The following is a 280,610-nucleotide window of genomic DNA, read 5'->3' as shown; positions in this document are numbered from 1 at the left end:
TGTCCCTGACTGGCAGAGGAGAGACCCTCCAAGCACACATGCTCTTGTCTCACGCATCTCAATTATCAGCTCCTAGCAGAGCTAATAGCTGCAGCCACTGTTCACCATTCCTGTTGTGTCTCCTTTCCCCAATAATTAAAAAGTCATGTTCATTAACTGTGATTGTTGTACCTGCCTCAGCTGTGGTAGATAACAGACCAACTCTTGGGATCAGCAGACACGGAGGAACACTCAGCCTCTGGGCATTCGAGTGCCCCTTGGCTGAATTTCAGCCTTTTGTTAAAAGACAGTTATTTCCAGCCAGTCAGGAGATCCCCACGAGAGCTGGGCTGAGGGCAATGGCCCCAAGAGCATCCACCTGTGGGATGGAGGGGAAGCCTTCGGAGTGTGACTTCACTCATCACATCTGCAGCCACACACAGCTTTGGAGTGTGGGAGTGATGCTGTGTGAGGATTTCCACCAGTTCTGGGTAGTGCCTTCCTGTGTGCTTGACCTGCACCCCTCAGAGGCACTGAGGGGGTCCATGACTTGCGGGTACAGACCTCAGCAGCAGCATGAGGAGAGCAGGAGATGCAGGAGTCGTTCCAGCAGCAGATTCAGTTTGAATATTGCCTTTGATGCCTGGGTCAGAAAGGACAGTTATTGATGTGCCTGGAAAATGAAAATGAAAATGTATTTTGGTAAAAGAATATAAAAATCCAGACCTATATTTGTCCAGGTATCACAGGAACATGCTGGCTCCTCACGGGGAGTTTCCAGCAGAGAGGTCACAGCAGACTCCCAGGGCAGCATCTCCTCCATCCCCCTTAGCCAGAGCGCAGGAGGAGAGAGGAGGATTCCTCATGCCAGCATGGATATTGTTCCTTTGGTCTCCCTCAGCCCCTTCAGCTCAACCACTCCCCTGGCAGCCAGGAGCTGCTGAAGGAGCCCAGGGAGCACGAGCTGCCTGCACCTCATTTACAGCTCTGTAATTATTTGTTTGGGTGGCAGGCACATGGGCCATTCTCTAGAGCCCGGGATTGGTCTGTTCCCCACTCTCCAGTTCAACGTCACGTTCCAAATTGCAATATTTCTGTAAGTGTCTGCTTAAATAAATTTTTTAAAATAGTTGGAAGAATAGAGAGGTGCAGAAACAAAGCCACAAAGTTGATTTAAGGGCCAGGAAGAACACCTTCCATGCAGAGATTTAAAGGCATCAAGCTGGTTAGCTTTTAAAAAAGAAGACTGAGAGGTGACTTCATCATCGCATCTGAACTCCTTCAGGGGGAGAAAATATCTTGCAATAAAGACTCTGTGACTGCAATACGAAAGGCAGAACAAGAGCTGGGAGCTGAAGCCAGCAACATTTGAATTATAAATTAGACGCTTTTTTGGAAGGAAAATATTTATCCACCACTGAAAGTAGCCTGAAGAGATCTTCCTGAAAGATGTGTTTCACTTAAACCCAAGTCACTGGATGCACTGCATGATGAACCCAGTGAAATGTAATGGCCTGTGATTTACAGGAAATCAAGTGTGATGATCTAATGCATCTCTCTGGCTTTAGTCTCTGTGAATCTATTAAATAAAACCATCACACAAGCTGCAAGCCAGCAACAAATTCCTTCTCCTTGCCACACACCTGAAAATGAGATGGCTGGAGCTCTCCTGGAGGCACATCCCACTCTGGAGAGAGACAGACAGATCCCTGCAATGTCCAGAGGGGAGACTGGGAGGAAAAACACTTTTCTACCTTGTGTCAGCTTAGTGCAGGTTGAGATGGATGAATAAACGGCTGAGATCAAAGACCCAGAGCAGCTGTGGCTGCCCCTGGATCCCTGGCAATGTCCTAGGCCAGGTTGGACAGGGCATGGAGCAGCCTGGGACAGTGGAAGGTGTCCCTGCCCGTGGCAGGGGTGGCACTGGGTGAGTTTTAAGGTCCCTTCCAACCCAAACCAGTCTGGATTCTGTGATCGTCAGGCTTTGGAGGTTTCACAGCCCCTGGTGCAGGGGAAGGCACCAATGAGCTGGGCATGGGCAGCAACTCAGCAGTGCCACAGCCCCACTCGGGAGCCTTCCTCTGGGCAGAGACAGTGCAGGGACTCTGAGAAGGCACCCAGTGATGCTCTCACAGCTCAGGCCTGACCCCTTTTAGAGGTGGAGACTCTGGGGACAGCTGAGCTCAAATGGGGGTGCACAGCCCCAGCTCCCAGGTGGAGCAAAGGCCAGGATCGCTGTGTTTTCACCGACACGACCCACAGCAGTGGCACAGGGTCTCCTGTTAACTCCAGGGCAGGTCCAGAGCCTGGCAAAGACTGAATTCTGCCTCCCCTCTCCTCTCTGCACCCCACCTGGAGCACTGAAGAAGACAAGCTAAGCCAGCAAGCCCTTCCCTGGGTGGGTGGCAGAGGATGTCCCTGTTATCCCGTCCTCTGGAAGCCACGGGTGTGCTTAGTATTCACAGCACAGCCCAATTATTTATAACAGTTATTTTTCATTTTGAGTTTCAAGGTATAATAAGGTGGTTATAAAACTGATTTAGGGATAGAAAAGTTTGATTATAAAGGGAAATTATTTGAAGGTTTCAATGGAAGGAATAAGCTGTATGAAATAATGGTGCTGTTGGAGGGAAGAGATGCACTGAATCAAAAGCCTTTTACCTGTTCCCTTGCCCCAAGCACGGCCATCCCACCAGCCCTCATGTTCCAATAGGAGGGCTTAGGTTTCCCAGGGAAAAAACTCATGTTCCCACTGTCTCTGAGCCTATCACAGAGGAGGGAGGGCAGGAGGAAATATTCCCAGCAAAGGGAAACCTGCACAGCGGGATCTGGAGTGCAGGTTAGCATGAGGGGAAGGACAACTGTAGGAACTTTATGATACAAAACTTCACCTCAGAAACTGATATAAAAGCGATGGAGTGGAAGTAGGCAGAGGAGCAGACAGAGGGCTCAGCCTCCCTACACACAGGATAGGAAGGAAGGGACTGGGCTGAAAGACAGAAAACCCCTGATTTTTCACTGTAGGATCTGGTTTTCTCACACGGTGGTAACAGCACCTCCCGAAGAGCAGATGAGGCTAAAAAGCCATTCCCACTCCTCCTCACAGTGAGGGCCCTCTGCTCATACACAGCTTGGAGCACTGGGATGGGTGGTATGGACTGTCCTGGTCCACAAGGAGATCCATGCTGCTCCCTGCCCACCTCCCAGCCTGCAGTCCCCCAGAGCTCATTCCAGCCGCACCAGTGCTGCTGCAAGGTACTTGGAAGGGGACAGACCAAATTTGGTTTACTCCATAAAACAAATTTAAATATTTATCATTAAATAAACTTCCATTTTAGCAAAAAAAATGTTGTTTGCTTGCACTGTGGGAGGAATTAGCATGTTGTTTTGCAGTGATTTTAGCCTTCCTGACACGGACAAAGCCCTGGATAGAGGAGACCTCTGCCCTGCTGCTGGGAGAAGCTCTGCAGTACCCAAAGCCTTCACCTGTAGCACATTCACAAAATCATGGAATCGTGGAATGGTTTGGGTTGGAAGGCACCGTAAAGCTCATCTCATTTCACCCCAGGCACGGGCAGGGACACCTTCCACCAGAGCAGGCTGTCCATGTACATCAGACATTCATCCTGCAAGGCTACAGTGGGAATGTGCAGCTGTATCCCTGCCTTCCCAGCCTGTGGAGAGGCAGACCCTGTGTGAATGCACCCAACAGTGCCAAGGGGCTCTGCGGGGCTGGTGACAAACATGGGGATGCACCACTGCTCAGGATCCCCAGAGCCAAGCAGCCTCTCCTTAGCCAGGGCATTTGACAGGGACAAAAGCAGCTTAGTTCAGCTCTGCTCCTGAGAATTCCAGTTTATCAAGCTTCTCTACCCCCTGCTCTGTGCAGGGCACCCAGGGTCAGATCTGGCCCTCAGGCAGGATGTTATCTCAGCAGTCTGGGCTCTGGCTGCAGCTTCTGCTGGCACAACCTTCCGGAGTGCCAGGATGACACTGAGCACCAACTAGAGCCAGGGGGATGGGTGGCCATAGCAGTGCAGGAGGAGCTGGGGAGCATGAAGCTGTGCCAGGGTAGGAAAATTTCTTCCCCCAGAGGCTGCTGGGCACTGCCCAGGCTCCCCAGGGAATGGGCATGGCCCCGAGGCTGCCAGAGCTGCAGGAGCGTTTGGACAGCACTGCCAGGGATGCCCAGGCTGGGGTTGTTGGGGTGTCTGGGCAGGGCCAGGAGTTGGGCTGGATGATCCCTGTGGGTCTATTCCAGCTCAGGATATTCCATGATTCCATGAGCAAAACAGTGAGCAGGATTGAGAGGTTCCAGCCCATCTACAGCCTCCTGCTCCACCAGAGTACTCTGGGAGCAAGCTCCAGAGAGTGGGGCAGGAGCAGGCACAGGGCTTGAATACAGATGGGGAAACACCACTGCCAGGAGTGCTCCAGCATTTGGGATGAAGATAACCACAGCCGGCAACTTCCCACTGGGAAAGGAGACAGAGGATTCATCAAAGAATACAAGTCAGCAGGACTGTTATTGGACAGAGATGATAAAATTGCTAATAATGAGGCAGGGAAGACAGGAGCAGAAATATTTATGCGCTGTGTGGAGGGGAGCCTGAGGATGTGCTGGCTCTCCACAAGAGCCAGGGAGAGTTTCCCTCACTGCTGTGGAGGGTTAAACACAGCCTCTCACTGGGAAGCACTTCCAAACTAATGACAGCAGACAAGGTATCCTAGAACCCCATGAGCTAACAAGGAGATATCCAGCCTTTATTAATTTTGACTCCATCAGAGACAACAGGGAGCTGAAGGAGATGGGGATAGCACTGATATTTTACTTTGCTGCGCCCCATGAATAAAGTAGGCCTCTCATCTGAAATCAGTCACAGAAAACAATAGGAAAACCAACACAAGTTTCCGCTGATAAAGAATTAAATTATAGAATTAACACCAGCCAGTGTAATCGCAGGCAGGTCACTTGTTCCTGGAGGGCTGCATGGGAAAGGACCAGAGCCATGCCATTGCTTTGGGGTAAAATTGAGGAACAGCACCAGGAACCAGCACAGGGACTCTTTGCTTTTAGGAAAACAGTGGGGTGAGCCTTGGCTCAGTGAGATCTGACGTGTCCAGCACCAGCAGCTCTGGGGGTGCTCCACACAAACCCACTGGAGCAGCTCCTCACCCTGCCCGTGCTGGGGTAGTCCAACCGAAAGCACTGGCTAGGACTGGACAAACAAACGTTAAAGATGCTTCCTCATAGTAGAGGGAAATTAGGGATATGATAAATTCACTTTTTAAAACAATCAGATCTCCAGTTTCCACTATTAGACTGGATGGGGGAAACAAGGACATGGGATAATGTGACAGATTGGCCATTTTGGGGAAATGAACACATTTATTTCAACTGTGCTGACAGGCAAAATTCACCTTAAATTACATAACACGGCAATTTGTCTTCATCATCCATTACCTGGGAGTGTGTAAGTGAAAAACTGTCACCAGAGAAGCAGCCTAGACTTGTCTAAAGGTTCAGGGAAGCTGGCAGGTTGGGGCTGCAGACAGGAACATGCTCTGGGAGGCTGCCCAGTGTCACAGCACGGTGCTGCTCTGGGCAGAGCCCCTGCAGAAGGTGGGCAGCCCCCTGCTCTGCTCCCGCCCCCACCACCTCTGCTGGGCCATCTCCCACACCCGCTGGATCCAGGGCATCCCTGTTTGAGCATCGGCTTTGCAGGACCTACAGCTCTGGTGGAGCCAGCCAGCCCCTGTCCCTGTGGTGACAGGCTCACAGCCATCATCACCGGGCGCTGGTGGCAGCAGGCACTTCTCCAAATAGTCACTGTATTCAGAAATTCAGGAAGGTTTTCTTCCACGGGGTGAGTCCCATCTGGCAGCATCTGGACTCTCCTTTTTTCCTCCAGTGACCAAATTCTCCCATCATGGAGATCTTTTTACTTGGAAATTGTGACTGTTTTGTCGAGAGTTACAGCTGGGTTTTCCCCTACATCATTTCTCACTCCCTCTCTCCCTGTGCTTCCTCCATCTCAGATCTCAGTCACAGCCCTGTCTTTTATCAGAGACTCAGCAAGCCCCCAAAATTGCAAGATTGACTCTTCTCTCTAGATCAATCACCAGTAATCCTACGATTTTGCCTTCTTTGTGTGCCCTCCGCTTAAAAGCCTCTCGCTCATGGGGTTTATTTTCTACATGGGCTGTGCACCCCCCAATTTTCTGTGCCACAGCTGGGTGCACTTAGCCTCTTCTGCTTGACTTGTCTGAAAAATGTGAAACTCTTCAGGAGCTTCAGAGCAAGCAATTGTCAAGAAAAACTGCCTTCAAACTTTCCTTTTTTTCCTGCCAGCTGTTTCTTGAAGCAGAATGAGCAGGGAAAAGTGTCTAAGCATGCTCTGGTTTGAATTTGTTCATAGGTTCAGCACTTGGCACGCTCTTAATTGTACATAATTTCTCGGTTTGCTCCTGATACAGCAATAAGTGCAAAAAAAAATTGGAAGTTCAGAAAAGGTTTGAGCCCGAAGTCCAGCAAAGATTAAAAGCTACTTGGTGTTGGAGAAACGTCCTTATAATCTGCAGAGCAGAGCCCTGGAATAGGCGGTCAGAGAAATCCTCCTAGCCAGGGATTTGTTAATGGGCTGTTAGGTGAGCACCTGTCAATGTGATGCACTTTGGAGGGGAGATGGACAGATAGGCTCATTTATTCTTCATCCTGGTTTTCTGTATTCCATTTCATCTGTTACAGAAGCTTATAGGATCCCTGTCAGATGTGTGTACTCAAAGCGGGGGAGGCAGGGAGGTTCTTCAGCTTTACATCGATTTTTACTGAACAAGTTAGAGAACCAAGAGCACTGAAGCAAGTCCAAGATCCATGATTTCCATGTCATGTCCTTTCCATGCTCCATTGGAGTGATGGGGATGGAGGGTGGTGACATCACTCTCTGTGTGCCAAAACTGGTCCTGGGGGGCTGAGTTTGTTGTAGGGATCAGGAGGGATATTCACAGATTCATGGAATGGTCTGGGTGGGAAGGGACCTTAAAGCTCATCTCACTCCATCTCCCTGCCCTGGGCAGGGACACCTCCCACTGTCCCAGGCTGCTCCAAGCCCCAGTGTCCAGCCTGGCCTTGGACACTGCCAGGGATCCAGGAGCAGCCACAGCTGCTCTGGGCACCCTGTGCCAGGGCCTCCCCACCCTCCCAGGGAACAATTCTGTAGGAAGCTCTGGTGGTTCAGTCTGGACCGGGCGTAGACGGACGGCGACGAGAGATCTCTGAAGTCGGATCTTGGAACATGCGGTTTATTGCAAAGGGCGTGGGTATAGGGGCACTGCTTAGAGCTGCCAGACTCAGCTTGGAGCGGGCCCAGGAGAGCAAGAGAGTAAGCGAGTAAGTAAAGAGAGAGAGAGAGCGAGAGAGGAATGAGAATGAAGAAGAAGTAGAAGTGAGAGAGAGTGTAGTAAGAGTGTGAGTAAGAGTGTCTGAAGTCCTGGTTACAATACAATAAATCATCTTCTGTACTGAATATTCTAATTGTCACTAACCAATCTAATACAAGATACAAATCCTATAGCATTTACATACAGCCTATAAGAGTTCTTATATTACCGTAGAGTGTTACATCTTAACTTCTAAAAACTACTCTTTGGACCCCTTCTGCTGAGCTAGTAGGGTCTGCTCTGACCCTTGGACCTGCCTGCAAGCAGAGGGTATTGTTCAGTCAAGAGGGGATTACCTTCAGTCGGCCATACCATTGTTTTCCAGTTGTTCAGTAACTAAGACTTGGTAATTCAAAGGTGGCTTTCATTTCGATGTCGCCTGTAGTTTTCATATTCCCAAAATCTTTTGTCAGGCAATCATATTTATAAGGCTTTCCTGTTTCATCTTCCCCAACAAATTCCTTCCCAATATCCCATCCAGCCCTGCCCTCTGGCAGTGGGAAGCCATTCCCTGGGTCCTGTCCCTCCATGCCTTGTCCCCAGTCCCTCTCCAGCTCTCCTGGTGCCCCTTTAGGCCCTGGAAGGGGCTCTGAGCTCTCCCTGGAGCCTTCTCCTCTCCAGGTGAGCACCCCCAGCTCTCCCAGCCTGGCTCCAGAGCAGAGAGGCTCCAGCCCTTGCAGCAGCTCCGTGGCCTCCTCTGGACTCCTCCAGCAGTGAATGAACACAGTGGTTGCTCCCTGCTCTGGGAGCTGCCTGAGCAGTCCAGTACTCACAGGTTGTATCCTGGTCCCAAACAGCATCTCCCCCTGTACCTGAAATTTGCAGACACCCTTTTGCTCTCACATTTTATTTCAGATATGAAGTAGTTAGTGAATTCATCCTCAGAATGTTCCATAATCTAAACTTTCATTGCAAATAAAAGTTTATAGCATTGACGTTTGCTGGAGGAACCTGCAGATGTGAATCAGAGGCAGCAATCTCTTCCCCACACCTGAAGGCAGCCTGAAATAACAGCTCCAAAAAAGCTCTCAACTGCCTATTAAAGGGACAAGGCAATAATTTTGAAATCAAATAACATTAATCATTTCCCAGCTGATTTATCAATCACAAATACTCAGACTGCGCTATCTCAGAGCACACAGGGACAAACACAGATCACGAAAACATCAAGGGCTTCCTTGTTGCCTTGTGCTCCCAAAGGAAAACTCTGTGATGCTTTGTGCAAAGCACCAAAAAACCCCTTTTCACTAAGTTGCCTTCCTGCTTCTTTTAATTTATTGCAGCAAATATTCCCCAAGTCTCTGCCTTTAACAGCCCTCATTCCCAGAGTCTATAAATGATATTATCTTTGCTCTTTTGGAGACTTTAGAGAATTTTCCTTCTTGCATAACTTTTAATTGCGGTAACTTCATTTGCACACATAAAACTGGTGTTTCTACCATTTTGAGATGATTCTAATTGGACAAGCAGACATTTTACCTTAACTTTTAAAATTCAGCTTCACTACAGCCCCACTAGAGAACTAATAAAACATTATTCCGAAGTTCACAACACCCAACTTCCCATGACCGGGGAATTAGAGACATCCTGATGTGTTTGAAATTAAATGCAGACACTTATTGGAGCATGATGTTTTCAGGTGCCAGCAATAAATACTCTTTCATCATGCTGGTTGTGAAGCCATACCTGCTAGAAAAGCAAAATCAAAGAACAAATAGAAAGAAAGTGGCTCATTGCCTGCATCAGATTAACCAGTGACCTACTTGAGGAAAGCCAGGCCAAACAGGATGTACTGATTTGTTAAAATGCATTGACAGAACTTTTACAAAATCACTCTGGTTCCCCCTGGACCATGATTCAAGATCAGAGCTTGGCTCCTTTCCTCTCCAGGCTGGATTTGTTTACTGAGCACTTGGTGGGTACCAGCTTTAAAGAGAAAGGCCTGATCTCTGATTTCTAACACCTCAGGCTCAGCACTGCATGCCCCATGTCCCTGTCCATGCACTGTCACAAACCCCAGGGTCCTGGGGGTGCCTTTGAAGTGCCTTTTGATGCCACCTCTCTGAAGTCCAAGTGCTGCTTTACCTTGACACTCTGCCTCTTCCAGATCCCGCCAGCTGGGACTGAGCCAAAACTGCATCACATTATCTGGGCTCCCAGGGATGCTCAGCCTTCACCAAATTCCTACTAAATTCCGAGTAACGAGGTCATAGAATCATAGGGTCATAAAACAGCTTGGTTTGAAAGGGACCTTAAATCCAGTGCCACCCCTGCCATGGCAGGGACGCCTCCCACTGTCCCAGGCTGCTCCAAGCCCCAATGTCCAGCCTGGCCTTGGCCACTGCCAGGGATCCAGGGGCAGCCACAGCTGCTCTGGGCACCCTGTGCCAGGGCCTGCCCACCCTGCCAGGGAGCAATTTCTCCAAATCTCTAAACTAAACCTCCCCTCTCTCAGTTTGAAACCACTGCCCCTTGTTCTATCACTGCATAACCCAGGGCCATGCCACTATGGGGCTTTGCCTGGAACCACAGCCCTTGTACTGGTCCATACTGGTTGTGCCCTCACCAGCCCTGGACAGGTAGCTACCCTTCCCTAGCCATTGACTACTGCCTCTGATGGCTCTTTTCCATCTCCTCTCATGGCAGCCCCACCACCTCTGCACTCCCAGAGATACATTTCAGTCCCCTCAATGAGTTCCTTTGGAATGATGTGTTTTTCACACTGAGTCCTTGTTCCCTGTTCCATGTTTTGGGGCTCCCTGGTGTTTGTCCCCTGCATCTGAAGGGACAGAGAGGGAGGATGTTTGGAAATATCCAGGTCCAATCTCCCTGGTTGTTTTTTCCCAAGACAGGCTGAGAAGGTTGTGCTGAGCCAAAAAAAAATGGTAGGAGTGTTTTTCCAAGATATTTCAGTCTCTTGGTACCACCAGCTTTGTTTGGGGCAGTCACAGAGATAAAATCACCAAATCATAGAATCATTATGGTTGAAAAGTACAACTATTAACCCAGCACCACCATGTTCATCACAAAACCGTGTCCCCAGGTGCCACATCCAAATGTCCTTTCAACATTTCCAGGGATGGTGACTCCAGCACTGTCCTGGGCAGCCTGTTCCAATGCCTGACCATCCTTTCTGGGAAGAAAATTTTTCCCAATAACTAATCTAAACCTCCCATCTGTATTTCAACTTGGGATCTCCTTTCCCCTCTCAGACCAGCCTGTGCATGGACAAACATCCATGGCCACCGTGTCCCTTTGTCTCAGGCTCTCCCAGCCCCTCTCCCATGGCACATGCACAAGGACCACAGGCTGCTCTCAGACAGCTCCCATAGCACCCAAATTCACGAGCTTTTGGACACATTGTCTCTGCCCAGCTGGGGGTTTGGGCATCAGCTACATCCCTGGGTGTATCTGCCAAACATGGATGGTCCTTGGCTGCTTCGTAGGAACCCATCCAATCCCAGCCCTGCAGCCTGACAGGGATTTCCTTGGCACCTGATGTCCCACCTTGAGTGGTCGTGCAGCACAAATAAACTCTGAAATGGGGCCAGGGAGGGAACAGAGACACGGGGCTGGTTTAGCAGGAGAGCAGAGGCTACGCAAGGATGCAGGAAGGACAACATTCCCTGGAAGAGGCAGGACTAATGCCATGGGCTGGCAGGAACAGGGCAAAAAGAGACAAAGGGAATCTCTGGGGAAAGCTGCCTATGAAACGCATTGCTGGTGAATGACAGGCAGCAGAATAAAGAACTTTTAAGAATCCAGTGTACGTATCACTGTCAGGTCTGCCATGGGGATTATCCAGCTCAGTCCTTGAGTCGCGCTTTGCCCTTTATTGTCTTCACTGGGTGGATGCAGGTGTGCCAGCAAATAAATGAATTTACACACATGGGGGGCCACAAGTGTGTGTTGACATGAAGGGGCAGGGGGACAACTCTGAAGGAGCAGAAATGCTTTGCCATGAGCTCCATGATCCCATCAGAACTGGGAATAACAGAACGGGCTGCGTCTGGCAGGCTTCGTTCCATGTGCAGCCACCTCCTTCCTTTAGTGGGCTTCATTATGATAATGGGATATTGATATGATAATAACACCTGGATCCATTTGGAGCTTTGTGTCTGCCTGGTGCTTTGCAGACCCCAAAGGAGAGAGCAGCTGCAACATCACAAGGAGCTAGGATCCACGTGTTGGTGGCTCCCCTGGAGGCAGCAGGGTGGCCAGTGCCTGGAGTCATGGAGGGGCAGGAACAAAGCCTGTCCCTTTGAGAAGGACCCATGAAACCCACAAATGTGCCAGAAGGACCAGATTGGAGCACTCCAAGGACACTCCATGGCACACAGGTACCATGCAGCAAACATCACCATGGCAGGGGCAGGTGTGACAGGCACTGCGGAGCACAGGGACAGCAAAGAGCCCCAGACAAAGTGATACAGGAGTGGGGTCATGTGTGGTCATGGGAGGGCTGCTTCCCACTTCACCAGGCACTTCGGAATGCAGCAAAATCTTACAGTAACTTAAGCTGCTCAAGGTCCCTAGGAACACCCCAACGATTTATCCCACAGTTCAGGAGCGTGAAGCAAAGCCAAACTTCTTGTCGGGAAGGCTAAGGAGAGACAGTATCCATTGCAATCACCCCTCAGAGAGAAAACACAGGCTGAGCTCCTTCCTGCTACTCTAATCCCTCAGGAGGCAGCAATAAATCCCAGGATTTGGCTCGCCATGTGAGTTTGCAGCATTTTTTCACTCCTTTATTTTTTTTTATCTTAGTGAATATCAATGGCAGACGTTTGGGATAAACAGCCTTGCCAGTTTCCCAGTTCTAGAATGCCCATTTTGTCCCCTTCCAAGTGTAGCCTGGACCATTAGAAACTCAGACATGAGGGGGGGAGGTGGAGGTGCATGAGCTGCATTTCTGTCCCCTCTTATGGTGTACCACGGTTGTGGGACACATCCACAGCCCACCATCTCTGTCTGCTGGTGCAGCTGGGGCCCAGAGCACACCTGCCCCTCCCTGGCTCAAGTCCCAGAGGCTCAGGCAAGACCAGAAATCTCCCAAACGAGCTCCTTTTACTAAAGGAAACAGGCCCAGAGTGCAGGCCAGAGCTCCTGGGCACAGCCCAGAGCTGTCCCAGGGGTGCTGGAGCTGCCTGAACACACTCTGCACCACAGGCTGGTGAACGCACAAGCCAGGCACTTTCTCCAGAGCCATCTGAAGTCCAAGCAGCAGCAGGTGCTGAAGAGCAGGAGGAATTAAACAGTGGCACAAGGGACCAGCACAATCCCCCTCACAAGCAGTGGCTTCATACCTATGATTTTTTATGGTGTGTCAGGAAGGATTTTGCTGCCCTGTGTTTGAAGGTCACTCAAATATCACTAAGCAGAAACCAACAAAAACTCTCACAAAATGCAGCAACCCTGAGCCAAGAAGCTGCTTTTTTGCTGAGAAAGGGTGCCCAGACACCAAGGGTGACCCAGAACCAAGCACGCTGCAACCATGGAAGGACTCGAGGAAAAGCCTTTAAAGCATCAGAGGAAACAGGTGCTCTGCTCTGCAAGCTCCAAAACATCTGGCATTGCAGACTTCACTGAAGGCACGAGCCACGGCTGCCTCTGTAACTCTGCTTTTAGTTACTTTTAACTGCACCTGTCCCCTCGACCTCTCATTTCAACCCACACTCTCTGCCTTGGGGTATATGTATTTTTTAGAGCAACACAACCATGTTTTAAGCAGCCCAGGAGACAAGATTGGGAATAATTTAGCTGCTGTCTTTCAGATCTTTTTGAACAATGGTAATGTCAGATGCCCCAAGTATGAACCTGAAATTTAACACAGTGGTAGATCATCTGTAAGAGAAAGGAAGTTTGCCTTTTGTTGTTTTATTTTTTTCCCTTATTTAGTGTCTCAGTCAACATCTAAAGGAATTTCCCATAAATCAAACCTTGAAAAGAAATAGGAAGCCACAAAAAATGAGTGAGATATGGAAAACCAGCCACGCCAGTGGGTAGAGGGTATTTCATAACTCAGAAGCACCAGGAAAAGTGAGTTCTTATTACCTGTGCAGTAATCCAGCATCCCCCACCTTTGGAGCGCTTGACTCTCCAGTCAAGGCAAGCACTTGTAGCCCATACTCTGAACAGAGGACACCTCCAGGGAGCATCAACCCTCCACAGAGCATCAACCCTCCACAAGAAGAAGCAGGAGGGTTGAGCAATTGGCTTTGCACCTCCGGAAGCCAAGGGGTCTGACTTACAGGGCCCATGAGAGGAACCTGATTTATTTCAAACACATTTATGGTTCACATAAAGCTTTAAGATGGGATCAAGTTTAGTATTTTGTTTTTATTCCATTTTATCGTGTCTGTACACTGTACATGTAAATGTCTGGCCTGAGCTCAGTGGGTGTAAACCACGGGAGCCCCTTGGAAGCGAGTGATGCTCCATTGACTTCCACCCACCAAGGATTTAACCAGTTCTCTGCTAACAAATGTCCTGATAGGCACATTTTTATTTCTGGTTGTATTAACTGGGGTCTGCCAGGCTGCCAAATAAGGAATTGCTATCCAGGGGACAGCAACATGCTGCTCTTGGCAAGGTTGTTTCTACCCCCAAAACAACCTCACTGGCTATAAGCAAACCAGAGCACGGACTGGGGAGAGGAAGGATGGGAAGGGAGGGTGAAAGAGGGAAATACGAGAAAGCCTAACAGGAGGAAGGAGAGGGGGGGAAAAAGGCTGGGCATGGATAGAGGGATGTAGAAGAGCCCAAAGCAACAGGATGAAAGAAAAGGCAGAGCTCAGGCCCACCATGCCCCATCTCCTCCTGCTGAGCACAGAGGGTCCAAACGGCACTGGGCACTCGGGTCAGGGCAAACGGGACACAGGTACTGTGAAGGAGAATGGAATGTGGGGGCTGCAGAGAGGGATGTGAGGGATTCAGACTTAAAAACAAGTCAGAAACATCAAGATATGCTTTAAAAGGGGGTCCCATTACACCAATCAGACCTTGTCCTCCCTGGGCCACAGACACCCCTTTTCCAATCCCCTCTGCTGATCTTGGGTGCCTCAGCCAGAAAAGGTCCCTGCCAGGCTCCAGGGAGGGAGCTGTCTGGGGGCAGCAAGGACACATTTTTCCTGAGGGAGCTTTAAACAAGCAAAGGGCAGGTTTAGATGAGATCTTAGGAAGAAATTTTCCCCTGGGAGTGGGGGGAGGCCCTGTCACAGGGTGCCCAGAGAAGCTGCGGCTGCCCCTGGATCCCTGGCAGTGCCCAACACCAGGTTGGATGGGGCTTGGAGTAGCCTGGGACAGTGGGAGGTGTCCCTGCCCATGGCAGGGGTGGGATGGATGGTCCCTTCCAACCCAAACCAGTCCGTGATTCAGTGATCAGCTCTTCCTGAAATGAGTCACCAAACTAAACTCTGCTTTGCTTTGCTTGACTCTCTGGTGACAGAGGCTAGTGCAGCACCTGGAAGGTGTCACCCACAGCCCTGCATACCCGTTCCCTGGATGCAGGGATATGCATATTTATACATGAATATATATGCAGGTATCTAGTGATAGATAGATAGATAGATAGATAGATAGACAGATAGACAGATAAACTTCTATGTACATATATAAACCTTTTCTCCTCTGCAGCCAGAGGCCCATGTGAGGTGCGACCCAGCCAGCAGAGTTCCAGAGCAGAGAGAAAGGTGAGCCCTGGCAGGGGAAGGACAGTGGGGCAGCACACCAGCAGTGGCTCAGCCCATGTGTCCTAGCAGGGTCCCTGGGGTAACCACTGAGAGCCTGCAAAGAGACACAGCAGCTGAGAAGTGAGATTTGCTCACCTCCCAGACCTGGGGCAGGATGCAGATGCCTCAGACTCTCTATTGCCTACAGGACCTGGTTCTTTGACCAGGCTCTCAAACAGCTACAGACATTTCTGCCATCCTGAGCCTTTTGGCCATTTAGCCCCTGGAGGCCACAGGAACATCCAGCCCACTTGATCCCCTGGAAAATCTCATTAGTAAATATCTCTTCCCTTGCTCAGGGAAAGCTGTGGACCTTGATTTGGCTGAAATTTGGTATGGTTTGAAAGACTGATGGGGAAGGAAAAGACCTCATATGGGCAGCAGATCCAGCAGAATCCCCACAGGTGGGGCTTTGGAGATGACTGTGCTGCTGATAAATTCTGTAGGCAGCAGCAGAACATGATCAGAACAGCAAAACCAGCGAGGTGAGCTGGTGTAACTGCCTGGCACTGCCCCTGTCAGGACAGAGTTTCTCTCCTGTGTACCTGTGTCCCGTCTGCAGCTGCACCATGTCCAAGTGTTTGACTGAATAGAAGCTGCTGTCCCTCAAATAAAAGCTAAAACGGAAACCCTGGCTCCACATGGACATCAAAGCAATCAAGATGGTAATTTCTAATCTCAGCCTCCTCTCTTTTAGTCTGAATCCATTCAGCCTTGTTCTGTCACTCCAGATCCTTGTAATCAGTCTCTCTCCACCTTTCTTGGAGGCTTCCTCGAGGTACTGGATGGCCAGCAGTAGGTCACCCCAAGAACAAGCTGGGGAAAGCAGGAACTCACCACTGGAGTTCAGATAAACTCCCTGTCTTGCTCAGTGGTGACCTGACACTGTACATCCCATGATCCAGGAATACTCGAACCCAACAAGCTCAGCAGCACCTCCCTTGCTGTGGCTGGTGGAGGCTTCTGCTGGGCTGGGCTTTGCAGAGGAGCTCAAAAGACCCAGGCACACAAAACTCACTGCAGCACCAAGAAAACAAACCCAAACGTGGACTCATGCCTGTCACTTCCTGCACCTATTTTCTAGGATTCCTCTCTAATTGAGATCAATCCTCAAACATTTTTCCTTTTCTATTTGTTGATTTTCTGATCTCTGCATGCTGTTATTCCCAAACTGCAAGCATTCTTCTGCCATTTTTCTTTCTCAGCCTGGAGAGCAGGAGGCTCAGTTGTACTATCTGAAAGATTAGGCAAATACAGAGGGTAGGAATATTGGCCTGGAAGCTGTAGTCCAATCCTGCGTGCAGAGGAGCATGGCTCTTCCTGAGCAGGGCTTGAGACAGCTGGCACCTCTGCACTGAGCTTCCTTGCTGGGATGCTCCTCTTCCTTTATACTTCTGAAGGAGTCTCAGCAAGTCGCAAGGATGCAGGATCATGGTGCCATGATGTTCAAACTCCGTTTTGCCTGTGCCAAGGCCCTGATGACAGGTTGGTGCTCACCTTCCATGCTGCCAGGTTCTCAGGAGGGCTGGCAAATTTGCCAGTACTTCCCTTCAGAAGGAAATTCTCTCCTGTAAAACAGTGGCTGCAAGACACAGTGTGTCCTGGCTGGCTGAGATAAGGCCCTCGTGCTCAATAAACCAGGCACTCTGCACACACCAGTGCTGTGCTGGGAGCTTCCCGGGCAGCTGAACCCCACTGCAGCCTCCCACCCCACCAGTGCGGTCAGGAGATGTTGGACAAACACCTCGCCTCACCTCACCTCACAGACCACAAGGTGCTGCTCCGTGTGTGCAGGGCTGGTCTGGGCAGCCCTGGCTTGGGGGTGATGGATACCTGTGTGCAGGTGTGTGCAGGTGTGTGCAGGTGTGTGCAGGAGGGAACAGTCCCACGTGGGAGCAGAGGCAGCACGTGTGTAAATCCGCCGTTTGTGTGTGTTTGCAGGTTCCAGGTGCAGGTTCCAGGAGGGGGGAGCAAGCTGAGCATTATAAATGCTAGGAGGAGTTCACACAATTAATGTTTTTCATGAGATGTAATTTATAGACCTCTCGCTTGGTGTTTTAGGAGAGTGTAAATATAGGAAAGCAGCCCATAACTTAAAGGCAGGAATGTGCTAATTAAGCGTGCCAAAGGAATGCTAATTAGAGAGACAGTGAGTGGGAAGGGCACAGCATGGTCTAATCCCAGGAAGTCTCCCTGAGTCCCTCCATCCTGCCCTGGGCATGCGGTTGCTGCGTGGGGCAGATGCTCCAGCAGGGCTCCAAGGCCACTTCACTGTGGGGCTGCTGTCGCCCTACTGGGGGGCAGTCAGGAGGTGACAGGGTGCAAGGCACTGCCACGAGCCTGGTCAGTCAGGTCAGCATGGAGGACACTTCTCCTCAGGATTAATAACAGACAGAGCCCAGAGATTCCCTCACCAGGGAAGTTCAAAGCCAAATCCATCACTGGGAGTTCAGCCTTATCCATAGCAGCCCCATTTCCTAAACACCCCCGCACATCCAAGTTTTGGATAACCCAAAGCTTTCGGGAAAGGGAGCAGGAAAGATCTGAGCTGTGTGCAGCATTTGGAAAGGGCTCAGGTTTGTTGGGGTTGTGTTTATCCATAACTGGCCTGAGAAACGAGTTGTTCTTCCAAAGCCTCGTAAGGATGTCCCAGCTTTCTCCTGACCAGCTGCAGCTGGACCTCAGCAAGTATCTCCAGGAGCTTTGAAGCAGAGGAATTTTCTACCTGAAATACTGAGGAGTCCCCACTCTAGAGAGAGTAACACTTCTCCTGTTGCAAGACACCTGCCCCTGAGTCATCACGGAATCATGGAATGGTTTGGGTTGGAAGGGACCCTAAATCCCATCTCATTCCAGTCCCCTGCCATGGGAGGGACGCCTTCCACTAGACCAGGTGTCTCAGACCCACATCCAGCCTGGCCTTGAACACCTCCAGGGATGGGTGTGCTGTCACCCCTGTCACCCAGCTGGCTCATGAGGAACACTGAAGACTTCAGGCCCCCCTGTTGCCACCCCAGGTCCCAGACCCCTCTCCAACCACAGCAAAGTCCTCGCTAACAAGGTCACAGCAGCAGAGGATGTGTTCTGTACCTGGTACTGGGGCTTTTCTTTCATTGTGTGCTTCATTTGTCCCTCTGGAAGGGACGTGGTGGCTGCTCATCCCCACAGCAAGCACAAGGAAGAGGTGACACCGCCCTGGCTGGCACTGTGCCCGTCCCGGGCTGCTCCCGGGCTGCGGAGATGCGGGAGCGCCTGCCACGTGCGGAGAGCACCGGGCTCCCGTCTGCTGACTAATTACCAAATGAGGCTGCTGACTAATTACCAAATAAGGCTGGTGACGCCGAGGCGCCGCACGCAGAGCTGCCAGAGCTGGTTGCAGCCCGGCTCCGTGAACACAAAGGGAATCAATGACAGAGGGAGCTGCAATTTCCCAGGATTTCAGAAGTGCTATTTTTCCTTCTATTACAACATGTGAACAATGGTCAAGTGTCTTACTTCTCCATCCACAGGCCTCCCAAAAGAAAGGGATTACAAGTGTATCATTAATATCACAGTGACCTGGCAGCAAGTCGACAGATTTAATCTGGTGACAAGATGAGTGGCACTGGAATTCTCACATCTCCCCAGAAAATGAAAAATGGGTTCTGCCTACTAGTAGTAAATATTGCTGCTAAGTGAATAAAAATTCAAAAGGGAAAAAGCAATTTTCCTTCTGTTCATATTGTGCTTAGTTCTCAATACACTTCATGCAAGAGGCTCCCCTAGCTGATGGATTCCTCCTAGATTATATCATACTTTTGAATTTATATGCCCCAGCTCTTTAAAAGACTGTTTGCCAAGGCCTTTGCATTCCGTGTTAGTCTGGTAACTGCTGACATTTGAAAGATGCTGTTGAAGAAAAATCCAAAGGTTTTTTTAAGTAAGAAAAGGAGACAGACCTAGCAGGTAGAGGGAGATTAAAGATTTAGGCAACAGCTGAAATCAAAGTTTTCATGAAGTGGTAATGTCAGAAAAAGTTTACAAGGCCTAATAGAGGGCTTCTGTGTCATGAAAACCTGAATAAAGTTTGGGGTTTTTTCCTCTTAGCATGCCACATGAATTTTTCAAGGCTCTGGCTTCTCTGAAACAGCACAGCAGCAAGCCAAACACAGGCTGGTGGGAGCTGGCAAAGGCAGAGGCTCTGCCGGGATCAGGTGTGGTGGGTGGGTGGGAGGAAGACTTTGAGCTCCAACCCACAGCCCTCCAAGGAACAAAGAGAAGTCCCACTTCTATGGCCACTGGATTTGTATCAAATATCTGCCAGAAAGGCTGTTGTCTGCCATCAAGCTCTGGAAAAATGCAGTAAATTGTCAGGGCTTCTCTGGCTTTGAGTGAACATTCGTAGCCCAAGGCATCGCTTCAGTCCCACAAACCACTTTTTGTGGTGGCCATGGCTGGTGTGGGGCAGGATGGAGGGACTTGGGGAGGCTTCCTGGGATTAGACCACGTCTGTGCTGACATCAGGTTATGCTTCACCTCAAGTGGTCTTACGTTGAAGGATGGAGGCAGCAGAGCAGCACTCTACACAATCTCCACCACCTTCACCACCCTCAGCCTGCACCACACCTGTGGGGCTGAGAGGGCAGAGAGCAGAGATGGCATCCTCACCCTATCAACAGGGGGTGGGGGACATCCCCCAGGCACAGCTAGCATGGCCTTGCAGACAGGACAATGGCACAGACCAAACACAAGGCAGAACTGCTGGGTCAGAGCACATGCTGGTCTGGGTGGGCCAAGGGAGTGGCCTGGCTGGTGATGACAGGAATGGATGGCCACCATCCCCAGGGCTGCTGAGGGGAGCTGGGCACTGCCCTCACAGGACACAGTGACACTGGCACTGAGGGGTCCCCCTGGACATGCAGCTGCAGGATGGGTGACAGTTCTGCAGTGCCTGTTCCCAAGAGTGGGTGATATCCATCCTAGACTGACCCTCCTACACTCGCCATGGGTCAGCACCAAGCTGAGAGCTCCTTAATCCACAGACGATGGTCTTCACCACCCAAACCAACCATGGCCAAGAGACCCAAACTTGGGCCCATTCCTCACCTCTGCAGCAAAGCTCTGCCATTCCCAACACCACGTTCCCTTCTGGTCTCTCTCTCCCACCCCATCCACCTTCCTGGCCACACAGTGAGAGGGAACACAGAGGGGTGAGAGTCACTGATCAGCACCAGGCTGTGCTGTGTCTTGGGCTGTCATGGGAGAGGAACTCAGCTCTGTGCCTGCAGCTCCCGTTCTTTCAACAAAAAGATATAAAAAGTAAATCAGATTTTCACATCTGTGACCTGTACACTTAAAATTGCCACCAAAAGGTGCACTTCTAACCCTTGACTAGAAACCTCTTTAGCAGCTGTACTTAACTACTGTTGCTTTCCTGCCTTGGCCTGGGCTGCCCCATGGAAGATGTGAAAAGCTTTTTTACTTAAGATAAATGAACCTACTCCAAAAACTACTATTCAAAGAGCAAATCCAAATCTGAGTGATGCCTCCTAACCCAGATCTCCATGACAAGCTGACCAATTTTAGTCAAACTTTGCAAGAAACTTCTAATTAGCTTCCGGAACATGCTTATGAGTCCTCAGAGCTCTGCAGCTGGGTAAAATGCTAAAAATAGGATCTCCATGGAAACCTCTTTAGCACTTATGGTGAGGGGATGTGACACTGGTGTTGCATTGTGTTCTCTGACCTGGGGTAAGACACTGGGTGTCATGGTGAAAACTGGAGGGAGGGAATATCCTAAAGAGAAGTTTACCTAGCACTGGGTCTGGCTGCCCAGCCAAGAGGGTCTGCTCCCTGCAAAATCAGGTCCCATTTGACCCCCAGGCATGAGTCCTACACATCCCACTGAGCATCCCCTTCTCCAGGGGCAACACCTGCCCTTTGTGGATTTGGTATTGCCTCAGATGTGCACTGAGCTCTCCCCTGGGGCAGGGGGACAACGCGAGCACTGCACCACGTGTGCAGCCCCTGCTGCCTCTCTCCTCAGCGAAGTCACAGATTCCCTCCCACCTTCCTGTACCTATCCCTCGGGATAATGAATTCACACTCGGAGCAGGAATCACCACCCTGGGTCTTTATTTAAATGCAAAAGATCTTGAGAACAGCTCACTGCCAGAGTGGGGACATCAGTGCTGCTCATGCTCTGCACAAAGGCTTTAGACACTCAGAGAGTTCCTACACAACAGGTGCTGTGAATTGCTCTTAATTTCTGTACTTGTTTATTGCTATTTACTTCAGAAGGGAAAAAATTGTGTTACTTGGCTAGAAAGTCACAGGGCAGCAAACCCATGAGTGCCATGGCCACGAGGCAGCCACGACTGACTAGCAGTGCCTGATCCTAACTGCTTTTAACAAAGCCATTACTTTAAAAACTCAGCCAGCCTATTCATGTAATTCCCCATTATGCTCAAAGAGGTGACACTGTAAACACTTCCGGGCTTGAATGATGCCCATTGGGGGCTGCTGCCTACTCAACGCTTGTCTTCCTCAATTATCAGAACGACAGGGAAATTTTGGTGAGGCTTTAGGGTGAGCAGATTTGTCTCCTCACCTTCCTTGACTCCTGGCATCAGTGCCCCTGTGCCCAGGGATGTTCAAGGATGTGCAGTGATTCACTGCAAGCCGTGGATGTTTACTCATCGCTGGCCTTCCAGCCCCTTGAATCCCTTGCTTCCAGATGTCATTTCCCTACACTCAGAGTGGGTTATTTAAATCAGTGGCATGATGATGGCTGATGTGGAGACCCAGCCAAAGGGCTCCAGTGGCCTCTTACCTAAGCACCTTGGGGAACTCCAGCTGCAAAGGAATCCCTGTCTTTGATCTCCAGGTAAATATCCCCACTGCTGGGATGAGTGAGGGTGAGCCAGCCCAGCCCCACCAGCAGCTCCCCGGTCTGGGAGCCACTTGAAGAGATCCAGCTCTTGGAACAAATCCAAGCCAGGAGTGATTGCTCTTGTCGACACACTCACAGCAGTTTTACCGCAGTGCCAGGACCATAGCAGGTTTGAACAGCTCAGGGTGGTGCTTGGAGGCCTGATTAGCCATGTGGGAGAATAACTGAAAGAAAGGGGTGGGAACTGCTCGTGCTTTATCAACAGAGATAACTGGTCCTGCGGAAGAGATTGGCCTCTACTACTGGGAAAAGGTGCAGAATATCCCTGGGAGACGGACAGAAGCAGAGCCCAAAGTAGAAAACAGGTGGGAGAGCCAAGTCAGTGTCACAAAGTGTCAGAAGTGACCAAGACAAGGCAGCTCCACCTGCCCTCAGCACTCTGCAGGAGGGATCCCTTGGCAAAGACATGCCAAGCCCAGAGGGCCCCTCACTCCAGCGAAGGCAGAACAGGAGCACATGCTGGAAACCAACCCCAGCCCCACCAGGGCTGGAAAGGAGGAGTTCAGGAGTGCTGAGATTCCAGCAGTGTGGATGTGCAGGCTGGTGCAGTCTGAGGGTCTCCTGCTGCTGCCCACAGTCCCTGAACCTCTCCACTGTCCCCAGGAATGAACCGTGCTGTCCCTGCCACCCCAAGGCTGTGTTGCGCAGCTGAGTGTGGCTGAGGCTGTGCTGGCCAGACTACTGACAAGAGATTTCTGGTGCTGGCTGGTTGTTTCTCTGCCAGTGACCCCAGCCCTCCTCCTCCCTGTTCCTTTAGGGCTGGTGAATTGGAGCTGCCCCACTGCCATTTCTTTCCTTCTGCAGCTGGGTAATTGCCAGCGACGCCTTTTAAATCACTTTGGGGAGGTTTGATGAAACAAACTAGATGGAAATCAAATTTCAAGTAACTGGTAGGAAATTGAAAAGAAAAATGTTTATGGAGCAATTTTCTTTGCTTCCTCGAATGGTGGAAATTGTTACTGTCACTCATAAATTATTAATTTCAATTTGCCCTGTTCTCTTTTCAGGTTGCAGCTCTCCAGGAGCTGGGGCTCTCACTGAAAGTGCCCCAGAAGTGCTCAGGTAATGGAGGTAGACAGCACCTCCCCCATTCACCAGGACAGGGTGTCCCTGCCTTTTGGGGGGGTTCAGTCTCTTCAAATCAGTCCCAAGGGGCCTTTTGTTTGGCCGACCTGATAGAACCAGTCCTGCGAGAAGCAGGCAAAAACACACACAAGGCTGGGTACAGGCTGTCTTTGGGACCTCTGGAGTGGTTAACTGTTGAGCTGGAAGGTGGGAGGGAAAGTAATTACCAGAGTGAAAGTGGCTCAAGGACTCCTGTAATTACTGAATTTGTAGAATTACTGGATGGGAGCTAGAAGGGACTCTGGAGAAGCAGATAGAGTCACACTCCTCCCCAGTGCCGTGGCAGACAGAGGGACCCACCACCATAAGTGATTCACCTGGTGTGACAGGAGAACATCCCCAGCAGGGAGGTGAATTGAGAGCAAAACTAATTGGAAAGGACACAACACCGACAGAAAAATAGGAGTGAAAACAGGGAAATTTTCTTTGAGGGCAAGAGCCATAATTCCATAATCAAGTAAAATTTGGTCAGATGCCCGTCCTCCTCAGTGATGAAGTGGAGGCAGATATTAGAAATCAAGAAAAAAAAGCAAGATATAACAAAATGGAGTGTAGGGGTGCACTGGCTTTTCATGTACTGCCTTTTTCTCTGGCAAAGTATAACTTAGTAACAGGAGAGGAAAGAATTTTGCAACTGTTTCATCTCCTGCACGCCTAAGGAGAGTTTTCTCCCCACCTTATCCCAAAATTCAGCAGATCTTATGTCTTCGGAGGTCACATTAGGAAAGTACTGAAAAAGCCATTGTACAAAAGATTGAACTAGATTTTTAGGGTATTTATGCCCAGTTAAAAGAAAGGTAATTTTGAACTTGGTGGTATATTTCTCTATGGTGTGCAGAAACTTCAGATCCCATTATGAATGCACCACCAAACCTCAACCCCTTACTCGCCAAAAAGGAGGAAAAAAAGAGAAAGTTTACACCGGCACCAGCTTAAGACAGGAGCCCCTAAACCAGCAGGGAAATACTCACCAGAATTCTATTTTTATTATTTACTATTCTATTATTTACCACAGGAAAGCAGGTCCGGACAAAAAAACACGCGAGAAGGGTCTTCTGCTCACCAGCCACGTGGCGTGGGGGAGGGTACAGGCTGAGGCTCTGGGCTCGATGTTACACAAAAAGTAACACCTCGCCACACAGAGCTGGCACAGCAGGACGTGCAGAGCTAACTCCAGCAGACACAGCTGCGGGGACACCCTGAAAGTCTCTCAGAACCGGAGTTCAGAGATAGCACGTTAGGCACCAAATGTGGAAGGTATCTTTTCAGCTTTATACCGGCTAGCGCTTGTATTTCAATGCCTTAGAAAGCCTCGAGCAGCCTAGAGGGGTAGCACGGGCGATCTAGCACTTTAGTAGCTCTAAAATCGGTACCTGTATCAGCTGCAAAGCAAATACCATCAGCAGAAGCAAAGAGGGAGAAATATAGCTCCCTGCTCACTCAATTCCCTGCAGTTAGAAGCTTTCAAATGAGACAGACGACAAGAGATGTTCACAGGAAGATAGCTGAGCTGAGTGAGAGGGTGTAGCCTCCCCTCGACCATCTTTTGTTCGGAGAAGGGGGAAGGGGAGGACTGGGGGCGGACCCGGGGTGAGCGGCCAATCAGACACTGCTGAAGAGTCTGAGTTACATTTGGTTTTGCCCGCGCTTGGAACAAAGGAGCTCGGAGCACATGGGCAGGAGCACGTGTCTTTGGGAGGGAGAGGGGAAGCTCAGAACAGGCAGCAACATAGGGGGGAAATAGATAACCATTGATTTTGAATTAGAAGTTATGAAGTACAGAAAATTGATATGAGAAGCTACATTCATCAGTTAAAAATGCGTGACTTAGGGAATGAAGTAAGGAAGCAACTGAAATCTCCGTGAACAACAAAAAAAGACTACTGCAGAGGTTTTGTTTATAAGAGATGGCCAAACCTGAATAGGGCAGAAATGCAGTAGGTGTTTCTGGGCTGCCTTGGTGTCTGTGTCACAAGAGGATGCTGAAAACTCACCAGCATTTTTAAGATCAAGGCAGGTGTTAAACAGCACTGAGTGGGATGAGTGACACAACAGGCAGACCTGGAGAGGCTGTGCAGCAGCCTCCCTGCTGCGTCTTGGGCCACTGGGGAAGCTGGAGCATCCCAAAGGAGATGGCAGGATGGGTGAGGCTCCTTCTGAGCACCAGGCACGGGCAAAGACAAAGGAAAGGGATCCAGGAAGCAGCTGAAAGGAAGTTGGAAGATTTATGCTGATCAATTTTTTTATGGAAAAGAGGTCTTGTCAGCCTTCATTTCACTCACAGAGGAGATTCCATGCGTGGCTGCTGCAAGTGGCTGAACAGATGTGATGTGCTCCAGCCTGTGGAATGTGCCTGACTCGGAGCTGCACAGCTGATTAGAAACGAGCACTCAGCTGCATCTGGGAGACACACGTGAGACTGGGAATCGGGGAAGAGCCCAGGCAGCAGCCCCTGATGGGGAGCTGTCATTAAATCTGTGTTTCTCATACTGTTTTGGAGCAGGAGCTCAGAGTAGTCAATATTTTCATCAGTGATTCAAACAGACATATTAAAAACTCATTCATAGAAAATCTGTGGCTGACACAAAGCATGGAGAGATTGATAAATCCCATGGAGCCCTCAGCAGGGCTGGGAACAGGCAGTCTCCCGGGAGACTGAATCCTGTCCCACATGTGTTACAGCCCCGGGCTTCATCAAGGAGTCCTAAAGGGCTGGACATGGGGACTCTGCGGGTGGTTGTGAGTGTGTGGACTGGGGACAGAGGGAGGAGGGCAGTAATGTCACCTTTGTGTGTGCTGAGCCCAGCCTGGTTGTGCAGAGCCACAGCATCCAGGGGTGAGAGGGATGGGAAATGAGGGACTCGAAAGAGCTCCGCATGTCTGTCTTGACAAACAGAAAGTCTGCAGGCTGGCTCAGCACCTCCTCTCCTGTGGAGGAGATACTTTGTGCTGGAAGGAGCTTTAACTAGTGGGGAAATATCCCAGTGAGTGGGAAAGGGAAGCAGGAGCTTCCCCAGGTCTCCATCTCTCCTGGAGAGGGATGCTGTCCTGGGGATGCTTGAACTGAGAGCAAGTGACACGACTCTGTAGGAGGCCTGAGTGGGTGAAATGCAATGGGCTGTGACTTGCTGGAGACCAGGAAGCCACAAGGATCCTCACTTGAACTTGTGTGTCATTTGTTTCAACTCCCCTGCTTGGAGCACTTTGCTTACAAGGATCCTTGCCTAGCAAAGCCTCACCACTCCTCCAGGACAAACTCCTTGGGGAAACACCCATATCCCTTAAAGAAATGACTGTTCACCACAGCTTAGAGGCCAAAGTCCCACTCAGAATTGCATTTTCCTCCAAGAAAATAAGGCATCTTGTGCAGATGCACTCTGGCAAGTCTACCAGCAAGCAGATGGGCAGCTTCCTCGGGCACTTGCTGAGGGCAGTGGCAGCTGAGCAGAGGACTTGTCACCCCAAACTCTCCCGAGGGAGGCGCTGCCCCTGCACTCAGAGCATCTGCAGGTGGGGCCGTGCCTCCAGAGCCTGCTGCACCCCGGCTGTCAGCACAAACCTCAATCAATTAGATGGATTTGTCATAGGAGAGCAAAGCTTAATGCTGCCATCTCTGGATGTGGCATCCGTGAGAAACCACCTCTGGAGCCAGGCTGCATCCCAGGGTGAGAGGCTGGGTCAGGGATCCATCAGGTCAGAAGCAGAGGGAGAGGTCAGAAGAGCCTGAGAGCAGCAGGGCCTCTGGGACCAGCCCAGCTCTCTGTCCTGAAGGCCATCACATGAGACAGCAGCTGGACTAACAGGAGGGCAGGAGAAGCAGCCAGGGAGAGGTGAGGGGCAGCAGGATGTGTAGCTCTGAGAGCAGCTTTCCTCACAGACAGGATGATGCTGGAGAAGAGTCATTTGAGCAAAGATTGAGCAAGGACTAGAATAGACCTAAGGGGGTCTCATAATGGCACACAAACCCCTGTGTCCACATGCTCTGCATGTCGTGCCCTGCCCTGGACTGCCTTCGGGACCAGCCTGGGCTTACATCACAGCAAAGTGACAGTAATGGGTGTCCCTGTCACCAGACAGACCACTAGAATAGTCCGTCAGGAATTGCTGCATCCCAGCTCCTAGCCAGGAGGGTACAGGAAGCTTCCCTCTCTTGTGACTGGAACTTCCCATCTGCTGGGTCAGCCCCAGGCTGGGTCAAGACCAGAACAGATGTGAGCTGAGGCCATGAGCTCAAGATTGAAAACAGCTCCAGACAGAGATGACAACCAGAATTCCCCTGACAACCTGGAAAACAATCTCTCCATTATGGACAGGGTACACTGGTGGTCCCTGTTTGCAGGGAGTCAAATGCACTCACCAAGTATTTGCAGAAGGCTCAGCTATCAGAGAACTTTCTGTATTTTTGGCTCCCTGTAGCCTTATCTCCCACAGCAACTAGTGAACATTCAGCAAAATCCCTCTGCTGCAGCCTCCTTCAGGAGCAGCGCTGATGTGCCTCAGGTGTCCCGGCTCTCCATGGGCCCAGCTTTCCCAGCAAGTGGGGGAGGCTGGTCCCCACCTCCCTGTGGAGCAGCACCTCCAGCAACATCCACACTGGAGCTTTGCCTGTAGTCAAGTCTTGGTTTTGCTCAGCAAACCTGTCTGCTCCTCCCAGCAGCATCACCCTGGGACAAACCTGGTGCTGCCCACAAGCAGCAGCCTGTCCAGGTGTCCTGTCCTGGCCAAGGAGCTTGAGCTTCCCTGGGAATGTTCCAGCCATGCAAACAGCATGATGGTGCACTGATGGGGTGGAAGGAGTGCATGGTCTTGAGACCCAGAAATCAGGAGTCCAAGGGCACCTGCCATGAAGGAATCTGCGTGTGATGCCCCTCCATGGTCTGAGAGCAAATGTAGATGGTTGAAATCTCAGTTTGTGCTGATGATGTGGTTTAAACCAGGAAAATGGAGCCACTAGAAGAAAGTGTCAGAGCTGAACTCCTCCTGGAGAATGTCAGGCAGAGCCTGGGGCCTGGAGCAGCTCAGCCATGAAGAGAGGTCAGACAGCCTGTGAGTTCTTTTTGGAGAAGGCACAGGCTAGAGGGGCCCAATGATGTGATAAATTATCTAGAAAAGAGTGACTCGCAGTATCTGTTCTCCCTGCCTCAAAATCCAAGGACACCCAGTGAATCTGGAAAGCAGCAGCTCCCATGGGGAGAGGCAACATCTTCTTGCAGAAGGCGCCTGTGGGCCTCCCAGTACCTGAAGACACTTTAGTCTTGGAATTTAGCGAGACAGAAGCAGGTTTTGTACATCTACACTGGCAACAAGATTATTCACGTGCTGCTGAGCATAGCAGCGAGTCTGGCAGAGACTCTCCCAGGTACCTTGGGAGGAAGCCAGTCTCCAGCTCTCAGAAACCAGAATTATCCCTCACATGCAACCCCTGGTGCTGCACCTTCTCCTGCAGCATCTGGCCATGTCCCCTTCATCCTGGAGGTGAAGGGATCCGGCAGGACCATGCTCTGAGGGGTGTGGTGACCAGCGTCCAAGACATTGACCCCTCATGTACAGCACCTACAAAGTGACCAGGGTCAGAAGGGTTCTGAGTGCCATGGACACACCCAGCCTGCTGCTGGGACCAGGCTCAGGTTGGACTTTGGGTCACAGACTCCATCCAGCTGGAGGTTTGGAGAGCAGAGACTTGGAAGCGAATGATGACAAAGCCATGTGGCACAAGGGATGAGCCCCTGGCAGATCCTTCTGCATTGCTGCCCACAGCCAAGCCCAGCAGCTCCAGCAGAACTACAGAGCGTTCTGGGTAGGAAGGGGCCTTTAAAGGGCTACTCCCCTGCCATGGGCAGGGACACCCCCCACCATCCCAGGCTGCTCCAAACCCCAATGTCCAACCTGGCCTGGGACACTTCCAGGGATCCAGGGGCAGCCGCAGCTTCTCTGGGCAACCTGTGCCAGGGCCTCCCCACCCGCACAGAAAACCTACAGCAGGAGGTCCCTTCAGCCCTGCAGCAGGACCACATCTCCCACCTTCCCGGGCTGTCCTGAGCTCATGTGAGCGCCTTCTGCTCTCTGATGGGAGATGTCTGTCCCCACAACAGGACTGCTCCTATCCTGGGAAGGTCTATTTCATGGAGCACTCCCTACCCTAATGCTCCTCACTGCTCCCTCCATCACTCAGAAAATGCTGCTGAGATACAAAAGTGCTTTTAGACATCAGAGCTCTGCCTGCAAGTGTCACTTATTAATTAGTCACCGCTTGGCTGCCTTCCTCACATGCCTGCGGAGGACACTGTCACCCAATCCCTCACAGAGACACAGCCTGGCAGTGAGGGTCGTGTGGGTGGCAGTCCCCAGTCTCCTCACAGCCACCCACAGGCTCTGGGGCTCTGAGGTTTGCTCCAGGCTGGCCAGGAGGAGCAGGAGGAACAGGAGGAGCAGGTCAGCAGCACCTCCCAAGCTTTGGATCCCAATCATCGCAGTGATTGTTCCTGGACTGTGACAAACAAATCAATAAATTCAAATTAAATGACAAAGCCATGACAAACAGCAGGGTCAGGCAGGGCCAGCGCCTCTTCCCACAGGCACGGGGCAGGTTAATGGGGGCTCCCGTTCCTGAGCCCTGCAGCAAGGAAACTGCCCCCAACTGGCACTGCCCTTCAGAAGGAAAGGGAAGAGCCAAGTCCAGTGCACAGGGGCTGGAGGACAGAGATGGCATTTGTAGGAGGGGGGTGCTCAAAGCACAGAGCTGGAGAATGATCACCCTCTTTCTCATTCCATCTCATCCACAGGAAACATGCAGATTCTTTAAAAACTTCTTAAATGAGAAAATGACACTTTATTGCTTCACCTGGACTATCTTTAGCTTGAGGATTTGTTTTTCTTGTCACTTCTGTCCAAAAATGTTTGTTCTTAGTGCTGGCTGATCTCATTTTCCTCTTCTAGCACTAAGCCCCCCAGGAGCACTGGCCAGACAGATACTGGTGATGTCTAACTTCCCAATCTGCTCTGTGCCCAAGGTTATATTTGCTCCTGCTGATTTCCAGTTTGAGGAGATCCTGAGCCTTTCAGGACCACTGGGAAGCAGCTGACCTTGTCTGCACAACCCCAACTCTAGGACAGTTTCCCAGCCAGGCAGGACCATGATGATCCAGAAGCTTCTAGCCTTGTGGATGACCCTTTTGTGGGGCAGTCTGGACCACTGTTTTGTCCAATCCCATGAAAAATGAAGTGTCCATGTGAACAGTCTGCTGCTTGTGGCTATGGCTCCCAGAGCCAGGTTTACTGAACAGGTCAAAAACCTTGGCCCCTCCACCTCCCCTACACGTTCCTCCCACTCCTTCCTTGCCTCCAGCCCAGCTTCACCTCAACCTCCAGCATCCCTGTCAACTGTCAGTCCCACTTGTGCCCCCTGCACTGTCCCCCTTTCTCACTCCTGCTCCTCATCGCTCATGTAGTTCTGGAGCTGCATTTAGACAATTCCATGTCCCCAATTATCCTGGCCAGGCAGGTAACAGGCGCACCACCAGCACTACTAAGACCTGTTGAGACCATGGCACACCCATCTGCTGTACAACCTGCTCTCCCAGGTGGTTGTCAGCCACTCTTGGGCTGGGGGCAGGGTTTTTTCCCAGTTCAGGAGTGCCTAAAGCACATTGTCCATTCTCCCCCAGGTGTGACTTCCCTGCTGACTGCAGTCATTTGTGTGCACACACACAGGCACCTCATGGCCCAAACTTTCCTTTGCCAGCCCAGTTTTTCACTTGCTTCTCCCCATTTCAAGAACAAGGACAGGAATTTGTTTCCAGACCTGGGGGCAGTTCAAGCTACACCCCACCTGAAGCTGCAAAGCCCAAGCCGTGGATGCATCACCCCACTGTACCACAGGCCTCCTGCACCCCCTCAGCACCCTGTGAATAATTCATCATATGCCCCAGCCCTCCTCTCTTTCTGTTCTCGAATTAGCCATGAGCAGATTGTGGCTTTCTCGAATGAATTTGTTACTTGGAGTCGTTCCTGTGAACATTTCCAAGGCTGTGGCTCATTTGCAAGCAGTAAATAGCTACAACACAGGTGTCCTTTGCTGGCCCCACTGGGCTCCAGATCCGGGGCTGCCATGGAGGGACTTCTTGCCTTCCCACCCACAGGATGCTGTCACAGGAAGCTGCTCCTGCCCCTTGGGCTCAGGGCTGTGTGGGGACTGACCAGCACTGGGCTTTCAACTGGAGGATCACAGGCAGCACAAAACCACTAACGAGCCTCTGAACACCACACCAGCTCCATGAGCCTTCTCAGCCCACTCCCAGGCAGGCACATTCAAGGAAAGAGAATTTATAGGCAAGTAACGAGGTGCCAGTGCATCCTTCAGGATGCAGAGCTGTGGGAGACAGTGTCCAGAGTTGCTGTTTGGTGGAGCCTTGCCTGGGATGTGCCTAAACCCAGCAGATGTTTGAAGAGATCTCAAGTAGGGTCATGGCCGGTGAAGAGGCGCTTTGCTTTTCCTTCTCTGTGTATCAGCTGCACCCTTTGCAAAAGTTTGGGGGAAGGGAATATCCACTTGCTCATCTGCGTTGCTCGTGTTGTTCGTGTTGCTCATGTATCCAGAGAAGGCAAGAGCTGGAAAGGGGCTCAGCCTGGAGCAAAGGAGGCTCAAGGGGGACCTTGTGGCTCTGCACAACTCCCTGACAGGAGGGGGCAGCCGGGGGGGAGTCGGGCTCTGCTGGCAGGGAACAGGGACAGGAGGAGAGGGAACGGCCTCAGGCTGGGCCAGAGATAAGACTGTGTTAGACTGGATATTGGAAAAATTTCTCCACTGAAAGGATGGTCAGGCACTGGCACAGGTGCCCAGGGCAGTGGTGGAGTGCCCATCCCAGGAGGGATTTACAAGACATATAGATGTGGCACCTGGGGACGTGGGTCAGTGGTGAACACAGTGGCGCTAGGTTAATGGTTGGACTCAATGGTTGATCTTAAAGGGCTTTTCCAAACTTAAGGATTGTATAATTCCAGGATTCCACGTCTCTGCTCAGGCAGGCTTTGCTGCCCACCCTTAGGGCCCTTGCAGGGCTGCAGGGGAGGCTCTGGGAGGCTCCCAGCTGCACAGGCTGGGTCAGGACTCCCTGTGTGGCTACAGCCCCTCTGCTCCACCACTGGAGGATAAAATTAGTCTTCTCTTAATACAACACGTTTTCATGACAACTCACTAAAGGGGCAAAAAACACTGTCATAATAATGCACTAACCTCTATACTTATTTCCTGTATCTGACCTATCAGGGAACTGCTGAATTACTTCTCTAATTAGTTTGCCCATTTGTGAGGGATATGACATTCCTCTCCAGAGAGAAAAGTAAAAACGAGAAGTCATTTCTTGAAGGTAATACCATGAAAGCAGCAGTCATATCAAGGATAAACAGGGATACAAAAATCTGCTATTATAGCACATTTTCCTTCAAGACTTAACAAATCTCCTCCATTTCCAAAATGGGGGAAAAAATAAAAAGGAATATGAATATAACATGTATACAGTCTGCTCTTACTCCCAGTCTGGGCCATGTATCAGTTTCAAGAGGGAGTATCTGACTCCAATTTCTTTCTTGAAAGTGATCATTATCTGCAAAGAAATTCCCAAATCAAAGTCCCACTCCTATGTTCCTGCTTGCCTTTCGGCTCAGAAGTGTCACAGAGCCCTGCTGGCACCAGCATTTTTTCCCAGCCCTCCGGCTGCTCCTGGCTGTGCCACCTGTGTTGTTGCTGTGAGTCAGCTTCGGGGATGACCAGGAAAACCTCCCCAGCTCAGACTCACCCAGGGTGCTTTTCCCTTCCTCAGCAGAGAACATTTTCCCTTTGAGGCCTGCTGAGCATCCCCACCTCAAGTCACCATGGCTTCCACACTGCAAACAGGCTGAAGCACTTCTTTGTGCATGAGGGACACCTGGATGCAATTATTCCCTGGGCCCTGCACTGGCAGAGGTCACTGCCAGTAATCAGAGGTCACTACAGGTGACATGGGAGCAGCTCTTTCACTCCTTCCCTTGAGCCATCCTCGTAGGAGACATCGTTTTGTGCAGGATGGCAAAGCACGGTGGTGGGAATGGCCATCCAAGAGGATGGAGACAAGGGTGCCACACCTGCACCCTGGGAACATTCAAGTATCTGCTAACTTTGGCACAGCTTTACCAAGGAGTTTCTGAGCAGGCTCCATCCCATTCCTTACCCAAGCTGTTCTGTGGCACAGAGCATCCTTGACCCTGGGACAGGGAAGAATTGCCCAGCTGCTGTCTGCGTCCTGCTCCCACACAGCCCCAGGAGCTCAGGGACTGGATGGCTGTAGATGTACAAAAAGCCTCTGCTCCCACCTGAGGACACGGGGAGGGCTGAGCTGGCACGAGCACAGGCTGTCGGGAGTGAGGAGTGTCCACTCCCTTCTCCACACTGAGGAAATGACCCCTTTTCTGGTAAGAGAGGAGAAAATCACTCTCCAGACCGATTGTCCCCTCACCACTCCCAACAAGCTTGCCTGCATCACCCATGGCCACCAGCAGCAAAAGGCAGCCACTGCCAGCTCGAGGCACAGCCAGCACCAGGGTGGGAGTGGATTTATGTTCCATGGGGAGTTGGACACCACAGAAAAAACATCTCTAGGGAAGATACAGTAAAAGGCTCTTGCCAAGCAAGAGCAAGGTCATTGCCAAGGCAGGGGGGCCACAAGGGGATCAGTCAGTGACTGGGGGGTTTAGCCTCCTGCCCCAGACTGAGGGCTTCATCCTTGAAAGGCACAGGGAATTCTCAGTGTTGTGCCTCTTCCAGGAAAGTCTCCCTGGGAGCACAGTGGGTGCTCACACCCAGGTCTGTCCATTTGGCTTTGTACCATTTTTGCCAGCCAGGGAATTTCCTGGGAAATTCACAGTGTCTTGCTTGACCTTGCAAAGAACCAAAAAGCAACTTTTCCCTGATGCTTCTTTGGATGCAACTGGAACCAGCAGCTGTGACAGCACAGCAAGAGCAGCCAGCCCCCTCTATACTGTCACCTGGGTCCCAGCTGCCCCATCAGCTCCCAGCTGACACTCTCTGACAGCTCCAGCAGATGAGAATCATCAGCAAAGCCACATGGCTTCAGCACAGCCCCAGAGCAGCGCAGGCTGAATGGGCTGAAAGGACACGGTCACCTGCCTTTGCCTCTCTTGTACCTGCCCAGTCCCATCCCATGTGGCATTTTGCTCACAGTGTTTAGATTCGCCTTTCCAAGGGCCTGCAGGATGAGAAGGGACACTTGGGTGGGAGGACATTCCCCAGAGAGAGCCCTGCACTCGGTGTAGTTGGAGAAACTCGTGCCTGCCCTCATATCGTGCCCACCCATATGCCCACATGTCTGGTACATGTCACATCATGCCGTGTCATGTCATTCATGTGTCTCCCATGTCAGGAGCAAAGGCATTGAGGATCTGTCCCTGGGGCAGTCTGCAGGTGCGTTAGGAGATAAGGATCCTCTCCTACCTGGCAGCCATCAGAGCAATGGTCCCAGGGCCCCTCACAGCTTCCCAAACTCTCCTACTCCCCTGGCAACCCAGGACCACCCAGCTCAGCACCTTTTTTCACCCTTTCCCAGTGAACCCTGGAGGCAGGGCAGGACCCTGCTGAAGGAACAGAAGAGAGAACAGGAGAGAGAGCAGGAGACCGCGACCCAGAGAGCTGCTGTGTCCCTACTGCTCCTTCTGCCCAGAAACCTGAGCACCCCCAGAGCACGGCAGGAGCAGGAGAATGGAGGGATTCTCCACCCAGCTCTCCAGAGGCCAAAACACTGGGTGTGGGCTGAGTGTAGAGGGTATAGCCCAGGAAGCTGAAGCTGAACTGTGAGCAGCAGGATGAGCAAATTAGCTGCAGCGGCAGGAGCAGCGAGGTGGGAGTGGCTGGGCAGCAGCAGAGCAGAGATGCAGAGGGGATGGTCCAGCCCAACTTGCACAGATCGTGGAGCTCTCATCACTCCTGGAGAGCTTTTTATTAAGAAGTAAATAAAACCATCCCTACAGCCTGGAGACATGGCCATTTGGATGACACCTTTGGACCTTTCTCAGTGACATGGCCTGGCAGCCCCTGTTCCTATTGGGAAGGTACCGTGCAGACTGGAGCATGTTCCAAGCACTGTAATTGCCCAATAAAACCGTGTTTCTTCACCATCCAGTTGAATTAGTGCCTGCAATATGTTTGAAAGCTTTATAGCCCAGTTAATTGTGAGGCAGTAACAGGAAGGGGCATTATGGCTTCAGGAACACAAGTTGCATCTGTATTTAATGATGCTAAACCATAAGAAGCCTCCATTCGAATAAAGCAATGGCTGCTATAGTGCCTATAAAAGTGACGATCACCATGTTCCGCAGAGATGCTGAGCTTGGGTGCAGCAGGAGCATGGACACATTGCTTGGGGCAAGGACACTGCCCAGCTCCTGTGGCCATTCCAGTCGATAGGGCCGAGAGTACCCACCCCTGTACCCCAGGGACCCCTCTATGTGCCTGCTCTCCACACAGGATGTTATCCCACAGTCCCCCAGCCAATGGTGTCCCATGTCCCTTTGAAGGGAAGGGCCACCACCCCCATTCTGGCTACTAGACAGCTCACATCTTCCCTGCAGGCTCCCACCACCACCCTACCCATCCAGGAAACTGGGACTGGGGACCTGCCCATGCCTCTTCTCATAGCTGGCGTGGATGGAGAAGCTTCTGTGGGAGTGGGAACCAGAGCACAAGTGTCCCTAAGTGAGACATGCCCTTCATTTTCATTAGGAGGACACGGATTTGGAGCTGGGGAGGGTCCAGGGCAGCAGAGCACTGAGAACAGCCCATGGTGATGTTCATGGACTCAGCAAGGTCCTTGCTTGGCACCTGCAAATGGTTCTTCTTGGGAGCCTCTCCTTTCTCCAGTCACAGGAGTATCTGGAGTAGCCCCTGGATGGAATAGGGATGAAGAAGCTGTTGGGGATGTTCTTCCACTCGTCTTCTGGATCCACCATCGGGGACATGAGAGTATTTAGGGGCAGAAACTGCACAGCACCTCAAAGCCTGTTTGGAGAAACATCTGGGCTCATTCTTGTGCTTGCAGGAGGGAATTTCAGCTGTGTCATGGATCCTCCCTTATCATGGATCTTACCCCAGAGAGTCCAGTTCACCAGGCAGGGCCACTGATCCAGCACAGCTCCTGGTGACAAGGACAACCCTAGGGCAGATGGCACAGAAGGACCCACCAAGGGGGGCAGCAGCGGCTCTGGCTGATGGCAGGGCAGCTGTGATCACTTCATTGGGTCTTCACAGTCCATCCCCCCCTTCTGTGCATGCCTGGGTTGTGCACCCACCTGTACAGGCACTGTGCACCCCAGTGCTTGGACACATGGGGTTATCACCAGGGCAGCAGGGCCTGGAAGGGCTCGAGGCTAGTGGTGGCCATGGACAGAGAGCTACAGCCCCATGGTAAAGCACAGAAGAGAAATCCAGGGACACAAGGAAAGTCCCAGCCAGCAGCATTTCTTGCTTCCAAGCAAGAGCAGAGTAATCTTGCTCCTTTAGGGGCTTGGCCATCCCTGGAGCAATCATGGGGGTGACTATTTGTGACCAGCCTGTCATGACTGGCATGACTCATGAGCCTCCAACAGGATCTCAACAAGCAGAGGACCAAGAGCCAAGAGCCAAGGTCAGGCCAAGAGCCCTGACTGGATGGACACCCCCAAGAGCACCCTCTCCTGCAGAGCAAAAGCCTTGGCCCTGTTCTTTGGGTGCAAAGGGTGAGTATTTAGCACCTGCAGGAGTGGGTAACAGGCAGGTGACAAGCCTGTGACTCCTTCCGCATTGTATTTGCAACTATATCAACTGTTGAGATTAATTCAATGTGCAGCAGGGAAGTCAGTTGCCAGTGAGTTCATTTAGAATTAGATATGCAATCAATGGAAAATTAATACAATTAAGTTTCAAATTGTCATTTAATAAAACACCTTTTTGCAAGCGGAATATTAAGTGGGACATAAACGCTGCAACACTGCTGGAATGTGCTGCTCTCAGCCAGGGAGGTGTTTGTGCCCAGGAACTGTGCACACACATACCCCTCCACCACTTTAACTCATTAGACAGACTCTAATTATATATTTATAGTTTACAGAAGCTTCAGCTAATTGCATGATGCCTCTCAGAAGCTGCTGCAAGGCCCTGCTGCTGTTGTGGGGTGTTGGTTGTTACTGACATACCCGTAACTGAGAGTGCTCAGCAGATCTGCTAATTAGCACAAGCCTCAAATCTCCCTGCCTGACACATTAACTGCATGCAGGGACATTTCCACTGATAGTTCAGCCAGAAAAGGAATAGAAAATACCCCAATTCCTAGTTTTTCTCATGGATTTGGAGAGAAATTGCCCCAACTTTCTAAAGTGATGTGCACAGGCCACGCCCAGAGCCCATCCATGAGATGACAGTGATGGGACACCACTGGCTGTTCCCAAAACTGCTGCAAGACCATTCCCAGAGAGTTTTCTTGGGCCATGGTGTGAGCACTGGTTTTTTGGGTGAGCAGGCACCACGAGGGATGTGCAGGAGGAACTGGAGGTGCACAGGGACACGTGGCTTCAAGGGGATGAGGACATGGGCAGGGCCAAGGGCAGGAGATGTGGAGGAAGGATCACAGCCCCAGCAGCTCCCACACACCTCAAACCTGCAGGATTTAGCTCCCAGCATCTCTCAGCCCCCCTCTCCACTGACCTCAAAGCACAGTGGGGCAGAGACCCAAGGCTCCCTGACAGCTCCTTGGGAGGAGATTGTCAGTGACACCAAATCAGATAGATCCTTAATTAAGCTGTTCATGCACATCTTTTATTTCTGGTCTGACTCATCCTAGTGACTGTTTGTACCACGGACTCTTTTCTGTGTGCTGCTCTCACCCAAATTCCTGTCTCTCACCAGCGCCGCTCTCCCAAAGCAAGGGCTCCTGCTCAGCAGGTAGCTCACTGGGGCACCTGCCCCTCACTGCCCAGGCCAAGGCAGCTTTTCCAGCCACTCTGCCCTTCCTGCAGCTCTCTTCTTTTCATATGCCACTCCATGAACAGCCCTGACAAAGTGGAGATGCCATCCTCAGCCAGAGGATCCAGTCACCGGCTCAGAGCTGGGAATGGCACCACAAGGACTTGGCACAAAGCTGGACAGCTGCAGTGAGGAAGGGAAGGTAATTAACAGCAATTGCTTGCATGAAAGATGCACTAGTGAATCTCACTTGCACAGCCTGTGCAGGGCCCTGAGCTGTCAGGGAGCACCTCAGATTGTGTGAGTGGGAGAATAAACCCATGCAGGTCCTGCTGGATAGAGATCAGCACCGTAATGCATTCAGCATTTCTGGGAGCAGGAATCCAGAGCCCTCTCAGAGCCTGTCTGTGATCACACACCCCCAGCCTGGTGTGTGCCGTGGGACCACACAGCAGCAGGACCCCACCCTCGGCACCCTGCAGAACAGCAATAAAAATACAAACTGAGACTCGGGGAAGCATCACCACTGCTGCAGGCTTATTACACGAATCCCAGAAAGAGTTGCAGCTAAACATGTTATTAGGTTAAATAAAAATAAAATGCATTCTAGAAAATGTTTTGAGATTTATCATGTAATTAAGCTATTAATTTAATGGTCTTACTTATCTGGATTGGAAATTCACACGGGTCCTCATCTCACTCCCGTTATTGAAAAGCGCGCTCATCATACGCAGTCATTATGCATTTTCATAAACATTTGATGAACAATAACTGTGAGAAACATAAAATATTGGTTTTGTCCTTCAACTGTAATGGCCATATGGAGACGAGCTGTGCCTCAGAGTCAGCAGTTACAGCACATCTTCATTAATAACAACACTCTCTATTTTTACTGTTTACAGCACAAATGCAGCCCTTTAATGGGGGGGAAGAAGGGCGTAACCTGTAAGGCCTTTGCAGTGATTTGTAAGAGAGCTGATGAGCCCACATTCGTTTGCAATTCAGGGTGAGCTATAATTACTAAGTATTTTGGACAGCTCTCCTACAAGATGTCAATTTATTTGTAAGCGGAGCAAGGCGGTGGCTGGGGACACCTCAGGCCTCTCCCCTGCACACACACACACGTAGTTTCCTTAGGTTTGCAAAGAAAATATTTTCCAAGTCAATGGAGTGAGGTTCTGCCCTGGAGACAGGGCTGCTGGAGCTGGTGGCTGAGTGAGCACATCGCCTTGATGGTGGCCAAGGCATCCTTGCCACACATCACTGGCTTCCACAGGCACCTCATTCAGCCTGTCCTCACCAGGCTGGGCATGGAGCATTCCCTTGACTTCCCATCACTTCACCTGCCCCATGCTCATTCCTGCTCCTGCTCCGTGGCTGACAGGGAAAGGACCAAGGTGCTGCACTCAGAGGAGAGGAGGCTTGGCCAGGGCAGGTGGCAACCACCATGCACAAGGTTTGTGCACACACAGAGTGCTCTGGAACAGCTGCCAGCACCAGGGGAGGTGGCTGACTCTGGTCTCTGCTGCCAACAGGCTCAGCTCAGGTTTGCACCAGGCTGAGCAGACCCATAGACATGTCTAGCCCCAGCACTAGGGGCTGGATGAGATCTCTCCAGCTCTCCACTCCCAGCTGCAGCTCCCACTGCCCCAGGAGGTCCAAGCTGTGCCCAAAGACAGGAGCCAGGACACTTGTGCTGCCCACAACACCCTCCTGTTGGGCTGAATTTTACCACAAGCCTGGAGTGCAGGGCCAGGAGCCTTCCCCATCAGGTTCCTGTGGCAGCAGTGTCTGCACCTGCTACCCACAGAAGTGCTTGTAGTCTAAAAAGAGACACCTCAGGTCACGGCCATCCCTTGAAGGTGATTTTCCCCATGGCCCAGAGCATCCCAGAACCTGAGGCAGAGCAGCTCTGTCCAGCGAACCAGCAGTTATACACCAAGGACCCCCCTGGGCCAAATTCTTCCATTCAATTTCATATCTGAGGAGAGAGGTAGCTTGCACCTGAACTGCTCTAGGAGAGTAACCAAAATCACATCAAAATGTGCCACCTCCTGTTCCACCTCCAAACAAAACACCCAGATCTCCTGCCCCAAGGAGGCTCGGGAGCATAAAAACATACACCAGGAGTGCCAGGCAGTGGCAGGAGCGGGCAGGACAGCCTGCAAAATCTGGGGATGAATGTCCCAGGGCTTGGATGCGTCTGTCTCCCCTGTGCAAAGCATTAATGAAGTTTCTCCCAGGGCAAGACACAGATTCAGACACAACACTTCCCCTTCAGCTCTGAGTCCCAGGCCGATGTCAGCCCCGCGTGGATTTATGGCTCCCCGCGCTCATAAATGTCGGCACGGCCGTGATGGATGTGGGCGCTGGGAAGCGCTCCCCCAAGTTCGGGAGATTTCTTTATTTTTTTCTGATCTTTTACAACAGCCATAAACCAGCTGCTGATTAGTGACGGGTCTTAAAACTTTAGGCAAAAGCTGTTGAAATCAGCTTTAAGTGCTAAGCTTCTCCAAAGCAGAGCAGCTTAGTGTTTCCCTTTTGAGGTCACACATGTGACGTGTGGCCCTCTGAGCCACTGCTCTTCCCAGGGCAGGACTGGGCAGCCCTTGCAGCCCACTGAGTCAGGGGCCAGCTCTGCCCTGCCTGGTGGCACCAGCAGCAGATGCCCCCAGACAGGTGTGCCAAAAAAAGGGCAGAGCCTGCTCTTCTCTCAGACCTTGCAGAGATATGTGAGGGGCAGGACAGAAGGACAGCTCACAGTGATGGGCATTGCCACCTCTCCCAGCAGGGCAGAGTCCCTTCCAGCATCCCTCTGGGCTGGCATGGTCGCCGTGGGGACTGGCCATTGCTCGCCAGTGCTGATCCAGTGGTCACAGATGATGGGCAGAACCAACAAGAACATGGAGTGAAAAAGGCTGTGCTGGGAGAACCTTCCCAGCAGAACGGTCCCCACTGCCCCAAGGATATGGCAGGCCTGGTGATGACGTTTTTGTAGCCAGAGGGCTACTGCAATCATGTTTCCTGTGGTATTCATTAAGTATCTATTGCAGAGGCCACAAACTTGCAGAAAAATTTGCACAAAATGACACAGAACATGGTTTCATATTTTGGGAAATTGTCTTCTGGTGCTTCTGACTGCCCACAGTTTCTGGATTCCTTCCACCTCCCAGCCCATGGCTGAGTTCTTGTCCCCATCCCAGCATCCTGCTGACTTTCCCTTGGCTGCTGCATGGGGCTGCAGCTGTGGCCTCTCCAGGCTTCCACAGCCCCTTCAGATGTGCTTTGGACTGTGCACCCCTGCCTCCTTGGCTCCAAGGGTTTTGCAGGACACACAGTCCCTTTTCCCACCTCCCACCGTTACAGGCAGCAGATTGTTGTGGGTTGGCTCTGGCTGGACACCAGGTGCCCACCAAAGCCTCTCCATCACTGCTCTCCTCAGCTGGACAGAGGACAGGAAATAGAACAAAAAGCTTCTGGATTAAGATAAGGGCAGGCAGAGATCACCCATCCATTACCATCACAGGCAAAACAGGCTTGACTGAGGAAAATACGATTTATTGCAAATCAAATCAGAGTAGGACAATAAGAAATAAACCCAAATCTTGAACCTTCCACCACCCCTCCTTTCTTCCTGGGCTCAACTTCACTCCTAATTTCTACACCTGTTTCCCCCCAGCAGTGCAGGGGGGCAGGGTTTTGGTCCCTACCACACATTCTCTGCACCACTGCTCCTCCTGCTCCAGCGTGTGTCCCTCCACAGGGTCAGTCCTTCAGGAACAGGCTGCTCCCATGTGGTCACCCACAGGGTCACAAGTCACAACTGGGCTCGGCTTTGGCCAGTGGCGGGTGCATCCTGGAGCCAGCTGGAATTCGCTCTGCTGGACATGGGAGAGGCTTCCAGCAGCTTCTCACAGCAGCCAACCCTGGAGCCTCCCTGCTACCAAAACCTAGCCATGCAAACCCAGTTCATGGATGATGGATGGATGGATGCATGGATGATGGATGGATGCATGGATGCATGGATGCATGGATGCATGGATGGATGACGGATGGATGATGGATGGATGGAGGGATGATGGATGGAGGGATGATGGATGGATGGATGATGGATGGATGGAGGGATGATGGATGGAGGGATGATGGATGGAAGGATGATGGATGGATGGATGGATGGATGGATGGATGGATGGATGGATGGATGGATGATGGATGATGCATGGAGGGATGGATGGATGAGGGATGGATGGATGGATGAGGGATGGATGGATGATGGATGGAGGGATGGATGGATGGATGGATGGATGGATGGATGGATGGATGGATGAGGGATGGATGGAGGATGGATGATGGATGGATGGATGGATGGATGGATGGATGGATGGATGGAGGATGGATGGATGATGGATGGATGGATGGATGGATGGATGGATGGATGGATGGATGAGGGATGATGGATGGATGGATGATGGATGGATGGATGATGGATGGATGGATGGATGGATGGATGGATGGATGGATGATGGATGGATGATGGATGGATGGATGATGGATGGATGGATGGATGGATGGATGGATGGATGGATGTTGGATGGATGGATGGATGGATGGATGATGGATGGATGATGGATGGATGGATGGATGGATGGATGGATGGATGGATGTTGGATGGATGGATGGATGGATGATGGATGGATGGATGGATGGATGGATGGATGGATGGATGTTGGATGGATGATGGATGATGGATGATGGATGGATGGATGATGGATGGATGATGGATGGATGGATGGATGGATGCTGGATGGATGATGGATGGATGGATGGATGTTGGATAGATGATGGATGGATGGATGGATGGATGGATGGATGGATGGATGGATGGAGGGATGGATGGATGGATGTTGGATGGATGGATGGATGTTGGATGGATGGATGGATGTTGGATGGATGGAGGGATGTTGGATGGATGGATGGATGGATGGATGGATGGATGGATGGATGGATAAAGGGATGAGTGGACAGACTGACTCTGGCTAGAGAACAAGTGTGGCATTTTGGGCACATTTCCTGTGGTGATAACTACTCTTTAACCCACCCCTCCTGCCCTCCTACTCCCCATTACACATTCAGGCTCAGACCTCCCCATCACTCCCTCAGAGGAAGGAGGCTCCACTTCCCTGCGGGATCACTTCTGGGACCATCTGTCCTGCATTGGGCTGGACACATTCCCTCCCTGCTGCTGCTTCTCTCAGGAAGAGAAGTTAGTGAAGATTTATCATGGCACTAAACCTTAAACTGAGCACATTTGAAAGAAGAACAATTTATTCATCAAAAATATAGCTTCGTTTTATCTGCAATTATTCTCAAGTTAAGGCTCCATTCAGCAAGCATTTGGCTGAATAAACAGCAATTTTTTATGTCTAAACCATCCCATTTTGACATTCCAACACACAAACAAATGCAGGAGGACACAGCCCACCCAAAGATCATTTGTAAAGTTCTCTGGATACTTTTTTTATTCCAAAGTGCTGTTCTGGGGTGGTTGGGTGGGGGCAGCTCTTCCATCCTCTTACCAGTATGCAAGGACCAGTTGGGTCCTGTGGGGCAGAGCCATCACCAAAAGCGGTTCATCGGTTTTGAAATTAAAAGAGATAATCCAAAAAATGACAGGTGGCTGCACAACCATGAACAGAACAAACTCAGGGGGATGCTTTTCCACCAGCAACATCCCAAGGAAAAAATCAGAAATACTGGACTGGAAGAAGTTACTAAAAGAGAGTATATGAGGTGCACAGCTGCTAAACTTCCTGCTGCAGAGGAACCACAGGACAACAGTAAAAGGCCAATATTGCTGCATCAGGAGCACTTTAGTGTCCTGAAAATCAAAAAGGAGTCCTATAAAAATGGGAATGAGAGTATAAGGACGAGTATAAAGGGAAAGCTCAAGCACATGGGGGCAGAACGAGAAAGGGTAAGGAGCAGAGAGAGTTACAGTCAGTGAGGGGCATAAAAGGAAAGGAAACAAGTTCCAAAATATACTGGAAGTGCAATGAAAAGAAAAAAAGAGTCAGCATTCGTGTCTTGTGACGGAAAGAACCAAAGGGATGACACAGAGGCACAAACAGTGACTTCCTCACCGTGGCTACACAGTGCAAGCCTGTAACTAGTGCCCGGAGCTGTCACCATTAGCGAGAGAAGCTCGGTGCATTGACTAGTCAGGGGTCAAGAGAAGTCACCCTGGAAAATGTAAGCAACTTCTGAACAATTAGCAGAAGATTGTGACAAATTTTGAAGGCTTAGGGGATCCTGGGGAAGTGCATAAAAAGCACTTTTTCTGTGAAAAATAGAAATACATAAATAAAGGAAATTAGGGGTTTGGGGAGTTACAGATCAGCCAAGCTGGGTTCAGTTCCTTGAAAAATTTTAGAACAAATTATTGAACAATCAATTTGTAAGTACCAATATTGTGATAAAAATAAAGGATAAAAACCAGCCAACACAACTCTACCAGGAACAAATGATGTCAAGGTGATCTAATTTCCCTCCTTGCCAGGGTATTTGGTCTAGTGGAGGAAGAGACAATGGATGTGATCCATTAGGCAAAGCGTCTGGTGCACTCCTAGGAACAGGCAGGAAAGTCCAATCTGAGTGAAAACATGGGAGAAGGGTAAAACTGAGAGCAATAGGTGCTCCAAGCAAAGCTAGGGGGCTGAGAGCAGGGGCAAGGGGGGTGGCAGGTCTGTTATCATGGTCTGGATGCCTTTTATTTTCCTACAGCATCACCAGCGGACATGTCCAAAGGCAAGGGTGACACCTCTGTGGACTCCCAAGACACCAGGGACCTCCAACCCCTGACAGACACTCAGTGGTGCCAAGTTTCCCTTGGGAAGGACAGTAGAAGCTTCTTCAAAACATCTGCAAGCTAAAGCAATTCCTCTTAACTGGACATTTCAGGTGATGGGAGGTGCATGGCTTCGAGTAAAGCTCTGTTAAATAAATATAGATATAGGTACATATTCAGATAAAAATAATCAATTATTGTTATTGTTGTTATTTAATTCTGGTTCATGCCCTGCAGCCCCACTCTGAAGTCTCCTGGCTGTTAAGCAATGACTAGCAGCAGTGTCAGCTCTGTCCCTCAGCCCTGGGGAAGCACGAGGAGAGCCTCAGGCAGCTGCCCTGCGGCCGTGAGGGGTGATGCTGCAGGATGGAGCTCCCAGTTCAAACCAGTTCAGCACCAGAACCACCCCCACCCCAGAGAGCAGGGGTTGAGCTCCAGCCCCGCCTCCTCATCAGAGCAGATGGTTTCAGAAGAGCCCCACAAATGCTCCTCTCTGGGCAGCCCCAAACAACAAAAAGTGTTTGAACCCACCCTATGACCTCTGCTTTCCTCCTTTTTTTCTGCCAAGACCAGAGAAAATACCCCATTTTGAGAATAAAATAGTGCAAAAAACTAAAATGACATAATCTTGGAGTTCAGTGTCATGCACAGCCCCTCAGCCTGAAGAGGTTTGACAGTTTGTACTGGGGGGAAGGTGTGATGCTGCAACGTTTCTTTGGAGAGGAAAAAAAAAGAAAGAAAAAAGGATGACTTTTATTTTTAGAAGTTTAGCAGCCAAATTGTTGTCAGGCCGTCTGTGCTCTGCTGAGCAACACACAGTGTTGGCTACAGCCAAGAAGAGCTTTCTCACAGAGCAAAATGTCATGATAAAACCACGTTTCATCAGAATCCTAGCACCCTTTATGGAAAGAATTGCCGAATTTTGGACAAACTGTATATTGTTTATCATCTTTTTTTGTTACCATGATCCGCTTACAGGTAGAGAAATATGAGACCGGGCCTGAATTGCTGTTTTATTTGAAAACATGCCACATTTCCCTTTGGTGTTCTCCGGTGATGCTGGACAGCTAAAGGAGGACTGGGACTTCAGTTCCCTTATATCTTACACCACCACCCAGCTTTTCCCTTAATTGCTGTCCATCCTCTGCAACTGTAGATGCTTCCAAAAGGAAACAAAACTGGATTCTTATTTCTCTTTGTCCTCTGGCCTTTGGACATTGTTCCAGGGCTTGACACTCTCATGACTGACTCACAGCACTCTGAGGTTGGGGAACCTCTGGAGATGGTCCAGTGCCATCCCTGCTCAGGCAGGGTCACCTAAAGCTGGATTCTCTGGGCTATAGTCCACAGGCTTTAGGATATCCCCAAGGGTGGAGAGCACTGTTTCTCTCATGAGTGGTTTAGCCATTCCCCCAGCTCTTCCCTGGACTCAGTCCAGTAACCAGCATCTGTCTTGTACTGGGAAGCACAACAGGGTGCAACACTCCAGATGCCACCACATCTGTCTGTAAAACCAAACTGGTACCCCAGTAATCCCTGGCACCAGAGAGCCAGGCTGTGGGAGCTGTGCCTGTCCTGGTGAGACACTCAGCCATGACTGTACCCACCCCTGTCCACCTATGATGTGGGCCAGGCTGGCAGATGGGCACATTGCAGTGTGGCCAAGGGGACTCCGGAGTCTGGGAAAGGGCAGCCCTTGGTCCAGACAATGGTGGTCCTGTGGGTGCCAGGAGGGAGCAGGCACAGGCAGGAGTTGCGGGAATTTTGCTGAGCCCATCCTTGACACCGACACCCACGCATGTCCCAGGGACAATTTGTTATTCGGGTTCCCCATAAATGCCAAGTCAGTGTGTGATGGATGGGCTGGGAGCTCCTCCCTGGATCTCTCCACAGCAGCTCCCAGGAGCAGCAATAAAACTCCATTGCCAGTTGGGCCAGGATGAGGTGTATGGGGGATACCCTGGAAAGGAGCCTTTTTGGGGAGCCCTGCACCAGCCAGGCACCCCTGGGGCAGAGCAGGGACAGGGCTGATGGACCCACCTTGGTCTTGCTGGGCACTGCTCCATGCACACACTCTTTCCTCCTCCCACCTTCTGGACACGTGTGTGCCCCAATAAACACCCTCCTCTGCCCAAATCCCCCTCGAATTCACCGCCAGGGTGCACACACACACACACACACACTCTGCACAGCCCTGCGTGTGCTCACCTCTGCTCCCCAGCACCCCCCACCATCCCACACGGGCACTTGGCACTGCTGGGGCTGCATGACAACGTGCAGGGGAGGAGGGCTCATTCAGAGAGCTGCCATGTCCCACAGCATATGAACGGAGGACAACCCAGATGTCCCCAGCCCACCTGGCCCTCCCAGCACCCTGCAGGAGCCCTGGTGGGGGCAGGCAGTGAGGGAATAGATGCAGCCATCCAAGGGCAGCCTCAGTGCCACCCACCTGGGACACTCACCTTGGGGTTCCTTGGGGACCTTGTCCAGTCCCTGACAAGGAAACTCCACCCACACTATGGGAGAGCTGAATACCCCTGCTCACTCCTCACCTGCTGCCTGAAGAGCCCAGGCTGAGGCTGGAGGACGGACACCAGGACATCTCGGCTAGAGAACAGCCGGATAACTAGAGCTTTCAGGAGAACTGGAGGGCCCCCAGAGCTGTGCTGAGGAAGGGGCGGGAGGACAGCAGGGCAGAGGCTGGAGGAGCCTGAGGGGCTGAGGCGGGATAAATTCACGGGAGCAGCCGCTTCCAGAGCGGGCCAGACCCTAGGGTGGGGATAGAGACATCCAGGGGAAAGGAGCGGGGATAGCAGGACGAGGCCTCGGTGCCCGACGGCAGCCGGAGCCCGCGGTGTCCCCGCGGTGCCACCGGGACCGGCCCCGGGAGCTCCGGGCGCGAGGCCGCAGCGCCACCCAGCGGCCGAGAGCTGCCACCGCCTCGGCTCCTCCGCGTCCTCCCCGCTCCCGTCGTGGAATCCGGAATGCTCCAGGGACCTGCAGTGCTCATCCAGTGCCGCCTCTGCCATGGCCAGGGACACCTTCCACTGTCCCAGGCTGCTCCAAGCCCCAATGTCCAGCCTGGCCTTGGACACTGCCAGGGATCCAGGGGCAGCCACAGCTGCTCTGGGCACCCTGTGCCAGGGCCTACCCACCCTCCCAGGGAACAATTCCTTCCCAATATCCCATCCAGCCCTGCCCTCTGGCACTGGGAAGCCATTCCCTGTGTCCTGTCCCTCCATGCCTTGTCCCCAGTCTCTCTGCAGCTCTCCTGGAGCCCCTTTAGGCCCTGGAAGGGGCTCTGAGCTCTCCCCGGAGCCTTCTCCTCTCCAGGTGAACACCCCCAGCCCTCCCAGCCTGGCTCCAGAGCAGAGGGGATCCAGTCCTGGAGCAGCTCCTTGGCCTCCACTGAACTGTCTCCAACAACTCCACCAGCACACCCAACCCACAGCCAGCCCCAGTTCAGCCTCCTGGCTGCTCCTGGCTGTCCCCTCAGCACAGGACAGCCAGGAACCACTGCCACCACCACATGCTCCACCCAAAATCATGTCCCAGCTGAGTTGCTGTCTCAGGTGGGTGATGTGACCCAAGGAGGGCAGGAGCATCTACTGAGGATCACATCTGCATCATGGTGCTTTAAGCACCTCTGCTGTGGGACAAAGGCACATCCATCTCCTCATGGATGAGCAGCCCCTTCCTGCACAGGTCAGGAAGTGTCTTTGGTGTGTCTTTGGCCTCTCCTCATCCTCTTGAAGGAACACAGTCAGCAAAGCAGGGAACAAGACACCTGCACAGGCAGGTTGATGGAGCTTTATTCCTGTTTCTGGGTAAGAAACACAAATGCGTTCTCTCCAAAATCCAGGGGAAAGGAGATGCCACAGTGCTCCCTGGAGGGAAGGAGAGGACAGCAACCACACATCAAATTTAGTGATGACTTCTCCAAACTTACAGCGGAGCTTACAGGTTCATCTCTCATCTTCATCTTGCTTTTATTTACCTTGAATTTGCTACCTTTCTCTTTATTGGAAAAAAGAATACCCAAAGCATAAAGGCATCCTTTTAGTAACACAAAAAAGGTTTAAACCCTTGGAATGACTCAGATCTAATCTCCTTGTTTCTCCACAGGTGAATTTGGAGGCCTTTGGCCTCAGCACCTGGGGACTTTCTCAGTGGCTCATGGGGTCCCCATGGAGTGCTGTGGGGTCCCTCCCAGTGCAGAGGAGCCCAAGACTCAGCACAGCCCATGAAGGTCCTCCTGCAGAGCTCCACAAACCTTGCAGGGATGGGTTGGCATCCTCTGGCAAAGACCTGAGTGGAAGAATTCACAGGGGGGAGATGGAGTCACAGCAGTCTCCAGCATGTCCCTTGTTAAAAGCAGCCTCGGGTGCATCCCAGAGCCAGCCAGCAATGCACAGACACAGAGTAGCTCTTTGTCTTTGGTTTCTAGTAAGCAGAGCTTGTAACAAGATCCCAGCTCCTCATTTCCATCAGGTGATTTATCTGGGCTATGTCAGGGTTGTTCTGGTGCTACCACAGATGTGCAGCGTCTGCTGTGCACAAGCAGCCAGAGGATCAAAGCCGCTGGGCCACCTCTGGGAGTGGGGTGGGCGGATGGACAGCCATCCCCACAGGATGCAAGACCACTGCAGCGTCTGCTTCTGAAATATCCACAGCTCCAGAGACAAAAAAAAAAAACCTTGGGAAAACCCAGAGAACGTCACATGTGGTGGTGTTAACATCACCTCTTACACTGGCAGAACTTGACCTGGCTGAAGCAGAGCTGCAGAGAGGCTCTCCGAAGCACAGAGCAAAAATGTCAGCACAAGGAACAACCTTTGCTGGGTCTCTCTGCCAAGTCCCACCTGGATTCACTCCAACTTTATCCTTTAGGCTTGAAATTTTCCATCCTAGAGTTGTATTTTTCTTTCCAAGTCCCAGTGCAAGAAGCTGGAGCAGCCATACAGCCCGAGATATGGTGGGGGGATGCTGCCCTTCACCGGCAGATGAGGCTTTGGAGAGAGAGCTCATTTTTCCGGCTGTATCAGGAGCTCTAATGAGAGAAAACTACTTTGGCCTGCATTAATAAAAAAAAACCCTTTCATTCCAGTGGAAAGCTGTCACATTGCCAGCTTGAGGAACAGGGACTTGGAGTGTTGCCTTCTCCTGTCCCCAGGAAAATCTGTGGAAATTTGGCTGGTGGCATTGAAAAATTATTTGAGTTCTCATAGAATCAAGGTGTGAGTTCTGGTGACAGCTGCCAGCACTGCTGTCCCAGGCCCAGTGTCCCCTGGCTGTCCCTGGTGGAGCATCCTCCAGAGCTCTGGAGGGGCTCTGTCCTGTGCTCTCCCCTGTCTTGGGGTGGCTGTCATGGCTGTGGGACAGCAGCAATGGGGCTCAGCAAGGTGAGCCTCCCCTGTGGATGCCATGGCTTGAATCCCTCTGAGGAGGGATGCTCCCTTTGATACTTCCTTGGGCAAAGAATTAAAAAATTACCCATAAAACTTCAACTGGAAGAAACTTTGAATGAGCAAAATGAAGCCACACAACCACCAGAGTGAAATATTCAGCTTTGAAAAAAATAAAACATAAAGGGTGAAAAAGACCTATGAGTAGGTCAGCAAGGATCTGCAGCCCGTGCAGTGAGCGAGGACGCGTGGGTTTGGATGTGGAGTTCAGGGCTCTCTGAGCATCCCCTGGCCCTGTGGTGCCCATCCCAGCTTCGGGGCAGGGACTGGCTGGGATCACAGGACAGAGCCCACAGGTGAGGTGGAGGAGGAGGGAGACACAGCAGATATGGAGCCTGGACAGGAGCAGATGGAGATGGAGAGCAGAGTCCAGCTGATCTGTCAGGTGACAGATGGCCTCCACGCTGGCTGGGGAGGGAGGCAGGGCCAGTGCTGGCAGCCAGCAACTGCAGCCACTCTTCCCTTTTTCTCCTTAATTTGTCTCAGAAGGCCTCTGTATTCCCCCTGCCGGGCTGTGCTCAGCTGCACAGAGGTTGTGGTGCTGGCGGGAGGGATGGTGGGGACCACAGGGCTCTCAAGTACCCCCTCTCCATCTCCAGGACATGACAAGACACTCCTGACACAAGAACCCAAACTCAGAGACATGAAACAACCCCAGGAAATAAATCTATTTTCTATATTTTTTCTCTTTTCAGCCTTTTTGGGATTCGCACAGCTTCTATGGGACAGGAGAATAAGGGAAAAGCATGAAAGTTCCCACAAAATATTTGTCCTTGTAAAGGAAGGAAGGAAGGAATTCGGAAGGAAGGAAGGAATTCGGAAGGAATTCGGAAGGAAGGAAGGAATTCGGAAGGAATTCGGAAGGAAGGAAGGAAGGAATTCGGAAGGAAGGAAGGAAGGAAGGAAGGAAGGAAGGAAGGAAGGAAGGAAGGAAGGAAGGAAGGAAGGAAGGAAGGAAGGCTTTTTCCCTTCTCTACAGACAGTTCAGGAGCACAAGACAAAAATGAACATTTTTCCTTCCATTTTGTTCCACTGGAAGAGAAGTTCAAGTGCCCCTCAGTGCCACCCGCTCACAATTAAGCACACAGAAAGTTAAGAAGCAAAACTAAGTGACACTTGGAAAAAACAAATATCCATCAGCTGCTGTGAGCTGGGAACTGACCTGAACCAGCCTGAAACCTCCTGTGGCCAGGAGCTGTCTCTGGCAGGGGCTATCCAGGCTCTGTGGCCACAGGTCCTGAGCTGGAGCTGCAGCTGCAACTGCAGCTGCCCTCAAATCAATCAGGTTTTGCTGTGAGACAACTCTGCTTCCAGAGGCTCAGTAATTAAGAGCCTATTTTTAGAGAAATGAGCCACCACATTAATCAATAAGGAGCAGCCAGGTCCTCAAGGGTAAGGAGGGTTGGAGTTGCCCTGCTCCAGTCGCTGGGGCTTGTCCCTAGTCCCATGATGTGTGGTTGCCCCCAGGTGCTTCAGGGAGCTCTGCCCCATGTCCCCACCTCGCTGGGGTCCCACAGGGCACATGGGACCTTTGGCCCCATTGGCCTTCCCAGGGGATGCTCCTGACAGGCAAGGGCTGCAAAAAGGAGTAGAGGGGCTCCTTAGGAACATCATCTGGGAGGGGTTTGGGAGGATGCCTCTGGCCAGCTGGACTAGGAGCTGCTGGTTCAGGTCTCAGCAGCAGCTCTTGGGGGACAGGAGGGGCACAGCCATCCCCACCACACGCTCCTGCTGTCCCTGCCAGGGCTGGCTCCCTCTGCCTCCCACCATCTCCTGCATAGCCCTGGTCTGCCCAGGAAGAAGAGCCAAGCAGCCCCTTTCCTGGGAATGTTCCCCCAGCACGAGGTGTTTAAATCATTTACAAAGCGCTAAAATAGAGCTGGCTCCCTTCCAGGCACTCTGGCATCCAGGCTCTGTAAACAACTCACTCACCAAGGGAGTCAGCCAGGAAAAAAGGCTTTTCATGTCCATTCCCCAGGCCCCACTTCCACAGAAACCTTCCAGCATGATCCTTTCTCAGCTGCAAGAGCAGCAAAATTGTTTAAGGTCTTCACTGACGTTCCTTTTCCCCCAAGCATGCTTGTGGACATCCCACACAACTCCCTTCTGCCAGTGGACGGAAAAAGAGAAGGACTCTCTGCAAAAAAAAAAATTAGCTGATGTGGTAAGTCTGATGTGTCTGTCCCTGCCTTGGATATTTCCTAGGTTCCCTTACAGAGGCAACTTATTTTTTTAATAGCATTGACCTTTATGGAGAAAAGAATTCACCTGGGTATTTTCTCATGGCTTCTGAGCTGCACCTAGGGACTCGCAGGGAGAATCAAGATATCTCCAAGGATAAAAAGACAGAGGAAAGAGGACATTTATTTCTTAGGCTGAAAGTGATTCACCAAAAATCACTGGGATGCAAGTGGAAAATGCCAGGGATCAGAACACAGCCCAGCTTTCAAAATCCCAACCATGCCGGGAGAGCAAGGTCTGGGCTAGCCAGGAGATCAGCTGCAAGAGGAGCCACCCAGCATCTCTTTCCACTGCAGGGTCTGTGGCAGCTCTCAGCTGCTCTCCCCAGGGCCCCCAACCCAAAGGAACACCCCAGGAGCTGGAGCTCCCACCCTGCGACTCCCCAGATAACCAGCAAGTTCCCAAAACTCCTACTCTGGTCTCACAGAGGCAAGACACGGAGTTCTGCAGCCTCACCTGCTTGTGCCACACCTGGATGGGGATCACCCCTAATCCTGCTGGAGCAGCTGAACCTCCTGGGTCCTCTGCAGCACCAGGTGCAAGGCAAAGGATGCAGTTCCCTGGTTGCCCAGCTGTGAGAGGGAAGGCTGGGGAACTTCATCCATCCTGCTTCCTCCATCCTGCTGCTGGGTGTGGTCCATACTGTGGCACAAGTTAGAGTCACCTCCAGGAGGGTGACACTGAGGCTGACAGGGTGCTTGGGGGGGTCAGAGAGTACCAACTCATTATCCAAACACACCCCATCCTAAGGCTGGGAGCTCCTGTGCACCCCAAAGGGGATTATCCCCTCAGAGTGGGCAGTAGTGGATCTGGAGCTCTGCCTGACGAGTTGCACAGAGGGAGAAGAAGCCTCTTGTGAAGAAAAATAACCCTCTACAAGATGAGAACCCACACATGGCTGCAATTTGGGAAGCGCTGTCCACCTTCTCTCGGGTTTTGCCAGTGGATCCACATCACACTCTGACCCACCCAGCTCCTGCCACCCCTGCACCTGCTGCTCCAAGGGGCACCTGTGGCAGAGCCAGATGCAGCTGAGCATCCACCCCCACCCGCAGGGTGTAGGTGTCCCTCCTGCATGCTGGCCTGCGGTGGCAGTGATTAGGTAGCACAGGTGCTGGGCACGAGTCAGGCATATGGTCAGTGAGAAACACCTGACAGAGGAGGACCTGAGTCAGCACTCTCCAAGGAAACCTCAGAGGAGCAATGATGGAAGCACGGAGTGCTGGGGCAGCAGGCCTGGAGGGCTCACAGAGCTGTGGGACAGTGAGGACAGAGCCCCAGCCCCGAGGATGGGGCAGAATTGCCCCTAGCCTGGCACTGGGCTGGAGGAAGAGGAGGGTGAGGAAGGCTGATCCCACACCGGGGGAGCACAGCCAGCAGCTTCCAGGTCCTGTGCCCCTGCCCACTTCTGCCATGAGGCAGGAGGAGCAATCATCCCACAGCTCTCCTTCCCAGATGCTGGAAGCGGCTGCTGTTACTCCTTGCCATGAGGCCTCTGCTGAGGGCTGGCCCATGAAATATGCATGGCGTGTCCTCCCCTTCTAAACTGCATCTCCTCCTCCTCGCCTATTTGTCTCACATTCAAATGTTTCTTCACATTCTACAGCTTCTCAAGCCATCCATAACAGCTTCTCCTGGATTTATTCCCATCGCTGGTGCAGCCAAAAGTGCCCATGGAAGGACTTGGATGTGTGTTATCTGGCCTGGGCCATGTTCCCTGTGTGGGATACAGCAGTATGGTTGTGTCCGTGGTGTGTGTTCTAGCCATGGGCTGGACTGAGCCACTGTGAGCAGGGACCGGCCCCTCTGTGCCAGCAGCACCTGCCTGGGCATGGTGGGGACAGGGACAGCAGCCTTGAGGGCATTATGTCACAGCCAAAGGGGATTGGGAGCTGGGGTATCAGTGCTCTGCAAGGCCACGGTGACCCAGGAGGGCTTGGCACAGTCCCCACAGCAGCCAGGAGCATCCCTTGTCAGTCTCCCCACCACTGGCAGGGCTGCCAGCTCAGGGATTTCCTCTGCTTCAGGTACAACCATCCTGAGAGAAACCCCATCAGATTTCACTTCCACCAAAAAGTGGCTTTTTTACATTTCATCTCTGAGTTTGGGCCTGAGAATAAAGTTTCTTCAGGAACTCAGACCTGGTTTTGCACCACAAGCTCTCAGTCCCAGCCGGACGCTGCAGGGCTGCAGCTCTGCTGGCACAGCAGGCAGCGCTTGGAAGCTTCCCCTGCTAGGACCAGGCGAGTGTTTCCCAGGGGTGACTGGTGCCATTAGAGCCTTTGAAGGGAATTTTCTGTGACACCTGGATGAGAAACAAGGTTTGAACTGCAGCCCAAGAATTCGTATGTGCAGTCTCATCATGGCAAGGAGCTTCAGGTAAATTATTATTATCTCTAAATGGCACAAAAGAGTTAGCACAGCACAGGGAATGTTTTGAAGGAAGTGGATGCTTTTCCAGAACTTTGTACCCAGCTCTGTCAGAGGCAATGCCCCGTCTCCGGCTGTCTCTGTGGAAGGACAAGATGTTCCCAAAGAAAACCTTACAAATGAGCTCAGGGAATCTCCGTGGTTTCACTGTTGGTTACAGCAATGTCAGTGTTAGGGAGGGCAGGAAAAAACAATTGCAGGAACTAATTTTCCCAGCTCCTGCCTGCGCTGAGCATTCCCAGCACAAGATGTCACTGAGGAACTGAATTTGGACAGCTCTGCATCAGCCCAGCGTCATCATGGAAACGGGACTGGAGAGATGGGCATGGAGAAGGAACATGGTCACAGAGAGAAGATGTGGGCACAGAGAAGGGATGAGGGCACAGAGAAGGGGCACGGGCACAGAGAAAGGACGCAGCTGTGATGCTGCTGTGAAACAATCCTGCGAAAAGGAAGGGAGGTACCTGATCTCCCAGGCCAAGACTCGGGAGCATTTCTGGCCGAGGGGTGTCAGGGAGGTGCTCGGCGATCTCCGGAGCTCAGCACTGAGTGCGCCGGGGAGGAACAGCTCAAGCAAACCCCTGCTAGGAGCAGGACAGGCACTCGTCCTGCCTGGGAAGATCCCGAGGTCCTGCCAGCCCCAGACGGAGCAGGCGAAGGTAAACAGCCCCAGCCCGTGACGAGGGAGCCAAGTCTGCTGCCTCAAGCACCCCAAGCACCCATGGACCCCGACCAAATGAGCGAGTATCCAGCTGAAATCCCCAACCTGTTGATGCACACATCAGGAGGAGCAAGTGCGGGAGCTTGAAACATCTCTCCCATGATAGGTCCCGCAGGTCTGGGATCCCCTCCCCAAGTTTTTCCAGCTCCATAGGCTGGATATACCACAGCCTGCCCCAAGGATACGAGGGAACAAGGACCCTTTGAGGCATCCTTGGGCCCTCTCTGGGGCTGCCCTGAGCAGTCAGTAGCCCCTTGGCTCTGCAGGGTTGGCCCCGGTGCTCCCACAGGTCCCCTTCAGGGACCACTTCAAAGTTCCCTTGGGACCTTCATAATTTTCCCAAGGGCTCCTCCAAAGGCATGAGGCTCTTTTTGCCCTGCTCCCAGCACTACTCCAAGCCCCACCCAGGGCTACCCTCGAGCCGCACCTGCCCCTCCAGGCCCTGCCTGGGGTTTCCGGGGAGGGAGGTGTCCCCGGGACCGGCTGCGTCAAGGGGATAGGAATGGGGAAGGCACCGGCCAGGGGGCTGCGGGAGCGGGGTGCACTGGGCAGGGTGGCTCCAGTCCTGGTGCTGGCCCCGGTGACGGTGCCAGTCCCGGTTCGTATCCCCGTGTCGGTCTTGGTCTCTATCCCAGTGTCGGTCTTGGTCGCAGTCCCGCTCCCGACCGTAGTTCCGGTCCCAGTGCCAGTCTCGGTGCCGGTGCTAGTCCCGGTTCGTATCCCCGTGTCGGTCTTGGTCTCTATCCCAGTGTCGGTCTTGGTCGCAGTCCCGCTCCCGACCGTAGTTCCGGTCCCAGTGCCAGTCTCGGTGCCGGTGCTGGTCCCGGTCCCTGTCCAGGTCCGAGTCCTGGTGCCGCTCCCGTTTTCGGTTCCAGTGCCGGTCTCGGTGCCGGACCCGTTCCCAGTCCCGCTGCCGGTCCCTGTCCTCGTGTCGGTGCCTGTCCCGGAATCAGTCCCAGTTCCCATCCCCGTGGCCGTGCTGATGCCTGTCTCGGTGCCAGTGCCACTCCCATTCCCAGTCCCGCTGCCGGTCCCAGAATCAGGCCCCGTCCCGGTGCCGGGGCAGTGCCGGGGCGCGGTACCGGTTCCGGTGGCAGCAGAGCGGAGCCAAAGGCGGGGCGGAGCGGGGCCGCGGAGCTGGAGGCCCGGGGGCGGTCCCGCGCGGGCCGTACTTAAGGCGGCGACGGGCAGCGACCCCGCCGTGCCCATGGCTCTCCCGAGCGCCGCCCGGGTGCTCCGCGCCGCCGTTCGCTGGTGCGCTCCCCCAAGCCGCCCGCGCTCCGCGCCCGCCGGCGCTCCCCGCGGGTCCTCCCCGGCGGCAGCGAGCACGGGACCCCGGCCGGGGCCGCCCCCTCCCCCGCGGGGCGCGGAGCGGAGCCCGCCGCCGCCCGCCGTGGATTTCGGGGACGCGCGCGAGGCGTTCCGCAGCAAGAGCAGCGCGGAGCTGCTGCGGGGGCTGGTGGTGCTGGGGCTGTGCGCCGTGGAGCCGCTGGTGCAGCACAACCGGGAGGTGGGTGGAGGAAGGGGTCCAACTTGGGGGGGTTCTCCGGGGCGGGGCTTGTCCCCGCTTGGGGGGTTACCGGCTCTGGGCCGGCGGGGCTTTCGCTCAGGGGCGGCCCGCTCCGGCAGGTGTCAGTCCCCTTCTGGAGAGGCTTCTTGCTCCGGGGAGTCCCATTTTGGGACTGCGAGTCCCGGGATGGGGGTTCTGTCGCTACAGGGGTGACTGCTCCAAATGGGGGGATGTTTCGTCACGGGGGAGTGCCTGTTTTGCAGGATGTTGGTGCGTGCCAGGGATACTGTCACTCCGGGGGGTGCCGGTCCTAGGCTCGGGAGGCTCTCACCCTGGGGGTGCCCATTTCGGGACGTGTCATTCCCCTTCCGGGGGAAGTCTCGGACTGGGGGTGAGCGTGTTGGGGAGCTCTCGGTCCCGGGCCGGGGTGTGCCCGTTTTGGGGGATGCCAGTCCTAGGTCGTGGGGACTTTTCCTCCGGGGATGCCGGTGAGGGACGGGTGCTGAGCCGCTGCTGTCCCGCAGCTGCTGCAGTTGTGCCAGCGGGTGCTGGGGCAGACGCTGTTCGAGCGGCTGATGAAGATGACGTTCTACGGGCAGTTCGTAGCCGGGGAGGACCAGGAGGCCATCAAGCCGCTGCTGCGGCGGAACCAGGCCTTCGGCGTGGGCGCCGTGCTGGATTACAGCGTGGAGGAGGACCTGGGCGACGGGCGGTGAGTGCGGCACCGCGGCGCTGCGGGCGGGCCGGGGGCGGCCCCTGGCCGCGCTGCCATTGGCTGCGCCCGCCCAGCCCCCCGCTCCCATTGGCTGCGGGACCGCTTGCGTCACGGCCTCGCCCCCCCCATGCTGCCGCCCATGGCCCGCACACGGCAGGGGATGGCAGTGCCCAGAACACGGGGGTGGCAGTGCCCAGAACACGGAGGTGGCAATGCCCAGAACACGGGGCTGGCAGTGCCCAGAACACGGAGATGGCAGTGCCCAGAACACGGGGCTGGCAGTGCCCAGAACACGGCAGGGGATGGCAGTGCCCAGAACACGGAGGTGGCAATGCCCAGAACACGGGGGTGGCAGTGCCCAGAACACGGCAGGGGATGGCAGTGCCCAGAACACGGAGGTGGCAGTGCCCAGAACACGGAGATGGCAGTGCCCAGAACACGGCAGGGGGTGGCAGAGCCCAGAACACGGGGGTGGCAGAGCCCAGAACACGGAGATGGCAGTGCCCAGAACACGGCAGGGGATGGCAGTGCCCCGCACACAGGGGTGGCAGTGCCCAGAACACGGCAGGGGATGGCAGTGCCCAGAACACGGAGGTGGCAGTGCCCAGAACACGGCAGGGGGTGGCAGAGCCCAGAACACGGCAGGGGATGGCAGTGCCCAGAACACGGAGATGGCAGTGCCCAGAACACGGCAGGGGGTGGCAGAGCCCAGAACACGGGGGTGGCAGAGCCCAGAACACGGCAGGGGATGGCAGTGCCCCGCACACAGGGGTGGCAGTGCCCAGAACACGGCAGGGGATGGCAGTGCCCAGAACACGGGAGTGGCAGAGCCCCGCACACGGCGGGGACTGTGTCCTGTACACGGGGGTGCTGGGCCCCCACTGGGCTGTATCGCCCCCCCGCCCCTCTGCACATACCGGGTGCTGCACCCCTGTCTGCTGCACCGCCTCTGTCCCCATTTATTCCCCTGCACACACCGGAGTGCAACCCCTCCCCGGCAGTGCTGTACACCCGGAACCCTCCTGCACACCCTGAGGGGGTTCCCGCCTCTATCCTCCATCTCCTATGGGATGCTGACCCCCCCCATTCCATCTTCCCTGTGAGGTGCTGCCAGCCACGTCCCATTTTCCCTAACCCTCCCGGGGCGCTGTGTTCCCCCCCCCCCCCCACCCCACCCCTCTGCACACAGAGCGTTGCTGTCGCACCTGAAGTCCCCCTTTCCCCCCCCTCCCCCCATTGGGATGCTGCCCCCCATTCCTGCCGCCTTCATCCCCCACCTTACAAACACTGGGATGCTGCCCCCCACATTTTGGTGGGCTCAGTGATCTTGGAGCTCTTTTCCAATCTTAGCAATTCCATGATTCCACGACTTCCACCCTCCACCATTTCCACCCGTCTCAAGCTGGGGTGATGCCCCCCGTTCCCGCACTGCCCCCCAGTCCCGGGCAGCTTTCACTGCCTCCCGCCCTCTGCCAAGAGCTGGCACCAGCCCAAAGCTGCCGGTAACTTTCCATTATTCAGGCTCCAGTTCCGGGCAGCTCCGCTCTCCGGATCGATGGGCCGCTGGCCGGCACCCCACGGTCACGGGGGTGGGCGGTATCCCCCCACCCACGACAAGGGTGGCCCTTCCGGAGGACACGGGCTGGGGATGCGGCGTCCCCCAGACCAGGCTGCACAGCGGCAGTCCCTGTGGGCAGCTGGGGACACCGTCAGGGTGTCACATGCTTGTCACGTGCTGTTAAAAACACAGCGGAAATGGCTTTTTTAGGGTGGTTTGCGAGCGGGGTGTGAGCCAGGGTGGTGATGCAGGTGCTGCCGCTAGGAGCCTTATCTCTGCTCCACACCCGGGCACTGCTTATCGGGCACCCCCATGTGCCATGGCGGGTGCCACTGCCCCTCGCTGCTGCTGCTGCTGCCAGACATCCGCGGGAGTGAAGGGTCTGTGCGGCCGTGATGGGAGCAGGCACTGGTGGGGGTAGCGCGGGCACGGGAGCTGTGCGGGGGGACGCAGGCCTGCGCCGTCCCAGAGTGGGCTGCAAACTTTCGGTTTTTTCTAGAAAAGCTTCAAAACACCCTGCTGATGCCTGGCAGGGGTGTGGCTGTTTTGAAGGTGTGTAGGCAGGTGTTTCTCCCCTGGACACACAGCCCTGGTCCGGGCACAGTATTCGGCATTCCCGTGGGGCTGAGCCGGCAGCACCGGTGCTGCCAGGCTGGCACTGCTGCCCTCCATGCCTGGCTCTGCTGGGCCAAGGGCTTTCCTGTGGGTGACCGTAGAAGACTTTCAGACAGGTTCTGCCTGCACCTGTATCCCTCCTGCTGATGGGTGCCTGCAGTGGTTTGTGAGCTGGCTGGGCTGTGCTGCTCCCCCCCTGCTGCAGATTTGCGATTGTGAGTTGCTAGGTGAGTTCTGCCTGTGCTGTGTGGGCCATTCACTTCCAAGAGAGTTCCCAATGCATCCCTGTCCAAGCCCCAGTGGGATTTGCCTGGATATCAGGAAAAGGGTCTTCACCCAGAGGATGGTTGGGCACTGAACAGGATCTCCAGGGAAAGATCACGGTCCCAAGGCTGCCAGAGCTCAAGGAGTGTTTGGACCATCGAGCACAGGGTGGATTGTTGTCCTTTGCAGGGCTAGGAGTGGGACTTGATGTCCTCATGGGTCCCTTCCACCTCAGGCTGTTCTATAATTCTATGAACAGGGACAAAGCCCAGGGTGGCACTGGAAGGGTTATGTTGAAACCTGTCCCTTGCCAGCCATCACTCTGTGTCCTCCTTGGCTCTGTTTGGGGCAAAATCCCAAATTCTCAGTGCTTCTGCCAGGGCTGGTGCTCAGTTGGGCTGCACGTGGTTGAGAGGGGTGGGCAGTCCTGGGTTCATGGCTGCTGGACTCTGGAGCTGTCCCCTTCCCTTTGGTGAATGCTTTGGGATTGTGCTGCCAGGAAGCAGAGGTACAAACCACAGCAGTCAGTGGGTGTTGTGGCCTCTTGGTGCCATCTCCTGTTGTTCTGGAGCAAGCCAGAGATAATGGCAAGGAAATGCCCTTTCCACCCCAGCAACAGGCTGTGGCACCTTTTCCACAGCCTTTCCGGCTGGGAACAACAATGCAATGTGGGCAAGAACTGGCTTATCCTGCCTGCCGCAGGCCCCTGCCTGCCCTGCTCAGGCTGGCATCCAGGACTCTGCCAGCTTGTCCCAGGAGGCCTCAGCCACGTGCTGAAGGCTGCTGCCAGGTCATGGTGACACAGCTGGAAAATAAGTGTCCTGCAGGCAGCAGAGGGCTGGGGGCTTCGGGGTGGGTTCAGCCCTGGGTGGGGGGTGGAGAGGCAGCACTGGGCAGGGGCTTCTTGTACCCGTGGGGTGAAACAGAGAGCCCCCCCATAGTGGAGGTGGTTGTAGCCTCCTGGCAGCCTTGGGGCCATTGCTGGCCCACAGGCATCCCAAGACTGCAGGTGGGTTGGGGTTGTGCTGACACAGGGGAGGGACAATCCTGCCATAAGCATTGTCAGATGCTTTTCAGGCTCTGCCATGCAGAGTGTGGACTTGGCTTCCTCTAGAAATTCCTTGTGTGGATATCTGACACCTGCCCCAGTGTGGGATCACTGTCCAGCCTGGCCAATCCTGCTCTCAGAGCTGCCACCTCCCCTTCTCCTCCTGCTCCCAGTGCTGCTGCCCCCCCTGCCCAGTGCTCTGTCAGCATGTCCCTAGGATCATGGGGCAGCTTCTATTTAGCTTGAAGCTCTCCAAGGCAGTCCTGTGGTGGTCCTGGGCTGGTGTGTGCTGACAACTCCTGCATGGAGCACGTTGAAGGTCTATTCTGCCAAGAGCTTTGCTTTATTCCTACCTTTGGGATTTTAAGCACCCATAGCTCCAAAATGAACTTCATGTAACCATGAGTCTTTTCCGTGGATGTGGTAATTCAAGGACAGCTTGTCCCTGGTCCCTCATCCCCTTTGCCAGACCCATTTGCTGCTGAGCAAAGCAAACATGCTGTGCTGCTGGCATCCTCCAGGTAACCTCCAGGGCCAAAGGGATTATTTGTGGTAGTGGCACCTTTGTGCTCCTCCTGAGCTGGTTTTCACAGCCTGATCCAAAACTTCCTGAAAGCCCCATCTGCTATGTCAGCCAGATTACCCTTCCCAGCCATCCAGCAAATCATCACAACCTGCTTTAGGCGAGTGTGAGCTCCCAGGCCCTGAGCTCAGCCTCGAGGTTGTTCCTTTCTGGATACAGCCTGCCAGGAGCATCTGGACAGCGCCTGGAGATGGGACCTGCTCTAAGAGACTTGCTGTGGGTTTGCAGAAGGGATGGTCAGGTATAAGCCTGGTTCAGTGGCACTTGGTGGGTGAGGGAATGGCTTTGCTGGCCAAGAATAATATTGCAAAGTGAGCAGCTGATATCCAGGACTAAGTTATTTCTTCAGCTGGAAGGAGCTTCCTTTATTTTGCTTGATGCAGAAGAACAAAGTGAGCACCGTGGCACTGCTTTGAATACCCCCCCCTAGAGGGTGAAGGAACGCCTGGTGCAGTCATGCAGCAGGAATGCTGCTGGCAAGGGTGTGTTTGTCTTCAGGAATATAAAACACTCTAACTCCAAGGGTGCCTTTTGCTAATTGAACTGTGTGCCTTCACTCCAGCCACTTGTCCCCAGCGCCTCAGATCTTGTGCCCAAGGTGTGCCTTGGGCTCAGAGCTGTCCCCTGTCTGCAGGACCCATGTCTCTGTGTGTCCTTCAGCTGAAGCTGTCCCCTATGCCACACCGCCTGCTTCAAAAGGAGCTTCCACCTAGCAAGGGCTTTGCTGACAAATACCGTTTCTGAGTGTATGATCTCCTTCCTTTCCTCCACCCTCTGTATTCATGGACAGAAAGCTGCTTTCCCTGTCCTCAGGCGAGTAAAATCAGGGAGCAGAGCCTGCTAGACATGGTGCCTGCTGCTTCCCATGAGCTCCAGCTGCTCCTGCCCTGGCTCACCCCGGGCTCTGTGGCACTTTGAGCAATGTGGGGCTGTTCCTGGCTCCAGGGGGCCAGAGGGAACGGCTTGTTTCTGGTTGTTTATGCTTCCAGCAGCCCCTAATCCCTGTCACAGGGTTTCCATGTGGGAGAACATGTCCTGGGACCATGCCATGTGCCTCTCTGCTCTCTTGTCCAGGCCTGCTGGCTCCAGATGGGTGGCTTTGCTGCTTCCCTCGCACTGTGCTTCTTCCCCATTGGGCACAGCCACTTTGGGGACAGTGATGCCAAGGCAGAGACCTCCTGGAGGAGGTGGCTCTGCTGCCACCCAGAGCTGCTCTCCAGGGGCTGGCCCTGTTCCAGGTGAGACCCTGGGTCTGTGGCTGGGTTTAGGGCGCCAGCAAGAAGGCTTAGCTACTCAAGCTCAGAAAGGATCTCGTGACTTGGCCAGCATCCCCCAGGCTGTCAGAGCCCTGTTATCTCCATAGCAGAGAGTTTGGGCTTAAAATGACATCCGAGGTCAGCTGGAGTTGAAAATGAGACGTTGTTTATGAGTTGTTTGCTGAAGCCAAGGCACAGAGGAGCATGGAGTAGTAGGGCACCCTCGGCTTGATGTGCTCGGGGTCTGGAGAAGCTCCGTGCTTCATGGTCTGGCTGCTGGTGCTATGAAGATGAGGAGGCAGTGGGTTGAGGCTTGGTGTCACCCCAGCAAGGACCGTGAGCAGGTTGGAGATGGAGCATGCCAGCCCCACAGGACTGACCTTGTCCTTGCCATGGGGTGGTCTGTTGGACAGCAGCTCTGAACCCTGGGACAGGCCATCCTCACTGTGCTGCCTCAGGGCTCCCAAGTCTTCTCTGGATGGATGGTGAAGCCCTGTACCCTTCCACAGGTGGATTTAGCCATCTGACCTGCCAGTTGGATCCCATCAGCAATGGGATGGCAAGGGAACAGCAGGGTCCAGCACCAGGATGGCGGCACAGGAGCCTCAGAGCTTCCCTGTCCATCAGTGTAGGGTTGCAGGGGGTTGCTGACCTGGCCCTTATCTTCCCTGTTTCTCTTCTTAGCTCCCGCACCTCTGCAGCCGAGAAGGAGATGGGAGGTGAGTGACAGGAGATAGCCTGGAGGTCCAGGCACTGCAGGCCTGGTGTTGTGGGGGAAGGACCCAGGTACCACAGCCTCAAAAAATGAGCTGAATGAAGAACAATGTGGTTCCTGGCCCAGTCCTGCCCCTCAGCAAAGACTCAGCCTCTGCTCAGGCACAGAGCAAGCAGGGCCCTTGTCAGCACTGGGGGCTCTTCTGAGGTCCAAGCTGGAGCCTCTCTCCCCTTCACCCACACTGAAAGCTCCTGGGGAGGCCATAGGAGCTTGGTGGGGCATGGCCCATCTCCATCCTCTTCCACCCCAGGAGCAGAACAAAGGGAGAAGCAATACCGAGCCCATCAGGGATTTGGGGATCACCGTGGTGGAGTCACCGGTGCCCACACCTATTTCTACGCTGATGAGGCCAAGTGTGACCAGCACATGGAGACTTTTCTCCACTGCATTGATGCTTCAAGTGAGTGCTCCATGTGTCCTGGACAGCCCCACTGTGCTGGGGACTGCCAGGATCCCTCAGTCCCACCACCACTGTATCCCTCCTGCCCAAGGGCTGACTGTTAGGCTGACTCTGTCCTTGTGGCTCCATCCAGGTGGCAGCTCAGAGGACGGCTTCTCTGCCATCAAGCTGACAGCGCTGGCCAGACCCCAGTTCCTGGTGAGTGCCAGAGCTGTGACTGGGTGTGGTAGGGCAGAGCCAGGGCCACAGATGATGCTTCTGCTGGGTCAGGTGCCAGGTGGCATCTCTAGTAATGGCAGAGAGGAGTGGGCACCAACAGCCTGTCCTCTGTGAGCCCAAGACCCCTGGAGACCCTGCCTCAACTTTTGGGGAGACATCAAGAGCTTAGAAGTTTAAAGGTCCCAACATGAAGGGGGGTGTGTGAGGTCTGTATTGCTTGGCTTGGCCAAGGTGCCCTTCTCTGGGGTCACCATCTGCCTTGGGCTGGGTGTGAGTGATCTTGCAAAGCCCTGGCAGGACAGGAGGCTCCAACCTGGGTGTCTCACCTGGAGCTCTGTCCCCACAGGTGCGGTTCTCAGAGGTGCTGGTGAAGTGGCGGAGGTTCTTCCACCAAATGGCCGCAGAGCAGGGCCAGGCCGGGTGGGCAGTCCTGGACACAAAGCTGGAGGTGGAGAAGCTGCAGGTGAGGCAGGTGATGCCTGTGGGAGGAGGCTGTGCTGCAGGGACACACTGCTGGAGGTGGCCATGGACACAGAGGTGCCAGAGCAGCCCTGAGCTGTGACACCTCAAGCAGACAGACCCCTGTAGCCCCTGACGCTCCTTTCGGTGGCAGGAGGCACTGGCCAACCTCGGCATTGTGAGCAAGGCAGAGAGCCAGCAGTGGTTCACGGGCAAGAACGTGGGCACGAGCGGGTAAGCTGCCTGGGAGCTGGGGGTGCTGCAGGGTGGGGACACTGCAGGACTTTGTGCCTGTCCCTGGGGCAGCAGCAGTGGGAGGTCTCCAAAAGCCAGCGCTGGCTCAGCACAGCAGTGGAGCACAGGGGAAGTTTGGGTGGAGGTGACAAGACAGGTCAGGGTGGCACGTGTCATGTATCCTTCTTGCTGGTGGGGGTTGGGAGCTGATAGAGAGCCCCCTGCCTTTGCAAGACACCAGCAAGGACCTGGCTCTCTGCTCCCAGCACTGTGGACCTGCTGGACTGGAACAGCCTGTTCGACAGCCGCACCAAGCTCTCCAGGCCTCTGCTCATCCCCAATAGGAAGGTGGGTACCCACCTTTGCCACCCCCAAAGTGGTGCCACAGAGTGTTTGTGGAAGCAGGGTGAGGGTCTCATGCTCTTCCTAGTAAATGCTGGTGGCTGCAGTGCTGGTGGCAGAGCTCAGCCACGCTGTGACCACAGTGCACAACCACGAGGCTGGCAGGATGGGTGGGCACCCTGTCACACCGTGCTGGCTGGTGGGGGTTGGGGGGCTGGGGTGGGGCAGCAGTCCTGGGGATGGGCTCCCTCCAGGGGCATTTGTGTCCCCCATGGGCAGAGCTGGGTGCAGGCAGGGTGCCACAAAGCTGTTCTTGTTTCAGACTGGGCAGCTGGAGCCTCTGCTGTCACGCTTCAGCAAGGAGGAAGAGCTGCAGATGAAGCGGATGCTGCAACGCATGGATGTCCTTGCTAAGGTGAGGGGGCCCGGGGCTGAGGGAGCCACAGAGGGGGACACATGGAGCAGGAAGCCCTATGAACCCAACCTGTGGGTCATTCACCCCACAGAGAGCCATGGAGAAGGGTGTGAGGCTGATGGTGGACGCGGAGCAGAGCTACTTCCAGCCAGCCATCAGCCGCCTCACCGTGGAGACGCAGCGCCGCTTCAACAGGAGCCAGCCCATCATCTACAACACCTACCAGTGCTACCTGAAGGTGAGGCAGGCATCTCCCAGTGCCTGCTGGTACAGATGGATGGAGACCTCAGCTCCCGAAGCCATGGCAGTGCAATGGCACAGCTGCTGAGGCACAGTCAGGGGTGGCACTGGAGCAATGACCTAGTGCCATCTCTTCCACCTGGTCACAGGAGGCTTACAACAACGTGACAGGGGACGTGGAGCTGTCGCGCCGGGAGGGCTGGCACTTTGGCACCAAGCTGGTGCGTGGTGCCTACATGGAGCAGGAGAGGGAGAGGGCAGCTCAGATGGGCTATGAGGATCCCATCAACCCAAACTATGAGAAGACCAACGAGATGTACCACAGGTAGGGGACAACCCCAGGCACACTGCTCCCTGCTGCCCCAGTGGGAAGAGGCCTCACCAGAGGCCCATCTTGCCTTACAGGTGCCTGGACTATGTCCTGGAGGAGATCAAGCATAGCCAGAAAGCCAGTGTGATGGTGGCATCTCACAATGAGGACACAGTGAAGTTCACCCTGCGCAGGTGAGTGCTGGGCAGGCACCATGGTGAGGCAGGGACAAGGGGCTTGAGGAATGTGGGGGCCCAGCAGAGCTGCAGGGAGATGTGCTGTGGTTTGTCAGGTCCCCCCTGAGCTCACCTGGGGGGATCCTGGCTCCCACCTGGTGCTCAGGGCTTTAGATGGGGCTTGGAGCTGGGGTACAGCATGGTGGCCCCAGTGGCTGCAGAACTGGTCCCATCCCCAACCCAGAGGCTGTTGTAAAAACAAATCATTCAAGCTCTACATCCCAGCATCCATCTGGGACATGGTCAGTGCCATGCTGCCCTATTTGGAGATGATCTCCAGTCCTCTGGTGGGGCACACTGCCCTGGTGAGCTCTGCTGTGTCTGCTCTCTCCCTATGCTGAGGCTTGTTTTGCAGGATGATGGAGCTGGGGATCCATCCCGCAGACAAGAAGGTGTGCTTCGGGCAGCTGCTGGGCATGTGTGACCAGATCACCTTCCCCCTGGGTGAGTGATGGGAGTGGAGGGGGGGGGGGGCTTGGCAGAGGTGCTCCAGCCCCACCGGGACCCCTGAACAGCTGCTGTGGGGTCTAGGGGAGGGAGGGCAGGGGAGAAGGGAGGAAGGCCTGTCATAGAGCAGGACTGGCTGAGCACAGTGCCTTGCTATGGGGAGTGCTGTGACCCCTGTGTGGGTTTTGGGGAAGATGTAGATGAGGATATAAGTGAAGAGTCACATCTCTCTCCTGGAGTTCCATGAGCCTGTAGTGGCTGGGCAGAGACATTCCCACTTTGGAGTCTGAGCAGAGATCAGGGTGCCCCAGGGTGGGGCAGAGACTGGTCCTGGCAGACAGAAACCCTCTCCTGTACCTCCTTGGCCTGGGGGTGTCCCTTGGCTCCATGGGAGGTGCACACCAAGTCCTGAGCTCTCTGCTAACAGGATGGCACCAGCCTCTTGTGTGACCTTGTCCTCAGCCAGCAGCCCAGGCAGCGAAACAGCACTGCCAGGGGCCTGAACAGAGGGACACACAAGGGTCCAGGTTGACAGGACTGATCCCTGTTTCAACAGCCCAAGTCAGGGACTGATCCCCCTGCCCGCACCAGTGTCCAGAACAGAGTCCCAAGGCCAACAGAGCAGCAGGAGGCAAACTGGGCAGTTGTCCAGCGCAGATGCTGCTCTGTCCTGGATTTCTCTCTGAAGCAGGGCTTGGCCGCCCATCTGCAGCCTCCTCCGGTCATGCTGGAAAAATGTGTTAACTTGATGTTTCTGGTTGAACGCTCCTTGAGCTGGCCCAGCCCCGGCTGCTGACATTCCCAGGGCTCCTGGTGACCTCGGCCCGCTCCCTCTGGCCCTTTCCCAAGCTCCCGGTGCTGAGCCGGGAGAGATGCACGGCTGCTCCCCCGACCAGTCTCCACTGCTGGATCCCCCTCCCAGTGCCCAGCCACAGCCTCCTGCACATCCATACCCACTCCATCGGCACAGCCTCAGGGGCATGGCAGAGCAGGCAGGGAAGGGCGGGTGGCTTTTTTTTCTTTCCCCCCTCTTTTTTTATTTGCCCCCCCTTTTTTTCTTCCACTCCCCCTTTTTTTTCTTCACCCCCTTTTTTTTCTTCCACCCCCTTTTTTTCTTCACCCCCTTTTTTTTCTTCACCCCCTTTTTTTTTCTTCACCCCCCTTTTTTTCTTCACCCCCTTTTTTTTCTTCACCCCTTTTTTCCTCACCCCTTTTTCTTCCCTCTTTTATCCCCTTCTTCTCCTCCTTTTTCCTCCCCCTTCCTGTCCCTTCCTCCCCCTTCCTGTCCCTTCTTCCCCCTTCCCCCCTTTTTTCCCCTTTTCATGTATCTTCCTCCTATTTCCCTTTTCCCTTTTCACATTTTTTCACTTTCTTCCTCCGTTTTTACCTTCTTTTTTCATCTTTCCACATTTTTTTGCTCTCTCAGCACTTCCCTGACCCGCAGCCTCTCTCCCTGCAGGCCAGGCTGGCTTCCCTGTGTACAAGTACGTGCCCTATGGGCCGGTGAACGAGGTGCTGCCTTACCTGTCCCGCCGGGCCCAGGAGAACAGGGGCTTCATGCAGCGGGCAAACCGCGAGCGGGACCTGCTCTGGAAAGAGGTCAAGAGGCGTCTCCTCACAGGAAACCTCTTCAGCCACTGACCCCAGCCCCAGCCCCGGGGCTCCTGTGCCTTCAGCCTGAACCACTGTCACCATTCCCCATCCCAGTTCTGCTGCAGCTCCCCCAGCCCCCTTTGCCCTGGGAGACAAGTGTCCTTGTTGCTGTTGAACCACTCACACCTTCCAGTGGCCTCTGGGTTCACCCCAGCTGGCACTGCCCCACGCATGTCCCTCTACCATCCCACGGCCTCTCGAGCTGTCCCGGGGGACATGCTGGGGCTCTCCTGCCAGCCCACCCCATGCCTTGATGAACACTGTCCTGGGGTTTTTTCCCCTGGCAGGATTGCACAGCATGATTTATCCACTTGCCTTGTGCCCATGGGCTCAGGTCCAGGTGGGCTGGGTGACTTGGGGACAAGCTGGCCTCAGCCAGAAGCTCCTCCAGCCTCTGCCAGGGTTGGAGCTTTGCCTCAACCAGACCTTTGAAGGGGCAGGATCAGCCCCTGTTTCCTGTCCCAGGCAGCCACTACCAGCCTGCTGACTGGCTTTGCACTGACCAGAGCTGGGCAGGTCCAGGCTCTCCCCCATCCCGCTGGGATAAGCTGCCTGGGATTGTCCATCCTCAGGCACACATCCGATGGAACAGGAGGAGTGAGGGGAGCGGGCTGGGCCCATCCCTGTAGCATTCCTGCCCTGCCCACAGTCCCTGGCTCTAATGATGGACAAGGGGCAGTAGGAGCGCCAGGAGCTGGACCACAGCTCGTCTCTGCTGTACACTGGATTTGCAGAGAATGGAAATTATTAAATCTCAACTGTTCCTGCTCCTGTCTCTCTGTTATTGGGCAGCCACATGTCCTCAGGCACTGCCGTGGTCTCAAAGGGGGGTTAATGCTGCACGCTTTGGCCTAAGCCAGGGCTTGGGGAAAGGAGTGAGGCCAAACTTCTTGGGACAGGGACTGGAGAAGCTGTGGAGCTGCCTGTGATGGGCTTGGGGGGAGCTGGGAGCCCTGGGGCATCCCCCTACCTGCAGAGTGGTAGCGTGGGAGAGCCTCTCCCCACCTTCAGACCTGCTTTTGGGGGACATGCACCCTGCAGGCTTTCACACCTCAAATTAGGGGCACTTTTTCCTGGGCTCTGCAGGACCACAGGCATCTCTGAGATTCCCTGCCTGGAGCTGCTGCAGTGTCCTTTTTTCCTGGGTCAGTCCCTCTACTTGGTGAGCCACCCACACCAAAAGGCTGATATTTCGGCTTTCCAGAGCTGTTCACCTCCTGCCTTTTCTCTAGCTGAGACTCTTCTGCCTTAAAAAAAAACCTGGAGGGGAGCAGGGAGCCTTGCTGGAGCATGGGACCAGAACAGCACTGGTACAGGCAGCAACTGGGCTCCTGGAACTTAAGGGAAGATGGGAGGTGCTCTAGGCCCTGGGCTGCCTCTCCAGCCCATGCAGGATGCTGTGACAGTGGCACAGAGTACCCTGGTGCCCCAGGGCCTGAGCTCTGCTGCTGCAGCTGCACCCAGGGCTGGCTGATGCAGGAGCAGCTGTTACCCACTGTGAGCTTCTGCAAAGACCCCCAGACATCTGTGCAGTAGGGCAGGAGAAGCCCCTCTTGACCCTCTGGTTTGCAGTTAATCCTTTCCCCAGCCCTCTTTCTAGGAAAGAAGGACAGCTTCGCAGGGTCGGTGGTGTTGTGTGCAGCTGTTTGCAGGGGCTGTGTAGGGCTGCAGGTGCTGCCTCCTGAACACCCAAGGCACAGGATGCCCTTGAAACCCCCAGATCCCTGGTTCCCCACAACCTTTTGCAGAATGTCCTCAGCTGGGAGGGACCCACAGGTACCATCCAGCTCAGCTCCTGGCCCTGCTCAGACACCCCAACAACCCCAGCCTGGGCATCCCTGGCAGCGCTGTCCAAACGCTCCTGGAGCTCTGGAAGCCTCGGGGCCGTGCCCATTCCCTGGGGAGCCTGGGCAGTGCCCAGCACCCTCTGGGGGAAGGACCTTTCCCTGATATCCAACCTAACCCTCCCCTGGCACAGCTGTATCCATGCTCAGCGAGAAAACAGCAACTGCCTCTTTTATTTCTGTCCCAACCAACCCTCCCATGTCCCAGGCTTTACCCACCCTGCTCAGTCTTAGATTTTGCTGCTGTTTTCTGCTTGTCCTGAAGGAAGAGGAGGCACAGAATGGCGCTGTCTGTAGGACCCTGTGCTGCAGCCTTCTTGCTTGGGAGGATGCTGCTGCAGCATGGGGGAGCTGGAAGGGGAAAGAGCCATATCCTTGCAGCAACCATCCTGACAGCCTGGGCACAGTCAGGATGGTGACAAGTACCTCATATTGTAGGGCTCCCCGTGCCCCACTGTGCAGTCCTGCCCACTGAAGCAGCCATGGGGATTTTTGAACCATTGACAAAACAGCATCTTTTTACTTCGTTTTGTGTTCAGAAATACTGTAGTGCTAGGGTTTCTGTCTTCTGTGGCATTTTCCAAAACACAAAAAGACAGGAGACAGGCACCTGGCAGGGTCTGAAATGGCAACTGCAAATAGTGGTGTGATGGAAAGCATGGGCCAAGCTCTGCATGGACAACAGCCTGGCTGGGGCCAGTGGGAGAGGAGGGAGGGGTGGGTGCTACCTATGGGCTGTGCAATGCCCCAGGCCTTGGCAGCACCAACCAGCCCAGAGCACTGTGAAACCTCCCTCCACCTCTTCCCCACAGCATCCTCAGCTTCTCCAGCCTCTTATGCCAGCTGGCAGCATTTTCTGAGGGACGAGCTTATCTCCCTGGCTACAGCCCAGTCCCTGCTCTGCCTGGGTTACACTGGTAGAAACAGAGCAGTCATGATGTGCTGCCTGCTGGCCAAGAGAAAGAGAAGTTAAGTTTATGGAAGCCAAAAAAAACATCCAAAAACTTTCACATCCTCACACAAAGCACCAGCATAGTGAAGGTGAGGCAGTGTGATCCTGCCCTGGCTCATTGTGACCGGGACAGCAGAGGACAAGGGCTGCTCAGCACAATGCAGCGGGATGAAGAGAGCAGGATAGGAAGGGAATCCTAGCTGTGGAAACAGCCTGAGTGAGGCTACAGCTCGAGGTGGGCACAGCTGCCAGGGGAGGCACCACCACCAAACCCAGATTTCTGCCTAACTTTGGAGCTGACCCTCCCCATTCCACTTTCCCCAGCAGAAAGGGATGCTGAGCTCAGCCTGAGGCTGAGTCATCCCAAGGGAGCAATTTGTGCCCCTATGGTCTTCACATTCCTGTGCCTGTGAGCAGGATGGGGCAGGGGGGACAGGGATGTGGAGGCAGGGGGAGATGGGCAAGGGATACTGCTTCCTGGTGCTGCTGCCAAACACATGGAATGTGCCAGGGAAAAAAGGGGGGGGAGAGGGGGTGCTACCCAATGGTCACATTCCCACTGGTAAGACCACCAGGGACTTTCCATTGCAAGTCACCTGTCTGAGCAGGAGAGAAGCCTTCATGCACATCAGTACTGCAAATACTGAAGATGGAGAGAACCCACCAAACACATTTATTCTCTGCTTGGTGCACAGATCCCAAGGTGCCCAGAACCCCCTGATCCTCTCCAGAAGGATGGTCCCCAACTCATGCCTACTGGGATGGAGGCTCCACATCCACAGGAGATCCCTGGAGATGTGTGGCCCTCAGAGGCAGCTCTTTGGGAGATGCACTGTCCGTACACCTTCCCCAGTGTTCCTCAGTGTTCCTCAGGGGATACATGCAGCTGTTCAGCTGGATTTGCACTGCCTTAAGGGAGATGGCTGGGGTGTCCCCATCCACGCTTCCCCCATACTGTTATCAGGTGTCCTGGGAGCTCAAAGAAGCTTGAGGCACCTCTTGCAGTGACCATTAAGCTTAAAATGCAGCTGGCACAGGGTGGTGGCCAAGGAAGCCCTGGCCCATTCAGTGCTGCTGCATTGTCAGGCTGAGGAGGTTTATTGACAGGGCTGCCCCACCATGCTAGAGGTGTGGGACTTGTTTGGGTGCCCAGGGTGTCCCCCTGATTCCCAGCTGTGTCCTTACAGCAGGTCAACCAGTGGCTGCTCTGAAGCCTTTCTGTCCCTGTACAGGGTCCTTGGCTCCTCTGCTGCAGGCACCACTTGGCTCCCGCAGGTCCCTGCATGGCTCCCAATAGGCTGGTCCAGGCTGCCAGGCACATGGAGATGCCAGACACCGGCATCTGGCACCTCCTGGACCTGCAGGACAGCTGGACACTGGGGCTACCAGACCTTTGGGAAGCCATATCCTGGGGCTGTTGGGCACCTGAAGCTGCTGGATCCCCGGGTCACGTGGATACTGGGGCTTTCGGGCTCCTCAGGGCTGCCATACTGCAGGACAGACTGACCCTCGCGTCCTTGGGCACCCAGGACTGTGGGACCCCTGGAGCTACTGGAACCACAGGTCAGACAGATCCCAGGGCTGCTGTGCATCTGGGGCTGCCGGATCCCAGATACAGCCAGACCCTGCGACAGCCAGACCCCCGGGTCAGTCAAAACCCGGAGCTCTTGGACACCCACGGCTGTCGAGCCCCTGGAGCTGCTGGATCCCGGGACAGCCAGACCCCGGGGGCCATCGGACTGCTGGGGACTCCCCGGGCTCTGGAGCTTCCAAACCACCGTGACAGCCGATCCCCGGTGCTACCGGATCGCGGGCCATCCACACCCCTGAGCCACTGGACTCCCAGGAGTCCCAGGACTCCCGGGAGCTACTGGACCCCCGGGCTGCGCTGGAAGCCAGGAACTCCGCATCCTCCCATTCCCCCTCGGGGACCCTCCCCGAGTTCGGCGGCGCTGCCCACCCGGTGGAGCCTCTCGGGTCCGTCGGGCAGCGCTGCCCGGGGCCGGGGCGGCGGCGGCAGCGGCCCCCGGAGCCTGGCCGCCGTCAGGGGAACCAATGCGGAATTTTCCTGGCTGGCGGCGGAGCCCCTCCCGCCGCCGCCGAGAGGGGCGCGGGGGAGGCGGCGGCGAAGCGATCGCAGCGCGGCTTCCGCCCGCCGAGCGGCAGCGGGGACCGGCGGGGTCCGGGCGGGCGGGGACCGGGAGCGGAGAAGCCGGGGCGGGGGGACAGCGCCCGGCCCTGGATGGGCTGTGCCGGACCCCGGCCGAGCCCCGTCGCTCCGCCGCTGATGGCGGCCCGAGGGCTGCGGCCGCCCCGCCGCGCCCGGGCCGGGGCCGCGCTTCTGCCGCTGCTGCTGCTGCTGCCGGTGCTGAGCCGCGGAGCCGCGCAGGAGCTGAGCCCCCGCGGCAGGAACGTCTGCAGGGCCGGCGGGTAGGAGCGGGGAGGCAGGTGTGCGGGGCGGGACGGGACCCCCAGCGCCGTGCGGGGCCGGGGCCGGGGCCACGGGACGGGACGGGACGGGACGGGACGGGACGGGACGGGACGGGACGGGACGGGACGGGCTCGCCGGTCCATCCACCATCCCGGGCAGCCGCGGCTCTGGGCGCCTTCCAAGACAAAGTCCGTCCTGTGCGCGACTGAGGCGGGGGAAAGCCGGCGGCGGGGAGGGCGTGAAGAACTGAGCCCGAGCGGGGCCGGGGACGTGGGGGCTGGTGCTGATCCCCGGGGGGCTGCGGGAAACCGGTCCTGGATGCCTCCGGAGCCAGCCCTGGATGCCCGGGGCCGGTTCTGCTGTAGTGAGCTGGGTTTTCGTGTCTCTGGGGATGGAGTCGTGAGAGGGACGGAGGGCAATCCTGCATCCCTGGGGCAGGATCTGCGCTGGGGAGCCGGTCCTGGGTGTCTCCAGGAATCGGGTTGCACTGTGGGGGCCGGTCCTGCTTCCCCCCGGGGGCCGGTCGAACTGCTGAGCCTGGGCTGATGGGATACAGGATGCTCTGGGTGTCATGGTGGAGCTGCCCCAGGCTGCTGGGGATTGTGGAGTTGGTAGCCCCAGGACCCTCGTGTTTGGCTTCAGAATGTGAGTGCTGGCACTGTCTAGCTGTCCCGGCAGTCACATCCTGCCTGCCTGGCTGGGGGCAGGGTCTCAGGAGGTGGCACTGACTTGTCCCTGCTCCCAGTGCTTTCCGTGTCCCACAGGTCCCTTTGCAGAGCATCACCTCAGCCGAGCTTCTCTGCGGTGCTCAGGCTCAGTGCTGCCCAGGCTCCTGGGCCAGGCTGGCCCCAGCAAAGGGGGAGAGAGCCCACAGCCACTGCCTCCTGCCTGGGAGAGCTGGATCCCCTGTGCTTGATGGGGGGCCCAGGCCATAAATGCACCTTTACATCTTGCCCGTGAGGTCAGACAAGTCCACAAGGAAAACATGTGCTGTGAGCGAGAGGGGCCGCATAATGGCTCCATTCAGCAGGGCCACAGGGCGCTGGTGCCCCCTCCTCAAATTACAGCCGGAGTTTCCTAAGGAGGCATTTCACAAGCCAGAGTGGCCGCAGCTCCCACCCGTGCTGTTCCTCGACAGGGAGCCATCCCTCTTGGCTGCCCATGACCTGCACAGCAAAGCTGCCACTACATCATGGGACGACAGAGGGAATTTGAGCAGTGTCCCCACCCTGTTCCTTGTATCCTGCCCCATGTGCTGGGGATGGGGTGCCTGGGTGCTCCCCCTTGCAGAAGGACCCCCTCATCCCCAATGGATGAAGGTGGGGGAAATGCTGCACCAGCACCACAGGGCTCAGACTCCCTCACTGTGCCAGCCGTGGATGCCATGGGGTATGCAAGAGGCACTGGCTCTTGAGTGGGACAGGTTGGTGGAGTCCATCCTCCAGCAGGAATGGGACCTGAAGGCAGCCTGGGAGCTGGGGATGGTGGGGCAGGGAAGCTCAGATGATGTTTGCATAATTTTCTATCCCTCACCCTTCTGCAAACCCTTCTTCCCTCTCCACCCACCCACTTGGCACCCACCGCCATCATTATCGTGTACAATGGACACAGAGGGCACCTCATATGTCACCGTCCAAACCCACCCCAGTGGCCCCAAGGCCCTGGTGCTGCAGGTCCTGCCCTGTGCCTGGGGCCACAGGCAGTGGGGCTGGAGGTGGCTTTGGGAGGAGGTCCCAATGTCCTCCACCCAAGGCTGGTGGAGCTGCTGGTTGGACCCTTGGCTCTGTGAAGCCCATCCAGACATCTTGTGGAGATACCATCACAAGTTTCAGAGGCCTCAGGAGACCTGGCTCCCAAGTAGCAATCCAAGGAATAATTTAGGGCAGAAGAAAAGGTCATATTTCGGGCTCTTTCAGGTTTCGTGTCGTAAATTCAACTTGTCCTTAAATTTGAAGCTCTTTGACAACTGGTTGGTTGCCCATTGGCATGACCAAAGGTACCAGTTGTGATAGCCTGGGCGCTGCTTTGTCCTGTTCTGCTCTTTTGCTAACACTCTCTTTTCCAATCTTTCATCTTTTATTTTTTCTCTGCCTGAAGGGTTTCTGTTTATGCCCATGATCCTATGCCCGCCTGCCCTGGGGATGTCTGTCCATCCGTCTGTCTGCACCCTGAGGCTGGGGTCAGGGAGCTACAGCTGGCATCAGATGGGGAGTGCCAGTGCCTGGGACCCAGTAGTCCCAGGAGCACTGTGTGCCAGCTGGGTGGCACCAAGTGATGGGTGACGCAGAGAAGGATTAGCACTGGGGTGATGCCCAGAAGGAGCAGCGGGGCAGGGATGGAGGAGCACTGGGGATGGAGAAGGTGCCAGTGGTTCTCTAAGCACCAGGGGTATGCTGGGCTCTTCTACAGCTCCATCCACTGGGTTGAGCCAGATGGTCTCACATGGGACCACAGGTAGCTCCCAGCTGAGTTCCAGACTCTTGCTCCTGCTTCCAGGGATGTGAGCCTGCTCCTCATTGTTCAGGGCATGCTGTGCTGGTCAGGGTGAGGACCCACCCCTCCTGCCTCAAATCTATTGGTAAAGTGATTTCAGGGAGCAGTGTAGGATACTAATCCACAAGAAAAATATTCTAGCTCTGTGAAAAGCCTGGGATCATTAGCTGAGATCCCAGTGATGCTCAGCATGAGCAGGACATGGCCATGGGCTGGGGGCAAGGCTGGCATGGAGGACTTGTCCCTGCAGGTGGCAGCTCCAGCTCTGCCCACATCCCACTCCTTTTCCTCCACATCAGCTGAGGTCTCAAGCCCTTGCCACAGCTCAGAGGCAGCTTTTCATTCTTTTTTTCCCAGCATTTGTAGTGCTTTGAAGGAAAGAAAGTATTTGCATTGTGGATGTCTGCAGTGCCATATCTGTGTGGGTCAGGAGCAAGCTTTTAAACACATCCACTGGTCAGGGGGCACATGGAGCAAGCCCTTTGTCAAGGAGCTGAGGCCATGAAACACCTTTTAGTCCCACACTCTGATGAGCACTGGTGGCCTGCAGCCAGCACTGACCCTCCATGGGCTGGCTGTGCTCTGGGACCAGTCCTTTGGGAGCAATGGTTTCCCAGTGCCGCATCCTGGCTACCTCTCCTTACCACAGGACCAAGTTTATTTGCTGTCAAAGCTTCTGATAAATGAGGTGGGGGCTGAGCAGGGTGTGGGAGGCCATCAGCAGCCACGGGGAAGGAGAGATTAGCTATCAGGGAACAGATAAGCCCAAATCCTGTGACACTGTGGGCTGGGTCCCAGCTGGGGTTGGTCGTGGTGCCACTCACCTCCTCCAGCTCATGGCAGAAGATTTTACCTCCTGCCATCATGTTCCAGTAACTCCCAGCTCCCCGCCATCAGCTCAGGGCTTTCATCACAAAGGATGCTTTTTTGCACATTCCCCATAATGCCCTTTTTGGTGGCCAGGCTGGGCTGTTAGAGGCAGGTTTCCCAGGTGGAAGGGTTTTCTCTTGCAAACCTGTGATGGTTTCATTCTAAAAGCCACCAAACTGAATTTCTAAAGGGTGGAGTGGTGAAAGCAACCCCAGGTGGAACAGTGAGGCTTTGGCCATGCCGTGGGAGGGCAAGAGCACCATGGACCCTTCCCCACCTGTGCCTGAGTATTCCAGCACAGCTGGCAAAGCTTTTTGGGGGCCCAGCCTGAAGCTTCTTGCAGAAAAGGACCTTGACTCCAGCCCACCCAGTCCTAGGGTAGGTGATTTGGTGGTTAGCCCCCCTTTGCCATTAATCCCATGCATCCCCTCGCATGCTCGGCAGGAGCAGAGCTCCGCATTGAGGCCTGGGGTCCCCGTGGGGGGCGTTTGTGCCGCTGCCATCGCAGCATCTTGCGGCTGCTTCCACAGGCTGCATAGATGGAGCTATTTTGGGCTCCGGCTGCAAGGCATTTTTTCCAGGCCTTGAATCATTTTTGTGGTTCTTTTCTGCCTCCTTTCCAACTTTTCACTGTCCGCCACGAAAAGGGGGACACGGTGCTCCTGGCTGGGCCATGTGGGTGCTGCCCGCCAAGGGGCCGGGGCGGGAGCTGTGGCCCCAGGACCCCGCTTTGGCCGAGGGGCTGCTGGCAGCTCCCTCCCCGGCCCCAGGACGAGGCGGTCTGGCAGCCAGACGTGGTCCTGTGACTGCGCTGGGTTTTGAGCGAATACTTCCTCGCTGTCTCCTCCTCTTCTGCATTTGTTACATATAAAGAGGAAAAGAGGAAAAAAAAAAGAAAAAACCAAATGCATTCCAGGCTGCGCCGCTGGACCAGCCTGGGTGAAGTTTTCCTTGACTGCAGCATCCGCCTGTGCTGTTTGTGACCCTCCGGCATCACTCTCTCTGTGAGATCAGGCAGTGTGGATCACCCCGAGGATGAGTGGGTCGCTCCAGGGATGAGCAGGGGTCTACAAACAGGGATTTCTGTGGTGTCATGGGGAGTGTACTCCCCACACCCAATTGCAGCATCATGAGCCCCCAGACATTTGCTTGGGGGGAATTCTTTGACGAAGTGTGGGTGAGGTGTCACCTGGTACTCCCTGGAGGTAGTGGCACTCCAGGACTCTCAAGAGCTCAGGGACACATTCCAGCTGCCTGCAGTTGGCATCCCCCTGCTTGTACATAGGGACATTCCCTGGGAGCTGACTGTGTTCCAGCTACTCCAGCTAGGTGGTTCCAACCTGCTTTTGGGGTGCCATCCCCAAGCCACCAGGCACCAAGCCTGGGATTCAAGTCATGTTTTCCCCTGGGACATTTAGAACTTTCCCTTTTTTCCCAGCTTTTGTGGGGGGTCTTTGGATTTTTTTATTGTAGAGGTTGCAAACATGACTTTTGCTTTTTCATCACTCCTTATTAATGGGAGGAACTGGTCCTGCTCTTACTCCAGGCATCACCTTAGTGGCTGGTAGGGCATCCATGGGATGCCCCAACAGATCCATTAACTCACTCTGTGCTGGAGGAGGAGTCAAGAGCTCTCCTTCCCCTTTGGAGGTGTAGAAGTCCCCAGCAGGACCTCTCACCATCAGGACTTCAGTGGCCTGGTGGGTTTTTGAAAAGGACCAGGACTTCCTGAGAGTTGTAACTATTTGTGATGCTTTTTTTATCCCTGCAGCTCCTCGGTGCTCGTGTGCTGCCTGGGATGGAGGCAACAAGGGAACGAGTGTTTAATAGGTAAACACCAGCATTTTGCTTCATTGGGCTGTGCCCATCCTTCACTGAGCCCTCCTGGCCTCACCACCACTGTCAGGGGCCACCCTGATGTGTCCCGTGGCTGGGCCCCCCTGTCCTGAGAAACTGCAGCCAGAGTGCTGCCTCCCTGCAGTGGTCCAAGCCAGCACCGTGCGGATGGAACGAGTGCTCAGCCCCAGTGTCAGGGGTCACAGACCTGTGGGGCTTTCTCTCCTTAACAGCCAGCTCTGGGTCCAAGAACTTGGGGGTGCTACTCAGGGTTCCAAGGGACAGTGAAGTGTCCCCCAGGGTGAAGGTGCAGCTGCAGGGATGGGACTGAGATTCCCCACAGATGCTTCAGCAGTGTGGGTAGCTGAGCCAGAGCCACCGGTGAAGCTGAAGCTGCCCAGACCAGGCATTGTGGCCCCACTGGGGAGAGGCTGCTGGAGCTGACAAAGACCATTGAGCTTGGACTCAGTCTGTACAAGGTTCACAGCTCTTTACTGGGGGCCGCAGTGAGCCCAGCATGGATGCTCAGCATGAAATCCTGGGAGCATCATTCCCTGCACTGCCACCACAATGAAGGCAGCTGCTTTGGGGCTCCCCCACAGTCTTGGCTGGCCACAGGGCTCACCATACCCCGGGAGAGCTGAAGGTGGCACTTTGCAGCTGGGACCAAAGCCCCCATAACCAACTAACCCACTGTGCATGAGCCTTGTAACCACTCGCTGCATGCGTTGGGAACAGGATGTGGCCCCTTTGGAAGGGAGAAGGACAGGATCTGCCAGGACAGTGGGGGGAGGATGGTCCCACAGTGAGCCGTCCCCATCTCCTGCCCCCCTGACCTGCTCTAACCTTTAGACTCACTGCTCCTAACCTGTGTAATCTGTCTATTTTAGGGGTTTCTATAATATCCATCACCGTAGGTCTAACAACTCCCAGGTAAGGTGGCTGGGATGGGTGGTTGTCTGTCCCTCTCCCAGTGCCTAAGGGAGCTTGTCCAGGGCCGTGTGGGATCTGTGAGCTCTGCCTGCACCGCGGTGCTGCCTGTCCCTGCTGCCTATCCCACATCCTGCACTTGCCTGGCTCCAGGCATCAGCCTCAGCCTGAAGTCCCCTCAGCAGGAGAGGGGCTGGTGGCCGGTGGCCACGTGGCAGAGGCAGTGCTGGGATGGCAGTGCCTACAACCCCTCCACTCCCTGTACCCTTCTGCCCTCTGGCAATGCGGAGCTGGGCAAGGGACAACACCACTGGGTGCAGCCACTGGCAGGGACAGGGCTTGGCTGGGTGGCAGGAGGCTGGTGGCCAGGATGGGTGGCATCCTATCTGGCTGGCAGAGATGGAGCTGAGCTGGGTGACAGGAGGCTGGTGGCATTTTTCTGGCAAGGGTCCCATCCAGCCCAGGCAGCTGCTCGCCAGGATGGTCACAGTGCCACAGCTCAGCAGGACTCAGAGGGTCACTGCACAGCCCTTTTTCTGCTCTGGAGGGGTCTGGAGGGCTTTAGGGAGCAAGCACTGGTGCTCATGCCTGCTGTGTGTCCATCTGTCTAGCTGTGTGCGAGGGGAACTTCACCTGCAAGGAGAACGAGGTGTGCGTCAGGCCCGGCGAGTGCCGCTGCCGCCACGGCTACTTCGGTGCCAACTGCGACACCAGTGAGTACTGGCAGGTGCCTTTGTGTCCTCAGGGGGTTCACTGGGGTGGACCTGGCTTATCCTGGGGTAACTTTCCAGAGCAGATCATCAGGGATGGAGCTGTGAATGCTCTTGCTCTGCCCTTGCCTGTCCCCTGGCTCTGTTCCCAGGGCATTGTCCCTTTGCTGAGGTCTCCTCTTAGATCCAGTGCACTGGGGGGAGGAGAAAGAGGACTGTGGTCAAGAGGTTCTGTTGGGGACTGGGGGTCTCCATTGGTGCCTGGTGGTGGGGTTGTCCCCCTGGGCAGTGCTGAGGCTGATGGCTCTCCCCACAGAGTGTCCCCGGCAGTTCTGGGGTCCCGACTGCAAGGAAATGTGCAACTGCCACCCCAATGGGCAGTGCGAGGATGTGACAGGCCAGTGCACCTGCAACCTCAACCGCTGGGGCCCCAAGTGCGAGAACATCTGCCTCTGCAAGCATGGCAAGTGTGACCAGAAGACGGGCAAATGCACCTGTGAGCCCAACTGGTGGGGCCCACAGTGCTCCAGCTCCTGCTATTGCAGCCACAACTCTCAGTGTGACCAGCAGACGGGCAACTGCCTGTGCCAGCCCGGCTGGTGGGGACGTGGCTGCAACAACCAGTGCTCCTGCAACAACTCGCCCTGCGAGCAGTTCACAGGGCGCTGCCAGTGCCGGGAGAGGACCTTTGGGCCCCGCTGCGACCGCTACTGCCAGTGCTACAAGGGCAAGTGCAACCAGGTGGATGGGACCTGCACCTGTGAGCCAGGCTACCGGGGCAAGTACTGCCGCGAGCCGTGCCCGGCTGGCTTATATGGCCAAGGCTGCAGGAGGCGGTGAGTGGCCAGCCCTGCTGGGTCTGATCCAGCACTGGTGGGAGGTGGCAGCAGGAGGGTTTGGGGTCCACTGGGTGATGGGTTCCCCTCGGCCGTTTTAGGTGTGGGCAGTGCAAGAGCCTGCAGCCATGCACCGTGGCCGATGGGCGCTGCCTGACGTGTGAGGCAGGCTGGAACGGCACCAAGTGCGACCAGCCCTGCTCACCTGGCTTCTACGGAGAGGGCTGCGAGAAGCTCTGTCCCCCCTGCAAGGATGGCCACACCTGCAATCACATCAATGGAAAATGCTCCCACTGCAACCCAGGCTGGATTGGAGACCGGTGAGTGCGGCTGGGTGCAGCGTTGGGTTCTGAGAGAGCAGTGCCTGGCTTCCCTGATTCTCCCAGGGAACAGGGTCACTGAAGGGTTCTGCAGCCCTGGAACCAATCCTGGGCACTAGAGTTTGCAGGAGAGCATCCCAGCTTGAGTGCTGAGCTCCACTGCAAGCACCCAGGGTCCAAGGGGCATAGGGTAGGGGTCTCGCAGGCTCCCTCCAGTTCCATGGCCATGTCAGTGGGCTCAGTCCATGCCTGTACCCCTCTCCTGGCTTCAGAAACCACAAGCTACCACGGTGATATACAGCCCCGTCTCCATGCATGTGGAGGGATGCTGGAGGTCCCCAAGTGCCATGGGTGCTCCAGCCACTTGCCCTCATCCCTCCCAGGTGTGAAACCAAGTGCCGGAACGGGACATATGGGGAGAACTGCGCCTTCGTCTGCAGCGACTGCGTCAATGGCCAGTGCCACTTCGAGACTGGGCAGTGCCTCTGCCACCCCGGCTCCCACGGCACATAGTAAGTGAGGCACTGCTGAGCACACCTGGGGGCACCTTGGGGCAGAGGTGATGCTCAGGCACCTCCTGCCCCCTTGTGTTCTATGCTGTTCCCAGCTGAGAGGTTTCCTGCAGTGGAAGCGCTCATGGGCAATAGTTCGGATGATTTGGTGAACAGAGGGGGAAGGACAAGCTCACAGAGCAGCAAGGGGTGTTGTGCTTTAGAAAAGGCCTGTTCGGCAAAAACAAATCAACAAAGTGGTGGTCTGTTGGGAGTTTTTAAGTCCAGGGTGGAATTTCTATCCAAAAACAGAGAGAAAACCACATCTCAGAATAACAAACAGCCTCACAGGCATGGCATCCAGGGGGGCTCCTGCTTAAAGCTCTGCCTCTGGCTGGGGTCTTTCCCAGGCCTCCCCCTCCCCCCAGTCCAGGCGCACAAGGGCCATCGAGGGTCTGCTCACATCCCTGGGTAGTGTTTCCCATCATGGGACTGAACTGTTGTTTGAAAAGATGAGGAAAGCGTTCTCCGCCTGGCTTGGACACGCAGACAGCTCCCCCAGGTCCTGCTGGGTGGTGCTCAGGTTTTCCCAGCAATTAACTGAGGGTGACAGCAAGGACAGGGATTTGGAGCTGGCATCCTGCCCACACTGGCATTTCACTCAGGGCATAAAAACAGGGAGCATTTTCATTTTGGGGATTTTTTTTGTGGGGCTTTGCCAACCACTTGTGGTGCTGGAACAGTTGCTGGGCACTGGCACCAGTTCAGGATGCCCAGCCTGGGCATCATGGCCACCTTTGATAGCAAAGGCAGAGGTGAGAGGTTCTGAATGCTCCCCAGGGGGGTGTAGTGATGCTTTCGGCACAGTGCCAGAGGGCAGAGTGTGGATTAACCTGTTCTGAGACCCTGGCACAGCACTGGGAAGGTGGGGATGGGGGATGCTTGGGATGCAGCCTTGGTGCCATAACCTTGAGCTGAGCTGTGCCAGGTGGTGCAGTCGGGCAGGCTCGGGAATGGTCCGGGTGCTCAGGCAGATCCCTGTGACTATATCCAAACCAGTGGTTTTGTCAGCAGGGTATAATTTTGCTAAAAAGGGGATTTCTGCAATGAAGGTAGAAGCAACGTCCTTGCCATGCAGCATGTCCTCTCAGCTCTGTGTCGGGAGGAGGCTAAAGGAGCAGCTGCTAGAATATTCATGTGTGCACAAAGTGCTTTATCTTCTCTGTCTTTCCCAGAAGTGTCAGGACTCTGCTGGAAAAAAGTCACCCTCCTCTGCTCCCAAAATCTCAGCCTGGGGCAGAAATGTGGGGCCAAGTATTGCGTTGAGAGGTTTTGCCTTGCTGGGGGACTATCCCTGCTCCTGTTCTGCTGCATTAGCTGCCCGGTGCAGCAGAGCAGACACAGAAGCTCAGCGTCCATCCTGGCAGGCACATGATGGGCACATGACTGGCACATGACAGGCACGAACCAGGCACACAGCAGGCAGGAGGCTTGGCCAAAGTGGCACTTTGCAAGTTGTTGGAGTGTGAAATGGGCTGAGCCGCCTTGGGGCACAGCGCCAAGGGCTGGGGGCAGCTGTGTCCCCAGGGGAGTGGGTTTGGGCTGGGGCCCACTGGCTCTTTCCATCTGCAGCCATTCCAGCTGGGATGCAGCTGGCAGAGGGTTTGGTGCCCAGCAGTGCTGCCAACATCTCCCAGCTCCATCTGGGTCCTGCTCTGTAGTGCCTGGCCCGTGTCTGGGGAGGCAGGTTGGGTTGGACCCGCTGACAAGAAAAGGCCCAGGTGCTTTGGCACGTGCCTGGCACATGTTTTCCGTGCTCAAGCCCTTGAGACCCATGGATTGGTGCCCATTTATTCGTGTCCCTATCATCTCTGTGACACCATCAGGAAGTCATTTTACCAGGAGTGGAGGTTTGACACCAGACATAACCAAACTGGGAGGGTCTTAGGGCTGCTCTGTTGTTTTTCCTTCTTGGAGGCAAAAAAAAAAAAAAAAAAAAAAAAAGGTAAATTTGGGCACCTTCCCAGCTTGTGGCCACTGTGGTTCTGCCTGGCTTGGTGGGGGGTGGGGCTTGGGGTGCCATGGCCACATCACCACTGAGCTGAGCTGGAATCCCTGTGTGTGACATCAGGGTGTCTTTAGATGTGACTGCTGGGTTAATGACCTTTCCTAATTACTGTGTCTAATGGTGAAGTCCCATGCAGAGAGCAGCAAGAGAGTCTGAGATCCAGCTGGGCCGAATCTTCTGAGCAATGGGCGAAGCCACTGTGTGGGTGATGGGCTCCTGATCCCTGCAGATTAAGGGTTCCCTCAGGATGTGGAGGAGCTGTGTTGGAGCAAGCTGGAGAAGTGCTCCCTGGAGCTTGGAGGGTTTGGGAGGAGGTGGCAGCCAAGTGGCCCCCACTGCTGTGCCTGGGGTGGGGGATGCACCATTCTCATCTAGCCCTTCCCTCCAGCTGTAACCTGACTTGCCCTCCCGGACACTACGGAGCCAACTGTGCCAGTGTCTGCAGCTGCCACGACGGCGCCTGTGACCCCCTGACGGGCGCCTGCCACATGGGTGAGTGCCAGGGACTGAGGGCTGGGCTCTGCCACAGGGCTGGCCCCGGGCTGAGTCGCGGGTATGCCTTGCAGAGGCCAACCAGAGGATGGGGGTGATCGGGGCAGGGGCCCTCCTGGCGCTGCTGCTCATCCTCCTGCTCTCCCTGCTCTGCTGCTGCTGCGTCTGCCGCAAGAAGGATGAAGCCAGTGGGTGAGTGCTGGGACCAGGAGGGATCTCACCAGGCTGGGAGTGTGGAAGACCAATGGGGTCTGGGATTGACAGGGAGATGCAGAGACCATGCTGGGACAGCAGTGCTGCAGGGAAACTGAGGCAGAACTGTGCTGCCCACATGGCACCATGTGGGTACCTGGGTCTGAGCAGTCCTGCTGCATCATCAGGGCTAATGGAGGTGCTCAGGGTGAGCCCTTCCTGGGGAACCCCTTCTTGCTCTCCTTGACTTCGTTTCTCTCTTGTGGGCCATCATTTCATGGAGACCTGCCAAGTCCCCTCCACTCTCTACAGTCTGGAGCTGATCTGCAAAGGGAGCCCTGAAATACAGCAAGGGCATCGAGTCACAAGCCAAGACCTTCAGAACAAACCCTGGGCCAAGGGATGAGGCCTGGGGGGTGGAGGGGATGCTGACTGTCCCACATGGGAATGGATTATCAGGGCTGGGAGGGTGGGTTCCTGCAGCAAGGTCAGGATGCTGGCAGTGTTTTGGCAGCACCAGGTTAACATCCTACCATGAGAATAGGCGTGGGGACAGACCCAAGGCAGGGGGAAAGGTTTGTGCTGCTCAGCAAGTGATGAGAGGGCTGTTGGAGCTCCTCCAGCTGCAGAGAAAACCCCCTTGTGCCGCCAGCCACTGCACAGGAATTTTCCAGAAGCCTCCCCTTGCCACCCTGTGAGCTCAATCCCAGCCCAGCACAGCTGGCTTGGAGAGCCTGGGGGCTGCAGGTAATTATCCTGCAGGTAAAGCACAAACCCAGCAGGTGAGGAATAGCACAAGGAGAGGGGGAATGGCTCCAGAGTGTTTCCTCTCTCCCAGAGTGCCCAGACCACAGTGTCCCCAGACTGATGGGTGACTCATGGTGCTGTCCCGGGGCGATCCCTTGCAGGGGGCGGTGGGCATGGTGGCGCAGGTTTCCTTGAGTCAACACACAAAGCCACTCACTCCTGTGGCTGCAGAGAATTGCTTGAAAACGCAGCCCCAGGAGGCTTCAAAACCAGAGAGCAAATAAAGAGAAGCCATATGTTTGGCTCTGGGTTGGGATGATTTTTATTTTTTTTAAAGGTTTGGAGTCTTGACCAGGCATTGCAGGTATTTTGGGGCTGCACTGCCAATGGCCGTGGTTGGATCTGGCCTTGCCACCATCCCCTGGCACTGCTCTACATCCTGGTGTGTGCAAGCTGGTGCCCAGGGCTGACAGCAGCCTCTGTGGGTCCCCAACGCCTTCGGCCTGGGCACATCCCTGCTTTTGATCCACCCCATTATCACTCCAAAACCCCTTAGCACTTGCAGCATCCCTGAGCTACTGCCTGTCTCTGTTGCCCATGAAGGCTGTCCCCACCACAGGAGGGGAACAGTGCCTCTGACAGTGCCATTACCTTCTCTGCAGCTCCAGCCAGGACCCAGCAGCAGCCAAGAAGCCTCCGAGACGTTTGTGTGGGCGGTTCAGTCGGATTGGGATGAAGCTCCCGCGCATCCCCCTGCGCCGCCAGAAGCTACCCAAGGTCATGGGTAAGGTGCTGCGGTTTGGGGAGGGTGCAGAGAGCCAGGTTTTACTCCTGTCAGGGCAGTGTGTGTGGCTCACAGCATCCTTTGCAGCCCCAAAGCGGGGAGATGAGCATGGCAGGGCAGTGACAGGGACACACAGATCCCTGGGAGCATTTCAGTGGCTGGTATGAGCTGCCTGGCTCGCAGGGGCTCAGCCCTTTCTGTCTGCAGCTTCTGGATCTCCAAGCACATTTTGCTTCGTTAGGATGCAAAGGTTGTGCGTGGTTCTGGAGATCTGCTGAGTAGTTTTGGGTTTACTCTCCTGAGGTTCCCCTGGAAAGGAATGACGCCTGTCACTCAGCAAGATGCCTTGCTAGTGCTTTTGATCCTGAGGTAACCCTGCCCAGCTTTGCCTGGAGCCAGAGTATCTGGGGGGATGCCCACCCTCCTGCCATGTGCAGCAGAGTTGAGGATGGAGGGGCAGAGATTTGGGTTGAGCTTCCCACTCTGCCCGGGACAGAATTGGCTTGTAGGGAGCTGCTCATACCTGGCAAAGCCCCTGACATGACACTGTCAGGGCTATTGGGGACCCCCTGTATCCCAGAAGCTGGGGAATGCTGTCCCCTGCACTCTCTGGACTCTCCTTGCACCTCTTCCCAGCATGGGGAGCTGGGGTTCTGCTGCAACCCCATGGAGTAAAATTGGTGTGAAGGCAGCAATCCCCACCCCGTGCTGGGATGTGCTTCAGCCCCAGCCCCTCCTCCTGAGCCCAGCACCTCCCTGGGCATGCTGTGCTGGTGGAACCCCCAGAGCAGCCACATCCTGGCACACAGTAGCTCAGCATAAGGTTAAATCCCTCTTCCCAAGCAGGACGTAGAGGTGACCCCCATCCCTGCACACCACACACAACCTTCAGCATCCAAGCTGGGGGGGATAACCCCTTGCCACGTGGGGTACAGCAAAGCCCTGCCTAGAGCAGGGTGTGCCAGGGCCCAAGAAACATTCCCGCTGGAAGAATAACAGAGGATCATACAGGCTATGTTTGTGGAAGGGGCCAGGAAGGGCTTGGAGAGGACAGAGGGTGCCTGTGTGCGATGAGGGCAGGGGGGCTGCCTGCAGGCAGCTGGCACCAGCCCAGCTGCTCTGTGTACACAGGGCAGCAGCGGCCCCACGAAAGGCTGAGGGTGCTCAGGATGGTCTCGGGTCCCAGCAGGGCTGGGGCTGTTCCTGGAGTCTGCTGTGGGGCTGAGGGTTGTCATCTCACCAGAAGGAAAGGCTTTGGTCAGGGCTTGCCTTGTGTTATCCAGCACAGTGGAGTCCATATGGGTTCCAGCAGCTCCCAGTCCCACTGACACCTGGTCTGGCAGTGCCTCCAGCCCCCACTGGGTCTGGGGACCCCAGGGTGACAGAGACCTGTTGGGGTGCCTGTGGCAGCTGCATCCCTGATGCCCGGTGACCAGGGTGCCACATCATGACCACACTTGGGGCTGTGGAAGCCACAGTAGCCAGTATCCACTGGCAGAGGCCACTTGTTCCCAGCATTCTTCCTGCCCCAGCAGGAGTTGCTGAAGTGCCCCAACCCAAGGGTCAAGTCAGTGCTGGAGGTGCTCAGGACCTTGTGGGGATGTGACAGTGAAACTGGTGCTGGCTGATGCCTGGGCAGTGGTTGCTCTGGAGCTGCCCACATTCTAGCCATGGGTTTGCTGGCACCAGGTGGGTTTTCCCCTCTGGGCTCAAACACTGGTGAGTGCAAGCCTACACATGGTAGAACCTTGTGTAGGTTCTACCTACACCAGCCCAGAACCTTCCCAGGTGGGACAGCAGGTCTTGAAGCCCCACAAAAGCTCATCAAGTGCCTGGAGCCCCAGGTTCCTCCCTCAAAAGCTGCTCCTCAGCCTTGGCAGCAGCTTTGGATCCACATCTCACTGGGGATCGCACCTGAGCTGGCAGCCTGCAGGGCCACACCCTGGGCTTACACCAGTGGCCGTAAGGCCAGCGTTTGGGTACCCCTGTGTGTGGGATTTGCTCCTCAGGTGTCAGTGGTACCAGCGTGGGTCTTGGTCACATCACCCTGAAGATGCCAGGGCTAACCTGTGCCCTGCAACCCACCGCATCTCCTCTCCAAGCAGCAAAGCTCAACCAGCCCCAAGTGTGATGCTGATCATGGGGAGCTTGGGATGAGTGGGAAGGGGTGGCCAGGAAGACTCTGGGATCCCTCTCTCATGGTCCTTCTGCTGCTCTTCTCTGCTTCATCACGGTCTTGAGACTAACCGTGCAAGCAGGGCTGGGGTTGTCATCCTGATGCTGTGGCTCCGGGAGATTTTGGGGAGCAGTGACAGGTAGGGATATGTGGGAAGCATCCAAGTTTCTCTCAGCTCCAACAGCCAGGGAAGAAAAATCCCTGGTGACCATGATGGAGCCCCCAAGCCTCCCGAAGCTTCCAGGTACACTACATATCCTCATTTCATACTTTGGCTGTGTCCTGGGTCTCACTGGAGTCCCAGAGTCACCTCGTGGCTGTGAGTCCCAGCCGCTCGTCACGCCTCCTCTCAGGAAGCATCTCCCTTCATCTGCTTCCAGACGGCTGCTTTTAATTTTCTCTTTTTGGTTTTTATTACTAGGAAAGCCATGTTGGAACTGCCGCTTCCCCCTCTCTGGGCCATTTGCTCTTTAAATATCTCTGCTTGGGTTTTTTTTCCTTACTCCAGGAAGCCGAACTATGTAGGGGTGAGCACTGCTGTCATTTTAACGGCCCTACATGTCTGAAGCCAGATTCCCTAATGATGGATAAACATTCCAGTGGGCACCCCAATAACACTAAAAGTTATTTTATTGTAAAACAGGGATGTGCTGCAAGAATCAAACAGTCCAGCCAGGCAATTGCAGCATGACTGGGATGCAGTTGCGGTTGGGATGCAGTTGGGATGTTCAGTCAAAGATTAAAAATACCTGGAAATATCCATGTACAGCTGGGACTCTCTCTGTGCATGGGGTTTTCATAGAATCACAGAATATCCTGAGCTGGAAGGGACCCACAGGGATCATCAGTCCAGCTCCTGGCCCTGCCCAGATACCCCAACAACCCCACCCTGGGCCTGAGAGCATTGTCCAAATACTCCTGGAGGTCTGGCAGCCTTGGGGCCATGACCATTCCCTGGGGAGCCTGGGCAGTGCCTGAGCATCCCCTGGGACCACCCTTTTGCAGCCCTTTATCCAAAGCAAGGCTCTGCCTGGCCTTGAAGGCAGCTCGTCACTGTCCCAGGGGACAAAAGCCAGTGGAAGGGGATGGGGACAAGTGCATCTACTGCTGCATGGCTCTCCGGGAGGATCGGCCCATCCTCACAGCTGGGTGTTGCCTCAGTTCTGTGGGTATCCAAGGATGATGCTGAAGCTGTGGGCACCTGGGAAAGCCCCTCAGGATGTGTTGGGACATGAGCTTATCCAGCAAAAAGCCTTAAAATTATCAAGCTGAGAAAAAAGGTCGCTCCAGCCCAGACAACTCTTAACTGCTCCTCTTCTCTATTTCATTTTATTAACACAGCAGGTTTTTCCTCTGGTGGTTTCTCTCTTCCACTTGGCTTCTCTGTGGGTGGCCCCTTGGCAGAGGGGCAGTGCTAGGGGATGATGGGAGGGATACTCCTACTCAGCTTCAGGAGGGAAGAAGCTGGCAAAGGGATTGAAAAGTGGCAGAATTGGGAAAAGGTACATCCCCCTGCTGCAGGCTTCCTTTGATCATCCTTCTGCATCCATGTGCAAATGCACATGGAAAAGGAAAATGCAGTCAGTGATGCTGAAGTGGGAATGAGTGGATTAAAGCCAGCAGCTAATTTTCTCCCTAAGAAGGGGACAGTCACAGTGCCAGGACCCTCTTTGCAAGGTGGCTGTGCCCAGTTGCATAGCTCATGGGTGACCACCAGGACACTCACCAAGTCCTCATGGGACCCAGGGTTTGGATGGCTCATCCCTCCACCACGTCCATCCTCAATTTGGGCAGCTGAAGAGGGGGATAGATGGAAGTGTGAGGCTTGAAGAGGCTCTGCTGCCCACAGCCCAAGCATGGGGGATGCTGGTCACCACCACTGCTGGTTGATGGCTTCTGTGGCCACTTGGCTGAGGAATCTGGTGGGACTGTGCATCAAGAGGTGTTGCCATGCCTTGTATGCTGTCCCTGTCCCTGACACCCAGCAGGAAGTTGGGCAGCGGGGAGCTGTGCAGCATCCCACCCTCCTGGCTGGCAGCGGGGACTTGGGGGTTCAGCAGAACAGGCACTGACAACAGTTCCTTGCCCTCACAGTGGCCCACCATGACCTGGAAAACACCCTGAACTGCAGCTTTATCGAACCACCCTCTGTGGTGGAGCAGCCTTCCCCATCCTGGTCATCCCGCGGCTCCTTCTCCTCCTTTGACACCACGGATGAGGGGCCCGTGTACTGCGTCCCCCATGAAGGTGAGCAGGGAATAGGGTGCATCCCCAGGAGACTTCAGGGACATCACCAGGGGCCTGCTCGATGGAGAATCACTCTTGTGTGGTGGGGACCGTGTCACCCTGGTTCCTCGTGCCCCAGGAAGGAGTGCAGGTTCCAGTCTTGCCTCCCACACAGTTTCAGAGCTCCCTCCTCCAGCATTTGCTGCTCCAGGGTTAAGACCCAGGAGATCCCCGACTGGGAGCTTAACTGGGAGGACACTGTCCTGTGGGAGCATCTCAGTCCTTCCCCTCCTCAGGCACATCCCACCTGACACCGCTGTGCTCTCTTCCCGCAGAGAGCATGGGTGACAGCAGGGACAGAGGGACACCTGCCAGCCCCGGGGACAAGCTGCTGGCCCCGATCAGCGGGGAGGAAGCGGGCGAATACACGTTCCTGAAGGAGACGGGCTCTGTCAGAGCCTTCCCGGCCGACAGCAGTGAGACCCCCCTGCTCAAGTCCTCGGACAGCGAACGCTCCTCCTGCGGCTCGGGCTCGGCCGGCGCCGCGCTCTACGCCCGGGTCGCCCGCCTCTCCAAGCAGTCCAAGGAGGAGGAGGATGCCACTGCGGAGCCCCGCAGCCCCGGGAAGCCGCCATCCCCGGAAAGGACCAAGCCCCGTCCTCCAGACCCGGCCACGAAGCCCAAAGTCTCCTGGATCCACGGCAGGTACAACTCTGGCCAGTCCAATTCGCTGCCGGCACCCAGCCAGTCCCCAGAGCAAGCGGCCGCCCGGTCCGGCAGCCCCGAGCAAGGCCAGGGCTTGGCCAAGAGGAAGAGGAGCCCTAGCGAGACGTCGGCCAACGTGCAGGGCAGAGCGGAGGAGAAGGGCGGCGCCCGGGGCAAAGAGAAAGCGCAGAAGCAACCGAAGGAAACCGGCGTCCCCGAGGGCAAATCCAGCCTCGCTGGGGAGCCCCAGTCACCCTCCAAACCCAAGCAGAGAAGCAAAGCCGGCTCGGAGCCGATGGAGAGCATCAACGGGGCGGTGCAGAACGCCTTCCGAAAGATGGGTGCCTTCCAGCAGGAACGGCGGGCCGGGGACACCAGGGATGCTCCTCGCAGCCCCGGCACCAGCAAACCCCGCTCCGAGCCGCTGCATCCCCAGCTGGCCTCCGAGCTGGCCGCCCAGCTGAAGGAAAAGACTCAGAGCCTCAACAAGGGGGACGGAGGCATCCGGGCGAACGGGGTCAGTGCCCAGCGGGAGAAACCCACCCCTCCACAGAAAGCCAAGCGCTCGGCGGCCGCCGGCGGCCAGAAGACCAGCAAACCCTTGCTGCCCACCTCTCCCCATCTGCAAAAACTGATCCCTGGGGCGGCCGAGACGGCAGCCGGGGAGCCCAAGTGGGTGGAGAAGCCAAGTGCCGGCAGCGGCCAGGATCAGGCTCTCCCCACTGAGCAGGCAGCCAAGAAAACCCCCATTAAGAAGCCTCCCAGGAAGAAGAGCCGGGAAGCGAGCCTGGAGCCTCCCAGGGCAGCTGCTATGCCTGCTCAGGCAGTGCAGTGACCTGGAACCGGGCATCGGCCCTGCACCGGTCGCACGCCGGGAAGAAGGACATTTGCCAGTACAACCAGCGAACGTGGGAGCCTGGACTGGGCTGGGGGCACTGGAAGAGCCTTGAGCCTCCCTTTATTCCCCCTCCATCTCACTCAGCCCCCTTTTTGCCTTAGTCCCCCCTGCCCTTAGGACCCGGTCCCTCTATCTGTGCCCTGCTCCTGCTCCCTGCCCGGGTCTCAGTTCGCATTCCCTCCCCGCGCAGGGCGGGACCGCAAGGAGCCAGCCCGGCCGCCATCCCGGGGGCTCCGTGTGTGGCGTATTCCACCCCCCCCCCTTTTTTTTTTGTAGCAGTATTATCGACCGCATAAGCAGCGCTTGTTGTACTAGACGTGCCCACGGTATATTCTGCAGTAACCGAGCCGCTCGCTTCCCGCGCCCCACTCGGGTCTGTCGGGGTCGCGGAGCACGGGAGAGGAAGGGAGCTGCTGCTTAGTGCCCAGGGCAGTGCCAGAGATGTGCCCCACATCCATCGCTGGCAGCAGCCCCTCGCCCCGGCGCCCTCCAGGCACAGCTCTCCACTGCCGGTGCATGCCGGAGTGGGGTCGAGCTGGTTTCGACCGATGCCACCCTCCCTCCCCTCCGCCCCGGCGCTGCTCCTGGCCAGGAGGAAGCACTATTTATGGATGGAGCTGGACGCCCTTTGGGCTCCTTCATCCCATCCAGTGGAGTTGGAGGGATTAGTTTGGTATGAGAGAGCCTGGCACCTCTGCAGAGCGCTTTCCTAATAAAAATGTATTTCTTCGATAGCTGGGTGCCATCTCTCCCTGCCCCAGCCTTCCCGTGGGCAGGCAACATGCCTTGCTTGGGCACTGCCTGGTCCTGAGTGGGATGCAGTGGGGAGATGGATGACCTTGCAGCAGTACAGGCAGGTGGTAACAAGCAGCAGACAGGGTGGGAAGCAGGTCCCCACTGGGGCTGCTGCTACATGTGCTCACCTGGCATCAGAGATGAGCCCTGAGCTCCCCTTCCCCCAGCATCCAGCATTGTCCCAATGGCTGACCGGTCCCACTCCCAGACACTCCTCACTGTAGCCTGGGTCAGACCCTGAGGTTCAAGAGAGCTCTGGCCACTGAGCAAAGAGAGCCCACCCCTGGGTGCTCAGAGTGCTGGGACACAAATGTGGGGGGGCATGGGGGTGCAGGGACTCTGAGCCCAGCTTTCTAACCCCCTGCCCAGGGGCTGCCAACCCTGGCAGCTTTTGAGGTCTCCACACAGCGCCAGGCACGATGCTGCCAGAGGGAGCAAGGCTGGGACAAGCCCAGGGGCAGCCCAGAAGCTGAGGCTTCTCCCACACAGCTTCTGCCCAAGATTCCTAAGCAGGACTCTCCCTGCCATTAGAATTGGGGCTGTCTGCTTCCAGGGGAGCCGGGAGCATTGGTGCCCACCACTGAGCCATCCTGAGCTGTGCCCAAGGGGGGGTGATGGCCCAGAAGACCACCAGGCCAAAAGGTCAACCACAGCAATCTCAGAGGTGATTGAGGCAGCTGGTGAACACCAGAATGGGATGAGACCACGTGGAACCAGGACTGCAACCAGCCCAGCACAGCACTCAGGAGGGGATGGGGCTCCAGCCCACACCTGGGCATGGCTCATCATTGTGGGGCTGGAGCCAGCACACTGCCTGACGCTGGCTGGAGAAGCATCATCACATAACACAAAGCTGAAGAATGACATCACAGTGTTGTTTCATAGGCTTCTGGTCACCTTTCAGAGTTCCTTCACTCTCCCTCCTCTTTCCTTCAGGTTTTATTTGGGAAGGTGAAGGACAATGGCTGAAACTTGTCCTGGGGCATCACACAGTGTAGAAAAAGGAGTGGATGAATCAGCTCAGTGTCACCAGATACAAAACAGAGAAAATCAATAGAAAAATGGGGACACTGAATCTATGAGACCTGGGATAGCATCCAAACCCCTCTCTCTCCACCACAGAGGCCATTGTTGAATGAACTGAAGAGGCTTCCAAGACACTCAGATTAATAACTACTCATAGGTTAGGAAAGAGAAGGAAAGGAGTTGAATCCAGGCAATAAAAGTGCAAAACTAAACACAATTTAAGAGGAAAGGTTTGTCGCAGGCATCACATGGTCCTTATATACATCTCTTCATGTCAGTGTTGAAGGGCACTCAGGGGAGCCACCCATGATGCTCATGATGGTGATCCAGCAAGGTGAATTTGTGAATTGCCCCAGCCTCCTCTTGGGGCACTTTCTTGCTCATGCAGGCAGCAGAGCTGGGGCTGATTCCTCAGGAAAGTAGGGCACTGTAAGCTCTCCCTTGGTCCCCAGGCTATCCTGGGACAGCAGAGGACCACCCAGGCATAAGCCCATCCATGGGCTCCAATCACAGTCCCAACGAGCCAGAGGAGAGCCTGCAAGTGAGGAGCCTATGGATAAAAGCAAAAATCCCTGTCACGGACAGGCAGGCAGGTCACCAGAGTCTCCAGCCCAGCCATCACATCAGGGTGGCCATGGCAATGTCAGGCTAAGTCTTGGGATTCTCCAAGGGTGGAGATGCCCCAGCTCCCTTTGACTGTTCCAGGGTCACTCTCCTAGGAAGGAATTTTATTCCAAGATTCAACCTGAATCTTCCAAGCTTCAGCTGGTGACTCTTTTACCCCATCACATCCTCCAGCACCACCAACAAGGGTTCAACTTCATCATAAAGCTGTGTCAGGGGAGATTTAAAATGAGTAACAGGGAAAGGTTCTTCCCCCAGAGGGTGCTGGGCACTGCCCAGGTTCCCCAGGGAATGGGCACGGCCCCGAGGCTGCCAGAGCTCCAGGAGCGTTTGGACAGCGCTGCCAGGGATGCCCAGGCTGGGGTTGTTTGGGGGTCTGTGCAGGGCCGGGAGCTGGGCTGAACGGTCCTTGTGGGTCTCTTCCAGCTCAGGATATTCTGTGATTCTGTGACCTTAGTCATTGGCTCAGAACAGAACCCTTCCCCCAGCCCAGCCCTGCCCCCTCCTCCTGGTGTGATGTGTGCCAGCTCCATGAATGTGTTGATATCCCTTGTCCAGGCCTCTCCAGTTTCTTCACATCCCTCTTGAACTAGGAGACCACATCTGGACACTTCCTTCAGGTGTCTACCTGTGCCCTTCCCAGCAGCTCCCACTATGGGCTTTGCCTTATCTGGGAAAAACATCAAAAAGCTGATGTTCAGCCTGAGGTTCTCTGTTGCCTCCAGGGTCTTTTCAACAGGGTCCTTCCAGCTCAGACACCTCAGAATCTTCCAGTAATGTCCTGTGATGCCGTCGGCTGTGAAGGACATGGATGAGGCATTGCCACATCTCAGTATCATGAGGGGCTGATGAATCTCTTTTCCAGGCATTCTGCAGGCTTTCTTCCCACCGCTGCACATTGGATATCTCTGACTGAGATACCCAATGTGATAGACACTACTGAGGAGGTCTTGTTCAGGGGTCCACAAACCAGCAGAGGCTGAAAACTATCAAACAATTTCCCTGTAGCTGTGCGTTCCACCAGGAAATTATACATACTTGCTGTTCTGAGCTGCTTTCCAGGGCTGTTTTGGGCAGGCAGAAAACTTCGGCCTCAGGGAAAAAACAGCTGAACCCAGTCATAATGTGGAGAAATCAGGTGTTCTGCTCCCCTGAGACAGAGCAGGATCCACCTTCCCAGATAGACAGGTAGGGCTTTTGGTGACAACGTGGTGGCCAAGGCTGAGGTGAATTTGTAGGAGTGGCTGTGATGGAACCACCATCCCCTCTGCTCCACCAGCACCTCATCCACAGGATCAGTGGATCACAGTGACACTTATGGCTCATCCTCTCCTCCACCAACACTGCAACACTGATCTTCCTCCCATTTCCTCCTGATTTCCCAAAGCAAAGAAAGAGCTGTTGGGTTGGACAACGGTGCATTTTTTTGGCTTGGCCAGCGAGTAGCAATAAAAGCCAGCCTGCTGCCAACAATTCATTTCCTATTTCAGGCCCTACCAAAAATAAACTTGGAAGGGAAACTCCAATGAGAATGAAATGCAGAAGACAACTCAGGGCTCTCAAAACTATATAGGAAATTTCTCTCTCAGTGTTTTCTGGGAAGGGGAACAGCAATGTCAGAGGGAATTTCGTGCTGGATGGGGGGATTGTGAAGGGGTTTGGGCAGCTGTATGAGGATTACAGGGATATAAATATATATGCAGCTGACACTTCCTGTGGCTACATTACATTTGGGGAAATGGCCATTTCCTTCTTTGCCTCACGAAGTGTATGCAGGGTCCTGACTGCCTTCCCCAAGGACACTTGGCTCCAGGGATGGCCAGCCTGGGGACACCGGGATGTCCTCACGCCATATGGGTGATGTCCTCGTGCAGCTACCATCCAGCTGGCACTGGGCTCCTCGCTGCCAGGCTGCGTGGATCACCCCAGCTGGGACCCCAAAGAGGTGCAGCCACTGCAACGCCACCAGAATCAGTTACCATTCCTCACCACAGCCATTGGTGACCTCATCAGCATCTCTTGAGGATAGCTGGTGTTTGAGGAAGGCTCTGGTGGTGTTTGAGTGGCAAGAAATAGAAGCCTTTTGCAGGCCATCAGCTGCTGCTTGTGTACTCTCCCTGTGCCCACCAGCTCCATGCAGGTAGCACTGAACCTGCAGAGCCGAGGATGGGCACTGTGCTCCTGCGGGATGGCAGCTCCAGCATCACCCCCCAGCAGGAAGGAGAAAGCTGTGCCCCAGGGGTCCCTGTGAGCATGGGTGATGGCTCTGGGACCCTGCACCACCAGCCCTGGCATGACATGGACACCTTGATACAGCACCCACAGCTTTCCCTTGGGATGGTGGAGCCTCTGGATGGGTATTTGCAGCCTTTTCCCTCATGAGGAAATGGAGCAGGGGGGTAGAGGGTGGTTTGTCTCTGAACCCAGTGCCTGAGATGCCACAAGACACAGGATATTGATAAAAATATATACTCCAGGAGTATATGCACCCACGCAAAAATATGTGTGTGTATATATTATATATATTTTTTTAATATGTCAATATACATTATATATATATGTGTGTGTGTGTGTATATATATATATATATATATATATATAATTTATTCCTGGAATGTATAGGAGTGTATATTATATATATATATATATATATGTTTGTATGCACTCCTGTACACTCCAGGAGTAAATGTTTTTCTATTTCTATATTTCTTTTCATATATAGACAACTACACTCTCCTATATACTCCCGCAGTACATGGTACATATACTTACAAATATATAACATAGATATATAAACTTCTATAGTTTTATGTATACAGTAATATATATATACACACACAAACACTTATGTACTTACCTATTTTTCTAAGCTCCAGGAACCAAAGGTGAGGACATCAAGGTCAGGCTGAGCCTGCCCACAGCATCCAGGTGCCAGCCCCATCCCTGCTGGCTTCATGGCAGTGCCACCCAGGCACCTCCCAACACCTGCCCACAGACCGGGTTTTGTGATGCTGAATCCAACAAGTGCTGTGCTGGGTACTTCCTGAGGATCTGGGCTTCAGGGGGCTCCAGCACGGACTTGCAGGGAAACAGGGCAACAGCATGTCTGGCAGGGACTTCACCTCCCAGCACCATCCCAGCAGCAGCTCCAGGCTCTGCAAGCAGGACCTGGCACCCCTCTAAAGCCATTTTGTCCCCACTGATGGGCACTCAGGGCTGGGCAAAGCCACGGTCGCCTCCTCTGCCCTGTCCTGCGCTGCAATGCGTTGTGTGGGCTTCAAACTGGGGATGCACCCTCAGCTTATCGAGACCTCCAGGGGTGCCTCTGCAGCCCCCAGCCCTCCAGCCTGAAGGATGAGGTGCACATGAATGTGCCTTTAGCGGGGCACAGGGCAGTGCCCTGAGCACTGCGCAGGGTAGGGGCTGCAGCCAGACCCCCGCTCGCAGGCATCAGGTGGGCATGCAGCACCTCCCCGGCTGCAGAACCAGCAAACCCACCTTGGCTCCATTTTAAGACTCTCCCTCACCCCACGGAATAGTGGAAGTGTTTCCATGTGATCCAGGACACCAATAAACCCCTAGCCGTAATGTGCTGCACAGAGCAAAGGGACTTCTAACACGCGGAGCCATCGCTGGACAGACCCAAGAGCCTGAGCCTTTATTTCAGCCTCTGCAAGCATCATTTGGGAAAAATCCCTATTTTTGCAGGGAAAGCACGAGGGCACTCTATCCAAGTATTTTGAGCAGGAGAAGAGGAATAACGAGGCGGAAGTCAGGCAGAGGCTCCGGGTACCTGATTCATCCGCAGCCTGTGCTCCCAGCCGCATCTCGCCCGCCTGTGTTTAGTCTGTGTGGAAGCACAAATCACTGCGCAATGTCATCACTCTGCCCGGATCTGGATTTCATTAGGAGCCACATGATCGGCCCTGGCTGCTGCCGGGGGCTGGCCGCGCTCCCCCGGAGGAACTGCGCAGGATGCGGGGCGGGGGTCGGGGCGCGGGGCTGAATGGGCCCCTTGTCTGCAGCAGAGGAGCCGCAGCCGCTTCACTGGGGCGGGGGTTTTGTCTCCCCGAGGGGCTTGGAGACCCCGAAAATATCCTGAGGGGAAGGGAGTGCAGCCTGCAGCTGTCCCCTGCTCAGTTGGTGACTGCATGGGCACAGCAAGGGGGACCCCAGGACCCACGAGCTGGGGTCCTTGTCCCTGCCCAAAGTCAGGCTGCTGACACAGAGGGGCATGGATGCCAACTGGGCAGCCCCAGCCAAGGGATAGAAGGGGCTGGCTCCAGGCTGCTGCAACCCCTGCATACGGTCATATCCTTTACATCTCTTGCCTCCCATGGATCCTTTACATCCCATTGCAATCCTTACACCTCGTTGCACTCTCTGAATCCCTTGCAGCCTCCTTGCACATGCATTCTTTATAGTCTGCTGCAGCCCTTCCTGCATCCTTTATATCCCTGACATCCCTTGCATCCTTTTCAGCTCATTGTATCCCTTTTATCCTGCTGCCAGCTTTGTGTCCCCTGCAGCCTGCTGTATCTCTTGCATCCCGTACATCCTTTGCACTCACTCCTTGCTGCCTGTGGCCCCTGTGCACAACTCCCAGCCAAGCCCACACACTTCTGTCTCATCCCAGCTCATTCTTGGTTATGAAGCCCTGTGCAGTGACCTGGGAGCACTTGCACCAGCCAGCCGGAAGCCTCTGCAGCAGGTCCAGGGGAAGCAGTCCTGCCCCTTGCCCAGGCTCCCCAGGCAGGGTGTTGTCCATGGGGTGATATAGACCTGCCACCTCATCTCAAACAGACCTGACACCCTTCTCTCTGCAGGTGGCAAAGACATGAGATGCTCCTGGGCTGCTGAGCCACAATCCACATGAATTTGCCCTGGATGAGCTTCCATGTCCTATCCCAGGAATGACGTGCAGTCAGGACACATGGGTGCAGCATCTCCTCTGTGTCCCCATGGAACTTGGCCCAGACAACCAAAGCCTGGACATGTTTTCCAACATGTTTCCAATGATGTCCACTGCCCTTCCAGCTCAGTAGCCCTTGCTCTCCTGGCTACACCAGCAGCCAACTGGGAAGGGAGCGTGGAGGCTTCATCCGGCACCACCAAGAGCCAGTGACCACCTCGATCCAGGTCTTATTTTAGCTGCAGCTCAGGGGCGAAATTCCCGTTCAGATATTCAGTTCCAGAGGCCAGAGCAGGGGAAACACTTTTACTCTGCAGTGTTTAAATTGGAATAAATCCGGTGAGCCTGAGGCTGATGCTCTGGCAGTCCCAGCAATGCCCTCCCCTCGCCTGGGGGATGAGGTGAGGGCCCACACAAGGTTAAAGTGTGAAAAAGGAGGGGGCAAGGCTGGGGACAGGTGGCAAAGCCATTGTGGTGGGTGACCACTCAGCCAGTGCAGGGTGCAGTCAGAGGCCTGCTGCTGAACCCCCTGCTCCAGAGGGCTGGTGCAGAAGGGTCCAAAGAGGAGTTGGAGGAGACTTGAGGAAAACATCCAAGCCAAGCTGGCTGAGGAGAGACAGATCCAGCCTTAAGGAGAGGACCCTCCCAGACCTGGCCCTGCAGGGGTGTTGCTGCTCCAGGAGCACCCTGGCTCCAGTCCCGGTTCAGGTGCCAGCCAGGGACTAACTGCAAGCACCATGGCTTGGGCTGAGCTGCCATCCAGTCACCGGCTCTGGCCATCTCAGTCCACACCAATGCCATGGAGAGCAGAGCCACTGCTGGGATGCTCACCAGCTCTCAGCCCAAGAACCAGATGATGCTGACCTGTCCCTGACTCCACAGTAAAGGCAGTAAAGCCATGTTTGGTGCAGAACTGGTGGTGCATTGGCCTCTTCCAGTGACAGCTGGCTGCCTGGTGACACCACACTCACCAAAGGTTGGGGGGGCCGGCTCTGAAGTGGTGACTCAGAGCCATGGTGATGTGGCAGCTCTCCCAGGGACTCCAGGCTTGGACAGATACCTCCTGCAGGAGGGTGTGTGCTCAGGGTTCTCTGCAGGACTATTCCCCATGGCAATATGCCCCCATGCACCATGCTTCACACACCCCACTCCTGCTGTATTTCTTGTCTCCCTGCTTCTTCCCAGCCTCTTCTGCACCAGCAGCATGAGGAAAGCCCTGCAGCTGGTTTGGGGGCTCAAGAAGCAGCAGCAGGACAAGATCAGCCACAGATTCCTCTGTGCCAAGGTAAGGAACATCCCACTCTCCCAGTGCAGAGGTCCCATGGCCATATGCACCCAAATATAGCCTCATCGTGCCCAGCAGGAAGAGTCCCATTGAGCTCTTCCCCAGCCTCCCTCACTCCATGGTGGGGGTATCAGGGTGAGGAAGGACAGAGGAGCTTTCTCAGCTCTGTCTGTCTCTCCATAGTTCAATCCAGGCTCAGTTAAGGCTCTTCCTGGGCATCACAACCCAACTGCAGGATTGTTTCTGCTCTCAGGCCCCTGGGTCCAGCTGCTGTTTTTTCATCCTGGCTGCTGGCATGTTCTGGGCAGCTCAGGAAGGACCTGTACTTCCTCCACCCATGCTGTGTCACCTGAGCTGCTTGTGGCACCACTGCAAACACTGTTAGCTGGTCAGGGACTACCCCACCTCAACCAGAACCCACCCCCCAGGAGCCTCCTGCACATCCCAACATATCCTGATGTGCTCCCTGCCTGGACATACAGAGCATGGGACACCCCAGGTCACCGTACTCTCCAGCCCCAATCCCTATGTGTGCCACCCACCCACGTCCCCTACACTCCCAGACCCAGCCTAGGGCTGCAGATTGTCCCCAACAGGTGACCCATATGCAATCCAGCTCACTGAGCTCCTTCCTCCAACCCCAACCCCGTGTCCCTCTGTCCCTATGGCACTCATGCAGGTCCCAGCAGAGCACCCTGTCCCAGCTCTATCCCCACAGTGAGCTCACCCTGCATCCCCACCAGCATCCTGGCCCAGCAAAGATCCCAGTGCAAAACACAGCCAGGTACCTCATGGAGCACACACCAGCTCAGATTCCTGCCCCAGGACCCCCAAAATCCCAGCTTTGGCATCACCAGCCCTGCAGGCTGCAGAGGCAGCACCCAGAGCTGCCGGGCTAATGAGAAGTGCATGGGACTCACATCTGGTAGCAATTGAGCCGGGAGGAGCACTGGGGAGGGAGGAAGTGCAGATTTCCTGCAGCACAAAGGAAGGGAGAGGAATGTCCGTGGCAGAGCAGAGGCCCTGGCTGCCCCCTCCCTCCACCTTCACAGGCATGCACAGGCACCAGATCGTGCTTGCTCCTTTGCCGGCACTGCTGGAGAGTGCCCCTGGGCATGTGCCCTCCTCTTCCCTGGGCTGAGCCTCTCAGCTGTCCAGCTGCCCCCCTTTCCACCCACAGGCATGCACGGGCACCCCACAGCCACTGTCCACAGCCATGGCCATGCACTGCCAGAGCCTCCTGCATGGCCTCCTCCCTCCAGCCTGCTGCTACGCAGGGTTCCCACAGCAGACACCCCCAGGCTTGAAAGCCCCTTGAAACAGCCTTGGGAAGGGAGCAGAAGCCCAGTGAGCCATGAGAGCAGCGAAGTCAAGGCAGGGGCTGCACTGTGCCATGCCCACGAGGCTGTGACACTTGGAAAGGACAAGGCAGGTAGCATTTATGTCCTCACCAGTGCAGGCAGCCATGTCAGGGGAGGCAGCTGGTCTGGTCGTGTTTCAGGTGAAGCCTTGGCAACCATACCTGAGTGTCACTGGTTGCCAACAGAGCTTATCAAAGGTGTGAATGGCAGGTAGGTGTGGGATTTTGGATTGTGCTGCTGGGAGAATTCCCTGGGACAGCAAAACTGTGTGACAGCAGGTGGCACACAGAGGGGGATATTTAGCAAAAGCTGCCATCAAATCTTCATGGAGGAGCATGGCAAAGTGTTTGGGACGCTTTCATCCTGATCCAGGTTATTGCCCCAGCCGGAGCTGGGCAGCACAGCTCATAGCTCTGCATTAAAGGATCCTCTTTTCCCATCACCCAGCAGCTCAGCAGAGGCTGCAGCACTCAACCTCTGGCTGCTCCAGCACAGCAAAACCTCGTGGTGGTTCCTGAGGAAATCATTCCATGGAGGTGTTGCTACCAGGTTGGGGGAAGGACGGGCAGGGGACAGGCTGGACAGATGGACACGACAGGGTAATAAGGTCTAAGCAGCCCAGAGGTAGAGAGATCTGCAGTCAGCCCACTCGAAGCCTCTCCAGCACTTGGGATTTGGGGATCCTTTAATGGAAATTTGAGGCATTAAACTGGCGGGAAAAAGTAATATCTATTCAAGGATGTTTTCAGGATACCCCATTTTGCTGGAGATACTCTGTGTTCTCTCACATGGCCATTTCCTGTCCTCTCAAGCAGCAGCGCAGCTTCTGTAGGCTTTGAAGTCCTATTATATCCAGTATTTTAAAGGTATTTTTAACCCATTTCAATGAATCTTTCCTAATGCAAGACAGGAACCTTTTCCTGTGCTCTGCTGCCATGACTGCACAGCTCATCCTGCTCCAGTTCTCATCACCCACACCCCAGCACCCACGGGAAGCACCCATGACCATCTCAGCACGTAACAATGTGTATTCAGGGGTTGGAAGGGATCTGGGCAGCTGTGCGGCCTCGTCCTTCCTAGGGCACCCACAAACATTGCCCAGCATGACTCTGGCGCAGTGTTCATAGACAATGTTCCCCACTTCACAGGCTGGAATTACTTCAGACAGTGCAATCCCACCAGTGCCGGTGACGCACCACATTTTTGGCCGTGGTTGAAGTTATCCTGTCACCCACTTTTGACTCATCCACTCCAAAGAGGACAAATTACGTCTGAAATGCTTCTGATAAAGTAATTTAAAACATCTGTAGCTGCTTCCAAGCCGGAGCAGCGGGACACTCCGAGATTCCCGCCCGTGCATCCCATGGGATGGGCTGGAGTGGAACCGCCTGGAAATCTCCGGCCGGGGCTCGGGGGGCCGGGCGTAGGGGTCCCGGGGCAGGCGGGGGCGGTGGCCGGTGCTGCCGCCGCGCTACCGGGAGCGGCAGGGACCGGGGATGTGCGGGAACGGCGAGCGGGAGCGCCGGAACGCGGCGGGGAAACCGGCGGGGTCAGCGAGGGGGCGTGGCAGCGGGGCGGCAAATGGGCTGGGCCACGGGGAGGGGTCTGGGCCGGGATTGGCAGCTCCTGGGGGCGCGGCTGTGAAGGCTGGAGGGGCGAGGCCTGCGCGGTTCGGGGGCGGGGCGGGGCGATGAAGGTGCTCGGGGGCGTGGGGCGGGCCCGCGCATGCGCAAGTTCCGGCAGGAGGGTGAGGCCGCCCGCGGCCCTGCGCAGGCGCAGATCGGAGGAGGACGGTGAGGGAGCGGCGCGGGGGTAATGGCGCGGTCTGGAGGGTTCGAGGTGGCCGAGCAGCAGCAGCAGCAGCAGGTGGTGCTGTCCCGGCAGCAGGAGCGGCATTACCGGCTGCTGGCCGAGCTCCAGGCGCTTGTCAAGGCGCTGCCCAGGTGAGTGGAGCCCGAGGGGGGCCACAGGCCGCTGCCGATGCCGGCGCTGACCCGGTGTGTGCCCGCAGCGCCTGCCAACAGCGCCTCTCGTACACGACGTTGTCCGAGCTGGCGCTGGCGCTGCTGGACGGGACCGTGTTTGAGATCGTGCAGGGGCTGCTGGAGATCCAGCACCTCACCGAGAAGAACCTGTACAGCCAGCGGCGGCAGCTGCACAGCGAGCACCGCGGTACCGGAGGCACCGGGGGGGTAGTCCCAGGCCACTGGGGGGACCGGAGAGGGGAGCACTGGGGCGAGGGGCACAAGGGTGGCCGTTCTGGAGCACTGGGGGGACACAGGGAGTGGACAGCTCAGGAGAAATGGGGGTAGTACTGCAGGGAAGTGATGGGGACGCTGCGGGGGGAAATGGGCCTGGGGTATCTCTGTGGTAGGGAGGAGATTCGGGGGGTACTGAGGGTGGGACGTTGTGGGGACGGTGGGGGGGCACCAGGGAGACAGATTGGGGGGGCAGTGGGGGCTTGGGGGTGGCACTGGGGAACGAGGGGGTGAGTTGTGTGGGGACTGGGGGGGACAGTGAGGGGGTGGGAGGTGACATTGAGGGGGCAGATTGTGAGACAGTGGAGGACACTGGGGGTGACACTAGAGGGCACTGGGGGTCTGCGGTGGGGACACTGGGGGGGCTGGGGATGACGCTGAGAGGGGCAGGTTGGGGGGGCTTTGGGGGTGGCACTGGAAAGGCAGCTTTGGGGGGCCCTGGGGGTGGGTTGTGAGGGCACCAGGGAGCTGTGGGAAGGGCACTCGGGGGAGGGAGGGGTGGAACTGATGGCACTGGGAGCACCTGGCAGTAGTGTGCCCTCCTGAGCGCCCCCCGTGCCCATGGCAGGGCTGAAGCAGGAGCTGTTCCACCGGCACAAGGAGGCCCAGCAGTGCTGCAGGCCCCACAACCTCCCACTGCTCCGTGCAGCCCAGCAGCGTGAGATGGAGGTGAGGGGGGCTGGGCTGGAGATGGAGGTGAGGGGGGGGGGGGTCGGGTGCAGAGCTGTGTCTCTTCCCAGGGCTCTCACAGCCCCATTGCTGCAGGAGCATTGCAGCATCTCCAAAGGGTTTGGCTATTCCTGCCCTGCAGCCTCGGGAGACACCAGCTGTCCTGGCTGGCCTTGCTAGCACAGACCTAGGTTCCCCACCCCAGTCTAGAGGCCTTCTCCTCCTGCTTTACTTTTTGTCTCCCCAAGGTAGGGGCCCAGGCTCTTGCCACCCCAGGTGTGATCTGTGAATTTTGGAAGCTCAGGAGCCTTCTCCAAAGGCAGTGCTGTCCACAGTACTTTAATGATCCATCATTATGGTGGGCTGAAGCCTCTATAGGATAGGAAGCAAGTGATAGAAAACGTGCAGAAGGCACCTGAGATCTGCCATAATATTGTAACAAGTCAAAAGCAGAAAATACTCAAAAGAATCACATTTTACTGAGTAGCACTGATAAGGAGGAAACACCTCGAGTTTCATAATTATAGTAATAGTTTCTGAGAGCATCCCAAGGCATTTTGAGAAGATTCAGTCCCAAAGGACTTTTCTGTCACCTGTTGGTGATAGATAGAGGCAGTTTTATAATGTAAGAAAATGGCAAGTAGCAGATTAATATAATCAGTGGAGTTGAAATGTGGGGGGAAGTTACTTTGGTCCACATTAGGCGAACGAGAACTGTTTTCTGCCTTGGCCCATGACAAGCACCATGTGAGCACAAGCTCACTGTTGGATCCTTTGGTGTTTCCACGTTCCTCATGTCCGTCAAGGTGACTAAAGCCAGGCTGGACCTCTGGTACTTGTCCCTGTTACTTTTGTCTCTGAGTAATTTAGACTTGCAGCAGTAGTATCTACTGCCTCTCTTAAATGCTTCCAGTATTTCATTAAATTGCTCAAATATGTCTCACTTCTCTTTGTCTTATATGCTGTGCAACTTCCTCCCACTTCCTCCTACCTGCCCTCTGCCTTTCTTCTGTTTTCCTCTCCCAGGTGTTAATAGAGTCACTTTTTCCCTTCTTTATCCTCTGACAATTCTGCCATAGAGCACTTTGGGAACAGATTGATCATCTCAGTTATATCTGATATGTGTCTAATTGGAGCTGTGCTCTGTGGTTAAAGGTTTCCATGACCACCTCCCTCGAGACAGCTTGGGATTGGGCTCCCAGGACAGGTAATACAAGGTGTAGGTTTTGGATGTTTGGCTTCTCTGTGGAACCCATGGCATTTAGAAAAGCTTAGCCCATCATACAGGGTCCGTGGCCACCAGGGCTGAAGCAAAACCTGTGTTTAAGCCTCAGATCTGTCCAAGATACGGCACTTTTCTCTAACCTGGAATTAGATGCCGACACTAAACAATGTGAGGCACTTAAATTTGGGGGGTTTTTTCAAGCCCAAAGAAAGTCATTCCTCCAGCACAGTAAGTGAAGGAGACAATGGCACACTGAGGTGGGTGGGAGGAAGGAAAATCTGCGGAATGGGGATTCAATCTGTTGTATCTCCCACAAAGAGCATGAACCCCTGGACTGAAGAAAGTGTGAGGACAGAGCTTGCGTAGGTTCATTCCTCAGCATCCTGTGGTGAAGGAGCAGTCATCCCTCTGCCTTGCCTTCTCTTGGGGCTGGAGTTGAGTTTCTTCCCATTTATTGCCATGAGATCCTGCCCTGAATGTTTTCTCTGAAGCAGCTTTTGTATGGTCACCTTCTAGTGGATCCAAGTTCTGCATCCTCCTTAATTGCAGATGGTTTTGTGAAGGTTTCTCACTGTGACATGCTAATTGTGGGCTCTACATCCAGGAGAGGTTCCAAGAGGTAGCTCCTGCCCCATGTGAGTGATAACTGCTCTTTGTTAGGTCACACGTTTTGCAGAGAGCTGTGGATACCCTTGCTGCAGACAGACCTCAGCCTGTGCCCAGACTGTTCATGGCCAAGAGATCTGTCACACAAATTCTGAATTTTCACCAGGAATTGTGGCAGGGTGGAGGCCTTCATCTCCCCCTAAGGGCTTTTTAACCACCAGCCACTGCTGTAGGGAATCCTGGGGTTTGTGACTTCTGCCTTTCTGTGCAGTGGGGATAGTTTAACCACGTGGATGTTTCCAGCTGAACATGTGCCTGTGTTCTCTGTTACAAAGGGACAGCGTTGCACGAATGAAACATTGAAACTTGTGGCTTTCCAGAGAATCACAGAATAAGCTGAGTTGGAAGAAACCTACAAGCATCATCCAGTCCAACTCCCGGCCCTGCACAGGCACCCCAACAATCAGCCCCACCCTGGGCATCCCTGGCAGCGCTGTCCAAATGCTCCTGGAGCTCTGGCAGCCTCGGGGCCGTGCCCATTCCCTGGGGAGCCTGGGCAGTGCCCAGCACCCTGTGGGGAAAGGACCTTTTCCCTGATCTCCAGCCTAACCTCCCCTGACACAACTTTGAGCCATTCCCACGGGTCCTATCACTGGTCACCACAGAGAACAGATCAATGTCTGCCTTTCCTCTTCCCCTTCCAAGGAAGTTGTAATTTCAGTAAGTCTCCCCTCAGTCTCGTTTTCTCCAGCTGAACAGACCAGGTGTCCTCAGCTGTTCCTCATATGGCTTCCCCTCAAAGCCCTTCACCATGTTCATTGCCCTCCTTTGGATGCTCTCTAATGGCTTATTTGTTTCTTATTTCTTGCAGGAGAAGCACAGAATCATGGAATGGTTTGGGTTGGAAGGGACCTTAAAATTCATCCAGTCCCACACCCTGCCATAGGTGGGGACACCTGCCACTATCCCAGGTTGCTCCAAGCCCCATCCAGCCTGGCCTTGGACACTTCCAGGGATGGGACAGCCTCAGCTTCTCTGGACAATCTTTGTCAGTGTGTCACCATCCTCACAGGGAAGAATTCCCTCTTAACATCTAATCTAATCCTGCCCTCTCCATTTGAAGGCATTCCTGCTTGTCCTGTCACTCTATCCCTTGTCCCAAGTCCCTTTCTTGCTCTCTTGGAGCCCCTTTAGGCACTGGAAGGGGCTCTAAGGTCGCACAGGGGCTTCAGCCCTTGGAGCATCTCTGTGGCCTCCTCTGGACTGGCTCCAGCAGCTCCACGTCCTTCCCGTGCTGGGCTTCCAGAGCTGGAGCCAGCTCTGCAGGTGGGGTTGCACCTGAGCAGAGGGGCAGAATCCACCCCCTCACTCTGCTGCCCACCCTAGGAAAATGAGCCTGTCATTGTGTTTTGATGGGATTTGATGATTCCTGGTGTTCCCTGTGGCTTGCAGAGGAAGTCTGCTGCTCAGTGCAGCCTGGTGGGGGTGTATCACCTCTGCACACATGGAGCTCTTTACTTCAGCTGTACTCTGCTTGTGCCCTGCAATCCTGCTCTCTGCTCCCACTCTTGATTTCCAGCGTGCCTTTGGCACCCATAAGTTTGCTGGGCTCCATTTCTTCTCTGGAGGCAGCACAGAGGCTATCTGCTGAAGGTTGAGCAGATGTTGGTGAGGCAGGAGTGGCCATGTCCTCCTGGTTGAGGCTATTCTGGCAAGGTCCTTCTTTCATAATGTTCTCAGTCTGTCAAAAATAGAGCCCCAGCGTTCAGATCTTTTCACAAATAAATAGGATCTGTGTGGGGTTTACAGCTGCAGTTCCATATTAGTGTCCAGGGAGGCATCTTGATGAGCTTCAGTGGCCTGTGTTATTCCTCCAAGGCTTCCTTCAGCCTCACCTGAGAGGGGCATGTAGTTCTTGGGCCAAGCACAGCCATAGCTCAGGTGGTAACTCATCAGAGAAAGTGATTCAGACACTGATCAGTTCTTCATGGTCTTTTCTGGCCTCCAAACACTCGGAGAGCAGGCTGTTCCCATGACTTCCCTGCATTTTCTTGAGTGATAGCTTTGCAGGTGGAGGTGTTAAGACCTGGGGCTGTGCTGGTTGCCCACTGCTATCCTTGGACTCATCAGGAGAGATTCAGAGCCTGGTTGCTCTTGGGTTCCAGTAAAAGTTGTAGAGATGAGAAAAAGCCAGGAAGAAGGCAGATATTTCACTTTCACATTGGCTGTTCTGTTTTCCAGGCCATGGAGCAACAGATCCGAGAGGAACAGCGAATGATGGATGAGAAGATAGTCTTGGAATTGGACCAAAAAGTAATCGACCAGCAGAGCACCCTGGAGAAGGCTGGGGTGTCTGGCTTCTACATCACCACCAACCCTCAGGTTAGCAGGCGAGGTGTTTGGACAAGAGCTTGGAGTGACAGGACAAGGGAATGGCTTCCCACTGCCAAAAGGCAGGGATAGATGGGATACCGGGATATTGGGAGGGAATTGTTCCCTGGGAGGGTGCTGAGGCCCTGGCACAGGGTGCCCAGAGAAGCTGTGGCTGCTCCTGGATCCCTGGCAGTGTCCAAGGCCAGGCTGGATGGGGCTTGGAGCAGCCTGGGATGGTGGAAGGTGTCCCTGCCCATGGCAGGGGTGGGAATGGATGACCTTTAAAAATCCCTTCCAACCCAAACCATTCCATGATTGTTTGACAGTACTCTTGGCTTAGTATCTTTAATTTTTTAAAAAATATCACTGTAGATAAATTGGGGATGGCTGTGTCAGACAGAACAATCCATCCTTTGCCTCCCAGCTGATGGGTGGTGTCCACTGGACAGACCTTGTACTCAGTTCATAACCCAGGTACCACTTGGCAGCATTCCCAACTTCCTGCAGTATTTTTTTCCATTGTGGAGGGAAGAAACACTGTGCCAAGAGCCTGCAGTCTTGTGACTCTCAAATGGATCTGAAAAGCACTAAAATAATAAATTTATTGCTTTTGTATTCAGCTTAGCTGTAAAAACTGCCTTCAAGACTGTTTATTAGGCACCTTGTTCATTCTTGCATGTGACTTGCTGGAGCTGATGATCTCAGGTTGTGATTAAAGAATTGTTCCTAGTTTCCCCAGTGCATTTGCTCTCAAAACATCTGAGGAGTCACCTGGGTTTGTCCACGTTGTCCTTATGCCACTGCAGGAACGAAAAAACTGAAAATTCCCAAGTCCTGTTCTAAAGCCATACAAGTTTGCAGGGAACACAGAGACAGGCTGTTCTTAACTCTGTTTTTTCAGCTGATTAAATGTCACTTTGATAAAGACCTACTGCTGAGAAAACGCGGCTTAAATGAAGCTTAACAGGCATTTTCTAACACCCACCCACACGACTCCCAGTTGTGGAGCCTTGAACAAGCCTCTCATTTTTTCAGTGCTGCTATTCCGGCTGTATAATGCAGGGAGCCCCTTCTCTCCCTCCTGCCCTGCCCTTTATGTTGTTTTTGTAAGTAATAACCCTTACCAGGGTTCCTGTTTGCTGGGTTTGTGTATGTTTGCCTTCAGGACAAGTGCCAAGCCTGACCCGCATCTTGGCTTGTGCCTGTGAGTGCCACCAAGAAATCCCTGCTGGAATCTGTTCATGCAGTTGCTATCAGCTGATGTGTTTCCCCCCAGTCTGTATGAAATGCTTCCTTGTGCAGGGGATATATTTTTACAGAAACAGATTTTTATTTCCATAGCTCCGTGTCTGCAGGGCTGACTCACAGACCTACACTTGCGAATTAGTGGCTCCACCATGTTGTCTCTGAGCTAAACATAACTAAAGAACGAGCAGATGGCAAAGGAACCATGAGCTGATGTTGGTGTCTCCATTTGGTTGTGGTCCTGGAAAAGGGAGTTTTCCAGGAATGAGGAATGAAATGCCTGCAGGGAATTTGATGCACCAGCACAGCCATGTGTTGCACCTGCCTTGGATCCCACTTAGAGGGTTCCCAAAGCAATCCCTCCTCTTCTGGCCCTTCTGTGCTGGGAAGGGGTCGGGGAGTTGGAGATGCTGTGGAGGATGTGGGGAGGGGCCTGGAGAACCTCCTCTGGGGCTGCTGCCCCTCCTCAGCCTGCAGAACTGGCCAGCCCTCATAGCCCCTACCACGTTTATCATGGTCAAGAAAGACCATCTCTGGATCCTTAAGGAATCCTCAAGCACTGGGATTCCTAAGACAGCCACAGTTTGCAGCAGGTCTGCTAAGATACTACTGCTCTGTGTTTTAGAGAAACACTTAAACACAATGAAGCCTTTGGTTTTTAGTTGCCTGGTTGATTTTTTTTTTTTTTAATTCCCTAAGAGCAAGTAGCTCTTGAGGAGGTGGTACAGGCCAGTCGTTCCTGCAGCAGGGAATGGGATCATCTCCTTGCACAAACGTCTCTCTCCCTTTACAGGAGCTGACTTTACAGATGAATTTGCTGGAGCTGATTCGGAAGCTGCAGCAGAAGGAAGCTGAGGCTGAGAAGACTTCTTCCTGAAAGAGCAAATCTGCTGTTCATTTCCCAGAGTTTTTCCTCAGACTTTCCTCTAAACAACAGACTGTCCATGCATTTGCTTTTTATTGTGTCAGGAAGAAGCTACAGGAGTAGAAGAAATTGCTGAGGCACTTCGATTAGAGCTGGGGCAGGCAGAGCTCAGTGCAGCCAGGGGGTGCTTGGGAGCCTGGGGATGACTCTCTGGCTCAGCTGGGAGCTGATGGAGCATGGTCACCTGCCAGGAATGTCCTGCAGCTGTGCTGAAGCCATCACTGAGCCAAGGCTGGGCTGAGTACTGAGGCAGCACACTGAGCTCTGCTGTGTGAGGGTGACCTTATGTTTAGATTACATAACTGGGGGGGGGGGGGGGGCGGAAATTCCAAGGATATTTCTGTGTGTTGTTGAGGCAGAAACAACCTCTTAGGCAGACCCTTCCCAGAGTCTCCTCCAGGCTGGTACCAGCATTAGCTATATTAGTTTATCTGTATGCTGGCCAGCATTGTCTGTATTAAAGGAGGATTTCAGAGCTCAGCCCAGAGTTACTGGACTGGTGTTTTCAGTGTTCCCACTGACTCAGAAAGCAGAGCTTTTGTTTTGTTCTTTTAAACCAGTTTCCAAATTAAGAGAAATAAAACACTCTACTCTCCTTTCTGAGGCTGCAGCTTTCTGAATGCCAGTGGTTGTGTTTGTCCTGTCCTCAGTTGCTGAGTGTGGGGCTTATGGTGCATTAGATGGAAGCTGGGGAGGAACCTGGAGTGTTTCTGAGACCTTTCAGAGTGTTGGAAGAACTTGTGGGTGGCCTTATGGTGCAGAGAGCTGGTCCTGGAGGAGACAAACAAGATCAGAGCTACAAGGACCAATGAGGTTTTTGGAAATTCAGGGCTGAGGCCTCCTCCCATTTCCATCATGTGTGGGTGTTCCCTCCCCATGAGGGTGATGCTGTTGAGGTTCAGCAGCTGGAGACAAGACCTACTGCTTGTGTGGGGTCTTCACCTCCTGGATGAAAATCCCTGTCTGGAAGGCAGGCTGGTGTGGGACCTGCACCACTGCAGCGTCCCCACAGACCTCCTGGAACTGTGTTGCCCCTGGACCCTCACGTGGGAGGTCTGTGCTACACTGCTGAGAAATGGTGATGGGCAAGGTGGGCAACATTCCCCTCTGGAGACACCTTCATTCTCCTGGGAGGACACAGGGTAGTCACTGGTGCAGACCGGGTGAAGTCAGCATCTGTGTTCGGGTTTGTGACCAGAGCTATTGGCAAGGAAATTGCTGCCTGAGGTGAGGATGAGGAAGGCAGGGGTGAACAATGGGTTCTGTGGCAGGAAAGGATGCCCAGATGCTGGGGGCCACACTGCCTCCTAGAAGCTCCCCTTTCCTCTGCACAAGAGCTCTGGAATGGCTGGAGCAGCAGCAGAGTGAGGGTGTGGCTGGAGGAACTGGGATTGAGGTTACTGCTGGTGGGTTCAGCCTCACTGCGCTGCCCTGTGGGGCAAGGAATGGAGCCCACCTTGGTCCAGAGCCCTGCGTGATCCAGAATTGCTGCTGTGTCTCCAAGGAGAGCTGGTGCCAGGAATCATGGGAGCTGTTCTGGCACTGCCATGACAACAGCAGCTCTTGGGCTTTCTGCTTCCACCATCTGTTTGTAGTTGGCTCTGCCAGGCAGCTGATCAGATCCAAGCTGAAGTTTTCCATGCCTGTTGTCTTTTTTGGGTTTCAGAAAGGCCAAGGTGGAGAGCTGCAGGGGGTCAGATGGGGATAGCTGGTGGGAAAGGTTACCCTAAGGGAGCAAAGCCCCTGGGATGGCTTGTGATCAGGTCAGCAGGATTTCACCAGAGGAACACTTGCTCAGCCCCCTGAAACTGGACAGTACAACGTGGAGGATACTGCTATTTTTTCCAAGCTAGTGTCATTTTGTCACCAGAGGGTGACACCATCCCACAGCGTTGCCCCCGCCACTGCAGCTGTGGTACTGGCGGTAACACGGGGCAGACCTGGTGAGAGCGACCCAAAGGGGCTAGAAATTCTGCTGGGCTTTGGCTGTCTCAGCTCCTTGGTTCAGTGTCCTGTGCCGCCCCCAAACTCTGAACCAGTGTCCCAGGAACATGTGTTTGGCTTCAGCCATCCACAGAGCTGGACTGAAAAGAGCTGGACTGCCCAGAGCTCCATATGTGCCAGAAGTGACATGGAGAGGGGATGCAACCCAAGGATCAAGTTCCCTGTTCAGGTGCAAGGTGACTGACGTGGGAGCTGTGGCTCCATGCCAGCCCCATGTTCACCCAGGAGCTGGTGAAAGGTGAGTGATGGGTGGCAGGAAGGGACAAGTCCTGTTTTCTCCTTCCTTTTCCTGTATTTTGGGCTGTTGAGGAGGAGAGCAAGGTCCCCTCCACATAAGGAGGTCGATTCAGTGTGGATAAAGGTGAATGTGTTCAGGTGGGAGTCCTCAAGTGTTGCACAGTGGGCTCTGAGTTGTGGGTGCAACTTGAGGGTGACGTTTGGGGTAATGACTGGTGGGTCCATGAAAATGTCAGCTTAAGTGCTCGATGCCATCAGAAAATTAGATGAATCATGAGAAGGGGATCAGAGAAGAAAATGAAAAACATGTTGCTGCCATGAAGCATATAAATGCAAATCCCTTCACCCTGACAAAGGCACGGTAGGGATGGAACAAGCTCTGCAAAGGCCCCAGGGACACCAGGGATCTGGAACATCTTCCAGCTGAGCTGAACTCCTTTATCTTTGACAAAGGGCACAGCAGGGGGCAGGGTGGAGATAAAACTATGAGTGGCATGGAGGGAGACTCCACTCTCACAGGAGCAGGAGCATTGCAGGGCACCTGTAACAGGCAGGTTTGGGTGGGACAGGTGACTGCTTGGGAAACTCCTGCCCCAGGGGGCAGGAGAGGCAGAAGGTTTGTGTTGGTTCAAGAGGAGGTGAAGCACTTCTGGAAAAGAAAGACCTTTTGACTTAGGGATGGCCAGAGGTCCATCTGCTTCACTGCCCTGCAGAGCCAGGTGGAAGCACCATAGGCTTTTACTCAGGTTTTGTGCTCTTGCCCAGGCCCTAGCCAGGCAGGAGGACTGTGAGCTGGAGGGGCCTGTTTAGGAGCTCCCCCTCCAGCAGCTTTCCCCACACCTCAGTTTCTCCATGACAACACCTGAGCACAGAGATGCCTGTCCTTCAGGCAGCAGCTCCAGAGCAGAGTGAGTAGAAGCAGAGGAGCAGGGTCTCAGCCCTTTGCTCCATCCAGAACTGCATCCAGTGGATGAGATTTGGGATAACTGTTCCTTCATAGAATCACAGAGTAGTTTGGGTTAGAAGGGCCTTGGATTAGAAGCTCATGAGCAGGAACACCTTCCACTGTCCCAGGCTGCTCCAAGCCCACTCCAGCCTGGCCTTGGACACTGCCAGGGATCCAGGGGCAGCCACAGCTGCTCTGGGCACCCTGTGCCAGGGCCTCCCCACCCTCCCAGGGAACAATTCCTTCCCAATATCCCATCCAGCCCTGCCCTCTGGCACTGGGAAGCCATTCCCTGTGTCCTGTCCCTCCATGCCTTGTCCCAAGTCCCTCTCCAGCTCTCCTGGAGCCCCTCTAGGCATTGGAAGGAGCTCTGAGGTCTCCCTGGAGCCTTCTCCAGGTGGTCAGCCCCAGCTCTCTCAGCCTGTCTTATATTGTCTCGCTTCTAGGGATAAAAACCGGGAAATGTTTGATGTTCAATGCCACCTGTTCCACCTGTGAGATCTATGGCTGGTGCCCTGTGGAGAATGGCACCCTGCCCAGGTAATCACACATGAGGAGACAGCAGGTGTTGGGAGCTTTGGCTCCTTCCGCTCTGTGCTAACCAGGAGCCTGACCACACTCGCCCAAGGGGCAGCCAGGCTCAGGGAGACCTTTGACATTGACCTCCTGGTCAGTTAAACTCAGAGGACTTCACCCAAGAGCATTTCTTGCACCTGTCCATTGTAGCCAAAATCCTGGGTTTGCAGGAGAGACTGCAGAGCTCAGGAAATGGGGCCTTGGCCACTGTGCAAGACTTGACTTCATTGGTTGTTGTTTTCTAGGAAACTTCTTCTGGCCGAGACGGAGAATTTCACTCTTTTTATAAAAAATACTGTCCACTTCACCAAATTTAACTTCTCCAAGTAAGTACAGCACTTCCCAGATGGGCTGAGCATGCAGCCTGGTCCAGCCTTGGCATTGAGCCTGTCATGGGGCTGAGGAGCTGAGGCTTGTGGAGCCAGTGGCAGCCAGGGCAGGTGGTGCTGGGGCAGTTAGGGCAGGGGGCAGTTAGGGCAGGGCAGGTGTTGAGGTGAATACAGGTCACTTCAGCTGTGCTGAGTGTACCACTCTAAGAGCAGTGGGATGGGGACACCTCAGAGAGAGGGACTAATGTCCATCTGCCCATGTAGAGCACTGTGGGGAGCAGGACAAGGCCAGCCATTCCCAAGCTCTCATCTGGGAGTGAAACTAATATTTTTGTCTTTCAGTGTTTGCAAAGTGGTTTCACAGAAGGTAAGTAAAGGGCTGCACTGGCCCCATGGCCCCAGGCACACTGACTGTGCTTCTGTACCATGGCAGGAGACGTGGCATGAACTGTCCCTGCTGTCACCCCTGGAGCACTGACTAGAGCTGGGTGCTGGGAAGAAACAGAGGAGCACAAAGAGGCAGAAGGGAAGGCCATGGCACATGCTATAGAGGATAACCCCATGTGTGATTCCTCTGGGCTGGTTTTTCTCCACCCTCTCTCCATCTGAGACTTTAGGCGAGGCATTGACTGTCCTCCCATCAATGCAGGAGCACTGGGGGGCCCAATCCAATGAGAGGGTCCCCTTTTCAGTCCTACAGCTGGGCTCTATGACCTCCTACACCCCTGCCCCCCCTCTCTCCTGTCTCAGGTGCAACACTTTACAAACTACTGACCCCAGCTATTTCAAGACCTGCACATATGATCCAATCTTCAACCCCTCCTGCCCTGTGTTCCGTGTCCGTGACATGGTGGAGGCAGCTGGAGAGAACTTTGGAGACCTTGCACTACTGGTACTTGTTTTTTTATATGAGTATGGAAGATGACTCGAAATTCCCCAAGGATGTGAGCAAGAGGCAGAGGACTGACCTGAAATGCTAAGGGAATATGTGATCTGGGAATGTCTGAACAGTTAATAACTCAGCCAATCTGATCCCATGCTTCTGGAATAAAATATGTTTTGCAGGGGGGAAGCATCAGAGTTCTTATCGAGTGGAACTGTGACCTGGACCGTGCTGCTGCCCAGTGCCAGCCACAGTACTCCTTCAGCCTGCAGGACACAAGGTACAATTTCAGGTGAGGATGCTGGGACAGCAGCAACACAGGCCTGTTGGGATCACATGGCAGTTGTTTGAGATTTCAGCTCTGATGGATGCTCTGAAAGGAGCAGGGAGGACAGGAAGTTTGCCTCGGTCAGTTCACAAATTACACTGAGCTGGGTGGGAGTGTGGATCTGCTGGAGGGCAGGAAGCTCTGCAGAGTGATCTGGACAGGCTGGATCCATGGGCCGAGGCCAGTGGTGTGAGGTTCAACAAGGTCAAGTGCTAGGTCCTGTCTTGGGGTCAGAACAACGCTGTGGAATGCTCCAGGCTGGGTCAGGGTGGCTGGAAAGCTGCAAGCAGAAAAGAACCAGAAGGTGAACATGAGCCCTGGTGTGCCCAGATGGGCAAGAGGCCAAGGCCACCTGATTTGTGCCAGCCCTGATGTGGCAGCAGGGCCAGGGCAGTGCCTGTCTCCTGTGCTGGCACCGCTGAGACACCTCCAGTGCTGGGGCAGATCTGGGTCCCTCCTGACAAGAGAGACCTGGAGGGGCTGGAGCGTGTCCAGGGAAGGGAACGGAGCTGGGAAGGGGCTGGAGCCCCAGGAGCGGCTGAGGGAGCTGGGAAAGGGGCTCAGCCTGGAGCAAAGGAGGCTCAGGGGGGACCTTGTGGCTCTGCACAAGTCCCTGACAGGAGGGGGCAGCCGGGGGGGGTCGGGCTCTGCTCGCAGGGAACAGGGACAGGAGGAGAGGGAACGGCCTCAAGTTGCACTAAGGGAGTGTTTAGATTGGATATTAGAGAAAATCTTTTCACTGAAAGGTTTGTCCAACCCTGGTGCAGCTGCCCAGAGTAATGGTGGAGTCCCTATCCCTGAAGGGATTTAAAAGCTGTGTAGATGTGGCACCTGGGGACATGGTTTAGTGCTGGGTTAATTGGTTGGACTTAATGATCTTAGAGGCCTTTTCCAATGATTCTGTAATTCCAAGACAATGGGGAATGGTAACTCAGGGCAGGGCCTGTCAGTACGGGGATGGTGTGGCAGTTCTCACACTTTGTAGCTCTGTTGTGTTTGGAGCTGAGCAGGGCATTACCTGCCTGAGGGCAAGGACCTGTGACTGTCCCCACCTGAACTCCCAGTGGAGCTGCGTGCTCCCAGTGACCCAGACTGGGTGCTGAGGGGATGCTGATGCCCTGCTGTTGGTGCCAGTGAGTCATCGCAGCACGTGTATGCCCAGTTCCCAGCCTGGAGGACACCCAGGAACCCACAGGCCCAGCAGTCCTTTGGCACTGGCACCCCCTTCCCTCCCTGCCTGCACAGAGCTGCCTTTCTGAGCCATGCCCAATGTTTCCCACAGAACTGCCTCCTACTACTGGGGCTCTCAGCAGCAGCTCTACCGGAACTTGCTGAAGCTTTATGGGATCCGCTTTGACGTCTCCGTGCACGGCCAGGTACCATGAGCGCCTCAGCCCCAGGGCTGACTCCTCACACCACTGCTACCACTCTACCCCCGTGGCTTTCTGCTACTGCCACTTCTCCCCACCTGAGTGAGCTCTTGACCTCTTTCCAGAGTTTTCTAAGCAGAGCAGAAGAAAACAGTCTCTCTCATTTGAGGAAAAACCTTTTGGTAACGCCCTAAGGAGAGAGATTTCCCTCACTGAGGGTCTGACATGGGGGCTGTGAAGTGTTCTATAGGCAAGGTGAGATGGTTTGGGCCTGTGGGCCTCTCTCTCTGAGGGTCTTATGGTGGGAGCACCCTGACAAAGATCAACCTGAACTCTACTGAACTGGGACAATTAATCCCTTCTTGATTAAAAGTAACCTCAGGGGGAAAAGGTGTGGTGTGATCAAGGCTGGACATGCCCTAGCCATGTGCACTGAGAGCTCAGAAACCCCCTGTGTCCTGGACTCATTCCCAGCAGTGTGGGCAGGGGGTAAGGGGGGATTCTGCCCCTCTGCTCTGCTCAGGTGCAGTGCTGCCTCCAGCTCTGGTGTCCCCAACACCAGAAGGATTTGGAGCTGCTAGAGTGAGCCCAGAGGAGGCCACGGAGATGCTCCAGGGCTGGAGCCCCTCTGCTCTGAAGCCAGGCTGGGAGAGCTGGGGGTGCTCACCTGGATAGGAGAAGGCTCCAGGGAGAGCTCAGAGCCCCTTCCAGGGCCTAAAGGGGCTCCAGAAGAGCTGGAGAGGGACTTGGGACAAGGCATGGAGGGACAGGACCCAGGGAATGGCTTCCCAGTGCCAGAGGGCAGGGCTGGATGGGATATTGGGAAGGAATTGTTCCCTGGGAGGGTGGGCAGGCCCTGGCACAGGGTACCCAGAGCAGCTGTGGCTGCCCCTGGATCCCTGGCAGTGTCCAAGGCCAGGCTGGAGTGGGCTTGGAGCAGCCTGGGACAGTGGGAGGTGTCCCTGCCCATGAGATGAGCTTTAAGGTCCCTTTTAACCCAAACCGTTCCATGCTTCCATGATTGTTGATGCTACTCTGTGCAGCATCACTCACAAACTCCGTGCTTAGCTTTCCAAAGAGGGAGCCTGTGCTGAGAGCACTTCCCACAGTGAGAGATGTCTACAGCTGGTCTTTTGTGCTCAGTAGTGCCCTTTGCACCTAAAGAAGATGAAGCACAGAGTGCAGGACAGGGTGCACCACTTCTAGGCAGAGAGAGCAGGTCCAGGAGCTGTGGAGCAGGAGAGAACAGCTGGAAGAGAAACCACCAGACTCATTTGTGCAGGGAGGAGCACATGACATCGGGATCGTGTTTGCTGGGATGTGGTTCCATGGGTGGCAGCTGCAGCAAGAGGGAGGTTCCTGCTGTGCCTGCAGGAGCAGGTGGGTCACAGTAACCTCTGCTGCCTCCAGGTCATCAGGCACCTCAGTCCCTTCTTTGACAGCCAAAGGAGGTTGGAGTCAGCACAGCAGTAGTTCCTACAAGTGAGCATGGGGAAATATCCCTGGATCCTTCTGACTTTGAGCACTCTGCCCCGCAAGGCTCAGCCCATACCCTTCTCACCCCTCTGACCTGCTCTCTTACCCCTCCCCTGTTTCTCACCAGGCTGGGAAGTTCAGCATTGTTCCTACTGCCGTGAGCTTTGGCACCAGCATCGCCTTCTTTGGTGCTGTGAGTACTTCAGATACCCTCTTTTCCTTTGATCTGTGGCTTGGGATTTGCCACTTCTCAGTTGTTTCCCTGCTTGTCTGGGCACAAGGCTTCCTTAGTGCCAGCCAGCACAGAGGGGAGATGCTCTGGCAGGGTGTCAGCTCAGGTTTCCCTGTGACCATTAGTAATGACACCACTGGATCGGGCTCCTGAGTGCTGTCTGGGTCACATCTCATGGAGGTCAGGTTTTTTTGTGGATCCTGGGACAGAGCATCACTGGGGTGCTGCTGGCAGGAGAGAGCAGCTGCTCTCTGCTTCTCCTCCACCTCTGAAGAGACTCAGTGTTCTGTCACTATGGTGGGGCAGCCCCTTATAGAGCCCTCCTGTGGCTCTTCCTTTCTAGCAGAGGAACAGGGAGGTCCCCCACCTGCCCCCCTTTCCTCCCTGACATGTTCGTCCCAGTCCATATGTGACTGTGAGTGTGCTGGAACAGCCCTCCCTGTCCATCCATTGCAGCCTGGGGATCCTGTCTGACCTTCTCTGCAGCTCCTGGGACCAGGCTGGGTCAGAGAGGAGCCAGTGGAGCTGGCTGGAGGCCGGGCTGGCTCACTGCCCCAGCAAATGCCCACAGCTGGCTGCAGGGCTCAGTAGGAGCTAGGATGGAAGGCCAGGCATTCCTGTGGGAAGTTTCATGTCTTCAACTTTTGTTTGTCTCCAGGCTACAATGGTCTGTGACCTGGTTCTGCTCTACCTGGATGCAAAGGCTGACCTTTATTGGAAGGAGAAGTTTGAGGAGGTAAGGATAGGGCCACATGGGAGAGAAGAGGTTTTTGAAGTGAATCATTTTGGATTTAATTATTTTCTGCCCTTTGGTTAAAACTCACTTCCCAAGATCAGGGAAAAACCTGGTGGAGCAGCTCTGAGTCTCTAACTTTTGGGCTTGGTTGCCAGTCTGAACTGAGAGAGGGATCCAGCTGGTGCCAGGAGTCAGGGAATGTTGCACCATGACCTCAGCTGCTGTTAAGACATCAATGGGTCCCCATGGAGACCTTACATGGAAAACTGACCCAGCTCTATGTTTATTCACCCTCTTCCAAATGGAATCTGTTGGGACTGTGCAGAGAGGCCAGCTCTTCAGAGCACATCCCATTCTGTGGTTCATTGACAGGTTTATATGCCAAGCATGATTCTATTGTGGGAATTCACTGCCCTGGTGAATCAGGGAGTCACAGGGAAGCCCCTACAGACCAGAAGAGCTGGCAGCCCTGCCTCAGGTCATCTCCAGCTTTGTCTGGCCAAGTCTTTGGAGCCTCTGAGGACTGAGATCCCCCATCTCCTGGTGAACTGTCCCCAGGATGCACCATCCTATGGGGGGGGGGGAAATATTCCTAATGCCTGATCTCAAATCCAGACTACAGTGGGGGTCCTGGACAGTGAAGCTGGTTGCATGAGACCAAGCAGAGTAGCCCAGGGCTGCCTGGGCTGTCTCCATGTCTCCATGCCTGTTGTATACTGATGTCCCTGTTCATTCTGCAGGCAAAACCCCCTAAAGGTAAGCCTGAGGCCGCAGCTTAGGGACATCAGGAATGCTCCACTGAAAACACCCTTCCCTCCAGAGCCACCTCCAGGTAGATGTGATGGGGGCATGGCTGCAGCCCCGGTGGAGGTGGGCCAGTCCTGGCCCAGGTGGGCACTGCTGCGGTTAGGGTCTGCCTTTGCTGGAGAAGCACAGGCAGCAGCAGCAGTTCTTAGCTCCAGGGCACAAAGACAACCCAGGGGCAGCTCGCAGCACTGACAGCCGGTGCTGGAGCAGAGCTGCCCACAGAGGTGCCCCAGAACCAGAGCATGCTGCAGAGCAGCTGGTCCTGCTTGGCACAAGAGGCTTAAAGCATTTTGCAATTCTCCATGTTCCAATGGCCATGGGCCTTGATTTCCCTTAAAAAACAGGGATGCAATGGAATAAAGCTGTTCTGGAAGCAGGAGGCTCTGCTCTGTCTCTAGTCCTGGAGGGACTGTAAGGTTGTGGAGTGCTGCTCTTGCACCTCGTGGCACCCTGCATGCTTCCAGTTGGGATGGCTTCATGTGGGCCACCTGGACTCTCAGAACCTCCCTGGGAAGCTCAGGAGCTGAGCTTAAGGTTCCAGCCCTGGGCTGGTACTTCCTAGGGGTATGCAGTGGTTCCTGCACCCTGGTTCCTGCTTCTTGCCAGGGCTGATGCTCAGTGAGGACAGGCACAGCCCTGGGGTGAGCCGGAACGTTTCAGTGGGACTGACCCGTCACTCCCACTTTTCCCAGGGTGTGTTGGCTGGTGCAGGGCAGGGATCAGCTGAGCTGTGCCTGCGTGCTGCTCTGGAGGCTCCACAAGGCTCAAAAACAGTGTCTGTGGGTTCAAGCACCCTTTAATGCTCCCAGCCAGGACCAGCTGTGTGGAGTGGAGGGGTCCTGCAGCATCTCCCCATCTCAGCTGCCTGTCCCCCTGTGTCCCCCAGCTCCAGCCGGCCCCTTCCACCCTCCTGGAACTGCCGCAGATAGAACTGTGCCGCCAGCTGCTTGGTCATGGTCCTCAGCGCCAGGAAGGCAGCCACGATCTCGATGAGGAGGAAGGCTAGGAACAAGCTGTGCATGGGCACCTCCAGCGGCAGGTGGATGACCTGGCTATCCGTCAGCAGGAAGAGCAGGAGGGGCAGCTGGATCAGGAAGGAGAGGAGCAGGAACCCAGCCAGCTCGGGCACCTGCAGGAGCAGAACCTGCTGAGATAGGGCAAGGAGGTAGGGGTGGGCTGGGGGGACCCTCCTGTGCTCCTGGAGCTCCCTGCATCAGCCACTGCTGGCCTTGGCACCTGGAGACTGGGGATGTCCCTGCCACACACAGCTGTGGCCAGATGCTGTCAAATCCCCCCAGTGCTGAAGGGTTACATGGGAGGGATACAACAGGAGGGCAAGTGGGTCCCCTTCATTCCCTCTCTCCAGATCCTGCCTGCACCCACAATTCTCTTCTAGGACAGCTCCAGGCAGAACTCCAGAGGAAGGACAGTGATGGGCACTTGGGTCCCAAGTGAGGGGACATCCAGCTCTCCCAGCTGGGCTGATCCTCACTGAGCACAGGGGGCTTCATGGCCAGGGCAGGCAGTGCTTACCTTCTCCTGGAGGTTCCCCAGGTAGCCCAGGTAGAGGCGGGAGCCCTCAGCCAGTGAGAGGATGAGGAAGGCTGTGACCAGCAGGAGCTGGTAGTGCCAAGGCAGCAGGTGGTACTGTAATGGGGGCACAGCCTTGTCCCAGTCCAGCTGTCCAGTTTCCCCTCTCCCTGTGTACCATTCCCTGCTCTCCATGCCCAGCTCCCTGTGCCCTCCTCCCCATACCCAGCTGCCCATGCTCTGCCAGCTCTCAGCATGCTGGTGCCCAGCTCTGCCTACTCTTCCCCCCTGGTTTAACTGTTCCTGCCTGGAAAGTTCATGATTTCCATCTCTGGCAGACAGAGATGAGCAATCTTGTCTCATGGGGGTCAGGGCATTTTGGGGATCCATTAGTTCTCAAGAGGCTCCTCTGTCCCCTGCCTACTTTGTCCCCCACCCAAGCCCAGGGAGACTTGGCAGGAGCAGCTCCCCCCACTGCCATGTGCCCCATAGGATGGTACCTTCAGGTGCAGCATAATCCCCTCAGCCAGGCACCAGACCGGGAAGTAGTAGACGTTGAAGTAGAGCATCACCTGGAGGGGCAGGCTGGACAGCACCTCATGAGCTAGGCAGGATGGGCAGGGATGGGCAGGCTGCTCACCAGCTCCGGGGTCCCCCTGCCCAGAGGGACCCCCCCTCATAGCTTGTGGAGGGGAGCAACAGCCCCTGGGTCCCACAAACAGCTGATTGCAGCAAATGTTATTTTTGCTCCCCTCCTTGGTGGGTGGGTTCAGGGACCCTTTGGGTGCTCCTGGCTCAGAGGCACCCAGGTGCTTTGGTGATGTGCTGAGCAGGGTCACAGTGATGGACAGCCCCTGTCCCCAAGCCCCCTCCACAGAGCCCCTCTGCCCATACCTGGCTGATAGGTGTGGGCAGTGCCGCTATCCCATGTCTTGTTGTTGATGAAGAGGGAGCCACTGAAGGCCACCAGGCCCCGGCGCAGGCTGGGGGGCAGCGGGGTGGGCACAGCCATGGATGGCAGCCGAGCCCTGCTCGCCCCAGCCCAGCTTAGCTGGGATTAGCCAGAAGGGAATCTATGGGATGACAGGCCAGGCTAATGCGCAGGGCCACGCAGCCATTGGCTCCCTGGGGACAGGGTTGCTGAGCTGGAAAGGGGATCTGAGGAAGGAGAATTCCCACCTTGGAACACGAAGCCTGTGCAGGAATCACAAGGAGGAATTGCAAGGAAGTCAAAAGTCACAGAGTATCTCCCCTCTGCAGCATCTTTAGGGGGTGACAGCAGGTTATACCTGTCACTGTGACTTGCAGCAACTGCACCCTCTCCCAGCCAGGCTCTATCGACACAAATACGGCTCAAAGACCCCTGACAGATGGGGATGCCTCATGAGAGGATGGTGCTTTTCATCTGAAATGCTTCTTCAAGGCCTCCAGGCTCATGGAGCATTTACCCATCACTGTGAGTTCCCCAAGCCCCATCCAGGCTCAGGAGTGCTGGGGAGGGCAGTGAGGTATGATGTGTGAGGGGGTGGTTGAGCCGGAGGTGAATGACAGGAAAAGGGGATGATCCTTCAGGAACTTCAAGTTTAAAAGCACAGAATTATTAAGGTGGGAAAAACCCTCTAAGATCATCAGGTAAAATCATTAACTCAGCACTGCTAGGGCCACCACTAAACCATGTCCCCAGGTGCCACATCTACACATTTCTTGAACACCTGCAGGGATAGGGACTCCACCACTGCCCTGGGCAGCTTGTGTAAGAGCTGGACAAACCTTTCCATGAAGAAATATTCCCTAATATCCAACCGGAACCTCCCCAGCCCAGCCTGAGACCGTTCCCTCTCCTCCTGTCCCTGTTCCCTGCGAGCAGAGCCCGACCCCCCCCGGCTGCCCCCTCCTGTCAGGGACTTGTGCAGAGCCACAAGGTCCCCCCTGAGCCTCCTTTGCTCCAGGCTGAGCCCCTTTCTCAGCTCCCTCAGCCGCTCCTGGGGCTCCAGCCCCTTCCCAGCTCTGTTCCCTTCCCTGGACACGCTATGTAAGTGTCAGTCTTACACTGACACTGTTGAGTAGAACAGATCTGGTCTCACCTCATGATCTTCAGCCTCTAACTCACCCCATAAGGTGCATCAGAGAAGCTGCCTCAAATAGTGGGAGCACGTGCTATAAATGGGATCCTTAAGGGCCAGGAATTGTCAAGGAACACAAGAAACCAAAGAAAGAGATGATTCTTTACCTTGATAAAGCTAAAATGAAATTGCAGAGCTCATTGCCATATGCTTCCAAACCCTGAAAGCAGGGTTAGACTACCACCTGACTGGCTGAAGTTGTAGGATCACAGAATCACAGAGTGGTTTGGGTTGGAACAGACCTTAAAACTCATTCCGCCCCCTGCCATGGCAGGAACACCTTCCACTAGCCCAGGTTGCTCCAAGCCCTGTCCAACCTGGCCTTGGACACTGCCAGGGATCCAGGGGCAGCCACAGCTGCTCTGAGCACCCTGTGCCAGGGCCTCCCCACCCTCCCAGGGAAGAATTTCTTCACTATATCCCATCTTCTTCCCAATGTCCTAACCTGCCCTTGTCCTGTCCCTCCATCCCTTGTCCCAAGTCCCTCTCCGGCTCTGCTGGAGCCCCTTTAGGCCCTGGAAGGGGCTCTGAGCTCTCCCTGGAGCCTTCTCCTCTCCAGGTGAGCACCCCCAGCTCTCCCAGCCTGGCTCCAGAGCAGAGGGGCTCCAGCCCTCGGAGCATCTCCGTGGCCTCCTCTGGACTTGCTCCAGCAGCTCCAGGTGCTTCCTGTGCTGGGACCCTGGAGCTAGGTGCAGTTCTCCAAGTGGGGTCTCACCTGAGTGGGGCAGAGGCAAAGCCCCAGCTGTCCCCCAGGTCCTGCCAGCACACAGGCGAGACATGGGCAGGGTGACAGGCACAGCCCAGAATCTGAGGAGCAGGAGCTGGTGGAGAGCTCAGGATCTGGGGGCATCAAGTCTGCAAGGTGAGCAACCAAGATGATAACTGGGCAGTCTGGTGAAGATAACTGAGATGGGGCACTGCAGCCGGGGGTCACTGCATGTGCCACAGCGGGGCTCTCATGCCTCATGGGAACAGGCAGTTTCTTAAGTAGAGTTGGAAACTTTCTCTCCTGGCATGAGAGGTTGCAAGATGTGCCTGGAGAGGTGACAGAGAACACAACCCAGCCTTGCCCATGTGCCTGGACAGACTCACCACCAAGAAGCATTTGCCAAGGCACTGGATGAGGGGTCCCAGGTTTAACACCACCCCACACCTGTGCAGAGGAGCAATACCCATCTGAGCCAGCAGCCCCACCCCATGACCTGGCACATGTCCCAAGGAAAGCTACAGTCGTGACTGGAATTTCTTGTGTCACAGATGATATTACCAGCCCTGGTTGAAACAATTCCTCTGTAAAAAGCAGGGAATGGGACTTGTTACCCCCACTGCAGCTGTAAACTGGGGCAGAAAGTCCTTCCTTGGCCCCTGAATGGTCTTCAGCCCTGTGCACATGGGGGTGATACCCATTTTATGCAGCTCATGCCCAGTACTGGATGAGGCAGCATCAGAGGCAAAGGAGGTCAAAAAGCATCTTCCTGAAAAACAAAGCACTCTGCTAGTGTGTCCCCAGTGTAGCCAAGTTGTGCTGGGGGAGCTGCCAGTCTCACCCAGCATGGAGTCAGAGAGCTTGGGGAAAACACAGAGCTCCAGGGAATATCACCTTGTGGTGCCCCAGAGTCCCCTGGCACTCCAGCTGGGTCTCCTGGGGAGCTGCCAAAGCCGAGTCCAACTATCTCACCAGCAGGACATGGGATAAAAAGCCAGATCTTTGTGGGTAGTGGGCAGAGCTGAGGCAGCACCTGGGCAGCTGCCTCCACCTGGGTAGTGCCCATGGCCCCAGGCCACTCTGGAAGAGCCCTGTCTGGGGCTCTGGGAGCTGAGCAGCCCCAGCCACCCCTGCCCTCAGAGGAGGACCTGGGGACAGAAACACTGACATTTGTCTTTTGGAACCTGAGATGAGACTTGCAAGTTCCCATCATTTTTTGGATCCAGTAGTCCTTGATGAACAGTGGTCCTTGTTCATCACTATGTGCTGGAGTGTGCGCATCCTGCTACTGTCCCTCCTGGTCATTCCACCTGGGAAAAGCTTTGCAGTGAAACCAGAGATGTGATAGACACTGGTGCACTTCTACCCAGGTGAGCTCTGAAAGAGTGGAAATAAATACGGGTGAGCTGGACACAGGTGGGAAGTCTCCAGAGAGGAGGTGCTTGAACAACCTGGCCAACCTGCATAGGTCACCCAAGGTCTTGGAAGGAATCAGAAATTACTCAGATCCCAAGAATAGTATTGCTTTAATTCATAGGGGGTGAATCAAATTAAAAATATAAATCCTCTTGTTTTGGACTCAGGGTAAAACACTGACTGCTGGGGAAGGAGTCACCCCCAGAACAAAGCACTGGAGTCTCTCCAACGGGGACCCTCAACCCCCACTCTGCTGGGCTGATGGCACGGGGCTGTGGCTGGCCAGGTCCACTCCTGAGCTGGAGACACGGCTCTTCTTCAGCATGGGGCAGGGAACAGGACAGCAGAGCACTGGCATAGTGGGCTGAGAAATGCAGCCTTGTCACTACGCCAGACAAGTGACAGAGGATCGACAGTCAGAAATGTTCCTCCAACTACTTTTCCTCGAATAACACCTCAGCAGCATCAGTGATCCCATGATAGTATTAAGGAGAGATATCCCAAGGCTGGCTGGAAGGGTGGCCACCCAGCCCAGGGCTGCAGCTGAGCCATCACAGCTTTCAGGTACCCCTGCTACCCCGGGAACGGACCAAGAACTGCCAGTTCCCCAGCCCACGCTGAGCCCCCAGAGACAAGGGAATGCCTCTTGGCTGCTCCAGGACAGGAGATGCTGGGATGGGGACCAATGAGCTCCAGAGCCCTCAGCATGGTCAAGGACCCACCTCTGCTGGGGGCCTGCACAGGACCAGCCTGGACAACACAAGCACCAGTGTGACCCCATCTCCTGGCCCGCTCAGATGCCCCCTGGGGTGGGTGGGCACAGGGAGAGCTGTGGCAAACACTGCAGCCATGCAGGGAGGGAGCAGATGTCAGGCTCTGCAGGGATGCACATTGGAGCTCTGCTGGGAGCGAAGAGAAATTGGAAAGGAGCATCATGCATGAAAGCACAGGAGCAACCAAAGGCACTCGTGCTGCTGGGGTGAGGGGCATGCATGGGGCAGACCCGCCTGGGGACCCTCAGCCCGATGGCAGCATCCGGAGCCACACGGCACCCGTGCCCACTACCAGTGCCAAACCCCACGCTCTCTGGGGGCTGCTTTTCCAGCATTCCACAGCAATTGCAACAGCAGAGCCCCAGCCTAGCAGGCACAGGGGCAGAGGAGTGGTGGGAGATCCTCCTGGGAAGGTCAGTGCACAACGCCAGGCGTGGGTTCATCCAGGTCTCAAAGGAAAATGGCTGAGCCATGGGGTTCCCACCAGACCGTGGAGCTGCCATCCCATCTCCCCATGGCGAGTGCAGCATCAGGAGGGCTCAGCCATCAGCGGCGTTAGGAGCCTTTTCCTGTTAGCCAGGACATGTCTCCAGTTCTAAAAGAGAGAAAAACCACAGCACTGTGAGGGGTTTCTCAACATGCCCAGGGAAATGCTCTTGGTGTGCCTCAGTGCTAGTCCAGTACTTGGTGTTCATCCCAACACCCTGCTCCCTCCTCTGCCCTCACTCACCTGTCACTAAACTGTCCAAAAAGTCATCTGCAGATCCTCAATTCTGTGTAAAACTAAGCTCAAATATTTTATTTATTTATACTTAAAAGCAGCCCTTCAGCTGAAAATTCACGGAAAACCACCAAACCCCCAGCCAAGCAAGGTCCCAGCCAAAAGGCAGCTGCCCATTCCCCATGGATCTGTGCTTGATGTGGCTCCTGGCAGTCACAGCCCTACCACCCACCATTGCCCCCCATGCGAGGGGGATGCAAAACAAGGACACCATCCATGTAACCAGTGTCCCCCCATGGGAATTAGGGACATGGCCCAGTCAGGGGGTCGGCTGTCCCTCCTACCAGCCCCTCACACCCAGCACACTCAGGACCCCAAACCGAACATACTTGCCATGACGGACAAACAGCCTAAGGTTGTGAAAGCAGCAGGAGACAGAGAGAGAAAAGGCATTCAGGTTTAATCTGGCTTCTTCCAGTCCCCAAGCCCCATCACAGTGCCAGCAGCTGCTCCCCACCCCTGAGATGCCCACAAGATACCACCTCCCTCCCAGCCACAAAGTGGGACACCAGCAACCATTTCCTGATGTACTGGGGTGATGGAGGCCCTGGCACAGGGTGCCCAGGGAATCTGTGGCTGCCCCTGGATCCCTGGAAGTGTCCAAAGTGAGACTGGACAGGGCTTGGGGCAGCCTGGGCTAATGGAAGGTGTCCCTGACCATGGCAGGGGGTGGAACTGGTTGGGCTTTAAGGTCCCTTCCAACCCAAACTATTCTGTCATTTTATGAAACCGGTCTCAGCTGGGTGGGCCCACGACATGCTCCCCATCCCAGGGGTGCCCAGGGAGTCTGAGCTGGCTCAGAGCTGCCTGAGGGTTGGGAGTGCTCCTCTCCCTGAGCTTTTGAAAAGATCTGCTTTTATTCCAGATGTGGAAACACCCGTGGGACAGGGACCCACATTCCCTCAGCAGTTCTGATTCCCACTCAAAAGGCTTCTTCCCAGCTGTTATCACCTCCCTGGCACTTGCTTTCCAGCACCCACCCTCAGCACAAATCTATGCTCTTTCCTCTGCACGGCCTTAAGAATGAAGCAAAGGGAGAAAACTGCCCTTTGCCTATGAGCTCTGCTCCAAGGAACTGGAGGCTGAGACACCACAGGCCGGCATCCTGGCACCACCAGCTCTCTGGGCTGGGCTGTGCATAGGGAGTTGAGCACAGACTACACACCCAGTCCCTCTCTGCAGGTCTCCTTGACTGACTAGGTGCCCAGGTGCACCCCAGCATCAGGCATTGCTTCATTGATGATGTGCCAGTGCCTGAAGGCAGGGAGTATCCCCATCCCATCCTGTCTGTGCAGGGATTTGGTTCCTGGTGTTTAAGATAAATCCCATGTGTGTGGGATGCCAGACCAGGAGGCAGCCAGGAAGCAGCACAGGGGGGATGGAGGAAGCAGAACAGGAAGGGAGATGCAAGAAGGGTATGGAGAGGGATCAGTGGGAAAGCTCAGCTCTGCCCAGCATTCTGCTTAGCCAGTGCCCTGGCACTGCCACTTCCCACTGCCTGTCTACTTACTCCACATCGCGCTTCCGGATGGTCCTGCCAGCAGCCAGGACCTCGGCCACCTTGGAGACAATTGGGTCATAGTTCATGCTGGCCACAGCCACCACCTCGTCACTCCTAGGGCCAGGCAGAGCAAAGCAGTTAGGGCAGCCTGGATGGCCACAGTTCCATCACCCAAAACCCACCATGATGGAGAAAAGAGGGAGGCAAAGAGGAACACCCACTCCAGAGCCGGGCCCGATCCCAAGGTATGAGCACCACAGGGATTGTGCTAGTGGCTGGAACAAGGATCGGGAGAGGGCACAGAGTGGCACAGCAGGCTGGCCCCACTGGTCCCACCGATGTTCATGTGCTGATGTGGTGAGCATCACTAGGGTGCCTAGGTGATGGAGACAGCTCTGGCACCCTGGCATCTGTGGGAAAACACCACCAAAGGTAGATCTGATGGTGGATAAAAACCTGGACACCACAAAGGATGCCCAGCTGTGATCCCTGCACTGCAGTCCTGTGCTGAGGGAGTGGAGAGGCAGGTGGTCAGGATTTCCCTGTGGAACACTCAATTGGGATGCTCCACATCTCCTTCCTGATCTCCACCTCCAAATGGGCAGAGTGGCCCACTCTGAGCTGCTCCACAGGCACTGGGACAGTTGGGTGTCCAACCCCTGGGCCCCACAGCCCCAGCAAGGAAGTCCCCATGTATATGGGATGTCCAGGTTGGCTGACTGTTCCCCTAGCAGGATCCCAGTGCAGCTGGGATCAAAGGTTGAGTGGAAAACAAATGAAGCAGAAGGAAGAGGATGTAAAACTGCTGGAGGAGCTTTGGCTAAAGGTCACATGCAAACGAGAAGGGCCCTTCTCATCTGAGGTTTGCCGAGGTCAATCCAAGCATAAACTTTCAAAGCCTGACTCATGGGGAGATAACTGAATGCACCCTGTGAGATCAGGGAAGATGTGTGCGTAAGATATTAAACTCTGGTGATATTGTTGAATAAACTGAAGAGTAGAAGCATCCACTAAACCAAGATCAGCTCTTATATCCACTGCCAAAGACCTCTGTGATCAACAGAGCAAAGAGCAGCTGGGGTGGGGAGGGATGTGTGCCTAATTCCCAGGATGAGGAGAGCAAAAGTTGTGTTTCAGAGGACAGCCATGTGCAGCCATGGGAGTTAAAGCCATCTCTCACATCTGTCCATAAAGCCATGGGACAGCTCCATCAGACTATTTCAAAAAACTCCCATTCCTAAACAAGCTCACAGCAAATAAAGGAGAGCAGTTTCCTGAGCAGAGCCAGCTGCCAGCTGGGAAACACAAAGTGGTTGGAGAGACCTATCCATCAAAACCAGTGGGAGATGTGCTGTTCCAAGCAATGAATAACCAAGGTGTGCAAGGGAACCAAAAGATATACTCCCACCAGCTGCCCACTGGCTCAGCCTCAAGCCCAGACAGTGCCTGAAGGGGCCAGCCAGGAAGGCACATGCAGCCCAAACATTTCTGTCAGCAGGACATGGGGTAGCTGCTCCTTTTGCAAAATAACTCATGGGGTGCTGGTGAGCTGGAGCATCCTGCATCAGCAGTGGCTTTTGAACACTTCGTCAGACAGAAAGGGAAGCCAGGAGGAATCCCTCTTTTTCAAAAGGTCTTCAAAGGCAGCAAGAATTCCCTTCCTGAACCTGAGATTTGGAGCAATCAGAAGTCTTTGTGAAGACTGAGGAAAGAGGGAAGCACAGTGGATGTGTCTACATGGTCTTCCCTTCCTTTGCAGGGTTCAACGTAACAGAGGTCGGGAACTGTGAAGAAGATAGCCACAGCAATTCCCTGGTCTCCAAGGTCTTAGGGGCAGGATGACATCAGTCTGTTGTGAAGGCAGTGTCCCACAGGGACATCTGCAGAGTGCTGTCCCCTACACCTCCCAGCACAGGGTCTTTTACTGACCTCTACACAGCTCTGACAAAACAGCTTTCCTCTTCAAACTCTGGGGCAAAAGAAGCCTTATTGTGAAATCCAATTCTGAGGACAGGCTATAGGAGTGGGAACCACCAGCGGTTCCTGCAACAATCAAGGAGGACCAGGGAGGAGAAGAGTCCAAACCACAGGGTGGGCATAGCAGAAGGAAGCAAGAGGAAATGGTCAGCTTGGGACTGTCCTCAGTCCAAAAGCATTATCACCAACTAGAAGAACTACCACCAAAAAAGAAAGAGGAAGAAATGTTCCAGTGGCCTCTCACAGACAGGGAGCCAAGCAGCAGGGGAGGGCCACACTGGCTGACCCCCCCAGCCGGTGCTTCCCAGTACCTCCGGCTCTCAGCATGGAATGCCGTCCTGGTACCCACACGCCATCTCCGGGAGCCCCTCCTGGGTGGCAGAACAACACAGCACTCAGCAGGAACCCCCAGTGCTGCCCGCCAAGCCCAGTTTCCCTGGCAGCCCCTGTCCCTTGCAGCCACCACAGCACACAGATTGTGGGGCCCTGGCATGGAGCAGGGATTATGCACCTCGCTCAGGGCGTTCCCTTTGAATGGCCTCCTCAGATGTTTAATTAAAGCAACCTGACCTTTCCTTTCTGATTAGGGTTGGGATAAAGAGATAAAATGCTCTCATATGGAAAGGCTGCAGGAGGGGAACAGCAGCTGCAGAATCCCCACAGCAGCTCTCCCCAGCACAGGTGGTGCCTTGGCACAAACCCACCCCTTCAGGCAATTTTGGCCAAGGTTCCAGCACACTCTGAGCTGTATCCAATGTGCAAAGGGCCCTAGGTGCCATCTGGAGCCCCATCCCTGCAGCAGGTGTTTACCCAAGGTGTGCAGGTACCAGGGGGAGGAGGGTGAGCATCAGGGATCCCTGGGGTGATACAATGACAATGAGCCCCATGCTTCTCCAAGCCCAATGCACACATCCAACCACCCAGCTCCATTCTGGAGCGACATGGGCAAGTGGGCCACCCTCAGGGAGGGAGAAGGCATGGGGTACATTGGAGAGGGGACAGAGGGGCAGTGAAGTGATGTCTGCAGAGCCAGAGCTGGCTCCTGTCCAGAGCTCCCTCCTGTTCCCTGCCTGGATGCTTCTGCCAAGTGCTTTGATGGCTGAGCTGGGCAGCCTTTTGCTTCCCTGGCTTCCCTCTCCTCATCCTTAATATCAGAAAGCACTTGGAGAAACCCCTCTGGTTCCAGCATGAGCGTGTTCTGTGGCCACTGATTTCAGACTGGGATGGACAAAGGCAACAGAAGAATAAACAGCAGCAAATATTTTTGGGATAAATTAATGTATTTCCAGTCTAAACAGCCAGCGTGGCTCCAGAACAGCTGAGGCAACACATCCCAGCTGCCAACACATCTCAAGGATGCATTCCCAGGTAGGCTCTCAACCTCGGGGGGAGCTGGGTTTCACTACAGGTGTAACAAAGTTCCTGAGTTCCTTCAAACCTTCACAGTTTGCGATAGACAGAAGAGCTTTTTGAGCTCAATTTGTCAAACCAGAAGCAGAAACAGTGATGCCTGAGCACCCTGTCCAGCACTGGTCACAAATCATTAACATGGTGATGAGATGGGAAGGAATTATTTGATAGTAATTGCCAGTAGAAGCCACCATCTGCTCCCAGAGATTATGAGGACAAAGGGTTTACATTTGGCAGAGACACCAGGTCCAAAGACCAGTTTAACTTGTTGTACAATCAGACCATCACTTCTCCAGGGCCTTGTATAAGTGTCCCACAAGGTCAGTGTCCAGAGGTGAACAAAACCGACTGACAAAAGCTCTGGCAGAACTATCTTCCAGCCTAGCAGAGTAATCTCAGATGAATGCCTGTGTAGGAACATGGACAAGAGAAACACTTACTTGGTATAAAATGCCACGAACTTCAGTTCATCTAAATCTCCCTGAATGACAACATCATCAAATCCTTCCCCATGGCCTGGAAAGCAAAGCAGAAGTGGATTCAGCAGCAATTCCTATGGATTGAGCTCTAAGACAGGGTATTTCATTCCAGTACTAGATGGAGAACATCCTGCAGTGACCAAGAGACCAGCACCTGGAGATGCAGGTACCAAAGATCACAGAATCACAGGAGGGTTTTGGGTTGGAAGAGGCCTTGAAAAACATCTTGTTCCACCCTCTACTATGGTCAGGGACACCTTCCACTATCCCAGGTTGCTCCAAGCCCACTCCAACCTGGCCTGGAACTCTTCCAGGAATGAAGCAGCCACAGCTTCTCTGGGCAACCTGTGCCAGGGCCTCACCACCCTCACAGGGAAGAATTTCTTCCCAATATCTAATTTAAGTCAATCCTCCATCATGTTTAGAGAAGTGCACTTCATGGCAGATGGGTTTCAGAGGAGACATTGAACTCCCTCAGAAGCCAGGCAGGGAAGCAGCCCTGTGGAGGGTTCACAGCGAGGGAGGTGACCCTGGCTTCTCTATCCCAGGACACCTGCAACCAGCACAAATTCTCAGCAGCCCCAGGGAGCCTCTTACCTGCATATCGGATGCTCTTCCCAAACATAGCTGTCCACAGGTACGGGACAGTGCTGATCTCTGTGCCGTGGGCCAGCATGTTCAGCGCGGCGATGCGGCCTGCAAGAGAGCACAGGGACAGGAGAATTGCCACACCAGGTCAAGCTCCATGCTCTGCCCTCAGGTCACAGCATCAACATCCGCAGTCACAGAGTACAGGGAAACCAAGAACTGCTTATGAGAAAACCCACACAGCAACAAATACAAAGCAGGGAGCATGCAAGGATGGGCTCAGACTCCTTCCCATGGTGCAGCTCCTACTTGTCACCTCCACTTCTGTGAGCCATGTACCCATGAGACTCTTTCCCCCCAGCTTGTGCAACAGTGACAGGGTTGAGGGTGTGCTGAGCTCCTATCCAGATGGGGATGGGATGGAGAAATCCTTGGAGGGCATGGAGACTGCTGGGGTACAGTCCCTGCTGCAGAAACATGTCTGGATGTGGGGGATGTGTCCAAAGGCTGAATTTGGAGCTGTGGTTCCAAAACCTCTCACCCAGGGCACAGGAAACCTCCCTGTGGGACTGTGGCCATGAGGGCAGCCCATCACACCAGGGGTTTCAGACTGATGAGATGGGAGAAGGATCAGAGCTCTGCTGAACACTCCTGGGCCAGCCTGGCAGTGTGGGAAGCCCAGCTGGGAACCTCAGCCCAGGTTGGCATTAGGATGTGAACTCCTAAGTGTCTCAGGGCAAGAAGAAGAGCAGGCTCCCACAGCAATGTGTGTTGGTTTAACACAGCCTGATTTTTTGGTGGGGGGTGGGGGGGAAGCCACAAAGGTGGTTTCTGTGAGAAACTGCTAGAAACTTCCACTGTGTCCAGCAGAGCCAATCTCTGATGGATCTGAAGATGGACGTGCTGCTGGCCCAATTAGAGAAGTTGGTAACACCTCTGTGATGACATATTTAAGAAGGAAATCAAAACCGCGTGCGGCGTTTTTTTTCCAAGGGGTGGTGAGGCACCACTGCTGGGACCATTCCGTGTGTCTGGGGCCATGTGGCCACAGCCATCTCAGCACGGCCTGCAGTGAATTTTGCCTGCTTGGCCACTTTTAGCCAGCCGTGCTGTGAGCAGAAGGGCAGGGGTGGCAGCAGCGGCTTCTCCTTTTCAGAACCCCGCATGAAGAGAGGCGCTGAATGGTGCCAGTGCCGCGGCAGCCGCAACTACCCACACAGTGGTGGCGGGGACCACGTGGCCAGTGACGAAAACATGGCGAGTGATTCCCCGATACAGAACTTAGATGAGATCAACTTCTCAGCACTGCGAAATCTTGCAAAAATCTTTGAACTGGAATTTGTTGGCAATGGTACTTACAAGCAGCAAATTTTTTCCTCCTAGTCGGAGAAAGAGGAGGAAGTGAGGACATGTGGAGAAAAACAATATGGTGACACCAAGGTCAGTGGAAAGAAAGAGGGAGAGGAGGTGCTCTAAATGTCAGAGTTGAGATTTCTCTGCAAGCTGTGGTGAGGACTATAATAAACAAATTGTCTCCCTGTAATTCATGAAGTCCATGGGGGGATGCAGAGAACCACTCACAGACTGTGGGAAAAGGTGCTCACGCCAGAGCAGGTGGATGCTGCAAAAGCTGTAATCCAGTGGAAGACCTGAACGGAGAAAGAGGGCCCTTGCTTCCAGAGATAAAGAGGACTCTTGCTTCCAAACTAGAGCAGCTTATCTTTAGAAGACTACACCCCATGGACTAATGACCAAGCCTGCAGTTTTGGGAAGACTGCTTTGCCAATGGGAGGGACTCATGTTACAGCAGGTTGGGGGGGACTGATACTCATGAAATTAGAACCACGCTGGAGAAGTTCACAGACAGCTGTCTCCCATGGGGAGGACCCCACAGCACAGCAGGAAAAAGAGACTCCTTTCCCTAAGCGAACTGAAGAAAGGTTTCGAGTGAAGAACTGACCAAAACCCTCACGCCCTGTCTCCTTGCACTGTTGGTGGGAAGGAGGGAGGGGCTGGGGGGGGAAAAGGTATTTTAAAGGCTTCTTTTATTCCTCATTATCCTCCTCTGACTCTGTTAAGAACAAATTTACTTTATACCTTTAGGTTTGAACCTGTTTTGCCCTTAGAGTGTTTTCTCCTAATCCTTAACTCATGAACCCTTCGTTATGATTTTCATGAGTACCTGATATTTTAACCAATATCAAATGACAGCACAATGCCAGGGAGCAGAGGGAATATGAGAAAGCCTGTCCCTGGGCTCCTCTGTGCTGGTGATGAGGCATTGTTAGGCAAAGCTTGGCAAGAATGCTGACAGATGAAGGCACAATAGGCAGCATAAGATACACACACTTCAAAATGTTCAATACAAGTCTCTCTGTTGGCAGTTGTCTCATTCTTGCTCTGGAGGGTTTGGAAATTTCCTGAGAATCTGGAAAAGGCTTTTTTCTGCAAAGTACCTACCATGCATGTGGGCCATCTGCCAGTGGGGGACATTCACCTTCTTGTTATTCCTCAAGGCCAGTGGAAATGTGACAGCATCTCCAGCAGCAAAGACCCCTGGGATGTTGGTCTGCATCATCTGCAGGGGGGAACAGAGGTGGGCATTAGTGGGGTTTGCACTCTACATGAACAGAAACTCCAGAGCTGGAGTGGTCCAGTGCTGCCACAATCCCCCAGAACACAGGGAAAACCTCTGCCTGGCTGCGGGACCCCCAGGGGAGATTTCATTCAGCCTTCTTCACTTTCAAATGAGAACACACAGGCAGGGACCTACAGTATCCCTTGGCCAGTGGGTTATAGAGTAAAAAGAGATACGGACTGGTGTCCTGGAGCCCCTCTCAGAAGTCTGAAATTTGTTGGTGTTTGCAGATAGAGCCCAGCTTATTGCAGGCATGAGCATAAGCTCAGTGGCACTGAGCCCTACCTCCCAACACACTCCTTTGCCCATTGCACCAACTCCCACCAGCTCCAACACTGCTCCCATCACAGTCACTGGTGGTAGGGAGAAAGGATGAGATCCTTTAGGATCCTTGAAAAGATGGATCTTTCTCATTTTTTTCCCCTTTAAATATCCACAGCACTCCAGGACAGCTCAGAGCCAGACCCAAGCCAGAGCATCCAGGTCTCAGGTTTGCACACCCCCACTTGCAGAGGGGGGTCCCAGGCACTCCTGGTGACGCTCCCAGAATCTTAGCATCTCACTGAATATCCTGAGGTGAAAGGGAACCCGCAAGGGTCATCAAGTCCAGTTCCTGGCCCTGCACAGGCCAACCCAAAGAATTCCAAAACTCCAATTCTGCCAATCTTAGCAGATAAAAGGCTATGAAAAGCCCCTGGCAGCAGTTTGGAACCCTAGGGAAGATCATCCATCAGAAGAGCTGACCCCGCTCCTCCTGCTCTCCCTCCTGTGGGGGCTGCCCCTGGGCTCACCTTGTTGACCACGATGAAGCCCTTGGAGTCAATGTTGATGCCACTCTGCTTGAGGAAGCCTGTCGCTGGGACTGCGCCTGGGGGAGAAGCCAAAGGCTGCTGCTGCAGTATCTGGTGTTGCACAGCCCTGGAGGATGATCCCAAAGCTAGCGGTCCCCTCCTGCCAGGACAGTGGGGCTGCCCCCAGGGACAGGCAGCAGCTGCTCTGGGAGTGTGGAGCAGGGCCAGGTATCCTATAGAGCCCCCACTGCATCAGCCTCTGGCCCCCCAGGATCCCTGTCCTGCCCAAGCCACCAGTGTAACCTGCCCACCGCCCTTTTCCTTTTCTAGTGCTTGGAGATAATTTTCAATTTAATTCTCCTTTATAGATATTTTGAAAAAAATTATATTTAGAAGGGAACCTTCGAGTTTCCAGCCAGGGCTCCTCAGCCTCCCCCCAGTCTGTACATTTCCTTCACCTTCCTTCTCCTTTTTTCATCATTTTTTTACCTCTAGCCTTTTCACAAATCAGAGTAGCCAATAAAAACAACAAAACCAAAATTAAACTAATTCTGCTGCATTTTGAAAAGAGGGGAGGAAAGGGAATTCCCCCTCCCCACCCCCCCCCTCCCCCCCCGCAAGTGTACAGGAGAAAAATATCATATTCTATGGGGTATTTTTTTATGTTTTAGTATGAGATACATTTTTGGTTGTTGTCAGCAGCAATTAAAAAGAAAAAAAAACACATTAAAAAAATTCTGTTTGGGGAAGCTTTAATAAAAAACAACTTGAGAGGATGAAACTGCTTTAAATGTTTTTTTTTTTTTCTGGAAAACACAAGTCCACTATTACTTCCAAAATATAGTTTCAGTTGCATTTTGTGGTGGGGGCTCCAGAAATGCCCCTTTTAGATATGCAGACTCATGTGGCCAGCAGGGCTGGCAGACCACTGCCAGTACACCTGGCCACCCAGCCCCAGGGACCTCCTGCTACCATGTCCCCTCCAGCTTCTTCTGCCAAGCAGAGCCCTCTCGCCCTGGCTGTGCACCCACACAACCCTTACCAACACCCACGACACAGACGTCAGCACGCAGGACCTTCCCGCTCTTCAGCACAACCTCCTTCAGCTGCAGGAGACACAGGGGGCGGGGGGCACATCAGAGTTATTTTAGGGACAAAATCCCTCTGTAGCAGCAGGAAGCTGAGCTGGCAGTTTGCCTCGTTTGTGAAATGCAAATTGACCATAATTCCTTAGAAAAGCAGCAGGAGGTGAGTGGGAGCAATGGAGCCACCCCACACATCATACTGGCGCACATTTGCTCACGGGGGCTAAATCCAGGAACATGAATTTCAGGGGATAGGAAATAGAGGAGAGCAAAACCCCACCAGAGAAGGGAATGACAGCTCTGGGGGATGCCACAGCAGTTCCCCTAGGGAGCCCCTGCCCACCCCTTACCTTCCCCTCCTGCTCCCGCAGCTCCGACACCTCTGTCTGCATGTAGAACTTCACCCTGTTGTTCTCAAACATCTGGAGGGGGGACAAGGGACAGAGTAGGAGACATCAGGACCCTGAACCACCCCTGGTCCTGATGTCCTGCTGCCCCCAGCACTGCCTTGCCCACCCTGCAGGCTTGCCTCGATCTGCACTGCTAAGAGGGTCAGCATCCCCACATCCCCAACACGGCTCTAAAAAAAGGTGCTCCATAGCATGTGGACCATGATAGGGAAGACACAACCCATTCTCACTGACCGCTGCCATCACAGCTTTGTCAATAAATGTGAAGTAAATTAATTAGTGCAATAAGTGAAACAAGCAGAACCTGCTCTGTTACCAGCCCCCCGAGATGGGAAAGCAAGGTCACCTTCATGACAGCACGGCCAACCCTCTCCCCAAAGAACTTCTTGAAGGGGACATGCTCCAGCTCCACCAGGGACACCGAGTGGGCCCTCTCTGCGAGATAGGCAGCCACCTCCATCCCTGAGGAAGAGAAACAGGTCCAAGCAGCCACGTTAAGCCACCCAGCACTGCCCTATGCCCCTGGCTGCAGCTGAGGAGCAGCCTCACCCACTCTGACTGGGGAGGCTGGAGCTGCACTCCTGGGACAACTGGGGAGCCACCAGTCCTGGTCACACCAGGGATCCCACCAATTCAGGTATTCTTAGATGTAGGTTTTAAAGACCAAAGGGAGGAACTGGCCATGAAACCCCAAAGTGCCCTGGGAAGAATATGGAATAAGGGACCTCAGCCAAGGGAAACCTTCCTCCTGTGGCTGAGACCACCTCAGCTGTGGTGTGAAAACAGCTCTTGGGAGTAGCTGTTTTCTCCCATCAGAATGGTAGAATTTTGGTGCTGGGAATTGCATGGGAACCTCCACCAAGACATTTTCTACCTATGGGGTTTTTTCGTGGGGGTATTACTTCTAACTGGGCAGTGACAAACTGGGAAAGGGACTTCACCCATCTGCAGGCAGAGGTGGAGGGCTAGGACAGGGACACAGGCCAGGCAAACGCTCACCCAGGAAGGATGCTCCCACAATCACCACATTCTTGCTCGTGGCCAGCTTCACCACACGATTGGCATCTTCAGGTGTCCGGATGTTGAAAACATTTTCTATCTCCTTGCCTTTGCAGCTGAGAGTTTTGGGCCTGAAAAATGCTGAGGGTGATACGGCTGCTTTTCTCAACTCCATGTGGCTTCAGCCCCCAGTCAGGACTGCAGATACCCCTGCCGGGGCTCCAAGAGCATTCCCAGCTTTCCTTTTTTCACCTTTCTCCAGGCTGGAGACATAACATGGAAAAACCCAAATGCTGCTGGCCAGTGGTGGAGTAGGGGATGCTGAGCAGCCACCCTGGACCCCTGGGTCCCGGGGAGCTCCTTCCTGGGGCAACCAGCACAGGACAGGCATTGCTTTACAAGCCTATGCTCATTTGCTGGCTCATAAAATTTTCAGAAGCTTAATGGAACACAGAAAACTCACTCTGTCCTCCAGCAGTGCTTTGGAGCAAGATATTGAAAGTTTGATAAGGCTCTGCAGATGCAGGCTCCAGTCTCCATTCCCATGGGCACACTGCTGATGCTGTAGCAGCTTACCTGTGCCATCCCCAGGCACTGACTGGAGCCCATATATTTTTACATATCTGGCCCCTGCATACCTGACTCACATCTGGAAAAGAGACAGAAGATCCTAAATAATTTAAGTACCCTAAAAAACATCTGCCCAGTGTACCTGGAGCTTGTGCATGAGGATTTTGAAATTATTTCCAAGGGCTTAATCCTCTTTTGAACCTAACTGGGTGGCTGGTGCACATGGCATTTTGGCTGTGGTGCTGTACACCCTAGTACCAGCCATTCACACCTTGTGGCACTGGCAATGACTGGTGGCGCTTTGGTTTCCAGTGTGAGTCCCTGCTTTGGCTATTCTACAGCATCCCTTCCCCAGATGATAAATTATGCAGGGACTGCATTTGCCCTACGTCATTTTACGACTTGATTAAGGAACACAAGGAAGGGGAGCCAGGATGCCTCATTTTCAGCTTAGACTGCCAATTTTGACAAACCTCCAAATAAAAACAAACTGACCCATTACTTCCAGGGCACAAGTGACAACAGCAGTCCGGGGTGATACTCGGCATCCCAGCACATCAATACCACCTTTCCCTGTGGCTGGACCAGGTTCTGTCCTGAAAATTCCTATCCTGGGGCCAAGGCTCCCAAAGGGTCTGTTAGAATGGGGCAACAGCAACCCCTAATTAAGGCTGCAACAGCAAAGTGTTAAGCCTTAATTGCTGAGAAAGATCTTAAAGGTTGGCAGAAAATGAAATATGGAAATTCAGAGGGATGAATTATCTGGTTGTCGGGGTTGAGGGTTATCAAGGAGTTAAAGGAAGAGTAATGTGGCAAAAATGCCCTCTAAAAAGAATTAGGATACTTCCACTTTGGAGCTTTTGTTAAACAAAATATGTTCAAGGTCCTGGTATCATCCCTGGAAGTGTCCAAGGCCAGGTTAGATGGGGCTTGGAGCAACTTATTCTAGTGGAAAGTGTTCCCTGTCCACAGCAGGGGTGGGTCTGGATGAATTTTAAGATCCCTTCCAACACAAACCATCCTGTGATTCTATGATATATGATGTAGATATATATGAATTAGATAGATGATGATATATAGATGTAGATGTAGAGACATACAGACATTTCAGTATCTTTTGTGTTCCTTGACTTCTCCATACTCAAACAAGTTCGGTGTTCAAATTCACCTGCCACATTTCATCCCTTATCCCCAGGCACAAGCTCCTCACATTCTCAGGTAAAACAGTTTCTCTTGATCTTTAAGATGTTGTCCATAGCTTACGTGTTTCCCGTTGCTATCAGCAGCTTGTTGTATTCCATCTTAAACCCATCCTTGAACACAGCTATCTTGCTCTTGACATCCACGGCCACCACCTAGAATCATTCCTAAATAATGTTAAGGGAAGAAATCCCAGATTTTCACTGAGCTCCCAGCCCAATCAACTTGTCTGTCAGGTTTTAGTCCTCCATGTTAGTTTTAGTCAGTTAGTTTGCTGGTTTTAGTTAGTCTGTTAGTTTTGGTTCCCCCTGTCCACAGCTTGGCTAACCCACACCTTAAATATTTCTAGTTGCCTTTTCACAAATCCTTGACACTCTCCCAATATAAATAAAATAATGGGGAGAAATATTTAAGCCATCCTTGTCTGCACTGTTTGAAGGCTGATTATCCTTATCAGATGGTGCCTGGTTCCCCAGATCCACATGAGGAATGGCAGGTAACAAATGATGGTCACCACAGATGGCCACACCATGGTCACGTCCAGGGTGTCCTTCCTGCCACAGGAGAATTGCATTAGCTGTGTTTTGAGCAATCACAGGCAACCTGAACTGTGGGGCACAAAGTGGGAGGCTGGGGGAGACACAACATTCACACAGTGGCATCCAGTGAGCCAAGAACAGAGACAGTGGCCACATTCCCTGAATAAAACCTTTGCATACCAGCACTTTCCTTCAGGCACACACAGGACTCTCCTTACCTGCATTTCAGTCAGGACTTCAATGTCATAGGTGCAGAAGAACTCCTTGGGGCGCAGGGCAATCTGCTCAGGGTGGGAATCCATTGACTGCAAAAAAAGTCACATTTTTCTGATCTTTTTCTGTCAGCTGCTGTGGGTTGAACAGGTGAGTGGAGAAATGACTGCTACTAGCACAAGTCAGCACTTGTTGTATGGAATGGCTCTACAGGGCTGGAATGAAAGCCTGTTCAGGTAGGAGTTGCCTGAACAAGAGGCTGGTTTGGGCTCTGGTGCCTTCTCTGCCGGTTCGGCATGGGGCTGGTGCTGAGTGGCTAAGGCAGGACCACAGCAAGTGCTTCTGAATGTCAGCAAAGCAGCCACAACTGCAGCCCCTCCCAGCACACACAGGTTCACAGGAGCAAGAGAAAAGCCTCATTTTACAACACGGGTGGTGAGGAACAGTTTGCACAGGAAAGCTGTGGCTGCCCCATCCCTGGAAGTGCTGGACTGGAGCAACTTGGTCTAGTAAAAGGAGTCCCTGCCCACGGTGGGGGGTGGCACTTTAGGGATGACCTTTAGAAGTCCCTTCCAACTCAAACCATTCTATGATTATTTGGAAAACAGCCAGTTACCAGGGCAAATGGAAGCTAGAAGAGCAGTAAGAACAAGGATATACTTTCAAAAGCACCCAGGTTGTGCTGCACAAGTTCCATTGAATGCTGAAGCTAGAGGGTGGGCCCCATATCTGCACATCTTCAGCTGCAAGATAAAGGTTCCTGCTTTTCCCAGCCTTCCCTGGTCACTGGGGTGAGATGTGCATCTTCTTTACAAACAGGGTTGAGCCTGAACTCATCTGTCCTACTGACTCTGTGGACGCAAGCTCAGACTCAGGCTGAGGACAAGATGAGCATCAAGTGACCTGTTGGGTATGCAGTCTGCTCCCTGCTCCAGCGCATCCCTCCCTGCCTGCAGCATAGCAGGAACAGGCATGGATGCCATGGTCAAGCCCTGCAACAAATCAGCAAAGTGCTCAGCAGCAGCATCTACTCATGCCACACAAGGATGATGTTTGGGCTTGACCCAGGAGCGACAGGGGATGCAGGAATCAAGGGTTTTTCCATTCACCCATGGGGATGGATGTGCAAGATCCTTCTCCCTGAAGGTGGCCCGGTCAGGGGCTGGAATGAGCCCTACAGGACACTCGCTTATTCCAACTTCAGACAATGCTTTGCTCAGGAGAGACTGGTGTCACAGGACTCAAGGCAGGGGAAGGGTCATACAGGTTTTATTGCAAATTCTTTAAATACTCCACATTTACAGAGAGAAACACCTGACCCCTCTGTGCCAGTGCGCAGGGAGGGCAGAGCAGAGCAGTGCACAACCACCATGGCTTTTGCTGCTGCTTGGTGCTTTGGGGACAGTAACAGAGACATGGCAACACACAGGGAGTAAGTCATGGTCCAAAGGGGACAAAGAGAAACAGTCCATCGGAACCTGGGGACAGACTGATAACAGGCGTTCAGCAGGGCAGAGGAAGGGCAGTGCTGCAGTTTCAGGGAGCAAGAGCTCTGCTGCTTACAGAGTTAGCACTCCTTCTCCAGTGGCTTGTACAGGTTCAGTCCAACTCACAATAGGATTAAGGAAAATTCCATTTTTTTTCCTACCATCTTTCCAAAAATTCTGCCTTCCCTTCCATGGGCTTTGTGCACCTTCCAAAAGCAACTACAGCCACAGGTGTTTAGTGGAGGATTTAACAAACCATGTACAACAACTCCGGCATATGAAATGTTCTTAGTATTTAACAGAGAGAAGAAGAGCCAGTCTAAGACTCATACATGGGGATAAGTGTTTGGAAGAGCTGTCTGGCTGGGACAGGGACTCTCAGATTCTCCAAGCTCCCCAGCACAACCCCTGTGATGCTTGGATGCAGGTACCAGGCAGCTGCACCTCACCCCAGGCAGGACTTGCAGAAGCACAGAAATGGCCTGAATGCTTCCAAACAGCCATGTGCATGTTTGCCTGTCTTTGAAAATCCCTTTCTTGGGTGCTGGAAGCAGAATTAGATACTGTGACTGTAGAGTACCAGTCCCCATGGATAAGCATTCCTGACACGAGGATGAACACATAGTTCACCTTATGTTATCTCCAAGCTCCAAGGTCAAATGCTGCTGTCCAACTTGAGCTGCTGTCTGACATCAAGGAAGGTTCAGGAATCAGCAGCAAAAAATCTGATTAAAGATCATCCTGTGTCTATAAACTGGAATGCAAAATGGGATGTGTGTCAGAAAAAGTGACCTTTGCACAAACATCAAGTTATCAAGTTGTGATGACAGCTGAGAATCATCATAATTATGGCACAGAGCATCCCTGGGCAGCAAGAAACAGGCACTAATAAAAAACCTGGTAGACAACACCATTTTTTACATGCCCCATTTCATTGCCTTAAAGATTTTGATCCAGAAACACATTAAGAAGATCCATCCAGGTACAAGCTGGCTAAGACAGCTACGGTTAGATCTGTGAAGAATCATTATATGAATCATGGAATGGTTTGGGTTGGAAGGGACTAAAGGCTTATCTCATTCCAATTTGCTGGGACACCTTCCACTGTCCCAGGTTGCTCCAAGCCCCATCCAACCTGGCCTTGGACACTGCCAGGGATCCAGGGGCAGCCACAGCTTCTCTGGGCACCCTGTGCCAGAGCCTCCCCACCCAGACAAGGAAGAATGCCCTTTTTCTACCGGAGTACTCTTAATTCAGAGTTTGAACAAGTCCTTTTTTTATATTTCATATTTCAGTCACAAAGAGGGAAGAAAATTCAAGGGAAAGAGACAGGATGACTAAGGAAACAGAACCTTGCTGCAGCAATGAATAATAGCAGGGGAAGGTCCTAGAGAAAATTTTAAAACTGGGGAGGAATGTGGCATACCCAGAGTGATACAAACCTTACTGAGCTTTGGTCTATCATAGGGCAAGTGTCTGTCCATGGTGCACATCACAATCCGGTCAGAGAAACCTTCCTGGCGCAAGGTCTCTGCACAGACCAGCCCAGCTGCCCCTAAGGGAGAAGGACACCAGTGACAGCCATGTGTATGTGGCCTTGGGAGGTTTGTGCCCTTCTCTACTAAACCCACTGGGGCCGAGACCAAAATCACTATCTCCACCAGCCCTGGCCCCACTTCACAGCCTTTCTGTTTGGGGTTTTAGGAGCTCTCCTGGTTTGGTTTTTTTTTCTGTTAAAGGAATTTTCCCCATACTGTTGCTAGGGGGACAAATTGCTGGGTACTTCCGAAAAACAAAAGAGGTGGCTATGGGGGTGGGGTGCATCTGGCTACTCTTTTGTTTCACCTGGGTGTGCGGACAGTCGGTCCCCTGGGCATTTGGACAGAGAGAGAGGCTGTTTTCTTCGGCTGCTTTTCCTTCTGCCAGAGAAACCCCAGGATCCCAAGCCTGCCTTCCCTGCCACGCTCGGAGCAGGGTTGTGGCCGCCCTGCCCCCGCCCTTGCTTCGAGCCTTCGCTACATTGTAGCCCTGCTCAGCCTGCCTGCCCAGACATCCGGGGGGTTCCCCGTTTGGATACATCTCGTCTGCCATCTGGGATTTGTGCTCGTCCCTGCCGTTCTAGCCTGCTGCTCCCGAGGGTCCGGCCGGACACCGGGATCGGCTGCCCAGGGGTTTGTGAAGCCTTTGTTCCATCCTTCCCTGGGATCCCAGGGCACCGGTGCCGCGTGCTCCCCCAGCTCGCTCCGGAGCGCCCCCTGCAGCCGCGGGGGAACCATCGCACCTGCCCTGCTCACCGGGAGCCGCCAGCGCCCCTGCCGGCTGCGAGCGGAACTGCACCGAGGGGAAAGGGCCTGACAGCCGAGAAGGCTGGGACTGGGTTTGTGATTGCTGTTACTGCCAGAGTTGTTGTTGTTTGTTTGACTGGTTATATACATATAGATATATATTAGTAAAGAACTGTTATTCCTATTTCCCACATCTTTGCCTAAAAGCCCCTTGATTTCAAAATTATAACTCGGAGGGAAAGGGGGTCGCATCTGCCGTTCCAAGGGAGACTCCTGCCTTCTTTAGCAGACACCTGTCTTTCAAATCAAGACACTTTCCTAACTCAAACAGCTCACATGGGAAGCCGGTTGGAGCAGATGCACAAGGCAGGAGAAGGGACACTCTGTCTACGGACTGTAACATCAATCCTTTTGTCTGTCCCTAAACTGTCACAGACCCACAAAGAGCACACCTGAGGAGTGCTGCTAATGCCTACACACCTTTCACAAACTCCAGGGCACCCTTGGATTTCTCTAGTTAGGGAAGGGTCTGCACACCCAGCTCCTGGTGAATTTATGGCCAAGCACAGAGAGCAGGGAGTCCTCCCTCTTCCATGGCCAAGGTGTTGGTTGTGTGACTCACTGCAGAGCATTTTCCATGCTATTTCTTTAAGGGTTTTTTGTTCGCATGTTTCAATCACAGGAAAAAAAAGGTTAAATCGAACAAAAAGCTGCCTTGGGACATGCTGTCCCGCTGCAGCCAGGCAGCCTGGCTGGCACGCCCCCTTTTCCCTGGCTGAACTGGTGAGACTGGACAGCTCAGATGAGAAGTCTGGAGTCTCTTCTCAGCCAAGGAAGCCTCACTCCATGATAAGTGTTTTTAGGGCCACAGATTCTGTAACACCACTGAGAGAAGATGGACCGGGACCATATCATGGTTTGGTCCATCAACAAGACACTCCCACTGATGGAGCTGGGGGACAGTGGAAGAAGAGACAGGTGGGTGGACATCTTGTACATGCTGCCAGGAGCAACCCAAGCCAGAGCTGACGCTGTGCTGATGTTAGGATGACCCTCACATGAGCAAGGGGCTGCAGTCAATTGCTCTCAGCTCTGCTGGGCATGGCTGGATCACGGTTCCTGCCATAGGGCTGGATGGGCAGTCTTTCCCCAACACTTCTTCCTCACAATTCCAGCTTTGAAATCTCCTTTGGTGTCCACCAGAATAGACTTTGGTCTTTAAAAGACCTGTAAATTTATCTGGTAATGCCTGAGAAAGTTTCTTCAGCAGTGGCTAATGTTGTCTGTGGAGTGACCTCGCTGCGGATTGTGATGACTGTCCAGACGTGACCCACACCAGGACATTTCAGCTGACCTCAGGGAGCAGCATGTCCCACCCTGGCATTCAGTCAACAAAGAGCAAGGGCACAAGGAAGGGAAAAATGTCAGCCAGCAGCACGGGAAAATCCAGTCAGGCTGGTTTTCCCCTCTACTCAAACTATGAGACTCAACTTAGATGATCCTGATTTCCACAACTTGGATCTGGTGACCTTGGGACTCAAGTAAGAACAACCCATGTGCCAGGAGCAGATGTTTCCTCCCAGTCCCAGGCACAGTAGCTCCTGTCCTCCTCCCACCCTCCATTTCACCACAACACAGCCCAGCCTTGGCATCTAACCCATTTCAGAAACTTGGTAGATGGGCTTCACCCCATCTGGTTTTCTACGAAAATGGCAATACACAAATGCAGCTGGGACAAGAAGGAAGGGAGGGGAGAGGGGAGGGGAGGGAAGAGGAGGGGAGGGGAGGGGAGGGGAGGGGAGGGGAGGGGAGGGGAGGGGAGGGGAGGGGAGGGGAGGGGAGGGGAGGGGAGGGGAGGGGAGGGAAAGGGCTTGGCAGCTTTGTTATTTTTGGCAGGCATCTGGTATTTCCTGGGAAGGTGGAAGAAGTTCTCTTCAGAGAAGCACCATGAGGTAAGAACTCTGGAGCTGCAATGGGATGAGATGGTGATGTGCAAGGTCCAAGAGAAAAAGGTGTATCAACATCACAGGGACTTGAAAAGACTTTGCACTCATCATCCATGGAAATCAGGGGTTGCTGATGTAACTGGGAAGGGAGTAGCAGGAAGAGGGTTCAAGGTTCACTCCAAAGCATGGCAGCAGGGAACTACAAAGCTCCACAGACTGGACCACAGGGCACCTTTGGATCATCAGCATGTAAGACAAAAAGGTTCAGGAAGACCCTCTGGTCTGACCCTTTTCACAGGGAGGAACGCAGGACAGGTGACAGAGGGTGCAGGGAGCACAGACACCCCCTCCCTGCATCCCTGCCTGGGAGGGGACACACATGGTGGTCCCAGCATGTGCCACCCTTACCTGCACCAATGATCAGCACGTTGGTGCTGCTCAGGTTGTAGTTGCTCAAGGAGATGCACTTTGCCATCATCTTTGTCCTCCTCTGTGTCTGAAGAGCCTGTGTCACCACCAAGAAGAAGAAAAGTAATTGCCTTTACTCAACATTACCCTGGGCAGCCAGGCAGGGATGGGGACAACTGCAGTAGTGCCATAAACCAGTTTGGATAGGAAAGGAACAACCACACCCTTGTACTGAACAAGGACCAAACCCCTGCTCATCCAAATACCATTCCAATGTCCAGTGCACTACCCCTTACAAGGTATAAAAGAAAAATAAATCCATCATCTTCTGCAAAGCCATCCAGTTACTCAGAGGCGGGGTGGTGGTGGGGCAATAGGAAAAGCAGGTTTGTCCTTGTGCAATTCTGCACCAAAGGTGAGACAAGAATGAAGAAGCTCTGTCAGGAATTTTATCCTGAACCTGAGCAGAGCTTGTACATCTGATAACCAAAGTTGATGGACTTGTCCAATCCACCAGAGCACAGCCATGGAGCTGTGCCAGTGTAGCCCTGCTGCACAGACTCCCTGTTCTCAGGCATTACAGGCCAAAATCTGTTCCTGGTAGAGCAAATAGACTCAGTTTCCCCTCATCACATCCCCAGATCAGCTGAAGTGCTGCCATTCGGGTGACGTCTCTGGATCTAACCCAAGTGCTACAAGGGCCCACTGGGGCTCTGAGCCACTGGATTTGCACATGCACACATACAACCATGCATCAAAAGAAGGCTTTTCCTGGAAAGAAAGATGGCAGTGGCCTGAATGGGCTTCATTCTGCAACCCATCAGGGCATAAGAGCCCTTTCTACCCCTGCGTCAGTTTCCTCTCCAGCAGGAGCTGAGGTGTGGGCTCAAGAGGGAGCACAGGTGGCCTCTGTCATCACCATGTCTCATTCAGACAAGGCCAAAAGGCTGGTGGAAGAGGCCTCTTTCCATGGGCCAACTAAATTAAAAGTTGCTCTACACTTAAGGAAACATAGGACAAGTGCAGGACAAACACCTGTAAGACCTGAAAGTATGAAGAGCCCAGGCCAGGTGTCCAGCAGCTGTAGGGAGGCTGTGTGGGAGGGGGACACAACACCTCTGCCCTGCTCCACTTGTACCTCCATATAAACTGGATACTCACAGATCCCTCTGCCCAGGCCACAGGATCAAAGACAAGCATTTCCCCCCACCCCTATGAACATACAGCAAAAACTGAAAGCATTTGCCTTGAATTTTGATGTCAGTGGCCCCTTACCTGCTTGCTTGCTCGGATGTATACCTTCTCCTTCTCAATCTTCACCTGAGGGTGACAGAACAGTGCTGGTTTGCAGGGCAACAAGGCCTCCTCTGGGCAACAGCTAAGGAATGAGGGGGAGTGGCACCGGGTCACTTGTAGGAGCAGCTCAGGCCATGGCAGGGCTCATCCTAGCTTGAGGCTGTGGGATCTCCTGCCTCATATCAACCATGCACCAATGCTCAGTGTACAACATGATTTCTATCCCAGGCTTACGTATGGTTTCTCATTCCCACCTCACTCCTGCTCCAGATACCTCCTAGACTGGACACTCCCAGGTTCCCAGGAGGTGTCTGATGCCTGTGGGTAGAGGAGCTGCAGGGAGGAAGGAGCTGGATGAGGAGCTGCTCTCCACTTGCAACACCAGCACATGCTTGGAAAATGTTTGGTCCATGCCATAGAATGTTGCTTATCCCAATAAAAATAGTCATCTTGTGAGTGACACCAAGCTGAGTGGTGTGGCTGATGCTCTAGAGGGAAGGGATCCATGCAGAGGAATGTGGGCAGGCTGGAGAAGTGGCCCAATGGGAACTTCTTGAGGTTCAACAAGGCCAAATGCAAGGTGCTGCACCAGGGTGATATCCTGATAAGGGATAATTCACCTTATCAGTCCAGACTAGGGGATGAAGGAATCGAGAGCAGCCCTGAGGAGGACTGGGATTGTTCAGCCAGGAGAAGAGAAGGCTCCAGGGAGACCTCAGAGCCACTTCCAGTGCCTTAAGGGGCTCCAAGAGAGCAGGAGAATGACTTTGGACAAGGGCCTGCGGTGGCAGGACAAGGGGGAATGGCTTCCCACTGCCAGAGGGCAGGGTTAGATGGGCTATTGGGAAGAAATTCTTCCTGTAAGGGTGGGGAGACCCTGGCAGAGGTCCAGGCCAGGTTGGAGTGGGCTTAAAGCAACCTGGTCTAGTGGAAGGTGTCCCTGCCCATGGCAGGGCGTAGAATGAGATGGGCTTTAAGGTCCCTTCCAACTCAGACCATCCCATGATTCTGTGGTTTCCTCTGCTGCTGCAAGGACAAGGATCTCACCTGGAACCTGGGTAAACTATCCAAGCTGGGAAAGTCCTCGATGTCACCTGTGCTGATATTGAAGCAAGCTCCATGCCAGGGACAGCGGACTCTTCCTTTGGACAAAATCCCTGCAGAGAACATGGTACAGCAGTGCCAGCAGTGCCCAGTGGACACTCAGAAGGATGCTTCCCTGTCTTTCCCAGGATCCCACCTTCAGCAAAGTGCCCTCCTAACCCCAGTTTTGGTGGCCCATCAATACACAGCCAGGCCAGCACTGCCTACTGCCATTGTTTAGGCTCAGGGCAGAGACCTGCCTGAAGCCTGTGTTGAGAAAGTGCCAGAATGCATACTTTTAGGTGCCAAGATGGGAAACCACTGCACCTCATCCCACTTCAGTCAATAACATGAGCAACATTATTTTTGCTACTGAAAGGATTCCATCAGCCCAAAGAGAATCCTCTTTTCCTCCATGAGAAGAAGCTCCAGCCTTCTGAAAGAAGTGATCTTCTGAAGAAGAAGTGATCAGCAGTGGTGGCTGCAAACCAGAGCTGGCAAAGTGCTCTGGGGAGTTTTGTGCAACTCCAGCTTGCTGCCCATGCCTTCCCCAGCCAGAAGATGCCCAGGTGATGCTGAGTGTGCAGTACAGCACTGCTCCATGCTTGGCACCATAGTCAGGGGGCTGTCCTTTGCCCTGTAATGCCCTTGGTTGCTCTCCAGGACATGATGCAGACTGACCTTTGACCAGCGGAGCCCCATAGTGGGGACACTTATGTCCCACGGCGTGGAACTCGCCACTCTCCTTGATGAGCAGAGCCTTCCCGCAGCCCAGGTCCACTTCCCGCATCCTGGGGAGGAGGAATATGGAAACAGATGGCAGGGAATCCACCTCACAGCAGATGCCTTCACTCCAACCTACAATCCAGCCCTAGTCCCACCAGGCTCCCTTTCTCCTTCAACTTGCTCACTACTGGCTTCAAGTGACTACAGGTGTGGGTCATTCCTTGTCACCAAGCCAGCTTTGGAGGTGGCTCTGCTGTCCCAGCCTGGGGCACATCCAAGCCAGGCCATTGAGTGGCAGCATCTAATTTATTCATCATTGTGCCAAGAGGTGGCTCAAAGCACCTCCCCAGCTGCTGGGGAAGCTAGTAGTGGGAGCAAGAAACCAAACTGGTTTTACTGCGACATCAGCTCCCCTCCTGGCCCCAGCAGCTCAGCAGGCCCCTGCTGGGCTTGTGTTCAGTCTTTCAAACAAAACATAACATCTCCCAGAGCTGAAAACCAGGAGAGGTGACTCTGAACCTTGGGCTCTGCCTCCCACACCTCAGGGGTTTTTACTCTGGTCCTGGCCATGCCCCAGAGTCACTTTTCCTGATAAATCCCTCAGGACAGCAGACACCTGTGTGTGACCTTCCTGATGTTTTCCTCAGCTGTTTTTGCAGAATGGAGCTCACACAGCGACCTTCCACCGGCACCAGGTTCCTGGCCCCTGCTCTGCTGGGTTCAGCTCTGCTCTGCAGAGGAGCCAGCAAACCTCAAGCCATTCCTATGAAGGGGTTCAGGTTCTCTTTGAAATCTCCCAGTTGCTCACAGAACAAGGGGGAATGGTCTTAAACTAAAAGAGGATCAGTTTAGATTACATATAAGAAATAAGTTTTACAATGAGAGCGGCATTGTAGCAGGATGCTCTGCCTGAATGAGGTAAGACAACTCAAACAATACCCAGTTTTGCAAAGCTGTCAGTGGTGAACTGAGATGGGGTGTCATGCTGCTTTTGGTCTTGAATTATGCTAAATCCAGTCTGACTCATCAACCTCAAAGTTAAACATTCTGATAGAAAGAGGAAGATGGGGCAGATATGGTAAAGTATCCTTATGTAAAAATGCTAAGCTGGCACAGCTGGCTTGCAGATATCTGACTGACAATGACTTTTTACTCTAAAAGTCCTGTCCCACTTACAAACAACAAGTTCTTCTAACATATCCCTTCTTGGAGTGTGTGTGGAGTTTCCTCCCTGGCGTGGGGATGCCCTTCAAGGTCACTCCTCAAGACTAAGCAAAGGAGATTTTCCCGTGGTCGTTGGTCTGGGTGAGTGACATCAATCTCTATTTCATAGTTGTGGTGTTTTTCTAGCTTTAATATAATTACTTGAGTATACTCTACTTTACTCTACTCTACTATTAGTTTTAGCTTTTATTCTGTATAGTGAATAATTCTGATTAAGATCTTTCTGTCTAATCATTTACCATAATAAAGCATTCATTTTTATACAAATATATGTGTTTTGCCATCCTTATCCCTGCAGGACAAAGTTGTAGAAAGGTTCAATCACACCTTTGTCATTCCTTAGACTTAAACCATTGGCAATTAGGGCTAGGATTGGATCTAGCCACACCCAGGCTCCTCTTGGAGAAGGAGTTTAGAAAGCCAGGGGGTCCTTTCTGCACCTCCTAACTCAACAAAAGCTTCTCTCACAAACTTTGTCTGAAGCTCCCACTCCACCTGTGACAAATTGACATAGTCAGCAGGATGGCAAATAATTTTGAGAAAGAGACAAAAGGTTTAACAGAGTATTTACAGCGGCAGAGGACATCCATTGACATTGATAATCTTTGGTCAGTGAACATCTGGTATGAGTGGGAAAGGATACAAGAGAAATTAAATAAAAAATGGGGATCACAGGAAGATAAAAAAGGAAGAGGTATCTTGTCACATACTTGGATTATGCTTAAATGCTGCATGGCAATGCAGAGAACAAATTATAACAGACACTAATAATCTGAGAGATGAAATAAAAGAAAAGACAGAAAACATGTGCAACGGTCTTTACAGTATCAAAATTACCAATTTAAGCAACAGTTAAAGTAATTCAAGGAAAAGACAAAAGCCTTGGAAGAAAAATTAAAACTGACATCATAAAAAGCCCCCAGTGTTGAAAAAATGTGAAAATAGTATCGCCTGAAGATTGGGATGGTGATTTTTGGGAAAGCCCTGATGAAAATGCTGATGAGGGAGAATGGAACTCGGATGAAACAACTGAACCTCCACCTCCTAGAGAGAAAGAGGTTCCAGATTTAAAAATGAGACATAAAATTAAGACCAAAGTGTCCAAACAACCCCAAGAAGGTCAGAGGAGGAACACGAACAGAACTACGCCCTGGGACCCCCTGCAACTGGCAAATCTACAGGAAAAAATATGGAAGAAAACCAGGGGAGTCAGAAACCGAGTATTTGTGGAGAGTGAGTCTCTCTGGGGAAGCTAGAATATTACTGAATGGAACTCAAGCAAAGGGATACTGGGAGCCAGGAGTCTTATTAAATCTGGGACCTGAGCCTGCCAATCAAACCCATTCAATAACCAGCGGGGCTGCATATTGGGCAGGAGGAATAAAAGTTATGGAAAGAGGAGAACCAGCTTCCATACCCATACGGTCACCTAATGAAATCTCTGCTGCTGTTACAAAGGCATCTTTGATGTGAAAACGGAAACATCCCAATCTCCGCAGAGGTGGGTCCTAGTATATTAAGACTTCTATTGAGAGGAACCCCTGCAATGATAGAAATTTATTTAGTGGGGTGATGAGATGGAATTAGAAGAGATGTAATGCATAACGAAGCTTTACAAGATCCCCAGGCAATTATCCCCATATATACGTGGGCAAAATTCTTGCATGGTTTGGAAACCAGAGAAGGAAAATTAGCTGGGAAAACCATTCTGGAGAGCAAACTCAGGCTATTGAGAGGAGCCTAAAAACTTAAATGCAGATACCTCCAGAATGCTGGGTGAAGACTTTTAAACATACCCCACTCGAGAGAAACAGAAAATCAAAACACTGATCACTTCCAGGAAGAGTAAAAGGAGCTGTAGAGGATGGCAGTGACCTTAGGGGTTCCCTGTGATGCCCTTGGGGGACAGTCCAATGCAGGATAGCAGACTTAGTCAAAGTGGTGGAGGATGGGGGGAACACAAGTAGCAGAAAGCCTCCACAGGAAACGCCCTCCCCCCCACCCTTTTGAGTTAACAGAAAAACAAAAGGAAAAAAATACTAAGCTCTGGGTGAACTTTGGGCCTTCTCACCCAGCACATTATGACCTATCAATGGTCTGATAAAGATGGGCCCCATATCTACTTACCAGTGGGACCTAGAAAACAACATTACTACAGGAGCCCAAATATCTCCAATCACCCCCACAGATGCTGAAAAAATAAATTTAAGTTTTAAAAGAAAGAGAGTCCATCTAACAGGATTCAAAGGACAAAGTATTACATGTTACACTGTCAAAGTACGTTTATGGTTACCTGGGGGAAAAATGAATGACCTCACACACATTTGCAATCACAGATCATGAAGAAAACATTTTAGGATATGATATCCTTAAAATTGCAATTGCTCAACAGGAATGTTTGCTCATCCAGACCCACAAAAACTCCACATAATAAATTTTCTGGAAAAAAATAGAAAATTAATCTATTAAAAATTAGGACAAAGGGGTATTATATTTAGGACACATACCCCATATAATTCTCCTGTTTGGCCAGTGGGGAAACCAGACACGAGCTGGAGCTTAATGATTGATTATCGGTGGCTGAATGCCAACATGGGACGACTCATCCCAAACATTGCCAGTCTCAGTGCCACCCTGCAAGCAGCTACACATGAATGGATGGCAGTTCTAGATGTAAAAGACGTCTTCTTCATGGTTCCATTTCAGGATACTGGAGAAGTCATACTCCTGGATTTTCTACAGAGCAAGACCACTGTATGCATTAATGAGCAAAAGCCAGACTTGGGAGAGTGGCTTGGTAGTCACAAAAGGCTTTACAAATGCTAATAGAGGAGTTAAAAATATATTCATCACTTGGGGCAGTTCATTCCAATGATCCTATAATAGCTGAATGGGTTTTGCTGAACATGGGACTTACTGTAACATGTTCCAGAAAGGCCCACACAGACCTATACAACCATTAGGGTTCAGTTCTGCAGTATTAAAAGATATTGAGAAGAGATACACTGACTGGGAAAAGGGATTATTATCTCTGACCTGAGCTTTTAAACAAGTAGAAAAAATTCAACAGCACCAATCTGTGCTAATCCAAAGACCTTTCAACCTGCCAGCCAGTACTAAGAAGGGCTGTGCTCCACGAGGTGGAATTGCACAAAGACCAACAGCACACAAATGGTGTGCACGTGTCTCAGGAGTCACAGGTCAGATGGATATAACTGAAGGGCCAAAACCTGCAAAATTACAGATAGCCATGATCCCAGATATGCTGGCTTTGCAACAGCTACATAAGCCTAGTGCTGTACTTGATGTTCCTGCAGTTATGTCATACTCTGAAGTTAAGGATCTCTGGTTCACTGATGCCTCAGCCAAACCCATTGATGGTAAATGGAAGTACAGAGCAGTTACCAAGGGAACGTCATGAACCGTCATGCCAGGGGAGGCTCAGGCTGGATATCAGGGAAAGGTTCTTCCCCCAGAGGGTGCTGGGCACTGCCCAGGCTCCCCAGGGAATGGGCACGGCCCCGAGGCTGCCAGAGCTCCAGGAGTGTTTGGATAACACTCCCAGGCACAAAGTGGGATTGTTGGGGTGTCTTGCGCAGGGCTGAGAGTTGGACTGGATGATCCTTGTGAGTCCCTTCCAGCTCAGAATATTCTATGATTCTACAGATGCGCTTCTGAGCAATCTTGTGTAGTGGAAGGTGTCCCTGCCCATGGCAGAGGGTTGGACCAGATGGCCTTTAATAGCCCCTTCCAACCCAAACCATTCTGATTCAATGATTCCATGGTGTGGCACCTTGGATCAAAGCATGATTAGCACAGCAAGAATTGTTTACAACACTGAGCTTGGCAGGTTTTAGGCTCACTGGGCCACACATGCCTCCTTGACCAGCTAAGCCAGGATGAGATTCAGCCCCATCCTGGCCAAAAGTATCTTACTGCTGATCATGCACCTTGTTTGCAAGCCAGAAAGAGCTACTGAGCACACCCATCTGCTGAATGAGTGATTGATGATGCCACTAGCACTGAAAAGTAGCATTTTGTAAAATCCTTTCTACCACCCTTGGGTTGTCCAAAGGGTGCTCCATAGCCCTCTGTCCCAGCAGGGATAAACTGAGCAATACACACCTCTGCACTGGCTGCATGCAGGTGAATTTGCCCACAGCATCTCCCAAGCATGTAGGGATATTGTGCCTCCTCCTCGGTGCCCAGTCACTCTGGCTCTGCCTGCTGCAGGCTGGCTGGGCACAGGCTCTGCATTGCAGTTTCAACACATGCTTATATTTGCTGGAGTTCCCATGCCCTGCCGACTGTGTACAGACTGGGCTCATGTGGGTAGCCATGTTACACCCGTCAGTGGCACTATCCACTGGAACATGGGTCTTTCAACCATCCATCATTCCCAGGAGGCTGCTCATTGATCCTCTCTGCAGGCTGGAGATTGGGGTGCAGAAGGCTGCAGCACTGAGGCCTCCACTCCTCCACCTGCCCAGACCTTGGCCAAAGGCATTTCCACAGCTTTACAGAGCATTGCTGAGTGACACTGATGTTGCTCTGCACTGAGCATGCGTTTACTCTCTGCCCTCTCACAGTACCTCCGCCAGGTCGACCAGACCTTCCTCTCAGCATATCCTGTCTCTTCTCACCTCTCGGATGCTCTCTTTCCAACCAACAGCCCCGACATACCCTGTGCAATCCATGGTCTTGCCTGAGACACCTCTTTCCAATGCAACTACCAGCAGAACTTCCCCAGAGCAGAGTCTTCCAGCTTACCATGGAGGAAAGTGAGAGTTGAGGAGAGAGCCCTCATTTTGCATGGAGCTGCACAGGGAGCACAGAGCTGCTGTTCCCTGGAGCCAGAAAACCTATCCCTACACAGCTTGATGTTTATCTGGAAATCCTAGTTGCTCCCATTGTATGAAGAGGACCATCTCTACAGCTATCCCAGAACATTGCCTTTGTGGTGCCAAGCACATCACCCACTTGCTCAAGGAAGTCAATGGCCATGTGTGATTCCGGAATGCTATTCATGCACACCAGGTTTCAGGGTCTCAGAAGAATGGGACAGACTTTGCATGCTCATTCTTTCTCAGATAACATCCCAACTCTATCCCGTTACTTGCCCCCAGGCTACACTGACACTTGCCCCACCCTGCTTCGAAGCCATGGAGATGAGAATGGGGCTCAGCCCACCAGCACTCCTGTTACAACCTCAAACCCACCTCAAGCCAGACTTTGGGCAAGTGCTTCACCTGCATCAACTGTCCAGTGACAAATGCTCAATTTCCCAATTTCCTTTCCACCTTGGGCGAAAACCAGCAGAGTTCACCATGCCTGCCCTTTGCCCCAGTAATTCGGCCACCTTGCTCCTCAGAGATGCAGCTCTGCTCCCTCCCCGAGTAGGACACTTGGAGCTCTTCCCTCCACACAAGGGGAACGGAGCAGTACAAGTCCTGCTGCATTCCTCAGCTGATAAAACCTGTTCAATGGCAACCATAACTGCCTGGGAAGATATGATAAGATAAGTTAAAGAATTTACAGCTTACCCAAGGAGCTGTGTGAGCTGAGAGAGTCAAAAACAAGACCTGGTGTCTTCCAGCCAGCACACAGCCACCTGCAAGGCTCCCATCCTGCACTCACTCCAGAGTGATCCAGAGACTGATTTACACTGCCCTGCACCCTGCTAAGCTGTTTACTCAGTTGGGAATTTGTTCTGTTGTCCCACCCCACTCCCCACTTGGGAAGCACCAGCTAAATCTCAGCTCTGGCCTGCAAAGGACCTTTGCTCAAGAGCTGTGGGAACACTGGGGGCTGTTTTCTGTTCCTCCAGTTAGCCTGCTGGGAGGCTGGCTGGGTACAGTTGCACCAGGTTATCCCTCCAGTATCTTTCTGGATCTCAGTTCTGCTGAGGCCATGCTGGTAGCAGAAAGACAGAAAAGTTGGGCAGAAAGCACACCCTGTGCTTGCAGACTCCACTAATGCAAGGCAGTGGTGCCTGAAGCCTCATGCCAGAACCCTGCACTGCTGCCATGCCCACACACACCCCTGCCCAGCCCACTCCTTGGGAGAATCATCTTGGAAAATCCCTCTGCCTACCAGCATGAGGGGACTCCTCTGGCTTGGCCCATTGCTTACATGAGCTGTGGGACCCTGACACAGCACTCCTATCTTGACCTGGACTCAGCCTGCTGGAAAACAGCTATTCTAAACCTAAAATGTCTGAGTGTTGGTATGTCACACTCGTAGCATGTTGCAGCAGCTGATGCACATGGGACTGGCTCCCCAACCGATGCCAGTTCCTAGCCCTGTCTTTAGCTGAGGAGTTCCCTACTATGGCCACCTGCAGCCATATTATGTTCTCACAGGCTGCAGCCAGCTCCTCCTCACCTTCCCTGCAGCCACAAGAGCTCTCCAAATCTTTTCATCTATCATACTCCCTGCTCCCCAGTCAATCTAGCTATTCACACAATCACAGGGTGGTTTATATGGCAAAGGATCTTAAAGACCCTATCATTCTACCCCATCTTCTACAGACCAGGTGAGGCTGCATCTTGACCCTGGAACAGAACCCTCCCTGTGCAACCAGTATTTCCCAAGACAGTCTCCCCCTTTTGCTTCACTCTACCTTCAAGGCAATTCCGGTTACTGCCTGTGCTCTGCCCTGCTCCTCTCCAGCCCTGCTGCCACTGCTCACCTGTACAGGTGGCAGTAGGTGACCCACACCTCCACATGTCAAATCTCCTTGAGGGATATGTTGTATTTCTCTGTTCCTCTGCATCACCTACCAAATGCACCCACATCCTTGAGCAAAAACAATCCCACAGATGGGATTTTGTCTTTTCTTGAGGCAGAATGGATCCAAACTGACTTCCTTAACACATTCTTCACATGCACCATGGGGACTTTATCCCTTTCTACAGTACATGGAGGTTTTGATTGGGCAGGGCCAGCTCGATTGGTAGAGCCTCTGGCATTAACTGACAATGCGGCTTTCACTAAACATAGATCTCAGTGTCTAAAGGTCCCACCACCCACTGATTTCAATGTAGTTTTTAACAGTGCATTGCACCATTCCACTTTCCCAGGGGCTGGTGCATGACAGGGAATATGGTACACCCACTCAATACCTTGTTCAGTGTTTATAAACCCAGCTCCTCCGAACCTTAACAGAGCCCAGGTGTTTATAAGGCTAATTTTAAAATGAGTCCCATTGTCTGACTCAATTCTTTCAGTGCTGCCATGTTGCCACAGGACTTGTTTCTCAAGGCCCAGAATGGTGTTCCAGGCAGTGGTATAAGGCATGGGGTACATCTTCAGCCATCCAGTCATGCCTTCTACCATTGTCAGCACATAACGCTTGCCTTGGCAGCAGGTTTGCAGCATGTGGTGCAGTCAATCTGCCAGGCCTCCCCATACTTATATTTAGACCACCACCCCCCAGACCACAGGAGCTTTACCCACCTGGCCTTCTTGATCGCAGTGCACTTTTTACAAACGTGGATTACCCAGGATATAGTGTCCATGGTTAAGTCCACCCCTCATTCATGAGGCCATGTTGCACCTTTTCCTTGATGGCCTGAGGTGTTATGGGCCCACTGAGACAGAAATAATTCACCCTTATGATGCTAGTCCATACCTACCTGAGACACTTTAATCTTGGCAGCTCAATCCACCTGTCCATTGTTGCGACACTCTTCAGTGCCTGACTCTTATGGACATATGCATCCACAGGCTTTGACAGCCAACTCCTCTGCCCAGGCAGCGATGTCTTGCCACAGTTCAGCAGCCCAGATTGGTTTCTCTCTGTGCTGCTAGTTGGTCTTCTTCCATCACTCCAGCCACCCCCACAGAGCATCTGCCACCATCCACAAGTCAGTGTAGAGGTAGAGAGTTGGCCTTTTCCTCTCATTCAGCAATATCCAAAGCCAGCTGGACAGCTTTCAACTCTGCAACCTGACTCAATCCAGCTTGTCCCTCAATACCTTCTGCCACTCACCATGTAGGGCCCCATACGGCAGCTTTCCATTTTCAATGTATCCCTGCAATAAGGCAGGAACTGTCAGTGAGGAGAGCACTTTGCTTTTCATTTTCAGGTAGCTGATTATATGGGTGGGGCCTCCTCAGCACATGTCACCTTCTCCTCCTCCTCTTCTGATGGCAGTCTGAAATTTTCACCTTAGGGCCAGTTCCTGATGATTTCCAAGATCCCAGGGCAATTGGGGTTTCCTGTCCGAGCCCGCTGTGTGATCAGACCAATCCACTTACTCCAGGTAACATCAGTGGCATGATGTATGGCAGGAACTTTCCCTTTGAACACCCAGCCCAGCACTGATAGTTGGGGTGCCAGAAGGAGCTGTGCTTCAGTGCCAATCACTTCTGAAGGAGATCAAACCCCTTAACAAGCTGCCAGTATCTCTTTTTCATTTGGGGCGTAACAGGCCTCAGATCCTCTGTATACCTGACTCCAGAACCCCAGGGATTGCCCTCGAGTCTCCCCAGGCACCTTCTGCCAGAGGCTCCAGAAGGACCATTCTTCCTGGCTGTTGTGTAGAGCACATTTTTCTTACCCTGTCCTATCCTGACTGGCCCAAGGACTACTGCATCAACAATCTCCTGTTTAATTTGTTGCAAAGCTTCTTGTTCTTCAAGACCCCATTTTAAATCATTCTTCTCCCATGTCACATGATAGAGAGGGCTGACAATCTGACTGTACTCTGGAATATGAATCTTCCAAAAACCCACAACTCCTAGGAAAGCCTGTGTCTCCTTCTTGTTGGCTGGTGGGGACAAAGCTGCTAATTTTTTGGCCACATCCATTGGAATCTGACATCCTTGAGAGAATACCTTTCCCTCACACTTGACAGGAGCCACTTCCAGAGGTGAGAGTTTCTGTCCTCTTCCCAATCCCCTTGTCAGTGCCCACATCCCAGGGCAGGGATCCCAGTTCCTTGGTTTTGCTACCATCTAGTTCCATAGTGTGGGCCATGATATCCCAGCAGTGGAGCAGCCAGATCACATGGGGCACTCCTGACTGGCAGCTGAAGTGTTTTTGGATATCTCACAACTCACACGGGGATAGGGACCAGGAGATTGTCTCTGGCCCTGCCTCTTCCTCCTGTTGTGAGGGCCCTGCTTCCTCTTCATCCCTCACTAAGAGAGCTGATTTTTGCCTTGGATGTCTTCTTCCATAGAGGGGCAAGTGCTCCTGGCATGGGCTGTTCCTCTGGTTCAGCTGCAGTTGGAGTACCCATGGTGCCTGTTGCTCTGCTTTCCTCCTCCTCTCCCTGAGGGTGCTGTCTAGTATGGAGTACTGTCTGATAAATAGTAGCCAGGGCCCAACACATTGCGTAACTTTGCACCTCTCTGGAATTGCCACAGCATTTTTCTTTCAAATATTCCCCCACTTTATCAGGATCCTGTAGTTGCTATGGGGTGAACTTCCAATCCACTGGAGCAGAACAGTCCTTCAAAAGCTCTCCCATTTTCTGCCACATTCCATGCCACTCATGACTATCCAGCCTTGGTGCAGATCTCTGAATGACCTTCCTAAAAGTCTCTTTTGTAACTCTAAACATGGTATGGACCACACTGAGGAGACCTGGAAGACTTAGCAACAAGAACATGCTTTCCTTGATATCCAGGGGAAATTCAAAATCCTGAAAAGCTGTTATAACAGCTGTTATAACAGGCCTGAAGGAGGAAAAGGGGGTGAAAAACTGGGGAAAATCATCCTCCCCTGTTCTCCCCACAGACTGGGTATGATTATTAATGGCCTCCTGTTACAGTGGGGATACTGTAACACGATGTACCAAACAAGGAGGCTGTGGAAAAGAAATATATATGGACCGATTCTTGATAGATGTTTCAGAGATGTTGATTTCTCCAGCCACATGGCTGGAGGTTGCCGAGGAACTGTCCTAGTCACGGGACCGAGGGTCCTTGCCCGCGCAGGGAAACACAAAACAACCAATGGGGAGCGAGGTTGACCAGGGGCTGGAGAAACCCCGTCTCTGTGCCCTCAGGGCCCCTCTCCCAGGGCTACATGGTGGGGGGGATGGACTCTGACAGACTCCCAGAGGCAGCACCCCAGGACAAGGCAGGAGATCAGCACTGAATACACATCCCAAATGGCCCTGATTGTCCTCAATGTTACAAGGTCATAAACCGATATGTCACAGTGCACCACAGAACGATCCTGACCCCCCTCCCTGCTCTCAAAAGGAGCACTGTGATGGGCACAGAGAGTATACATGAAAATATAGACAGGGTGAGGTACCACACCCATGTGAACAGACCAAGCAATGTTGTGGCCAGTTGCTCTGTACCTAATACAACAAATGCTTAGATCAAATTTGTTTCCAACCCTCTCTGGCCAGATCTGTTGTTACCTCAACCCTTCCCGTTCCATACTGGGTGTCAAATACAGCTGCTGTGGTTTAGGAATGGAATTCCCCATTTTAGCGCCCCCACTAAAACCATGCTGCTGCTCACTCTCCCTCCCCACCCCACCTGTGGGTGGCTGGAGGAGAACTGGAGGCACAAAAGGCAAAGATCACAGGCTGAGATAACAATTTACTGGAAACAGCAATGAGATAAGAAAACCAACAGTAACAGCAACAATATTAATAACACAAGTGTACAAAAGAGAGAGTGAGTCACACGCCAAAATGCTCACCCAGAGCTCAGAGCTCACCACCCCACTCCCTGTGGCTCGGAACCAGCATTACCCCACTGTACTGTGCCCCACATTCTGTCCCCCACAGCTACTCAACCAGAGGGAACCACTTCTCCCCACAAGAGACTCCCTTCCCCCACCCGTGGCAATGAGATGAGGTTGTACAGAACAACCTCCTGGTTCCGGCCATGCACCTCCTGGCTACTGCAAAAATTAACCCTGTCCTGGTTGGAACCAGGATATAAGCCAAGCAACCTCAACTGCTCCACATCATGTGAAGATTTAATCCAACAGAGTCCAGCGCATCCCTTTGTAGAATGGTCTAATACATAAATTCCCATTGCAATGAAAAAAAACCAGTTTATTCCTGGATGAACTTACCTAATAAAATGAATTTATGGCCCATGAAGCCCCTTAAGTTTAGCGCAAAGTAGCCCATACCACACAGATTGTTCTTGGATACTATCACAGGTAATATTTCAATTTAAAGGAAACAGCTGCCAGACTCCTGTTCTGTCCCACATACCTTACATTGCTCTCTCACTGGAACAAAAGCTATTCCAAACTATTTTCTTTTACATAGAGATGGAGCCCGCCCAAAATGTCAATGGAACCTGTACTTCTACCCCAGAAAAGAGGCACCGGCCTCTAAAGCACATTGACTGGGACCGGCACTCTTTAGACTTCAGAAAATTAAATCAGGGCACTGAATATGCCCAGCTGAAGTGTGTTCTTATTTGCAAAAGATCTGAAAAGCTGCATCCTTAGTGAAAGAGCAAATTGGTGAGCTCAGCTGGAAGAGTCAGGCGCTGCAGACAGGATGGAGCACGACCTGCCTCATCAACTCCGCCCATGCGGTTCTCCTGCTGTTTTGTAAAACCACTAAGGCTATAAATTTATAAGAAAATGTCTAGGTTGGTTAACGCAAGTTGAGTGGAGCCTCCTGAGAAATTCTGTTACAGAACATCACCTCTTTCTGAGACAAGTCCCAGTGTAGATCATGCAGGGAACAGCAGACCTTCTGGTAAAAAAGAGTTGTCACTTGTCCATGATGTAATTTTTTAAGATAAAAAAAAGTTTACTAAGTTAAATGATCATCTCCAACAACTCTAAATAACAAGACGGCATTCAGATTGGGTTAAAAGGTCTCTCAAGTTTTATCTGCAAAAAGTTTGGGCACTTACTGTCCATTTTCCAGGTCCTTCACGTGGCACACAGATGCTTCTACCACGTCCTTTGGGTTGTGGTAGGGGTTGCTGGCAATTGGATGCTCCTCAAGATGGTAGTGCCGGGCAGTCCCATTGACTTTGTAGATCAGAGGGCTGGCTTTCCCGTTGGGTGACATCTCCTCCTTGCTTCTCTCCTTCTCAGGTATCACAACTTCAATTTTGACTTCAACTGCAGGAATGAACCAAAATCTTTGTTAAAATGAAGCCAGAGGTTTTGCTGCTGTTCACTGTTCTATCTCTCCTTCCTTCCCTGAACTTGGAAACAGACATCAAAACAGATATTTTTTGTTGGCTTGACTTGGAAGTTAAAACATTTAACATCAAGCTTGGCTTGATTGCCTGAGTCCATTATTCCTCTGTTCTTTCTGTATCAGGCACTTTGCATTCATAAAGTACATATTGTTGAAAGTGGACATGAGTCATTGGTGCAAAACAACCTCACAGCTACAGTTCTTGTCCTGCTTAGCGGAAAACAGCTTCAGGCAGCTCCATATGAGACATGTCAAGGTCTCTGGGGCTCAGACAGACTTCAAAAACCCCTTTAATTGTTTGTAGGTAATGTTAACTGAAAGAGAAAGCCAACACTGCATGGTGCATAAAGCTGCTTCATTAGATGGAAACCAATTAATAAGGAACTAGAAACATCCAAAATTATTTCCACATGAAGTTTTGAGTGTAGAGTGATTCTTCAACAATAGGTTGAAGAGAGAAGCAAGGATGGTCCGTTTTTCTCATGTGTACACCAGTGAACAGGTCTGACAATAAATCATCCCTGTCATGGGGACCAGAGGACCGAGGGACACATGGGAGCAGGGCCAGTGGGGAGCAGAGGCGTTCTCCTCAGCCACCCGGCTGAGGACATGCAGAAGTTACTGTGAGGGTGGGGAGGCCCTGGCACAGGCTGCCCAGAGAAGCTGTGTCTGCCCCATCCCTGGAAGTGTCCAAGGCCAGGTTAGGCAGGGCTTGGAACAACCTGGGATAGTGGAAGGTGTCCCTGCCCACAGCAGGGGGTGGAACTGGATGAGCTTTAAGGCCTTCTCCAACCCAAATAATTCTGTCATTCTATGTTCATCCGAGCACCCTGAAGGGCAGCGCTCACCCACCCTCCCCACGGACCCACCCAGCTGCATCCCCACCCTCCACTCTATGGCCCAGGCTGGGCAAGCTGGGCACAGCAGCATCAGAAGCCACTGATGAGCTCTCACATCACAAAGTGGAACACATCACTTTATCTCCTAGGGACTTAATAAAGTTAGAGCCATTAATATTAATAATAAACGCCAGGGAGTTATATAGAGAGCCAGGGAAAAATGCCAGAGACTGGTGAAGTGTCTTGAGTACATGGGAAATCATTGAGCTTTCCCCATCATGAACAGGAAAATCTGTGCAGAAGATAAAAGTTACAGTTCACAAACTAAGCAGATTAAGGAAAGGCAGAGAAAGGGTAAAAACAAGCCCTTCAGTGAGGCTTGTGAATGACAAGGATGCTGAGTCTTCCCAGCCTCATCTATTGTCCCACACCTTTTATTGCAAGAATATTGAGAGAACGATGGAAGAATAAGTCAGGGAGAAGGTCATTCATTTTGGAAAGGAGAAAAGCAAGTGGCCATGGCCACCCAGGCCCTGGAGGCAGGCATCTGTCTCAGAAGTCCTGAAAGTTTCTGCTGTTAGTGCCAGCTCAGCAAGGCAAGGGATGTGTGGCTTTTTGCCAAAGTGCCAAACCCCTGTGCTCACCCGGGCAGGATTCACCAGGGGCAGTGACAGACAGATCCAGGAAAGTGATTTTCTGTGCATGCACACTGAACCAACAGAAAACATCACCTTCTGCTGTGCTCTAGCAGCTGTAGGAGTTAAGGCAAATGAACAGGGCCAGCACCATGCATTAAAAAAACCCACATTGCTATGAGCAAATCTGTTCCTAGATCTGTAGAGAAGCATCCCAGCTGCTGCAGGCACCCAGTGAAGAAGATGCTCTCCATCAGCACTACTTTCCTAGGGCATTGGGAGAAACAGACATGGATTTTTCAGGACAGAGTTAGGAAATATAATGTATACCCATTTATGCCACTCCCACTAAAATACTTTTGGCCCAAGAAACAGGAGGCTGATGTCATATGATTTCACAGCCAATCTGCAGAATATGTGGCTGTGCATCCTTGCAGCCAGACTGCAGAACCAGACCATGTTGCAGGATAAGACAAAGGTTGGGCAAAGCCAGTGGCTCTGAGCCCTAATGGTGAGGGGGATATGGACATCAGTGAATTCACCCTGAAGGGAACAGCTCCCATCTCTCACTTGGCTGATGCCCCAGGACTTTGTTTTCCAGAGCACATTTGGGTCAGGTGAGCACATGGAGTGCACACTGATTCACGGGCATATGAACCTGCAGGGATGAAGAGGGAGATGTAACTCTGAGCTTTTCCCTTCTTCCTCAGTCAGAAAAACATATGCAGGAAGCAGCAGGTCTCTGGCACTCAGCCATCCCCACTCAACACCCACCAACACTGCTGGACAAATGTCCAGAGGAAAAGAAAAAGAGTTATAAAATCTTCCCCCTTCTATTTCAGGCCCCACATTTCACCACTTGCCTCTGTGGGGGGCATATCCCGCCTGCCTCTCAGCAAGCCTTTTTACCCCCATCTCCTCCTCCTTCTCATGCCTCTCAGCCCCACATGGGGTGTCCCTCTGGCCAGAAACCTGCATTCCCGAGGGATGATCCCTCCAGGAATCCAGGGCTAAGTAGCACCTGAGCTGATCCAGCAAACTGGTTCAGTTGCCATCAGGGAAAATCATATTTAAATGAAATATTTATAAACCCAAGTTTAATTCTGAGATCCGATTGGTTACAAAGGGGCTGGGGCCAGCGTGTTCCAGCTCTTTGACAGTCATATCCTATAACTGCTAGAAGAGGGTCTGGGCCTTAAAGCAAACTGTTTGGAAAGTTTTAGGCATGTGACTACAAATCTAGACAACCTCTCAGGAATATAGGTAGAGACATGGATATAAATATGGATATTGATATATAAATATGGGTATAAAGGTATAGGTATAGATGATATAGATAAAAATATAAATAGAGAGGTACATGTGCATAGGTATAGATGAGAGAAAGAAACAGAGATGTGCCTGTTTGTCCTGTGCCACCAACATCCCTTATACACGTGTGTGTATGTGTTTGTGTGAGTTCATGCACATATTTAAGATATCTCTATAGATACACACATACATAAATGAAGAACCAGAAGGCCAGAGCTGGAAATATTTTATAACAATATAGAAAAAAAGCAGAGGAACCAGCTGAGCATTAACAAGTGCTCATATCACACATCCACGTACACCTCAGCACTGCAAGCTCTCACGACCCAAAAATCCTGAGTCAGCTCCTCAAAGTCACAGAATCATTTAAAATACACTCTTGACAAGACTATAAATTTTGACACAATTTTTTTTCTCCCAGGTTTTCAGCCTTTAGGTCAAGCACTGCTGGGATCCTTCACATGCACTCAGGAACCATGTCCCAACCCCATTCATCACACTTGGCTCAGGTGTTGTTTTCCTATTGTGGTCATGATGTTCTTGTGCTTTGCCTTGATGTCATTCACATAAGCAGTCAGTCCTTAATATCCCATTACATCTCCTGTAAATTTATTCCTTCTCCATCACTATTCACAGCCTTGTGGAACAAGTTAAAGCCTCTGCTTGCTCTTGGAGAGGTACTTGAGACATGAGGCTGGAACTGTTGACATAAATCCCAGAGCAGGGTTCTGGCAGGTGACTGGGCTGCAGTGCAGGGTCACAGGCATTATTTTTAAAAAAATAAGGCAATTAGATGCCCCAAGACTTCTTTATCACAGGATTGGTTCCCAGTATGGCTCAGAGCTCTTCTGGAGGCTAAATTTAAATTGTGGATATCAGGCCATTGTATCTCCAGGTCCCAGATAAAATAATAGAAACCAAGAAAACACTGAGTTAATATGGGAAGAGAGAATTGACATGAGCCAAGGGCTGACTTGAGCCAAAGGAAGTCTGGATAAGATGAAGATGCCTGGCCATAGGGGATGGAGGAGCTGAGCTGGCAAGGGGAGAGCAGTGTGTCTGCCTTCCCCAGCCCCAAAACCCTGCGATGCCTCAGGGTGTGCCACTTCGGGGCTGCAGGCACAGGGCAGAGGAGCACTGAGGACAGGTAACAGTCTGGTGCAGGCTGTATGGTGCCAACAGCTTTGGGAGCAGTGGGAACCAGAAATGCATCAAGGGATGATGCTGGGGGGACCAGCAGGCACAGCCAGAAATCTCAGTTTACCCCAGCAGAGTTTATTTTCCCAAAGCCAGCACAGAGTAAATCCACCACCGTGGGACATGTTTGGGGTTCACTGTGCCCTGCCAGAACTGCACTCTCCACGTATTCCCTGGGCTCGCCCACTGTGCCTCAACTACAAGCCCCAATGACAGTAACATCAGGTGGTCTCAAAGAGACTCCAAACCATTTCTGCGGACCACTTCTCCCCTCCTTCCAAGGCCAGGCTGGACGGGGCTTGGAGCAACCTGGTCTAGTGGAAGGTGTCCCTGCCCATGGCAGGGGGTTGAAACTACTTGGTCTTTACAGTCCCTTCCAGCCCAAACTGTTCTGTGATTCTATCATTCTATTAAAAATGACAGAGCCAATGACAAAACCACCATGTCAAATGTGCCTGGCTCTGCTCTCCCTCTCCAGATGCTCTGTCAGCAAATGCTACAGCCCAAAACCAGGAGGAAGGACCCCAAGGCTGGGGACAAGCTCAGAGCCAAGCTCAGGTCACACAGCCAACGGCACCCCCTCCAGCACCCTCCAGCATTCAGCATCCCTGGGAAGGGAGCACAGTCCCTGCTAAATGCATCCTCTGTGCAAGGGCAAAGCCCATGCCCAGACACCCCATGCACTGGGAAACTACTGCTCTGCCCCACCATCAAACACTGAGCCCAGCAGAACAAGAAGAATCACAATTATAGGTTTTGAAGCCACTCTCCCATACTCGGCGCAGAGACAGAGTTACCACAGCTCAGACAGAGCGGGCACACGATGGTTCCTGTCACCCAGTATCCTGACCTGGCTTCACTGCGGGAGTGGGTGCTGGGATACCACACAGGCTGCCAGCTGGCAGGTCATCCCCGATGCATCACACACCCAAGACAAACCCAAGGAGAAAATGATGCAGAGGTTGAGAACTGGGCCTTCAGAAGAGGATCCGGCATCACGGGACTGCAGCACTGGAGATAACAGCAGATTACTTCACTGTTTGAACATGAGCTCTTAATTAAACACTGAAATATCCAGTCGGGGATGGGTGCGGCAGCAGTAGCGAGACCTCAGGGCTTGCCAGCAGTACAGTCAGCACAGCTATTTAGGGATCCAGGACTCCACTCCCCAGAGTTCTTGTATCACTCATCTGCCCATCAAAAGGTGATATGTGTGCAGTGCCAAGGTTATCTTGAGGGTGTTCTGGGCAACTGAGGGTCTCTATTGGAATGAAGGCGATGGAGCAGCTAAGGACTTGTACATGTACATGTTCATGTACACCTTGAAAAAGTGTCTGAATCAATTCTGTTCACTTCAGGCTGCATCCAAAATATTCTCTTTATGTGGAAACAGCACGGATGGAGCAAATAGCTCTATTCTGTCCCTGCTTCTTATTTGGACAGGGAATAGGTGAATTCCTACAAATACTGAAGTCCAGTACTCAGCTCTAAGACTGTACAACTTCCATATGAAACCTCAGTGAAACCCTTTGCTTGAACAATCAGTATCCTCAAATGCCTCTGTTCACCTCCTTGCATTTGCAGGTTTTATAAGCCTGGGATGAAGCCCCACAGTCAGTGCTGAGCTACCCAGAGGCTGCAGAAGGCTTGTGTGAAGCCTTTGAAGACACTAATCCAAATCAGAGCTGAGAGAGGGAGGTGCACTGCAGGGTGGCATTTTCAGGCATTTGGCCCTGCTATGCAAATACAGCTCTTCACAAAAATCTGCACCTCAGGACAGATGCCTGCAGAGCACTGGTGTTCCAACACTGCTCCAAGATTGCACAGTTTTGCTGATGGGATACAAAATAAAGTGGAGCCGATAGCAGTGTTTGTCACAAGTTTAGTCAACAAAGGCATTTATTCCTGGATGTGTTTTTACTCTTCAAGCATTTCAAGGAAACATATAAATAGGGCTTTCACAGAGAAAACTTACAGGTCAAAGTGTCCAGTGCCATATTACCTTGGTGATGACCCATAACATAATCACAGTACAGGTCAAGGGCAGAAAACCACCTTTATTTTCTCACTGTGCCTTGCATAAAGGCCAGGATCTCACTCCATGAATGTTCAGTGAGTCACAACTTCTTTAGCCCTTCTGACCTGTTGAGTCCTTCAGCCCAAAATCCCTCCTGCCTCAGGCAGTGAAGACAAATTGCCAAGAAAAGGTCCCCAAAAGACATCTTTCAACCCACAAAGGCTACACAGGGATGCTGACTAGTCTGATAGATCAGCACCATTACCTGATTCCACTTGCCCTGGGGCACAAGCAAGTAACAAGGACAAGGTCATCCTAAGCTCCCCCTGAGGTGGCCAAAACAAGCTGCAGGATGGAAGCTGGGGCCTCTCCTCCATGGCAGCTTTGGCAACACTGACAGGACCAGCCATCGCTCCCTGGGGTCCTGTGCTGGGGTCATGCAGGTGCTGCCAGGGGTGATGAGTGTGGGTGATCACGCAGTGCCTGCTCATGCCCAGCCTGCTCAGGACAAGGCTGAACCCTGACACTTCCACACCAGACCCCCATCAACCAGACAGTTTGCCTGGACAGGTGGCACCACAGTCCCTGCCCCTGCCCTTCCCACATACACCCAACCTTCCCCAAAACCATACAGAGCAGGGAGCCCATCCAGCCCAGCCACTGAAGGAATGTGTCAGCAAGGGGAGAATCCTTGATGGCCAGGTGTCTACAGCTGCTTTCCCCACCAGCACAGATGGACAAGCTTCACCAAGAAAATAAAATCCCAACAGCACAGCAGCCCCAGGATCTGGCCTGTGCCTTCCCAAGCCATTCCCTTCCCGCAGGGAAAAAAAATAAGGGCTGGCAAGTGAGTGACAAAGCTGTGGCAGAAGGAGGGTGCTGGAGCCCCACGTGTCTGTGCTGGGACAGCTGTCACCCAAACCTACACTGGGGCACGAGGCAGGCAACTCTGCTCCAGATCCGGCAGAAAGGTAGAAGCAGGAGGGTGGTGACGAACAAGGACATGGGACCCGGGAGAGCTGCGTCCCTCATGGTGCAGTCTGAGCTCCCCTCCCACTCCCCTCCCACCCCCCTACCACTCCCCTGGCACTGCTGCAACCCCCCACAGCTCCCTGCCTGGGAGTGAGAGCACTGAGGAATTTGGGGGGATTAAGAGCCCAGTAATCCTCCGTGCAGGAGCCAAGCATTAACATTCCCCCAGCCAGCGTCCACTGCTGACCTACTTCTCCCACGGGAACAGTGGGATGGGGGCCCGGCGTCGGAGGGCAGTCACCTGGTTTGGGCTTGGAGAAGCATCCTCCCATGGCGCCGGGCGGGACAGGTAGCGAGGGCGGGGGTGGGCAGGTCAGGGAGGGCACAGGCACATCCTCGCATGGTACGGGGCCAGCTCGCGTGTCCCGGCTCCGGCGTCGATCCCCACCTGCGTTGGGTAGAAAAGCTCCGTGAGAGCTGGTACGGCCGGAAGGCGGGAGCTGCAAGGAAGGGAAGCAAACCCGTGATAGCGCTGCCGCTTGTGCCCACAGCTGCCAGCAGCCCTGCAGGCACACACTGTGGGCACCCCAGTGATCCGAGGGACACGGGGACAGCGTGCTGCTGGGGTCACCGTGGTGGGAGACAGTGCTAAATTCAGTTATGAAGTTTATAAATTCAATCATCAAAGTTAATTGGAAAAACCCTCATATCGTTTATGGCCAGATTTTAATATCTTCCCAAAGCCCTGCCTTTGGGAATTAAAGCTCTAAGCACACAGGTCACAGCCCAAATACAATGACTGAACCATAAATACATTTCAGTTGGGGTTTTTATGTTGTTATTAGAAGATGGAAAAAAAGAAGTCTGCTTTATTGCACAGTCCTGCAAGTTCCCCTATACCAGTTATGCTCATGCAGAAATGCCATTGGCTCAGGAACAATTAATTATTTAGAGAAAGGGTTTTAGATATCAGACCATTTTGCCTCAACCTCCTGTTTTTACACTATTATGTTTTTGGTTTTGGTTTTTTTTTTAAGTTTTTAAGGTCAGGTTGTGTTTCACTTATTAGCTTTGACTTGGGGTGCTCTCATATTTGGTACAGACTAAGAATTCAGATAAACTTTTCCAATTCTATTCCATGACTGAAAACAGCAAAAAGTCATCCAACACACTGGCAATAAAATCGTGTATTTCATCCATTTTACTCATTCCTACCTGAATTGAACTAATTTACTATGGTTTTGCCATATATCTTTCAAAAAGCCCTCTGATCTGGGCAGGAAGTTAAAAGCAATTTCCAAATGATATTTTGAGACAGGCAAAGTAGGCTTTTCTGTAGCTTAGAAAATGCCTCAAGATCTTTACAGTGAGAAGAAATTAGAGACGTTCCAGGAAAGGGATAGCAAGCACCTTCTCTCCTTAGCTCAAAATATCAACTCAAAATACCAGGATATATCCCTCTGTTTTCAGCTATATCCCTCCAAAATACACCTTCAAACTCCCCTTCCATGCATAGCATCACCTCTGCCATGCCCCAGCTGTGTTGCAGAAGCAAAGCCTGGATCACACTGAATAAGCAATCCAAGCTATAGAGGAACACAAGCCCGCTGCCTTGACCATGGTACAAAGCAGGCATGTGCTATTTGATACTCTGCAAAGAGGGATTATTAAATGCAGAGAGCAGAGCCAAGAGCTCTTTTTCCAAGGGCATCCCATGAAAGTAGCATGACAGTGTTTATGCAAGAGCAAATGCAAAAAAAAAAAAAAAAAAAAAAAGCCATGTAAGAAGGTGTATAAATGCAGAGGAAGATTTGGGAGCAGTGGGGAAAAATGGAGTGGGGACGTCACATGCAGTAGCTGCTGTAGGGCCCTTTGCCAGAACCACCAGAGAGAAATGGAAAATGGCTTTGTACCAGGCAAACTGAGTCTTGAATCACTGATGTATCTGTGATACAGGACAAAAATTTAGTGCATATAATAAAATACTGTCACTGGTGCCTCAGGAGCAAACCAAGTCCCCACTAACCCAGATCAGCTCCTTGCAGTGGATTTCCTGCAGCAGAAGTGGACAGACATTGTGGAGGCAAGACAGGATCATGCTCCAGGCAAGCAGTGCTCTGCCACCATCACAGCATTCCCTTGGGATGCTGCACATATGGGGGAGCACAGCAGGGACCCCTGGACAGGTGGTGGGTTGGATGGCAGAAGGGTGGCTCCCAAGTATGCCTCACCAGAGAATCACTCCAACTTCTCCAACCCTCCCAGAGATACTGATGTGGGACTGGTTTCTAGCTGGTCTGGCTGGTTTTAACAAGGCCTTGGGGGGATGTCAGAGTTCCTGAATGTCAGAACATCAGCCATTCATCTGAGATACCTTTGCTTGGTTTGGACCTTAAAGATGGCAATCTGCAGCCATCCCCTCAAGCCCACTTCACATCTCCTAATTTCTCCACTGATGATCCCTCCAGCCTTTCCAAGGCACTGAGACATCTGCACCTCCCAAAGCAGGTCAGAGGGAAGTGTTTGCTATCAGAGGTGTCCCTTCTCCACTCCTAGAGTTCACCAGGCAAAACGAAAATGGTTCTTGGTAAGATTTCAGCTGATGCCATCAGAGGAGAAGCCATCTGGCTGCTCCCAGCCTCAGTCCCAGCAAGCACATGGAGATGCCTCAGAGTCACCTGAGACCCAGCTGGTTGCAGAAAGGCACCAGCCTGCCCTGCCAGACCCAACTCAGGGGACACAATAGAGCCATGTCACTGCTAGTGGCACCCATAGGTATCGATCCAGAGCTGGATCCTGCAGGATTCATGGCCAAAGCCATAAGCTTTAGGAGAAAGAAATAAGCTCTTATACAGCACAATGTAGCTGAACCCAGGATCACCTGTCAACCTTTCTAGGTCTTGAAGGGCAATGGCCTGACCTGAAAAAGGTGTCCATGCTCAGTAAACCACTTCATCATCTGTTCCCTGAACAAAACAACACTCTGTGGCACACAGCTGAACAGGAACACCTTCAGCATCTGCTCAGAGAGGGCAAGAAGGAATGGGCTACCAAAATACAAGGCAACTGCTGTGGTGCTGAGGAACATACTAGTCCCACCCCTAAAAACTCTAGTGTGAATGAGGAACTGGCCCTACACCAGGCTGTCTGCAGAACTCCATCATCCACAGAGAGCACTGCCCAAGCATACAACCAGGGACACCAGCCTGCTCTCAAACAGGAGAAACTGAGAAAATGATCCAACAGGAGAAACGTGGGAAACAGTCTAGTTCTACTGACCCTGGGCACTTCCACTGCACAGCAGCAAAAAATGTAAAATATGGCAATGTCAAGCTATAGTGCAGGTTAGGGATATCAGACCAGACAGCCCACCTGGCTCAGCCCAGTGTCCGCTGCCCTGACATGGCCACAAGCAGGCAGGAACAGGGCAGGAAGACAGGGACACTCCAGCCCACTCTTCCTGCTGGGCTCAGAGCAGGATCCAGAGCCTGCACTGCTTCTGAGCAGTGCAATGCTGGCAGAGCTATTATTAGCACTGTGCTTCTGCTCTCTGCAGTGCCCCAGGCTCCTATTTTAATCAAGTGCTCTGCTGTGACTCCAAAATCCTTTCCAAGAACTAATGTGGCAACTATGTAACTATAAAAGTGTATTAGTACACTGTAGGTATAAATAATGTTTTCCCCCTGAGCATCAGTTTTGTTTATTGCCCCAGTATCATCTCCTCACCTGGCACCCAGGTCCCTCCCATCCAGCTGCGGCATCTGTCAGCATCTGTCCTGTTGCTGTAAATAATCCTGCATTGCCTGCCTGGAAATCTGGCACGGATATGAGAACCAAGCCATGCCCTGTGACATGGACATCTCCCCCAGATGTCAGTTTGCAGGCCCAGCTAGCTCCAGCTGGAGACCTCTGTGGAGCACTGAGCACAGACACACTTGTGCCACTGTTGATGGAGTCCCCTCAGCCGTGATTCATCTGCTATGTGAGGGGGCTCTGGTGCACATGGGACACCAGCTGCCCCTGTGGCCTTTCCAGGCTCCTCCAGACCCCCTCACTGAGCTTCTGGCTGCACACTCACCTTTTTGTGGACATCACCCTGACCCCCATTGCCCTGATCACACCAGCCCTGGGTGCCACCAGAGGAAGAAGAGGCAAGAGGACTGCTTCTCATTCCCTTCCCACTTGCCCAGCACAAGTCCCCACACCCTGGACAGATTAGAGGGGGGTTTCTCCACCTCTCAAGGCAGCTCTGTCCCCTCCCCATCCCATTGAACCACTCCTCTCAAGCCCTGGACCCAAATTTCCTCTCCTCAGTGATGTGGGAGCTCCCAGTGTCATCAAGAAGACAACTGATATGATCTCCTGGCACCAGGGGCTCATAGGTGTGAGGCCAGAGAAGGCAGGGACTCATTGCCAGCTCACCACATGCTCCCAGAGAAGGGACCCTGCCCTGGGGCTGAAGCATGGAGGAGACAAAGATGCCAGAGCAGCTGCCAGCTCCTGAGGATCCTGGATGTGGCTACCAGAATAAGAAACATCTCTATCTCTGGGTCTTACAATCCCAGATCCTCCAGGCTTTGCACAGCCCTGGTCCTCTCAGAGCTGCATCTCCTCTGCTGCCCTGTCCTCCTCTTGGGACAGACCCAAGCCAGCCCTAGGTCAGCTGGGGACACAGTTCAGGTTCCCAAGGCTCAGGAACACGACCATCATTCCAAGGAATCCAGACAACAATGGATGCTCCCATCCTGCCACCATCAGCATCCAACCTCCATTCTCTCAGGGAGATCAGGATCATGTGCTCAGCCAGCCTTTCTCCTCTCTTGATTTCCAGGCGCTACTACTTGGACTGGCTCCCTCCCACAGCTGGAAACGCCTGAATGATCTCTGCCATGAGTCCCGCAAACCAGACTCCAAGGACTTCTGTCTTCTCCACACAGGTGAGCTCTCTGCTTCCTTTTCAGTGCTCTGCATCAGGATCTGGAGGAAAGCTGGGCAGCAACCTGGCAGAGCACCTAGAAGACCTTTGAGGAAGTTTTTGAAGAACCAGTGGAATTCAGTGAACAAGTGGGACATCTGGGACCTGCTCTGTTCCCAATGACATTACTTCTGTCTCTTCATTGACATCACCAGTCTGAAGGAGAAGGGCTATGGGTCCATGGAAAGCCAAGGTCCACACAAGTGAGGATGAGGAAGGTCTCTTCTCGAACACACACCAGGATCTCAAAGCAGAGGTAAGCAAGAGATACCTCCCAAAGACATTCTGTCAGGATGAGGAGGAGAGCTTCCCCAAGGTCAAGGGAGAACTCCGCAGTATTGGAGAACTAATGAAAACCACAATGGAGAGGCAGGTAGTGTGGGCCCTGGGGTGGCTGTTTCTCAAAGACAGTGGGATCAAAGGGCCAACCAAAGAGACATGACACCCCTCAGCAGCTTTTAATGCAGGGAGCATGGACCCAACACTATTCATGACAGGACCCACTAACATCTGGGGGTACTCAAGGGTACCAGACCTTTTCAGATGGGTACCAGTGGGAAAGATTCAGTGGTCTACAAAGAACAAGAAAACCCATTCCTGGTATCTGGAGATCATCTCAGACCTCCCCACCCACACCACATTTGCCAGATGCAGCACCTATTAAAAATGGGAACAAGAGATGTTGAAAGATTTCACTTCCTCAACACTTTGGAGCATTGATGGTCTCCTGGTAGGACTGGAAATTTTTGCTCCCAGGATACTCCACTTCTGGAGTATTTTTGCCATGCTAAGAACCCCTGAGGTGCCTCCAGTAGAGGAAGGAAAGGGGAAGGCAGCTGTGCAGCAGCCATGGCAGCCCCAGGGGTCGGGCACAGGCGTTGCTCACATGCTCAGGGAACAGCTCATTGCCAGTTTGGGGTCAGGAAGGGTCTCCCATGGAGATTGGCACAAGTGCCAGGGGGCTTTTGCCTTCCTCTACAGCTCTGAGCATCTCCCCTTGCCAGGTTCCTTGGGGCTCTTTCTGGCCAGGGACTCCCTGCTGTGGCAGGGGCAGGAGTCCAGCTGTGTCTGTGATCTCTCCACCTCTCTTCCCCTGGCAGCTTTGTTTTTCTAGCTTTCAGTCACTTGTAGCATAGGTCTTCTAAGGCGATGTCCAACAGCTCCACACTCAACAGGAGCTGCTGGTTTTTAACTGCCCCTGTGTACAATAAAATTTTCTTTTTATTGAATCTGAGTTCTGTTGTCTGCAAACATTTGCCTATTTCTGCCCCAAGAACTTTTTCCTTCAGAAGCTTTACCAGTTCCTGAAGATAATTCTTGGACTCAGAACGATGTTACAGCCATTTGAAGAGCTCAGCACTTTCTTCTTGAGACATCCTTCATGGATGTCTCTAAAAGGTCCATGTCAAGTAATTTCTTTTCTGCTCTGTTTAAGGACTGAGCTCAACATCTGGAAAACTTTCTTGTCACCATCCATGCTTGCAGGGAAGGGCTGGCTCTGACTCCAGTCCCTGCTGTGGGAAAAAACAAGCCCTGATCCCAAACCATACCCTATCTACTACAGCGCTGCCAATTCTCCATACATGCAAAATATTTTCTTTAACACAAGGCCAGCGGGAGCCATGGAGCAGTCTCAGCAGCAGACCTGTTTTGGTCACACCCAATACGCAAAATGCAGCACAGACCCCACCACAGCCTCTCCAGCCCATCCCACAAAGCATAGTCTGTCCCACGGGGCAGCCCAGGCTCTGGTCCTTGGACACAAGGATTCTGGTCCACCTGGTCCTGAACATCACCAGGACCCAGAGCATTCTTTCCCACCTACATCCTCACCACACACAATGGCACCCAGCAGTGGACCCCATCTCTCAGCCCCACCATCACTCTCTGTGGCTCTATCCCAGCCAGACACATACCCACCCTGACCCACCACACACCCTGCCACATCACCAGCCCCCACACACCAGACTCACAGTCGTGGTGTGCTCTTACAAGGGCTGCCCATTTCTCTCACTTTTCTGGGGATCTGCTCTAGTTTGACTCCCACAGTGATTGTCAGAACTAAGCAGTGGGCCACCACCCTCACCAGGTTCCCCCACGCCTGTGCCAATATTAGAAAGATTTTAGAGTGGTGACTCCGCATCCCCCTGTCCTTGATAAGTACACCCAGACTGTCTTTCTCCATCATACCCTCATGGTCAACTCTTGTTTCACTCTTACTGCCACCATGCACCGTCTCATGCCCACTTCTCCTCTATCTCTGCTCAGTAGTGCAACTCCAGCCACCAGTGATGCTTTTCACCTCCAACTCCTCAGCCAGTTTCAGCTGCTTTGTGGGCAGAGGGCATTCATAAAAATATATAAGGTGGATCCCAAGAGTCCTGCAGTTCACCAAGCAGCATGCCTGCCTCTGCTCCAGTATCCTCCTGGCCCTAGTGATCCTGCCAGAGACCAGGCTTCAACCCAGAGGTGCACCAGCACTCTCCCACAGCACACCTCCTTCCCTCCCCAAAATCAGCCAGTCTCCACTGGTATGGAGGAGTCCCATTCTGTCTCCACAAAGCCTGTGAGACCAGGAGCCAGCATAGACCCCACAGTGGACACACCATACTCCTCATGGTGCAGAGTGGTGGTGAAACAGTATTTGGGCTCCAGCTGTTGTCAGTGCCCCACAACCCACAGGCACCTTCCTGCCATCCTCACCACCCTGCAGAGACCAGTTCCCCCAAAAACCACAGCAGCCACTGGCACAAAGTCCTGCTCACACCCCAAGTTTCCTGCAGCTCCCCTCTCTGCCCACCCTGGGGTCCATCTTCCACCTGTTGCACCACCTTGGGTGCCGCAGCCCATGATCTCAATGAGGACCACCCCTGCTTAGGTTTTCCAGTTCCCAGCAAGGTCTGGCTCAGCAAAATCAAACTGCCCTGTCTCCAGGGCAAGCCAGACTCTGCTGCCAAAAAAAGCAGCTCTCTCCACTGGACACAGGACTCTGAACACAGCCCAGGCATGACTGGAGCACTGGGGAGCCCAAGGCTCTACCCCCACCCCATGGACCATGCTGTGTACTCTGTGTTATCAACACCACCCGAAGCAGCCCTGCTCTGACCCCGGGAAGGGGCACACGGCTCTCCTGCTAAGAGAAAAGGAGACAGTGGGGAGAGAATCAAGTCACACAGAAGAGAGTGTGACACGGGATGATGTTTTTACGGCAGGGAGAACTTGTATACTTAAAATAATATGAGGATGGAAACAGACGGTCTGCATCCTGAAGTTAACATTTTTGTCAGGAATCACACTACAACAGATGAAAAGAGAGTCCCACAACCCCTAGCTGTGGTTCCCAGACCAGACCAGCAGATCAGCCTTCCAGAATGGGGTTCCCAACTGGGGGACCACCCCTGTGTTCATGTCACTGCTTCTTGTCCCTCCACCTCAAGGATGCTGCACACAGGACATGGTCACACAGTTTGTGCAGACATGCAATGCACTGCTGTCCACCCCCTGCCCATGGAGCAGATGAGCCAAAAGCAAGGGGGCTGGCACACAGGAACCCCATTTTGTCTCCCTGGCACCCCAACCTCCTCTTTACCTCTCTAGCTCTTCACCCCGTTCTTCCCCCTTGATAGCTCTCCAGCCAGCTTTCCCTTCCCTCCATCCAACCCTCCCACTCACACTTTCTTGCCATTTCCATACCCATCCCGATCCTGCTGCCTGGCTTCTGCTTCAGGATCCCCCAGCTGCTGACACACAGTGACTCTGACACCCTCAGAGCTGCACTGGACCCCTCCTTCCCCTCCTGTTCTGTCCTCCACCTTGCCTGCCCAGGAGCCCCCAGCCCCCTCAGTATAGCCCTCCCTGCCAAAGTCTTACCTCTTCAGCCACTTCCTGGTGGGGTCCAAGATTTGCTTTACACCCACCTGGAGAAAGCAGTGAGTTTGGCTTTGCCAGGTGATTTCCTTTCAAATGGTCCCAAGAAACAGAAGCAAAAGTCACGCTGCAAAACGGCGAGAGCAGCTCACGGCCCCAGCGGTGGGCTGCACGGCCCCGTCTCAGCGCGGGCAGGGAGGGATGCGGGCAGGGAGTGACGTGCCCTAGTGCACTTCACTTTGTCACCAGGAGTTTGTGTCAGCGGCAGCACAGAGAGCTACAAAACTGCTGTTTAATGTACCCCGCTCGCTCCCGAAGAAGTGCAGCGGGAACGCCATGTCAGAGCACAATCAGACAGGATTGTTTTCCTGGCTGCTGCTTCAGCAATTTACTGGCTCCAGGTTAAAGGCTCATTCGGCAGCATTGCCACTGCCACCCCTCCACACACCTCTGTGAGCTGGACTGAAAATCATTAATCATGGGATTTGGTTCAGATCATAAAAGATTTGCCAATAAAAATCATATATGTTGGAAATTCTCCCTGGATGCAGAGGTCTCAATGCAAAAATCAAATCATTTCACAACACATTTGCTTCACATTTGCCAAGCCCCTGCCGTGCTGTCACTGCTAGGTCCCCATTGCACAAAAGCAATCTGCGTTCCCCACGAGAGCTGGAGCAGGGCAAAAGAAATTTATCCCGGCAATGTTTTCCAAGACTAACAGCTACAGTACAACACCACAGTCCAGCTCCATCCATCACATTCAGAGGTTTCCTCTCAAAGGAGACCATGCAGTTCATAGAACCATAGAATGTCATGAGTTGAAAGGAACACACAAGGATCATGGAGTGGCTTGGATTGGAAGGGACCTTAAAGCTCATCTCTTTCCAGCCCCCTGCCATGGGCGGGGACACCTTGCACTATCCCAGGTTGCTCCAAGCCCTGTCCAGCCTGGCCTTGGATGCTTCCAGGGATGGAGCAGCCACAGCTTCTCTGGGCAACCTCTCCCATTGCCTCACCACCCTCACAGTGGAAAATTTCTTCCTAGTATCTAATCTTACCTACCTTTCTTCAGCTTAAAGACATTCATCCCTGTCGAGGTGAGATCATGGTCCACCGAAACAGGGATCAAAAAAACTTGGAGAATACGCTGGGGGACATGACACAGGGACCTAAACATCGTTCAGGACAAACCCGGCTTTTCCCCGCGACCCACTTTTATGCCGCCTTGATTTCCTGGGCATTTGCTGCATCTCAGGAGAGATGCGGAGACACGCGGTGCTCTCGCACCGCCTGCCCCTGGCTCCGACCTCGGCCCCGCCGGCAGCTTCGGCTGCAGAGGAGCCCCCGGGCCCGCCGCGTGCCCCGGTACTCCCGATACCCCCGGTGCCCCCGCCCCTGGGGGCAGCGGCGGCCCCCACCGACCGCTCCCCCCGGCCGGAGGCGCGGTGCGGTCCTGGACAGCGGCCTTGCACTGGAAGCTTTCCTCCCTTCACATCCTCCCTGGGAAGGGTCCCCGCTGCCCCCCGCGCTTACCTGGGCAGCAGCGGCGGTGCCGGCGCGGTGAGCGGAGCGCGGCCGGTCCCGGGGCGGGGCGGGGCGTGGGACACGCCCCCGCCGCGGGTGCGGAGCGGGAGGTCCCCGCCGGCCCTGCCCGCTCCCAGTACACGCGTGGCGCGGGGTCCGCGCTGGCCCCGGGCATTCCGGGACAGTTGGTTCTGCTTGGCCCCACGGGGCTGCCGCTGCGGGGACTATTCCTGCCCGCTTGAAATACCCCGGCCCGGCCCTTCCCAGATCACTCGCTTTACATTTTCCTTCTGGATTCACGTCTCTGCTCTCCCCTTGAAGACAAGGATCTGCGCCACCCTCCGCTTCCTCCCGCCTGGCACGTTTCTCCCCAGAAAACTCTTTCCCTCCCCATCATGCCATCTGGCAGTGTCAGCATCTCTGCACCTTTTCCTACCGCATGCCCCAAATCTGTTCTTTATTTTCAGTCGATGACTGTTGAGACCACCCTGGGTACAGAGGAAGGTTTTTTCTCCCCCGGATAGTTTATCTCAGGTCACTGCTCTCTTACACTCCAAATATACAACCCCCTGAGGCTTTCCAGGCAGATGACTACTCCTAAATATTCAGCTTCAGTTCCCTGCTCCAAATGGAATGAGAGGCTTAACTGGGCTGATCATCTGCAGTTCTTACTGCTGTTAAAAAATAACTACCCAAGGATGAAGCATTCCAGCATAGAAGCTCCAGGGAGCCACGTGCCTCCACAACCTTGGGAGATGGACTGTGGGTCCTCATGGAGCTGCCTCAATTTTAAGGCAGGAGAAATGATCCCATGTCCAGTGTCTGCAGGCAGCTGAGAAGGAGCATGTAGTGCTGTGCCTGCCTGGGGCATGATGCAGAGCTCATCCCATGGGATGTGGTATTGCTGGCAGGGGGGACCCCTAGCAGACCCATCACCTCCATTTCCCTACCTGGCATGCAGGATTTTTGACCTGTGGTGTGAAAAACTGCTCCTATGCAGCTGGCAAGCAAACAACAAGGATTGAGCCTTGGAAGGAGACAGTAAATGGCTTTGCAGGGCATTATCCTGACAGCAAGCTCTGTCACAAGCTGTGGGTGGCCATGCTTTAAGATGAAGGAGGGTAGATTTAAATTGGATATTGGAAAGAAATTCTTCCCTGTGAGGGTGGGGAGGCCCGGGCACAGGGTGCCCAGAGCAGCTGTGGCTGCCCCTGGGTCCCTGGCAGTGTCCAAGGCCAGGCTGGACATTGGGGCTTGGAGCAGCCTGGGATAGTGGAAGGTGTCCCTGCCCTTGGCAGCAGGGTGGACTAGATGACCTTTAAAAATCCCTTCCAATCCAAACCAGTCTGTAATTCTATGCTTAGCTGGCACCACAAGTGGACAAAATTTGGGGTTGTTTCACTGCACCTTATGGGTCCAAGCACATCACTCCAGGGATGGGACTATGAGACACGAGCAGCATTGTGGGGCTGTGCTGCCCCAGGAAAAGGGGAAGATGCAGCTCTGCCTGCAGTGACATGACTGGGCAGGAACCCAGAGGGATGGATAGCTGGGGGTCCTTCCTTCCCCAGTAACCTTACAGAGCTGCTGGGTAGTGTGTGCCACCATCATCGTCATTTCTTGGGCTCCTGGCACTGGCTCCATCACCCTGACATCACTCCCACACTGAGCACTGCCTGCACTGCAGTGTTGGTCACTGAAATGTCACCAGTAGGTCCTGCCACGGTAGGTCCTGCCCAGCTCCTGAGCTGACCCAGCCACCCCATGGTGCTTGGCGGGGTGCTCAGCCATGGTGCTGGTGGTGGCAATGGGTGCTGTGAGGCCCAGCTTGCGGGTCTGCCCCAAGTGGGCCAGCAGTGCCAGGCAGCTGCCTATTGTGCTGCAAACCCTCAGTTCTCTGCCTTCTCTGCAGGTCTCAAGGAGATGACAACCTGCAGCCCTTCACCTCCCACCACCCCAAAATTAACACCACACCGTGCCACTGCAGCAGGGACAGAGATGGGGAGTGTCCCATGCAGTCGGGGGCAGGCAGAGACTGCCCAGCCCAGGCACACGCTGGGAAGCCAGAGAGATGCAGGGAACAAGGTGAAGGACAGGTGCTGGGGTGACCCCATAACCCAGTGGTGGAGCCTCCGGCATCCCCAGATGTGCTTTCCAGGATGGATTGAAGCCTCTGCTTCACTGTTTCCTTGTGTCTTAGGTTACAATGTAAGATGTAACCAAAAGTATGTATTCTGTCACCATCTGTTTAAACCAGGAGGGGCAGTGTTCTTTGTCCCTTCCATGACACACCCTTGATAACTTCCTCCAGAGAGATATTTTTCTGTTAATGGGCCATCAAAGCTCACTGCATGACTCATAGAATTACATCATCCCATTGTGAGATGCTCCGCCCAGGGGGAGGAGCCAAGCATTCCCACCTGGATATAATCTGGGGCTCGGAACACCATGCTCAGCCCTACCGACTGGATTCCCAGAGGACAAGAGCTACCACTGGACCTTCAGGTGAAGACCAGACCCTTCTACAGGATCACTGCTTTAACAGAACCACTTCATCTGGACTGCTATCACCACCCTGACTAATATGGTGTCAGGTTGTATCCTGACTCTGTCAGTGTTCTTGTACTATTGCATTTATTTTAATTTTCCTTTTAAATTATAATTCTGACTTGTGATCTCCCACTGGTTTGTTTTCAAACTAGTACACCTTGGAAAAAAACTCTGCCCTTGCCTGCACAGTCCTGCCCTGCCTTCCCCTGGGAAGAAAGTTCTGGAAGAGGAGTTGGGTGGGGGAGAAGCAGAAAGGGAAGGTAATAAGGGAGAGAGGCTGTGTGAATTGAGCAGCCATGGGGAGAGAGCAGGTGCAGGCAGGGCCATGGGCAGGAGAAGGAGTGCTCAGCTGGGACATGAAGACACTTTGACAGCAGAGCAGCCCTGACGTCACCTGGCACTTTCAGTTTCTTGGGAAGCGACGGAGGCAGAGCCTTGGATCTTCTGAGATGGCTGGGATGGATGTCATCAGCAGCCCACAGCTGACAGCCCCAGCCAGTTTTGTCTTTTCATCAGGACTTTGCAGAGCAGAATGTCTGCAGTGCTGGTGTCTCTGTGCAGGAGCTCCAGGCACTGGGCTCCTCCCAGGCCCCCTAAATGGGAACACTGCACTACAATGGCAGGCAAATGGAGAACAGCCTGACCCTGCAGCACTGCAAAATCACCTCCAGCTGCTTTCTGTGCAGTATACCAACATGTAAGTGCAGTGTGGCCTGGGGGAGGTGTGTGAAGATTTGGCTGGAGGGGGGGAGGGGGAGTGTTGGGGTTGTTCCCTGGAGAGGGATACTGGCCAGGAGTGCAGGTGATGCCTTTTCCTGGTCTTAAAATCAAGACTCAAATATGGTTAGAAGTGAAAAATGGGGTTTACCTCAGTATTTATTTCAAGCATCCTTAGGTGCACCATGTCCAGATGGAATGCTGTCTTGATTTGAAAGACAGGTGCCTGCTAAGGAAGGCAGGAGCCTCCCTTGGAATGGAAGATGCAACCCCCCTTCCCTCCAAACTATTATAATTTTGAAATCAAGGGGCTTTCAGGCAAAGATGTGGGAAACCGGAGTAATAGTTCTTTACATACATATAGATATATGCACACATATAGATATATGCACACCAAGGCAGGGGGAAAAACTGATTTAAACTGACAGAGTCAGATATGACCTGACCCTGTAGCAGTCCGATAAGTTGGTGGCTGCAGTCCTCCTGAAGTGAATGGATGTGGTTCTGTTGAAGCGGTAATCCTGTGTAGAAAGATCTGGTCTTCCTCAGAAGGTCCAGTGGTAGGAATGTAGCTCTTGTCCTCTGGAAATCCAGTGGGGAAATCTGCCTGTGGTCTTCAAAAATCGCAGTTTATATCCAGGATGGGATGCTTGGTTTCTCCCTCTGGGTAGAGCATCTCACAATGGGATAATGAGTCATGAGACAAGGCACTGATGGGCCATTAACAGGACATAGTCTTGAGGGAGGAGGCAGGGAGCACTACCCCACCTGGTTTTAACAGCTCATGAAGATGGTGATAGAATACATGCTTGTGGGCACATCTTACATTGTAACCCAGGACAAATACACCTAAATGCACACCGAAATGCACACACAATAGACTGGGTATATCATTATAAGTCTTACTAATTAGCATATCTATCAAAGATTCTCTAATGAGAGGCTCGAGTGAGCCCCCCTCCCCAAGGAACCTTCCCCTGGATGGTCCTATCTAAGTTTACAAAATATAAACATTCTGGAGAGGACCTTGGTGTCTGGGGTTTTCTGATCCCTAACTACCAGGCTTCTAAGATGTTTAGTCTCCTAACTTAACAAAATAAGTCTAAGAATGTAGGCTAAAAAACACTAAGAATACAAAAAGCTGTAAAAAGGTATATAAAAGGGGTAGAAAAGGCAAAAAATCATCATGGCAGGAGGGAAGGAGCCAAGTGGCCGTGGCTGTGTGTGCACCAGGGAGGTGTGAGAAGACAAGGAATCATCAGGTCAGGTCATGCCCTGGTCCTCACTGACAGCCTGGTGAGCAGGGCTGCTGGAGCTGCAGGGTCACGGGGGGAGGATGTGGAAGTCACAGCACATGCAGGAGTATACTGTGGCACCCGAGGGGACTTGTGCGGCTAATGGGTTCAGGAAGGCTGGGTGAAGATTGCTGGAGAATGGCTTCTTCTCAAAAATATGAGGCATAAAGGACGATGTCTTCCTGTTGTTCCAGACACAGACTGAGGAGCTGGTGACTGGCTCTCACACACTTCTGACAGATGCTCCTCAAGGAGCACAGAGGGGAAGTCTCACCTGAGGCTGAGGTGCCTGAGGAAGGAGCACTGTAGGGCTGAGGGAAGGCAGGGCTGCAGCGCATGGGTCACAGCCAGCCCTGTGGATGGGGGTCCAGCGCTACACATTGTCACAGCAGCACCACATCAGGTGGCAGGAGCTGCCCTCAATCCTAGGAGAGGGACGGAACCTGACGGTGGGCCAGGCAGGCTCAGCACCCATGCCAGCCTGGTTCCATTCTGCAGGAGCAAGGAGCAGGGTCAGAACCACACTTGATGTGGGGATGCTGCTCATGTTCTCAGACTTCTCCTCCTGTCTCCAGCAGGTCAGGCCTCTGCTGGTCCTGGCAAGGCACTGTCACACACAGAGTAGGGAACCCAGGATCGATTCTCGCTGTCACAAGAAGGGTCAGATGTGCTTTAAGAACCTGTTACTCACAGCAATTCTTCTTCCTCCAGATGAGTCTCATTGTTTTCACTGCACTAACTCAGCACACATTGCACCAGTTTTTAAGTTCCTGAGAAGGCAAATTCCATTTGCTTGTATCCCTAATTTGTTCTCACTAAACATTTCAGCTGCCTGTGGCCACTTTCCTCCCTGCTGCTACACCCAGGTACAGGCGGATCAACCCAGGCTTTACTCAAAAAAAAGTGAGCAGCCAACAACATTTTCTCTCTTGGGAAACAGAAACTTCCTCATCTGGAACTTCCAATTATGAAATATAACCTAAAAATCAGTAGGTGAAACACAGCTTGGAGCTCCAGGAACTGCTCTGCATGGCCACCCCAGTACCTCTCCTGTCCAGGGGCTGCAGGGATGAACCAATGCCTTCCCTCTAGTGGCATTGGCCCAAGTGGGTGATATGCTGTCACGATCCGCTAATACAAGTGAGGGTCCTGATGGTTCGTTTATAGATCACAGAGTGCAAAAGGACACAAGGGATTTCAGTCTTAATCAAAAGAGTGCACCTTTATTAAGTGCCCACAACACAGTAATGTGATAGAGGGGAGAGAGAGAGAGATAAAGAAAACAAAGTAAAAGGGTAGAGAGGAAGAAGGGGGGGGAATAACTACCAATGGATGAGACAAAGTCCTTGTGGTCTTCTGCCAATAGATTCGTCTTCTTTCCGTGGGGAGATCTCATCTCAGTTATTTCAGAAAGTCCCTTTATAGTCCTTTTCAGAAGCGAGGGGCAACTGGCCAAGAAGTGGGGAAATCTACAGCCATTGTTATGGGGCCCGTTGCTTTGGGAAAACAGGTACAGGACAGGTGTCCTCAGGAATGTGTACCAGTTCCCAGCGGGCACACCTGCAGGCAACACTTGGCAGACACCCCACCTCTGCTAGGCCAGGACTCCTGTGCTCAGTCTCTGTCCTTGGCGATGATCGTGAGGCAGATGGGGGATCTTTGGACCGTCTCTTACACCACCCTGTGACTCACGATTGTCATCAGGAGAGCTCCATCAGCATGATTTCGTAGTGTTGTTGTGAAGTCTTCAGGACTCGTCAACGTTGGTAGCATATCTCAGAAAAGGGTAGAAAAAATAAGAAAGGAAGAAAAAGAAAAGAAAAAAGAAGGAAACAAAAGAAGAAATAAGTAATTTTTTCTAATTTCTTATCACATCTTATTTTAATACTCGTGTAGTTCATCTCATGTCAATAACCTTAGGTGCATCCACAGTGGATGGGATATTGACCAAATTGTGGACATCTATTACAGATGTCAATTGTGTTAACCGTTTCATCATTCTCCAATTCATGATGTATAAGATTAAACAAAACCAATCAAATATAAAACAAAACGAATCAAAACTAAAATCAAGAGAACAGTGATGGGATGACACAATTTTTTCAGGACACCTGTAGCAGTAGGTGACCACCCAAAAAGAGTATCCCATCACCCGTGTTCAGCATCTTTCTTTACTCTTTCTAGAATACGATGTATTTCTTTCACATTGTGATGAACAGTTACCAAGGTTTTCTGTCCATTTTTCTTGATCTTTTCCAAAATTTCAAATAACTCTTGGTGAAGCAACAATTGCTTTACCAAAGTAAGGTTCATCCCAATGGGGGTAGGCAATAATTGGTGGATCAGTGTGTAATTGGACTGTAAAAGGTGATAAGAAGTAACTGGGACTAAATAGGAAAAATCATATCCTATGATTTTAGTAAAGTAACAAACACAAAAATTTGAATGATTTTTAGTATCTACTACTAAATTTTCTATCAATACCTTATCACAAGCAGTTCTTAAGCATGCACATCCATTGCCTATATACACAAGCACTGTTTCAGGTATCTTGTTAGGGTGAATTTCAAAATGACGGATATTTTGTTCTGTGTCTAAACAAATGTTTTGAGCTCTAATTGCATTACTTTCACAGATGAACCCTTGTTGTTCCCAGACAATACAAGTTTCCAAATTAACAGTTTGCCACTTCTCACCAATTTGACAGGCCCATTCTCTATGCTCGAAAGGATAGAGAGCAGCTCCATCATGGTTCAGTCCTAACACAATGATAGGGAAAATTTCCGGCGATTGCAATGGTGGAAGCTTTCTCGTAAAGAGATCCATCTACTTTTCTGCATCCTACTTTACTTTTTTCACCAATTGTTCCTTTTAGGATTCTAGTCTGATCCTTCAAGTTGCATCCCCATTCACTTGGGCGGTATACCTCAGAGTTGTGCAGTAGTACAGTCTCTAGGTTCAGGCAATGGTCTCTGGGATAGGATCCTAGAGCACTAGTGTACCTAATGGTAGCTTCAGACCACAGCCACTCAGCTGGTTTTTGGCCATGGTGTTGTGGTAGAATGTAGAAAAGTATCACCAGTCTTATCATGGTTTATGTGGTATTCACGTCCCTCGGAGTTCTTCTGTGAAAAGTAAACACAACAGAGTCTGCCACCAAAAGGCAGAAAATTAGAATGATGGAATTATCCAGCATGTATGTATCCGATGCTCTCTCCCTAGGGCATCAGAGGCTATCCATGCACATTTATTCAGAGGGGTTTTTAGCACTAGTGGTACTTTATTACCGCAGGCCTGGGCCCTAGGGTATATCACCGTGTCCCGCAGCCATAGGGAGGAGGAGGAGAGAAGATCCAGCAGGCAGGAATTGTGCAGCAAGATTGATTTATTTAATTATTTTACAAACTCTTTTATAGACTTTTTTTCTTCATGGTCTAATTGGACAAAGGATCAGCCACCCCTTGGGGTGATTGGCTAAAATCCTAAAACATCCATTGTCAAAATATTTTTCTACTGTATCATAAACAAGACTTTTTGAGGTTGCAGGTGGCTTGGTTGTTTACATAACTCTGCTACCTCTTCTGTGAGAGAGAAAAGTCTCTCACGGACTTAGAAACTAACAAGAAAATCCTCGCTAGCAGCATTTTTGTACCTACAGTACTTCTCCTACAATAGGGAGATCTTTTTTGGATTCAGGCATTTTAATCTGATCTAAAGAGGTTAGGGTATCAGGTGGGATACATGTCATACCTCCTTTCCACCAAATTCCCAACAATTTCACTTCATGTGAAGGGGTTTGGGTTTTTTCTGAGGGAATTTGCAAATCAAGGCTTTCTAACTGGGAGATTATTTTCTGTTGGGTATCTCTCACTTCTTCTATTTCATCTCCTCCCACAAGGATATCATCAATGTATTGATAAACAGCTACATTGTCAGCTTTAGGTATTTTTTCTAACTCTTGGGCTAAAGTGTGATGAGCCAGGGTAGGAGAATGTTTGTACCCTTGGGGAAGCCTAGTGAAAGTGTATTGCTGTCCTTCCCATATGAAAGCAAAGCGGTCCATATCTTCTGGCTGTAAAGGTGTCATAAAAAACATGTCTTTGACATCTATAGGTGGCATGATTGAATGAGCCTTTTCTTGAATCAATGTTATTAATTCTGCTAGATTTGGGACTGCTGCTGTAAGAGGGTCTGTGTTAGCATTTAGCCTGAGAAAATATCATCAGCCTCCACTTCCCACTAGGCTTTCGCACTGGCCACACTGGAGAATTGAAAGGAGAATGAGTATTAACTATTACTCCTTGTTCTCGCAGCTCCTGTATCACTGGCTTGATACCCTCTTTGGCACCCAGGGGAAGGGGGTATTGTTTCACATTAGTTACTTTGCTGAATGGTAGGGAGGGTGTGGCTTGGAGCAGTCTGATGTTAAAATGTGGTGTGCCAAAAGAGCACAGAAGACCCTCTGAGTCCTCCCACTGCCTCCTAGCAAGGGCATTCATCCCTAATAAATTGGTTGGAATATCTCCAATCACCCCATCGATAGAGAGTTGGTTTTCCTCTCCAGGCAAAGGGAGCTTGACTAAGGCCACATTCATAGATTCTGTTGTGCCCAAGGCACTTAAAACACAATATCGGTTCTTTGTTGGAACAATTCCACACCTCTGGGCATCTTTCTTTGTCAGCGCAGAAATTTGTGCCCCAGTGTCAATCAGAAAAGTTACAGGTGCCCGTTTAGGACTTGTAATAGCTGTGATCGTTATATCTCCTGTTTTATTTTTAGTGAGCATTCTCAGGTATACCTATGCTCCGTTTCTTTGCCCACTGACAAGAAACAGAGGGTCTAGTTTCCCTGGTTTTGAGGGAGAAGTTGCTTTGGCTCACTGCACGGACTTTGAGGGAGAGGTTGCTTTGACTCACTGCCCAGATTCTGAGGGAGGAGGGGTGCACTGGGTTGAACTGACAGAGTTGGTAGAATGGGTTTTCGGCAGTGCCAGTTAGACGCTACCTTACTCAATTTATCAAGGGGTAAGCTATAGCAGGGGGGGGTCCCGGGAGCAGGGGAATCCAGCCAGAGTCACGATACGAACACCGATACGATTTGAGCATCGTGCTCCAGTTTTATTATTCCATTACACCAAGTTATACTTTTTTTCCAAAGTTCATGCCCCTTTCCCATGAGAAAGCCTCTAAGCAGCGGGGGAGCTGACCAGTGCATACCCCTTCCCAAGGCTGTTCAAGGCTGCCAGCTAGCAGGTGCCTTGCAAGCCTGTTTTCAGCCTGAGGCCCTGTCAGGGGTACTTCTGCAACAACCCTGGGATGCCCAAGCCCTCCTGGGGTATCCTGTATTCCACAAGGAATCCCTCTACACAGCCTTAGCAATCGGCAGCCTGTCTACTACCAAGGTACACAGCCATCTGGTGATACCCAGACCCTTAAGCCAATCTCCAATAGGGTCGTCTGTCTCCTGAAAGATGTGTAGGCCCCTCTGGAGGTCAGAGAGGTGCTTGTGAATTGGGACAGAGTGGTCAGAAAGATTCATACAGCACATACTCTGGAACTCTTCGCAGCCGTGGCCGTGAGCTAGTAGTAGAAAATCAATGCCTGCTCAATTTTGTAATATTTTATGTCTAACACTAGTAACATCTACGCTTAGCTAGTCAAGCATCTGCGAAGTTATGTTTAACTTATCCCTCTCCCAGCAAGCAAGTTTATGCAAAATAGCGTAAGCTCTGGCTGCTAAGTACCAGGTAAAAACATAGATGCTAGCCAAACTGACTGCCTTCACTCGATCTAAATGGGCGGACAGCTGATTGGAAATGTCCACTGATGTTCTTGTCTCAAGACAGTCAAAAAACAATTTCTCACTCTACCTCTGTGTTTGGTGCTATACCCAAAAATTTATGCAATTCTTTTTCTTAATTTTGTCTTTGGAGAAAGTTCCCCAACACCCACCACAAGTCACTAGCAACCACCTAGGGCAGCTGTTACATTCGCCCCAGAGTCTCGCTATTTCTCCTGCTACGGAGAGTGGTGGATCTGGCAAGTCCTCAGCTCCTTCACTCAGCCACGTCTGCAGCCTCTCTCAAGGGCTCCTCGGGGACAGGTCTCAGAGTTCCAGCTGTTGAAGTAGTGGCGTCACTTTCCTCAGGAGCTGATGCTGACTGCGCCTTCTCGTTTCGGGGTCCTGTAGCACGGCACCACTTTGCCGGACACAGCTCTGGTCAGTGATGCAGTGATGACTTGTCCCTGTTGTTGCAGGACATTCTGTAGCATTGCAGTCCATGTTCGTTCCCAGAGCAGGAACTGTGAAGGGGTTAACAACAACTGTGCGATGTTGATGTAGTCCTTTGAACACAGGACATCTGCTGTAAAGATAGACTGCAAAATGCTTTGTGTAGATAAGTTAGCAAGCTTTTTGATTACTTTTTGCATTATTCGTTGATACTTCTCCTTCTTTTGGGGCTGCTTCCGGGCCGCCCCGGCCGGCTTTGGCTTTGCAGGAGACGAAACTGCAGAAGCCGCGCTGCTGCCGGACGTCCCGCTGTTCGGAGGGGGGGGTGAACTCTCTGCCGCTTTTGGCTGGGTTTTAGGACCTCTGCGTGGCTCTGCCGCTTTCGGCGGGACAGCAGGACTGCCTGTGTCTCCTTGGCCCGCCTGTGCTCCACCCCCTGGGTCTGGCGGCTCAGCTTCCGCGTTCGCAGCCATTTCTCCCTCAGATGTTGGAGGGGTAACATCCTGCCCTGCTGAATTCAGCAACTCCCGCAGTGAGCGGACGGATGCTGCTGTGCCTTTAATCGGTCTTCTCACAGCCAGCCCGAAGAACCGTGCTACCCTGGACTCCACCCTGGTCTCTGGCCGCCGCTCCATAATACCCCCGTCTGTTCCTTTCCCAGAGCTGCTACTCCCTACAGCCTCTATGGCAGCCACAGCCACTGTCCTCTCTGAGTTCATCTCTGCGAGAGTGCCAGTTACTGCCCTCCAGGTTAAGCTGAGGGCTTTAGCTTCTTTAGCTGCCTTTCCTCCCTCAATCGTGGACAGGCACAATTTATATCCAACTTCCCCCCACGCTTCGGTTGAAAACAAAAGCGAAGTGTAACTCAATAATCCATGTTCCCGGGCCCACGTAACGAGGGCTTCCAGATCTCAGTCTTTACAATTTCGCCTCTCATAGAGAGAATATTAGCTAGGAGTCGAGGTCCTGCCCCATAGTCCATAGCTTCTGTGCTGCGGGTATTCGCTCGGCTGCGCGAAAATACCGTCTCCGGCCACTCGGCTTTGAGGTTTAGCCCCCGGCTTTACTCGGCTTTGGGACTTATCCTCCGGCCATCTATTCTGCTTTGAGACCGGGCCCCCAGCTTTACTCGGCTTCGGGGCCACCCGCTCTGGTTCCCCTGGCTCCACCACACCGATACGATGAAATACGGAGTCTTACCGCATTGAAGCGAACCTGCCTGAAGCAAAACTCACTCGGGTCCCTGCCGTTCGGGCGCCACGTGTAGCAGGGGGAAGTCCCGGGAGCAGGGGAATCCAGCCAGAGTCACGATACGAACACCGATACGATTTGAGCATCGTGCTCCAGTTTTATTATTCCGTTACACCAAGTTATACTTTTTTTCCAAAGTTCATGCCCCTTTCCCATGAGAAAGCCTCTAAGCAGCGGGGGAGCTGACCAGTGTATACCTTTTCCCAAGGCTGTTCAAGGCTGCCAGCTAGCAGGTGCCTTGCAAGCCTGTTTTCAGCCTGAGGCCCTGTCAGGGGTACTTCTGCAACAACCCTGGGATGCCCAAGCCTTCCTGGGGTATCCTATATTCCACAAGGAATCCCTCTACAGTAAGCCATCCATCACATCTCTGGGGACCCCCTTTTTGATACCTAATAACCACCAATGCTGACCGTTAGGGATCTGTTTTACATTTTCTGGCTTTTCACTATGAGGAGCCTTAATGTACCTGACACCTTTTGTTTTTTCTGATTTTTCCTCTGGGATTTTTATAGGTCCGTATTTCCTACTGTAATTAATCAGATCTTCTTCAACCTCACTCCATGTCCAAACTTTGCAATCACTGGCAGGTGAATTTGATTGTGAACCTGGCGGCTGAGAGGGGGTTGAATACGGAGTAAACCCAGGAATGGTAGATCCAGTTCAGTCTCTCGGGTTTCCGAGGATTCTATCCAGCCTTTCTACAGGACCTACAGCTGCTATGGTTTTTTGAAGGACAATTGCTGTAACTTTGAGTGATTCTGGAAGGCCTCGAATTAAAGGGGTCATCAGTTCAGGCTTCACAGGCAATTGCATCGGGGATTCATATCCAGGAGTTAATTTCCTTTCATGGATCATTTGCAGACAGGCGGCTTTCTGGACGCTTTCTAGAAGTTGATCGGGGGTACCAACTATAGCAAAAGGGTCTCCCCTTTCTAAAGGATTGAGTCCCCCAGCCCAGAAAGCTGCGCGCTGAGTTAGGGACCATGTGCCACGTTTGTCTCCTGTTGTTAAGAAAACTCCATGTCCCCAATATCCACTGGCCTCCTGTTCAGTTAATAGAATTTGGTCTCCTCCAGTGAGGGACACTCAGAAAACATATTCCATCTCAGATTCATGGAGGAGCCGCCCGTACTCCTTTTTTAACTTAGCCAACTCAGGAGCAGTGTATGGTATTTGTTTAGTGGTGATATGCGGTTCAAAATCTTCATCATTGATATAATTCTATTCTGTTTTAATTAGAGGTCTCATACGAGAGCAGCAGTTTTCCCCACAATTTTTTGCTAGCTCTAGTTCTTTCTGGGGGTATATTTGGTTAATGTGAGGAGTTTCCTTTTCCTCTGTCTCTTTTGGTGGGTCAGCATTCTTTGAATTCTTAAAATATTCCTCTTTTAAAGCAGCCCGCAGCAAATGATTTTCATTCCTTTCTTCATCTAATTGTTTCTGTAAAATCTCCACTAGGTTTTGAAGGGAATCTATGATTGCTTTCTCTTCACTGCATCGTTTAAAGCGGTGATCTATAGCTGCTGTAAGGCATGCTCCTAAAACAGAGCAGATTATGGCTTTATTTTGGCCAAATTTAAATTTTGTCTCATGTTGTAATGAACATACTCTATCAGTCACACTCTCCAAATTAAGCCAGTTATTTTGAGCCCATTCTTCCCCTCCCGGAGAGGACTGGGCATTATGTTTTGCTAGCAGAGCATAAAATGCAGCTTCAACTTTTGCACTGGGGTTTTCAGTCATTTTAGGAAGGGATCAAAACCACCACAGGGAGGTAAAACTTAATTACACACTGCGACACACACAGCTTCGCTGTGTCTCCCTTCGCTTCCCTGGGTGGGTGAAGAGACCAGATTTGCTTGGGAGGTACTCCTTAAGTTACTTATGGTTGTCTCTTCGCTACACTGAGCAGTCCAAATTCACACACACACACCAAAAGAGTTCCCCCTTTTACACTAAGAGATCTTTTTGTGAAAAATCTGAAGACAGAGCCCTCAGCTGAGTATGGGGTGCTTTTCACCTAGGCGTGTGCAGTTTGCAGGAAATTCGAGTCACCCCCCTTGCTTTCTAGACACCGCTCACCCTTTTCGGGGTGTCGGGCTAGGTGCGGCTGGAGGGAAACGTCCTTCCCCTATTACAGACTACACACAACCTTGCAAGCCCTTCTGTCTGTCAGAAATCCTGTCCGTGATGCCAGTTTAATGTCACGATCTGCTAATAGAAGTGAGGATCGTGATGGTTTGTTTACAGATCTCAGAGTGCAAAAGGACACAAGGGATTTCAGTTTTAATCAAAAGAGTGCACCTTTATTAAGTGCCCACAACACAGTAATGTGATAGAGGGGAGAGAGAGAGATAAAGAAAACAAAGTAAAGGAGTAGAGAGGAAGAAAGAGGAAGAATAGCTACCAATGGATGAGACAAAGTCCTTGTGGTCTTCTGCCAATAGATTCGTCTTCTTTCCGTGGGGAGATCTCATCTCAGTTATTTCAGAAAGTCCCTTTATAGCCCTTTTCAGAAGCAAGGGGCAACTGGCCAAGAGGTGGGGAAATCTACAGCCATTGTTATGGGGCCCGTTGCTTTGGGAAAACAGGTACAGGACAGGTATACAGGACAGGTGTCCTCAGGAATGTGTACCAGTTCCCAGCGGGCACACCTGCAGGCAACACTTGGCAGACACCCCACCTCTGCTAGGCCAGGACCCCTGTGCTCAGTCTCTGTCCTTGGCGATGATCGTGAGGCAGATGAGGGATCTTCGGACCGTCTCTTACATATGCCTGCACACGGAGATCTGTATGAAAGAGATTGTGAGCCTCAGGCATGGACAGTGCTTGTTTCAGGTCCCAGGGTATAGGAAGTGCCAGTCAATGATTTTTTTCACTGATGACAGTGATGCTTGCAAGGCTCTGATCTTCCATGCCAAGCTGTGTAGTGCTTCCCTGTAAATCCCAGCACACCCCTGCAAGCAGCACCCAGTGCAAAACACCCCATTCAGACCCAAACTGGCCATATGTGTGTTGCACAATCTTCCGGAAGTACATCTTCCAGAGATAACCTAACACTTTCTGAGGTACCTCACCTGGTAAGAGCTGTCAGTCCAAGCAGGAGCCCCTTCCAGAAGCCAGTCATCCCTCCCACCTGCAGAGCCACCTCCCTGGTGAAGGTGACCTTCAGTGCTCCATCACAGGCCTTAGCTTTGGGCAGAAGTCAGCAAGGACCATCATCTACAGATACACCTGAAACAGGCACCTGAGCAAGGCTGACCAGGTGGCCACCAGATCCCTCTTCCACTTGGAAGTGCAGCCCGGGGTCGTGCAGATGGTGCATCTCCCCCACTTCATCCACCTCACAGGTACAGTAGCCATAGGGACCAAGGAGTCCTAATCCACCATCCCTCAGCCTGCCACCTGCCCAGGACCTCTTCAGCTTCTTGGAGACCTCTCTCCAGAAATGGCCAAATTCTTCCTTCCCTCCAAAGTCCCCTGTTCTCCCCTGTGTTCCTCTGCTTTTCTTTAGCATCCTTCTTCCTTCTCTCACTTCTCAAGCTGAAGCTCCACACCACCAGCCTCTCCTTGCCTGCACACTCCTTCCAGCTACTATGGTGACCCCTAGGCACTACCACAGCCCAGCAGGTCAGACCCAGGCTCCCTGGGTAAGTTTCCAGCCCTTTGCACCTCTGACAGCTGTGGATGGCAATGGCTGTCCCTGCTCTGCTCCACCAGGACAGGAGCTGGCCAGCTGGGCCCACCCACCACCTGAACCGCTCCAGGGTGGGATGCAAGAGGTCAGAGCTGGCCTGTTCTATCTGATTATATTAGCCTGCCAGGTTAATAGCAAAGTGTGCTCCAGATATAACCCAGGTGACTGGTCATCAGCAGAGCTCTCTGACCCAATCATCGCTAGGGATGTCATCTCGGGATGTGATCAAACACCAGGGTGACTCACACAGTACTCAGCTGCTTTCCGGTAGTGGTGTGTGACCCTTGCATACAGGACACTGCACGGTGCAGTCTGGCAATTTTCATGATCCCATGTTGCCACCTTCAGATCTGCCAGTTTCTGAGCTCTCAGGAAGGATGCCAAAGGCCTGCAATGCCCTCTGAACCCCAAACCATTCTGTGATTCTGTGATTTCCCATTACTGAAGGGCAGCCAGGTTCACCAGCACCCAAATCCTGACCTTTTAATGCAAAATCCACAGTGCAGAGCAGTCATCTGAACCATCCAGTCTCAGCCCTGCCCTGCTTGGCTGACTCAGATGCAAGCAGTGGACAACCAGTGTCACACCTGGTGAGAAGTTACAGGAAGAAGAGACCTTGGTTCACAGTCCAGTGCTGATGCCTCAGACCTGTCTGCCCGCCTGACAGAGCCTCTGCTGCTCCAGAGGCTGCCTCTGCAAAGACCTGTTCTCATGCACAAGCCACAGCAAACTGCAGATGTTGACATGAACCCAATATCAAACCTTGCCCTCATCTCCCTCCAGCCTATTTACCCAAAATGAACAAAATTCACTGGAAAAGTAAACAAGCAACCTGACTCCACAGGAGCCAGGTGACAGAGCCACAAAAAATAGCAGAGACACAGGTCCCTGCATCTTCAAGGAAAGTCTGACTCAATAGCATCTGCTGCCCATTCAGAAGAAAATCAGAAGGCTATTTTTAAATCCCATTTTTCACATCCATAAAGTCAGTTCCTTTTTAGACCGTTTGAATGCCATCACTGCTCCAAATCTCCTGCTGCTGGACATGCCAGTCAGGGCAGGACAGTCTGCTCTGGCAGCCAGGATCTACAAAGAGATTTTTTGGGTCAAGCTCAGATATAATTCAGACTTTCTTAAGTGGAGACGGCAACTTTGGGAAACTCAAAGGAGCTTCTGGGAAGTGGTGACATGCTTCTCACCTCTCTGGGGATTTGTGGGTTGAAATGAGGCCTCTGGTTCAGGAATTATGTTTTATTTATTCCTTCTCTGAAATGCATGGAGAGCACATTGCTGCATGTCCTGGTTCCAGCCATGATAGGGCTAGCTTTTGCAGTAGCCAGGAGGGGCATGGCCAGGACTTGGGGTCATTCTGTACCACCTCACATCATGCACAGGGTGGGGGAAGGGGTCCCTTCTGGTGGTGTAACGTGAAGCCTGTGATCAGGGTAACATCAGATTCCACATGGTAAGTACTCATGTGAATTGCTCCCATCTTGTACACTCTGTTATTAATACTGTTTCTGTTACTGTTCTGTTTCTTATTTCATTGTCATTTCCAGTAAATTATTCTCATCTCAGCCCATGATTTTTACCTTTTGTGCCTCCAATTCTCCTCTCCAGCCACCCGCAGGGTGGTGCATAATTTGGAGTGTTTCAGTGGGGGCACTAAATTGGGGAATACCATTCCTACACTACGACACTGTGGAAACAGACTATGAGTGTGTCTCTGCACCTGAAAGGGTTGAGGATCATCAGTGCAACCAGGATGTATTATTAAAAGGAGGAAGATGGGAACACAGAAGACACAGAGCTGACCACCAGGTGACAAGGGAGGCAGTGAAGGTGATAGGAAAGATGTGTGCTAATGTCTTTACAAACAATTCAAACGCTCAAGGTATGAGTGTTAATGTCTTTGAAATGGGTCTAAATGTCTCTATCAACTTCAAGCTGCAGGTTTGTTACAGAATCCAGAGCTGGGTTAGGGTTAGGTTTGACTCCTGAAATAGACAAATGGGTCCACACAACCCTGAGTTTCTGAACTTTGGGGGAAAATGACAGTTTCAAGGGGGAAGGAGGGTGGGGGGGAATATGTGGTAGGCAGTTTGGGAAGGCTGTACCTTCCTAGTACCTCAGACAATGGGGAAAGGAAGAGGGCAACATGCAGCCAGGAGTTTAGGATAAAAGGAGGCTGCGTCCTCCAAAACCTCGAGAAAAAAAACCCCAGGCATATGCCCCAGTGGACTCTCTCCCTTTATTCTAATAAAGTTGCAGGACTCCTCTGTCTCCTTTATGGACACTGGCTTCTCACAGCATGATTTTCCATACAGGACAGGGGACTCGTCCGGGGTCCTTCCATGGTCTGGGGCTGGCCCAAGGCAAGAGGAGCTGGAGGCGCGCCTCACCCAGTTTTTAGGTGACCAGCTGCTGGGGTTTTAGGAGTTCTGCTTTTGTTTTTTTTCTCTTAAAGAATTTTCCCAATACGTGTTGCTAGGAGACAATAACAACTGGATCCTCAAGAGAGACAAAAGACCTGGCCACAGCTTGGGGGAGGGGTCCAGCTGGCTACTCTTTTACCTGGGGTTTTCTCATGTAGGGCAGAGATGCCACAAGATTTGGACTGGGGAAAAGGGGTTGGGTGGAGCCCCTAGCTCTCCTGTGCTCTCGGCGTTCGGAGGGGAGAGGAACTGCGGTCGCTGCGGGGAGAATTCATCACCACTGCAGGGTTCTGCCTTCTGCTGCCTTCCTTCTACCATGAGTGGAGCTCTGCTTGCTGGAGCGGCTGTTACACTGGGACCCTATTTAACACCCTACCTCACTAAAAAGGGACTTTCTCACCATCTGCTCCAGTGCCTCAGGGGAAAACCCCGGGATCCCAAGCCTGCCTTTCCCTGCCCTGCTGGGAGCCGGCCGCGGCTGCCCTGCCCCCGCTGTTCCTTTGCCGTTCCTTCGAGCCTGTGCTACACTGTAGCTCCTCATTTCCTGCCCGCCGAGAGGTCCCGGGGTTCCCACTGCACCTGTGGAGTTTGATATATCTTGTCTACTGTGAAAAACGAGGTTCACCCTCTTGTGAGAATTTAAAAAGTTTAATACAAAGACAATAAGAGACACATAAAATAAAGCAAAGAGGTAACGGCCGGGTGCCTTGGCGCTCTGCTAAGAGCACACCTGATGCCCGGGGATAGTCCTTTTTATACCATTTTTACTGTCTGTTCTCTATGCATATTCAAACTTTTCCGGGAGCCACTCCTTGGTTCCGCCTTTTTAGAGCATGCGTATTCTTCTGCCTTGCGGTTTTATTTCTTTTAATTTTTGGGCCTGGGCTCACTAGGTGAGAGTTGACAGTAGAGTGGGCCTCTTAATTCCCCAGACAGTCAGGGTTGATTGCAGCTTTGGGCCTCTTTGCCCCCTGGGCAGAATGGTGATTAGCCGCTTTGGGCCCCTTTTTTCTCTGGGCAGAGTGTTGATAGCCGCTTTTGGGCCTCATCCTCTGTTCTCTTGGAAGTTATCTTACTCGCTCACACTTGCTAAATTCTTGCTAGAAAGAAAGAAAACTACATCCACACAGCAAAAGCATTTTTAACATTGTATAATATCTACCTTAATACTTGCGAGAAGCAATATTACAATATATGTTTATAACACTACGACCTGGGATTTTGTGCTCATTCCTGCCGTTTCAGTTTGCTGTTCCCGAGGGTCCAGCCGGGGCACCGGGATCGGCTGCCCAGGGGGTTTGTGAAGCCTTTGTTCCATCCCTTACCGGCTCGACAAAGCCGCCATTGCCGCGTGCTCCCCGAGCTCGCTCCGGAGCGCCCCCTGCAGCCGCGGGGGAACCATCGCACCTGCCCTGCTCACCGGGAGCCGCCAGCGCCCCTGCCGGCTGCGAGCGGAACTGCACCCGAGGGGAAAGGGCCTGACAGCCGAGAAGGCTGGCACTGGGTTTGTGATTGTTTGCTGTTACTGCCATAGTTGTTGTTGTTGGTTTGACTTGTTACACACATATAGATATATATTAGTAAAGAACTGTTATTCCTATTCCTCATATTTTTGCCTGAAAGCCCCTTAATTTCAAAATTATAGTAATTTGGAGGGAAGGGGGATTACATTTTCCATTTCAAGGAAGGCTCCTGCCTTCCTTAGCAGACACCTGTCTTTCAAACCAAAATACCAGCTCCCTTCAGCACTGGCCAGCAGCGGGTGATTGATTGGGTACCCAAGACTGTCCAGGAGACAGGCCAGGGGCGTCCACGAAAAGTCCGCAGGAAAGGACCACTGGAAATCTCACCAGTGAGTACAGTGGGAACTTTGGGGAGTCTGGCAGGACAACCAGAGAGGGCAGTAAAGGAAAATCAAGAAAGGGTCTCAACTGTAGGGATGATGATCCCGAAAGACCTCCAAAGGGTCCTTTGGGGGAATATTGAGATGGTTTGCACATTCTCCCAGAGGCAGTTAAGGACATGGACACCCAGAGGGGGCAATAAGGGGAGTTGAGTCTCTGCAACAGGGGACAGATGGTGTTGGTTTGGGAAAGGATTGTTTGAAGGGGAGTGTGAAAGAATATGGTTCAGGCAAACAGCAGTAGGAGACTATGGGATAAGGAAAGAAAAGAGAAACAGTGAGGATTTCTGTTTGTTCCTAGTTGTGATTATGGTTTGCTAGGAGGGGATTTGATGACTGAGTTGGGAATGCGAGTTAGTGTTGTGAGGGGTGTTGGGGAGGCTAGTGCTGTTGTGCTAATAAAGCTTGTGCTAAAGTGAACACAGAAGTGTTAGCAGTCCCAGGGGAATATGGAAAACTGGATGTGGAGCCTCTTCAAATTACTCTGAGGTAACCTGGACAAGTGGTGTCTAAAAAGCAATACCCTCTTTCAAGAGAAGGAAGGAAGGGGTTACAACCTGTTATTGAGTCCCTGTTAAAGGGGGGTCTTTTGGAGCTTATAGAATGGTGCAGGACCTAAGAATAATAAATGAGCCTCTTGAACCCAGGCACTCCATGGTCCCAGATAATCCTCACACTGCAACTATTCAGTACTTAATTTAAAAGATGATTTCTGGGGATGCTCACTTACAGAGCATAGTAAACAGTATTTTGCCTTTGAGTGGGAACAAGAGGGAGAAGGGAAAATAGTAAAGACATGGATGGTCCTCCGCAGGGATACACAGAAACACTGGTCTTATTTGGGCAAGATATTAAAAGAATTTACTCCATCCTTAGGAATTAGGCTATTGCAGTATGTGAATGACTTCCTCCTATTGGGAGAAAGGGAGGAAGTGGTAGGGGAAACCACTGTGAAATTGCTTAGTTTTCTGGCTGGAGGAGGGGGGCTTGGAGTGTCTGAAGGGAGAGCAGAGGTGATGGAGAGAAAGGTTGAATGTTCGCTCATGAGAGCTGAATTACTTGCCTGTTGGAGGTGGTGAATTTACCAAAAGAGGTAGAAATAATACGCGTTAGAGGACATCGGGCAGGGTACTCAGAAGAGACAATAGGTAATCAACTGGTCAATGGAGAGGTTCAGAAAGCAGCACTTCTGCCAGAGGTCTCCGGGATCCTCTCTTTGCTCCCTGTGGCTCAACGTTGCCAGGGGAAGGGGGGAGTGGTGGTGTGTAGATACAAAAATGCTGCTAGCAAGGATTTTCTTGTTAGTTTCTAAGTCCGTGAGAGACTTTTCTCTCTCACAGAAGAGGTAGCAGAGTTATGTAAACACCCAAGCCACCTGCAACCTTGAAAAGTCTTGTTTATGGTATAGTAGAAAAATATTTTGACAATGGATGTTTTAGGATTTTAGCCAATCACCCCCAAGGGGTGGCTGATCCTTTGTCCAATTAGACTATGAAGAAAAAAGTCTATAAAAGAGTTTGTAAAATAATTAAATAAATCAATCTTGCTGCACAATTCCTGCCTGCTGGATCATCTCTCCTCCTCCTCCCTATGGCTGCGGGAGACGGTGATATACCCTAGGGCCCAGGCCTGCGGTAATATTTGGTGCTGCCCGATGTGATCTGCACTCTCTGACGTGTCCTGCATACTGCGAGCCAAGCCGAATTTCTCTAGAGGTACACTGTTCCCCTTCCCCCTGGGACCGGGAAGTCTGACAGGACTGAGAAATGGCAAACAGCGGCTCACAAATCAACGCTGTGGTAATGGTCTGGAAAGGTGTGTTTAGTATAATGCACACCTCCATTCCTGAAAACTCACTTCGGGAATTATTAGATTGGGCTACCTTAAAAGGGATTTCCATGGACAGAGATACTGCCCTGGACTTTGCCTTATGGCAGGAACTTGGCTGTGCTGTCCGACATGAGCTCCCGTCTGGGGACCCAGCAGCGTTAGAATTATATCAAACCTGGCGTTCGTTATTTTTTCTTCTGACAGACCTTGACTGTAGCAGCAGAGCTGGCTCGCCTATTTCGGTGATGAGTGACGGAGGAATGTTCGGGGGGGACCCCGCTGACTGGGCTTCCGGGGCAAATGATGGTGGATTCGGAAAACCCCCCCCGGCTCCACAGGCAGAGCCTGTGCCAGCTCACCCTGCACAATCGCAGGACTCCGCAGCCCCCAGGGACCCTGCGCCGGCAGAGGCGGGGGGGTCGGGGCAGCAGGAGGGCGCACAGCCTGCCTTACCGCTCAGCTTGGCGGCGGCCACGGTTTATCCAGGGCCGCGAATTAGCGGCTTAGCGAACTGGACCCCCAGAGCAGCTCCTAGCCCGGTTGCATATGCACCTGGATCTAACTTCTTAGCCAGCGTAGCGCCAGGCGAGACTGAACCGAGACTGCCTGAGTGTGGTCCGCTGCCCTCCTTGGCACTGGACTGTTCTGCGCAGTCGTAGAACCGAGCCATCGACCTTTTAATACAGCATCTGCCTTTGCTGACAGAGTTACCGAACCTATCCCAAAGGATGGAGGACCTGCTCAGCTTGTTAGAGCGGCTGCTGCTGATGCCAGAGCCACCCTGCCGTGTGGGGCATGCTGGGCCCGCGCCGCCGGCACCGCCCACGCCGCCCGCGGGAGACGCGGCTCCAAACCAGGAAGCGGCGCAGCCGGCGGCGAGCCCAGAAGTAGCGCTGCCACAGGAAAACCCGGAAGCAGCGGCGACTGCGGAGCGGTGGCTGGGGGCAGCAGCGCCGAACGCGGCCGGGGAGCGCGAAACAGGAGCGGTTTCGGCAGCGGCACCGAGCGCCGGCGCAGAGCAAGTGACGAGCACGGTGCTGAGCACGGCTGCGGAGCAAGGGCCTAGCGCAGTGCCGGGAGCGGCTGTAGCCCCAGAGACGGCGGCAGCAGCTCCAGTACCGGCTCGGTCGGGACCGGCCGACACGGCCTCCCATAAAGAAGCTGCTGTTCAAACTGCAGCGCAGCCAACTGTAGTCTGTGCTTTCTGTTCTGGCTCTAGCAAACTTAGCCAAAGTGCTCCTCTCCATCCATCTCTGTTCGCTCCCAGCGTCTCAGAGTTGCCTTTGCCTGATGACTCATTGTCAGGCAGTTAAGCAGATGAGGTTCTGGCCCCAGGCTGTCAGGCGGCTGTAGCCACGCAGCAAAGGAAAAGGCTGCACCGGTCTCGCCCCTGGACCTTTCAGGACTGCACGGTAACAGTGCGTCCGACCCACTACAATCACTTCTTAGAGTCAGTTAAGATGCGAGCATTGGAGGAGGGTGACTGGAGGTTATTGGAAACACTTGGAATACCAAATAGATCTGAGGATTCTGGGGGTAACCGAGAAGCTGTCACACTTCATCCACAGGCTGTGCCAGAAGTTCAGGATGGTAGTGACTCCCCAAAAGGGGAGATCCAAGCTTTCTCAGTGTATAAGGCTCTCCCAAATTCAGGGGAGCATGAGAAGCATGAGGTAGTTGCTTGGAAGGTTGCCCAGGATCTGCAATCCAAGGTGGCACAATATGGGCTAGGTTCTGCTGAGGTTATGCAGATAATAAGGGTGATAAATACAGATTTGCTTTCTCCATTTGATATCAGACACTTAGGTCAAATTCTATTTCAACCTGTACAATTTACAGTTTTTGAGAAAACATGGAGAAAGCTGGCTGACAAGGCTGCATTAGGGAATATGCAGCTCCCTGCTGCCTATCCTAGATGGACAGCAGGAATGGATGCTTTGATGGGGACTGGTCCCTTCTCTGATCCCAGCCTACAGGGTACTTTGTCTTCTAGCGTCCTGCAGCAAGCTCAACAGGTCAGCATGGCTGCCCTGTTGAAAACCATAGAGTTGTCTGCGCCCAGAAAGCGATATACTGAAATAGTTCAAGGGAAATCAGAGTCATTCCTCTCCTTTGTAGAGAAAGTTGCTGCTTCTCTCGAGAAGCAGGTTGAGGATGACGGGTTAAGACAGATGTTGTTAAGGCAGTTAGTGAGAGATAACACAAATGAAGAGTGCAGAAAAATCATAGATGACTTGCCAGGGGATCCTGAGGTAACAGACATAGTCGAAGCCTGTGCTAAGGTGGGATCTGGGAACCAGAAAAGGCCTGCTTTGACCACGTTCCTGCAGCCTGTTCACGCATCTTCTGGTTGTGAACCAAAGCAACCAAAACAGGCGAAAAAACGGAAGCAGCCTAAGCCGAGCCGAGAAGAGAACACACCGATCCCCCAGTGCAAGAGGTGTTGGCAGGCCAGAGCATTGCTCAGACTGTTGTAGATCTCAGACTCATGCCGATGGTCAGCTTTTGTCGGGAAATTTCCGCCGGGGTGCAAGGAGGGGGAATTGCTCTCCGATGCAGTCATTCCCCAAGAGAGTGGCACAGGTACAGGCACAGGCCTACCCAGCCACCCTAGAGACGGCACCCAGGGATCAGACGGTTCTGACGTCCACACCGCAGCCGCAGTCATCTTAGACTCTAGCGGTATTTATAAGGTTCCCTTGGATGCATATGGACCTTTAGCCCAGGGATCCAGTGCGACGCTGGTGGGAAAACCTGACGTTGCCCATCAAGGAATCTTAGTGCACTCAGGAGTTATTGACGCTGACTTTAAAGGTCAGATTTGCGCTATGGTCTCCACGCAAAAACCCCCTGTAACTATTCCTGAAAAGACCTGTCTTGCTGAATTAGTGCCTTTTAAGTCTTGTGTCCCCAGGATAGAACAACCAACTCACGAAGATAACGGCAGTGGATCTACGGGACTTCCGCAGGTCTTCTGGACTGCAGACATCTCTGACCAAAGGCCACAGATGACATGTACCCTGATCCTGCCGAACGCCCGTCCACCCCAGACTCAGCTTCAAGGTTTGATTGATACGGGTGCTGATGTAACTATCATCTCCTTCTCTGTGTGGCCTCCCTCGTGGACTTTATCCCAGTGGGATCGGCCATCACAGGATTAGGAGGAACTACACAGAGCTATTTAAGCGAACGGCCTGTGATGGTGAAGGATTCAGAGGGGCACACAGCTACAATTAGGCCTTATGTTGCTACCACTTCCCTTAACCTTTGGGGACGGGACGTGTTGGCAGCTTGGGGTGTATGGATTGGGACAAATTTTTATCAGGGGTCACTGTGTGTAAGGGCGCATAGTGTCCTACACTGCCTTTGCAGTGATTGATTAACCTACCAATCTGAGTCAGGCTCTGCTCAGTTAGTTGGATTAAGTGCTGTTATCATGGCTTTTGAATGATTCTCACAGGAACCTTTGAATTTGGTTACTGAAGCCGACTAGCAAAAGCTTTGTATACAACTAATCTCCTTACAAAATTCAAATAATCCTGTTATTTTGAATCATTTTCTCTCATTGCAGTCTGCAGGCGAGAGACAGCTGCCCCGGGCAAAAGTCTGGGTGCGGAATTTACTCACTAACCAGTGGGAAGGCCTGCATGAGCTTATTGTTTGGGGTCGTGGGTATGCTTGCGTTATACTGGGGTATGGTGGCTACCTGCAAAATGTGTTCGCCCTGACCTACGGCACCAGAGGCAGAACAGGCAACCTCCAAATGGTGGCCAGAACACCAAACATCCAAATGGCGACCAGAATGTAGATCATCAGCCTAATGACTCTTCTGACGATGACCAAGATGTCGACCGTCAGGCAGATGGTCCTTCTACAAGCAGAGACTGGGATGGTCCTTCCACAAGCAGAGACTGAACTTTAAATTTCTTGCTATGGAGTCAGATAGTTAAAGCCTTAAGGACATATTTAGAATTAATAACTGATGTAAATTTCTATTTAGGATTAATAGTAGAGTTGTTATCTTAAAAAACAAAAAGGGGGAATTGTAGATACAAAAATGCCGCTAGCAAGGATTTTCTTGCTATTTTCTAAGTCCGTGAGAGACTTTTCTCTCTCACAGAAGAGGTAGCAGAGTTATGTAAACACCCAAGCCACCTGCAACCTTGAAAAGTCTTGTTTATGGTACAGTAGAAAAATATTTTGACAATGGATGTTTTAGGATTTTAGCCAATCACCCCAAGGGGTGGCTGATCCTTGTCCAATTAGACTATGAAGAAAAAAGTCTATAAAAGAGTTTGTAAAATAATTAAATAAATCAATCTTGCTGCACAATTCCTGCCTGCTGGATCATCTCTCCTCCTCCTCCCTATGGCTGCGGGAGACGGTGATATACCCTAGGGCTCAGGTCTGCGGTAATAGTGGTGGTGCTGCTGTCTTTCCCACCATAGGAGTTGGAGATAATTAAAAGTGGTTGGGCAGAAGAAAGAGGGGAGAACTGATTTACAAAGTACAGTAAATAGTAGATGCCAGGAGCTTTGACCCTGCAAATGTTAAAACAACTCCATGGGGGGAGTCATTGGGGCTCTCGAGGACTGGCAGAGACCTTCCTCAAGATGTTCTGCTTTGGGTCTTTTTCTTTTAGCAAAACGAGCTATTGAGGGGTGCCTGGCTAAAGCTAATAGGCAGACTACAAAGGAGATTGCAAGGAGGGGGAGTGACATCCTTTCCAAGGATGTCGGGTGTATTTTGCTGAGATGCCCTGGGCAAGAGGTGTCAGGAAAATTAATCCACAAACACCAGAGGTTTATGTCCAAAAAGGAGACAGAGGAGTCTTGTTTATTAAAATAAAGGGAGAGGTCATGGGCATTTCCCATGGGGTCTCTCATATTGTTAGGAGGACACATATTGTTTTTATTCTAATTTCCTGGCCACATTTCCTTCTCTCTTTCCCCATTGGCTGAGGTACTTGAGAGGTACAGACTTCCCAAATCGCTTAATACAAACCCCCTTTCTAAGGTGTACCCCACCCCTATTCTTTTCCTTGTGTCTCTGTTCTTTTTCTCTAAATCCAGGGATTAGCACAGTCTTCAGTGAATAACAGTCTGTGTCAATTAGTGGAATTCCTATGGAATTTATGGTTCCTCCCTTTGCTTCTTTCACCTCTCAGTATCTGGCTTTATCTACCATCAGGCCCACAGTTAGTTTGTGAAGACACCTCTTTGTCATTCCTTTCAGAGGGCTTAAATATCCTCCGGTAGTGGTATGCCGGCTGGTAGGGTGGCGTTTCTTGTTGCTTCAGCAACTTATTTGATCAGTTAACAAATGATTTCTGAATATGGGATTGTGAAGGCAGTGGACTCGGACATGGGAACTCATTTTGCTGGGGGATCCTTCAAAGGATTATGGCTGCTTTGAGAATTCAGTGGGACCTCCACACCTCCTGGCACCCTCAGAACTCAGGTCAAATAGAAAGGATGAATGTGTCACCGAAACTGCAGGAAAAACAAAAAACTCTCCAACAATATTTTTAGTGCTAGAGAATCAAGGCATGACTTTAATCTGGCCAGGATGTGTAACAGAAATAATTCCACCCACACATTGCCCGGGTATGCAGAGAAAATCATTCCATGACACAAATTTTACTAGATTTCCCCCATACTTTATACAGTCAAACCTCATAGAAATTCATTGATTCAATGTTCATTGGTCCCAAGTTATGCAGTTCGTAGTGTTTGGTTTCCTATTGCTTACAGATTTCTTCACCTCCGAGGCTAATTTGGTCCTCATTCCTTGGTTCGCTTATCAGTCTTTTCCGGACCAGGTGTCTCTCACCATGCCGGGGGCAGTGTCTGGGGTTGATGGTTGATGTTCGTTAATGTCCATTGAAGGTTACTCATCTGTTGGTATCTGTGTGTCTGCTGGCTACTCCCAATCTACGTAGGTGCTAAAATCATCAGTTTTCGGCTGGTGAAACAGAGTCATTTGAAAAGAAACTTCAATTCCCTTTTCCCCTGGACAAAGGCAAACAAACCTGACTAAAGTTACATTCATTTTTTTTTTAACTTTGTATCATTTCCAACACTGCGTCTCCTTTATGGACACTCCCTTTTCATAGCGTGATTTTCTATACAAAGGGGACATACTAATCCATGGGCTATCCAGAAAACCATTTGGGTTGGCCCTTCTAGAAGGATCAGCCTGGGCTTTGCCACTGCTGAATGTGTGAACTGGGGGGACACCAGACACGGGGAGGGGTGTGGGAATGGGGGCTGGGGTGTGATGTGTGAGAAGGAAGATGTGTGCTAATGTCTTCACAAACAATTTGATGGGTGTTAACGTCTTTGAAATGGGTCTTAATGTCTTTACTGACTTTGGGCAGCAGTTTCGTTGCAGAGCCCTGACAGCTTGACGCCTGAAACAGACAAGCCGGAGTTTCTGAACTTTGGGGTAAAATGACAGGTTCAAGAAGGGATATCGGATAGGCAGTCCGGAAAGGCTGCACCTTCCTCAGCCAATGGGGAAAGGAACAGGACAACATGCGGCCGGGAGTTAGGATAAAAGGGAGGCTGCATCCTCCGAAACCTCGAGAGAGAAAACCACGGGGGTGTGTGCCCCAATGCACTCTCCCTTTTCTCGAATAAAGTCGAAGGACTCATCTGTATCCTTCTTGGACATAAACCTCTGGTGTTTGTGGATTTTCCTGATATGTAGGTCCTGTGCAGGGTGCTGATGACAGCAGTATCTTGCAGGTGGCCGTCTGTGCATCTGGTGCCCGTGAGTCCTGGGTGTCCTGTGCCTGCGTCCGTATGTGTCTCTGGGACCCGTGTGTATGCCTCTGGGACCTATGCTCAGCTTTGCTGCTGCCTGAATCCACAACGGGGAAAGCAGCAGGCACATCCTGGGCCGGGGCAGGACCCGGCTCCGGGGCTCCGGCGGCTGGACAGAGGATTCCGCTGGGTGTGCTGGGCCGTCCTCCCTACCGCCGGGCTGGGACAAACCTGCAGCCTGGCAGCCGGTGCCGCCGCAGCTCCGGGGCAGCCGCTCCGCCCGGGTCGCCGCGGAAGGGCGGGGGCGCGCGTCGGGGGCGGGACGGGGGGCGAGAGCTCCGCCTGTCATTGGTGGGATGTGCCCCAGGGGGAGGAGACGCCGCGTTCTGATTGGTGCTCTCGCCACGGGGCGCGGTGCGGGGTTCGCTCTCGCGGGAACTGGGTGCAGAGCGGGAAATTCCTCCCGCGGCTCCGCTGACGTGCGGCCCAGGCCGGCCGGGATGGGGCTGCGGGACGGCGCCGAGCCCGAGACAGCGCGGCGGGGCCGGCGGCCAGGCGGGCCCTGGGAGCCGGCGGACGGCGCGGGCTCCGGCCGTGACGATGCTCCCGCGCTGTCTGCGCTCAAGCGCCTAGAGCGGGCACAGCGCACGGACCGGCTGGACGCCCTGTTCGGCTTCGAGCGGCCCACGGAGCCCGGTGAGCGGACGGGCTGGCTCATCAACATGCACCCGGTACGGGCCGGCGCGGCGGGAGGCGAGCAGGCAACAGATGGGGCACGGGGAGGTCCCTTGGGGAGACAGGGCCTGGAGAGGGGTTTCCCGCAGAGACACCCCAGCCGTACCAGGGATGGTAGTCCCACGGAGTTATCGCCGGTAGGGCTGGGGGCAGGGGTCCTATGGGGAGGCCCCCTATACAGCCCGGGGTGTAGAAGGAGTCCCACGGAGATACCCCCCATAAGGCGTGGGGAAGGGAGTCCCCTGGGGAGACCCACGGTAGGGCCGAGCGAGGAGGTTCCCACAGATAGACCCCGACCCGACTCGGGGGTGAAGGCCCAATGTCCCTACTGGGCCTCCCATGTTTCCCTGGCCCTACGGGGAGGGAAGTCCCGCACAGAGACCTCCGGTAAGCCCCGGGCAGAAAGGGTCCCATGGTGGGGTCCCGGGGGAGTCCCATGGAGGGACCTTGCTGAGTCCTCGTGCCCATGGGCAGACGGAAGTGCTGGATGAGGACCGGCGGTCGGTGAGCGCAGTGGACTACTACTTCATCCAGGAGGATGGGAGCCGCTTCAAGGTTGGTACCGGGAGGGACCAAGTGGGTTCGGTGTTCCAGGAAGGGAATCTGTCACCATCGTCTGTGTGCTTCTTCCTAGGTGGCCCTACCCTACAAGCCCTACTTCTACATCGCCACCCAGAAGGTGAGGAGGGGCAGGGCTGAGCTCCCCAGGGAAGGAGACAGTATCTTGGGGAGCTCAAGACCGCCTGGGCAGGTTGCTTGGGGATGATCTCCTCCCAAGGACAGGGACGCACTGCTCAGCCCCCGGCTCTCTTGACAGGGCTGTGAGCGGGAAGTGTCCTCCTTCCTCTCCAAGAAGTTCCAAGGGAAGATTGCAAAGCTGGAAACTGTCCCCAAAGAGGACTTGGACCTGGTCTGTATCCCTCTGTGGGGGTTTTTTGGACCTTGCACAGCTCTAGTGATGTAGGAAGGGATGAGCAGGGAGAGAAAGCAGCATGCTTAAGTCTCCTGGTGCTGCTGTGGCGTCTCAGAAATGTGTTTATTATGGCTAATTGCTTATCAGCAGTAATTACATTCCTCTCCTTGAACATATCAGCTGTTTCAGACAATGTGTTCAGGACATTAATTTCTGGAATTAAAGTGGTTGGAGGAAGAAGCATACTGCAGGAGGGGGATGCTGCTCATGTTTGATCCATTCTTCATCTTTTTCCCTGGGTAAATCCCACTTGTGGGTGCCTGCACAAGCAGTAGGGCTAGCTGGGCTCTTGCTGTGCTGCTCTTGTGCTCTTGATACACCCACCAGAATCTCTCCTCGGTGCTTTACTGTCCCACCCATCAGCACCTCTTTTTTGGCCAATCCTTCCACCTCCATCAGTCTTGTTGGCCTTCCATCCCTCTCTCATGGTGCCCATCCCTGAGCTGCCATTCTCCTGCTGCTTTGCAGCCAAACCACTTGGTGGGCCTGAAGAGGAACTACATCAAGCTGTCCTTCAACACAGTGGAGGACTTGGTGAAGGTGCGGAAGGAGATCTCTCCTGCTGTGAGGAAAAACAGGGAGCAGGACCAGGCGAGTGACGTCTACACAGCCATGCTGTCAAGGTGGGAGCTCCCCGTAGGGGATTCAGTCAGTCTCTCATGTTAATAATTCATAGAACCATGGAATAGTTTGGGTTGGAAGGGACCTCTAAAGGCCATCTAGTCCAACCTACCTGCGGACACCTTCGTCTTGACCAGGTTGCTCCAAGCCATGTCCAGTCTGGCTTTGAACACTTCCAGGGATGCGGCAGCCACAGTTTCTCTGGGCAGTCTGTGCCACTGCCTCACCACCCACTTAATAATTAGACCCTCTTGATTATTTCCCAGCTGGCCTCAGAGGTATTATCCTGCCTGCGTCTGACCCCAGCTCTGCCTCTCTGTCACCCATCTTCAGGGTGGTCCTTCCAGCTCTGTGGTGTACATCAAGAGGTCCCAGAGCTGATGGGATGGGATGTGGTGGTATCTCTGGCTGCCTGTCAAATAGTTTACCTGTTCCCTGTGAAAGGATCCAGAGAGGCAATGGGCAACCTTACTTCTAGTTGTGATCAAGACAAAAATAATCCAACGTTTTCTGTTTCTCTCCTGTCCCTGACTCCTGCTGCCGGTGTCACCAGTGCCACTGGGCATCCTGGGAGATGGACACGTGGGTAAGGCAGCTGCTTCCCTCTGCTCTTCCAGTGCTCTGAGTGGGGGCAGTCTAAGCACAGATGAGCAAGGAGCCTCCAGAAAAATTGCCAACCAGATGGACAACATTGTGGATATGCGGGAGTATGATGTGCCCTACCATGTTCGCCTTTCCATCGACCTGAAGATCCATGTGGTGAGTAGAGAAGAGCTTTGCTTTCCAAGTCACACTCCTGAAATGCAGAAGAGTTTTTTCTCTCCAACACCTTTACAAAAGTATTGGTGACAATGAGCTCATGTCTAGAGCTCAGTTCTGTTCTCCTGGGCTTCTCCTTAGTTAATGGCACACAGAAAAGCTAACTGATTAATGCATGGCCATAGTTGGAGCCTTTCTTCTGGGCGGCCTGTGATTGCCACAGTTCCATCCCCAGCAGCTGGACAGTGACATGGGGATGTGGCCCTGTCATAAGGCACTGCCCACCCTCATCTCTCCACAGGCTCACTGGTACAACGTGCGATACTGGGGCAACACCTACCCCCCGGAAATCATCCGCCGAGATGACCTTGTGGAACGGCCGGTGAGCATTGGGCCAGCAAGTGTCCTCTGTGCAGATGTGTACCCCCCACCACTGGTTTCTGACACACTGCCAGTGTAAAACCATGGTGGCAGGGGGAACACTGGGCTTGGGTAGTGATTTTTGGGTTGATAAAGCACTAAAATGATTAATGGGGAGGTTCTAGTTCACTTACTGGGCCAACACTGGGTTTTATGGGAACCACCCTTCAAGTCAGTTCTGGAATATTTTCTAATGGATTTGGTCCTGCCCAGGATCCTGTTGTTCTTGCCTTTGATATTGAAACAACCAAACTCCCTTTGAAGTTTCCTGATGCAGACACAGACCAGATCATGATGATCTCCTACATGATTGATGGGCAGGTAAGGATACCAGGGTGGTTTCCTTCAGGCTTGGGCAGTAAAGCCAGGAAGCAGCCTAGCATTCTCCTCCAATCCTGCTGGCTCCAGGCTTGCCATGCTGCCAGCTGTATGATGTGTGGCTGTGGGAATGGCATTAAAGTCTGGGTGATGCACAGGAAACCGAATTTTGTGGAACTCAGCCCAGGTTGCTGGTGCTTCTCTGTGGGAGAGAGACAACACTGGTATCCCATGTTGTCTCTCCATGGCCTCCATTTCTGATAGTCAATGATGCTTCAATGGATGACTCCCAAAATGTTGTTCCTCCTTGACAGAAGCTCTGGCTTTCAAGAGGAAAGCATCCCATTGTTTGGACAGCATTTTTGAGTTGCCTGTTACCCCAGTCCTCCTCACTGCCTCCTTATCATCTCCTCAGGGCTACTTGATCACAAACAGGGAGATTGTCTCAGAGGACATTGAAGACTTTGAGTTTACTCCCAAGCCAGAGTATGAGGGTCCATTTTGTGTCTTCAATGAACCAGATGAGGTAAGTCAGTTCTGCTCTGCAGAGTTTTACCTGCCTGGAGCTTTTCTTGGCCAGAGAGCTCATTCCCTGGCAGATTGCCTTCCTAGGGAACATGGTAAATCCAGCAGGGCTGCTTGTGCTTTCATTTTTTGGGAATAAGGGTAAGAGAAGTCAGGTTCAGGCTAGGTGCAGAGGAAGGGGGAAGGGTGGAACAAACTGTGTGGTGGTATCCACCGCCTCTCTGTGGAGGAAATGAAGTTCCTTAAAATACATGTCTTTTCTGTTTCATCCCAGGCTCATTTAATCCAGAGATGGTTTGAACATGTCCAGGAGACCAAACCCACCATCATTGTCACATACAACGGAGACTTCTTTGACTGGTAAGATCAGGGATGATGACTAAACTGTCAAGGTGTCACCTGAGCTAGAGGGCAGGGTCAGGTCCCATCCTCAACATCCTTCCATAGTTCAGACAGTATGGGGAAGCCATGTGGCCACATGCGGAGTGGCCATGTCCTGCACCTCACCAAATCCTGTGATCATTGGCTTGGCAGTAGGACTTTCTGAAGAATCCCATGCACTTGTGTGAGCTGCTTTTAAACCCTTGGCAATGTGGGAATGTCAGCATATGGATGAGCCCAGTCGTGGGAGAGCAGGGAGAGTGTCAAAAGAGACATGGAGGATATTGGAAGAGGTGTGCAGACAAGCCTGGGGAAGCAGGGGGAGAGAGACCACATGCCTCCCCCTACAGATGCAGGATACAAGCAAGCAGGTTTGCCTCTTGAACCACAAAATGGTTTGGGTTGGAAGAGACCTTAAAAATCATCTTGCTCCAACCACGCTGCCGTGACCAGAGACACCTTCCAATAGACCAGGTTGTTTCAAGTCCCACCTGGCCTTGAACACTTCCAGGAATGATGTGTCTACTTGTCCTGCAGGAAGCGTTCCCTGTGACCAGATACACAGATAAATCACAAGAAAAATTCTTTAGGCAGTTTGTAACAAAGTGGTCATGGAACCATTGTTGGAATGCAGGAAAATGGCTGTTCTGATCCTTCTCTTCACACTGCCTTTTTCCTCAGGCCCTTTGTGGAAGCAAGAGCAGCAGCTCATGGAATTAATATGTATCAGGAAATTGGGTTTCAGAAGGATAGCCAGGGAGAGTACAAGGCATCCCAGTGTATCCACATGGACTGTCTGAGGTACCGAATGCTGCCCCTCTACCCCATAGCTTTGTCTTTATCTCTTCAGTTCAGACGAAATACCTACGGTTGTATTTGAATACTGTTATTACATTCTGTCTGTTGGAAGCTTTGTGTCACCTTCTTCAGCTGTGCAATAATCCATTTCTGTGTTGTCTTCTTCCCCTTGGCATGCTGCATCTCACAGGAGGTGCCAAGTCTTCTCCTGAAGGGCTCCCAGGGCTGACTCTTGTCCTGCAGCCTTGGGTGTTTGATCACTGATTTGGGAGGACAGAGAAAGGGAGAGGGAGTGGGTTAAGATCTAGCCATTGGAGCAGGGAAGGGGACTATAGCCTCCACCTACCAGCCTCCTGACACAGATGGAAGAGGAAAGGACACATGGGAAAAGAGAGAACTTTGGAGTTTTATGTGGGTTTTCCCCCCTGGAGCAGTCTGGGCTCTGGAGCACAGCTGGATGTCCCTGCAGTTCTGGTGGGGTCTTCTCCAGTGGTGAAATATTTATCTTAAAGCCACTGAGGGAGCTGGAAGGTGGAAACTATGAGCAGTGGTGGTGGGATGGACAGTGGGGTTTGTTCTGGTTGGGCTAGCTGAAGTTGGACAGCCTTGTACCCCACTGTTCTTGGATGCTGAGCTGTCCTTAGTGAGAGGTCCCTGTGGTAGCTGAGGTCCCCTTCCCAATCTTGAGCCTGTTTTGAAGGTGAGGGCTGGTTTTTCTGCACAAACTGATATTTTCCTGATTTGGTCCAGGTGGGTGAAGAGAGACAGTTACCTCCCAGTGGGAAGTCACAACCTGAAAGCAGCAGCTAAAGCAAAACTGGGTTACGATCCAGTGGAGCTGGACCCTGAGGAGATGTGCCGGATGGCCACAGAGGAGCCTCAGGTATTCCCTCCCTGTGCTCTATGCAGAAACAAGCCTAGAGCAGCTGCACTATGACTGAGTCTGTAAGTTAAAGTGGATTTTGAGAAATTAACTGAATCTGTCTCTCCAGACTTTCAATGCCTTAGAGCTCACAGGGAGAAGGAACAGGATTCCCCTGAAGTGTTTCTGGCCCTGGCATTTCACTGTACATTCTCTGTATTTATTTACATCAGTGTGGGGTGAAAAACACCACTGAAATCAGAAACACCACAAAGAACTGAGACCTGCTGGGGGAACAGGAGAGGGTTAGTGCTCCGGGTGTCACAGGCAGGAGGTTCTGCTGAGGCCTCTAGCAGCTTCCTGAGACCCAAACTGGGTGGATTCTTTGCCTTCAGCTCATCTTCCCTGTTCCTTGTCAGTTAGAGCTGACATGTTGCTGTTTGATTAGCGCTAAAGCAGGATGACCTCGGAAGCAAACACATTATTCTTTACAACCTAGGCTATGGAGAAATACACCTTTTCCTGCTTCCTGCTGATATGAGAATGTCCAGCAGGAAGCAATGAAAGATCATTGTTATTGAGCCACTCCGTCACATGGGATTGGGATTAATTTGCTTCTCTCGTTCCTTGACAGACCCTGGCCACCTACTCAGTGTCTGATGCCGTTGCTACTTACTACATGTATATGAAGTATGTGCATCCCTTCATTTTTGCCTTGTGTACCATCATTCCCATGGAGCCTGATGAGGTGCGGGCTTTCCCAAAATGATGATCTCTTTGCTGGGTGAAGTGCCATGTCTCCCATGCTGCAGGGATGCTCTGGCCACAGATCTGATTCCCACTGCCTAGACACTCTGCATGTGTGGCAGGGAGGAAAGGAGGGTGGATTTAGAGGCTACTCCTTTCACCTACAGCTGTGGGGTGTTTGGAGACAGGTTTTTCTATAAGAAGAAGATACCTGAGATTTGGCAGTGCAGGGCTGGAGCACAAAAGGATGGCTGATGTGCCATGCTCAGCCAAGTTCACTTGCAGTCATGGCCATGCAGAGCTGGGTCTCCTGATGGCTGTTGTCAGCTGTAGGGAGGATGGCTGGGAAGTTGTTGATGCTAAGCATGTAGAAACTGTTCCCACCTGGTTGAGCTGACTAAGGCACTTGACGGTGGAGTGGTGTTGCAGATGTGTCACCAACTGAAGCTGTCCAGCTCATTTTGTGACAGTCCAGTCTTGCCAGTGCTGGGACAGCACTTCTGCTGAATCACAGACTGGTTTGGGTTGGAAGGGATCTTAAAGATAATCTCGTCCACCCTCCTGTCAAGGGCAGGGACACTTTCCACTAGACCAGATTGCTCCAAGCCCCATCCAGCCTGGCCTGGAACACTTCCAGGAATGGGGCCGCCACAGCTTCTCTGTGCCAGTCCAGTGCCTCACCACCCTCACAGGGAAGAATTTCCTCCTAATATCTAAATCTACTATTTTTGAATTTTAAACCAGCTTTGGTTTCTCTTGTGCAGGTGTTAAGAAAAGGATCTGGTACACTGTGTGAGGCACTGCTGATGGTTCAGGCCTACCATGCCAACATCATCTTCCCCAATAAGCAGGAGCAGGAATTCAACAAACTTACAGAAGATGGACATGTGCTGGACTCGGAGACCTACGTGGGAGGCCACGTGGAAGCACTGGAATCTGGGGTTTTCCGCAGCGACATTCCCTGCCGCTTCAAAATGGTAATGGGTCAGCAGCCAGGCCCTGTCCTCATGGAGCACCATGGTGGGGAGGGATGACTCTTCCACTGTTGTTGGCATCTCCAGTGTGTCCCTGCTGGGCTTGGGCAGCACCTAGAATCACAGAATCAGTAAGGTTGGAAAAGCCCTTTGATGTTGCCAAGTCCAGCTGTTAACCCAGCATTGCCAAGGCCACCATTAAACCATGTCCCCAAGTGCCACATCTGCATGTTTTCTGGACACTTCCAGGGATGGTGATTTCACCATTGGCTCAACAGCCTGTTCCAATGCTTGGCAAACTCCAAGAGACCCTTGCTACCTGAAGCTGGGCTGGGCTGGGCTGGGCTGGGCTGGGCTGGGCTGGGATGGGAGGAGGTCTCTAAGTGGCCATCTATGCTGCACTGGGAGAGCAAGTGTCACATACTGGAAGCATGCCAGAGCTTGTTGACAGCAGGGGATGGTGGTGAAATGGGGTTTTGGGCTAGTTTTTCAGCCAGTGGTTCTTGGAAGTTATGCCTCTGTAGCTTGGGGTCCTGTCCTCTCTTCCAAACTGAGCTTCTTCTGAAGCCTTCCTGAGGGTCTTTTACCTGTTTCTGGATTTGACTGCTAACCTCCATCACCTCCCCCAGTGCCTCAACATGTCCCTTACAGCCTAGAGATTCCCAAGCCAAGCAGGGACAGGGGTGCAGGGTAGGACCTGCCAGCCTGCAGCCAGGGACAGCTACCTATGGCCTCACTGCCATCTCCATGTCCCTGTAGAATCCTGCTGCCTTTGACTTCCTGGTGCAGCACGTGGAGAAGACCCTGCAGCACGCCATCGAGGAGGAGGAGGGTCTGCCCTTGAATCAGGTCACCAACTTCCAGGAGGTAGAGCACCCACAGCACAGCTGACCTGGGCAGGAAACTGGGACTGCAGCTCTAAAAGTCTTGTTTGGGTTTGGTTTATGCTCAACAAAGAGAGACTAAGAAGCCCATCTACAGGCTGAGTCCTGCAGCCCAGCCTGGGGATGAGGGTCTCTGCCCCATCTGAGGAATGCAGCTCCTGCTTTTCCCATCACAGGTTCAACCAGGAGCAAAGCTCTGAGAGAGCTGGGAAGGAATTTAGGGAGAAGGCAGACCCCTCAGATATCCCAAACACTCTTGTTCCTCTTGTTCCCCACTTCTTATCAGCTACAAAAGTGCAGGTTGCCCCTCTCCAAATCAAAGTTTGGAGTTTCTTGGAGGGCAGCACTAGACTGGGAACCTGTGGTCTTTGCCGTTGTCTCCATTAACCCATTTGCACTGAAAAGGTCCTTGATCAAGTCATATTTAGGAAGCAGCTGCTCCTACTTTCCAGGTATCCCTACAGAAAAGCTTGCCCTGGAGGTTCAAATCAAAACCTAAAGCACCAGTGGTCAAGGAGTCCTTCATCTGCTCCTTTGATCCTTTAGATCCATCCCCAGAGCCTGTGGCAGGTGTCCCTGTGAAGAAGAACCAAATTTAACAAGTATTTGGCTCATTAACTCCTTCCTGCCCTAGTTTCACTTCTCTTTATTTCACCACAGGTTTGTGATGAAATCAAGGTCAAACTGAATTCCCTGAAGGATGTTCCCAACAGAATTGAGTGTCCTCTTATCTATCATCTGGATGTGGGGGCCATGTACCCCAACATCATCCTGACCAACAGGTTGCAGGTGGGTAATATCAATCTTGTCTCTCCTAATCTGACTTCCAGATGACCTTGATGGTTCCTCTGGATCCCCTTAACAGCAAGGGCTGAGCTTTCTGCACAGGGCAGGGGAAGCAGATAAGGCTGGGTGTGAAATTTGGTCAAGCTGCCATGGAATTGTGGAATCACAGAATTATTTTGGTTGGAAAAGCCCTGTAAGACCATTGAGTCCAACCACTCTGCCAGCATTGCCAAACCACCACTAACCCATGTGCCCAAGTGGCACATCCACATGGCTTAATCCTTTCAGAAGAATGCCACTCTGGGCAGCCTGTGCCAACGTCTGATCACCCTTCCAGTGAAGGATTTTCCCCTAATATCCAACCTAAACATCTTCTGGCACAACTTGAGGCTGTTTCCTCACTTGTTCCCTGGGAGCAGAGCCTGACCCCCACCTGGATCCACCTTCCTGTCAGGGAGTTGTAGGAGCAAGAATGTCCTCCCTGAGCCTCCTTTTCTCCAGGTTGAGCCCCCCAGCTTCTTCAGCTGCTCCTCATCAGACTTGTGCTCCAGCCGCTTCCCCAGCTCTATTGTCCTTCTGTGGATGCACAGGTCTTCAGAGACTCAGCTACAGCTTTAGCTAGAGCTCTTCCCAAAAACCCAGCTGTTGTTTTGAGGGGTGTGTGCTCCTGAAAGGCTCTGGAAAGGGGAACTCACTGAGTGCCATCTCTGATGTTCACACCTGTGCTCTCCTGCCACTCAGCACCTGTTCTGGCATGAGTTCTCATTTGGGGACCTGTCCCTTCTAACACCTCTGTGTCTGTTACCGCATCCAGCCCTCGGCCATGGTGGATGAGGCCACATGTGCTGCCTGTGATTTCAACAAGCCGGGTGCCAACTGCCAGCGCCGGATGACATGGCAGTGGAGAGGAGAGTTCAGTAAGTATAGGAAGAACCATGTAGTCCAGCCCACAGAGATTAAGCCAAATTCCTGCTTCTCCCCTGGGAGACTCATCACTGCTCTTCTCTGCAGTGCCTGCCAGCCGCAGCGAGTATCACCGTATCCAGCAGCAGCTGGAGTCAGAGAAGTTCCCTCCCTTGTTCGCTGATGGACCACCCCGTGCCTTCCATGAGCTCTCCCAGGAAGAACAAGCCAAGTATGAGAAAAAGCGCCTGGCAGGTAAAAAAAACAAATCAAGGTCATGATCCTGGCAATGTTTTGCAACCTGGACTGTGAGTGGTGTTCAGCAGTAGTGACCCCTCCTAGGGCTGTGGGGTGAGGTCAGGCTGGTCTCAGAACTTCTCCAGGATCCCAACAGACTCATGCGTGCTTCCTAAGAGGAGCCAGGCACTGCTACCTCTGTCAGTGTTTCCCTTTGTCTTAGAGAGCCACAGATTTGAGCTGAAATATGAATGGCTCAATTTTTTGTAAGGTTGCTAATTAAAGCCAGTTAATGAAAGGGAAACATCACATTATCCTATCACCTGGAGGGATGCTGTCCAGCAGAACCACCCAGTTGGCTGGAGGCAAAGCCTGGGTTTGTAGGTGGGCCATATGATTAGTTTGTTTTCCCCCTTGCCCTCCACCTCCATGAAGAGGTGCTGCTTCTTTCCATACTGGGATCTTCCTCCCCCTTTGCAGTAGGACTCTCCCCCACTTACCCATGCCTTATGCTTAGCTGCCTGCCTCCCTATCCCTACTGTGCCCATCCCTCTGTAGCAGGGCACCCATCCCTGAGAACCTCCCTCTTCCTCCTCCCTTAACCAGATTACTGCCGCAAGGCATACAAGAAGATCCATGTTACCAAGGTGGAGGAGCGAGTCACCACCATCTGCCAACGAGAGAACTCTTTCTATGTGGACACAGTGCGAGCATTCCGGGACCGCCGATATGAGTTCAAGGGGCTGCACAAGGTATCAAGCTTGGGTGCTGGTCAAATTTTCTTGCCAAGCCTGGACACCTCTTGTGCCTTGCTGAAAACCTCAGAGAATTACTCTGTTGGCTTCGCACTGATAGAGAGCAGGGTTGTATTAGTTATTGGGAAGAAACTCTTCCCTGTGACGGAGGTAAGGCGCCGGTTGACCAGAGAAGCTGTGGCTGCCCTATCCCTCAAAGTGTCCAAGGCCAGGTTGGATGGGACTTAGAGCAGCCTCGTCTAGTAGAAGGTGTTCATGCCCAAGGCAGGAGGTGGGATGAGATGCGTTTAAGATCCCTTCCAACCCAAACCATTCTAGGAGGCCCTGGGGCTCTGTGTCTGGCAGAGTTAATTAAAGAGCCTGTTGCTTTGCAGTTCCTCCCAGCTGCCTCTTTTGCCATGATTCCCAGGGCTAGCAGAGAGGCTTTTTCTACACTGGTGGTTCTGCTGTTAGCCAGGCATCATGGATTGCAGCAGACAGTGTATTGCGTTCTTCCCTGCACACATATGGTGCAGCACAGCTGATGCTGGTTGAATTCTGATCAATGGTGGGAGCTACAAGTCTTTTCTGACAAGTGACAGAGCACCTCTGGCCAACCCCTCCCGTGCTGCAAAAGAAAATGGGATGTTCGACTCATGATGCTGATCTTCAGCAAAGATACTCCTGTAGAGCTGCAATGCTATACTGGGCCTGACTGGAAACCAGTTGGGTGCTACCAGTAGTGATATGTGGAATTGTCCTGACTCTGCCCTTGGCATGCAGGTGTGGAAGAAGAAGCTATCTGCAGCAGTGGAGGTGGGAGATGCCTCTGAAGTGAAACGCTGCAAGAACATGGAGATCCTCTATGACTCCCTGCAGCTGGCCCACAAGTGCATCCTCAACTCCTTCTATGGATATGTCATGCGGAAGGGGTAAGTCTCCCCTGGGCCATCCAGGGTCCTCTAGAGAGGACCCTTGTAAACCAGGATTGTCCTGGTGAGGTAGTCGCTTCCTGAAACACCAAGATGAGAGTAGGTCCTGCCTGTAACACTCTCCTCTTGCTTCTACCCATTACTTCTCATCCTGGAGACTCTTACCAGACATTAAATGATGGGAATCTTGTCTGTTAGTGGGTTTTCAGCTTTTCTGGAGCATCGTAAGTAGAGGACTTCATAGGAGAACAATGTTCCAAGGCCCAGTGTTGATGTGTTTCTTGCCCTCCTTCCCCTAGAGATCCTCCTGCCCTTCCATAGCTGGGTTTTGGAGGGATCATGTAATGATCTTAACTGTAACTCCTCTGCTCACAGAGCTCGCTGGTACTCCATGGAAATGGCTGGCATTGTCTGCTTCACAGGGGCAAATATCATCACCCAGGCCAGAGAGTTGATCGAGCAGATTGGGTGAGTGTGTGCTGAGCTGGGGAAGGTCTGTCTGCTTCTAGGACAGGTGTGGGAACATGTTAAACACTCGAGTATTGAGAGGGATGGAACACATTTCCTATGAGGAAGGGCTGAGAAAGCTGGGGATTTTCATCCTGAAGAAGAGAAGGCTCCAGGGAGACCTTAGAGCTCCTTTAAGTGCTTAAAGGGATTCCCAAGAGAGCTGGAGACAGGCTTTGGGCAATGGCCAGGAGTGGTGGGACAAGGGGGAATGGCTTCCCACTGACAGACGGCAGGGTTAGATGGGATATTCGGAAGGAATTCTTCCCTGCACAAGTTGCCCAGAGAAGCTGTTGCTGCCCTGTCCCTGGAAGGGTTTCAAGGCCAGGTTGGACAGGGCTTGGAGTAACCTGGTCTAGGGGAAGTTGTCCATGCCCATGGCAAGGAGTTGTTGGATTGACATGAGCTTTAAAGTCCCTTCCAATCTCAAGCGCTCTGTGATTCTTTGATTCTAGGAGCATTCAGATTCCTGACACTGCTGTATTGAATTTGAGGGTTTGCTTTGCAGAAGGGAACAGAGTAGATGCAACAGGCTGCTACTGTCTTCATGGGGGAGCACAGAGCTGATCCTCATCTCTCATCCACTCTGCTCCTGACAGTAGCCTTCCTTCCTTAGGAGACCTCTGGAACTGGATACCGATGGGATTTGGTGTGTCCTTCCCAACAGCTTCCCAGAGAACTTCGTCATCAAGTCAACCAATATCAAGAAGCCAAAAGTGACCATCTCTTACCCAGGTGCCATGCTGAACATCCTGGTGAAGGTGAGTCTGGCACCTGTCTAGGCCAGCTCTGCAGCCTGGGAAAAGGAGGTAGAGAGCTGATGAGTGGGGAGAGCCCCTTTTCCATCTCCACTTCCCATGTAGTGAGTGAGATGTCGGGGATGATGGCCCTGGAGAGCATCTGAGTGGAGAAAGAGGTTTGATATCCCCCATCAGAGAGGGGGTCTGTAAGAGGCCAGGTTAGGTGCATGCTTACCTGTGCAGGTAGGGAGTCCAGAGCAAGGTCTAAACCTATCCTCTGCTCACTCCAGGCTCTCTAAGACAAGAAAATATCATTTTAGGGTCCAAAGACTTTCTTCTCAGCAGGCAGGACAGGTGTTTTGACTTTTGAGTCCTAACTTGTGCTGCAGCTCTCAGAGGGATGCTCAGGGGTCCCTTTGGGCAGGGTGTGTCCCAGGGGCTTCCCCTTGTGTGACCAGACAGCTGTGGATTGAAGCTGTTCTTCTGGGGCTGTGCCACAGGAAGGCTTCACAAATGACCAGTACCAAGAACTGCAGGATCCAGCCTCACTCACATACATCACGCGCTCAGAGAACAGCATCTTTTTTGAAGTGGATGGTCCATACTTGGCCATGATCCTTCCAGCCTCCAAAGAGGAGGGCAAGAAGCTGAAGAAAAGGTGAGATTTCAAAGCTTGAAATACTGTCTCTTTCCCTGAGCTAACAGACTAAGGATCTCGTTGCCTTTGCGCATGTGGGGCATGTTGGTCCTTGCCCCTAGAGCCAGCAGCACTTGACTCACTGGCTTTAAATGGCAAGTTCCTTACATCAGATCATCTTCAAATCCAGCTACTATGGCAGTAAATTTTAGCAGATAACAGCAACATGACATTTCTCCAACCTGGTGCCCAGACATCTCCCTGTTTGGCTCTGAGGTGTGCAGGAGAACTTTGACTTTCCTTCTGAGGATTTCTAATACTGCTTGTATTCAATCTAATCTGTTTAAACTTAGCAGTTCCTACCTTCCTATCTCAGGAGTTAAAAGACTTCCAGTAACACTTCTCCTATGTGTTTCCCCTTCCTTCTCTGTCTGTAAGTGGGACTGGGTTCTGCCATTACCGTCACATTATAGGATAGTTTACCCAAACTGTAGTGATTTCTCAATGACCACCTCCTAACCATGAACATGAGCTAGAGCAGTAGCATCCATTATTTTGGGGGGCAGACCTGGATATGACTCAAAAAAATGCTGTTGTTATCCCCAGCACCCTCTGTCCTCACAATTCTGGACTTTTTTGTGCTTAATCCCTGACAGAAGGAGGTTCAGCACACACCATTCCCTTCCAGTGCCCCTCCCCAAGCAGTCAATGCCTTCTTCAGGAGTCAAAGTGTTGCCCAACTCTGAGTGGGCTGTGCTCATAGGACTCCCCTCAGGTCCTCTGGATTCCTATAGTTTGGGGATGTTAGAAAGGGCATTTATTTCCTGGCCACTCTCCAAGCACAACAACCTGGAGGTGGCTGCAGGCACCATGGTTGGTGGAGGAAGGAAAGGCTGTGCTGATGGGAATGTGGGCAGGTGGGAGAAGGGCTGGCCAAGCAGGTTTGAGTATCCCCTCTCCTCACTGATCATTCCCACAGTGGTGGTTTGGGGTTTTTTTGAGACATACAGGTAATTTTCAGGGCTGTGAAAGGCAAAACAATGCAAGAGAAAAGGCAAGAAGGAGGAATGATCCCTTAGGTGTGTCATGGCTGCATCCAGTTTCAACCCCTCTGCCAGCAATGGTGTTGACAGTTTCCTTCTTTCTAAATCTCTTCCTAATATCTTCATTTCCCCACTTGGGCTCTCATCTCCCCCCCCTTACTTATATGCAGTTAAGGTCACTCCTCCACCAGTTAAGGTCACTCCTTACCCTCAGTGCTGCATCAAGGTTTGGCACGCTCAGCACAAGAAAACGTGGAGCTGCAGGATTGAGTCCAGAGGAGGCCACGGAGATGCTCCAAGGGCTGTAGCCCCTCTGCTCTGGAGCCAGGCTGGGAGAGCTGGGGGTGCTCACCTGGAGAGGAGAAGGCTCCAGGGAGACCTTAGAGCCCCTTCCAGGGCCTAAAGGGGCTTCAGGAGAGCTGGAGGAGGACTCTGGACAAGGGCTGGGAGGGACAGGACAAGGGGGAATGGCTTCAGACTGCCAAAGGGCAGGGATAGATGGGATATTGGGAAGGAATTCTTGGCTGTGATGGTGGTGAGACCCTGGCACAGGTTGCCCAGAGAAGCTGTGGCTGCCCCACTGTGTTCCAGGCCAGGCTGGACAGGGCTCGGAGCAACCTGGTCTAGTGGAAGGTGTCCCTGCCCATGGCAGGGGTGTGGGACTGGATAATCTTTAAGGTCCCTTCCCCTGTGGTTTGATGAGTCAGTGTAGATGAGCTGGTGCAAGAGCTGATGTCCTTTTCCAGACCAAGGTAAAATGGTTGCTAGAGAAGCTGTAGATACTTGAGATTATCCAGGTGCTGCTGTGGCTCTTTTGAATGTGCTGGATGGTGGTACAGTGGCATGGGGAGAAGCACCCTGCAGGAGGGACACCACCAGCACCCTGGGGACATGTCCTTTGGTGCAGGCCAGGTTTATTCATGCTCTCTCCTAGGTACGCTGTGTTCAACGAGGACGGGTCCCTGGCTGAGCTGAAGGGGTTTGAGGTGAAACGCCGGGGAGAGCTGCAGCTGGTGAAGATATTCCAGTCGTCTGTGTTCGAAGCCTTTCTGAAAGGCAGCACCCTGGAGGAGGTCTACGCTTCTGTGGCCAAGGTGGCTGATTACTGGCTGGATGTGCTCTACAGCAAGGTAGGCACAGCTCAGCACATCTGTGCTCTGAGGTGGAGCCTGGGGAGGAGCATCCAAGCTGGTCGGGCACTGTGGGAGGGTGGACTTTGCTTGCAGAGTCAGTAGTCCCCTGTACTTCTTTCACCCTCAGTCACTTCACAGATGACACTGAGCTGGGTGGGAGTGTGGGTCTGCTGGAGGGCAGGAAGCTCTGCAGAGGGATCTGGACAGTCTGGATCCATGGACTGAGGCCAGTGGTGTGAGGTTCAACAAGGTCAACTGTTGGGTCCTGCACAGGAGTCACAACAACCCCACGGAATGCTCCAGGCTGGGGACAAAGGGTCTGGAAAGGCGCCTGACAGGAAAGGACCTGGGGGTGTTGATCAACAGTGACTAAACACGTGCCCAGGTAGACAAGAAGGGCAATGGCACCTGGCCTGTACCACCCATAGCGTGGCCAACAGGACCAGGGCAGTGACCATCCCTCCAGTGCTGGACACTGGTGAGGCACCTTGAACCCTGGGGTCAGTTTTTGTCCCCTCATGATAGGAAAGACATTGAAGGGCTGGAGCATGTCCAGAGAAGGGAACAGAGCTGGAGAAGTGGCTGGAGCACAAGTCTGATGAGGAGCAGCTGTGGGGGCTCAGCCTGGAGAAAAGGAGGATCAGGGAGACATTCTTACTCTACAATTCCCTGACAGGAGGGTGGAACCAGGTGGGAGTTGGGCACTTCTTCCAGGGAACAAGTGACAGGATGAGAGGAAATGGCCTCAAATTGCAGCAGGGGAGGTTTAGGTTGAGTAACAGAGAAAATTTCATCTCCAGAAAGACTGTCCAGCTCTGGCACAGGCTGCCCACGGCAGTGGTAGAGTCCCAATCCCTGGAGGAATTTAAAAGCTGTGTGGATGTGGCACGGGAGTACATGGGTTAGTGGTGGTTTTGGCAATGCTGGGGGAATGGTTGGACTCGGTGATATTAGAGAGCTTTTCAACCCAAATGATTCTGTGATTTTATGAGACAAGGGGGTGGGAGGGAACAAGAGTCTGACTGGGTCCTTGTCATGATTTACTGGTCAGGTTGAACAAAGACACCAATCACGTGTCAGGAACTCTTACATTTTATTGTACAGTTGCTGTAACTCCAGCAACCAGCCCACTGCTTAGACTCAAAAGGTGCTGGCCAACAAGCCAATTCTTACAATAGACTTCCACAAGAGTGGAAGCAAGCAAGCCCTTAATTTTGTACAGAACACTTTAAGAAGTTCTCAACTCCCACCACAAGCTCCTCAAAAGGCACTGGCTCACAAGCTGCAATAGACCACCAATATTCAAGGGCACTGGCTAACAAGCTGCAACACACCATCACACAAAGGTGCTGGCACGAGTCAAAACTACTGCTACTCAAAGGTCCTGGCTAACAAGCCACAACACACCTTTACACAAGCTCCCCACTCCCACAACAGGGTTCAGTACAAAGTAAGAAGTAGAATATGATGGCCCTCCTTTGCTCAGGCAAAGCAAGGGAACAAAACAAATAGTATCACCAGTCCTTAGATCTGTGTTGGTGTTGCTTTGGTCATGCCACATGAATGGTCCAGAGCTAGGGCAAACAATGAGACAAAGAAAGTGGAAGAGAGAGGAGAAAAAGAAAAGAGAGAGAGGGGACCTATTTTCTCCCTTTCATGCACAGCCAGCCCTTCTGGATGTAAGCTGGAGAGGGGACTAAGCATAAGTCTTAAGGCACGGCAGGGAATTGGCTCAGAACAGCACTCCCACACCTCCGCGGGACCCTCTCCTTCAATCACACCTTTCCTGTAGCAATACTCAGAATGTTTGAGACAAAACATGCTTAGTTCTGGTCCTCTACAGTCCTTCATTTTGTGATGCTGTTTTACAACACATTCTTGGTGAGCCCAACTTTGTGTGCACAACACAAAGCTGTGCTGCCACAGCCCAGCCATGGCACAAACTGGTGCCAGCCTGAAACCCAAGCGCCCTCTTTTCTATAGATCCCACTGGCAGCTGTAACAGGAAGCAATTCCCAGGCTCCCTGTGAAGAGACATCAGCTGTGTGTGGTGCTCCCTGTTCCTGACAGCAGCAAAGTTTGATCATTAGTTCTTGCTAACTTTGGGCTTTTCCCTGTCTTTCAGGCTGCCAACATGCCCGATTCAGAGCTGTTTGAGCTCATCTCAGAGAACCGGTCCATGTCACGCAAACTGGAAGACTACGGGGAGCAGAAGTCCACCTCCATCAGCACTGCCAAGCGCCTGGCAGAGTTTTTGGGGGACCAGATGGTGAAGGACGCAGGACTGAGCTGTCGCTTCATCATTTCCAAGAAACCAGAAGGGTCTCCAGTCACCGAGAGGTAACCCCACCTGGAGGGGCCAGGGCTTCTGGCAGTGTGGGAGAAACCAAGAGGGGATGGGCAGGTAGCAGGAAGGGAGGGAGCTGAAATACGTGGCCAGGTGATCACCTGTGTCTGGCACAGGCCATGAGCAGGGCAATGGGTTACACTGTACAGCCTAATGGCCTTGCAGGGGTTGAGAAGAAGCCTGGAGGATCTCCACAGGCTGGGAGAATGGATCGTGGGGTGCTAGGACATTGATTCCCTGCCTTCCCCAGGGCCATCCCCCTTGCCATCTTCCAAGCCGAGCCCAGCGTGCGCAAACACTACCTCCGAAAATGGCTGAAGAGCCCATCGCTGCAGGACTTCAACATCCGTGCAGTGAGTGAGGCATCCCTGCAGATGGCCCTGCATCTGGGACAGGGGCTCAACCTTTTGGAGGCACAACCTGGGCAGTGGCTTCCTGTGCTCACAAAGCAGGGGGCTGGGGTGCTACTGGGATGTTTGATCCTGTGTCTGGGGGCCCTTCTGCTTGGCTTTCTTCACTGCCCATGCTCTGTCCTCTTCCCAGATCCTGGACTGGGACTACTACATCGAGAGACTGGGCAGCACCATCCAGAAAATCATCACCATTCCTGCAGCCCTGCAGCAGGTACAGAGCAGTGGGGGGCTGGACAGGAGGAAGGATTTGGGCAGGGGACTTGGTGTGATTTTGAGCTACTCTGCAGGTGAAGAACCCAGTGCCACGGGTCCGACACCCAGACTGGCTTCACAAGAAACTCCTGGAGAAGAATGATGTGTACAAACAGAAAAAAATCAATGAGCTCTTTGTTTCAGAAGGCAAGAGACAGGTAAAGAGGGTGAGGGGAAGGTGCTGGCAGTGCCAGTGTGACTTTTCTCTTGCAGCCCACATCCTCCTGCTCTCCTTGCTCCCTCAGGTTCTTGCCTGCCAGCCTGCAGAGGGGACACCCAACTCACAGGTGGGTGACATAGAAGACTTTGGGGCTGTCAAGATCCCTCAGCCACTGGTTCCCATTGCAAATAAGCGGAAGCGCATCCCTGCAGCAGAGGAAAGCCAACAGCTGTCCCAGGACCTGGAGCTGTCCCAGTCCTGGCGGGAGATCCTGGGCCCACCTCCACCCCTTGGCACCACCAAGGTAGGTGAAGCAGACTGGGCGGGGGATGCCCCAGGACTGTACTCATCCATCCAAGCAGGTTGGGTGCTTCCAGGAGCAAGCTGTGTGTTTCCCAAAACACTCTGCACACACATGGCTCAGGGATACAAGGAGAAATATAACCAGCAGACATAAATGCAACCACTGGTAGAGAAAAGGGGGGTGGTGGCTTCACAGCTGGGGAAGGAACATGGTGTGGGATTGGGGCCTGGAGGGCTAGGCTGTATGGTGTGATGCTGTGGGGCTGGGAAGCTTTTGCTGGTTTCATGCTTGCTGTCACCCCACTCAGGAAGAGCGTCTGGTCTGGCTGCGCTTCCACCAGAAGAAGTGGGAGCTGCAGGCTCGGCAGCGGCAGGAGCGGCGGAAGAGGCGACGGCTGGAAGATGGTGGGGTGGTGGCAGGTGGAGGAGTGGTCCGGGATGCCCTCTCCAAAGGGCTGAGTGGCTATCTGCGCCGGACAGCGCGCAGCATTCTGGACTTGCCCTGGCAGGTCGTGCAGGTACTGGGGAGGAGACAGGCCACAGAGCAGCCTGGGGCACAAGCCTCACATTTATACTCTGTGGTCATTCGGTCAAGTTCAGGAACCCTGACCTACCCCATGTAGGTGTTAGCCCTGGGGAGCCCAGAAGGGGCTGCAAAGCTTCAGAATCACATCTGGATGGAAACAGGTGCCCACAGAGGCGTTCTTGGTGACTCGAGGATGCGTGGGTAGGTCTGCTGGTGGGGCAGCTCTAGTTCAGCCCACGGGCAGCATTGCACAGTCACAGAATGCCAAAAACATCAGTTGAGGCTGGGTCAGCTTTGGTGTCCCTCTGGTCCCACATCCTGCTCAGGCAGAGCCACCCAGAGCTAGGGTCCCAGGACCATGTCCTGGAATATCTCCAAGGATGGAGAGTGCCCACCTTCCCTAGGCAATCTGGACCAGGTTCACCTTTGCAGGGAAAAAGTTTCTGACATGCAGAGGGACCCTCCTGCATTATGCTTTGTGCCCGTGATATCTGGTCCTGCCACTGGGCACCATTTGAAAGAGTCAGGTTCTGTTCTCTCTGTACTTCCCTTTAGGTACATATATGTGGATGAGATCCCTCTGAGCTTTATCTGCTCTGGGATGGACAGTCCCAGTTCTGCCAGCCTTTCCTGATATGAAAGATGCTCCAGTCCCTTCCTCCTTGAGGCCCTTCACTCTATTCAGTATGTCCGTGTCCTGTGTTGAGGAGCCTAGCACTAGGCACAGGATTCCAGTGGTGCCTAGAAGCAGCCAATGTACAAGTGAAGAGGTGGGGTGGTGCCATCCAGGTGTTTTTACAAACCTTTGTTATGTGTGACCACCTAAGCCCAGCCCCTGTCAACCCACTTCATCCTCCAGAAGGGTCTCAGAGCTGCAGGTCCAGGACTTCAGAGTGACTTGAGTGACATTTCCTGGAGTTAGTTGGCCAGCCTGAGGCAGAGTTTTCTTCGTGGTACCCTGGGACAATAGCAGGACACAGGGACTCCAGAGCAGAAAGTGATGAGACTCTAAGCCCCCCCACTTTGTTTTTAGCCACCAGCTGACCATGTAGATCCCCAGAGCACTCAGCAGTGTTAAGTGGCACGTTGGATCTCCTGCTAACGCTGACCTCGTGCCCCATGTCCTGCAGATCGCCGAGACCAGCCAGCCTGGGCTGTTCCGGCTGTGGGCAGTGATAGGGAGCGACCTGCACTGCATCAAGCTGAGCATCCCCCGTGTCTTCTATGTCAACCAGCGTGTCCCAAAGCCTGAGGAGGGAACAGCCTACAGGAAGGTGAGGACCTGTCCATTCTGGAAGGGGATACAGCTGCTTGCACTGAGATAAGGCACTTCACCTCCCCTGTAAGCAGGAGTTACAAGCATCTGCCATGCAACACCTCATTCTGCCACCCCATTGATATCCTTCATCCAGGCCCTAGTCCCTCTGCTAATCCCAGCCTGTCTGGAAATAGAGTTCTCTGTTACGGGAATTTGTAATGTGCGTGAGTGTTGCAGCAGGGTCTCCTGAAACATGCATTAGACAGCGAGGCCCGTGGAAAGAAATCAGGAGTGATTCTTGATAGAAGTTTCAGAGATCTTTATTCTCCAGCCACATGGCCGGGGGACTGATGAAGAACTGAGCAATCATGGGACAACCAAGGTCCTCCCCGGGCAGGGGAGCACAAAATAACCAATGGGGAACAGTATTAGGGTACAAGGGAGCAGGGAGACCCCATGCCTAGGCCATGCCTTTACCCCAGGGTCCCCTCTCCCAGGACCCCATGGCAGGGGGGAGGAACCCCAACACATGAGCATAATTCACTGATTTCCTGAGGAGAGAGGAGCACCAGGAGCTGGCCTGGCTCAGAGCCTGGCTCCTGGTAGTGGTGCCATGTGGTGGGATGTGTCCCAATAATCCTGTCCCTTACCTTGGCAGGTAAACAGGATCCTGCCTCGCTCAAACTTAGTTTACAACTTGTACGAATACTCTGTCCCTGAAGACATGTACCAAGAGCACATCAACGAAATCAACGCAGACCTCTCTGCTCCGGACATTGAGGGAGTGTATGAGACACAGGTAACTCCTCCAGGTGCTCATCTTTAAGGGTTGCTGAGCAGTAGGTTGTTAGTCTGAGTTCCAGTGGTGAGACATCAAAAATCCAAGACCCTGGACATTGTCCGGGGAACTGGGAGTTATGCTTATATGGACAGAAATTCTGAGTATCAGTGCATGGGTTACAGTATATCAAGAAAGGGACTTCAGTTTATTTGGCTTTAGGAAACTTTAGGGAAAGAAATGGAGAGCTTCCTCTAAACTAATCCAGAGCCAGCCTGCTGGTATTGGAACCAGAAAAGAGAAGGGGCATTTGGAGTAAAGCTGAGGAAAATCCCAACATATGCTGGAGTGGTGTGTAGGTCTGAGTGTCTGAGTGCCATGTCCTCTAAAACAAGGTTGTAAAAGCTTTAGAAAAAGAACAGCATACAACTTGAATGTTCAGGAAGAGCAAGAACAACCTAAATGAAATTCTGTAGAAAGCAATGAGGCTAAAATTCAATTTTCCAGTGCTGAAAATGAAGGTGGGAACCTGGGATGCTTGCTTCCAGTGAGGATACTGGTTTGTCCAGCAGATCAAAACCTGATGACAGGAATTTAACTAAGAAGATGTTGCAGTGAAAAGACCTGGCCTGTGTGGAAGTAATAGACGACACCATTGTAAGAATGGAGTTAAGAAAGCCTAAAGGCAGGTGAATTTGATACTGAAATGGTCTGTAGGATTATTATGGATGAAAAGTCATGAGTAGGACAAGCTTTGCTGTGAGCAGAGGTGCCACTGGCTATGAAATGCTTTCTGAGGTGCAGGAGGCTGCAAGGGCAAAAAGAGCATCACAGAGTTGGGAGACTTTTGCTACTGAAGTTACTGGTATAACCTGTGAAGCATTCCAGTGGGACATGGTTACAGAAAACTTTTTTATTCACCTTAAGCTTCTGCTTTTGAAAAATTTGAAGAAAGGTCTCTCAAGACAAGGCACAACTCTTAATGATTATGTGGAGCCTGTGAAATCCTGTGGTAATGAAAAAGATTGAACCATATATGCCATCAGCAATTGAAAATGGTGCCTACCAAACTGTACTGAGGTTTAGTAAGCAGCACCCAAAACTTACTTCAGATTACTTGTCTGAAGTGACTGGTATGTACCCAAATTCTTTATATCTATAGACCTTCCTCTAGTAAACATGAGTTCTCTCTGCTCTAGTCGTGTTTAATAAGTGGGAAGAGGAAAAATCAAGAACCTGAGGGGAAATTAAAATGAGCAGCTGAAGTAAAACAAAGGGCATGGAGAAGTTTTAAAGACATGAAGGAATTTAGATAACCATATAGCAGCATCTGAGGGGAGGCTGAGTGAGTTGGACTGTGCAGCCCAGAAGAGGCTCAGGGTACCTGCTCGATGGGAAGAGTGGAGAAGAGGAGCCAGGCTCTGCTCTGGTGCCCAGGAAAGAATGGGCGACAGTGGGCACAACCTAAAACATGAAAGTTCTGTGTAAATGTCAGAAAAAACTTCTGCAAGCATGATTGAGCAGGTTGCCCCACGGGGTTGTGGAGCTTCCATCCTCAGAGACACAGTTAACCCAGCTGGACACAGACCTGGGCAAGGAAAGATCTGTCTTGATCTTTAAATATCTGCAGTGCAGTTCTGATCATGATCCCAGAAGATACAGCAGGAGTAACACAGGAAGATGCAAGGGAGGGAGCAGTTTGCCTTCAGGGATGGAACTTAGATGGGAATGCTTTACCTTGCTGAAGAGACGTGAGGAGCTTTTACAACTAAAACTAGCACAAGGGAAGAGTAATCAGACAAGAAATGCTTATTGCTTTTCACTGGTTTGGGACCAGGTTCCTCAGCAAGCCATTCAGGAGTCTCCTGCAGCAGTGGATTTGACAGCTACAGGGTTAATAACACAGGATGGATCTGTGGTAAATCTCCCACCATGCTGATTATATGGAGGTTCAGATGGAGCCCCTGCCTCGGAATGACAAACCACAAGTTGCAGAGCAGCAAGATTGGCCAAATATTGCTCCACACATCCTCCAAAGTACCTTGATGGTAGGATCTGGGCCTAGACAGGAATATGTGGATTTTGAGATACCTGTTGTATACCTTTAGCAAGGCTGGTAATACCAAACTTATGCCAAGGAACCTCAGATATGTGCTACCTGTGGGTTTTAATCTGGGTTATTCTAGGTCTGCAACCACCGAGAAGAGCTTAGTAGCAGTTGTTCCATCACATCTCTCCCCATGATTCCAGGTGCCGCTGCTCTTCCGTGCCCTGATCCACCTGGGCTGCGTGTGCATGGTCAGCAGGCAGCTCGTCCGGCACCTGGCAGGGCGAGAGGCTGAAACCTTCAACATCGAGCACCTGGAGATGCGCTCGCTGGCCCAGTTCACTTACCTAGAGCCAGGTGAGGCATTCTGGGAGAGGGGCTCCTGGGGCAGCTGGTACCCATGGGCACCACTGATGCTCTGTGCTCTGTGTCCCCAGGAAGCATTCGCCACATCTACCTTTACCACAGCTCCCAGGGCAGCAAGGCGCTCCTGGGCCTCTTCATCCCCTCACAGCGCAAGGCTGCCGTCTTCGTGCTGGACAAGGTAAGGAGGGCTGTGGAGGGTGGGGAATTGGGGGTGCTGGTGGGTGAGAGGCTGAACATGCCCTGGACACGTGCACTGGCAGCCCAAAAACCCCCCGTGTCCTGGGCTGATCCCCACAGTGTGGGCAGCAGGGGAGGGAGGGATTCTGCCCCTCTGCCTTGGTCAGGTGAGAGCCCACATGCAAAGCTGCCTCCATCTCTGGGGTTTGCAACATAGGAATGACATGGAGGTGCTGAAGCAAGTTCACAGGAGGCCACGGAGATGCTGTGATGAGGGCTGGAGCCCTTCTGCTCTGGAGACAGGCTGGGAGAGCTGGAGGTGTTCAGCCTGGAGAAGAGAAGGCTCCAGGGAGACCTTAGAGGCCCTTCCGAAAGTGCCTGAAGAGAATTGGAAAGGAACTTTGGACAAGGGATGGAGTGACAGAATAAGGGGGAATGGCTTCCCACTGCCAGAGGGCAGGGTTAGATGCGATATTGGGGAGGAAATTATTCCCTGTGAGGCTGGTGAGACCCTGGCACAGGTTTGCCAGAGAAGCTGTGGGTGCCCCATCCCTGGAAGTGTTCTAGGCCAGGTTGGATGGGGCCTGGAGCAACCTGGTCTAGCTGACCTCAAGTTGCACCAGGGGAGGTTTAGGATGAATGTTAGGAAAAACTTCACCAAAAGGGTTGTCAAGCCCTGGCACAGCTGCCCAGGGCAGTGGTGGAGTCACCATCCCTGGAGGGATTTAAAAGATGTGAGGATTTGGCACTTGGAGGCATGGTTTAGTGGTGGCCTTGGCAATGTTGGGTGGACAGCTGGACTTGATCTTACAGGTATTTTCTAACCTAAACAATTCTGAGATTATATGGTGTCCCTGTCCGTGGCAGGGGGTTGGACTAGACAACCTTTAAAAGTCCTTTCCACCCCAGACCTGGTAGGGCCAGGCAGCAGGAGGTTTCTCCATATATTGCACATCCCTGCTATGTTTTAGTAGGGCCCCTGGAACCACACATCCCAGGGTTGCTCTCCCCCTGCTCTGACCTGATTCCTCTTGCACCCAGGTACGCAGCAACCAGATGCCAAACCTCACCACCTTGTTCTCAGCAGAGCGCACAGCTCTGCTGGAAAAGGTGGGCAAGGAGCTCCTGCCACCGGACAAACACACCTTTGAGGTGCGCGCTGAGACCGACCCCAAGGCCATCTACAGAGGTGTCCAGCGGCTGCTCTTGGGCTACAAGGTGAGATGAAGGTGGGGGGAATGTGGGACCATGGGGACTAAGGGAAGGATGCTGTGGAAGGCACTGGTGCACCAGTTCTAAGAACACCTGCTTGTAACTGCTGGACCCAAGGTCAAGAAGCTTGTTTTGTCTGTGGGGGTCTTACCTGGAGCAGTGCCAGCAGAAAGGCCACCTCAGGATCTCTCTCCATCCCTGCACTCAGCTGGAGAGCTGGTGGTGTGGAGGTGGGTGGGTGCTTTGGGAATGCTGGGGTGTGCTGTCCCAGGACCATGGGGACCTGCTGTGGGGATGGGGCACCTGACACCACCAGTTTCCTGCTGAGGTGAGAGGTGTACTAGGACATGTCCCTTTCTCTTTGGTGCAGGACGAGCGCCGGGGCCCCACATTGGTGGCTGTGCAGTCCAACTGGGACCTGAAACGGCTGGCAAGTGGGATCCCCATCATTGAGGAGTTCCCCTTGGTCCCCATCCGGCTGGTAGATGACATCAGCTACTCGGTCCTGGACTGGCAGCGCCATGCTGCCCGCCGTATGATCCGCCACTATCTCAACCTGGACACCTGCCTCTCCCAGGCTTTTGAGATGAGCAGGTACCCAGGGTGGCCATGTTCCCCTGAGGCTGGCGTGCCCTCAGTGGGACCACAGGAGCTGCCTCGTCCCTTGAGGGGACAGGCAGGGTACCTGTTTTCCCTGCAGCCATGCTCACGCCAATGACCAGACATCTCTGTGCCTCAGATACTACCACATCCCCATTGGGAACCTCCCTGATGACATCTCCACCTTCGGCTCTGACCTGTTCTTCTCACGCCACCTTCGTCATCACAACCACCTGTTGTGGCTGTCCCCCACGGCCCGCCCTGACCTGGGGGGGAAGGAGGCTGATGACAACCGCCTGGTCATGGAGTTTGATGAGAGAGCCTCAGTTGAGATCAACAATCCTGGCTGCTACTCCACAGGTGAGGAGGGAGGAGGGTGGTAGCACTGAATGGGGCAGAGCTGTATCCTTCTCTGAGTCCTGCAGAGGGGTGGATGCAGTCCCCAAAGAATCTCTATGGTAACAGTTGTAACCAGCAGCTTTTGGGTTTCAGCATCGATATGGGCAAGGTGGATGCAAGGGGCATGTCCTGGAGCAGGGAGGGCTCACCTGTAACATGTGCAGGCATCAAAATGGGGATTCTTTACTAGTGACCAATGACAGCAGCACTTGGCAGACCACCTGCAATGTGTCAGCCCAAGAACAGCTCACCTGGTCATCCCTGGTGATGCTGGGACAGGTCTTTCTTAGGCAGCTTGAGTGTAATGAGTTCTCCTGAGGTCCACTGTTGCAGCTTCCAGGAAGAACAGTGGTCCCCAGAGGGTCACTAGGTCCAAGCCTTGTTGAAAGACAAGGCTCAGTCAAGACCTATGAAGGTCCAGTCATGCCTATGAAAGCATTTCCGCTCTGAGTGCAGCAGCACCTATAGATCACCCCATACCTGTGAAAAGCACTTCTGGCAGCAGCAGGGAGGATGTTCCTGGTCCTTTCCCCACCTCCCTGCTGACAGTTGTGTCTGCTCTTAGTGTGTCTGGAGCTGGACATCCAGAGCCTGGCTGTGAACACCGTGTTGCAGTCCCACCACGTGAACGACATGGAAGGAGGCTCCAGCATGAGCATTAGCTTCGATGTGATTCAGCAGGCATCCCTGGAGGACATGGTGACAGGGAACCAAGCTGCCAACATCCCAGCCAGCTATGATGAGACTGCCCTCTGCTCGAGCACTTTCAGGTGTGGCTTGAGAAACAGCAGGAGGTAGAGCAGGTGGTCTCCATCCTGGCAGGTCCCCTCAGGGTCCTGCTACATTCCTTCCTGGCTTTAGCCTTTCCTGAGCAATAGGGCTTGTAGGGTGCTCTAAGTATAAATCCAGGCCTCGAGTGCATGGCAGGCATCTTCTCCAACACATTAGAAGATCCTCAGAGCTGCCTGGTGCCTCAGCCAGCAGATGTGTGGGGATGTTGCTTTCTCCTCTGTTCATGATCCACCAGGTTATAGAGCCAGCCACGTATTTACCCTGTGGCTCATGTGCTGGGGGCTGAACAAGGGAGTTCCTGCTCTAAATCCACTAGTGTGTCTGTAAACACATCTGTGTCAGGAACGGGTGGCTGGTGGGGTGATGCTGATCTCTGCTCACTGGCAGGATCCTGAAGAGCATGGTGGTGAGCTGGGTGAAGGAGATAACGCAGTACCACAACGTCTATGCAGACAACCAGGTCATTCACTTTTACCGCTGGCTCCGCTCTCCTTCCTCCCTGCTCTATGACCCGGCGCTGCACCGCACACTCCACAACATGATGAAGAAGCTTTTCCTGCAGTAAGTGAGGCCTGAAGTGTGCCAGGCTGGTGGATGGGGAATGGAGAGGTGTGATGTTAGTGACCAGGATGCTGGCACCCACAGTGATCTTCCAGAGAGGTGGGCAGTAGGGTGGACCTCATCTTCTTTGGGTGATTTCCCTTGCGCAGTGTTGCTGCATGTTGACTCCAGCTGATAGATCAACACATCCCCTGTGGGTTGCATCTGCCCCTCGGGCATTGCTTTCCCACCCGCCAACCTCACCCCATGTCCTGCTGCAGGCTGGTGGCCGAATTCAAGCGCCTGGGCTCCTCTGTGGTCTACGCCAACTTCAACCGCATCATCCTGTGCACCAAGAAGCGGCGCATTGAGGATGCCATCAGCTACATGGAATACATCATCAACAGGTAGGGTGCACCTGGAGACGGGGCTCCTGGGTGGTGGGGCTGGGGCAGGGCTCAAGGCCAGGGAGGAGGATGCTGACTTTTTGTCTTCTGATGTGCCTCAGAACTGAATTTATTACTTTTTTTGGCAAAGCTATTGAAGGGACAAAGCTTCCCAGTTTTCCTGCTGTCATGCCTGGAGTAGTGATCTGTCCTTAGCTGTCCTCTATTAGGCAGCATTCCAAGAACACTCATACAGAACCAAGTGTCCTTGGGCATGACTTCCCCTGGCAGGGGTTGGATGGGAAAGGGGACACCCCTCTCTCCTGGCCAGCACCACCTCCCCACAGTGTCCCATGGAGAAGAGATAGTGCTGACACAGGGACTGACTGTAGTTTCCTTCCTCCAGCATCCACTCCAAGGAGATCTTCCACTCTCTGACCATCTCCTTCTCCCGCTGCTGGGAGTTCCTGCTCTGGATGGACCCAGCAAATTATGGAGGTATCAAGGGAAGAGTGGATTCTCGCATCCACTATGGGGAGGTAAGACATGGGAAGCACCCTGTCAATTGGGAGCAGGGTGCTGAGGTTGAGCAGAGTAGGGAAGTGTTGGCTGGGCATGAGAGACTGCTGTGGTATCTCTGGGTCCCCCAGACGGACACCAGCAAGAGGCAGGCATTGGAGGAGGACAGCGAGGAAGAGGAGGAGGAGGTAGCGAGGGAGGAAGGGGAGCCAGATGTGGAGGAGCTGCTGGAGAACAGCTGGAACATTGCGCAGTTCCTGCCCCAGGCCGCCTCCTGCCAGAGCTACTTCTTGATGATTGTATCAGGTGAGCAGTACTGGGAGATGCTGAGATCATTATGCCCCCCCCAGTGCCAGCTCTAGGCAGGAGCTGGAGCCTTGCCTGTCTCTTCCCAGCCTACATTGTGGCTGTGTACCACAGCATGAAGGAGGAACTGCGGCGTAACACCCCTGGGAGCACCCCCATCAAGAGGAGGAGCACCAGCCAGGTGTCCCAGGAGGCTCTGGGGGAGCTGGGGGCCATGCCTGGTGAGTGCCAAGCCCCAGGGCAGCCCTGCTGCAGGCAGAGAGCCACCCACCTTGCTTGTCCCTATGTGCCATCAATCAACTCAAACGCTCTCTGCTTCATCCCTCTAGGCATGATCACCTTCTCACAAGATTATGTGTCCAATGAGCTCACCCAGAGCTTCTTCACCATCACCCAGAAGATCCAGAAGAAGATGGCTGGTTCCCGCAATGCCACAGAGCCCTCAGACATGTTCCCAGTCCTGCCTGGCTCCTACCTGCCCCTCAACAACCCAGCTCTGGAGTTCATCAAATACGTTTGCAAGGTCAGTGGGGGTGGGCCAGGCCCCTTGGCTGAAGGATTGGGATCTGGACTGAAATTCTGGTCCCTGTCCATTGCTGCAGCTTTTCCCAGGAGGGATCTACAACGAGTTTATTGTGCCCTAAATCCATATGAGGGTCATAAGGATCTGAACTGTCCTGTTGAGAACAGTCTCTGCTAGTAGGCTCAGCTGGCTCTTATCCTTGTAGGTCCTCTCCCTGGATGCTAACATAACCAACCAGGTGAACAAACTACGCCGGGACCTGCTGCGCCTCATTGAGGTGGGCGAGTTCTCAGAAGCAGCCCAGTTTCGGGACCCTTGCCGCTCCTACGTGCTTCCTGAAGTCATCTGCAGGAACTGCAACTTCTGCAGGGACCTGGACCTCTGCAAGGACCCTGCCCTCTCCCAGGTGCAGCCTGTTTCCTAGGGACAATAGAGGCTCCAGTACAACAGTGCTAGAGGCCAGTCCATCACCTTACCTACTTTATCTCTTTATTTCCCCTTTGTTTTGTAGCTCTGCCTGCTGCCCATGATTGCCCTCACCTAAAGCCAGTTTTCTGTTCATCTTTTCTAGCTGCCTGTGATGGGTCTGAGCATGCTTGGGCTTTGGCTTATGTTCTGTCCTCTCCACAAACAAGTTCCACCATCCCAGTGCATGGGACTTGTGGTGCTCACCTCCCTCTCTTTGCCCCTAGGATGGGTTGGTGCTGCCCAGCTGGGTCTGCCCCAGCTGCCAGGTGCAGTACGACACCGATGCCATCGAGACAGCACTGGTGGAAGCCCTGCAGAAGAAACTTATGGCCTTCGTGCTGCAGGACCTGGTAAGCACAGGGATCCCCCCCCCCTTTTTTGTGGTTGTCTGAGCCTCAACACATTCAATTTGCCACTGGCAGAGGGGCTTGGCCTTATCTCCTGACCCACCTGAACCTCCTTGGCCTTCAGGTGTGCAAGAAGTGTCATGGCGTGAAGGAGACGCACATGCCCGTGTACTGCAGCTGTGCTGGAGACTTCACTCTCACCATCTCCTCCCAGGTACTTCAACACCTGCCCAGCAGCTCAGTGAGGGGCCCTAAGGTGCCCTGTGCCTCCTGTGCCTCTGCACATCCTCTGCACATAACTGCACATCCCCTTTCCCCTGGCACCTGCTGAGCTGCCCTCTGGCCAGCCCTACCTAGCCACTTCATCAGAGCCCCTGGCTGCCCAGGATGGATTCTGGGCAGCCTCCTTCCCTCCCTGTTCTCCCCAGGCCTTTATGGACCACGTCGGCGTCTTCCAGAACATCGCCCGGCACTATGGCATGGCCTACCTGCTGGAAACCATTGAGTGGCTGCTGCACACCAACCTCCAGCTCCAGCGGTGAGGGCTGGGCTGATCTTCCTGCCTTCTCCATGCTCTCACATCCATGGAGAGTGGTACTGGAGCCCTTGGCCATGAGCCAGACCCCAGAGACACCGCACACCCCTCCTGCAGTGAGGGAAGGGAGACAGAACCGTGCTTGGGACTGGGCTGTCTTTGCCCCCAGCTGCCTGGTGGGGGACTTGGGGCTTTCCAGTGGCTGGAGCTGGGCTCCACAGGTCTGTGCTTGGCCCCTGGTGTGGTTTTAATTTTCAGTTTCTGTAAATAAATGGGTGGTAGAAGGCAGGTGTAGTTTTTGGCGAGGGAGGAATCAGGGGCTGTTGGTGCCAGTGGCTGTGGTACCACCCGTGGCCTGTGGCATACTGGTGGCTGTGGTACCACTGGCTTCACCCCATCCTCAGCCCAGCCCTTGCCAGCATGAGGCAGGCAGTGTCCACAGGTGCTGCCCATACCTGCCAGCAGGTCCTGCCTGTGGGCAGCTGTCTGCAGCGGGGTGACTTCCCTGTGCTAATGCGCTTGGGCAGGCTTGGCCCGAGCACTTGTCAGCTCTCATTAAGGTATTAGTGGGTCTGTCCAGTGAGGTGGGGGGCCTGAGACTCTATACACATCCCTGCCGCAGGACCAGCAGCCCATGGCTGGAGGCTGTACATGTCCCCACCATGGTAGTGTGGGGCTGGAGAATGGGGACACAGCCACCAGCTCTGACACCCGTGTCCCTCCATTCCACCACAGTGAGCAGCCCTAGGCAGGGTTTATTGACAGCCTGGGGCTGGCAGTGGTGGCAGGTGGGCTGTAGGACATGTCTCACTTCTCCATGTGTATGCTCCTCATGGAGGCAGAAGGTCCCTTAGAACTGGGGGCTACTGATGGTTTCTGGCAAAGCACGCATTATCCACCCTGCCACTGTGACCCTTTCCTGCTGTGGTGGTACCTGGAGAGGGATGGGATGGGATGGGATGGGATGGGATGGGATGGGATGGGATGGGATGGGATGGGATGGCCTGAGGCTGGAGCAACCACACAGTCATGTACCCCCACTGAAGAACCATCTGAGGAGAAGACCAATGGGCACTGTGATGATGGTGGGACAGGGCCATCACCTGTAGTTGTAGCCAGGGAAGCCAAAGTCGTTCAGGGTGGAGGTAGTGGGAGGAGGAGCATGGGCTGCACTGGCTGGTCAGACAGGTCCAGTTTGCACTTATGGCTGATGATTACACTGACCCCACACAGCAGCAGGGACCGTCAGCCCTCAAATGCCATGGGTACAGCATCCCAAAGGGCACAGGCCCACCACAGCCATAGCCTCTTTGTGGGCATGGCACCAGGACCTTTTGGGGACCTCAATACAAGAAGATACAGAACCTGAGGGAACAGGTGGAGCTGGGCCAGGGCTCAGGCTGGAGATCAGGGAAAGGTTCTTCACCCAGAGGCTGCTGGGCACTGCCCAGGCTCCCCAGGGAATGGGCACAGCCCCGAAGCTGCCAGAGCTCCAGAAGTGTTTGGACAACACTCTCAGGATGTCCAGAGTGGGACTGTTGGGAGGTCTGTGCAGGGCCAGAAGTTGAACTGGATGAGTCTTTTGTGTTCGTTCCAACTCAGGATATTCCATGATTCTATGAAAAGCATTGACGGGGTGCCAAGGAACAGCTCGAGTCCTTGGAGGATCCCAAAAAGGGGGAAGAGCTCTGGGCTGGGCAGACATGGAGGCAGGATGGAGCAGCACTGCGGTTTTGCTGGGATGGGTTCTCTCACTCCTGGTGTGAGGCAGGCAGGGGGCCACTCTGCGGGATGCTCTGCTCCTCTGTCCCCTCCCGTGACCTGGCTCACACCAGAGGCCGTCCCAGGGTGACACCACCGTGCTCCTGCTGTGCCTGATGCCTGCTTCCCCCACAGTCACCCCACTCTGGCTCCCAGGGACCCTAGCAGGGGCAGGAGGGGCCCGAATGCGGGGCCAGGGCTGCCCTGCACGCAGGGGACACTGCACGACAGCACCGACTGGCTCAAGCGGAGCAGCTCAACTGCGTTCGACTGGGCTCGGCTGCATTCGACTGGGGTAGTAACGCCACTGGGGGCTCGTCACCACAAGCCCCGGCGTGCCCTCGGGCAGAGGGGACGCAGCGTTGGCCTCCACAGCGTCCTTGCTGGACGGCTCAGTGGAATCAGCGTGAGATGGGTGCGTGCGCTGGCTCCTCCTCAGAGGAAGCACGTCCGGCAGCCGATGATCAGGCTCGCGTTAGCCCGGAGGCAAAGAAGGCGGGAGGGGCTTCTGGTGTGAGTTCCAACAGGCTTATTTGCAGGAGGGTCCAGGGACCAGCGACGCCCCGAGGAGACGCGGGCTAGCCCCCTTTATGGGGGGGTGGAGTAAGGCAGGGAAAGGGAAAACAACCAATGGGGTACAAGCAGAGGGGAGGATACAATTTTTCAGAACAAATGGGGAAAACAGGGAGGCAGGAGTCATAACAGGGAACCAATTAGTAACTACAAAAGGGAGAACTTTCTGAAACAGGGGGAGGTAATTTAGGATTGGGAGCCACCCAGGGGGAGGTAACCTAAATCTCAGTGATCTCTTCTGGTGACTGACGTTTGATGGTTTCAGCCCGAGAGCAGGCTGACCCACCCCAGCAGGCTAGGCCAGACTGGGCTCAGTTGTGTTTGGCTGTGTTCGACTGGGCTCAACTGCGTTTGGCTGCATTCAACCAGGCTCAGCCGGACTGGGCTCGGCTGCATTTGGCTGGATTCAGCTGAGTTTAGCTGGCCTGATTTCAGCTGCATTCAGCTGGGCTGGGCTAGCCAGAGTTCAAATAGATTTTTATTTCTACTTATTAAAGCACTGACGTCCTGGGTAGCAGCCCAAGGCTGTATCTCTTCTGGAACTAACTATCCTAGATGATCCAAAGACTCCTCCCAGTCACCTCCTGGGGCTTTTGGATCTGTGATTACAAGACCTTAAATCCCAGGTAGCAGACCCAGACTACTCCAGAGAAGCTGCCTGTGATGTTTTCGCTCTTTGGTAGAAGCTTTCTGTTCGAGGATCCAGCTGAGACTCCTCCCAAGCATCTTAAAGAGTCTTTTCACTAATACTGATAAATCCTGACACCCTGACTAGCAGTCCTAGACTCCTAAAAGGAAGCTGCCTGAGATGATTTTGCCCTTTTGAACAAAAATGTGTCTGCTGGAATCTCCCTGAAATTTCTCCCAGGCATCTCCCAGTCTTTTCATCTCTAATTTAGGCACTTGGGATCCCAGGCAGCAGCCCCAGACTCCTCCAGGGAAGCTGCCCAAGATGATTTTTCTCTCTTTGGAAACTGCATCTACAACATGAGGCACCTCCCATGCATCTCTGGAGTCTTTCTGTCTTTTATTTCTGTGGCTTTTGTCAAGGCAGACATAACAGCACACACTTGTCGTAATCCAAAGTCAAGAGAGAGATAGAGATTTTTTATTTTCTCTACTGCTATTCTTATACCTCTTCTCAATTGCTGTGAGCTATTAAGATTGGCTGCTTAGCAAACAATGACCATTCAGGCAGTAAAACAATCAGCTATACAAGCAAAGGTATAGTTGCTATATATTATCCACAAGTTCTTCCTTGTACACACTTAACGTCCCATAACAAGAACATTCTCTCCTTGTGTCCAGAACATCTTCTGTCATTTATCATCTTCTTGGCCTTCTCTGTGGGTTTCACTGAAGCTGCAAAATTTCACTGTAAAATTCTCACGGGTAAATTCTGACCAATTTCAGGTCAGGCTCTGTGAGGCCCCCAGACCAGCTGTCAGCCTCATCATATTTCAGCACCTGAAATCCCAAATAACAGCCCCAGATTTCTCCAGGGAATCATCCAAGATGATTCTTCTCTGTTCATGGGACCTACATCCTCAAGGACCCACCCGAGATTCCTCCCAAGTATCTCCTGAAGGCTTTACACAGCTGCTTTAGTCACCTGAGAGCCCAGTAGCAGCTCAAGGCTCCTCCAAGAAGGCAACCTGGGATGACCAGTTCTTGTTTGGGATGAACTCTCTCTTCTGGGATCCACCCAAGATTCCTCCCCCTTCTTACAGTGCCCTGTGGTCATAGGTAACAGCCCCAGACTCCTCCCAGGGAGACCTCCAAGATGATCTTTCTCTTTTGGAGGACTCTGTATCTTGCATCTGGCTGATGCAACACTGTGGATCATGCGCAGTCCTGTGGTTGAAGGCCCCAGAAATGAGTCGGGGGGCACTTGAAGGGTCTTGGATGGTTTATGGCACTTTCTAAGACGTAAAGCCTCCTCTCACATCAGTGTGGTTGAGCCAGTTATGCCCCATCAGAAGAAATTAATACCCTCAGGCCATGGTGTGAATGTCCTGCTACTTTCCCAGAGCTGGGGGAGCTTTACTGACCTGAACCACTTGTGTAAGGGAGGACATTGGCATGATAAAAAGCATTATCCCACCTCCCTTCCCTGGCTTAAAGCCCAGCTTGCACCCCCTCTGCCCCTGTGCTGTTCCCTTGCACAATTGTCAGCAAAGCACTCAGGATTATCTGCTCCACGCCCTTCCCAGCCACCAAGGTCAGGCCTGGAGTTCCCCAGATCCTCCTTTTCACCCTTTTTGTAGAAGGACATCACATTTGCCAACCTCCTGGTGAGCCAGGACTGCTGATAGATGATAAATAAAAAAGAAGACCACTTGCTTAAAGGACAAGATTCTTTCCTAAAGTTAAAAGAATGCCTGTGCCAGTTAAAATTAAATATATTTTTCTTTAGATTTAATTAAATTATTTACTTTATCCCCTAAAATTATTTTCCACAATGGATGCACAGCTTGCATGTGTTGCCCATAATTCTGTAATGGCATTTTCCAGACTGAGAAATCCAAATACCTGTGTCCATGCTGTGTCTTCAACCAGCTCAGCTGCCCTCACAATGACACCATCACATGGCCACTACCTGGGGGTCTCTCTGTTAATGATTCATCAGTCACTTTTCCTCCTTCTGAGGTCTGTCCTACCTGTCTAATTCTTGGCCAGATCTCCTCTACTGATTCTTATCTGTAATTCAACTCATCTACCTGTCCATCCTCCCATGTTCACATGTTCCTGTTTGTTTGTGTCTCTTGATTGCATGTCTACCTGTGTCAGGCTGATTTACAGGTAGTTTAGGGTTGGATGAAAACATTGAATTTTGGGGGTTTTTAAACATGGCGTGGCATTTGGTACATTTTGATTTCTCCTGACGCTGTGTTGTGATTTAGGAATGGTATTCTCCAAGTTAGTACTCCCACTAAAACCATGTGTCCCTCCCCTCTCCAACTGGAGGCACAAAAGGTAAAGGTACCAGGTTGAGGGAAGAACAATTTAATGCAAACAGCAAAGAGATAAGAATTTACAGAATTCACAGAATGTCTGGGTTGGAAGAGACCTTCAAGATCATCGAGTCCAACCCATGCCCTAGCACCTCAACTAGATCATGGCATCGAGTGCCATGTCCAGTCTTTTTTAAACACATCCAGGGATGTGATTCCACCACCTCCCCAGGCAGTCAATTCCAGCACTTTATCACCCTTTCTGTAAAAACTTTTTCCTAATATCCAACCTATATTTCCCTTGACACAGCTCGAGACTGTGCCCTCTCGTTCTGTCAGTTGCTGCCTGGTGAAAGAGGTCAACCCCCACCTGACTACAACTACCCTTCAGGAAGTTGTAGAGAGCAATAAGGTCACCTCTGAGTCTCCTTTTCTCCAGGCTAAACAACCCCAGCTCCCTCACTCATTCCTCATAAGGCTTGTGTTCCAAGCCTTTCACCAGCCTCGTTGCCCTTCTCTGAATGCGCTCCAGCGGCTCAACGTCCTTCCTAAACTGAGGGGCCCAGAACTGGACACAGCACTCAAGGTGCGGCCTCACCAGTGCTGAGTACAGGGGAAGAATGACCTCCCTGCTTCTGCTGGCCACACTATTCCTGATACAGGCCAGGATGCTGTTGGCCTTCTTGGCCACTAGTATTACCGCAGGCCTAGGCCCTAGGGTATATCACTGTGTCCCGCAGCCATAGGGAAGAGGAGGAGAGAAGATCCAGCAGGCAGGAATTGTGCAGCAAGATTGATTTATTTAATTATTTGATTATTTTACAAACTCTTTTATAGACTTTTTTCTTCATAGTCTAATTGGACAAGGATCAGCCACCCCTTGGGGGTGATTGGCTAAAATCCTAAAACATCCATTGTCAAAATATTTTCTACTGTACCATAAACAAGACTTTTTGAGGTTGCAGGTGGTTTGGTTGTTTACATAACTCTGCTACCTCTTCTGTGAGAGAGAAAAGTTTCTCATGGACTTAGAAAATAGCAAGAAAATCCTTGCTAGCAGCATTTTTGTATCTACAATTCCCCCTTTTTGTTTGATAACAACTCTACTATTAATCCTAAATAGAAATTTACATCAGTTATTAATTCTAAATATGTCCTTAAGGCTTTAACTATCTGACTCCATAGCAAGAAATTTAAAGTTCAGTCTCTGCTTGTGGAAGGACCATCCCAGTCTCTGCTTGTAGAAGGACCATCTGCCTGACGGTCGACATCTTGGTCATCGTCAGAAGAGTCATTAGGCTGATGATCTACATTCTGGTCGCCATTTGGATGTTTGGTGTTCTGGCCACCATTTGGAGGTTGCCTGTTCTGCCTCTGGTGCCGTAGGTCAGGGCGAACACATTTTGCAGGTAGCCACCATACCCCAGTATAACGCAAGCATACCCATGACCCCAAACAATAAGCTCATGCAGGCCTTCCCACTGGTTAGTAAGTAAATGCTGTGCCCAGACTTTTGCCCAGGGCAGTTGTGTCTCACCTGAAGACTGCAATGAGAGAAAATGATTCAGAATAACAGGATTATTTGAATTTTGTGGTACTGTAAGGTGATTAATTGTATACAAAGCTTTTGCTAGTTGGCTCTGTGGGGTTTCTCCATGCATTCCCTTTTCTGTTTGTCTAAAACACACTTCAAGGTGCCATGAGCACATTCGACAATGGGCTGGCCAGTAGGAGAATGTGGGATACCGAAGGTATGGTCTACACCCCATAGGTGTAAGAACTGCCGCGTCTTCTCCGAGGCGTAGGCAGGACCATTATTGGTTTTCACAGAAGCTGGCACACCCAGGACTGAGAAAGCCAATTTCCAATGAATAATGACATCACGGCCCTTTTCTCCAGTGTGAGCAGTAGCCCACATAGCTGAGGAGAAAGTGTCAATAGACACGTGCACATATTTCAGCCGACCAAATTCAGGGATGTGAGTTACATCCATTTGCCAAATCTGCAAGGCTTTTAGCCCTCTGGGGTTTACCCCCAGTGGCAAAGGTGCAGCGAGTCCGTGACAGTCAGCACAAGCGCTGACAATGCCATGCGCTTTGGTTGGCATTAAATGAAACTGCTTCTGCAGGGTATGTGCAGTTTGATGGAAGAAACCATGTGATGCCTTGGCTTGTGCAATTTTCTCAGGCTGAGGCCCTACCCACGCAGGGTTGCCCAGCATGTCAGCCCTGGCATTGCCTTCTGTTAGAAACCCTGGTAAATTGGTGTGGCTTCGAATGTGATACGGATGCACTCGAGCCTGAATTGCAGACCACAAGGTTTGCAACAGTGAAAACAGAGCCGCATTGTTCACCTCCTTCAGAAGTGAACAATCTAAGCGTTGGGTGATATCTGCTACATAAGCAGTCAGTAACCAAATTCAAAGGTTCCTGTGAGAATCGCTGAAAAGCCATGGTAACAGCCCTTAATTCCACTAACTGAGCAGAGCCTGACTCGTGTTCCTTCAGCACCTGCCATTCCGATCCCTCCTTCCAGGTAACGATGGCTTTCCCAGTTTTCCCAGAACCATCGGTAAAGACGGTGAATCCTTGCACCGGCACTCGGCTATTTCTCGGCCGCAAGGAAAGTATGGTCAATTTTGCCAACTGCAGTAATTTATGGCTGGGCAGATGGTAAGTGATCTGCCCTGAAAAGTTTTGCAGCGTGCTTTGCACAGGAGCGCTATGGATAAGGCTCCGCTCAAAGTATTCCTTTGAGATCGGAATGACAATTACTGCAGGATCCGCAGCCATCAGTTGCAAACACCGCTGACGGCATTTGAGTATCAGAGAAGAGACCAATTCAAACACTGTGGTCACAGTCCTTTTCGGCTGGTGAGGCAAAAAGACCCATTCTAGGATATGCAAAGGATCAGGCCATTGTGCATTCCACTGGCCAATGATACCTGTAGGATGGAGGTCTGGAATAGTAATGAAAACAGTGATAGCAATGGAGGGATCCACTCGATAAACCTGATGAGCGGAAACAGCCCGTTGGACCTCTTGCAGAGCTCGTCGTACTTCCGGAGTAAACTCCCAAGGTGAATTCAGATCGGGATCCCCTTTTAATGTATTAAAAAGCGGGGAAAGTTGCTTTGCAGTTAGACCTAAATAAGGTTGTAAACAATTTATGACACCCAGCAGTTTCTGACCATCATTCAAGGTTTTAGTCGAATCTGGGAATCGCACCTCTTGGCGTTGGATAGTTTGGTCCAAAATTTTCACTCCTAAATATTTCCAAGGAGGATGCTGTTGAACTTTCTCTGGAGCTACGTCTAATCCGTAGGCATGCAGAGCAGTGAGCAGCTGAGGCTGTATCCTCAGCAGCTCGTCCCGAGTGGACACTGCCACCAGGATATCATCCATGTAATGGTAGCAGCGTGCATCAGGAAACTGCTGCAAACTCTGGCTAAAGCTTGGGCGACATACCACTGACAGATAATTGGGCTGTTCCTCATCCCTTGAGGGAGGACCTTCCATTGGTATCTCTTAGCAGGTTCAGCATTGTTAATGGCAGGCACAGTAAAGGCAAATTTTGGTTTGTCATCAGGATGCAAAGGATTTGTGAAAAAACAATCCTTTAACTCAATGATCAGGATGTCCCACCCTGTAGGAATCATGGTAGGAGAGGGCATGCCAGGCTGCAATGCCCCCATACCTTCCATTACTGCATTAACTTTCCGGAAGTCCTGCAATAATCTCCATTTCTTCTTAATTATGAAAACAGGAGTTTTCCAGGGGCTAGTAGAAGGTTCAAGGTGCCCCTGTTGTAACTGTTCCTGAACCAGCTGATGAAGGGTGTCTAATTTCTCTTTTGGTAGGGGCCACTGTGGCTAAAAGATTGGTGTGTTAGTCAACCACCGCAAAGGCAGTGTAGGATACTGTGCACCCTTACGCACAGTGACCCCTGATAAAAATTTGTCCCAATCCATACACCCCAAGCTGCCAACACGTCCCGTCCCCAAAGGTTAAGGGAAGTGGTAGCAACATAAGGCCTAATTGTAGCTGTGTGCCCCTCTGAATCCTTCACCACCACAGGCCATTCGCTTAAATAGCTCTTTGTGCTTCCTCCTAATCCTGTGATGGCCGATCCCACCGGGGCTGAAGGCCATGAGGGAGGCCATGCAGAGAAGGAGATGATAGTTACATCAGCACCTGTATCAATTGAACCTCGAAGCTGAATCCGGGGTGGACAGGCGTTCGGCGGGATCAGGGTACATGTCATCTGTGGCCTTTTGTCAGAGATGTCTGCAGTCCAGAAGGCCTGCGGAAGTCCCGTAGATCCACTGCCGTTATCTTCGTGAGTTGGTTGTTCTATCCTGGGGACACAAGACTTAAAAGGCACTAATTCAGCAAGACAGGTCTTTTCAGGAATAGTTACAGGGGGTTTTTGCGTGGAGACCATAGCGCAAATCTGACCTTTAAAGTCAGCGTCAATAACTCCTGAGTGCACTAAGATTCCTTGATGGGCAACGTCAGGACTTCCCACCAGCGTCGCACTGGATCCCTGGGCTAAAGGTCCGTATGCATCCAAGGGAACCTTATAAATACCGCTAGAGTCTAAGACGACTGCGGCTGCGGTGTGGACGTCAGAACCGTCTGATCCCTGGGTGCCGTCTCTAGGGTGGCTGGGTAGGCCTGTGCCTGTACCTGTGCCACTCTCTTGGGGAGCGACTGCATCGGAGAGCAATTCCCCCTCCTTGCACCCCGGCGGAAATTTCCCGACAAAAGCTGACCATTGGCATGAGTCTGAGATCTACAACAGTCTGAGCAATGCCCTGGCCTGCCAACACCTCTTGCACTGGGGGATCAGTGTGTTCTCTTTTTGGCTCGGCTTAGGCCGCTTCCGTTTTTTCGCCTGTTTTGGTTGCTTTGGTTCACAACCAGAAGATGCGTGAACAGACTGCAGGAACGCAGCCAAAGCAGACCTTTTCTGGTTCCCAGATCCCACCTTAGCACAGGCTTCGACTATGTCTGTTACCTCAGGATCCCCTGGCAAGTCATCTATGATTTTTCTGCACTCTTCATTTGTGTTATCTCTCACTAACTGCCTTAACAACATCTGTCTTAACCCGTCATCCTCAACCTGCTTCTCGAGAGAAGCAGCAACTTTCTCTACAAAAGAGAGGAATGACTCTGATTTCCCTTGAAGTATTTCAGTATATCGCTTTCTAGGCGCAGACAACTCTATGGTTTTCAACAGGGCAGCCATGCCGACCTGTTGAGCTTGCTGCAGGATGCTAGAAGACAAAGTACCCTGTAGGCTGGGATCAGAGAAGGGACCAGTCCCCATCAAAGCATCCATTCCTGCTGTCCATCTAGGATCAGCAGCAGGGAGCTGCATATTCCCTAATGCAGCCTTGTCAGCCAGCTTTCTCCAGGTTTTCTCAAAAACTGTAAATTGTATAGGTGTACTAGTTTGAAAACAAACTAGTGGGAGACACCAAGTCAGAATAACAATTTAATAGGGAAATAAAAGGAGGGGGGAAGAAAAAATAAAGGCGGATAACACTGGGTTAAACTGACAGAGTTAGGATACAACCTGTCACCCTGTTAGTCAGGGTGGTGGCAGCAGTCTGGTAGAATGGTGGCTGCAGTCCTCCCAAAGAGGTGATCCTGTAGAAAAAGGGTCTGCTCCTCCTCAGAAGGTCCAGTGGTGTTATGTACCTCCTGTCCTCTGGAAATCCAGTGGGAAAGGTTGTCTCTGGTGTTCAGAGTCTCAGATTATATCCACGATGGGATGCTTGGTTCCTCCCTCTGGGTGGAGCATCTCACAATGGGGTAATGAGTCATGAGGCCAAGTGTTGATTAGGCTGATTAACAGAAGATAGTCCAGAGGGAGTTATCTCTGAGTCAGGCGGCAGGACAATGATGGGCCATTAACAGAAAGATAGTCTGGGGGGAGGAGGCAAGGAAACACTGCCCCACCTGATTTCAACGGCTCATGAGGATGGTAATAGAATACACTGCAACCCAGGACAATAGGTTGAAATAGAATTTGACCTAAGTGTCTAATATCAAATGGAGCAAGCGAATCTGTATTTATCACCCTTATTATCTGCATAACCTCAGCAGAACCTAGCCCATATTTTGCCACCTTGGATTGCAGATCCTGGGCAACCTTCCAAGCAACTACCTCATGCTTCTCATGCTCCCCTGAATTTGGGAGAGCCTTATACACTGGGAAAACTTGGATCTCCCCTTTTGGGGAGTCACTACCATCCTGAACTTCTGGCACAGCCTGTGGATGAAGTGTGACAGCTTCTCGGTTACCCCCAGAATCCTCAGATCTATTTGGTATTCCAAGTGTTTCCAATAACCTCCAGTCACCCTCCTCCAAAGCTCGCATCTTAACTGACTCTAAGAAGTGATTGTAGTGGGTCGGATGCACTGTTACCGTGCAGTCCTGAAAGGTCCAGGGGCAAGACCGGTGCAGCCTTTTCCTTCGCTGCCCGGCTACGGCAGCTTTGCACCCCAGGGCCAGAACCTCATCTGCTTAACTGCCTGACAATGAGTCATCAGGCAAAGGCAACTCTGAGACGCTGGGAGCAAACAGGTGGACAGAGAGGAGCACTTTGGCTAGGTTGGCTAGCAGCAGAACAGAAAGCACAGACTACAGTTGGCTGCGCTGAAGTTTGAACAGCAGCCTCTTTACAGGATGCTGTCTCGGCCGGTCCCAACCGAACCGGTACTGGAGCTGCTGCAGCCATCTTCGGGGCTGCAGCCACGCCCAGCGCTGCGCTCATCTCTTCCTCCATGGCAGCATTTGGTGCTGTTGCTGGCCCCCGCACTGCAGCCGCACCCGACGCCGCTGCTGGCCCTTGCTCCACGGCCGCGTTTGGTGCTGCCACTGACTGGGGCGCGGCTGCCGCCGCCACTTCCGGATTCACCAGCGCTGCTGGCTCCTGTGCAGCGGTCGCGCCAGCACTTGGCGCCACTGCCAAAACCGCTGCCGTTTCTCGCTCCCTGGCCGCGTTCAGCACCACCGCCCCCAGCTGCCACTCTGCGGCCGCAGCCATCTCCAGGTTTTCCCATGGCAGCACTATTTCCGGGTTCACCACCAGCCGCCCTGCTTCCTGGTTCAGAGCCACGCTTCCCACGCCACCCGCAGGAGACGCGGGTTCGGTGCACCCCCTGCAGCAGGGTGCCTCTGGCATCTGCAGCAGCTGCTTTTGCAAGCTGAGCAGTTCTTCCAGCTGCCAGGATATGTTCGGTAACTCTGTCAGCAAAGGCAAATACTGTATTAAAAGGTCAGTGGCTCGCTTCTGCAGTGGTGCAGAGCAGTCCAGCACCACAGAGGTCAATGGACCACACCCAGGCAGTCTCGGTGCAGTCACTCCTGGAGCTTGGCCAGCCAAGAAGGTAGATCCGGGCGTTCCTGGCGCAGCCGATGCATGCGCAGTCGGGCTAGGAGTCGCCACGGTCCAATTCGCTAAGCCGCTAATTTGCAGCCCTGGATTAGCCGTGACTGCCGCCGAGCTGAGTGGCAAGGCAGGCTGTGCGCCCTCCTGCTGCCCCGACCTCCCCGCCTCTGCCGGCACGGGGTCCCTGGGGGCCGCGGAGTCCTGCAATTGTGCACGGTGAGGTGGTGCAGGCTCTGCCTGTGGAGCCAGGGGGGTTTGTTCGGATTCACCATCACTTGCCCCTGGAGCCCGGTCAGCGGGTTCCCCCTCAAACATTCCTCCGTCACTCATCACCAAAATAGGCGAGCCAGCTCTGCTGCCACAGTCAAAGTCTGTCAGCAGCATAAATAACGAATGCCAAGTTTGGAATAATTCTAATGCTGCTGGGTCCCCAGACGGGAGCTCGTGCCGGACAGCACAGCCAAGTTCCTGCCATAAGGCAAAGTCCAGGGCAGTCTCTCTGTCCATAGGAATCCCTTGCAAAGCAGCCCAAGTTAATAATTCCCGAAGTGAGTTTTCAGGAATGGAGGCATGCATTATACTGAAAACACCTTTCCAGACCATTACCACAGCGTTGATTTGTGAGCTGCTGTTTGCCATTTTCTCAGTCCCATCGGACCTCCCGGTCCCGGGAGGGAAGGGGAACAGCGTACCTCTAGAGAAATTTGGCTTGGCTCTCAGCAGCAGGACACTTCGCAGCGTGCAGATCACGTCGGGCAGCACCAAATATTACCACAGGCCTAGGCCCTAGGGTATATCACTGTGTCCCACAGCCATAGGGAAGAGGAGGAGAGAAGATCCAGCAGGCAGGAATTGTGCAGCAAGATTGATTTATTTAATTATTTGATTATTTTACAAACTCTTTTATAGACTTTTTTCTTCATAGTCTAATTGGACAAGGATCACCTTGGGGGTGATTGGCTAAAATCCTAAAACATCCATTGTCAAAATATTTTTCTACTGTACCATAAACAAGACTTTTTGAGGTTGCAGGTCGTTTGGTTGTTTACATAACTCTGCTACCTCTTCTGTGAGAGAGAAAAGTCTCTCACGGACTTAGAAAATAGCAAGAAAATCCTTGCTAGCAGCATTTTTGTATCTACACACCAGGGCACACTGCTGGCTCATGTTCAGCCGGCTATCGACCAGTACCCCCAGGTCTCTTTCCACCTGGGCACTGTCCAGCCACACTGTCGCCCGCCTAAAACATTGCAGGGGATTATTGTGGCCAAAATGCAGTACCCGGCACTTGGACTTATTAAACTTCATCTTGTTGGACTCTGCCCATCTATCCAACCGTTCCAAGTCTGCAGAGCCCTCCTACCTTCCATCAGATTGACACATGCTCCCAGCTTAGTGTCGTCTGCCAATTTACTAATGAAGGACTCAATTCCCTCATCCATGTCGTCAATAAAAATATTGAACAGAACTGGCCCCAGGACAGACCCCTGAGGGACACCACTGGTGACTGTTCGCCAGCTGGATGCAGCTCTGTTCACCACCACTCTCTAGGCCCAGTCATCCAGCCAGTTCCTAACCCAGTGAAGAATGCTCCTATCCAAGCCACGTGCTGCCAGCTTTTCCAGGAGTATGCTGTGGGAGACAGTGTCAAAGGCCTTGCTGAAGTCCAAACAAATATCCACAGCCCTTCCTGCATCTACCAGGCAGGTCACCTGGTCATAAAAGGAGATCAGGTTGGTCAAACACGACCTACCCCTCCTAAACCCATGCTGGCTGGGTCTGATACCCTGGCCATCCTGTAAATTCTGTGTGATGACACACAGTACAAGCTGTTCCATTACCTTACCGGGTACTGAGGTCAGGCTGACTGGTCTATAGCTACCAGGTTCCTCCTTCCTACCCTTTTTGTAAATGACCGTCACATAGGCCAGCTTCCAGTCATCTGGAACCTCACCAGTAAGCCAGGACTGCTGGTAAATGATGCGGAGTGGCTTTGCAAGCTCATCTGCCAGCTCCCTCATCACCCTGGGATGGATCTCATCTGGTCCCATAGATTTATGAATATCCAAACATCCAAGCAGTTCTTTGACTGCCTCCTCCTGGATAACAGGGGGACCATTCTGTTCGCTGACACTATCAACCAACCCAAGATGACAGTCTTGAGGACAAGCCATCTTTCCGCTAAAGATGGAGGCAAAGAAGGCGGTAAGTACTTCTGCCTTCTCCTCATCTGCAGATACTAAGTTCCCTCCCTCATCTAATAAAGAACAAAGGTTGGTCTTACCCTTCCTTTTACCATTAATATATTTGTAAAAACATTTTTTATTATCCTTTACAGAAGTCGCCATCTTAAGTTCAAGCTGACCTTTGGCCTCCCTAATTATTTTCCTACATGCTCTAGCAGCCCTCTTAAATACTTCCTGAGAGATCTGGCCCTCCTTCCAAAGATGATACATCCTTTTTTTATTCCTAAGTTCCTCCAAAACCTCCTTGCCCATCCAGGCTGGACGTTTACCTTGTCGCCTCATCTTTCAGCACACAGGGACAGTCTGTTCCTGTGCACTCAAGATCTCTGTTTTGAAGCATGTCCACCCTTCCTGAACTCCTTTGTTTTTAAGGGCTGCTTCCCAAAGAACTCTCTGAATAAGTCTCCTAAATAGGCCAAAGTCTGCCCTCTGGAAGTTCAGTGTAAGAGTCTTATTGATGCTCCTGTTGATATCACCAATTACTGAGAACTCTATTATTTCATGATCACTCTGCCCCAAGCAGCCTCCAACCACCACATCTCCCACCAGCCCTTCTCTATTTGCGAACAACAAGTCTAACATTGTCCCTCCCCTGGTAGGCTCACCCACCAGTTGCGACAGAAAGTTGTCGTCCATACATTCTAAAAATTTCCTGGACTGCTTCTTATCTGCTGTATTAAGTTCCCAGCAGATGTCTGGCAGGTTGAAGCCACCTACAAGAACAAGTGCTGATGATCCTGAAACATTATCTAGTTGCTTATAAAATAAATTGTCCACCTCTTCTTCCTGGTTGGATGGACAATAACAGACTCCCAGTAGGATGTCAGCCTTGTTGGCCTTCCCCTTAATTCTTACCCATAGGCATTCAACTTCATTAGTTTCATTAGCTATGGCATCAAAAGCCTCCTTAATATAAAGGGCCACCCCTCCTCCTCTTCTCCCTTTCCTGTCTCTTCTGAAGAGCAAAAATGAACAGTAACAGCAACAATACTAATAACAAAATGTATAAGAAAAGAAATTATTCACATGGGAAAACTCTTCACTAATAGATACAACAGATGTTTTCTCAACTGGAAAGAAGCCCTTCTCAGAAGAGAGTCCCTTTCCCCTGCCCCCAGCAATGACATGAGGTGGTATAAAATAGCATCAGGGTCCTGGACATGCCCCCTACCAGCTATTGCAAAAATGACCCCTGTCCTGGCCTTACAGGAAAGGCACTGGACAGACCCAAAGCCCTCAAGGGATGTTCCCAGGCTGTGTTCCATTGTGCTCTGGCAGGGGTCTGTGACAGAGGAGATCTCACCAGATACAGCTTAGTCCTTACTGCCTGAGCAGGAAAACAACCAGCTCCAGGCTGGCCAGAATCTACTTTGCCTCAGGGACTGTTGTGCTACCTCACATGGGACAGTGTCAGATTCCCCAGCAGAGGCAGAGATGGATCACGCTCATTTGAAGCAGACCAATTTAACTTCTCGGACAAAGAAATTAAACAGTTTCCTTTTGTGCTCATTAAAGCCATGATTCCTGGAGCCCTTCGCAGAGGACAGCCTCACCTACTAGCCGGGCTCGGGCTCTGGCTCTGTGGAGAATTTCAGGCAGTAATGAGCTCACCGTGGTTCCTGCACTCTGAAACTCTTGGGGGTAAATCACACATCATGTAGAGGGTGAGGTGGTGTAAGGATGTTTTAACAAGGTCTGCTGAGAGCTGATGGTGATAAAGCTGTTCCAGGACACCAAGGCGTCCCTGCAGGCAGGTCAGAACAGAAAACCAGAGGCACAAACTTCTGGATGACAAAGAATGGAGGCAGATAGGGACAGGCCAGGGACAGGTGCCAGTCCCGCCCCAAAGGGTGACCCTTTCTGCCATCCCTCAGCCAGAGGGTCCCTCTGGTTAGCAGAAGATGGTGGGCACATGAAGGGCACTGACCCAGCACCAAAGGGGAGCAGCAATAAGGCTGTGACACATGAAAGCAGCTCTCACTCCTCTGGAGGTGCCAGCAGCAGACGCTCTCGGGGCTGTGAACAGGTTAGGTCTCCTCATGTGTTGCACCTCAACAGCCCCCTCTCTTAGAACAGCACTCCCAGAAACTGCTGCTCTACCTGTGGTACATGCCAAGTTTTAGGGGCGCAGCTCAGTAGGACCTACAGACCATGACAACCTCAGAGGGTCCCTTCACATGACTCTCAGGAAGAAACTCAGTCCTAAGGGTCTCCCCTTGCAGGTGACCAGAAGTCTGGCCCAAAGAGAAGGTTCCTACCCACTTTGACAGGAAGGGTAGGGTGGGGCGAGACAGGCAGCACCACTCACTCCTTACTGTGAAAAACAACCACTTTATTAAACAGCAACTAAGAACAGGTACCAAGGTAAGCTCATGAACCCCAACATCAAGGCAGAGACTTGAAACGGCGCACACAAAATGCCAGGTGCCCTCCCTCACTAGTGCAAATGGGCAGAGGACCAGGTGCTGAGCCTCAAATCAGTTTTTATACCCAGTCCTTTGTGTCTATTGGTTCATTTTAGATCCTTCATACCATTGGCTCGTTTCTCCTGCTGCCATTGGTCCATTTCAATGATGCCTTTTTCACCAATCATTTTCTGAGAACCTCCACCGATTGGTTCGTGCTACATCCAATCCGCATTCTTGGTGACACCACCCTTATCCGTTGGAACATTCTGGAAACCTTCTCCTTTCTACCTGGTGTTGAGTACGCCACTTGATGGTTACATGCAGGTATTACACCCAGTACACTGCCCCCAACTTGATACTACAGGATAATTAACACGGAAAACATCAATCAGCCCAATTCCCGCAATTAACATGTTTGCAAATTTTCTTAAGTAATTCTAGAGAACTAAAACCCATTTATAACACACTCTCTTAGTTTGAAAGACAGGTGTCTGCCAAGGAAGGCAGGAGTCTCCCTTGGAATGGAAAAAAAAATTGCAACCCCCTTCCCTCCAAATTATTATAATTCTGAATTAAGGGGCTTTCAGGCAAAGATATGAGGAACAAGAATAACAGCTCTTTACTATTATATATCTATATGTGTATAACCAGTCAAACAAAACAGCAATAATTATGGCAGTAACAGCAAACACAAACCCAGTCCCAGCCTTCTCGGCTGTCAGGCCCTTTCCCCTCGGGTGCAGTTCCGCTCGCAGCCGGCAGGGGCGCTGGCGGCTCCCGGTGAGCAGGGCAGGTGCGATGGTTCCCCCGCGGCTGCAGGGGGCGCTCCGGAGCGAGCTCGGGAAGCACACGGCACCAGTGCCCCGGGATCCCGGGAAGGAATGGAACAAAGGCTTCACAAATCCCCTGGGCAGCCGGTCCCGGTGTCCGGCCGGACCCTCGGGAGCAGCAGGCTAGAACGGCAGGGACGAGCACAAATCCCAGATGGCAGACGAGATGTATCCAAACGGGGAACCCCCCGGATGTCTGGGCAGGCAGGCTGAGCAGGGCTACAATGTAGCGAAGGCTCGAAGCAAGGGCGGGAGCAGGATAGCCACAACCCTGCTCCCAGCAGGGCGGGGAAAGGCAGGCTTGGGAATCCCGGGGTTTCTCTGGTAGAAGGAAGGCAGCCAAAGAAGCAGCCTCTCTCTCTGTCCAAACGCTGGGGACTGACTGCCCAGAAACCTAGGTGGAGGAGATGCACCCCTCCTTCTGTGGCCAGGTCCTTTATTTTTCTTAAGCACACCGTAATTTGTCCCCCTGGCAATATGTATGGGGAAAAATCGTTTAAGAGAAAAAAAAGCCAGGAGGAGAACTAAAACCCCAACACACACTTTGTGTGAAAGCTCATCCATACCCAGCGCAATTCCCCACTCACCAGACCCCACAACTGGAGTGGTGCTGCTCAGCTGTAAATCCTTTACACTTGACCCTTTTATCCACAAACCTTTCCTCACCAGAGGCTTTCCTGGGCAGCAAACACCTTTTCCCTAGCTTCTGTCTCCCCTGTAAGGTTTCCAGAAATGGAACAGGGTTTTCAAGCCATGGAGACTGTTTTTCAAGCCATGTTGCTGTAAGATCAATCAGCATCAGGTTTTGATGGCTAAATACCAGTGAGTCCCATCTTCAGCCTGTCTCATGCCTGAGGTCTGTGTGTTTAACAGCCTTTCAGCAAGCTGTTTCCTTGTGAAATCTACCCAAAATCATGACAAAATCAACACTGAAAATCAACTCTGTAAACAGATCATTTCAATCTTTGGTGACTGCCTAGAAACAGACAGTTGAACTTAGACCTTTTCTTGATCATCAGGATGGTGTTTCTTTATTTGCATTGTTTGCTTCTTATAGGGCTGAAGGAATAGTGACGTACAGTTGTGGAAGCATCTGGAGAAACAAAAAGCAGAATACCTCCAAAACCAGCACATGCTGATAGCAACCATATTAGTAGCCCAGCAAAAGATCCCTGCATGTCAAGTGCAGCTTCTCAACATACTCAGATAACGGAACAGGGAAGGATAGAGTGGGGAAACAATAAACAGTCTGGTCTCAGATGGAAGAAATCCTCAAGCCATTAAGTGTTGAGGTTGGGAAGGTAAAGAGCTGGGCAGGAATTTGTCATGGGTTAGCAAGCATAGTCCCGGAAGTGATGTTCTTACAAAGGGGTGCTTACAGCTTCCTCTATGACCTAACAGAACCTATTAACTGGTTAGTTTGAATATTGACAACTTTTTAAGCCACTTAAAATTTTGACCGCCTCTGTGATCCACACTTAAGAATAGACACACCCCAGGCAGAGCTTGCTCTCTTGCTTCCGGCCAGGGGACAGGTAACTCGGCTGGGCCTGTGCGAGGGCCTAGAGGGCCCTACTGGGCCCTGCCGGGACCTGCTCAGGCTGGGCCCAGGCCAGGACACAGCCATCTTGGAGCCGATGGGCCCTGTTCCACCTGTGGCCCACCTTCACATCCCTGCTATGTGCAGATGGCACAGCCCAGCTCCCCCTCTCCAGTGCAGCCAAGATTCAGCTGAAGCTGCCCTGCTGTTCGGCAAAAGATCATGTGGCCAACAGCGATAATCGAAATTCCAGCTGCAAGGCCTGGGTGAGATTAACCCTTTTAGTGCTGTAAATGCATGTAAAGAAAGAAGAGCTGAAAACCTGAGGGAAGAGAAAGAGGAGATGCTTAAAGCTGAAAATCTGTTGTAAAGCTATTGTGGTGATAAACTATGACATATCAGAGTACCCGTTGTAATTTCATGAAAGCATGGGGGGTGGAGTGTTCAACTTGTACTTGTGAGCAACAGCACCTGTGCTGGAATAAGCAAATGCTGAAGCAGCTGTAATTTGATGAGAAGTTTGGACAGGGAGAGATGGAAGCGATGAGGACTCTTGCTCCAATTGGAAGGAGAAGACCTCTGTTCCTAGAAATACTCCCAGAGATGGTCCTAGAGATGAAGATTATGAGGACTCTTTGCTCCCAGGGAAAGGGAGGGCCTCTATTCTTAGAGATGAAATGCTCCCAGAGATGGGTGAAGAGAACTTTTGTTTCTGAACGGCTCAACCTTAAAATGGTACCCATTAGCTCAAGATTGGACCCTCGAAAGCAGTTGTGGGAAAAGCTGCAAGTTGTGGGAAGGGACTCCCACATTATGCGAGCAGAAAACCAGCCCAGGCGGCTGTCTTGTGATACTGAAGTGAGCAGAGAACCACAGTATGAGCAACAGAGACTCCTCTTCCTAAATGAACTGAACAAGGTTATTATGGAAGTGGTAAACAGACTGAACATCTCAAGGGTTGTCTTTTTACATTGTCAGTGGGAGAAGGGAGAAAGGTGGGGGGAGGAGAAGTGTTCTGAAGGTGTGGTGTGATTTTATTTTGGTTTTTTTCTTCCTCCTTTTTGGTCTATTAGTAAACTTCTATATATTCTCTCAAGATTTGTACCTGCTTTGCTTTTCTCCTAATTCTTATCTCACAGAAGGTAAACAGTAATGAGTATTTTGGACCAAACCACTACAGAATTATAACACACACAGACAAGAAGGCTCAGAACAGCAAAGCCAGTCTGTCTCAGAGATGAGAGTCAAGGACCTCTGTGAGAGGTGCCTCTACCTGAGAGGTACCAGAAGGGAGACTGAAAACCAGAACGTGACTGCCAGCCTAGGAAGAGCCCAGGAAGTGTGGGCGTGATGGAAAGCCTGGCATTCCTCACCTCAGATGTCATCACAGGGGATCTGGAAGCCTCACAGACAAGGTGAATGCTGGCACTGTGGGGTCTGGCTATTGGGCAGGTTCCTTGGAGACACCCTCCCTGAGACTAGGGAGCAAGACAGAAAGAATATGCGTGTGGGAAACTCTTTCTCCTTTAGTTCAGTTTTAGAGCAAAGCTACCTTCTCTTCTAAAAGCCCTTCCATTAAACTCTGTAATCTTGTTGCAATTTTGCAATGTTGTTCTCTACAACTTTGTCAACTCTAAGAGATTTGTAATGACCTCTGTTCCAAATCCCTGGCAGAGATGGGAACTCCTGAAAGTGAACACAACACTTTTCACCATTCTGGAGACCCCTTGGACAAACACAGATGCTATTCAGATGAAAAAAAGCACTGCAGGAGTGAGGTGGAAAATTTCCTGATCCCCATGAGCAGCACAAATACAACCCCTGATTTCAGGACACCATAACAGGAGAAGAGTGTAATTCTCAGCAGACAGTGACTCCAGGGGTTTAGGCAAAGAAATTAAATAACACTGTCTCATCCACTTGTGCACTTGGCCTGGATGAAGTGAACAGCACAGTCCCAGACCTTCCAGTCAATAGATTTAAAATAGGCCAATAGACTACAGTTTAAAAGGTGGGGAGAGGAATGGAGGGATTGGTGTGTGCAGGCATGAAGAATGGGCATACAAACTGATGGATGATGTGGGAAATTTTGCAGCCATTAAAAGAACTGTCTTTTTTTGGCAAAGCTTTTACAATCTGCACTTAAAATTGAATGGATCAAATATATTAATTTTTTTTCTGATTTCTGGGGTTTTTTTCTGTCTTCTCCCTTGGGGCATACCTTCAAAACCTTAAATGAAATCCCTTTTGACTTTAGGCTATCTTAAGGAAAGGCTAGGGGAGAATAGTCATTGTTAAATACCGAGGTTTGTTTCTCTCTTATTTTCTTTACCCTGGTCTGTTAGAGAGCAAATGTTGAACTTGCTTGGGTTCTGCCCAGCTCATTACAGGCGTCAAGAGCTTATTGAGCTCCATCACAAGTTCCTCCATCTGAGACAGTCTGTGATGTCTCCTCATAGCTGGTGAGCAGAGATCCAGGCTGAGATGTGATTCATTAGCCAGCAGCAGCAAAGGGTTTGGTGGGGAGCCAGCTGCAGCCTAGAAGTGGCCGTTTCTCTCCCTTGACAATGACCAGCTCTGAAGAAGAAGACATCATTGTCCCATCTCATATCAAAGTGCCAAAGCCATGATAGGCTGGAGCAGGTATCAACTCTGTGACATTTATGCTGGACACCTTGTTCCCCTTGACACCAAGGGAGCGTGAATCAGGTTTCTCCATGGTTGCCTTTGCTTTCTGCATCCCCAGCCCCTGGAGTCTGTGGGGTTTGCTGTTTCAGGCTGAATGTGTAACAGAAGTCACACCCAAGTGAAGGAGTTTATCCTGTTTGGATTCCTTAGCTCTCAACACCTGCAAGTGTTCCTGTTTGTCTTCTTCCGCTCTGTGTATGTCCTGACAGTCATGGGCAATCTCTGCATTATTGTGTTTGTGAGTACTCACCATCCACGCCACCACCCTATGTATTATTTTCCCTGCAATTTTGCCTTCCTGGAGATCTGGTTCACAACTGCCTGCATTCCAAAGACACTGGCCAATCTTGTGTCACAAAGCCAGTCCATTTCCTTCAACAGGTTGCCTCCTTCAGATGTACTTTGTCTTCTCGTTTGGTTGTACAGAATATTTCTTCCTTGCAGCCATGGCATATGATCGCTATTTGGCTGTGTGTTACCCCCTGAGCTACAGCACCATCATGACCAGCACTCTGTCCAGGGGGCTGGCAGTGGGCTCTTTGGGTGGGTGGTTTCCTGGTCATTTCAGTGCCAGCGCCTTTGACTTCCAGGTTGTCTTTCTGTGGCTCTAATATCATCAACTATTTCTTCTGTGATATCTCTCCCTGGATTACTCTTTCCTGCACAGATATCACACTTGTTGAACTGGTGTGTTTTGTCCTGTTTGCCATTGTCATCCTCGGTTCCTGTGTCATTACCCTGATCGCCTATATTTCTATCATCTCCACTGTACTGAGGATCCCATCTGCTCAAGGCTGGCAAAGATCCTTCTCCACTTTTTCTTCCCATCTCATTGTAGTAATTATTTGGTACTGCTTCACCATCTTCCTCCATGTCAAGCCGTCCATCAAAGCTCCATTGGAACTGAAAGGAATGAGAAAGAGCTGTCTTTACAAACAAACTGGGCCTGATGGTAGATAAAGCCAGATACTGAGAGGTGAAAGAAGCAATGGGAGGAACCATAAATTCCATAGGAATTCCACTAATGACACAGACTGTTATTCACTCAAGACTGTGCTAATCCCTGGATTTAGAGAAAAAGAACAGAGACAAAAGGAAAAGAATAGGGGTGGGGTACACCTTAGAAAGGGGGTTTGTATTAAGCGATTTGGGAAGTCTGTACCTCTCAAGTACCTCAGCCAATGGGGAAAGAGAGAAGGAAATGCGGCCAGGAAATTAGGATAAAAAGGAGGCTGCGTTCTCTTAGCAACTTGAGAGACCCCATGGGAAATGCCCATGACCTCTCCCTTTATTTGAATAAAGTAACAGAACTCCTCTGTCTCCTTTTTGGACATAAACCTTTGGTGTTTGTGGATTAATTTTCCTGACAGAAGCGACCAAAACAGTCACCATCTTAAACAGAGCTGTAACATCACTACTAAACCCCTTCATCTACACATTCAGAAACACAGAGGTGAAGAACATCTTGACAAAGGCTTTATCGAGGCAGACAAACAACTCTGTCCAAAGGTCTTGTCCAGGACTGTCTTCCCCAGTCTAGCAAAAAAGCAAAGCTTCAGAGACATCTCAGATTCCAAAGAAACACTTCTGTTAGAATGAAATGGAACTGTTCTCAGCTCTTAGCTAAGATAATTAGCATTAATATAAATATTCATTATACAATCTTCACAAACTTCGCTTGCATCAACCAAAAGAATTTCACTCATCAAAGTGAAAATAACCACCACAACTGCCTAGAGGTGGAAAATTTACACACTCCCCACCCCTGACCTCTCTGCCACAGTCATAATACAGCAACTGGTCACGTCCAACCCTCTGGTGTTCAGGACATGCCTATGCTACACTTCCAGAACACAATAAATGTGTGCCAGCAGTGCAGCCTCAAGGTATCTCTGAAAATAAACCAAGCTGTCTTTCCAGAAGCCATTTGTGCTGCCAGATTGGCAGTGAGTCCCTGTTACCACTGGAAATTCAGGTGATGATGGAAAGCTCTTTCTCCCTTTCCAAGTGGACCAAATGTGCTGTTTCTTTTGCTTCTGTCTCAGGCTACAAATACAATTGTATTTGCCTGTCTCTTCAGGCTGTGAACCAAAATGATGGAAGCAGGTAGCACACCTTAGCCTTGCCTGTCCGCATCTTGGAAAGCACAGGCAGCAATTAGTGAAAGAAAAAAGAAAAGTGGAGAAATAATAGTAATAAGGATAATAAAAAAACCCAGTAGCAACTGTAAATGTTTCTCCTTCGATCATTCTCATCCCTAAAAGCTTCCAATTATTTTAACAGAAATCTCCTTTCCCTCTTCTTTCTTTTCTCCATCTTTTTATTTCCCACTGACTTGTATTTTTATCCCACGGCCCCACTAGTAAGGCACTGGGAGGAAAATGACCGAGGAAATTACTCTTCTCCCTGATAGATTTATTTCTGCAGCAAGAGCTGTCTTTGGACCAGGGCTGTTACAACTCACCCCCAAAGCCAACAGTAACATAGGTTCTTGTTAATTGATTCCTTGTGGCAAATTAGAGTGAAATGACACTGAATGATTGGTGTTTGTAAATATACACATGTAGGGTTTATTGTGGAAAAATGTGGTTGCACAGGGAAATGGTTGTTACGTACAGTAATATGACAAGAATAGAAAGATCTCATCATCCATAGGCCTCAAGACAGACTTGGTCATTGTCTTGAGGTGACTTGATGTTGTATTCCCTATTGCTGCACTATGCCCAGAAATTTATATATATACCTTTCTATGCTTTTAAACTGAGCCTGAGAGGGGGGAGGAAAAACTGAGCAAAACTTTTTCAAAGCCGTTTGCAGCTTATTCAAGGTCACACAGAGACTTTTTTCAGCTGTGGCAGGAGAGCGAGAGTGGGGAAAGCACCCAACTTGCTCTTGGCCAGTTTTTTCAGCTCCTGTTTCTTTCTCCAGAGAGAGACAGAGAGTTGAACTTTTGTTTTCCTGGGACTTTGTTTTTTCCTTTTTTTTTCCTCTGCTGGTCTGTTTCAACATCAGAATACATCGGGAGGAATTTCCACCGAGGCCTTGGGCCTGGAGGTGGGCCCACCACCCTGTCCCAGCTCCAAGGAGGGGGAGAGAGAGACCTACGGAAGGACTCTGAAATTTTCCCAGGTTTCTCTCAGCAGAGCGAGAGGTTTTATCATTTAGCATTATCCTTTTCCTGTGTGTTTGTTAAATAAATAGTTTTTATCTCTTTCACTTTCCTTCGAGGAAAATTTATTTTTTCCTGTGATGAGCAGAAAGGACTCCACTACTAAGTAAGTAGTAAAGTAGGTATGTTTATTCCAGCTGGGACGCACGGGGGATAGCTCCTCCAAAATCATGCGTGCCGACAGCTGCATTCAGCTCAGTATTTATCGGGTTACAAGTTCCATATTCATAATACGTTTATACATATTCATCACCTAGCCCCACCCAGCCTCGCTTCATATTATAATGAACCCAAAAGTCATTTACATCCGCGTTGCGCTTGCGCAGTGTTGTTTGGTGGTTTTGGTAGGGGTCTTCCGAGGGTATTTTTGATTAAGTCAGGAGTCTTCCTCATCCTGAACTTTTCACCTTTCTTCCCTGCGCATGCTCTTATATACCCCTGGCCTGGGTTTAAGCTTTGAGACTGGTTTGAGCTAGTTTTGGGTTGAGCGCAGGATGTCTGTCTGAGACTCCCCCTGGTCTTATCAGTGGTCTCTTATCTTTTCTTCCTGCTCTGGTATGCTGACCAAGCTAGATGCATTGTTCCTAACCTTTGCTTCCCATCCCCCTGATTCACCTGAACCTGGTGGGGGAGGGCTGGTTGTAGCCTGCCTTCTCTCAGAGGATGTATTTCTAAATTTGGCCAAACTGGAACAGTCATATCAGATCAGAGGTTGGCCACACCCAAAAGCTCTCCTCCTCCATTTCAACAAAGCACCCTGGCATCTCTCACATGGGAGAATGTCTTGAGTCATCATGCCTTCGAAGTTCAGTCTCTCACAAGGGGCCTCCTGGTATCTGGAGTGCAAGATGGCAAAGGAATGTTCTGCTCAATCCTGGACTTGTCCGTACTCCCAAAGCTCTTTCAGACCACAGGGCTTTGGATGATGTCCCCAGACCACCTGCTGTTGCCTCCCTCCCCATCGATCATTACCCTGGGGCTCTGGGCATTGTCTGCAGAGGAGAAACCCCCACCAGCAGTGCAGAAGGAGACCTGAGCGTCTGCTGAAACACGGGACTCCTGTAATATGTGAAACACAGGACTCCTTTAACATAAGCACCTTAATATACCAACACCTTAGTATTGAAAGGAATGAGGGACTTGTCTTTACAGGCAAGCTGTGGGCCTGCTGGTAGATAAAACTAGTTTTGAGAGATAAAAGAAACAATGGGAAGGATTCCATTGATTGATGAATGGAAAGAAAGAGATTTGTCTTTACAAATAAATTATAGGTCTGCTGATAAATGGAATTGGATATTGCGAGATGAAAGAAACAATGGGAAGGACCATAAATTCCATAAGAATTAAAGGGGGAGGATTATACATTAGAAGGGAGTCTTAGGTATTAGGTGTTTCGGGAAGTCTGTACCTCTCAAGTACCTCAGCCAATGGGGAAAAAGAGAGGGAAATGCAGTCAGGAAATTAGGATAAAAAGGAGGCTGTGCTTTCCAAAAATTTGAGAAACCCCGGGGGAAATGCCCCATGGCCTCTCCCTTTATTTGAATAAAGTAACAGGACTCCTCTGTCTCCTTTTTGGGCATAAACCTCTGGTGTATGCGGATTAATTTTCCTGACAGTATAAAGTATAGATTAATAAAAGTTAAGTGTTAGTTGCTATGCTTAACCGCAACTGCTTCTGCAGAGCAAGCTGCTTTTGCAAGACAAGAAGCCTAGCCCTGGAAGGGGTTATGATGATAAGAGAATAGATGCTATGCCTAATGCTAACTGCTCTAGAAAAAAAACAAACCTGAATGGACTAAGATTATAAGGGAAAGGAATACAAGCTAACGTGTCTGAATAACTGCTTTTCTGAAGAACAAGGGCTTAGCCCCTGCAGGCTAAGCAACAAGGAAGAAGAAGCATGGTAACTGCTGTTTTAATGACAAATGGGAGAGCTGTCACAAAGGGTAGAAAAATGTGATTTTTACATGTAATAGAGAATTGGAACATAATCAATACACATTAGAGAGGAATATGTAGAGAGGAATAATATAGTAATAAAGTGTGTAATAGTAAAATTAAGTGTGTATTAGCAAAATAAGTGTGTGATGAATGTATTAGATAAGAATATCATGCCGTGTTTGTAACCCTAAGATAAGGAAACCACAAGTTATGTAAGACCCCAACCATTAAGACTGTAACTTTTAGATAAATGAAGAAAAAAGGGCAGATGCCAAACTTGTAGACGTATAAATAACCTCTGTAAGATGAGCATGGCAGACATGCATGCTCCCCCAAGGTGCTAACCCCTGCATGATACCCCTGGCTGGGCCAATAAAGGTGTGCTTTACATTACAGTGCCTTACTGTGGAGTGGATTCCATTGAATCACTGGCCATCCCAGCACCCATCTGGGACACAATAGGAAGCTGGGGCTGTTTTTTAAAGTAGGTTTTCCACCTCTGACATCAATGCCAATTAGTTTCTTGAATGCCCCTTGTTCTTTGCACCTGAACTAGCCACCTTTGTAGTCCTGCTTGTGTCGCAAAGGCAGGGCGAGACAGAAGAGGTGGCACCAGCTCTCTGAGCAAAGAGCAGGTGGCCCATCTCTATGGCCCAGATTGCAGGTTCAGCACATGGTACAGTGGATTTGGGGCAAAGGGACACTAGCGAACAGTCACATCCAGTGCTGGTGGGTTCTCTGGCACAGCTTCCTTGGCAGGGACTGAACTGGAGGTGGCTGCAGGTGAGCCTTGGCTCTCCTGGGGGCTGGTGGTGATGGGGGGCTGGTGGGCAGGACAGTGCTTCCCAGGGGTGGGGTGGCAGCCCTGCATACCCACGTCCTTCCAGCGGGCACAGTGCTGGTGCTGGTTTGGGGGTGTGAGAAACAAAGCCCACCCTTCTTTTTTTTTGATTTATAAATTTAATAAGGGACAATAGGGGACAAAGGTCACTTGAAGCAAACATAACACCACTGGGTGCATAGCTCATAACCAGAGGCACACCCACTTATACAAACTTCTCAGTTATATGCTTTAACATTATGCATATCAATAAACCACATAGTTTTTCTGAGAACTAATTTACATTTCCTTAGGAGGGATTAACATAGTTCCTCCCCTGATCTGCCTTTTTAGAGCATGCGTAATGTGATCATGGGGGTCTTCGGGGGTCTTCTTCAGTGAAGGCTCCAGTCTTCCTCACATCTTGAATTTCTCAACTTTGTCTTCGGAGCATGCGCAGTTATGGTGTTCCTAGGTCTTTCTAGATCCAACCAGTTTAAATTCTGTACCTTGTGGCTAAGTGGCTTCACTTTTGCCAATTTCTCATTAGTATATCCTGCTGCTCCTCTATCTAGCTATACTTGTCTATTTCTGAGATTATTCACCTGGCGAGTTTCCATTTCTTTAAGCATTAAGCGATTAGTTAACCATATACTAGCTATTACATTGTATAGAAAGTTATGATTCAGATTATATAGGTATAGAAAGTTATGATTCAGGTTATATTGGTATCTTATAACTCAAGCATCTTGTAATTTTGACCCCAGTTATAATGTTAACTAGTTAATATCTGCATAGCAAAGTTGTACTTAACATATTTGTACATAATATTTTCTAACATATTCTGATACATAATATTTCTTACATTTCACTACCCATGAAAGACAATGCTATAATAGCTGTTTATCACAGGGGTGACCCCTGAGCAGGTGTATTTGTGCCTCAAGCTGATTGAGAGCAGAGCCAGCATGCAACCCAGTCCCTGCTGTGTGCCCTGGTACGTGGTCAGGGAATAGTCTCTGCAGTGTACATGAGGAGAGCTGTCCCATGTGGATGCCAGGGCTCTCCTGGCCCAGCCAGAGCTGCTTCTGGAAGAATGCCAGTGGAGGGGATGCCCAGCACTCCTCAGGCAGGGATGTGACTGTGTCAGGATCGTCCTAATCAGAGACACCGTGTCAGAGCCCCTGGCTCTGCTCCTGCTCAGCAGCACAGGGCCACAGTACTTACACTACTGGACTCTGGACATGTTCCTGGGGATACTGGGGACTGGTCCAGCTGCACGTGGGGAAGGGGGATGAGTCAGAGTGGGATGGGACATGGCACAGAGCGCCCTGGGTGTCCCAGGTCTGCACAGCCCCTTTTCCCCGAGGGGCCACATTTGCTGGAGGTGTAGAGGTGGCATTGCAGGTGTGAAGGAAGCTCTAGGAGACCTCAGATCTGCCACAAGGGAGGCTGGGGATCGATCCTGATAGGAAAGATGAGTGCTAATGTCTTTACAAATGACTCAATGGGTGAGGGTCTTTAGGAAAAAATGGAAGTTAATGTCTCTACATCAAGCTGCAAGTTTGTTGCAGAACCCAGACAATTTGGCCCAGACAGTTTGAACTTCTGAACTTCAGGGTAATAGGAGAAATGGGTCCGCACAAGTCTATTGCAGAACCCAGACAGTCTGAACTTCCAAACTTTGGGGAAAAATGTCGATACATGTTCAAGATGGAATATGTGGTAGGCAGTTCAGGAAGGCTCTATCCTCCTAGTTCCTCAGCCAATGGGGAAGGGAAGAGGTCAACATGCAGCAAGGAGTTTAGGATAAAAGGAGGCTGCATTCTCCAAAACCAAAAGAGAAACTGCACAGGGGTATGCACCAGTGGATTCTCTTCCTTTATTCAAATAAAGTTGCAGGACTCCTCTGTGCCCTTTATGGATACTGGCTTTTCATGGCGTGGCTTTTCTGCACAATCCTCAGCTGCTACAGCACCTCCTTCTTTTCCCTTTCTGCCCCACACAGCTCCCTGCTCCAGCTCTGTTCTGGGCCAGCTGGGGTTGCCTCCCTCTGTGGCAGATCCCCACAGCCACGTGCACTGGCTGCTCCTGCTCCTGCTCCTGCTCCTGCTCCTGCTCCTGCTCCTGCTTCTGATGAGCGGGGAAGACTCCACTACTAGAATAAGTAGTAAAGTAGGTATGTTTATTCCAGCGCTGGGACGAATGGGGGACAGCTCCTCCAAAGTCATGCGTGCCAACAGCTGCATTCAGCTTGGTATTTATCGGGTTACAAGTTCCATATTCATTGAGTTTCCCAATACTCCTATACATATTCATTGCCTAGCTCCCGCCTAGCCTCGCTTTGTATTACAATGAGCCCAAATTCCGCGTTGTGCTTTCGCAGTGTTGTCTGGTGGTCATGGGCAGGGGTCTCCAAGATGAAATAAGAGTCTTCCTCAGATGAAATAAAGGGTCTTCCTCATCCTGAACTTTTCACCTTTCTTCCCTGCGCATGCTTTTTATGCCCCTGGGCTAAGTCCAAACTTCAAGACTGGTTTGAATTAGCTTTAGGTTAAAAACAGGATCTTTGGTCAAGATTCCTTCTCTTTATCAATAGTCTCATATCTTCTCATCCTGCTTTGGTAGGCACAGTAAGTGTTGGGCAAGCGGTATGCATTGCTTCTAACAAACCAATTCTTAGTAAATCATTTAATCTCTGCTTCCCCATCCCCCTGATTCACTCCTGCTGCTGCTGCTGCTGCTGCTGCTGCTGCTGCTTCTGCTGCTCCTGCTGCCTTTTGGGTTGTGGAACACTTTGAGTTCCAGTGCGAGACCAGAGTTTCAGAGGAGCTGGCCTTTAACTTGTGACAGGTCTTGCCACAGCATACAAAGCGTGTCAAGTCACCATTAATGTTTGATGACTAATGACAGTCCCTTGACGGTGGCCCTGGTAGCTCATCCCTTTTTCTCCCAAATTGCAATGATGAATAGCCAGAGATCTGCCGGGTTGAACCACGCTTCTCACAGAGATATGATGGAACTCCATTTATTCTATTGTTAGACCCATAGTTATACCCTAATTCCCCAAGCACGCATAAGCAAGCTCCATACTATTGGATTACAGCTACTGTTCACGCGGCCTTTAATAGCAAGCGATTGGTTACAGATTAATATGCACGCGACTAACTAACATAAGTTTTTCTCTTTCTATGGTCAGCATCCCCCTCCCCAACATCCTGTTACTTGCCACATCAGCATTGCTCTTCTCTTTTTTCCCTAGTCAAGAACAGTTCACTAATATAGCTTGGATAGTGCACGTATACATGTCCCTGTTCACTCAGCCATTTCTCTACAATGATGTCAGGTTTTCTCATTCTTGGTTTAGTCACTGTTTATTCAAAGATTCCCAGAGACTGTTTTCATTCCTCCACTGTGCACACAGTGATTCCTGGAGGGCTGCAGAAATGCAACAGCAGCATCAGTCTCCTCTGGGGTTTTTAGAGGGAACTCTCTCTCAGAGATCTGTCCTGAGCCTTTCTGCAGGCAAGGTTTTACTCCTAAAAAAGACACAACTGAAAAGCTCCAATGATCAGTGACCTAGCTGAGCAGTGATCAAAAAAACCAACACTTTTTATCCCATTGAACCCTAATAGTGATGTTTGTTCTGAAACAATGAAAAACAGTGTCCTGATTCAAAGGAATTTACTCCACAGCAAGGTACTGTAAAGTAAAGCACATCTTTATTGGCCAGGCTGGGAGCATGCAGGGGTTAACACCTCCATGTGTGTGTCCGCCATGGTCATCTTGCAGAGGTTATTTATACATTTACGAGTTTGTAATTATACGTTTACAAGTTCATCATCCGCCCTTGTTTTGGTCATTTATCTGAAGTTACAGTCCTAAGGGATCTTACATGACTTGTGGTTTCCTTATCATAGGGTTACAAATACAGCACACTATTCTTAATACATTCATCACACATCTATTTTGCTAATATACACTTAATTCTATTATTACACACTTTGTTGGTGTATTAGTTATACTTAGTCTATTATTGTGTATTGATTATATTCCTATTCTCCTATTACATTTTTCTACCCTTTTGTGGCAGTTCTTCTGTTTGTCATTGTAGTGGTTTGGCCCAAAATACTCATTACTGTTTACCTTCTGTGAGACAAGAATTAGGAGAAATGCAAAGCAGGCACCAACCTTGAAAGAATATAAAGAAGTTTATTAACAGACCTAAAAGAAGGGGAAAAAAATTATACCATACCTTCAGAACACTTCTCCTCCCCTCACCTTCCTCCCTTCTCCCGCTGACAATGTATAAAGACAACCCTTGAGATGTTCAGTCTGTTTACCACTTCCATAATAACCTTGTTCAGTCCATTTAGAAAGAGAAGTCTCTTCTTGCTCGTGCTATGAAAACATTATCACAACGAGACAGCCGCCCACTTCCAAATAACTTTGTTCAGTCCATTTAGGAAGAGGAGTCTCTCTGCTCACAAGTGAGTCCCTTCCCCCGACTTGCAGCTTTTCCCACAACTGCTTTCGAGGGTCCAATCTTGAAGATTTTTGGGGTACAATTTTAAGGTTGGGCCGTTCAGAAACAAAAGTTCTCTTCACCCATCTCTGGGAGCATTTCATCTCTAAGAACAGAGGCCCTTCTCCTTCCCTGGGAGCAAAGGGTCTTCCTCATCTTCATCTTTAGGACTATCTCTGGGAGCATCTCTAGGAACTGAGGTTTTCTCCTTTCCCATTTGGAGCAAAAGTCCTCATCGCTTCCATCTCTCCCTGTCCAAACTTCTCATGAAATTACAGCTGCGTCAGCATTTGCCTATCTCAGCGCAGGTGCTTTTGCTTACGAGTTGAACACTCCACCCCCCATATCTTCATGAAATTACAATGGCATACTCTGATATATCATAGCTTCTCAACAGAATTTCAGCTTTAAGCACCTCCTCTTCCCTCAGGTTTTCAACTCTTCACAGCAATAAAAGGGTTAATCTCACCTCGGCCTTGCAGCTGGAATGTGGCTTATCAAAGTGGAGAGGGGGGGAGCCGAGCCGCTCCGGCTGCCCACAGCAAGGCAGTGGGGGGTGGGGGTCCACGGGTGGAACAGGGCCCATTGGCTCCAGGATGGCCGTGGCCCGGCCCGGCCTGGCCCGAGCAGGTCCTGGGCCAGGCCCACTGGCCCCCGCATGGGGCCCGCAGCCACCTGTCCCAGCACCGGAAACGAGAGAGAGAAAGTCTGCCTCAGGGTTTCTATTCTTAAGTGTGGATCACAGAGGCGGTCACAATTTTAAGTGGCTTAAAGAATTGTCCATATTCAAACTGGCCAGCTGATAGGTTCTATCAGGTCACAGAGGAAACTGTAAGCACCCCTTGGCAAGGACATCACTTCCGGGACTATGCTTGCTAACCTATGACAGTCATTAAAATGGCAGTTAGCATGCGTCTTCCTCCTTATTGCTTAGCCCATAAGGGGTTAGGCCCCTGTTCTGCAGACAAGCGGTTAGCCAAACCCATTAGCTCACATTCCATTCCCTTATCATCCTATTCCACTCGGGTTTGTTTTTCAAGAGCGTTAGGTATAGCATCTCCTATTCACTTATCATCATAGCCCCTTTCCAGGGCCAGGCTTCTTGTCTTGCAAAAGCAGTTGTGGTTGAGCATAGCAGCCAACACCCAACTTTTATTAATCTATACTTTATACTAAAGCACTTGTGTTAAAGGAATTCTATGTTTCATATGTTAAAGAAGTCCTGTGTTTAAAGGAGTCCTGTGTATCAGTCCCAGTAAGTTCTCATGTGCCAACCACAAAAGTTTGGGTACAAAAGAAGAGGCTTCTGATTAACCAAATAAAAATGTAAACAAGCAACAAGAGCAGATATTGCTCTGCCTTCTTGGGGCAGGAAGTAAGAAGGTCCCTCTGCTCTGTAAAGGACATCCTTCTCACGAAAATGAAGAGCTCTGGGATGCACCACCAGGCAGTCAGTGCTCACCAAGCTCTGACAGCAGTCCAGTTTGGGCAGCTCAGCTCAGATGAGTGCTTACACCACTTCAGTGCTCCCAAGAAGCATCTGGACCCCCACCTTCCTCTCAGGAAATGTCTATAGATCCCAAATGTCATCCTCATTTAAAAAAAAAGAAAAAAAGTGGTGTTCATGTTGAGCTACAGGGAATGGGAAGTTCTTAAGTTTCTGGAATAGCAATTCTTTAGCTTCTGAAGTAGCAACTTGCATTTTATTATCCAAAAGCACTGTAGAGTGCAAGCAGAGACAGAAGGCAAAGTGAATGTGGAGCTCCACAAACTATGCTCCATCCTGGGGAGACCTCTGTGGTGCTGTGCCCAGTCTTGGACTCCAGGTAAATACATAAAGAACATCACTGACACACAGAAGTAAATCAAGTGCAGGCCACCAGGATTGCTGGAGCTGGGAGTAAGGGATGCATGAGGGGAGGGGGGAACTGGGTTTGTTCATTCTGGAGTATCAAAGGCTTTGGGGATCCCAGTTGCTGCCTTCAGCAGCACCCACTGAATGAGAAGATGCCAAGGGGAGAGCACTGGGTCCTTAGAGGTGCATGGTGATAGGACAAGAGTTGATGGGCACATGATAGAACATAGGGAATTCCAGCTGGGTACATGAGAGAGAAAAACTACCATGAGATAGCTCAGGTACTGGAACAAGGCCCAGAGAGTCTGTGGGATCACCATCCCTGGAGACACTAGAAGCTCAGCTAGAGGAGGACCTGAGCAACCAGTCCTAATGGAATCTGGTTGGAGTGGGAGGCTGCTCTGAAGGTCCCTTCCCACCTACATTGTTCTGTGATACACTGAGCAGCAGTGATATCACAGACTTGGCAAGAAAACTTGCAATACATTTCAGTGAAACCAACTGGGTGACCACAGCCCTGCCCATGGCTGATACCGGATGAGAGGAACACCCCATCAGAAAGGGAGAGGAGGACAGAGGATTGGTGTGCTAGAAGGTAACTGATGACAAACCCACCCTCCAGATTTCTCATTGTACTCCACATCTTTGTGTGGGAGAAGAGGTTTGTTTAGGTCCATTTGGAGGCAAACTTGCAGGAGTCTACTAGGTGCACAGAGCAGATGTCTTCTCTCCACCTCACCCTGAGCAGTTCTGGCAAAGTGCAGAAAGTCTGCCCATGGTCTCCAGGCTGCTGGGGGTGGGCTGTGGCATCCCCTCACTCCCTCCTTCCACAGTCCATCCTGCTTTTCCAACTGCTGGGCCGATGGAGGACATACTGTGGGACACGGCATTTGGTGAGGCAGTTGGAGGAGAACAAAGGACAAACAGGAAGCGTATTGCTGGAGGGTTCAAAGCAGTGCCAGCAAGTGAGAAACCTGTGTGGAAAGAAAAACTGTCCAGCTTGCAGAGATTTGGGTGCACATAGGGACAGATTTGCTCATCTCTCTGCAACTCTGACAATCCACCAGGTAGGGTCTGTGTCTCCAAATAGCTTCTTCACATAGTAAGGGAATTAGCTCGGAAGGGACCTCTGGAGGTCTTCTGCTGGTGCTGGGTGCCATTCCCTGGCACATGCAGAGCGCTGGTCACTACGATTGCTGGGCTGCCACACAGGGACTACACCGACCCAAACCCAGCTGCCGCCAG

General features: G+C 52.3%; 8 protein-coding genes across 21 annotated transcripts; 6 read left to right on the top strand and 2 right to left on the bottom strand.

Annotated features, from left to right (window-relative positions):
• The first annotated feature begins 57,216 nt into the window (after positions 1-57,216).
• Positions 57,217-69,936, top strand: LOC104694978 (proline dehydrogenase 1, mitochondrial-like). 3 transcript variants are annotated; one of them, XM_039561171.1, is made up of 14 exons: positions 57,217-57,399; positions 57,924-58,111; positions 64,123-64,157; positions 64,464-64,613; positions 64,747-64,811; positions 65,179-65,295; positions 65,446-65,525; positions 65,792-65,873; positions 66,190-66,282; positions 66,374-66,520; positions 66,672-66,847; positions 66,928-67,026; positions 67,424-67,512; positions 68,975-69,936. In XM_039561171.1, the coding sequence occupies exons 2-14, from the start codon at positions 57,975-57,977 to the stop codon at positions 69,154-69,156; spliced, it is 1,452 nt and encodes a 483-aa protein (XP_039417105.1). In that variant the 5' UTR covers positions 57,217-57,399; positions 57,924-57,974; the 3' UTR covers positions 69,157-69,936. The 3 variants fall into 3 exon arrangements, with proteins under 3 accessions (XP_039417105.1, XP_019146886.1, XP_010406810.1); XM_019291341.3 differs by lacking the exons at positions 57,217-57,399; positions 57,924-58,111 and adding an exon at positions 61,436-63,420; XM_010408508.4 differs by lacking the exons at positions 57,217-57,399; positions 57,924-58,111 and having other exon boundaries at positions 63,428-64,157.
• A 4,255-nt stretch (positions 69,937-74,191) lies between these two features.
• On the top strand, positions 74,192-93,903 carry SCARF2 (scavenger receptor class F member 2). 2 transcript variants are annotated; one of them, XM_039561195.1, is made up of 11 exons: positions 74,192-74,394; positions 79,530-79,588; positions 81,136-81,237; positions 81,551-82,070; positions 82,172-82,390; positions 82,774-82,902; positions 85,338-85,441; positions 85,516-85,633; positions 87,043-87,164; positions 91,435-91,587; positions 91,902-93,903. In XM_039561195.1, the coding sequence occupies exons 1-11, from the start codon at positions 74,207-74,209 to the stop codon at positions 93,104-93,106; spliced, it is 2,919 nt and encodes a 972-aa protein (XP_039417129.1). In that variant the 5' UTR covers positions 74,192-74,206; the 3' UTR covers positions 93,107-93,903. The 2 variants fall into 2 exon arrangements, with proteins under 2 accessions (XP_039417129.1, XP_039417131.1); XM_039561197.1 differs by lacking the exon at positions 74,192-74,394 and adding an exon at positions 80,485-80,527.
• Positions 93,904-104,921: 11,018 nt separating this feature from the next.
• Positions 104,922-113,073, top strand: LOC120410847 (protein DGCR6). The gene is made up of 5 exons (XM_039561173.1): positions 104,922-105,115; positions 105,184-105,344; positions 105,999-106,099; positions 110,172-110,312; positions 112,342-113,073. The coding sequence occupies exons 1-5, from the start codon at positions 104,988-104,990 to the stop codon at positions 112,423-112,425; spliced, it is 615 nt and encodes a 204-aa protein (XP_039417107.1). The 5' UTR covers positions 104,922-104,987; the 3' UTR covers positions 112,426-113,073.
• Positions 113,074-116,050: 2,977 nt separating this feature from the next.
• On the top strand, positions 116,051-136,831 carry LOC104695019 (P2X purinoceptor 6-like). 3 transcript variants are annotated; one of them, XM_039560965.1, is made up of 9 exons: positions 116,057-116,200; positions 116,482-116,562; positions 117,316-117,457; positions 117,631-117,740; positions 119,059-119,152; positions 120,750-120,815; positions 121,513-121,590; positions 123,284-123,562; positions 132,987-134,478. In XM_039560965.1, exons 1-8 carry the CDS (start codon positions 116,130-116,132, stop codon positions 123,401-123,403), a joined length of 762 nt encoding a protein of 253 aa, XP_039416899.1. In that variant the 5' UTR covers positions 116,057-116,129; the 3' UTR covers positions 123,404-123,562; positions 132,987-134,478. The 3 variants fall into 3 exon arrangements, with proteins under 3 accessions (XP_039416898.1, XP_039416899.1, XP_039416900.1); XM_039560964.1 differs by lacking the exons at positions 123,284-123,562; positions 132,987-134,478 and adding an exon at positions 121,963-122,776 and having other exon boundaries at positions 116,051-116,200; positions 117,631-117,728; XM_039560966.1 differs by lacking the exons at positions 123,284-123,562; positions 132,987-134,478 and adding an exon at positions 136,552-136,831.
• AIFM3 (apoptosis inducing factor mitochondria associated 3) lies at positions 117,453-184,133 on the bottom strand. 9 transcript variants are annotated; one of them, XR_005603174.1, is made up of 21 exons: positions 184,083-184,133; positions 174,006-174,152; positions 166,438-166,651; positions 153,313-153,422; positions 152,596-152,705; positions 151,528-151,572; positions 150,253-150,349; positions 147,056-147,168; positions 144,132-144,218; positions 143,438-143,529; positions 141,605-141,735; positions 140,952-141,067; positions 140,546-140,617; positions 140,153-140,216; positions 139,111-139,187; positions 138,142-138,259; positions 135,691-135,789; positions 135,055-135,130; positions 131,237-131,341; positions 129,676-130,076; positions 128,264-129,540 (listed from the first exon to the last, which is right to left on the bottom strand). XR_005603174.1 is itself a non-coding variant. In XM_039560961.1 (21 exons), exons 2-21 carry the CDS (start codon positions 174,034-174,036, stop codon positions 129,501-129,503), a joined length of 1,818 nt encoding a protein of 605 aa, XP_039416895.1. In that variant the 5' UTR covers positions 174,037-174,152; positions 184,083-184,133; the 3' UTR covers positions 128,264-129,500. The 9 variants fall into 9 exon arrangements, 8 of the variants coding, with proteins under 8 accessions (XP_039416889.1, XP_039416890.1, XP_039416891.1 ...); XM_039560961.1 differs by having other exon boundaries at positions 130,056-130,076; XM_039560963.1 differs by having other exon boundaries at positions 130,060-130,076.
• Positions 123,864-124,963, bottom strand: LOC109145855 (transmembrane protein 17B-like). The gene is made up of 3 exons (XM_019291300.2): positions 124,822-124,963; positions 124,428-124,531; positions 123,864-124,044 (listed from the first exon to the last, which is right to left on the bottom strand). The coding sequence occupies exons 1-3, from the start codon at positions 124,937-124,939 to the stop codon at positions 123,886-123,888; spliced, it is 381 nt and encodes a 126-aa protein (XP_019146845.2). The 5' UTR covers positions 124,940-124,963; the 3' UTR covers positions 123,864-123,885.
• Positions 184,134-213,250: 29,117 nt separating the features above from the next.
• Positions 213,251-244,941, top strand: POLE (DNA polymerase epsilon, catalytic subunit). The gene is made up of 48 exons (XM_010408567.3): positions 213,251-213,481; positions 213,960-214,040; positions 214,120-214,164; positions 214,303-214,395; positions 214,927-215,081; positions 215,697-215,838; positions 216,140-216,220; positions 216,472-216,579; positions 216,992-217,102; positions 217,376-217,461; positions 218,164-218,283; positions 219,031-219,163; positions 219,777-219,890; positions 220,654-220,866; positions 221,623-221,730; positions 222,408-222,536; positions 223,348-223,450; positions 223,545-223,691; positions 224,280-224,425; positions 225,191-225,339; positions 225,715-225,807; positions 226,463-226,607; positions 227,087-227,244; positions 229,201-229,396; positions 231,525-231,739; positions 231,997-232,099; positions 232,290-232,370; positions 232,447-232,569; positions 232,657-232,875; positions 233,183-233,392; positions 234,531-234,674; positions 235,317-235,457; positions 237,687-237,840; positions 237,921-238,027; positions 239,068-239,244; positions 239,609-239,832; positions 239,978-240,198; positions 240,803-241,007; positions 241,417-241,590; positions 241,851-241,976; positions 242,362-242,494; positions 242,606-242,780; positions 242,870-243,001; positions 243,110-243,303; positions 243,509-243,709; positions 243,996-244,121; positions 244,243-244,332; positions 244,547-244,941. Exons 1-48 carry the CDS (start codon positions 213,251-213,253, stop codon positions 244,658-244,660), a joined length of 6,876 nt encoding a protein of 2,291 aa, XP_010406869.1. The 3' UTR covers positions 244,661-244,941.
• A 22,382-nt stretch (positions 244,942-267,323) lies between these two features.
• LOC104695017 (olfactory receptor 6F1-like) lies at positions 267,324-268,015 on the top strand. The gene is given in 3 exon segments (XM_039561341.1): positions 267,324-267,434; positions 267,436-267,594; positions 267,596-268,015. Coding segments are annotated over 3 exon segments (690 nt in total).
• The last annotated feature ends 12,595 nt before the right edge of the window (positions 268,016-280,610 follow it).

This window comes from Corvus cornix, chromosome 15 (genome assembly GCF_000738735.6).
Source record: "Corvus cornix cornix isolate S_Up_H32 chromosome 15, ASM73873v5, whole genome shotgun sequence".
Taxonomy (NCBI): Eukaryota; Metazoa; Chordata; class Aves; order Passeriformes; family Corvidae; genus Corvus; species Corvus cornix.
This window is presented reverse-complemented; position numbering and strand designations above follow the sequence as displayed.

Excerpts from the sequence above, each read along its gene's own strand:
- LOC120410847 (XM_039561173.1), top strand. The coding sequence starts at position 104,988 with ATGGCGCGGTCTGGAGGGTTCGAGGTGGCCGAGCAGCAGCAGCAGCAG. Across the intron at positions 105,345-105,998 it reads GCTGCACAGCGAGCACCGCG|GGCTGAAGCAGGAGCTGTTC; the intron begins GTACCGGAGGCA and ends TGCCCATGGCAG. Across the intron at positions 110,313-112,341 it reads ACATCACCACCAACCCTCAG|GAGCTGACTTTACAGATGAA; the intron begins GTTAGCAGGCGA and ends CTCCCTTTACAG.
- AIFM3 (XM_039560955.1), bottom strand. The coding sequence starts at position 174,036 with ATGGGAGGATGCTTCTCCAAGCCCAAACCAG. Across the intron at positions 151,573-152,595 it reads ATAGTTTACCCAGGTTCCAG|GTGAAGATTGAGAAGGAGAA; the intron begins GTGAGATCCTTG and ends TGTCACCCTCAG. Across the intron at positions 139,188-140,152 it reads CGTCTGTGTCGTGGGTGTTG|GCGCAGTCCCAGCGACAGGC; the intron begins GTAAGGGTTGTG and ends CTTCTCCCCCAG.
- LOC104694978 (XM_010408508.4), top strand. The coding sequence starts at position 63,917 with ATGGATGGTGAAGCCCTGTACCCTTCCACAGGTGGATTTAGCCATCTG. Across the intron at positions 64,614-64,746 it reads CCACTGCATTGATGCTTCAA|GTGGCAGCTCAGAGGACGGC; the intron begins GTGAGTGCTCCA and ends GGCTCCATCCAG. Across the intron at positions 64,812-65,178 it reads TGGCCAGACCCCAGTTCCTG|GTGCGGTTCTCAGAGGTGCT; the intron begins GTGAGTGCCAGA and ends CTGTCCCCACAG.
- LOC104695019 (XM_039560964.1), top strand. The coding sequence starts at position 116,130 with ATGTTCAATGCCACCTGTTCCACCTGTGAGATCTATGGCTGGTGCCCT. Across the intron at positions 116,563-117,315 it reads ACCAAATTTAACTTCTCCAA|GTGCAACACTTTACAAACTA; the intron begins GTAAGTACAGCA and ends CTCCTGTCTCAG. Across the intron at positions 121,591-121,962 it reads GGAAGGAGAAGTTTGAGGAG|GTTTATATGCCAAGCATGAT; the intron begins GTAAGGATAGGG and ends GTTCATTGACAG.
- SCARF2 (XM_039561195.1), top strand. The coding sequence starts at position 74,207 with ATGGGCTGTGCCGGACCCCGGCCGAGCCCCGTCGCTCCGCCGCTGATG. Across the intron at positions 79,589-81,135 it reads AGGGAACGAGTGTTTAATAG|CTGTGTGCGAGGGGAACTTC; the intron begins GTAAACACCAGC and ends CCATCTGTCTAG. Across the intron at positions 81,238-81,550 it reads CGGTGCCAACTGCGACACCA|AGTGTCCCCGGCAGTTCTGG; the intron begins GTGAGTACTGGC and ends CTCTCCCCACAG.
- LOC109145855 (XM_019291300.2), bottom strand. The coding sequence starts at position 124,939 with ATGGCTGTGCCCACCCCGCTGCCCCCCAGCCTGCGCCGGGGCCTGGTG. Across the intron at positions 124,532-124,821 it reads TGCCCACACCTATCAGCCAG|CTCATGAGGTGCTGTCCAGC; the intron begins GTATGGGCAGAG and ends CATCCTGCCTAG. Across the intron at positions 124,045-124,427 it reads GGATTATGCTGCACCTGAAG|TACCACCTGCTGCCTTGGCA; the intron begins GTACCATCCTAT and ends CCCCCATTACAG.
- POLE (XM_010408567.3), top strand. The coding sequence starts at position 213,251 with ATGGGGCTGCGGGACGGCGCCGAGCCCGAGACAGCGCGGCGGGGCCGG. Across the intron at positions 215,082-215,696 it reads TACACAGCCATGCTGTCAAG|TGCTCTGAGTGGGGGCAGTC; the intron begins GTGGGAGCTCCC and ends CTGCTCTTCCAG. Across the intron at positions 226,608-227,086 it reads TGCTGAACATCCTGGTGAAG|GAAGGCTTCACAAATGACCA; the intron begins GTGAGTCTGGCA and ends GCTGTGCCACAG.